The sequence below is a fragment of the Neoarius graeffei genome, chromosome 21 (genome assembly GCF_027579695.1).
Source record: "Neoarius graeffei isolate fNeoGra1 chromosome 21, fNeoGra1.pri, whole genome shotgun sequence".
NCBI classification, from domain to species: Eukaryota; Metazoa; Chordata; class Actinopteri; order Siluriformes; family Ariidae; genus Neoarius; species Neoarius graeffei.
This window is the reverse complement of record NC_083589.1, coordinates 29,599,175-29,887,532: the sequence shown is the minus strand read 5'-3', so window position 1 is coordinate 29,887,532 and position 288,358 is coordinate 29,599,175. Positions and strand designations below refer to the sequence as shown.

At 43.6% G+C, this 288,358-nt stretch overlaps 1 protein-coding gene across 2 annotated transcripts; it reads right to left on the bottom strand.

Annotated features, from left to right (window-relative positions):
• Positions 1-60,482: 60,482 nt before the first annotated feature.
• Positions 60,483-246,781, bottom strand: st8sia1 (ST8 alpha-N-acetyl-neuraminide alpha-2,8-sialyltransferase 1). 2 transcript variants are annotated; one of them, XM_060902944.1, is made up of 5 exons: positions 246,256-246,781; positions 230,245-230,389; positions 156,782-156,891; positions 72,452-72,544; positions 60,483-63,997 (listed from the first exon to the last, which is right to left on the bottom strand). In XM_060902944.1, the coding sequence occupies exons 1-5, from the start codon at positions 246,447-246,449 to the stop codon at positions 63,517-63,519; spliced, it is 1,023 nt and encodes a 340-aa protein (XP_060758927.1). In that variant the 5' UTR covers positions 246,450-246,781; the 3' UTR covers positions 60,483-63,516. The 2 variants fall into 2 exon arrangements, with proteins under 2 accessions (XP_060758927.1, XP_060758928.1); XM_060902945.1 differs by lacking the exon at positions 72,452-72,544.
• Between the last annotated feature and the right edge of the window lie 41,577 nt (positions 246,782-288,358).

The window sequence follows — 288,358 nt, the reverse complement described above, 5'->3', positions numbered from 1 at the left end:
TGTAACAACCACCTCTTTCAGGCAGCCAAACTGGACCACACCTTTACACAATGGCATAGGCGTGGTCTTGATACATGTTACTATTTCTATATAGATGGCTATTTTGGCAGCTTTACAGATCTCTCTGAAAAATTCCAATTACAACGGTCAGATTTATTCAGATACTTTCAGGTCCGTCACTTTATTTGGACCCTGAGTCCAGCCTTTCCAGCCCTGCCAGCAGGCTCAGGACTAGAGATGATCTTGAGGGCTCCTATGCAGCATAATGGACAGATATCAAACATCTCAAACATAATCACATCCCGTCAGAATATATCATTGGACTGGCTTAGAGCTGAATGGGAGGAAGAACTTGGTATGGAAATATCTGATGCAGCCTGGGACTTCGCTCAGTCTAGGGTTAACAATATGTCCTCTTGTGCCCGTCTCAACCTGATACAGTTCAAAGTCTTTCACAGAATCTATTACATCAAATCCAAACTATCCAAAATCTACTCTGATGTTGAAGACAGATGTGGGCACTGTAATACAACCCAAGCAGACATGGCACATATGTTTTGGAGTTGTCCAAAACTAAGAGACTTTTGGTCATCCGTTTGTAAAACTCTAAACGATGCATTTAATACCAAAGTGAAACCCTCTGCAGAAATGGCCATTTTTGGAGTATTACTAAGATTTCATTGGCCACAGACAAGAAAAATGCTTTTGCCTTTGCCTCTCTTTTAGCCCGCAGAAGAATAGCTTTATAGTGGAACGTTCCTGTTTGGCTCAGCGACCTGATGCTTTTCCTGAAATTAGAAAAAATTAAGTATTTCACCAGAGGATCAATTAGAAAGTTCCACAAGATATGGGACCCCTTAATTTTGTACTTTGACAGGCTCAACGCTCTCCCATAGCATCCTAAGGCCCTGATGATTCTTTTATTTATAACAGAAGAGAAGGCAGTGTGTACTTTATACAAAGTGTGAAATTCCCCTTCCTTATTATTATTTTTTTCTTTCTGCTCCCCCCCCCCCTTTTTTGGCGGTGTGTGGGTGGGAAGGGTGGGAGGGACTTCTTTGGTTATAATAATAAAAAAAGCAATTCAAGACATTGTATTTAAATACATCCTGTACTGTACTTCCTTTCTTGAATAAAAAATATGTTAAAAAAAAAGTAACGTGACTGAAACCCAAGAATAGTGTCTGAGGATGGACATCCTCACATCCACACCAAGACTCAGCTGACTTCAATGACACACATGATGGCAGAGAGAGCCAATGACCCACAGATCACCCTAATGACTTTCTAGGCTGCTAACACCGTTCACACCCGGCCTCCAGTGACCCTAACAATCGACAGGATGACTGAAAAGGTCAATGACCCATGTGACCTAAATGACTCTACTTGGGCCAAGTTTACATTAGACCGTATCAGCGGATCATCAGATTAACGTTTTTAAAATGATTAGTGTGCACACAGCAACACCAATACACGATTCGTGTGCACACAGCAACACCAATACACGGATACGCTCGGCTCCGCAGGCATCCTGCGCTCCAAATCACTCTGCCCTGAACAGCGAGTGCCCTCTGGAGGGTGCGCACACCGGCCCTGCGCAGCTCACAGAGCGCGCGAGTGAAGTGCACAAGCAATGATTCGGGACTGAGCCACTGTGTGTGTGATCCCAGCGCATATCACCTACCACTTGCAAGTGGAAGGATGGCAAGCCTAAAGACAATCATAACTACACAATGGGCAGTATTTGCATCAGTATTTGCAGTATTTTCATACTTTTATACTCTTTAATGAAAGGTGATACAAGGCGGAAGTCTGCGCCGTTTTTCAGCAGTCGCGTCACATGACCAACGCCAGTGAATCAGGAAGGTGGATGTCACAGTGACGTTGTCCAATGACGACACCAGCTAGAGCTCAGCACAGCGTATCCGCGTATTCTCAATGTTTACACAGCACCGGACCAGACACGATCTGGATTGAATACGTGGACCCTGGCGGATTCCCGTTTCCTGGCGTTTCCAGGCGTTTTAATGTAAACGGACAGTGCATCCGCGAAGAAAACGAGACAGATACGGTCTAATGTAAACTTGGCCTTAGGGTTGCTTTTGGTCCACTAGAGGATAAATACCTAGAACTCCCCACTAGTCAAACAGAACTGAAGAAGCCTTTCGGATGAGAGGTGAAATGTCTTCAAGGATTTCAAGCAAGTCCAGTTGCCTTCTTGAGCACTAATGGTTTATGATGACCTGGATGACTGAGAACCTTCACAGGCATGTCTGAGGATTGACATTGTATTCACAGCCCCCAGCACTTGGAAATATGGGAGTTTTAAATGGGCCAATCATGAAGCGATGGCCATTTTGCGTACAACCCCAATTCCAAAAAAGTTGGGACAAAGTACAAATTGTAAATAAAAACGGAATGCAATAATTTACAAATCTCAAAAACTGATATTGTATTCACAATAGAACATAGACAACATATCAAATGTCGAAAGTGAGACATTTTGAAATTTCATGCCAAATATTGGCTCATTTGAAATTTCATGACAGCAACACATCTCAAAAAAGTTGGGACAGGGGCAATAAGAGGCTGGAAAAGTTAAAGGTACAAAAAAGGAACAGCTGGAGGACCAAATTGCAACTCATTAGGTCAATTGGCAATAGGTCATTAACATGACTGGGTATAAAAAGAGCATCTTGGAGTGGCAGCGACTCTCAGAAGTAAAGATGGGAAGAGGATCACCAATCCCCCTAATTCTGTGCCGACAAATAGTGGAGCAATATCAGAAAGGAGTTCAACAGTGTAAAATTGCAAAGAGTTTGAACATATCATCAAAAGATTCAGAGAATCTGGAAGAATCTCTGTGCGTAAGGGTCGAGGCCAGAAACCCATACTGGGTGCCCGTGATCTTCGGGCCCTTAGACAGCACTGCATCACATACAGGCATGCTTCTGTATTGGAAATCGCAAAATGGGCTCAGGAATATTTCCAGAGAACATTATCTGTGAGCACAATTCACCGTGCCATCCACCGTTGCCAGCTAAAACTCTATAGTTCAAAGAAGAAGCCATATCTAAACATGATCCAGAAGCGCAGACGTCTTCTCTGGGCCAAGGCTCATTTAAAATGGACTGTGGCAAAGTGGAAAACTGTTCTGTGGTCAGACGAATCACAATTTGAAGTTCTTTATGGAAATCAGGGACGCCATGTCATTCGGACTAAAGAGGAGAAGGACGACCCAAGTAGTTATCAGCGCTCAGTTCAGAAGCCTGCATCTCTGATGGTATGGGGCTGCATTAGTGCGTGTGGCATGGGCAGCTTACACATCTGGAAAGACACCATCAATGCTGAAAGGTATATCCAGGTTCTAGAGCAACATATGTTCCCATCCAGACAACATCTCTTTCAGGGAAGACCTTGCATTTTCCAACATGACAATACCAAACCACATACTGCATCAATTACAGCATCATGGCTGCGTAGAAGAAGGGTCCGGGTACTGAACTGGCCAGCCTGCAGTCCAGATCTTTCACCCATAGAAAACATTTGGCGCATCATAAAACGGAAGATACGACAAAAAAGACCTAAGACAGTTGAGCAACTAGAATCCTACATTAGACAAGAATGGGTTAACATTCCTATCCCTAAACTTGAGCAACTTGTCTCCTCAGTCCCCAGACATTTACAGACTGTTGTAAAGAGAAAAGGGGATGTCTCACAGTGGTAAACATGGCCTTGTCCCAACTTTTTTGAGATGTGTTGTTGTCATGAAATTTAAAATCACCTAATTTTTCTCTTTAAATGATACATTTTCTCAGTTTAAACATTTGATATGTCATCTATGTTCTATTCTGAATAAAATATGGAATTTTGAAACTTCCACATCATTGCATTCCGTTATTATTTACAATTTGTACTTTGTCCCAACTTTTTTGGATTTTGCAGTGCACAAAGAGTTTTTTTTTTTACTGGCACAGTCTTAAAGATACCATTTTTTTTTTAATTTTGTGTCCATTCATTAACTAATTTGATTGTGCCTTGGTTAAAACAACTACGAAGCCAACACAGTAAGGTTATGTGGCAATTCATTTTGCACCAAGGAACAAATCAGACATTCTTCAAATGCAAATTTGTCCTATACTTAACTACATGGTGCCTCCCATTAATGTGCTCTTACTCCCCATTTATTAACCCCTTTATACAACCCCAATTCCAAAAAAGTTGGGACAAAGTACAAATTGTAAATAAAAACGGAATGCAATGATGTGGAAGTTTCAAAATTGAGAAGATGACATCCCCTTTTCTCTGTACAACAGCCTGTAAACGTCTGGGGACTGAGGAGTCAAGTTGCTCAAGTTTAGGGATAGGAATGTTAACCCATTCTTGTCTAATGTAGGATTCTAGTTGCTCAACTGTCTTAGGTCTTTTTTGTCGTATCTTCCGTTTTATGATGCGCCAAATGTTTTCTATGGGTGAAAGATCTGGACTGCAGGCTGGCCTTTGTACTTTGTCCCAACTTTTTTGGAATCGGGGTTGTATAAAGGGGTTAATAAATGGGGAGTAGAGGCATGGGAAGGACTTTAAGAGCACATTAATGGGAGGCACCATGTAGTTAAGTATAGGACAAATTTGCATTTGAAGAATGTCTGATTTGTTCCTTGGTGCAAAATGAATTGCCTCATAACCTTACTGTGTTGGCTTCGTAGTTGTTTTAACCAAGGCACAATCAAATTAGTTAATGAATGGACACAATTTTTTTTTTAAATGGTATCTTTAAGACTGTGCCAGTAAAAAATACTCTTTGTGCACTGCAAAATCCAAAAAAGTTGGGACAAAGTACAAATTGTAAATAATAACAGAATGCAATGATGTGGAAGTTTCAAAATTCCATATTTTATTCAGAATAGAACATAGATGACATATCAAATGTTTAAACTGAGAAAATGTAGGCGTCGTGGCTCAGGTGGTTAAGACGCCATACTATGAATGCGGGCGACCCGGGTTCGATTCCGGCCCGAGGTCATTTCCTGATCCCTTCCCGTTGCTCACTTCCTGTCTCTACACTGTCCTATCCAATAAAGGTGCAAAAAGCCCAAAAAATATCTTTAAAAAAAAAAAAACTGAGAAAATGTATCATTTAAAGAGAAAAATTAGGTGATTTTAAATTTCATGACAACAACACATCTCAAAAAAGTTGGGACAAGGCCATGTTTACCACTGTGAGACATCCCCTTTTCTCTTTACAACAGTCTGTAAACATCTGGGGACTGAGGAGACAAGTTGCTCAAGTTTAGGGATAGGAATGTTAACCCATTCTTCACTGTAAAAAAATTCTGTTGTTTTTATGGAAAAAACTGGCAGCTGTGATTGCCAGAATAATAATGTAAAAAATACAGCAGAGTGTAAAACACATTACAGAGCAACCTGTAAATGTTACAATTTAAAACCGTTATCCTTTACAAAATAACATTATAAAAATTACATGCTAAACTGGTAAATTCAACATCCCTTTTCAGCCAAATTAGCATGACTATGCCTTTATTAAAGCCATTTTTCCTGTACAATTTACATGCGGTGGTTGCTTATTTTACATCTAATCCCATTCAATTTCACTGAAAAAAATCAGACACAAGGCATTATTAAATGGTAAAAGGCTCATTATAAGACAGTAATTTTACTGAATTTTTCTGCTTATTTTATTAAAAGGTTGTGTTTCGTGTAATATATTTTGTAGTATTAATAGCAATGTTTTGTAGTGAAATTACCATCTACATGCTATCGTTGAATTCTTTAAGGAATGTCTTCATTAAATGAGCATTAAATATAGACAGACTCACAAACAGACTCACAGGCAAAGACACCAACACAAACTCTGACACAATGTCAAACAAAGATTTTCATTTGTAACGCTTACTGTTAAAACAAAAGAACTAAGCTACCTCAAGAAAACTGTGACTGGGACAGATAAAATGTTTCTTTTTTCCTATACATTAAAAGGTAGATTGAACGCTTCTATATTTGATGATTACATTTAAACTGCACTTTTTTTATGTTTGACTTTTACCATAAATGTGAAGAGAACTGTAACCTGTGGTATGCAGCAACTTTTAAAAAACAAATACAATACCAACTTGTCATTTCAAACCCCCATTTAATTATTTTGACAAGGTATGCAAAATACTTTTCAAAAACTTTTCAACAGTTGTGTGTTTTGTTATTCTTAATTTTAAACTAAAGAATAAAATATTTCCTTTCCTTTTCCTCTTGTAAAAAAAAAACACAAACATTTGGAATAAGGCTTTGAATATAAAGAAACACACGTGCAACCAGACTGTCACAACTTCAAACCAATATTTTAATATGTAACATAATAATGCTATGTTACATATTAAAATATTGGTTTGTAAATAAGCAACCATAAGAAACCTTCTTCGATCAAGGCGAGGACTCTGGGGTTCAAATGTAGACGGGAACTGCTGCTCTTCTCCACTTCCGTGCCCTCTGTGTTGATGGAGAAGTAGTATCTTGGGAAACAGAAGAAAAACAGACAAATATATGAATGATAAAATACACAGACTTACAGACACACAGAAACAGACACACTGAGACTCACAAACACACAGACGCACACATAGACACCGACAGACTGACTCACAGATGCACTAAGACTCACAGACACAGACTTACATGCACACTCACAAACACAATCAAACTCACAACTTCAAACAAAGATTTTCATCTGTAATATTTACTGTGGGGCAGCACGGTGGTGTAGTGGTTAGCGCTGTCGCCTCACAGCAAGAAGGTCCGGGTTCGAGCCCCGTGGCCGACGAGGGCCTTTCTGTGCGGAGTTTGCATGTTCTCCCCGTGTCTGCGTGGGTTTCCTTCGGGTGCTCCGGTTTCCCCCACAGTCCAAAGACATGCAGGTTAGGTTAACTGGTGACTCTAAATTGACCATAGGTGTGAATGTGAGTGTGAATGGTTGTCTGTGTCTATGTGTCAGCCCTGTGATGACCTGGTGACTTGTCCAGGGTGTACCCCGCCTTTCGCCCGTAGTCAGCTGGGATAGGTTCCAGCTTGCCTGCGACCCTGTAGAAGGATAAAGCAGCTAGAGATAATGAGATGAGATGAGATGTTTACTGTTAAAGTTTAAAGAACTAGCCCATCCATAGAAAAGTTTTATCTGTGACTAGGACATCACCACAAACCATGGCTTACTTGAGTCCATATTCAGATGTCCCGCCACTCATGATCTGAAAGGTCTTGGATCACGGTGAGGACTCTGGGGTTCATGTGTAGACGGGAGGTACTGGTCTTCTCTACTTTCGTCCCCTTCTCAGGATTTATGGAGAAAAAGCACCTTGGGAAACAGAAGAAAAACAGACAATGTATTAATGATAAAGTAACTTCCAAAATAACAACAATAAAATACCACATCAAGCAACTTTTTTTTACTTTTTTGTTGTTACAGTTCAATACAGAGAAAATGTTGGCTGAACAATCCAAAATAACACACCTCTGCAGGAACTCTAGGGTGGATGTCAGCTTGGATGGATAATGGATGTTGAAGCTGTAGTAGCTTCCAAACATCATACATATTGACAACTTAAAGGAGGGGATGTTCTCTTGAACAATGGTTCTGTCAACACTGAGCATAAACCGTGTGGAAGTAAAGCAGGATCACCCTAAAAAAGAAGGAATCACACTCAAATGCAAGTGAAACGAATGGTTGGGGTCCTGACACTTTTCACGGCACAGACAGACAGACAGACAGACTCAGACATACACAGACTGATTCACAGACACACACAGAGACAGACAGACAAAGCATGATTTATACAGTTCACAATAACAAAAACAAGCACCATGCATTCATCCAGACATAAAAAGAAACAGACCAACAAAAAGTTAACTTACCACAGACAATAATGGTAGGAGTTAAGGGGAGCTTGTCCATCTGGACTTCCCTTGCCAGACAGGTGTCCTCCACATTAGAAAGCATCATCTCTTCCCTTTCCTCAAAATAGGCCATCAGCAGCAGGACCATTTCTTTCACATCTTCGGAGCAGCCACTTGATCTGAATCTCTAACACAATCACAGATTTTAGTGACGTCATCATCTGTTAGACTCATGTTATCTTTTAAAAGTGAACGAAGATTACTTAAAGTGTAATCCTGTCCTAACTCATGCAGATTTTGCATCTCTTCAACAATAGTCTGTATTGTTGAAACTGGGAGAAGGAGCTGCCCTTGCAATCTTAGATAGAATAAACAAATATTCCTGAGGAAGGTCTCACTGAAATTCTGTGGGAGTTCACTGTTTTCACTAGTCGATGGATCTGGTGAGATTTGGGAAGCATCCTTACATACAGTGCCAGGAGACTGAGACACTGTTTCCATATACATATCATTTATGTTTTCCACAGAACATGTTCTGTGTTTGCGTGACATATGAGCAGTGAAAGATGATTTCTTAGTGAACACATTTTTGCAACCAATTATAGGACATGATACAGCTCGCCCTTCAACTACATGCTCTTTCAAATGGTGTAGGAGCTCTTTACAGTATGAAACTGGCGCGCGCACAGCGAAACGGCGCATTTCAAATCTGTGACAACTGCACTACTGTGAGAAGGTTCGGGCACATTGTGCATGGTTTTCCCCAAAGCGTTTTAGTGTATCAGACCCAATGCACTTGCTCTGCCTGCCGATATGCTTAGATTTATACCGATACGTTAAATTTCCTACCCACAAGTAACTAGACCCATAGGAGAGCAAATAACAGATCCATTTACATATTGATTTATATTTGTGTTAAACAAGCGGCCTTTTTTCCCAATGTTTGTGTTGATTCTGTCAAAGTAATATGTCCGTGTGGTATGATGTAAACAAACTGTAATCTGTTGGCTATGTCAAGATCACGTGTTCAAACCGTCCAATAAAAAATATCGAAAGAAAACGTCAGACATCCCTGAAGTTTCCGATTCATTATAAGCGATCTCATTGGCTGCCGATGTTGTCCCCTACCAGACGGACAAAGCTGACTGATTTTAATCACAAAAGTTTGACCTAGCCTATTATCATTCATGAATGTGTTTATAAGTACATAATCTTTCTGCAAACTTAAATGTATGAATTAAGTTTTCTTTTCCTTTAAATGTTTTAATCTTAATGTAGTCCATTTAATAAAGTGCCAAAATTTAAACTTTATGATATGCAGCTGCCTTACTTTTCTTTTCAGTGTATCTTAGTTATACATATATTATGGTAATTGCATCAGAAACATACTAAATCATTAGTTATAGTAATACAGCAACTTATTTTAAGGTGGCAGGTCTTGGGTTCAGATCCCTTTGTGATCAACAGGAGGTCATGATGATCGATTCTCTTCATTGGATTGCATAAGATGGAGCAAACCACTGTTCATGCAGATTTTTGTTTCAACACTACTTGATCAGAGATAATTAAGGTATCCCTGTAGATTTTCAATCTATCATATACCTAAGTAATCTATAACAAAACAGTTTAACTTGCATGTTGAACTTTAAGGTGAAATTTCAAATGTGTATATGTAGTGCCCCCCCCCACACACACAGTAGACTACGCCACCCCTTGACTTTACACCCTTACAGCAAGGGGAACTCTGTCCCAAGAATCCACAAGACAAGAAGTTTAGGAAAAGTATAAAAAAATACAATTTTTATTAAATATACATTAAAACTCATGCGAAGTGTTGCAAAAGGTTAAAACACAAATAAACAAATACACTGGGGGGGAAGAACTCCTACACTACCCAGCCAGGTTACCAGCCTACTTAACAGAACGGTGGCCACACTAAGGGCCAGTCTCCATATACACACGTGAAGGGAAACAAACCCCTAAAGCAGCACACAAATAGTCCAGAGTATTCACACACTGCAACCCCTGTTAAACACAAGAGGGGGAAACAAACCCTTGACGTAGCACACAGTGAAGAGTTAAGCACACTTAATCAGATAGAGCTCACACACTCACACTGTAACACTCAGGTGACTGGTAGCAAGAGGAGACTACATGCCCATATACAAACGCTAATAACTAGCAGGGCTGGGCCAGAACCGGGTGCTAAGGAGATATGGTAAGGGGGAGAAAATAAAGGAAACAAACAAAAACAAACAAACAAAAAAGAAATAACCCCCCTCAGCCTGTGGATCACTGTTCAAGTCAGTTACTCATCCCTCTGGCCACCAGGACAGAGGGGGGGACCACTACAAAGACAGAAAATCAAAATGCAGCAGCAGCAGTTAGCACCATACGTTCACACACTCTTCATACATTCAGTAAAAAAATAACTTAAAAGAGAACAGCAGCTGAGCAAGCGCAGCAAAGGAATCTGTGGCTATATTACATTACACACACACATAGTCTAAAAGGCTCCGGAGACAACCCCACTACTCAGGCCGCCACTTGTTGCACACCATAAACACACGTAGGCAATCGCACCTCCATCGACAATCGCACTACTCAGGCAAACGTTGGCTTATTGAACACAAACAACATTCCTACACCAGGTAGTGGATAATGCCACAAGTGTGGGGAGAAGGCTCCCGGGTACTCCTCCCTAGGCTTACTTGTAAAAATGCCATCCAAACACCACAGCTAACTCAGCTCAGAGCCAACACAACTCAGAGCTAAAACGCCACCAGCCACACAGCTCAGAGCTAACATAAGAGGAAAACTATCTGACAAGGACCCCGGGTGTCTATACAGATGCCAATGCCTAATTACGGACCAATCATGTCCGTGCTAAGGCAGCACATACACAGGAGGAGGGGAAAAAAATAGAAAAAGGGAAACGAATGCCAGAACTACTCTGTTCTCATTCTTACATGCTACAATCACCCCCTCCAATTGAATCGGCGGCCCGACGATCGCAGCTTATACTTCTTCATGGTGGCCCTCCTCTTGTGGGCCACCCTCCCCACTGGCTATGACAGTGCTTTGTGGGAGATGGTGGGGATTAGAATGAGCCTGCTGTGGCTCGGGTAGTACGCCGCAAAGACAAGGGCGCGTCTTCCAGTGGACCAGGCATCTCATCTGCGGATGGGGCTCTAAGTGGCAGCAGGGTTTCAGATGGTTGGGTTTCTTCGTGGTCCGCTCCAGTTCGAGGCATGGGCTCGTGGGATGCCAGATCTTCAGACAGGGGTTCCCCCGCTCCCAGGACCGGGTGTCTGACCGGAACTGGGTCCTCTTGGGGCCTCCCCCCACCGTACATCACCACTATGCCATCAACTGGGTTCAAGTCTGTGGGAGTAGGATTTATTTCCACACGTTCTCCATTTGTCCGCATCGCAGGGTGGGCGCCCCCAGTTGTCTCTGGCTGCCACCCCTCTGGCACTGCCCTTAGCTCAGTCCGATGAACTTGCCGGCAGGGTCCCCTGCCCAAGGGAGCCACTGTATAGACAGTACCTGCGCTACATAGTACCTGGAACATGTTGGCATGCCAATGGTCTTGGATCTTGTTCCGACCCTGGGCATGATTGCGCAGCAGTACCAGCTGGCCCTCCTGAAACCCGGCATCCTTCACTTGGTCGTCGTGCCCTTGATTCCGCCTCCATGCCTGGTCAGCGGCCCGCTGCCTGACATGTTCTTGGGTCATGTTTATGCTCTGCTGGTGCTTTTGGATCCACTCCTCCAAGCTGTCAAGCTCATGAGGTGTGCCATTATTGCTGAGGAGAAAGTCCACGGGCAGCCTGGGATGCTGCCCAAACATTAGGAAATACGGTGAGTGGCCCATTGTCTGGTGAGGGGTGGTGTTATAGGCGTAGGTGAGCTGGGGCAGGTGATGGGGCCATCGGCACTTCTCGGCCACTGGTAATGTGCGTAACAGGTCATGTAATGTCCTGTTGAACCTTTCGCACTGACCATTTCCTTGTGGGTGGTAGGGTGTTCTACTTTTCTGAATTCCATACATCTGACAGAGCTGTTTAATCACCAGGCTCTCAAAATTCCGCCCTTGGTCAGAGTGTATCTGCGCTGGTGGGCCAAATCTATAGAACCACTGCTGCACTAAGATACAGGCTACAGTGGTCGCTCTCTGATCTTGGGTCAGGATGGCCTGGGCATACTTTGTAAAGACGTCAGTGAGGACAAGCACATTCTCTCTGCCATCGCTTTCAGGGTCTAGGGATGTGAAGTCCATGGCCAGAATTTCATTTGGCTGACTTGCTTGCAGTGTGCCCCAGTAGGCCCACACCTTTGGTAGTACTGCCTTTCCCAGCACACACTTCTGACACCTCTGGCACCACTGCTCCACATCTCAGGCCATGTTTGGCCAAAAACAGTGGGCTAGCAGGAGTTGAAGGGTCCTTTCGGCTCCTTGATGGCCCTGGTCATCATGCACACCCCGCAGCACTTCCTCCTTTAGGCATTGGGGCAGCAGCAGTTGAAACACTTCAGGACCACCACTCGAAGCTTGAACAAGGCGGTACATCACTCCCTCGCGTTCCACCAGCCGGTCCCACTGACGGAGAAGAAACCAGCTGGCCTGTGGCAGTGACTCACGTTCTTCCGCACACGGCCACTGCCCCCGTTGATGGTACCGACGGACAGGCCCAATAACAGAGTCAACCTCCTGCAGGTTCTGAAGATCTTGGGGCATACGCCCTGGCAAGGCAGTCACCTCTTCACAATGGCCCCCAGAGCCGAAGGCTGGCATCTCGCAGCCAAGGCACCCAGTCCTGGCACCGCAGTGCCAAAGGCAAACTGCTCCAAGTACTTTGTAGTGAAAATTCATTATGTCTGATAATTATAACTATTCTTTTAAGTTCGTTTCTTAAGACACGTATTTTTAAGTATGTTACCTCGCTTGTTGACAGTTTCGGCGAACACTTCCGCCTTCTTCAAAACAGTCACCAGATGTCGAGTGGTGACGTGCCTTATCAGCTGATGTTACTCTATGGAGGCGTGAACGTCCCGCCCAATTTGACAGGTAGTCCACGCCTCCTGCTGTCAGGTCGCTGGCCCAGGACTGCGCTCCAGGTGTGTGACAGCGCCCTAGCGACCTGACAGCAGGAGGCGTGGACTACCTGTCAAATTGGGCGGGACGTTCATGCCTCCATAGAGTAACATCAGCTGATAAGGCACGTCACCACTCGACATCTGGTGACTGTTTTGAAGAAGGCGGAAGTGTTCGCCGAAACTGTCAACAAGCGAGGTAACATACTTAAAAATACGTGTCTTAAGAAAAGAACTTAAAAGAATAGTTATAATTATCAGACATAATGAATTTTCACTACATATTAAAAATAAGTTATGGAGAAGATTGTGCCAAAGAGGTACGCTGCCTGGAAAAACTAAAGAAAAAACTGGCGCGACAAAGAAACCATCTCCGCTTCAATCTCCGCTGCCGGGACGAAGGCGTCATTCCAGCAAGCCTCTACATAAAAAATCCAATACCAACAAAAAACGCGGAAAGGACCATCGAAAGAGCGCGAATGACTCTGGTAAGAGAAAGAATTAGATGCACGACAAACAAAATCAACAATTTAAATACAGAAATAACACAAAGAACACAAGATTTCAAACTCCGGTTCAAACTCAGCAGTGACATGAAAAAAAGTATGGAAGAACATCTAAATGCAATACAAGAACAAGAATTCTCAAAAACAAAAACACGCCATATTAAAAAACTAAATAGGCTTATCAAAAAGAAACAAAATAAATGCAAGGACAAACAAATAAATGAAAAATGGATATGCAACCTGTCTAAACACACACTAACAACAGCAGAACGCACTATACTCTCACGGGGACTAAACTATGCCATCACACCAAATAAAATCCCAAATGAAGAATTCATACTGGCTACGGAACTAGTATGCAACATGTTACAGGACCAAGGACAGAAAGCCGCATTAAGGAACGAAATAGCAGGCATCCTCACCTCAGCTAAACTGCCACCCAGAAACACAACAAAACAGGAAATGGAAGCCATCAGAACACTCGCAAAGAACAAGAAAATAACAATACTACCGGCTGATAAAGGGAGGACCACGGTTATCATGGACACTAATCAATATGAAAAACAAATGAATGAAATGCTCACGGACCCATACACATATGAAATACTCAAAAAAGACCCGACGGAGGAAAAGAAAAAAAGACTAAAACTATTACTCAAACCGTTAATGGATGACAACAAAATTGATAAACATACAACCACCTCATCCCCACAGCAGACATCACCCCCCGGATATACGGCACACCGAAAATTCATAAACCCGGAGCACCACTAAGACCCATAGTAGACAGTATAGGATCAGTTACTTACAACCTTTCCAAGACGCTGGCAGACATAATTAAACCACTCCTCGGACTCACGGAATACCACTGCAAAAACTCAAAACAACTGGCGAAAGAACTAAAGGAAATCAAGATAAAAAAGGATGAAATCTTTGTATCACATGAAGTCATATCCCTCTTTACAAAAACACCGGTCACAAACACTCTTAACATAGTAGAAAACCGGTTAAAAGCAGACAGAACTCTGAAAAAACGTACAAAACTTACAGCACAGGACATAACAAAACTATTACATTTCATTTCCACGTCCACATATTTCCAATACAGAGGTACAATCTATAGACAAAAAGAGGGATTTGCAATGGGGGACCCGCTATCTGCCACTCTATGCAACTTTTTTATGGAGGATCTGGAAACCCGAGCCATAGAAACAGCACCGGATGACTGCAAACCTATCTTCTGGAAAAGATATGTTGATGACATTCTTGAAATAACCAAAACAGGCCACACACAACAACTCACGGATCATCTAAACTCCATAGACAAGACAGGCAACATCAAATTCACACACGAAGAGGAAACGGACAAGACAATAGCATTTCTGGACCTAAAAATACACCACACAGAAGAAGGGAACATCAGAATTACAACATACAGAAAACCTACACATACTGACCAATATCTTCTCTGGACATCTGAACATCCCATCACACACAAAATGTCAGTAATCAGAACACTATACAACCGAACACAGAACATCACGGAGGAGAAAGACAGACAGGAGGAGGAACAACACATCCAACAGGCATTAAAAAACTGCCAATATCCACCGTGGGCAATTCGAAAAGGAAAATCACAGACACAAAAAAAGGAAAGAAACAAACAAACAAGAAAAAACACAGAAAAAACAAACCGGGGCTTTGTCACATTACCATATATAAAAGGAGTTACAGAACGCATCCAACGATCCATGAGGAAATACCACATCAACACCCCGGTCAAACCATACAAGAACCTCCGACAGCTGCTAGTTCACCCCAAAGATAAAATACAACTGGACAATGAATGCAATATCATATATGAAATCCCTTGCCGTTCATGCAATAAAGTCTATATTGGTGAAACGGGCAGATGCTTCCACACTCGCAGGAAAGAACACCAATTAGAATGTGAAAAAGAAACAACAAAAAGACTCACAAGATCCGAAAAAGAAAAAGCAAGCCAAGAAAACTTAAAATCAGCCATTTCAGACCACTGCAAACGACAAAATCATATTATGAATTGGGAAGAGGCCAGAGTCATTCGCGCTGAAGAGAACAGATATCAGCGTTGGATTTTGGAGGCAGTGGAGATACGTAAGTGGGCGCAGAGGACGATGAACCGGGATGAGGGAGCATACGCGCTGTCACACACCTGGAGCGCAGTCCTGGGCCAGCGACCTGACAGCAGGAGGCGTGGACTACCTGTCAAATTGGGCGGGACGTTCACGCCTCCATAGAGTAACATCAGCTGATAAGGCACGTCACCACTCGACATCTGGTGACTGTTTTGAAGAAGGCGGAAGTGTTCGCCGAAACTGTCAACAAGCGAGGTAACATACTTAAAAATACGTGTTTTAATGCTCCAAGTACTGCCTGGACAGGGCATCAGCATTCTGATTATTCCTGCCGGGGCGGTACTTGATAACGAAATTGAAAGAGGCAAGCTGTGAGGCCCATTGTTGCTCAAGTGCACCCAGCTACGCCATCTGCAGATGGCTGAGCGGATTGTTATCAGTTAAGATGGTGAACTGGTTCCCGAGCAGGTACTCTCGGAACTTCTCTGTAACTGCCCACTTTACTGCCAGGAGCTCCAGCTTCATGGAGCTGTAGTTTTCCATGTTCCTCTCCATCGGCTTAAGCCCACGGCTGGCGAACGCCACTGGTTGGACCTTTCCACCATGCTCCTGCGACAAGATGGCCCCAAGCCCCCCATGGCTAGCGTCCACCTCCAGGATGAAGGGCTTCTGGAAGTCAGTGTAGGCCAACACAGGGGCAGAGGTAAGTTTCCTCTTCAGGGACTGAAAGGCCTCCTCACAAGACTCATCCCACGCCTTGCCTAGAGGGATGGGCGGAGTCTTTCCTTTCTGCCGAGGCCCACTGAGCTTTCCCACCAGTTGGTGTAGGGGGGCTGCAACCTTGGAAAAGCCCTCCACAAAACGGCGATAATAACTCGCAAAGCCCAGGAAGGACCGGAGCTCGGCAAGGTGGCCTGGATGCCTCCACTCCTTCATGACTTCAATTTTTGATGGATCAGTGGACACCCCCTCAGCAGAGACCACATGCCCAAGGTAGCTCACCTCACGTTGAAAGAATTTACATTTGGACAGCTTAGCCTTCAATCCTTGCTTCTCCAGCCTCCGAAACACTTCCTCCAGTCATTCGAGGTGTTGTTCGACAGTGGTGGAAAAAATGATGATGTCATCTAGGTACAGGAGAACAGATTGGTAGCAACAATCTCCGAATATACGCTCCATGAGGCGTTGGAAGGTACTGGGTGCATTGCAGAGGTCAAACGCCATTCGATTAAATTCAAAAAGGCCAAATGGTGTGCAGAAAGCAGTTTTATACTTATCCTTCTCTGCCACTGGAACCTGATGGTAACCACTCGCAAGGTCTAATGTGGAAAACCACTTGGTCCCTGACAATGCATCCAGCGACTCATCTATCCTCGGGAGGGGGTAAGCATCACGGTGAGTCTTGGAGTTTAACTGGCGATAATCAACGCAAAGCCTAAGACTCCCGTCCTTCTTGGTCACAAGGACAATGGGGGAAGAGTAGGGGCTGGAGCTTTCCCTAATTACTTGGCTGTCCAGGAGCTGCTGAATATGCGCCTTCACCATCTCATACTGGGAGGGCAGAATGCATCGGTACGGTCGGCGAACAGGGGCATCGTCTAACAGAGGGATCTCATGAGTGATAAGTGAAGTGCAGTCTAGATCTGCCTCGCTCTGGGAGAATATACTGCTGTACTTGTCGAAAAGGGACTGGGCTTGGGCAGCCTGTGCCCGAGTTAGACCAACAAAGTCTTGTACAGGGGCAGAGGTAGCGGCAGGCGGGGGCACTTCTTGAGCCGATACATAAGCATAGCATTTCTCCCAGGAGGGGTCTACAGTGATGGGTGTACTTCGGACAGGGGCCACCATCACAACCTGCACCGTGCTGATGACACAATGTGGGGGGAGCCACACTTCGGCCTTGTTGACGTTCACCACTGGTGCATACAGGAGTCCCTTACGGGCACAGACGAGGGTGGGTGACATCAAGAGACCCTCCGGCAATTGTTCCTCCTCAAAACTGGGCGGCTCCAGCAAGAAATCCACTGTCTCCAGGTGGGGACATGAGACTGGGACCATAGTGAGTGCACCCGCCTTGAGACAGATTGACACCTTCCCTTGGACTCTAACCCTAAAGGGCTTGATGGCGTTGACGACTGCCTTGATCCTCTCACACTGCTTCAAAGCTTGTCGAGCCGCCGGGCCTGCCGATTCAATCAGAGGGGAATGAAAGAGCTGGGAGCCTAACTGTTCAAAAAGGGCCTGGTAACATTCTCCCAGTACATTCATACCCAAGATACCTGTGTAGCGAAGATTGCGTGTGGGTGGAGCACAGAGGACGGCAGGACAGAGATCAGGTTTAGCTCTCGGCTTTATTGCCACACTTTTCAGGTTTACAATAATGCTCAAAAAATAGCGAGAGAGACACACACACACACAGCGTCTCGTCCGGGGATGCTCCCCTCTGCTCTCGCTCTCCCTCCTTAAATAGGGCGGTTTACTGGGGAGAACACACAAAACACAGGTTAATGACACTCAGGTGAAGCGATTCTGCCACTTACCTTCCCCAACTCCGCCCTCCTGTCACAGACCGGTGCTTGACCACGCCCCCGCTGCCACATACCCCCACCGCCCGACTCAGGCCGGGCGCCCGTCTGGCCCGCAGCCGACTCCCCCCCCCCTTGACGGGAGAGGAAGTCCGCCACGACCATCTGCGCCCCCGGCCTGTGGACCACCTTGAAGTTGAAAGGTTGGAGCGCCAGATACCAACGGGTGATCCGCGCGTTGGCATCCTTCATGCGGTGGAGCCACTGGAGGGGTGCGTGGTCCGAACAGAGGGTGAAAGAGCGCCCCAGCAGGTAGTAACGGAGGGCGAGGACCGCCCACTTGATGGCCAGGCACTCCTTCTCGATAGTGCTGTAGCGCCCCTCACGCACTGACAGCTTCCGGCTGATGTACAACACGGGGCGGTCCTCTCCCCCCACCTGCTGGGACAAAACGGCCCCCAGCCCTCTGTCTGACGCATCCGTCTGCAACAAAAAGGGGAGAGAGAAGTCAGGGGAGTGCAAAAGTGGCCCCCCACACAGTGCAGCCTTTACCTCAGAGAAAGCCCGCTGGCACTGCTCCGTCCACTGGACCGGATCTGGCGCCCCCTTTTTAGTGAGGTCAGTCAGCGGGCTGGTGACGTCCGAATAATTAGGTATAAACCTACGATAATAGCCAGCCAGCCCCAGGAACTGTCTCACCCCCTTTTTGGTCTTGGGTCTCGGGCAGGCCGCAATCGCTCCTGTCTTATTAATTTGGGGACGCACCTGCCCGTTACCCAAGTGGAAGCCCAGATACCGTACTTCCACCCGCCCAATCGCACACTTCTTCGGGTTGGCAGTGAGCCCCGCCCGCCTCAGCGACCTAAGGACGGCCCTCAGGTGTTGCAGGTGCCGCTGCCAGTCATTACTATAAATGACGATGTCGTCTAAGTAAGCGGCCGCATAGGTGGCGTGGGGCCGGAGGATCCGGTCCATCAGCCGCTGAAACGTAGCGGGCGCCCCAAACAGCCCAAACGGAAGTGTGACGAACTGGTGTAAGCCGAACGGTGTGGAAAAGGCCGTTTTTTCCCGGGATAATGGAGTCAAGGGGATCTGCCAATATCCCTTCGTCAAATCCAGTGTCGAGTAAAAGCGAGCCGTGCCTAGTCGATCGAGCAGCTCATCAATACGAGGCATTGGGTACGCGTCGAATTTAGACACCGCATTGACTTTTCTATAGTCCACACAGAACCGGACCGAGCCGTCGGCCTTGGGAACCAAGACCACCGGGCTGCTCCAGTCACTGTGGGACTCCTCGACGATGCCCATTTCGAGCATGGCCTGAAGTTCTTCCCGAACCACCTTTTTTTTGTGTTCGGGTAATCTATAAGGACAGCTACGCACTACCACCCCCGGGGGCGTCTCTATGTGGTGTTCTATGAGGTTGGTGCGTCCGGGCCGGGGCGAGAACACATCCGAAAACTCGGCCTGCAAATGGGCGACCTCCGTGAGTTGGGTCGGGGAGAGGTGGTCTCCACAGGGGACCGGAGAGGTGCGAGATGCCAATGACCCTTTTTGGATCTCCGGCCCCAGCTCCGCCTTCTCCGGAACTACCGACACCAACGCCACGGGGACCTCCTCATTCCAGAGCTTCAGCAGATTGAGGTGGTAGATCTGTAGCGCCCCCTCCCTGTCCGTTCGCCTAACCTCATAGTCGACGTCCCCGACTCGCCGTGTGACCTCGAAGGGCCCTTGCCACTTGGCGATTAATTTGGAGCTCGATGTGGGCAACAGGACAAGTACCTTATCTCCCGGAGTGAACTCTCTAAGGCGCATGCCCTTGTTGTACAGGCGGGTTTGCCGTTCCTGGGCCTGCCGCAAATTCTCCTGAGTTAAGTGGGTGAGCGTGTGGAGTTTTGCGCGCAGATCCATAACGTATTGAATTTCATTTTTGCTCTGCGAAGGTCCCTCCTCCCAATTTTCCCGCAGTACATCTAAGATGCTGCGCGGCTTACGCCCATACAGTAATTCAAATGGGGAGAACCCCGTGGAGGCTTGGGGGACCTCTCGCACTGCAAACAACAAGGGTTCGAGCCACTTATCCCAGTTACGTGCGTCCTCACTTATGAATTTTTTGATAATATTCTTGAGGGTGCGGTTGAACCGTTCGACTAAACCATCCGTTTGTGGGTGATACACGCTGGTGCGGATCGGCTTAATACCCAGTAGCCCCTACAGTTCGGCCAGTGTTCGTGACATAAATGAGGTGCCTTGATCAGTCAGAATCTCTTTCGGGATTCTGACCCGGGAGATGACGTGGAAGAGGGCCTCTGCAATACTACGTGCGGAGATATTGCGAAGAGGCACCGCTTCCGGGTATCGCGTTGCATAGTCCACCAGAACCAATATAAAGCGGTACCCTCGTGTTGACCGATCTAATGGCCCGACGAGATCCATCCCAATTCGTTCAAACGGGGTCTCGATTAATGGTAGGGGGCGCAAGGGCGCTTTTGGAATGGCCGCTGGATTTACTAACTGGCATTCGCGGCACGCCGTACACCACTTACGGACGTCGCCACGAATCCCCGGCCAATAGAATCAGGCCATTATCCAGGCGAGTGTTTTATCCTGCCCGAGGTGTCCCGCCATGGGATTAAAGTGAGCCGCCTGGAATACCAATTCCCGGCGGCTCTTTGGAATTAACAACTGGGTGACACGCTCCTTCGTCTGAGTGTCCTGCGTCACTCGGTATAACCTATCCTTTAAAATGGAAAAATAGGGGAAGGTCGGGGTGGCGTTCGGCTGGAGCGTTTGACCATCGATTACTCTCACTTGGTCAAACGCGTGTCGCAGAGTTTCGTCTCGCGATTGTTCCAGTGGGAAATCCGCGAGGGATTCCCCAATAGAAAGAGGAGGGGCCGGGGGCTCCTCACTCTGTCGCGGGGATGACGTAGACGGCTCTGCGACCGCAGCTCCAGCCAAAACGACACTGGGACCCCCCCCGGCTAACCGGCAGGACCCACTCTTTACTAGGTGTGCCATCAACCCCCGGAATCCCGGCCAATCAGTCCCCAAGATTAAAGAGTGGGTAAGGCGAGGATTAACCGCCGCCTTTACTATAGATTTGTCCCCTCTGAAATGTATGTGGACCGACACCAACGGGTAGCAGTGAACATCCCCGTGCACACACAACACCTTCACCCCTTGTGCTCCCCCCAATGCCTCGTCTTGCACCAGGCTTTGGCGGATCGAGGTCTGGTTGCAACCCGAATCCACCAACGCCTGATAGGTCGCCCCTTGTACACTTACCGGTATGCGATATGCTCCGGCCTGATCGAGGGCAGCCTCTGGCGCGTCGGGGATCCGCACCACCGCCCCCACCTCCATCGCGGCACACTGTTGCTGCAGGTGGCCCGGTTCCCCGCAGCGCCAGCAAACCGGCCCGGGCCTCCCCTCTGCAGCTGTGGATTGAGGGTCACTCACCTGAGGGGGGGGAGAGACAGACACAGAAGGGAGAAACGGGAGGGCACCACGGGTGCGGCGGGCCGGCTGGGGTGGGGCCGGCCCCCGCCTCCGTGGTGGGGGAATGGGGCGAGGACGGGACACGGGAGGAGGGGAGAGAGAGAGAGAGAGAGAAGAGGAGAGAGAAGATGACATCCATTGTCCTGCCGCCGGGACAGCCGCCAGATGATCCTCCGCCAGTCCTACGGCCTGATCCAGCGACGCCGGGCGGTGGCACTGGACCCACTCCGCGGTTCCGGCGGGCAGGCGGGCGATGAACTGCTCCAGCGCCACCTGGTCGATGATCCCCTCGGCGTCGCGATCTTCGGCCCTCAGCCACCGCCAGCAGGTGTCCCGGAGCTGCTGGCCGAACGCGAACGGGCTGCCGACTTCCTCCATTCGCAGCGCGCGGAAGCGCTGGCGCTGCTGCTCCGGCGTGCGCCCCACGTGCTGGAGGACAGCCCGGCGAAGGTCGGCGTAGGCCAGCCGGTGGTCGGCGGGGAGCTGTAGTGCGGCTAACTGCGCCTCTCCCGTCAGGAGGGGGAGGAGGCGCGCCGCGCGCTGTTCCACCGGCCACCCCGAGGCTTCGGCGACCTGTTCGAACAACGCGATGAACGCCTCGGGGTCGTCCTGCGGGCCCATCTTAGTCAAGGTGATGGGAGATGGGCCCGCGGCCGGGGCGCTGGTGGACCCCGCCGACGCGAGGAGGCGCCGGAACGCCTCACGGTCTTCCTGTTGAGCCAGCACCAGGGCTTCGAAGCGGCGCTCCTGCTCCTTCCGGAGCGTGACGAGCGCCTGGTGCTGGCTCTGCTGAGCCGTGGCGAGGGCATGGACCAAGTCCGCGAACGGGGAGGATTCCATGGGGCTGCAGGACAGGTGCTCCACGATCCCGGGTTTCGGCACCACTGTAGCGAAGATTGCGTGTAGGTGGAGCACAGAGGACGGCAGGACAGAGATCAGGTTTAGCTCTCGGCTTTATTGCCACACTTTTCAGGTTTACAATAATGCTCAAAAAATAGCGAGAGAGACACACACACACACAGCGTCTCGTCCGGGGATGCTCCCCTCTGCTCTCGCTCTCCCTCCTTAAATAGGGCGGTTTACTGGGGAGAACACACAAAACACAGGTTAATGACACTCAGGTGAAGCGATTCTGCCACTTACCTTCCCCAACTCCGCCCTCCTGTCACAGACCGGTGCTTGACCACGCCCCCGCTGCCACAACCTGGTATGGCTGTCTTACAATAAATAGACGTGGCATCCTCAGGGTCCTTGACTATCAGCACCCCCCTCCCCGAAATACATTGCCCCAACACGACTATCTCCATCTCCACATAACCACTATACGGTATGTCCAGTCCATTCGCTGCCTTCAGGCCAAACCAATTACACTCTTTCCTCTGCAAATGTGCAAAATGTTCATTAAAATAACTCTCAATAATGGTGGTGACCATGGACCCAGTATCCACAAGGCAAGGAACAGCTACCCCCCCATACTGACATTTAAAACAGGACATTTCCCCACTAACTGGCTACGAGAGGGCAAACAAACAGAGCCAGATACCTTCCCCCCCCAGTGTATGGCTCTGTACACTGGGCGGCTCTAGTTTCCCGACAAGCTGGTGGTGCCAACCACCGGAGGCGGGGGCTGTGCAGAGGTATTATCAGAGGATGGCAGAGGGGTGAGCCTACTAGCTAGGGGATGAGAGGCCTGACAATAGCGAGCTATGTGCCCTGGTTGTTCACATTTAAGACAGATTGGTCGCCCATCTGGCACCCACCTATAGCGACCCCCCCCCTGTATGGCTGGGAAGCAGGGTTTTTTGTATGCGGCTGTCCCAGATGTTTCACTAACAGATCTATCTGGGCTTGTTGTTTTAGCACCAAATCTTTCAATTCGGCTAGCTCCAAGGTCTGGGTGAGCATGGCCTCACATTGAGATGTGTACTGGACTTCACTGTTGCACGCCACAGTGCGATAGCTCCGATCACGCCCCGTCTGGCCCTCCTCCACCCACCTAGTGGTTTCCCGCCGCACATCCAAAATTGTCCACCTCTCATTATCCTGCACCAACTTCTTAAGCTCTCTTCGCAAGGTAGGGTCATAAACGTTTTCACAGAATTGGTCCCTCAAAACTAAATCTGGATTAATAATACAGTCACTTTTTGACATTTTAACCTTCTCCATGAGTTCCATTAGTGCATGTGAAAATTCAAACAAAGACTCATTTTCCTTTTGTTTCCTATCAAAAAAACGCTGTTGCCATAATACATAAGATTTTGCACAACCATAAACCTCTTTTAAAATTTTGACAATTTCTACAGGATCTTCTCTAGTAGCTGTGGACCGATACTTAATTTCATTCCGGGCCTCGCCCTCAAGGTGATCATACAAAAACATGGCTTTCTCATGATTGGACATGTGTCTTGACTGAATACAGCTCTTCGCCTCCTCGACCCATTCTTCAACAGACAAAGACCCACCCACAGAAGCACCAGAAAATTTTGGACACCGCCTCTCTCTGGGGATGTACAATATCTGCTCGCGTTGCCCAGACTGAGCACCGTCACCTCTGGCATTCAAAAGTCTTTGATTCTCGGCTTGAAGCTGCTCCAGGCGATCTTGTAACTGCTGGAGCTCCGTCATCTTCTTGTCAGCTGCTGTTCTCTACACCCACACACAAACACACACACTGCTGTGCCAAAAACAAACAAACACAGAAAAAACCCCTAATGCAACACTTCACAGGAATCGTCCTGCTGGCTATGCCAAAGTTGTAGCGCCCCCCCACAGTAGACTACGCCACCCCTTGACTTTACACCCTTAGAGCAAGGGGAACTCTGTCCCAAGAATCCACAAGACAAGAAGTTTAGGAAAAGTATAAAAAAATGCAATTTTTATTAAATATACATTAAAACTCATGCGAAGTCTTGCAAAAGGTTAAAACACAAATAAACAAATACACTAAGGGGGGGGGGGGGAAGAACTCCTACACTACCCGGCCAGGTTACCAGCCTACTTAACAGAACGGTGGCCACACTAAGGGCTAGTCTCCATATACACACATGAAAGGAAACAAACCCCTAAAGCAGCACACAAATAGTCCAGAGTATTCACACACTGCAACCCCTGTTAAACACAAGAGGGGGAAACAAACCCTTGAGGTAGCACACAGTGAAGAGTTAAGCACACTTAATCAGATAGAGCTCACACACTCACACTGTAACACTCAGGTGACTGGTAGCAAGAGGAGACTGCATGCCCATATACAAACGCTAATAACTAGCAGGGCTGGGCCAGAACCGGGTGCTAAGGAGATATGGTAAGGGGGAGAAAATAAAGGAAACATCTCATCTCATCTCATTATCTCTAGCCGCTTTATCCTTCTACAGGGTCGCAGGCAAGCTGGAGCCTATCCCAGCTGACTATGGGCGAAAGGCGGGGTACACCCTGGACAAGTCGCCAGGTCATCACAGGGCTGACACATAGACACAGACAACCATTCACACTCACATTCACACCTACGGTCAATTTAGAGTCACCAGTTAACCTAACCTGCATGTCTTTGGACTGTGGGGGAAACCGGAGCACCCGGAGGAAACCCACGCGGACACAGGGAGAACATGCAAACTCCACACAGAAAGGCCCTCGCTGGCCCCGGGGCTCGAACCCAGGACCTTGTTGCTGTGAGGCGACAGCGCTAACCACTACACCACCGTGCCGCCCATAAAGGAAACAAACAAACAAAAACAAACAAAAAAAAGAAATAACCCCCCTCAGCCTGTGGATCACTGTTCAAGTCAGTTACTCATCCCTCTGGCCACCAGGACAGAGGGGGGGACCACTACAAAGACAGAAAATCAAAATGCAGCAGCAGCAGTTAGCACCATACATTCACACACTCTTCATACATTCAGTAAAAAAAAAAACTTAAAAGAGAACAGCAGCTGAGCAAGCGCAGCAAAGGAATCTGTGGCTATATTACGTTACACACACACTTATGGCCCTTTTCCACTACCCTTTTTCAGCTCACTTCAGCTCGGTTCAGCTCACTTCAGCCCGACACGGCTCGCGTTTCGACTACCAAAAACCAGCACGACTCACCTCGTTTCAGCCCTGATTAGCCCCTAAAACTCGCACCGTTTTGGAGTGGGGCTGAAGCGAGCCAAGCTGTGCCGAGTGAGGCTGGGGGCGTGAGCAGACACTCCCCTGTGCACTGATTGGTGAGGAGGAGTGTCCTCACATGCCCACACATGCCCCGTGAGCGCGCTGGGATCTGTAAACACCGTAAACCCGTAAGAAGAATAATTACGAATTGCGAGAATTTCTGAAGCCTTATGCGCCTCGCTTCATCTATACGCTCTTGCCAGTATCTGTTGGCGTTGTCGGTGACAACAAGCCACAGCACCAAGACCAGCAACACTAACGACTCCATGTCCTCCATGTTTATTGTTTACTATCCGGGTCGTGAGACTACCGCTTAAAAGATCACTGAATCAGTGACATACAGAGCATCGTGGACGAGTTCGCGGAGCACAAGGCTCGTCGTATGCCCTTCAAATAATGCGCGCAGTAGGCTATTGATGTTTTATTATGAGCCATGTACAGTATGTCGCCTAATGTTTTTTTGTTTCTGAGTTACATGTTCGTTTGAAGGACTTAATGTACAAAATAACATAGTTTCACCCCGTAGTGTTGAAATTGGCAAACACAGTGCATTCAGTGAGGTTTGCACCGCCCTCCTTTATTTCTGACTCTTCCTGTCACCACTCTGAGCGCTCATTCGTATGCCCTTCAAATAATGTGCGCAGTATAGGCTATTGATGTTTTATTATGAGCCATGTACAGTATCCTAATGTTTTTTGTTTCTGAGTTACATGTTCGTTTGAAGGACTTGATGTACTAAATAACATATAGTTGCACCCAGTAGTGTTGAAATTGGTAAACACCGCAGCTGCGGACATTTTGTAGCCTAAAATGATGTTATGATAAGCTTTAATAAAGGGCCCGGTCATTTGCCCCGCCCCCGGCCCGGCTCTGACTTGTTCCGCCACTGTCACTGATGTCACTGTTTGCGCTGCTTAACGACATCACGTGACGTCCACCCACTTTCGCTAACTCCACCCAATGTGTCCACCCACTTCCAGCCAGCACGGTTCAGCGCGGTTGTAGTCGAAATGCAACTCTAACAGCCCCGCTCAGCTCGACTCAGCTTGACTCGGCACGGCACGGCTCAGCCGCGTTTGTAGTGGAAAAGTGGCAATAGTCTAAAAGGCTCCGGAGACAACCTCACTACTCAGGCCGCCACTTGTTGCACACCATAAACACATGTAGGCAATTGTGCCTCCATTGACAATCGCACTACTCAGGCAAACGTTGGCTTATTGAACACAAACAACATTCCTACACCAGGTAGTGGATAATGCCGCAAGCATGGGGAGAAGGCTCCCGGGTACTCCTCCCTAGGCTTACTTCTAAAAACGCCACCCAAACACCACAGCTAACTCAGCTCAGAGCCAACACAACTCAGAGCTAAAATGCCACCAGCCACACAGCTCAGAGCTAACATAAGAGGAAAACTAGCTGACAAGGACCCCGGGTGTCTATACAGATGTCAATGCCTAATTACGGACCAATCACGTCCCTGCTAAAGACAGCACATACACAGGATGAGGGGAAAAAAACAGAAAAAGGGAAACGAATGCCAGAACTACTCTGTTCTCATTCCTACATGCTACATATACATTAATACTATTTAGGTTAGAAATAATTGAAACACTGGTAAAATCTATCCTATAATCATGGATCTAAAACTCCCCTAGTTTCACTTCGTGCCGTTGGTGCCCAATTGTCTGTGTATTATCATACCAGAATTTAGGACTTTAATTTTTTTCTGGGGAAAACACTGATTGTGTATGTGGTAGAAGTGAGCTTTGAAAGTGGCATACGTGCAAAATGTTCACTTGCAGTCAACGCCAACACACTGGAAAACACAACGTGGTTCATTTCTATGAACGTGACAATGCAGAACATAGCCTCTCAATATTAGCAGTGTTTTGCTACAAAAATGGCATGTAATCATGTTAAAGATTGAAAGCACTTGTAAGCTACTCACAAGCCGCAAAAGTCCAGACTAGTGGCTAAAGTCAGTTAGCTCCTTGTCTCTGCTCCTCCACGCTGTGGCTCCTCTGTCTCCGCTCTTCGTCGTCCCTGCTCCTCCTCTTCTCTGCTTCTTATCGCGAATTGTTTCTGCTCCTCCTCTTCTCTGCTTCTTATTGCGAATTGTTTCTGCTCCTCCTCTTCTCTGCTTATCGCGAATTGTTTCTGCTCCTGCTCTTCTCTGCTTCTTATTGCTAATTGTTTCTGCCCCTGCTCTTCTCTGCTTCTTATCGCTAATTGTTTCTGCCCCTGCTCTTCTCTGCTTCTTATCGCTAATTGTTTCTGCCCCTGCTCTTCTCTGCTTCTTATCGCTAATTGTTTCTGCCCCTGCTCTTCTCTGCTTCTTATCGCTAATTGTTTCTGCTCCTGCTCTTCTCTGCTTCTTATCGCTAATTGTTTCTGCCCCTGCTCTTCTCTGCTTCTTATCGCTAATTGTTTCTGCTCCTGCTCTTCTCTGCTTCTTATCGCTAATTGTTTCTGCTCCTGCTCTTCTCTGCTTCTTATCGCTAATTGTTTCTGCTCCTGCTCTTCTCTGCTTCTTATCGCTAATTGTTTCTGCTCCTCCTCGATATTCCTCTCTGCGATACTGCTCCTCACTACCTCTGCTCCTACAACTCCAACTCCGTCTGCTCCACACCAATTTCTCCCGCAATAAAGTACCGTCCAATGACAGAGTTCACAAACGGTGCTGCTCTGTGATAGGTCCCTGCAGTTTGAAAAATGCTATGCTAAGCTGTGAAATAGATCTCAGTTCTCAACAAGTTTATATTGAGTCTAGACTTCATGTTATACTAGTTACAGCATTTAACTGGAAATCACAACATATGAATTTGTAAAATGCTATAGGCTGCAGTTTATTTCAGTTATTTAAAACAAGCCATGTTGTAATTTTAACTGTATTGCGTTGGTTCAAATATTACAATTTTTCTATGTTTATAATACAGTAACATATAAATTCTACAAGGAAATATGATCCTTTTCACATATACTAAGTATAAAATTAACAATTATTCATTGTTCTGTTTTTTAACAATATATTGCTTTAAATTATACACTGATTCATTGTTTTTCTTGTTACAGATTTTTTATGTCATGATTTTACGGCGGGTGGCACGGTGGTGTAGTGGTTAGCGCTGTCGCCTCACAGCAAGAAGGTCCGGGTTCGAGCCCCGTGGCCGGCGAGGGCCTTTCTGTGCGGAGTTTGCATGTTCTCCCCGTGTCCGCGTGGGTTTCCTCCGGGTGCTCCGGTTTCCCCCACAGTCCAAAAACATGCAGGTTAGGTTTACTGGTGACTCTAAATTGACCGTAGGTGTGAATGTGACTGTGAATGGTTGTCTGTCTCTATGTGTCAGCCCTGTGATGACCTGGCGACTTGTCCAGGGTGTACCCTGCCTTTCGCCCGTAGTCAGCTGGGATAGGCTCCAGCTTGCCTGCGACCCTGTAGAACAGGATAAAGCAGCTAGAGATAATGAGATGAGATGAGATGATTTTATGGCATCTTAATGTTAATTTCACAGACATTTGTCTGGATTTAATAATCACAGACGTTAAATGTTATCTTTACACTGCTAAAATGTAAAAAAAAAATTATATTGTTGTGAAAGATACAGCTTTTCTCTGTACAAAATACAAAAATGTGTGTTTTCCACAATAAAATAAAATATTATTTGCAATTTTTTATTTTAAAATTTACAATAATTTTCGGTTCGACATTATACATCATCATACTGGTAAATAAACACAATATCACTGTATTTTGCTTTACAGAATTTTTATGTCATGATTTCACAGAATTTTACTGTTGATTTTACTGACTTTTTTTAACAGTGTTGTCTAATGTAGGATTCTAGTTGCTCAACTGTCTTAGGTCTTTTTTGTTGTATCTTTCGTTTTATGATGCGTCAAATGTTTTCTGTGGGTGAAAGATCTGGACTGCAGACTGGCCAGTTCAGTACCCGGACCCTTCTTCTATGCAGCCATGATGCTGTAATTGATGCAGTATGTGGTTTGGCATTGTCATGTTGGAAAATGCAAGGTCTTCCCTGAAAGAGACGTCGTCTGGATGGGAGTATATGTTGCTCTAGAACCTGGATATACCTTTCAGCATTGATGGTGTCTTTCCAGATGTGTAAGCTGCCCATGCCACATGCACTAATGCAACCCCATACCATCAGAGATGCAGGCTTCTGAACTGAGCGCTGATAACAACTTGGGTCGTCCTTCTCCTCTTTAGTCCGAATGACACGGCGTCCCTGATTTCCATATAGAACTTCAAATTTTGAGTCGTCTGACCACAGAACAGTTTTCCACTTTGCCACAGTCCATTTTAAATGAGCCTTGGCCCAGAGAAGATGTCTGCGCTTCTGGATCATGTTTAGATACGGCTTCTTCTTTGAACTATAGAGTTTTAGCTGGCAATGGCGGATGGCACAGTGACTTGTGTTCACAGATAATGTTCTCTGGAAATATTCCTGAGCCCATTTTGTGATTTCCAATACAGAAGCATGCCTTTATGTGATGCAGTGCTGTCTAAGGGCCCGAAGATCACGGGCACCCAGTATGGTTTTCTGGCCTTGACCCTTACGCACAGAGATTCTTCCAGATTCTCTGAATCTTTTGACGATATTATGCACTGTAGATGATGATATGTTCAAACTCTTTGCAATTTTACACTGTCAAACTCCTTTCTGATATTGCTCCACTATTTGTCGGCGCAGAATTAGGGGGATTGGTGATCCTCTTCCCATCTTTACTTCTGAGAGCCGCTGCCACTCCAAGATGCTCTTTTTATACCCAGTCATGTTAATGACCTATTGCCAATTGACCTAATGAGTTGCAGTTTGGTCCTCCAGCTGTTCCTTTTTTGTACCTTTAACTTTTCCAGCCTCTTATTGCCCCTGTCCCAACTTTTTTGAGATGTGTTGCTGTCATGAAATTTCAATTGAGCCAATATTTGGCATGAAATTTCAAAATGTCTCACTTTCGACATTTGATCTGTTGTCTATGTTCTATTGTGAATACAATATCAGTTTTTGAGATTTGTAAATTATTGCATTCCGTTTTTATTTACAATTTGTACTTTGTCCCAACTTTTTTGGAATTGGGGTTGTAAAAACCAGGATATATCCTGTGCATGCTTATCATTAGCAACCATTCTTATGACCCCATGTGCAATTGAATAAAGGGTCCCCTCGTCCTTCAGTATGAGATTAGCCTCGCTGTTCTCCTTAGACCTAATTGACTCATACTACTGTATTATATAAATAATATAATTATATCGTACTCAGTGAAAGACTGAGCACAGAGGTGTCGGATGTTTAGATAGCATGTCATCAGTGATTAAAATAAACATTTAATTTAAAAATGTGGCTAAGCATAGATGAAATAGATGAAAGAATATATGTTTTGTCTTTAGATGGAGAACTAACTAGGACACCACAAATGGGTCATGCTGTAGACCTACATAATAATCTGTCATGCTAATGGTAAAAGCAGTGAATACAAGGCACTATTCATTACGCAGCATAGCCTACTTGGTGCCTGATTAATGATCCTTCTAAAAAAAACCCATCAATTTGTGCATTTTAATTTCAAACATCCCTCGAGTTTAATCAATTAGTGCAAGTCTCCAACCAGGTCATGAACTCCTGCACATAAAACGAGGACAAGAGCTCATCTAGTCGGGTGCTTGTGTTTCAAGTCTACAGCTTAAACAGATTATATGGTTTAAAAAAAGATATATTAAGATCAAAAATATAAATATAATGCATTGTAATATATTTTCTGTATGTTATATTTTGTATGAGAAAGCTAAGAAAATTCAGGGAACACAAAAGAAACAAGTAAATATATGTATTTGCAGAATACACAATGCACAATATAGTCTTATGATGTGTTGAAGCCAATGTGTGGCTACAGCCTGACATGTGACAGATGTAGGTTCACAGATGGTATATTTTAAAGCAGTTCAATAAAACCACAGTATTCTCCCATGGGGAGACCCCCCCCCTCCTAAAGACTGCCACATGACTGGAGGCCTTATTAAAAATTAAAATAGGTATTAGCTGGGAAGTACTCCTGTTTATTCCTTTATAATAAATGATGAATAAGTCTTACAATATAAGAATAGACTGTGTGGGACTCAGATTGTATGGGGAAAGCAATGGGTTTTTGTTTCAGAGACAGAATATTGAACCTCAAGAGGCAAATTACAAATAATAATAATAATAATAATAATAATAATAATAATAATAATTATTATTATTATTATTATTATTATTATTATTATTATTATGTTAAATTTCTATAGCACCTTTCAAAATCCCAAAGTTGCTTTACAGGAGGAAAACAAAAAGACAAAACAGTAAGAGAGGAAGATAAATGTTCATGGAAGAGATTAGTCTTCAATTGAGATTTGAAAGTACAGAAAGAAAAAGAGCAGTCACGGAGAGACTGAGAAAGAGAATTCCAGAGTTTTGGGGCAATGGCGCTGAATGACCTGCCTCCCATGGTGGAAAGTCTGGGGTGCGGGACAGGAAGTAAGTTGGTGTTAGAAGACCCTAGTGAGCAAGTGGGGGTGGAGTGGGTCAGTAGTTCCCAAAGATACATCAGAGCAAGGTTATGCATGCAGGGCTTTGAAAGAAACAAGCAAGATTTTAATTTTGATCCAGGACAGAACTGGTAGCTAGTGTAGCAGGGGGCGGGTGTGTGTGTGTGTGTGTGTGTGTGTGTGTGTGTGTGTGTGTGTGTGTGTGTGTGTGTGTGTGTGTGTGTCAGTGGCAAACCGTTACTATTAGACCTGGGACTTGAGCTTAGCCAAACCTTAGCTAGACACCAAAAAAGCAACAGGGCAAAGGATTTTGCAAGGGATTAGCAGCAGGGTGCCAGGTCACTCCGTTGTGTGTAGCCATCAATGTTGATTTTAAACGTAACTAAGTAAATTACAGAGGGAAATGAATACTTAAGTCTGAGTGAAAAATACTGTGGTGAGCTGTGTGGAAGAAGAGTCTGGAGACAGAAATCTTAGTTTCTCGGTCATTAGCATGTGCTACTTGCTCTCGATAGCACTGGCTTCCTACATAAACATACACTGCCATGGCCTCCCAGCAATGAAGTCTGAACCAATGAGTGAGCTAGCTCAACAGTGGTGCTTGAAAGTTTGTGAACCCTTTAGAATTTTCTATATTTCTGTATAAATATGACCTAAAACATGATCAGATTTTCACACAAGTCCTAAAAGTAGATAAAGAGAACCCAGTTAAACAAATGAGACAAAATATTATACTTATTTATTAAGGAAAATGATCCAATATTACATATCTGTGAGTGGCAAAAGTATGTGAGCCTCTAGGATTAGCAGTTAATTTGAAGGTGAAATTAGAGTCAACTGTTTTAAATCAATGGGATGACAATCAGGTGTGAGTGGGCACTCTGTTTTATTTAAAGAACAGGGATTTATCAAAGTCTGATCTTCACAACACATGTTTGTGGAAGTGTATCATGGCACGAACAAAGGAGATTTCTGAGGACCTCAGAAAAAGCGTTGTTGATGCTCATCAGGCTGGAAAAGGTTACAAAACCATCTCAAAAGAGTTTGGACTCCACCAATCCACAGTCAGACAGACTGTGTACAAATGGAGGAAGTTCAAGACCATTGTTACCCTCCCCAGGAGTGGTCGACCAACAAAGATCACTCCAAGAGCAAGGCGTGTAATAGTTGGCGAGGTCACAAAGGACCCCAGTAACTCCTAAGCAACTGAAGGCCTCTCTCACATTGCCTAATGTTAATGTTCATGAGTCCACCATCAGGAGAACACGGAACAACAATGGTGTGCATGGCAGGGTTGCAAGGAGAAAGCCACTGCTCTCCAAAAAGAACATTGCTGATCGTCTGGAGATTGCTAAAGATCACATGGACAAGCCAGAAGGCTATTGGAAAAATGTTTTGTGGACGGATGAGACCAAAATAGAACTTTTTGGTTTAAATGAGAAGCGTTATGTTTGGAGAAAGGAAAACACTGCATTCCAGCATAAGAACCTTATCCCATCTGTGAAACATGGTGGTGGTAGTATCATGGTTTGGGCCTGTTTGTCTGCATCTGGGCCAGGACGGCTTGCCATCATTGATGGAACAATGAATTCTGAATTAAACCAGCAAATTCTAAAGGAAAATGTCAGGACATCTGTCCATGAACTGAATCTCAAGAGAAGGTGGGTCATGCAGCAAGACAACGACCCGAAGCACACAAGTCGTTCTACCAAAGAATGGTTAAAGAAGAATAAAGTTAAATGTTTTGGAATGGCCAAGTCAAAGTCCTGACCTTAATCCAATTGAAATGTTGTAGAAGGACCTGAAGCGAGCAGTTCATGTGAGGAAACCTACCAGCATCCCAGGGTTGAAGCTGTCCGGAGGAATGGGCTAAAATTCCTCCAAGCCGGTGTGCAGGACTGATCAACAGTTACATTTAGTTGCAGTTATTGCTGCAGAAGGGGGTCACACCAGATACTGAAATCAAATGTTCACATACTTTTGCCACCCACAGATATTTAATATTGGATCATTTTCCTCAATAAATAAATGACCAAGTATAATATTTCTGTCTCATTTGTTTAACTGGGTTATCTTTATCTACTTTTATGACTTGTGTGAAAATCTGATGACGTTTTAGGTCATATTTATGCAGAAATATAGAAAATTCTAAAGGGTTCACAAACTTTCAAGCACCACTGTAAACCCTTCTCAGCCTAGAGATAACAAACAAAAAAATCTCACTGGATAACTCGATTTTAATGTCTTCAGGACAGTAACCCTTTCATTTCTGAAGCAAATTTCATAGAAAAGGAGGCCAAATTAGAAGAGAATAATTATAATGAAATTATGAAAGAATGAAAGAAATTAAATATATAATTTGAAATGCTGATATGTTTGGGCCTTCTCTGAAGGCCTAGAAGGCCCTGACATTCCCCTCTGATGGGGGTGATGTGAGCAGAGTGATTAGCATGAGTTAGAACTTGAGCTGCAGAGTCTGAGGCTACATCCACACGACAATGGCAACGAGATTTTTTTTTAGCGGGTAAAAAAAAATCGCGTCCACATGGGCAAGGGATCAGTAAAATATCAGGTACATATGGCAACGCAACACTTGATGAAAATGATGCAATACACATGCCACACCTCTACGTGTACTGTAAGACGGTCCCATCGGAGACACCAGAACAATAGAAGAAGTAGGACGCATGCGCATAAACCCCTTCTTCTACCCAGCGTGAAGCACTCTCAGGAACAAACACACAACAACAAGAAGAAGAAGATGGCTGCGACTACGCGAGGAAATCGTGCCTTCTGTGTGTACAAATTAGTTTTATTAGTGTGCATAGTTTTATATAACTTAATTTTCTTATTGTGTGTGAACATTTTGAAAAGCATTTTTATATAATTTATATAACTTTTTATATTGTGTGTGAACATTTTGAAAAGCAGTCTTATCCAATAAAAAAAGAAATTCAAGAAATGGTTCAGTTACTTGTTTATTTAAAAGAATTATTTAAAATTATTTAAAAGCCATTGTTGCTGTTGTTGTTACGAATGATGCGCGCGAGAGTGCTGCTTGTTCTAGTCATGTGGTTGTGACATCATCGTAAACAAATCCGTTCTACTCATCCAGACGACTTCACAACGGCGCCGTTGCCAGATTTTTCCACTCTGGAACCTGTTCTCAAAAAATATTGTTTTGGGGCATCCAAAACGCCGGTGCTGTGTGGACGCCAGGCCGAAATGATAAAAAAATTTATCAGATTCACCTGAATCCGTTGCTGTGTGGACAGGGCCTGAATCTATTGCAGCTTTTCTAAAGACTTTGCAGGAAGGCCTATGAAGCCTGAATTACAGTACTCTAAATGAGACACAATGAAAGCACGAATTAACTTTGTGCATCATTACTTGTCAGAAGAAGATGAAGTCGAGCAATGTTACAAAGGTGAAAGAATGCATGTTTGGTGACTGACTTAATATGAAGATCAAAATTGAGTGATGGATCAAGTAGGACTCCAAGATTCAAGTATTACAACAGGAGCAAGCTTAACAAGCACACCATCCGTACTGATAGAAAAGTTGGATGATTCAGTTAGTAGGGATTTGGGGCTAACCGGTAGAACTTCAATTTTCTCAATGTACACTCACTGACCACTTTATTAGAAACCCCCATCCACCTGCTGTTGATCCCTTGACAGCAGCACAATGCATAAAATCATGCAGACACAAATCAAGAGCTTCAGTTAATGTTCACTTCAAACATCAGACTGGGAAAAACTGTGATCTCAAAGTGTGACTTTCACTGTGGCATGGGTGTTGGTTTGAGCCAGATGGACTGGTTTGAGTTTTTCAGAAACTGCTGATTTCCTGGGGTTTTCACACACAACAGTCTCTAGAGTTTACACAGAATGGTGCAAAAAACATTGAGTGAGTGAGCGACAGTTCTGTGGGTAGAAACAAACGCCTTGTTGATAAGAGAGGTCAGAGGAAAATGGCCAGGTTCGAGCTGCCAGGAAGGATACAGCAACTCGTAGCAACTCTTTACAACCATGGTGATTAGAAAAGCATCTCGGCATGCAACAGCAGAAGAGCACATTGGGTTCCACTCCTGCAGCCAAGAACAGGAATCTTAGAATCAAGAACAAGTTCCTATTAAAGTGGCAAGTGAGTGTGTAACTTGAAAAAGCTTTCCTGTAACCAAAGCTTTAAATTTGAGATACAATCAGTTAGTGTACTGGGAGGGGAGACTTATCATTTAGTTAATGGTAAGTGCATGACAATTAGGTTAAAGCATGAAACTTCATCGCTGTTAGAAAGAAAAATCTTCTTTTGGGACGCATCTGTGTTAAAACTTCTCAGTAGAACTCTGTGTATATAAAATATGTCCTGAGGGAGGAATGGCATGGAGGAGGTTTACCATGTGATTATCTCTTCTCTCTCCCTTCTTACTTATTTTTAGTAAAAGATGTGAAAACATCCTGGATGCAAGATCAAGACTCTCCATCTTTGAGCTTTTGCAGCAAACAAATAACCCTTTGTCCAGTTTAAATGCCTTCACGCTTGAAAGACTTCTCGCTTCATGCTTGTACAGACACTTATGAGGACATGTCAAAAGAAATGATTTAGCTCGATTCAGCTTTGATTATTTCTCATTTGTAATATGAGGGAAAATATAATTTAGATATATGTTTGGGAAAGTAAAGCTTGTAAAATGTAGCAGAAATAAATCTGAAGCTCATTCGACCATATATTTTCATTTAGCCTCACTGTACAGAGTAAACAGTCTATGCAATGCAGTAGTAATAATAACTAAATAGTGAGTAGATCATTATACACTAATTTTGTGGAATAATCTTTCAATTAAAATGCGATAAAATTGGATCAAAAACTAATAACTTAATAACTGATGTATCTCTCTATACTTTTTTGAGGATCTGTAATTGACTGTACTTCCTGGTTTGCCAGAAGGACATCTGAGTCTTTAGGGATGGCCTTTTAGTGTCTAAGCGAGGAATTGAGAATGCTCTTATTCTTTTGACTATTCTTCTCTCTTGAAGAATCGTCAATGAGACGGTTTTCAGTGCATCATGCTAAGCAGAGTATGACCTGCCAATGATAATTTGATAAACATGATTCTGAACGCAGTCTGATTGTGTCAGATTTTCAGCAGGAAAACACAAATTAACAGTTATTCCACAAAATCAAGTCATGCATGAGCTGATAAACCATGTATGAGATTGAGTGGAATAACTGTTTTATTCTATCCACATTCACTGGATTTTGAGAAACAGAGCATTTTTATTTTTATTTATTGCAAATTCGATAAATAAAAACTTTATACAAAATGTCCAACAACATCATTTCTGCTTAGAATGTAAACCAACAGCAAAATGACAGTAACAATTTGTGAAAAATGCTATAATAATAATTCTTGAAAAATAAAGAGATACTTTCTTCCTATCAAATACTTTTATTCCATATTTTGTTGCTTTTGTTGTATTTTTGGGGGGTTTGTTTTCAAGTAGAATTTTTATTTCATCCTCGGTTGGTTCAGCAACACAGACCATTTTGTTTTTCACTACTTATGGTATATGAGCTGATATCCTAGTAGTAGAGTAGCCAATCAGAGCGTGCGATTGCTCATATCCAGTGAATGTGGATAGAATAATGACAAATATATCTAGCTTATATTGTTATTAGATCTGATGAGGTCTCCGTTCTACCTTAGTTACATCACTCACATGGATGAGATTTAGAGCATCCTCATACATGATTTTCAAAATCTGCGGTGACATCATTGATGTGAGCAACTAAGACGAGGGGCTCTAGTAATGTACCTTGTGTCACACTTCCTGTTACAGTGTGTGAAGAAGACACGCCAATGCATGAGTAGCAGATCTTCCAGACCTACTACCAAACTGAGCTTCTTTCACCAAGCTTGCTCTGCTATGTTGCTGAGCTGGAGGGTTACGGATATTGGTCAGAGTTGATGAACTGAGGAAGGTTGATATTTGGAGACAGGGATGACATTTACCTCTTTCTAGAGTGGATGATTAATTCCTTCTTGGAAAGATAAACAGTACCAGTCAAAAGTTTGGACACACCTTCTAATTCAGTGTTTTTTCTTTATTTTTATTAATTAAAAGTCACTTCATTTCTTAAAGTAATGATGGATGTCGTTTCTCTTTACTTAGTTGAGCAGTTCTTGACATAATATGGATTACTACAGTTGTGGTGTTGAATAGGGCTATTTACTGTATTTTTTATTATTTACTATTTACTGTTTGATCTCAAACACATTAAGAAGGCAAGAAACTCATCCACTAATTAACTTTTGACAAGACACACCTGTTAATTGAAAAGCATTCCAGGTGACTATCTCATGAAGCTGGTTAAGATAATGCCGATAGTGTGCAAAGCGTCATCAAGGTAAACACCGGCTATGCTGAAGAAACTAAAATATGAAACATTTTATTTAACACTTTTATTGTTTACCACATAATCCCATATATTTTCCAGATGTTATTTCATAGTTTTGATGTCTTCAGCATGGCTCTACAATGTAGAAAATAGTCACAGGAGAGAAAAACCTTTGAATGAGTAGGGGTGTACAAACTTTTGACTGGTACTGCATTTTGTAGGGATGTAAACCTGATGCTTCCACACAATATGTTACAATTTTGATTTTTAAGACAGATTCAATTATTCAATTATGATTCAACTATTTTAAGTATCAGGGTTATAGACAAATCACTTACTAGCCTATTTACACTTCAGTTTATAAATATTAATTTTTTTAACACCGATTGTCTGTCTGTTTTTTAAATAATAATCAATTTATAGTCAATTATAATCAGATTTCATTAACTGATTTGATTGTTGCCTCAATTCATTTCAATCATTGCCTTTAATCTGATGCATTAATCCAAATTGTCAGATCATTACACCCCTAGTATTTAGGATGTCACAAAGAGGTTCACTCAGTTGACAGGAAAAGTCCCTTAAAACACTCTGAGGTATCTAATCAAGACCAGAGGCATTTTAACTGAGCACCCTGTCATATACAGTGTTTTGCAAAAGTATTCATGTGTCACAATAAAACAACAATTTGCACCTTTAAAGTGGTAGGCATGTTGTGTAAATCAAATGGTGCTAACCCTCCAAAATTCCATTTTAAGTCCAGTTTGTAATGCAACAAAAGAAGACAAACACCAAGGGGGATGAATACTTTTGCAAGACACTGTAAAGTATGTCCCATGGATGAATAAGAAGGAGGGCATTTGGAGCAGGCACAAAGGCAGGCATGGCTGATATATCAACACTGACTGGCTTATAACTTGGAAAATATTTGACTAATGAAGTGAGCAACAGATTAATTACTGCTATAAGTTGGGGTATTATTTCTGATGGTTGATTTTCTCACCACAGCCATAGATTGTATCTATTTATCCCACCATTTTGGATTTTCCTTTATTGAGTTGGGATGTGGGCGGCACTGTGGTGTAGTGGTTAGCGCTGTCGCCTCACAGCAAGAAGGTCTGGGTTTGAGCCCTGTGGCCGGCGAGGGCCTTTCTGTGCGGAGTTTGCATGTTCTCCCCGTGTCCGCGTGGGTTTTCTCCGGGTGCTCCGGTTTCCCCCACAGTCCAAAGACATGCAGGTTAGGTTAACTGGTGACTCTAAATTGACCGTAGGTGTGAATGTGAGTGTGAATGGTTGTCTGTGTCTATGTGTCAGCCCTGTGATGACCTGGCGACTTGTCCAGGGTGTACCCCGCCTTTCACCCGCAGTCAGCTGGGATAGGCTCCAGCTCGCCTGCAACCCTGTAGAACAGGATAAAGCGGCTACAGATAATGAGATGAGATGAGATGAGTTGGGAGGTTTGGCCTTTTTGGCTTTAGCAAGGGTTTTCTCTTTCTAATCATACTTGGTGACAAAACAATTCTTGTCATGTTTGAATAATTGTTGACATTGAGCAATGAGACTTTGAATTTCTAAAGTGATTAAAATTTATTTACCTCAGAGACCGAGATCTCCACTCCTTTTGCTTCACTCCTTGCTTCACGTTTTCTTCTACTTCTTTTCTTTGCCCTCTTTCACCTGTCTTTACCTTATAGCCATGCCTTTTTTTTCTTACTTTTCGTCTCTTTTAGTAGAGCAGGACACAATCAAGCGTTGGCCAGCATTGGCAGCAGTGTGATGTGAGTCAGCAGTCAGTGCAGTAACTTGAGAGGCTAAAGGGTAGGACAGTAAATACAAGTGAGAGGCTCACTGAACAGTCACAGCCTTTTACAGATTTGTACTGTGCAACATTCTGGGAAATTCCAGCAGTCACTAGCCGTAAAGCAAATCAATATTCAAGACAGCTATTTTTTACATTAAAATGTCATTGCCCAAATGTCATTGCCCATTTATGATTTTTTTTAATTATTATTTTTTATTTATAAAATAATGTATTTTAAGCTATGGTACATAGGGTATTGCAGAGGTCCACTGATATATTTTGACTGGAATAACAATGTAAACAAGTGTTGCCAGGCAAAACAAACCTCACCTGGTAGCATTTACGATGAATAAAAAGGAAGATATTGCAAAATAAAAAAAAAAAAATTAAAATAGGTACCCTACCGGTATGTGGCTACTGCTTATATATAAAATAGTTTTCTGATACCATGTCCATACAGTAAATATAGCATATATATTTACTCTATGAAGCAGTAATCACAAAAATGAACCGTAATCCAAAAATGAACCATTTAAAAGTCACAGATTTTATCTTGGTAAAATATACCAAGTGTCTGTACATTATATTATTCTACTCTTACCTCTTACAGTTTTTGAAACTGAAACCTCTGAGCCAAAGTTAACATACACACGCTGTCGCCATGACCCAAACTCTTATTTTCCAGAAATGGCCCAGCGCTAGAGCTCAGTGGAACATACTTTCTTTCTGTAATAAGCATAAACATATCTGAAAGCGATTTCTTTAGTCTAGTCCATTTATTTTGAATGGTGAACTGAATTGTATACACTCACTGGCCATTTTAATTGGAACATATGTATGCGCAATGCGCGACTGTTACACTCTTACAGCACAATGACGTAGTGACTAGCGCCTCTATATGAGGCAGTAGCCACAACAAAAATGATTTTGACCTTTTTGGTGACCTTGACTGGATGACCCTCAAAATGTTGGAGGTTCTATTTGAGACCAATGCCCATCTATTCTGAAAGTTTCATGACGATCGATCTAGCGTTTTTCCCGTAATATCGTTAATAAAAAAACAAAGAAAGAAACAAAGAAACCCGACTGAAAACAATACCTCGCCCCCTGGTGGACTCTGTCCCGGGCGAGGTAATCACATTTCTTTCTTTCTTAAAAATAGACTAATAATTATCTGAGACAAAAGGATTTAAGATGATCTGGTTTTCCAGCTATTGTGTTGAGTGATATACTACTTCACAATTATTCACCAAAGGTGAAGTGAACATCGGTGAATAGTAACTGAGACGAAGTTGAGGTTATTATTTACTGATATTCACTGAGCCTGAGGCGGATAATTGTTTTAGTACAAATACACAGGTGATTACTGAAAAAAAAACGAATTAAAAAATCACTTATTTCAGACTTCAAAAGTGGCATGCACATGTAATAATGGCGCAGCGCAGACATGTGTCACTTATCTACGCCAACTCACATAAAATACTTTGTTTTGAATTCGATAAAATAAATCACAATTCCACCTTACCTTTGAATAGTTTTAGACCAAACTTCATAGCATCTTTAGTGCTTTTAGGAACACCATTTTCTTTCATCATTTGTAATTCTTCACTTATGGTGACAAAGTAGTTGGCTGCTATTTTGCTGAATCACTTGAGGTCATTATAGAGAAATAGGCAGAATTTCTCGACCAATCAGTGCACGTGAGTTTCTATAATCACCTGCGTATTTATACTAAAACCCTATACACAAGAAAGTCATATACACTTCCTGTGTTTTGCCAAAAGCTGACTGGACACCTTTCCTTCCTCAGTGTAAGCTAATTTTGAAAACAGAATGCAGCTTACACAGTCCTGATGAGTACACTGGTTTCATCTTTTTTAACTTATACTGGCAACTTAATCAGTTCCATATAGTCCAGTACAGCATATGCCTTTTTGAAATAAAAATAATCTTTTGATGGACCATAAGCATTGAGTGTTTTGGTGAACTAAGACATCTGTACTGTACTCCATTTATTCACATGCTGTACATAAACATTTGAGTATATACACATTGGGATCCTACTTATGAGGCCTACAAGCTTCTTCTTCTTCTCCACTGGCTTTGAGTATTATTTATGATCAACCTTCGTCGAGGGGTCATATCTGCAGATAAATTTCTACTGACTCCAGTCAATACACTGATATTGTTAGGTACTTTGAAATTGATATCATTATGACTAACCGTTATCTTACAGTACTTATAACATAAATAACTCGTGAGTCACACTGCTGCACAGAGGAGGATGGGTTTCCACTACTGGAATGAGCTCATGAGTTTCTCCTTGGTGCTATCATATACTCAGGATTAAGGCTTAGATCGAGACAATGTACATTGTTTTATAAAATACAGGTTCTGTAAAAACAAAACTATTAACTATGTAATTCCATTCTAACCTGTTGTGGGTTAGAACCTTTGGTTTAGTGCAAACTTCATACAATGATGTGATGGAAAAACATACAGGAAAACCGTTTATTACATTACATTACATGGCATTTAGCAGACGCTCTTATCCAGAGCGACATACAACGAGTGCAAAAGTCAGGTACACAAAGTGCTGAACTTCTAGACAAGAAAGTTCTAGTGCCAACTGAACAAGTGACAGAATAACACAGTGTAATATTCTGTTGAAGTATTAATACTCAAACAGCCAAGGAAACAAACCAACCATATAAAGTATAACTAAATAGAGAATTCAAACAGCTAACCCCAGGCTAGACAGTACACAGCCTTGGTTGGTCAAGACCAATACGCAGTTACACAGTGGGCAGGGAAGAAGGGGAGGAGTGGGTCTTCAGTCTGCGCTTGAAGGTGGTCAGGCAGTTGGCAGTTCTGACCTCAATGGGAAGGTCATTCCACCAACGAGGAACCAGGACAGACAGCAGTCTTGAGCAGGCTGGGTAGGAGCGGAGAGGAGGAGGGGCCAAGTGACCAGTAGTAGCATTTCCAATAAATATGTTGGAGTTAGTTATTTATGGTTGTTCATCGGCTTGATGGCATCCTCTCTCATCTCTCATGTGCTCTGGTATCACTCAGCAGTCCTGATCTAGTTTGGTGGGACCTCTGGCAGATGTTGCAGCTTTGGGGTGTGTCCACATTCTTGGTGGGATCTTGGCACTGTTGGTGTCTCGCCATTTGAATGTGATCCCTCCTGTTGCATCTCGCATTCTCTAGTTTCAGAACCCCTTGTTTGACAGTCTGTTGCCAAGTTAGCCGGTCTTTGGCAAGATCTTCCATTTGTGATGATTCAGTGATTCAAGGGTTCCTTTTAGGTGGTCTTTGTAACGTTTCTTCTGTCCGCCGGCTGATTAGGTGCCTTCTGCAAGTTTGCTGAACAGTACTTTCTTGGGGAGACTATTATCTCTCATCCTGATTTCATGTCCCACCCATCTGAGAGATCATCTCAAGATCTGTGCCTCTATACTGTCACACCTTGTTCTCTGCAAGATCTCATTATGTGGTATTCTGTCCTTCCAAGATTCAAGATGGTGGAATAGGTACCAAAGCAATTACAGAAAAGAAGTACCCAAGTGAAATACAGATATTTGCAAAATGTTTCCTTAAGCTGAGTGAAATCAGTGTGCTGCATTACTCAATACCTGTGACAGATAGTTTTACCTAAACCTACAGCTAGGTTACATAAAGTTATAAATGCTTACAAAAATGATTTCTCGAATAATATCAAGATAAAAATTACAAGTTCTCATCTCATCTCATTATCTCTAGCCGCTTTATCCTGTTCTACAGGGTCGCAGGCAAGCTGGAGCCTATCCCAGCTGACTACGGGCGAAAGGCGGGGTACACCCTGGACAAGTCGCCAGGTCATCACAGGGCTGACACATAGACAACCATTCACACCTACGGTCAATTTAGAGTCACCAGTTAACCTAACCTGCATGTCTTTGGACTGTGGGGGAAACCGGAGCACCCGGAGGAAACCCACGCGGACACGGGGAGAACATGCAAACTCCACACAGAAAGGCCCTCGCCGGCCCCGGGGCTCGAACCCAGGACCTTCTTGCTGTGAGGCAACAGCGCTAACCACTACACCACCGTGCCGCCCATTACAAGTTCTACAATATGCTAATAAATTAAATTAAAGTGAATAATATAGTACTATTTACATTGTGAACCTTCTTATGATAGACTTCCTGACAACACACTAGAGGATGAATGAATTGACTGCTAACAAGCTGAAAAACATTTTGCCTTGTGGATGGATGATGTCGAAAGGTGTGAAGGGAACTACTATGGGTACACCTCCTACAAAAACATGCTTGCTTTTTGGCCAGAAATGCCACTAATTGCTGTATATCTATGTACAAACAGCTTGGAAGCTTTATCTTAAGCATTTATTACAAGTTGTTAGCAGTCCCCTCACTCATCCTCTCGTGTGTCGTCAAGAAATACTTCTGTTAGAAAAGTTAACACAGACAGGACATAAAATATTAAAATAACTTCCCTCTTGGCAGACTGTGGTACTCTTAATGTCATCTTTGGGTCCAAACCAAGTTTTCAACTAGATTAAAAATGCCTCTTTGGATAATCTTCCAACTCAAGCAGTGTTTTGGCTCAAGTCTGTTGGCTTAATCTGAGTGTGAAGAAGTACAGTATTGCCAAATGGTAGACATCTCAAGCCATCTCTGCAACTATACTATACAATTCTGCAGCCAGACTATGATAAGTGGCTTGGACAGACATTCTGAAACCTACTTATGAAAAAATAAATAAAAACAAAGGAGCAAACTCAGTGATGCATAGTGGCAATGTGCATGTAGCGGTTGTGATGACATTAACCTAGTTTTTCCACAAATAATTATTACTCAGTACAAGTCAGGGAATTGATAGTGCTTTCAGTATTTTTTTATATGCAACTGCTAAAATACTACTACTACTACCACCACCATATACAGTATGAAAAACAAATAAAAAACTTTAAAATAAAATTTAAAAATGAACTGCTTTCAAATTAAGGTAAGATTAATTTTTTATTGTTGCCACTGTCTGATGTTCTCATCTGTACAACCCCGATTTCATAAATTTGGGACACTGTGAAACATAAATAAAAACAGAATATGATGATTTGCAAATCTTGGAAACTCTATATTTCATTGAAAAATGAGACAAAGACAGCATATCAAATGTTGAAACTGAGATTTTATTGTTTTTAAAAATATATATATGCTCATTCTGAGCGGCACGGTGGTGTAGTGGTTAGCGCTGTCACCTCACAGCAAGAAGGTCCAGGTTCGAGCCCCGTGGCCAGCGAGGGCCTTTCTGTGCGGAGTTTGCATGTTGTCCACGTGGGTTTCCTCCGGGTGCTCTGGTTTCCCCCACAGTCCAAAGACATGCAGGTTAGGTTAACTGGTGACTCTAAATTGACCGTAGGTGTGAATGTGAGTGTAAATGGTTGTCTGTGTCTATGTGTCAGCCCTGTGATGACCTGGCGACTTGTCCAGGGTGTACCCCGCCTTTCGCCCGTAGTCAGCTAGGATAGGCTCCAGCTTGCCTGCGACCCTGTAGAACAGGATAAAGCGGCTAGAGATAATGAGATGAGATGCTCATTTTGAATTTGATATCAGCATTGCATTTCAGAAAAGTTGGGACAGGGGGCAAAAAAAGACTGAAAAAGTTGTGTAATGCTAAAAAAAATAAATAAAATAATTTGGATAATTGGCAACAAGTCAGTAACATGATTGGGTATGTGGCAGCGGGGGCAGGGTCAAGCATCGGTCTGTGAATGGAGGGCGGAGTCAGGGAAGGTAAGTGGCGGAATCACTGCACCTGATGGGAATTAACCTGTGTTTGTGTGTCTTCCCCAGTGACCGTGCCCTATAAGAGGAGAGGGAGAGTGGAGGAAGGGAGCTACTCCCCAACCTGGATACTTGTGTGCGTGCGTGTGTGTATGTGTGTAGTTAAGGCTGAAAAGCTATAATAAATGAGTTTTTGAGAACTCAGTTCTGGCCTGCCATGCTTCTGTGCTCCACCCACCTAGAACACTTGCTACAGTGGTGCCGAAACCCTGGAATGGGGCGCAGGAGAGAACAGCCTCATGGAGTCCTCCCCCTTCAAGGACCTGATCCATGCCCTTGCCATGGCCCAACAGAGCCAGCACCAGGCGCTGGTTGTCCTCTGGAAGGAACAGGAGCAAAGGTTCGAGGCCCTGGTGCTGGCGCAGCAGGAAGATCGCCAGGTGTTCTGGCACCTACTCGTGTCGGCGGGGTCCACCACCTCCACCGCCGCGGGCCCTCCCCACCTCACCCTCACGAAGATGGGCCCGCATGACGACCTCTAGGCCTTCCTCACTCTCTTTGAGCAGGCAGCAGAGGCGTGGGGTTGGCCGGTGGAACAGCGCGCGTCGCGCCTCCTCCCCCTGCTCACGGGTGAGGCGCAGCTGGCTGCGCTACAGCTCCCCGCCAACAGCCGGCTGGTCTACGCGGACCTCCACAGGGCCGTCCTCCAGAGCATGGGTTGCACTCCGGAGCAGCAGCGGCAGCGCTTCCGCGCGCTGCGCCTGGAGGAGGTCGGCTGGCCGTTCGTGTTTGGCCAGCAACTCCGAGATGCCTGCTGCCGGTAGCTGAGGGCCGACAATCGCGATGCCGAGTAAATCATTGATCTGGTGGCGCCAGAGCAGTTCATCGCTCGACTTCCGGAAGGAACCACAGAGTGGGTCCAGTGCCATCGCCTGGCATCACCGGATCAGGCCATTGAGCTGGCGGAGGACCAGATGGCTGCCGTTCCAACGGCAGGACAGCGTGTCTCCCCTTCTCCCTTCCCCCCTCTCTCTCTCTCTCTCCTTCTGTTCCTCGCCCTCACCCCATTCCCCCACCGCAGAGGTGGGGGCCGGCTCCACCCCAGCCATCCCGCCACACCCACGGTGTCCTACCGTTTCCTACTTCCGTGTCTGTGTCTTACCCCCCCTCAGGTGAGTGATATCCGGAACACCGGTGCAGAGAGAGAGCCTGGGCCAGTGTGCTGGAGCTGTGGGGAGCCAGGGCACCTCCAGCATCAGTGCTCGGCGATGGAGGTGGGCGCGGTGGTCCGGATCCCCGATGCGCCAGGAACTGCCCTCGATCAGGCCAGAGCGTATCGCATACCGGTGAGTATCCAAGGGGATACGTATCAGGCTTTGGTGGACTCTGGCTGTAATCAGACCTCAATCCACCAAAGCCTGGTGCAAGATGAGGCATTGGGAAGAGCACAGTTGGTGAAGGTGTTGTGTGTGCACGGGGATGTTCATAACTACCCTTTAGTGTTGGTCCATATTCTGTTTCGAGGGGAGAAATTTAGAGTACAGGCGGCGGTTAATCCTCGCCTTACCCACTCTATAATTTTGGGGACTGATTGGCCGGGATTTTGGGATTTAATGACACACTTAGTGAAGAGTGGGTCCTGCCATAGTTCAGCGGGGGGAGGTCCCGGTGTGGCATTGGCGGGAGCAGCTGTCACAGAGCCATCTATGTCATCACCGCATCAGAGTGAGGAGCAGCAGGCTCCTCCTCCCTCTCTCGGGGAATCCCTCACGAATTTTCCATTAGCGCAATCGCGAGACGAGTCTCTGTGGCATGCGTTTGACCAAGTGAGAGTAATCGATGGCCAAACGCTCCAGCCAAATGCCACCCCGTCCTTCCACTATTTTTCCATTATTAAGGATAGGTTATACCGAGTGACGCAGGACACTCAGACTAAGGAACAAATAACCCAACTTTTGATCTCAAAGAGACGCCAGGAACTGGTATTCCAGGCGGTTCACTTAAATCCCATGGCTGGAGACTTGGGGCAGGATAAGACACTAGCCCGAATAATGGCTCGGTTCTATTGGCCAGGGATTCGTGGTGATATCTGTAGGTGGTGTACGGCATGCCGCGAATGCCAGTTAGTAAATCCAGCAGCCATCCCAAAAGCGCCTTTGTGCCCTCTACCATTAATCAAGACCCCACTTGAAAGAATTGGGATGGATCTCGTCGGGCCATTAGATCGGTCAACACGAGGGTATCGCTTTATTTTAGTTCTGGTGGACTATGCAACGCGATATCCAGAAGCAGTGCCACTTCGCAATATCTCCACATGTAGTATTGCGGAAGCGCTCTTCCACGTCATCTCCCGAGTCGGAATCCCCAAAGAGATTCTGACTGATCAGGGCACTACGTTTATGTCACGCACACTGCGTGAACTGTATAGGTTACTGGGAATCAAGCCGATCTGCACCAGCGTTTATCACCCACAAACGGACGGCTTAATTGCACCCTCAAAAACATAATAAAAACATTTGTATACGAGAACGCACGTAACTGGGATAAATGGCTCGAGCCCCTGCTTTTCGCAGTGCGAGAGGTCCCACAAGCCTCCATGGGGTTCTCCCCGTTCAAATTATTATATGGGCGTAAGTCGCGTGGCATCCTAGATGTGCTGCGGGAAAATTGGGAGGAGGGACCTTCCCTGAGCAAAAATGAAATTCAATACGTTATTGACCTGCGCGCAAAACTCCACACACTCACACACCTAACCCAGGAGAATTTGCGGCAGGCTCAAGAACGTCAAGTCCGCCTGTACAACAGGGGCACGCGCCTTAGGGAATTCACACTGGGAGACAAAGTACTCATGTTGTTGCCCACGTTGAGCTCTAAATTAATCGCCAGGTGGCAAGGACCCTTTGAGGTCACACGGCAAGTTGGGGACATCGACTATGAGGTGAGGTGAACGGACAGGGGTGGGGCGTTACAGATATACCACCTCAATCTGTTAAAATGTTAGAGCGAGGAGGTCCTCGTGGTGCTGGTGTCAGTGGTTCCATAGAAGGTGGAGCTGGAGCCAGAGGTTCAAAAGGGAAAATCGGCATCACCCACCGCTCTGGTCCCCTGTGGAGCTCACCTCTCCCTGACCCAGCTCGCGGAAGTCGCCCAGTTGTAAACAGACTTTTCTGATGTGTTCTCACCCCTGCCTGGCCGCACCCACCTCATAGAACACCACATTGAGACGCCTCCGGGGGTCGTAGTGTGCAGCCACCCTTACAGACTGCCCGAACACAAGAAAAAGGTGGTTTGGGAAGAACTCAAGGCCATGCTCGAAATGAGCATCATCGAGGAGTCCCACAGTGACTGGAGCAGTCCGGTGGTCTTGGTTCCCAAGGCCGACGGGTCGGTCCGGTTCTGTGTGGACTATAGAAAAGTCAACGCAGTGTCTACATTTGACATGTACCCAATGCCTGATATTGACGAGTTGCTCGATCGACTAGTCATGGCTCGTTTTTATTCGACACTGGATTTGACAAAGGGATACTGGTAGATCCCCTTGACTCCACTATCCCGAGAAAAAACAGCCTTTTCCACACCCTTTGGTTTACACCAGTTCGTCACACTTCCGTTTGGACTGATTGGGGTGCCCGCTACGTTCCAGCGGCTTATGGACAGGGTCCTCCGCCCCCACGCCACCTATGCGGCCGCATACCTAGATGACATTATTATTTATAGTAATGACTGGCCGTGGCACCTAAAACACCTGAGGGCCGTCCTGGGGTCGCTGAGGCGAGCGGGGCTCACAGCTAACCTGAAGAAGTGCGTGATTGGGCAGGTGGAAGTACGATATCTGGGCTTCCACTTGGGCAATGGGCAGGTGCGTCCCCAAATCAATAAGACAGCAGCGATTGCGGCCTGCCTGAGGCCCAAGACCAAAAAGGGGGTGAGACAGTTCCTGGGGCTGGCTGGCTACTATCATAGGTTTATACCTAATTATTCGAACATCACCAGCCCGCTGACTAGTCTCACTAAAAAGGGGGCACCAGATCCGGTCCAGTGGACGGAGCAATGCCAGCGGGCTTTCTCTAAGGTAAAGGCTGCACTGTGTGGGGGGCCACTGTTACACTCTCCTGACTTTTCTCTCCCCTTTGTTTTACAGACGGACGCATCGGACAGAGGGCTGGGGGCTGTTCTGTCCCAGGAGGTGGAGGACCGTCCAGTGCTGTACATCAGTCGCAAGCTGTTGGTGCGCGAGGGCAGGTACAGCACCATAGAGAAGGAATGCCTCGCCATCAAGTGGGCGGTCCTTGCCCTCCGCTACTATCTGCTGGGGCGCCCTTTCACCCTCTGGTCGGACCATGCGCTCCTGCAGTGGCTCCACCGCATGAAGGATGCCAACATGCGGATCACCCATTGGTATCTGGCACTCTAGCCGTTTAAGTTCGAGGTGGTCCACAGGCCGGGGGCGCAGATGGTTGTGGCAGACTTCCTCTCCCGTCAAGGGGGGGGGGGGGGGGGGGAGTCGGCTGCAGGCCAGACGGCTCCCCGGCTTGAGTTGGGCGGTGGGGGTATATGGCAGCGGGGGCGGGGTCAAGCGTCAGTCTGTGAATGGAGGGCGGAGTCAGGGAAGGTAAGTGGCAGAATCACTGCACCTGATGGGAATTAACCTGTGTTTGTGTGTCTTCCCCAGTGACCGTGCCCTATAAGAGGAGAGGGAGAGCGGAGGAAGGGAGCTACTCCCCAACCTGGATATTTGTGTGTGTGCATGCGTGTGTGTATGTGTGTAGTTAAGGCTGAAAAGCTATCATAAACAAGTTTTTGAGAACTCAATTCTGACCTGCCGTACTTCTGTGCTCCACCCACCTAGAACACTTGCTTCAGGTATAAAAAGAGCATCCCAGAGAGGCGGAGTCTCTCAGAAGTAAAGATGAGGAGGTGTTTACTGCTCTGTGAAAGACTGCGTGGGCAAACAGTGCAACAATTTTAAGAATAACATTCCTCAGTGTAAAATTGCAAAGAATTTGGGGATCACATCATCTATGGTACATAATATCATTAAAAGATTCAGAGAATCTGGAGAAATCTCTGTATGCAAGAGACAAGGCTGAAAACTGACATTAGATGCCTGTGATCTTCAGGCCCTCAGGTGACACTACATTAAAAGCAGACATGTGTCTGTAGAGGAAATCACTGTATGGGCTCAGGAACACTTCAGAAAACCATTGTCTGTGACAACAGTTCATTACTGCATCCACAATGCAAGTTAAAACCAGATATAAACAATATCCAGAAACACCACCACCTTCTCTGGGCCCGATTATGATGGACTGAGGTGAAGTGGAAAATTGTCCTGAGGTCTGACTAATCAAAAATAGAAATTCTTTTTAGAAATCATGGACACCACGTCCAAGAGGAGAGGGACCATCTGGCTTGTTATCAGTGTACAGTTCAAAAGCCACTATCTGTGATGGTATGAGGGTGCATTAGTGCACATGACATGGGTAACTTGTACATCTCGGAAGGCATCATTAATGCTGAATGATATATACACACTTCAGAGCAATATGCTGCCATCCAGACAAAATCTTTTTCAGGGAAGGCCTTCCTTCTTTCAGCAAGACAATGCCAAGCCGCTTTCTGCACATATTAAAACCGCATGGCTCTGTAGTAAGAGTCCGGGTGCTAAACTGGCCTGCCTGCAGTCCAGACCTGTCTCCCATTTAAAATATTTGGCGCGTTATGAAGTGCAAAATATGACAAAAGAGACCCCGAACTGTTGAGCAACTGAAATTGTACATCAGGCAAGAATAGGACAACATTTCTCTTTCAAAACTACAGCAATTGGTCTCCTCAGTTCCCAAATGTTTACAGAGTGTTGTTAAAAGTAGAGCTCTGGACTTTGAATGCTGCATAGTCATTGTACTTTTCTTTTAAGTTGTAATATTGTAATATACCATTGTAATCAACACACATTCACTGTGTATTTAAAAAAAAAAAGTGTTACATCCTGGTGTATATCGCATGCACAGGATTTAGAATTCCAGCAACCATGATGTAAAACACCTTCCCATATTCATGAAACAAGCAACTTGAATGAACACTTTACTACACAAAGGGAATGTGCAACTCATCCACAGACAGGGTATTAGCACAGTGGGTCTGTTACTATGCTATTGTCTAATTATAAGGATGCGCAGTGCCAGAGACAATTGGCAGTGTGGGTGTGGAGGCATTAAATAACCTCTTCTAACATAAGCCACATCTCCCACTGCACGTATCATTCAGATGTGTTCATATTACAGGTTTCCTTGCAGAACTACTGTACAACACACCCAAGTCTTGGAAGCGAGGTAAAATATCTTTAACCAGTTCAGTGAATATGTCTGTCTGTGTATTATTGTATAAAAATACTATGTGAATCTCTACTAGAACAATTTCATAGGACACATTCTTCGAAAATTTAAACACATTTCCATCCCCTTGATGCCATCATGTACTTAGTCAGGATTATCTGCCATGAACAAACAAACAAACACCCTTATGCACCTTTATCCTTATGACTCTATAATCTGCAAATATAATAATAATGAAATCGAAATTTCTAGGTACTCCTTCTCTCCTTCTATAATAATAATAAGAAACACACAGAACAATAGTTATGTGTGCCTAGGCACTGCATCACTAATAATAATAACTGATAGGTAAACAAATAAAGAAACTAGAACCACACTGGGCATACCTCTGCCAAGCCACACATTATCAACATCAAAATCAAATCATTTGAATCTAGGATAATACTAAAGCTGTTCATGAAATTATCAAAATTTGTTCACTACTTTTTGAGTTACATTGGGAACAGACAAAAAAATCCTGGCTCCACATACATATCTGGATTTACATCAAAATCTAATCAATTATTCCTTGGCCCATGGTTCACCTTTCCTCCAAATTTCATCAAAATCCGTTTGCTACTGTTTGTTACATTGGGAACAGACAAACAAATGAAGGCAAAAACAACCTCCTCCAACAAAGTTGGTGGAGGTAATGAATGCCTTGAAGCACCACCTATCCTTGACACTACAAACAGGAAAGTCAGTGACAGCTTGTGATCATGGTGCCTTCACCATAGCTCTTTGTGCAAATTTGGCCTTTGATCAATCAATATAATATATTGATTGATCAAAGGCCAAAATGTCTTGTTATATGTTATCAATGCATGTTTAATGGTGCATGTAAACAGACATTGCTGTCATCTTGGAGACAGCCAAGTGACAGCAATGTCTGTTTACATGCACTATTAAACATGCATTGATAACAGATAACAAGACATTTTTTTCTCAAGTACACTAGTCCAAGTCTGATAGTCACCACTATTTAAGATACAGTGGTGCTTGAAAGTTTGTGAACCCATTAGAATTTTCTATATTTCTGCATAAATATGACCTAAAACATCATCAGATTTTCACACGAGTCGTAAAAGTAAATAAAGAGAACCCAGTTAAACAAATGAGACAAAAATATTCTATTTGGTCATTTATTTATTGAGGAAAATGATCTAATATTACATATCTGTGAGTGGCAAAAGTATGTGAACCTTTGCTTTCAGTATCTGGTGTGACCCCCTTTTGCAGCAATAACTGCAACTCAATGTTTGCGGTAACTGTTGATCAGTCCTGCACACCGGCTTGGAGGAATTTTAGCTCATTCCTCCATACAGAACAGCTTCAACTCTGGGATGTTGGTGGGTTTCCTCACATGAACTGCTCGGTTCAGGTCCTTCCACAACACTTCGATTGGCTCAAGGTCAGGACTTTGACTTGGCCATTCCAAAACATTAACTTTATTCTTCTTTAACCATTCTTTGGTAGAACGACTTGTGTGCTTAGGGTCGTTGTCTTGCTGCATGACCCACCTTCTCTTGAGATCCAGTTCATGGACAGATGTCCTGACATTTTCCTTTAGAATTCGCTGGTATAATTCAGAATTCATTGTTCCATCAATGATGGCAAGCCGTCCTGGCCCAGATGCAGCAAAACAGGCCCAAACCATGATACTACCACCACCATGTTTCACAGATGGGATAAGGTTCTTATGCTGGAATGCAGTGTTTTCCTTTCTCCAAACATAACGCTTCTCATTTAAACCAAAAAGTTCTATTTTGGTCTCATCCGTCCACAAAACATTTTTCCCATAGCCTTCTGGCTTGTCCATGTGCTCCTTAGCAAACTGCAGACGAGCAGCAATGTTCTTTTTGGAGAGCAGTGGCTTTCTCCTTGCAACCCTGCCATGCACACCATTGTTGTTCAGTGTTCTCCTGATGGTGGACTCATGAACATTAACATTAGCCAATGTGAGAGAGGCCTTCAGTTGCTTAGAAGTTACCCTGGGGTCCTTTGGGACCTCGCCAACTATTACACGCCTTGCTCTTGGAGTGATCTTTGTTGGTCGACCACTCCTGGGGAGGGTAACAATGGTCTTGAACTTCCTCCATTTGTACACAAGCTGTCTGACTGTGGATTGGTGGAGTCCAAACTCTTTAGAGATGATTTTGTAACCTTTTCCAGCCTGATGAGCATCAAAAACGCTTTTTCTGAGGTCCTCAGAAATCTCCTTTGTTCGTGCCATGATACACTTCCACAAACGTGTGTTGTGAAGATCAGCCTTTGATAGATCCCTGTTTTTTAAATAAAACAGGGTGCCCACTCACACCTGATTATCATCCCATTGATTGAAAACACCTGACTCTAATTTCACCTTCAAATTAACTGCTAATCCTAGAGGTTCCCATACTTTTGCCACTCACAGATATGTAATATTGGATCATTTTTCTCAATAAATAAATGACCAAGTACAATATTTTTGTCTCATTTGTTTAACTGGGTTCTCTTTATCTACTTTTAGGACTTGTGTGAAAATCTGATGTTGTTTTAGGTCATATTTATGCAGAAATATAGAAAATTCTAAAGGGTTCACAAACTTTCAAGCACCACTGTACATGTCTGATTATTCCTATAATGTAAGAAGATGAAATGAGAGAGACTGGATTTCCTTGTTTTCTCAAAAGGCTGTGCTCAGACAACACCCACACACTCTGCTTGGAAGTAGTGGGCAGTGAAATGCTTTAGAAATGCTAACAACTACTCTCAGCCTTGCCTTCTCCAGAGTTATATTTATTTCAGCATTTACCTGTTATATAGAAGCATGTGTCCTCATGACTAGAAATAGTGTGGTCTTGTGTACACTTTGTCTCTGCCTTGAGGTTTGACAGTATCCTGATATGACCCTGTTATTCTGAATTACATTTCAGATTCTGAAAGATTTTTATGCTTAATTTGAACTGCTTCTAATATTTTATGTATACTATTAGTATATTTCATCAATGCTCAGGAGCTATCAAACTGCAAGAGGATCTCCTGTGCCCAGCTCTCTTCAGGTCATTCAACAGGTCTTTCCATTGGATTTCAATCTGAGCTCTGACAGGGCTGTTCCATACCATTGATCGTCTTCTGAAACTATTCCTTTTTTGATGTGGATTTGTGCTTTGGATTGTTATGTTGAAAGGCGAATTTTTTCTTTATCTTCAGCTGTCTAATAGAGGCCAACATAGACCAGCATTTGGAGCTATTCATGATCCCCTCTATCTTAACCAGAGACCCAGTCCCCACTGAAGAGAACAGCCCCATAGCTTGATGCTGCCACCACCATGCTTCATCATGGGTATGGTGTTCTTTGGGTGATAAACTGTTTTGTTTTTGTCCCAAACATATGTTTAAAAATAATGCCCCAAAATTTCTGCCTTGGTCTCATTAGACCATAACGCATTTTACCATGTTTTGGCAAAAATTTAAGCAGGCCTGGATATTTTTTTTTCTTGAGAAAAGGCTTCCATCTAGCCTTCCTACTCCATAGCCCAGATATGTGAAGAATACAAGACATCGTTGTCACATGAAGGGACTGACTAGTACTTGTTAGATATTCCTGAAGCTCCTTTAATGTTGCTGTAGGTCTCTTGGCAGCCTCCCTGATAAGTTTTCTTCTTGTCCTTTCATCTCGTTTGGAGGGACATCTTGTCTTTGGTAATGTCATTGTGGTGCCTTGGTTTCTCCACTTGTTGATGATAGCCTTCACTGTGTTCCATGGTACATCTAATGTTTTGCAAGTTCTTTTGTCCCCCTCTCCTCATGGATATATTTTCATAATGAGATCAAGTACATGCTTTGTAAGCTCTTTGAGGACCATGGCTTCAGCAGTCGCATGAAACCAAGACGATATCAAGAAAATCCTGCAGAAACATGTGATTTTTATTTGGGGTTAATCAAAATCACTTCATTGGTGAATACTTCATCAGAAGGCTTCATTCGAACAAGAGTTTTGATGTGATTGGTTAAGGGTGTGCACACTTTTGCAACCAAGTTATTGTACATTTTCCTTTTTCCTAAAATATTTTATCTGCTTTTCATTTGAATTTTGTTGGTTGCTATATCACATTAAAGATAGGAAATGATCGGGCATTATTTTACGTATCTTGGATTCTTTTTTTACATCATGAAAACCTGCAATTTTTTTTTTTTTGGACAGGGGTGTGTGTACTGTAGATTAAAAAAAAAAAAAAAATCTCCACTGTATTCAGAAATACAGCATGATTTATTGAGCAGCTTCAGGTTTTTGTATGAAATTCTGAGCTGTTTCATTGGTTGTATACTTCTTCTTTGTTTCTAATTAAACAATGCATTTGTGAATAATTTTTTTTTAATTATGAGCTGTATGAACATACAGCTTCATTTAGGGAGGTACCTCTGCCAAGCCACATATCAACATCAAAATCAAATCACTTGAAACTAGGATAATACTAAAGCTGTCCACCAAATTTCATCCAAATCCGTTCACTACTTTGAGTTACGTTGGGAACAGACAAAAAAAAAATCCTGGATCCACATACATATCTGGAGTTGCATCAAAATCCATCAAAATAAATTATTCCTTGGTCCATGGCTCACCTTTCCTCCATATTTCATCAAAATCCATTTGCTACGGTTTGAGTTACATTAGGAACAAACAAACGGAGGCAAAAACAACCTCCTCCAACAAAGTTGGTGGAGGTAATGAATACCTTGAAGCATCACCTATCCTTGATACTCTACAAACAGGAAAGTCAGTGACAGCTTGTGATCATGGTGCCTTCACCATAACTCTTTGTGCAAATTTAGCCTTTGATCAATAAATATCTGTCCGTTCTCATGCACCATTAAACATGCATTGACAACAGATCTCATCTCATTATCTCTAGCCACTTTATCCTGTTCTACAGGGTTGCAGGCAAGCTGGAGCCTATCCCAGCTGACTACGGGCGAAAGGCGGGGTACACCCTGGACAAGTCACCAGGTCATCACAGGGCTGACAGACACAGACAACCATTCACGCTCACATTCACACCTACGGTCAATTTAGAGTCACCAGTTAACCTAACCTGCATGTCTTTGGACTGTGGGGGAAACCGGAGCACCCGGAGGAAACCCACGCGGACACGGGGAGAACATGCAAACTCCGCACAGAAAGGCCCTCGACGGCCACGGGGCTTGAACCCGGACCTTCTTGCTGTGAGGCGACAGTGCTAACCACTACACCACCGTGCCGCCCTTGATAACAGATAAGACATTTTTTTTCCCAAGTTCACTAGTGCACGTCTGATGGTCACCACTATTTAATATACATGACTGATTATTCCTATAATGTAGGAAAGTGAAACGAGAGAGACTGGATTTCCTTGTTTTCTCAAAAGGCTGTGCTCAGACAACACCCACACGCTCCCCTTGGAAGTAGTGGGCAGTGAAATGCTTTAGAAATGCTAACAGCTACTCTCAGCTTTGCCTTCTCCAGAACTATATTTATTTCAGAGCTTACATGTTACATAGAAGCATCACAGACATGGCTTCATTTGAACCTTGGGGTGTGACAGTATACTGATACAACCCTGTTGGTATTTAATTATTTGGATAATTATTACCTCCAGCAACTTTGTTGTAGGAGGTGGTTATATTTTCACCTTCATTTGTTTGTCTGTTCCCAACATGACTCAAAAAGTAGTGAATGGATTTTGATAACATTTTGAGGAAAGTTGAGTAAGGAACTATTGGTTAGATTTTGACACAAATCTGGATATGTGGCTTGGCGGTGGCATGCGCTCTACCCAGTGCCCTTCCAGTTGTGTGTATGATTTCAATACTTCTCATAAGAACATCACAGCTCCAGAATTTGTTGAATCGTCAGGTTGTCAAAACGAGCGATTTGGAAAATGCCATTCTTCAGAGCAATTTACAAAATGTAGTACCTGAACTTTAGAGGTACGATTCAATTGGAATCATGATTTGTAAGCAGATGAAATCAAAATGCACATCATTGACATGCTTGGTTAAAAATAATAAAGACTGCATATACTATACATACACGTATACCCACTGTATAATATGATAAATTATCATTGATGGTTTGGCATTGATCAGCGACTCTTGGTAATTCATTAATTCTTGATAGCATCATTGTCATCTTGATAGATAGACAGATAGAGTCATGAATAATGAACCTGAAACATGGTTTCCCCTTCCAGGAGACTTGGCTCTGACTTGGGTTGTTCCACAAAATAGAAAAAAAAATTGTGGCCTTAAATGAAGGCATCCACAAACACAAACCTAAGAATACCAAGGAATCTGAATTGTTCATGAAGCAGTGGTGTAAAAACACCCTCAAACCATATTAGACAATAATAGGAAGGGGAAGGTATTCAGTGCTGTTGTTGTCGTCTCTAATGTCCCGTATGTTTAAGCTCACATCATCACACACTGAACCGACTGTGTTATTCATTAATTAATTGGCGGCATGGTGGTGCAGTGGTTAGCACTGTCACTTAACAGCAAGAAGGTTCCGGGTTTGAGCCTCATGACTGACGGGGGCCTTTCTGTGTGGAGTCTGCATGGGTTTCCTTTGGGTGTTCTGGTTTCCTCCCACAGTTCACAGACATGCAGATTAGGTTAAATACCCAGCCACTGGGGTTGTACAGGCCAGTGCATACTTAGTGTCAGTCCCAAGCCTGGATAGATTGTCAGGAAGGGCATCTGGTGTAAAACCTATGCCAAATCAATATGCAGATCAGATCTGCTGTGGTGAGCCCTAACGGGAGCAGCCGAAAGAAGACTGTTATTAATTGTAAATGTTAATTATCGTGCAGGGTGTTAATAATTCTGGAGTTCATTGTGCAGAGTCTTACACCAGGCAATCTACTAATCTCACTCTCTTTCTATCATTGTCGGCTGTCCATCGCAAGTGATGATGACTGCTTCATTAGGATGCGCAGAAATACAGATGGGCCGCGAGGCCCACACTAGAGCGACGGAGTCGTCCGCAGTGGTGGCATGAATGGTCTGGTTGAGCTGCTATGGAACATCTGATTTCGTGAGCTCTCGTATACTCCCGTTGATGCTCGTCTTCAATTGTGGACACCGAGCTTTTAACTATGCTTCGCCATGTTGCTCGATCCAAGGCATCCCTTTCCCACGTCTGATCGATAACTCCAGCATTCTTCAAGTTCCTCTTCAAGACATCTTTGTACCTCAGTTTCTGTCCTCCTTGTCAGTCTCAGTAGAAAACGGCTTTGGGTAGTTGCGTGTCAGGCATGTGCCAGATGTGTCCAGCCCAACGAAGCTGGGAGGCTGTGATAAGGGCTTCCACGCTTACTGTACTGGCTCGCCTCGGGGACCTTGTCCTACCATCTTATTTTGAGGATAACTTTCTATCACCGATTATCCGGATTAGGATCATGGTAGATCTGGAGCCTATCCCAGGTGTGAGGTGGGAATAAATCCTGGATGTGATGTCCATTAATTATACCTGTCTGATCACAGTGGAAAGACATACATAACATAATAAACATAACTATAACATAAATAGAGACATATGTTCAGAAAACCAGGACAGTTGACACTGGGTTACTTTATTACATCCTTTCACAATCTTTCCCACTATTTTAAACACAGATTACTTGGTTGATTTTTTTTTTTACACTGACATAACCCAGCTGTCACCAAAATTTTGTTCAGTGCAAGCTGTTCTTACTCTTCCCTTTTTTTAAATTAAAATTTTTTTTAACGGTATGACATGCTCAAAACATAGAAGCTCTCATTGACCGGCTAAGAGTCTGTTTCTCAGTTTCAGTTTTTTAATTTCTATTTGAAATCTTCGACATTACATAAATTACACACATATGGTTCTCTTTTCAAGCCAGAAAATAAAAACAAAACAACAAAAGGCAAATTATAACCTACCCAACAATAACAGTAAAAGGAGCCTTGTTTATCAAAGAAATCCTGGCCTGAATCGATATGTATTCCATCACTGTTTTACAAGATTATCATTGGGAAATGTCAGTGAGAACAAATAGCTGAGGTAAGCACTGTTACACTTTGGGTACACAGCTTAACATGGCTCAGAAAGGGGCAGAAACGTTTATCAAACTATAAGCATTTAAAAAAAAATCCTTAACTCAAACTTAGTTTCCTAATCAAATACGCATACCACAGTCATGCAGGCTGCTGTACAAGCAATAATCTCAGTCATTCACAATACTGAACAGGACAAAGGTGCAAAGAACAGAAATTCAAATGCCCACTGTCTTTTCTAAAGTTTCTCCCAGTTATAATCACACAAGACACGCTTTGAAATGGCAACTGAGTGACAACAAGGTAGACTCTCGACTTGGTCCATTTGTAACCAGCTTCTGATAAGAGTCCTTGAAACACCCATGGTTTTATATTAAGGTCCTGCTGGATTTAATCCAATATCCAGTAACAGATTATCAACGTGGAGAGTTGCCAGCAAGGAACGAAAAAAGTGAAGGCAAGAGAAATAGTCCTTATCTACTTCTGCTGGTGTCTCTCTCTTTGTCCCCCCCCTTCACATTAAAAAGGCACTCGACCTCTCAAGGAATGTGAACAGATGGAATAGAGACAATGAGGACGGATACGTGCTTGGACGTGAGCAAACCCCAAGCATCTCTATGAGTGTGTATGCATTTTATTCATTGAATTAGTACTGCTTGTGAACGTGATAATGATCAGTAATAAGGATGCGTGTTAAACAGTGCTGATGCATTTATACATTTCAACTTTAAGCACATTCTTCAAGTCCTTTCAGAAATAATTAGATTACAAAAGAAAACACTATACAGGCTTTTAAAGGCTATGAGTAGATGATATATCAAAACTAGCACCTACAAGACCTACAAAGGAAAAAGGAAAACTAAAGGTGTTCTTTCGTTTGATTATGAGATGACAAAAGCCAGATAAAATGCAAGTTTTACAGGTAGAATTTAGTTAAGAACTGGAAACTTGATAGGCTACACAGCCCAAAACGTCCTTTACATTCAGAGGAATCATTACATTTATGTCCAGGCTGTAGTCCAGGACCAGGTGTCCAGCACCTGAGCAGTCGCAGGCAGCATTAATGCCCCAGTAGTACCAATGACGATTTAGATGCTCGAACCAACAGCAGGTTATCATCATCATCATCACAGAAAATCACTCACATTATCAAAGCAAGACTGTCTCTGTGTCCGAAATCACTCAATCGTTCACTACTCCCTATATAGGGAATTACTATATACAGAACTATATAGTGAGCTCATTGGTAAAATGAAAAAAAAGAAAAAAGCTTTTGGACACTACTCTGTCGCGCTGTTATTTATGTCACTACTGTCACACAATTAAAATGTGCCAGATCAGTCAGCTGGTGGGTTTTCAAAATAATAAATACATGCATGCATTTTTGTGATAAATCCATATTATACTGAGTGTATTTCCCACATTAATAAATACAAAGTACTTTGTGTCTGCTGCATCTTTCAGTTCTTTTAAATCGAGGCTGAATACTTTCTTCTTTGCCGCTGCCTTTTATTAAATCAAATTTGAGGCTTTTGATTTGATTTATTTCAGTGCGACTGCAACGCATGATGGGATATATTGCTTTGGTTAGTGACCATCGGTTGTACACTACTTTTCGTGATGCATTGTGGGATACTTTGAGTGCACTATATAGGGTGTAATAATGCTCACTATACATTTGGACAGTACTACAAAATGGTGACCTCACTATATAGTGAGTCAGGAGTGATTTCGGACACAGGGTGTATTTCACAGATGTCAAGACATTCACATCACCTCCACTGGCAAAATCCTTCTGTAATCATCACAAAAATGAGCTTCTACTAATGCGCTCATGATGCAAAACTGAGAATTACTTGATGCCTGTCTGACATTTTTACTTTCATTTCTGATGATGATCTGAAGATGTCAAAGCATGTTTTACTGCTTTTCTAAAGCGCTCCATCCGATGACTGAAACATACACCAATATGATCAAAACAAAGCATTTCACAGAACACCTGAATCTACTGAACTAATATTCAAATTGTGACTGTACACTAGTGCATTGACAATACATTCATTTTACACCCAAATGTTCACATTTCCTGTTTTGAGAAAGTAAGGACCTCAGCTTCAACGTTGTGAATAATCACAAAAAAAGAGAGAAAGAAATATTAATAGAAGAATACCCCTGTTTATTCTAATTAAAAACTATTTATTCGCAGAATGCTGCAACTAAAAAGAAAAAAAAGAAACTCTTTGTTTCACCTTTTTTTTTTTCCCCATTTCTCATCCTCATCAAATCCCATACACTACAGTCATGGCTATATGTCGTCTTGGCAAAACTTCTGCTGTTCTCATTTCTTCTCCTTTTTTTCAGGGAACATTTAAGATGTCTTTAATTACCTGTTCCATACATGCCTCCTCATGCCTTTGTTCAGGTTCCGGGGGGGGGGGAAGAAAGAAAGATCTGGGAGAACAGCTGCTGTAAATGCAGCTACAGCTTTATACCAGCCCACGCTTCTACCCCACTCGACACACTCGCATCACTCTTGGCAAGAATGAGACAGTCCCTTGGCAACCAAAAAGAAAGTGTGTGGGTGCCTGCATGTGTTTGGTGGGGCTATCGAGTGTCTACCCACAGGAATCAAGCAGACACTAGGGGTAGAATCAGTTCAATGGGTTTTGGGATAGAGGCGGGGCTCCAGCCACTCTTTTCTTCTCATGCTAATCTGAAGAGTAGTTCAGGGTGACAGATTATTTTTTTGTTTTGTTTTTAAACAGAGAATACATCATCCTACATGTGGTCATTTTTTTGAGTGCAGGGGCCCAGGTGCAATCTCAGGGTACCACTCTTGTGGAGATGCCAGAGCTGTAGGAACTCCTCTGGCATTGCATGGAACCCAGAAGAAGGCAGGACGTTGTCATAATAGTGATGACTGACAGGCTGGTGGTCGAGGCCCAGTGCAAATGGCCAGAAGCCGAATGCTGTCACTTCGTTGCACAATCCCAGTGCCAGGCTCACCAAGAAGAGGCCTGTGGAAAGACGTTTGCCGTGTACGCCACGGTGTTTCCAGAAGCGTCCCACGTTCTTTAGGAAGTCTGGATTGGCGAACAGTACTGTCTGGTTCGACCCTGAATCAGCCAGTGCATAGTAGGCACGCAGGGACAAGTCTGTGCCGGGCTTCATGGAGAAGGCAGGCATGTAGATGTAGCTGGAGCCATAGGCTTTCATGCTTTCCACAAAAGCCTTGCGAGACCACAGCAGGCTCTGAAAGCTGGAAGAAAGATGACATCCAAGATTAAAAAATGGCTCAGTATGATGATTAGGTATGATTTCTTCAGTCTACCACATGAGCAAGCCACAGGCTGTACAAGTACACTACAACAATTCTGAACTTTCAGACAACCAAAATCAGAATCTATATGGGTAAAATAAACTAACTACTTGAACACCAGAGCATGCTGTCTGTTAGTTAACATGTTGAACACACACACAGATACTGAACAGAATACATTATCATATACTTTTGGAAAGACTTTGGTTTATCAAAGGTTCACTGCATGGTTAATGGTTTTAACTTTCTAAAGCTTTTCTTCTTGGAAGAAAAAAAGGCATAGCCTCTGCTGTAGATCTCTACATAGAAATTTAGATAGAACATTTAATGGTTTCCCTGAAAGGACAAACCAGAGAACATCAATTATTCTATCCACATTCACTGGATATGAGCAATCGCACACTCTGATTGGCTACTCTACTACTAGGATATCAGCACATATACCATGAGTAGAGAAAAACAAAATGGCGGAGCATGTTGCTGAACCAACCGAGGATGAAATAAAAACTCTACTTGAAAACAAAACCCCAAAAATACAAAAAAAGCAACAAAATATGGAATAAAAGTATTTGATGGTAAGAACGTATCTTTTTTTTATTTTTTCAATAATAATAATAATTATTATTATTATTATGGGCGGCACGGTGGTGTAGTGGTTAGCGCTATCGCCTCACAGCAAGAAGGTCCGGGTTCGAGCCCCATGGCCAGCGAGGGCCTTTCTGTGTGGAGTTTGCATGTTCTCCCCGTGTCCGTGTGGGTTTCCTCCGGGTGCTCCGGTTTCCCCCACAGTCCAAAGACATGCAGGTTAGGTTAACTGGTGACTCTAAATTGACCATAGGCGTGAACGTGAGTGTGAATGGTTGTCTGTGTCTATGTGTCAGCCCTGTGATGACCTGGTGACTTGTCCAGGGTGTACCCCGCCTTTCGCCCGTAGTCAGCTGGGATAGGCTCCAGCTTGCCTGCGACCCTGTAGAACAGGATAAAGCGGCTAGAGATAATGAGATGAGATTATTATTATTATTATAGCATTTTTCACAAATTGCTCCTGTCATTGCGTCGTTTTTTTTTTTTTACATTCTAAGCGGAAATGATTTTGTCGGATATTTTGTATAAAGTTTTTATTTTATAGAATTTGCTAAAAATACAAATGCTCCGTTTCTCAAAATCCAGTGAATGTGGATAGAATAAAAGTTATTCCACTCAATCTCATCGTACATGGCTTATAGCTATCAGCTCATGTACAGTACGACTCGATTTCGTGGAATAACTGTTAAATGTAATCTCAGACAAATCTCACCAGTTTAGATTCTTCAGATGTTTAGATCTCATCTCAATGGTTTGTCTTTATATTTAACAATTCTTCACTGAAGATTAAGTGAATATCGGTGAATAATAACTGAGACGAAGTCAAGGTAATTATTCACTGGTGTTCACTGAGCTTGAGGTGGATAATTGTTATAATATAAATACACAGGTGATTATTTAAACTTTGCTGTGACTGACACCTTGTAGTGTCTCATGGCGGTGAAGCTTGTGTGTCTTGAGGATCCTAAGGCCCTGTTTACATTATTTTGAATCAGCGGATCATCAGATTAACGGTTTTAAAACGATTCGCGTACACACACAATTTCTGTGCCTGCAACAAAACCGTTCCCCGTGCACACAGTAATGCCAATACACGGATACGCTAATCACATGACTAATTAGACGGCACGTCACATGATCCCAGTGCATATCGGGCATGCGCAAGTCACTCACCACTTGCAAGTGGAAGGATGTCGTTGTAAAAAATGAAGTATGCCAGTCTGTTATCGGCGGTACTGGTACTACAATGACGCCTTTTTTACACCGTGTATGGCCTTCGTGTTTATGCTAGAAGGATCTAACAGTGTTCGGTACACTCTTCACCTCGCAGAACGGCCGTTTTTTGCGATTACAACAAGACTATTTAGTGCTACGGTAACCAACACACTTCCTGTATTGCTCATTCACTTAATGACTTCCTCAACACACTTCCTGTATTGCTCATTCACATGACCAACGTGGCATGACCAACACCAGCGAATCAGGAAGGTGGATGTCACAGTGACTGTTAGGGTTTTGCTGGGATTCGAACCTGGTTCGTTGGTGTGATAATCCAGCAAACCCCCACTAGGCCACCAGGGGGATGACTCAAATGCAGAGGCGTGAGGCGGAAGTAGAAAAAGAATCAAAAGGTTTATTTAAACTATATACACTATATACAGGGCAAAACAAAAGACAAAAAAAACCCAAAGAGTATAATCCAAAAGAAAAGCAAAGTGCAAAAATTCAAAAGCTAAGAAGATCAAAAAACACAGTACAAAGGAAACTGGAGATAAACATAACAGCACAAAGACTCCGTGACAAGAGGACTGAACTCAGGGGTATAAATAGACAAACTAATTAAGGACACAGGTGAAGATAATTAGGCAATTAACACAAACACAAGACACAGGAACAGTGGCGGCCTCTAGAGGCCAAAATAAACACGACATGAAAAGGAAATAACAGCGGCCTCTAGAGGCCAAAACAGTCCTAGTCCTAACAGGACCCCCCCTCTAGGAGCGTCTCCTGACGTTCCCAGGGCGATCCAGATGGGCCGAATGGAAGTCCCGACATAGTTCTTTATCAAGGACATCCCGAGCAGGAACCCAGCAGCGCTCCTCAGGACCATAGCCCTCCCAGTCCACCAGATATTGCAACCCGCCGCGGACCCGGCGGGAGTCAAGCAGGCGATTCACAGTGAACACAGTCTGCCCCTGGAAGATGCGGGGGGGGTGGGGGGTTCCTAGGGGCAGGGGCATACGTAGACGTCAGTACGGGCCGTAACAGGGAAACATGGAAAGTGGGGTTGATCCTCAGAGTCCGGGGCAACTGGAGCCGGTAGGAGACAGGGTTCACCCTGCGCACCACCTTGAAGGGGCCAATGTAGCGAGGAGCAAGCTTGCGGTTCTCCACCCGCAGTGGAAGGTCCTTAGTGGACAGCCAAACACGCTGCCCAGGGCGGAAAGCGTGTGCAGGTCTTCTATGGCGGTTGGCCTGAGTCTGGTTGGTTCTGGAGGTCTGTATGAGGGTCTTCCTGACCTTGCTCCAGGTCTTGCGACACCGTCTCACATATTGGTTGACCGAGGGCACCCCCGCGTCCTCCTCCTGGTCCGGGAACAGAGGTGGCTGGAACCCGAATTGGCACTGGAATGGCGACAGCTTGGTGGCCGATGACTGCAGGGTGTTGTGGGCGTACTCCGCCCATGGCAGCCAGGTGCTCCACGATGTCGGGTTATCCATAGCCAGGCCTCGCAGGGTGGTTTCCAGGTCCTGGTTGAGCCTCTCCGTCTGACCATTGGACTGTGGGTGAAACCCAGAGGAGAGGCTGGCAGTGGCTCCGATGACCTTGCAGAACCCGTGCCACACTCGGGAGGAGAACTGGGGCCCTCGGTCTGAGACGATGTCCTGTGGAAGACCAAAGACTCGGAAGACATGATTAAACAAAAGTTTCGCAGTTTCAAGAGCAGAGGGGAGTTTGCACAGTGGTATGAAGCGGCAGGCCTTGGAGAATCTGTCAACTAAGACCAAAATGACCGTGTTACCTTGTGACTCAGGGAGACCCGTGATAAAGTCGACTGCCACGTGGGACCAGGGACGCCGGGGAATGGTCAGAGGATGCAGGAGACCCTGGGGACGCTGTCGTGGGTTCTTGGTTCTGGTGCAAACCTCACAGGACAGGACAAATGACCTTACTTCCTTCTCCATGTTAGGCCACCAGAAGCGTCTTTTCAGGAAGTCCAGGGTCCTCCGAGCTCCCGGGTGGGCGGTGAGAGGGGAAGAGTGACCCCACTGGAGAACCTTGGCCCGGGCTTGATGTGGGACGTACAAGAGGCCTGGTGGCCCCGTCCCAGGACCGGGGTCCTGGCGTTGGGCTCGTCGGACAGCCTCCTCAATACCCCAGCGGACAGGGGCCACAATCCGGGACACAGGGATAATAGGCCCGACTTCATTCTCCCTGTTAGTGGCAGAGAACAGTCTGGACAGTGCGTCAGGTTTGGTGTTCTTGGAGCCGGGGCGGTATGAGAGGGTGAAGTCAAACCGACTGAAAAACAGGGCCCACCTAGCCTGTCGAGGGTTCAGTCTCTTGGCTTGCTGGAGGTACTCCAGGTTCTTGTGGTCAGTCCAAACCAGGAATGGATGTTGTGCTCCCTCCAGCCAGTGCCTCCACTCCTCAAGGGCCAGTTTGACCGCTAGCAGTTCTCGATCCCCCACATCGTACCGGGACTCAGCAGGACTCAGGCGGTGGGAGAAGTAAGCGCAGGGGTGCAGCTTTCCTTCCGAACGTTGAGAGAGCACCGCGCCGACACCACTGTCCGAGGCGTCCACCTCCACGATGAATGGTTGGGAGGTGTCCGGGAGAACCAGAATGGGTGCCGTGCAGAAGCGGTCCTTGAGGTCTTTGAATGCCTTTTCTGCCTGAGGAGACCAGCCATAAGATCCACCTGTCCCTTTGGTGAGGTCTGACATGGGTGCTGCCACAGAACTGAAGTTCCTGATGAACTTGCGGTAGAAGTTAGCGAATCCTAAGAACCGCTGAACCTCCTTAACGGACTTGGGAGTAGGCCAATCCCGGACGGCCAGGGTCTTGGCAGGGTCCATTTGGAGTTGGCCTGTCCGTACAATAAATCCCAGAAAGGAGACCTCGGGAACATGAAATTCGCATTTCTGGGCCTTGGCGAACAGATTGTTCTGTAGCAGCCTCTGGAGAACCTGGCGGACATGGTGGCGGTGCTCCTGCACGGTCTTGGAAAAGATAAGGATGTCGTCGAGGTAGACAAAAACGTATAGGTTAATCATGTCCCTTAAGACGTCGTCGATTAGGGCCTGAAAAACAGCTGGTGCGTTGGTGAGTCCGAAGGGCATCACCTGGTATTCGTAGTGCCCAGACGGGGTGTTAAAGGCAGTCTTCCACTCGTCTCCCTGTCGGATACGGATGAGGTGGTATGCGTTCCGTAGGTCCAACTTGGTGAAGACGGTGGCGCCTTGGAGCAGGTCGAAAGCTGTGGACATCAGCGGAAGGGGATATCGGTTGCGCACAGTGATCTTATTCAGGCCCCTGTAATCAATACATGGTCGGAGCCCCCCATCCTTCTTGCCGACAAAGAAGAAGCCGGCTCCAGCAGGTGAAGTGGAGGGTCGAATAAACCCAGAGACCAGGGCATCTTTGAGGTATTCCTCCATGGCCTTGCGTTCCGGCTGAGAGAGGGAAAACAGTCTGCCACGAGGAGGGGTAGTCCCAGGGAGCAAGTCGATGGCACAGTCGTAGGCCCGGTGCGGAGGAAGAACGGCGGCCCTGCTCTTGCTGAATACCTCCTTGAGATCCCAGTACTCTGTGGGAACTTGAGATAACTCGGTGAGATCAGGGGGCTCGGCAGGAGACACAGGAGAGCTAGAGAGCAGACAAGAGGCATGGCATGCAGGGCCCCATTCCACAACCTGGCTTGTTACCCAGTCTATGTGAGGGTTGTGGCGAGTAAGCCAAGGAAGGCCTAGAATAACTGGGAACTCAGGTGAAGGAATCAGGTGCAGGGATATTTCTTCCTTGTGACCTTGAGACTGGAGGAAGACTGGAGAAGTAACTTGAGTGACTCTTCCATCACCTAACGCTTGGCCATCGAGGGCAGACACAGACAGTGGGACTTCAAGAGGTGCAGTCGGAATATTGATGCTTTGGGCGAAGTGAATATCCATAAAGTTCCCAGCCGCCCCTGAGTCTATCAAAGCTTGACAAGAGTGGACAGACTCACCCCAGGAGATGGAGACCGGGATGTAGATTCCTTGGCCAGGGAGTCCGGGAGAGAGGGTAGGCCCCGTCACAACCCTCCCTCGGCTGGACGGGGCGGTCCTTTTCCCAAGAGTTCGGGACATGATGCTCGGAAGTGACCAGGCTTGCCACAGTAGATGCAGCACTTGTCCCTCCTTCTGCGCTCCCTCTCAGATGCGGAGAGGCGAGTACGACCCACTTGCATGGGTTCTGGACAGTCACTGAAGGAGGTAGACGGTCTCCAGGTAGAGGTAGGGAGGCTGGGGGGGCTCAAGGCTTGGTGGCGTTCTCTCATCCTGTTGTCCAGACGAATAGCATGTGAGATGAGGGTTTCGAGGTCACTTGGGCATCCAATAGAGGCCAGACCGTCCTTGATGGGGTCAGACAGACCATGGTGGAAGGCTGACACCAGGGCAGTCTCGTTCCATCCACTTACTGCTGCGAGTGTTCGGAACGAGATGGCGTAATCTGCGACGCTTCCTCCTTGCCGGATGGACATGAGCTTTCGGGCTGCGTCGGTACTGATGTCTGCCTGATCGAAGACCCGAAGCATCTCTTCAGAAAACAGCTGGAAATCAAAGCACTCAGGTCCCTGTCTTTGCCAGATAGCAGTAGCCCAGGCTCGCGCCTTACCAGCTAATAAGGTGATCACAAAGGCAATCTTGCGGCGATCCGTAGTGTAGGTGGTAGGCTGAAGCTCAAAGGTGAGTTGACACTGGGTAAGGAACTCTCGGCACTCACTGTGCTTGCCGTCATACCTCTGTGGTGCAGGAAGGCTGGGTTCGCGAGGTGAAGAAGGCAGCATTGCAGGAGGCACTGGAGCAGGAGTGGGAGCTGGATCAGGAGCAGGAACTGGATCAGGAGCAGGAGATGCAGGCAGAGATGTCAGCTGTGCCAGGGTTTTCCCAATTTGCTGAAGCAGTTCCTCGTGGCGAGCGAGGGCCTCACGTTGGCTGGTGAGCGTACGTCCATGAGCGTCCATGGTCGCTCCGAAGCGTGTCAAAGCTGCCATAATTCCCTGAAGGTTGGCCGGGTAGACAGTTGAAGCAGCCTCTGCTGAGTCGGTCATGACGGAGTCTTTCTGTTAGGGTTTTGCTGGGATTCGAACCTGGTTCGTTGGTGTGATAATCCAGCAAACCCCCACTAGGCCACCAGGGGGATGACTCAAATGCAGAGGCGTGAGGCGGAAGTAGAAAAAGAATCAAAAGGTTTATTTAAACTATATACACTATATACAGGGCAAAACAAAAGACAAAAAAAACCCAAAGAGTATAATCCAAAAGAAAAGCAAAGTGCAAAAATTCAAAAGCTAAGAAGATCAAAAAACACAGTACAAAGGAAACTGGAGATAAACATAACAGCACAAAGACTCCGTGACAAGAGGACTGAACTCAGGGGTATAAATAGACAAACTAATTAAGGACACAGGTGAAGATAATTAGGCAATTAACACAAACACAAGACACAGGAACAGTGGCGGCCTCTAGAGGCCAAAATAAACACGACATGAAAAGGAAATAACAGCGGCCTCTAGAGGCCAAAACAGTCCTAGTCCTAACAGTGACGTTGTCCAATGACGACGTCAGCTAGAGCTCAGCACTGCGTATCCTCGTTCCTCAATGTTTACACAGCACCGGATCAGATACGTACTGGGTTGAATACGTGGGCCCTGGCGGATTCAACTGTTCCGCCTGTGGAGTCGTTTTCCGGCGTTTTAATGTGCACGGACAGTGCATCTGCAACGAAAATGATACGGATACGGTCTAATGTAAACACCACCTAAGAGCTATGCCAGTGGGGGTTTATGCTCCTGGTAGGTGCAACCTCGCTGGATTGGTTGAGAGACAGAGGCCAGATGAAGAATAGTCACTGGTCCTCTGGGTTGGGCAGAGGGTTAACCACCCGCTTCCGTAAAACATCAATGGTTACGGAAACAGGAGCAAGAATCGCAACATTTCTAGGGGAAATTGTGGCTGGAAGAGTTGGAACGAGACAGCAGTAACTGCAAAGGACAGAAAGGAATGGAAGATTTTTGCAAATGCTCTACGCGATACTATTGGTGCAACAGGAACTCGATGATGTTTTTTTTTTTTAAATTGCATTAAAAAAAGCACTTATTTCAAACTTCAACAGCGACATGCAGATGTAATAACAGTGCGGCGCAGACTTGTATCACTTATCTATGCCATGTAAAATAAAATACGTTGTTTTGAAATCAATAAAATAAATCACAATTCCACCTTACTTTTGAACAGTTTTAGACCAAACTTTGTAGCATCTTTAGTGCTTTTAGGAACAGCATTTTCTTTCATAGTTTCTAATTCTTCTTCACTTACGGTGACAAAGCGATCGGCCGTCATTTTGCCGTCAATCGAGGTGAGTATTGAGAAATAGTCTGAATTTCTCGTCCAATCAGTGCATGTGACTTTCTATTATCACCTGAGTATTTATACTAATTTGTAATATAAGCAGGGCAAGATTGTCATGCCACACATCTGTGATGAACCAGAGCACCGTTTACTCATATTGATAATTTATTGAATACAAAACCCATATAGAATTACCTCTTCTCTATAATACTGGGATTAGCGGTCACTAACTGGGTCTTCCTGCCTACGTCATCAATATATTCTTTGGACAGTGGGGGCAGGTTACATCTAGAGTGGAAACAAAAGAAAACAGAGAAAGGAAGAAAGAAAATCAATCCTCCAGGCAGCATGAAATGTTAGTCAGGATGACATTCTTTTATGCTCATTTATAATTGATGGTAATGTTTTATTAAAAGAGTGAAAGAGAAAGTCAAAAATCAGAAGCAGAAGAATTAAAACAATTTTTAAAAGTATTACTCTGAAAAGTAAAAGCCAAGCATTTCAAATGTCCACTTGACCTGAACTAAATTGTTTTACAACAATTTAGAGTTGAAATTAATGTAAATATATATTTTCTGTAATATACCGTATGTGACACTACATAGAGTTCAAATTAAACCTTCCATATGAAATAAACATTTTAGATGAGTTACGTGAGTAAAAATCTCAACGTGCAATAAGGTAAAGTGTGAAACTGGTATGAAATTAAATCCTCTCTGTGTGATCAACACCCACCATTTTCTTAACTCCAGATGAATTTAAAACATGTGAGCTTCTGCTATGCACAAATATACAGTAGTGTAGTATATAAGCACTGAGAAAAGGTATACAGGTACAGATGTTATTACAATCTTGAGTAGAGAAGCAAAGTAATACATGCATGCTGAACTCTGATTGAACCTTCCCCTGTCTGCTGTCCCATACTACACGATAATAATCATTATTCTATCCACATTCACTGGATATGAGCAATTGCATGCTCTGATTGGCTACTCTCTGACTAGGATATCAGCTCATATACCATGAGTAGAGAAAAACAAAATGGCAGAGCGCATCAAGTCAGATTACATCACTTGTTATCAAGTATTTAAAAGAATCATCCATCCATTATCTGTAGCCGCTTATCCTGTACAGGGTTGTGGGCAAGCTGGAACCTATCCCAGCTGACTATGGATGAGAGGCGGGGTACACCCTGGACAAGTCGCCAGGTCATTGCAGGGCTGATACATACAGACAAACAACCATTCACGCTCACATTCACACCTACGGTCAATTTAGAGTCACCAATTAACCTAATCTGCATGTCTTTGGACTGTGGGGGAAACCGGAGCACTCGGGGAGAACATGCAAACTCCGCACAGAAAGGCCCTCGTCGGCCGCTGGGCTCGAACCCAGAACCTTTTTGCTGTGAGGCGACAGTGCTAACCACTACACCACTGTGCTGCCTTTAAAATAAACAGAAATAGTTAAATAAACAAATTTTTTTCCCATCAATATCTCCTGTTCCATACTCCAGCCCAGTCGGTGGCAGTAATGCACCTTTAAGTTGGTTTGCCAACTGCCAAAAAAAGAAGAAAAGAAAATGGCGGACCATGTTGCTGAACCAACCAAGGATGAAATAAAAACTCTGCTTGAACCCCCCCCCCCCCCCAAAAAAAAAAAAAGCACAACAAAATATGGAATAAAAATATTTGATGGTAATAACGGCGGCACGGTGGTGTAGTGGTTAGCGCTGTCGCCTCACAGCAAGAAGGTCCGGGTTCAAGCCCTGTGGACGGCGAGGGCCTTTCTGTGTGGAGTTTGCATGTTCTCCCCGTGTCCGCGTGGGTTTCCTCCGGGTGCTCCGGTTTCCCCCACAGTCCAAAGACATGCAGGTTAGGTTAACTGGTGACTCTAAATTGACCGTAGGTGTGAGTGTGAATGGTTGTCTGTGTCTATGTGTCAGCCCTGTGATGACCTGGCGACTTGTCCAGGGTGTACCCCGCCTTTCACCCGTAGTCAGCTGGGATAGGCTCCAGCTTGCCTGCGACCCTGTAGAACAGGATAAAGCGACTAGAGATAATGAGATGAGATGATGGTAATAATGTATCTCTTTTATTTTTCAAGAATTATTATTATCATTATTATTAGGGCGGCACGGTGGTGTAGCGGTTAGCGCTGTCACCTCACAGCAAGAAGGTCTGGGTTCGAGCCCCGTGGCCGGCGAGGGCCTTTCTGTGTGGAGTTTGCATATTCTCCCTGTGTCTGCGTGGGTTTTACTCCTGCAACTGAGCTACCATTTTCTCTTGTCAAAGTGACTCAGAAAGAAGGGAAGTCTAATGTTTTAGTTTTTGCTATAATCACATCATCAGTTTTTCTTTGGCTAATCAAACACAAGGTACACCACCACTCTTGCCAGAGCAGCTGGGGTTAGGTGCCTTGCTCAAGGGCACTTCAGCCAGTCTTGCTGGTCCAGGGCACTGAACCAGCAACCTTTTGGTCCCAAAGCTGCTTCTCTATCCATTAGGTCATGGCTTCCCCAAAGTCTAATGTAAGACAAAATTATATATTTTTTTATCAAATTATGCATAATGTGAGATATAAAAATGTGTTGTGTTAGCTTTATGTTCAGTCCACTGACATGTAACACTTCTAGTTACATTAATAGGTCAGTGATACTTTAGCTAGTCAGCAGTAGTATTAAAATCGCTGTGTCTTGCTGCTATGCTAATTAGAATATTGATAGCCCATAACATTGGCCGATGAACTAGCTAAATAATGTAATGTAATCACAACCAGTTGGTAACTTTGTTTGCTAAGGAATAGGTAAATTAGTAATGGGCGGGATACTCATTATTGAATACCTAACTGAAAGTTGTGTTGATGCTGTCTACTGGTGTAGCTGCAAGACTGAGCTTGGCAAGACTTACTGTAGCTCGTCACTGTGCATGCAGTTCTGGTCATACCACTTCATGTGCGTATACATTACATTACAGGCTTTTTAGCAGACGCTCTTATCCAGAGTGACGTAGAACATGCCCAGAGCAACCTAGGGAGGAGTTGGGGGTTAGGCTAGGTGCCTTGCTCAAGGGCACTTCAGCCATTCCTGCTGGTCCAGGGAATCGAACCATTGACCTTTTGGTTCCAAAGGTGCTTCTCTAACCATTAGGTCACGGCTCCCCCATGTATGTGTACATGGACATGAGTGTTTGTTCAGATGTTTGCTGGTATGTACGGTCAAAACTTTTGTACAACACCCAGAACACTGTGGCTATGGTGATGTAATAGGTGTAATTTCGTCATAGCTGTGGTGCTTGAGAAAGTGCTAATTTACTGCCGTCACTTCCAGTATAATTACAAACCCGACCGACAACACCGAAGACAGAGGCTGCATGTCACCCTTGTGAACGCATGGAGGTGCATCTGGCTTCAGATCAAAGAACACCAAACCTCAATGTGTGAGAGATGAAGTGATAGCAGTCTGTTGCGCTGGCAGTCCTTGGTTTCAGGACGGCCTTCGTATTTATGTTTGAAAGTGTAGATGCAATGGTGATGAATGCTTGCTGTGCACAAGCACTACAGTTATAACTCGCTCCATGGTTATAATTAGGCTAAGTGTGCTCCAGCTCAATGTCACTGTGCAAGTGTGCTAAAGGGTGAACCTACACAGCTGCTCATAACATGGAATAGAAATCCCTCCTAATATTAATGGACTTTTAATTCTCCCTCCCTGGAGTGGTGGTGATTACTTTGGGCCGAGACACAAGACTCACTGGACTATCTAAGGTAAGTTATACTCCTAGAATACAGTGCTACGGGACCAGCTTTGGGACCAAAGCAACTTTGGGACCAAAAGTTTGCCAGTTTGAGTCCCTGGACCAGCAGGAATGGCTGAAGTGCCCTTGAGCAAGACACCTAACCCCCAACTGCTCCCCAGACTGCTCTGAGTATGTTGTACGTCGCTCTGGATAAGAGTGTCTGCTAAGTGCCATTAATGTAAAGTAAACTAAATGCAATTTCAGTCGCTGAAGTACAGGTGATGTGGTCATTAACGTAACTGTTTTAACAGATTTTGTTAATGTACTAATAGTTTTGCAAACATTTTTATAGGAAAGCGCACAAATTAGTAACCTACACCGTCTCAAACGGCCTTTAACCTGGACAAATCTTCTTTAAAAAGCTCATCGAGACCCTGAAATGTGAACTGATCTGAAAACTGAGCTGAGCCGCCAAGAGAGAACGTTTAAAAACAAGGCTTTGACCGTTCTCTGCGGAAGGATATTGTTTACCATTGATTTTGTCGTCACCTGATTTATACTGAAATTACTTCAGGAAAGAGATCAGTACTGACAGAAGAAATTATTGCAAAGACAAATAATGCTTTCTATGTACATACAGGCACTTGTGTGTCGCTCGAAGACTGACTTGAAAAATGTGTACTTTTCCCTAATGCTTATTCAGAGAGGGCTGGCTAAGTTTGATAAGCTGGACTTGTGTGTTAAACAATTAACTCCATTCCTGTGTCTGAAATCGCTCCCTACTCACTATATAGTGGGGACGCCATTTTGTAGTGCTGTCCGAAACCTTAGTGAGGATTATTTACACCCTATATAATGCACTCAAAGTATCCCACAATGCATCCTGAAAAGTACAACCGATGGCAACTAACCAAAGCAATATATCCCATCATGCCTTGCAGTGGTGCTGAAAGAAATCAAATTAAAAATCTCAAATTTGATTTAATAAAAGGCAGCGGCAAAGAAGAAAGTATTCAGCCTTGATTTAAAAAAACAAACAAAGATTCAGGCACTTTATTAATGTGGGAAATACGCTCAGTATAATAAGGATTTATCACAAAAATATATGCATGTATTTATTATTTTGAAAACCCACCAGCTGACTGACCTGGCACGTTTTAATTGTGCGACAGTAATGACATAAATAACGGCATGACGGAGTAGTGTCCGAATTTTTTTTTTTTCATTTTACCAATGAGCTCACTATATAGTCCTCTATAAAGTAATTCCCTATATAGGGAGTAGTGAACAAGTGAGTGATTTTGGACACAGGGCATGTTTTTCACAAATTATTTTGACCTACCAAGATATGCATAGTAAAGGCCATCTCTTTGTTTTTGCTGTGTTATGCTGCATGTGGATATGCAAAAACAGTGGGAGGGCGTTTACAGGAAGATCTGAACTGCTAATGCACTACAAACTGAATCATAGCAGAGCGAAGCCACCACAGGGAACCTGATTGCAAGTGCAAGGCAATGTATCTCATCAACACTTGACCACCAGATAATGAAATTTGTATCTTTATTTACATTAGATGGGTTTTTATCCAGTGCTTATTTTTAATTTGCATTTTACACTCATTGGGCGTTTCGCTTTTAGGCAGTGTCTAAATATACAGTATTGTGCAAAAGTCTTAGGCAGCCTTTTTTCATATAAACTTTGTTATAGATTTCTATTTTATGACTTCTACATCATCGAGTCAATACAAAAACATTTTAGAGTCCAAACGTTCGTTTTCCAGCACAAAATTAAATGTTACAAAAAAAAAAAAAACGTTTGTATCTGAACAGCATATTACATAAGAGAGCACTTTTCAGATTAAAAAAGAAAACATAATGAAGGCTGCTGGGTTTTGGTGTAAAATGAGGAAGTGAGTGTGATAGTCAAAGTGTCCAGAAGAACTGTGGCTGGTTCTGCAAAATGCTCAGTAAAACCTACAGCTCATTTCCGAATGCTCAGTAAAACCTACAGCTCATTTCCGCATAAAACTGCACTCACTGGACCTGAGACTACTATTTTGTTTTAAAGCAAAGGGAATTTTGTTTCATACCAAATATTGACTTTGTTTCATTTATTATGGCTTACTGATTACTGTTTATAGTACTTTTTTTAAGGTTAAAACATTTCAGTATTTAAGCCATTTTTGGTCTACAGCATTTATTTACATGTGCCTAAGACTTTTGCACAGTACTGTGTGTGCGTGTGTGTACACACACACACACACACACACACACACACAGTGGTGCTTGAAAGTTTGTAAACCCTTTAGAATTTTCTATATTTCTGCATAAATACTTATCACTCTATGGGGAGTTTTTTAAGATGCGTTCTGGCGCTGTAAGTTGGAGCAGCCTCAAACTTTTCTGCCGATTGCTGTGGATTTTATGTAGCGTTAATATTGGGTGTTCCCTAACCCAATGTGTGGCCATGGGCTTATCGTATATGCCAGCCGAACTGCTAAAAATTAACTCGTCATCCCTCCGTCTAAATGTGGATGTTTACAGCCTGTGCGTCAACCTTTCCATCGCTCGCCGGCCTCGCTACATACACAGAGGTTCTCGTCGCAAAGTCTGTTGTTATACAGAATCCTCAGGCATCATCCCCACCCGAATATCCACGTCGTCAACTTGTCCTTCATCTACAGGATTTAGAAAGGGAGGCGTAAATTATGGAAACCTTACGACATTACCATCGAGCCACTTGCCTGTTCCTCTGCCTCTCACTAACTATATCCCTGTCCACTGGTTGCCAGGCTCCCTCCCTATAAACAGAGCGTCCCATGGTGGAGCCGACATTAAAAACTTGCGTTCCCTGACGTTCCACAGGATTTCACTGGCAGCAAATACACAACGATCGGACTCATTTAATGCCAAATTCGCTCTGTTCAATGCCAGGTCTCTATCAAATAGGACATTTATTTTAAATGACATTATGTTGTCTCGTATGCTGGACTTTTTATTTTTAACAGAGACTTGGCTAGTCACTGGTGACACCTCTCCTTTTGGAGACCTCTGCCCCTCCCACTGCAGCTTCCTGAACTCACCTAGGCTGACTGGCCGTGGGGGTGGACGCCAGGCTGAAACGATAAAAAATTTTATCGGATTCACCTGAATCCGTTGCCGTGTGGACAGGGCCTGAGTGTGAATGGTAGTTTTTCTCTCTGTGTCAGCCCTGTTATGATCTGGCAACTTGCCCAGGGTGTATCCCGCCTCTCACTCATAGTCAGCTGGGATAGGCTTCAGCTTGCCTGTGACCCTGTAGAACAGGGTAAGCAGCTACAGATAATGGATGGAATTGGGCTGAAGTGCGCTTGAGCAAGGCACCCAACCCCCAAATGTTCTGATATGTGTGTGCGCTCACTGCTCACTCGTGTGTGCGCGCGCGCGCATGTGCGCGTTCACTGCTTCAGATGGGTTAAATGCAGAGAGGAGTTTGACTGTGCTTAAGTGTGCATGGGGCAAATAAAGGCTTTTCTCTCTCTCTCAAAATACACTCACTGGCAACTTTGTTAGGAACACCCAATACATCAAATCATGCAGATACAAACAGGGCTTTCCACTAAGGTTCATACTAGCCAGCCATGGGGGGGGGAGTAAACACAAAAACTCCTGTGCACGCAGTTCCCAGGATTAAATGTATTTTCCACAGACTATTTATTTATTCACTTTACTCAAATACAAAGTAAAATGGCAGTAAATCTTTCTTTTCTTGCGTATTGCATCATGAGGCGTTCCTGGCTTGTAAATCTCTTATTTTCGGTGCATGACACATTCACGAAGCTGAGCATGCTATGAATTAACAACGACAACGGTCTGCAGTGGGGCTACACAAACACTCAGCGAACATTTCTCCATTTGTGTATGAAAATACACTCCAACCACTCAGTTTGGTTTCATTTACAACCAACGGTGTCTTCTGATGCCAGCACGTAATTGAACGAGAGAAGACTGGTTTACCGGAGACAAAATAAGCGTCATCTCTGCTTCTGTTCCCTCTGACACACTACTGTCTCCGCCGAGTGTGCGCGCACACACCGCATGTCGGGGCCGTGGATGAGTTACTCTCCCTTGATCAACGAGTCGGCGGGGAATTTGTGATTATTATCGGTACAAACAGCGCGAATCACAACTTAAATGAGTGCGGTTCAGTTTGACATTATTGTCAGTCCGTTAGATAAACATTTAATTTTATTAAAATCGAAAATTAATATTTAGAACCTGTGGGCTACAAAAATAATAGTCATTAAAGTAGCCGGCTGGACTTAATTGTGTCGTCGGCTGTATAGCCAGCAGCCGGCGCTTGTGGAAAGCCCTGTACAAATCAAGAGCGTCAATTAATGTTCACTTCAAACATCAAAATGGAAAAAACTGTGATCTCAAAGTGTGACTTTCACTGTGGCATACCGTAGGTGTTGGTTTGAGCCAGATGGACTGGTTTGAGTATTTTAGAAACTGATGATCTCCTGAGGTTTTCACACACAACAGTCTCTAGAGTTTACACAGAATGGTGCCAAAAACAAAAAACACTAAGTGAGCGACAGTTCTGTGGATGAAAACAAATGCCTTGTTGATAAGAGAGGTCAGAGGAAAATGGTCAGATTGGTTTGAGCTGCCAGGAAGGATATAGTAACCCATATAATCACTCTTTACAACTGTGGTGAGCAGAAAAGCATCTCAGCATCTAACAGCAGAAGACCACATTAGGTTCCACTTCCTGTTAGATCTTGGAGCTAACAGGAAGGGGATCCCTGAGGAACTTTCAGGAACAACGGCACCTAGAATGGCTTGCACACTGCGTCTGAACAGAAAACTGGGCACCTCAAAAACAAACCCTATTCATAGAGACAGAGGCCAGACCTGGCAGGCGAAGGCCGGTAGACGGTTGGAAAAGAGTCAAGAAAGAAACAGGAATGGATAAAGGACAGTTGATGAAACGGATGATGAACCGTTTGGGGTTCAAAAGATGGAGCCGTGAGCGCTATAGGCGGACGGACTCCTCTGACTCAGAGGCATAAACCTCAACGAGTAACATTTGATGAAGACGGAAGTTACACCGTCGAAACATGTCAGGTAAAGGAAAAAACTTTTACATGTCTGTAACAAAAGAAAACTAATGACTTGATTTAATAAGAAGACAATGAACGTGATACATCTATTAAACGAAAGTTATGGAAAAGAGTGCATCAAAGAGTTTCGCCACCTAGAACAACTGACGAAGAAACGGGCACGCCAAAGAAACCATCTAAAGTTCAACCTGCGATGCCGAGATGAAGGAATCATGCCGGCAAGTTTAAACATCAAGACTCCTATTCCAACCAAAAACACAAAGAAGGCCGTGGACAGAGCGCAAAAGACACTAATCAAAGAAAGGATACGATGTACAGTGAACAAAATAAAAAACATCAGTGCGGAGCTAGAGCGACAATTGGAACAGTGGAAACAACTTTTCCCCCCTCACCAAAGAAATGGACACGCTGGTGCAAGGGCACCTCCACGAAATACATGAAAAGGAATTTACAAAAATGAAGACTCGTCACATCGAAAAACTGGAAAGATTAGTCGCCAAGAAAAGACAACAGGAGCAGAACACCACGACAAATGAGAAATGGATACACAACATATCGACACATGAACTGACTGAAACAGAGTGCAGCATCCTGACGTGAGGACTTAATTATGCCATTACACTGCACAAGATCCCACACGAGGATTTCATCCTAGCAACGGAGCTGGCATGCGAAAAAATACAGGACCAAGGACAAAAAGCAGAATTACGCAATGAAATAGCAGGCAGGGATACTGAAGTCCGCAAAACTACCACCAAGCAACATATCAAAACAAGAAGAAAAAGCTATAAGAAGTTTGGCCAAGAACAAAAACATCATGATATTACCCGGAGACAAAGGCAGAACAGTCATAATGGATACGGCACAATACAAAAACCAAATGAACAGTATGTTGGCAGACACCACCACATACGAGGTCCTCAAGAAAGACCCTACAGAGGACAAGAAGAAAAAACTAAAAGCTTTACTGAAGCCATTATTGGACGCCAACAAAATTGAAAAACAGGCATACAAAAACTTAATACCCACAGCCAGCATAACCCCCCGGATCTATGGCACACCAAAAATACATAAACCAGGAGCACCGTTGCGTCCGATTGTGGACAGCATCGGATCAGTTACCTACAACCTGTCTAAAGCGCTTGCGGAGATAATCAAACCACTGCTGGGCCAAACAGAACAACATTGCAAAAACTCAAAACAACTAGCAGAACAACTCAGCAAGATAAACATGGAGAAGGACGAAATTTTAATATCACACGACGTTGTCTCCCTATTCACAAAAACCCCGGTGGAAGCTACATTGCAAATCGTACAACAGCGCCTCAAAACAGATAAGACTCTCAAGAAACGCACACAGTTATCAGTAGAAGACATCAGTCAACTGCTCAATTTCATTGCTACATCCACATACTTCCAGTTCCGCGGAACAATATACAGGCAGAAGGAGGGGTTTGCGATGGGGGACCCACTCTCCGCCATAATGTGCGGCTTCTTCATGGAACGTCTTGAAAGAGAGGCTATTACATCTGCCCCAGAAGAATGCAGGCCCACATTATGGAGGAGGTATGTAGATGACATCCTGGAGAAAGTAAAAGTCGGATGGACTCTACAATTGACTGATCACCTCAACTCCATAGACCACACTGGCAACATAAAATTTATGCATGAAGAGGAAACAGAAAAATCAATAGCGTTTTTGGACATAAAAATTCACCATACAGACGACGGAGACATCAAAATAACAATCTACAGAAAACCGACACACACTGATCAATATCTGCTCTGGACGTCTGAACACCCCATCGCACACAAACTGTCAGTTGTCAGAACTCTCTACGAACGTGCAGCAATCATAACCGATCCCACAGAACGCGCAACAGAAGAACAACACATACAGCAAGCTTTGATCACATGTCAATATCCACCATGGGCCATACACAAAGGCGCACAACAAGTGAAAACAAAAGAAAAGACACAGACGAAAAAAGGAAGAAAACAGACAACCCAAAAACAGGAAAGCAAAGCAGTAGTGACTCTACCGTATGTCAGAGGAGTTACAGAACGAATCCAAAGAGCCATGAAAAAACAACATACAAACACCCGTGAAACCACACACCAAACTACGACAGCTACTAGTTCACCCTAAGGACAAAATCGACCAACACAATAAATGCAATGTCATATATGAAACACCATGCCAGTCATGCAATAAAACCTATATTGGGGAGACAGGAAGGAGTTTTAGTACACGAAAAAAGGAACAGAAAAAGGAATGTGAAAAAGAAACAGAACAGAGACAAACAAGAGCAAAAAAAGATAAAGCCACGCAGGAGAACCTCAAATCAGCAATAACAGACCACTGTAGAAGGGAAAATCATATAATGGACTGGGACAATGCTCAGATCATACAGCAAGAGAACAACAGATACCACCGTTGGATTAAGGAGTCAATATAAATTAGAAAGTGTAGCCCAAGAACAATAAACAGGGATGAGGGGGCATACATGGTCTCCCACACCTGGAGCGCCGTCCTGAGGGGGCAACACTGACAGCGGGAGGTGTGACCGACCTGTCAATGTTGACAGGGAGGCCACACCTCCGTAACATCAGCTGATTATAAAAGCACGTCACACACCAACATCTGAGTGACCCTCTGATGAAGACGGAAGTTACACCGTCGAAACATGTCAGGTAAAGGAAAAAAAATTACATGTCTGTAACAAAAAACTAATGACTTGATTTAATAAGAAGACATAATGAACGTGATACATCTATGCCACATTTGATCATGATGATGACATGAGTAGATCAGCTGTTCACTATTCCCTCGCTGTTTATCAGTGACATCAGTATCATCTTTCCCCCTCCATTTTTTGTTAGAGAAATGGAATCTCTAAATACTTTAAAGGTCCCATGGCATGAAATTTTCACTTTCTGAGTTTTTTTAATGTTAAAATGAGTTCCTCTGACCTTAAGTCATCCCAGTGGCTAGAAATTTCATAATGTGTAAACCAAACTATGCCCAACATTTGAGAATGGCACGTCAAAACGGCGCGTTGATAAACTCTTCCCTTTACTACGTCAGCAAGGGAGATGATCCCCACGCCCCCCCCCTCTGGATTCCCACCCACTGTATGAATTGCCCGCCCAGTTGTAGTGAGGAGACCATAGAGGACACAACAACATGGCATCACCTAAGCGAGCGAAACATGGAAATTGCACTGTACATGGATGTGACAACACAGAAAAGAGTCTGTTTTTACTGCCGACGGGAGAGCCCCTGAAGATGCAGTGGCTTAATTTTATTTACTTCAATAATACGCCGTCGAGTCTACCTAAGACGGTGTATGTTTGTCGGAAGCATTTTCCTGAGGAATGTTTCCACAACTTGGGACAGTACAGGGCAGGCTTTGCACATCAACTGTCACTGAAGCCTGGGTCCGTACCAAGCATCCCTGCCGCATCAGCCACAAACACCGAACAAGTAAGTGTATAACTGTTAAGTCGTTTTGACGTGTTTTAAAATCGGTGCCACGTTAGCCTTGCAATGGCTACATTAGCTGTGCAGCTAACCGCTTCCTGCAGTTAGCCAGGTACTCTGCGCTACAAAACCAAAAAGCATGCAGCATGCTCTGTTATAATAGCCAATCAAAACAGTTTTTACAAAGACACCCACATTCTTTTTTTTAAGTCACTCGTTCATTTTATTTGTTTGTTTGTTCAGTAAAAACCCAAACATTTGTTGAATTAATTTTATTTCCTCGCGTCGCACCTTAATGACGTCAGAGCGTGGTATTTTTCCCTTCGCGGTTTGTTCCTTCTCTCTCGCCATAGTAAGACACCCACATCCGCTTGTTCTGACCCACTGGAGGTAGCGTCACAGTGCTGTTAGCCAATCAGAGGTAACACGTTTACATGTCATGAATATTAATGATAAGACCCGCCCCCACCCTCTACCCTTCCCCGCCTCCATGCTTCTCATTAGCAAAACGACGCACTGGGAAAAGCGCTGAAATGGGGCTTTCTCCCAGGAGGCTATATCTACGTGCCGAGGGTTCATCTGCGGATATAACATCCGGAAACCTCCACGAGCCCGTTTAAAGCATCAACAAACCACCATGCCATGGGACCTTTAATGACAAAGGTATCGAAAATTATAAAATGGATGTCGTTGCTAATCGTTTTAATAATTTTTTTGTTAATGTTGGACCAAGATTAGCTCAAAATATCTCTGATCCAGTAACAAATGATGATTGTATAGATAATATTATAAAGAGGAATTTTTGTTCTATGTTTCTTACACCAGTAGATGAGAAGGAAATTATTGATATAGTTAATAAATGTAGTAATAAAATATCCACAGATTGTAATGATATTGATATGAAACTAGTGAAAACTATTATTGGGGGGATTTCTAAAGCATTAACATACATCTGTAACTTGTCATTTCAAACTGGTACATTTCCAAGCAATATGAAAATAGCAAAAGTAATTCCATTGTATAAATCTGGGGACAAACAACTTCACAAATTACAGACCTGTTTCTTTACTTCCTCAATTCTCCAAAATTCTTGAAAAACTATAACAGATTAGATAAATTTACTGAAAAATACAAACTACTCAGTGATAGTCAATATGGATTTAGAGCAAATAGATCAACAGAGATGGCACTAATGGAATCAATTGAATAAATCAGTAACTCTATAGATAAGAAATATGTCGCTGGGATATTTATTGATCTTCAAAAAGCTTTTGATACTATTAATCATGATATATTAAGATGGAACAATATGGGATAAGGGGAGTTGTATTACATTGGATAAAAAGTTATTTGAGCAACAGGACACAATTTGTGAAGTTGGGTGACTTTGTCTCAACTCGTTTGAATATTGATTGTGGTGTCCCTCAGGGGTCAGTATTGGGTCCTAAACTGTTTATTCTTTATATAAATGATATGTGCAATGTATCAAAGATATTTAAGATGGTATTATTTGCAGATGACACATATGTTTTGTTCTGGAACAAATTTACATGAGTTAGAAAACAATCTCTTCAGAATTGTGCAGGTTAAAAAGTTGGTTTGATCGAAATAAATTATCATTAATTCTGTCTAAAACAAAAATCATGTTATTTAATAATTATAAAATAAATAGGGCAATAAATGTACAGGTAGATGGTGTTGATATTGAAAGAGTTTATAATAATAAATTTCTTGGGGTAATAATAGATGATAGAATTAATTGGAAATCACATAAAATACATACTAATGAAACTATCAAGAAGCATATCTGTGTTGAGTAAAGCTAAGCATGTCCTGGACTATAATTCACTCTGCATTCTTTACTGTTCCCTGGTTTTACTGTACTTAAATTACTGCTCAGTGCTGTGGGGAAATACGTATAAATTTTCACTTCATGCAATAACTATACTTCAAAAAAGAGCTATAAGAATAATTCATAGTGCTGGTTACCGAGATCATACTAATTCACTATTCTTAAATTCAAAATGTTTAAAATTCAGGGATATTATAGAATATAAAACTGCCTTAGTAATGTACAAAGTAAGGAATTATAAAGTACCAAGGAATATCCAAATAATGTTCTCGGATAGAGAGGGGGGCTATAATTTTAGGGGGAAATTAAAATTTAAAATTCGCAGTGCTAGGACAACGTTAAAAACGTTCAGTATCTCTATTTGTGGAGTAATGCTATGGAACAGTTTGACTGTGGAGCTCATGAAATGTACAACTATAAACCAGTTCAAAAAAAGGTATAAGGAACAGATCTTTATGAGGTATACGGAGGAGGAATTACAATAACATGCTATTGATAATATAAGGGTATATGAGAGTATGGGTACATATGGATATATTATATAGGAAGTGAGTATTTGTATAGTGTATATATATATGCGCGCTTAATTGTATATAATATACAAGCATAATATGCATAATTATTAATTATGATATGGATGTCTGTGTACGTATGGATGTGTATAGTTATGTGTGTATATGTATGTACCGTATATATGTATTGTATGTGTGTATATATGCATAGCATAAGTATTTGTATATACGATTTGATTTGGGCGATATTATACCATGTTGGTATGTCTTGGTATGTTTTTTTTTTGTTGATTTTGCTTTCTTTTGTATATATAGTTTATTATGGTGGAAAGTGACGTTTGATTAACGGTGGTATAGAGGGTTAGGATTTGATAAGTTATTTACTTCTTCCTAATCCTTTCCGAACATTATTATGTTACTGCCTTGTGGCTATGCTATTCTGTTTATGACGATGTTTTGATGATTGCATTTTTTATTTTTTGTTTGTTTTTATATCTTCTTTACTGTTCGGAATAAAGCAATCAATTTTTTTTTCATATAAACTTTTAATGAAATAACCTCCAGCCAGAGGCAGCTTCAAGTCTTACTCACTATGCAGAGCTTCTGTGTCTTGCGTTCAAATGACGTCAGAACACTGCTGGAAAGATCAGGGGGATTTTTCTGATTGGTTAAAATATTTTCAATGGCGGCCTCCATGAAATCATCCATTCTGCATAGAATCTGACTTTTGGAGATGGATATCGTAGTTGTGTGAGCTCCTCACTGTGAGGATGCAGGCACTTACAGATGTAAGTGTGGAGTAAGACAGCTTTTGGAGAGCAAACCAAGCCAAAAGGAGGGACTGGAATCATTGTCGGTAGACTAGCATGGGTCGGGCGATTGGCAAACAAAGTAACAAGGGCGAGACAAAGAGCGAGAAAATGAGGAAGAGCTAATGAGGAAGACTGGGTCAAAAGTCAGAAAAGCAGTCAGAAAGACACAAGGCTTGGTATAAACTGGGAAAATCAGGACAATACTTCACGATGGTGTGATAGTGACTGGGGCTTATATGGAAGGACAGGTAATTGCGGAAATGCAAGCTGTGATTCAGTAGGCGGGAGATAGAGGGCGCTGTATGCACTGGGAGTTGTAGTCCGGGTTGTCCATGTTTGTAGTTTGCTCACTCTCAGCGGGCTTACTGACAGAGCCCCCCCACGAGGAGCTACCTCCGGGAGCTACATTCTTTCAGGGACGCCCCTCTACCTCTGGATGCTGGCTTGCTGGGCATGGAATTCCTGCTTCAGAAGGGGGTCAAGGACGTCTTTAGACTTGACCCAGCTTTGTTCCTCAGGACCCTTTGTTCCTTACCCCTCCCAATCTACCAGGTACTTGATTTGGCCTCCTCTTCATCTAGAGTCGAGGATCTTGTTGACCTGGTAGATGGGTTCTCCCTCTAGATTCAATGAAGGGTGTTCTTGGGTTGGTGTATTGCTGGCAAGGGGCCCTGGGATGGCAGGTTTGAGGTTCGAGACATAGAACGTGGAAGACACTCGGCTGTGAGGAGGAAGTTCCAGGCAGTAAGAGACTTTATTGATGCGGCAGAGAACTTTGAGTCTCTCCTCTATGCCTATCGCCATATGTCTTATACTTGGCACAAACAGATTCTAGCTGCTAGTGAACCTTCTCCCAAATAGCTTGACTGCACTTGAACCAGTCATCAACGGTCAGTACTTGGCTGGGTGCGTCATCCCAGGGGAACAAGGGTGGTTGGTAGCAGAGTATGCACTGAAATGGTGTAAGTTGGGTGGCAGAATGTTTTAGCGAGTTCTTTGCATATTCGGCCCAGGGCAGGAAGTGTGCCCAGTCCCCCTGGTTGCGCATACAATAGATCCTTAGGAAGCAGCTGATTTCTTGGTTCACTCTTTCCACTTGTCCATTGGACTGTGGGTGATAGCTGGACGTGATGCTCATGGATACTCCCAACCTCTCCATAAAGCTTGACCAGAACTTGGAGATGAATTGAGATCCTCTATCACTGACAATATCTTCTGGAATGCTGTAATACCTGAAGACCTGCTGAAACAATAACTCAGCTGTCTAAGAGGCTGTGGGGATACCTGGGAGAGGAATGAGCGTCAAGGCTTTCAAGAATCGATCGATGGTGACCATGATGGTAGTGTTGTTCTGTGAGGAAGGGAGGTCTGCGATGAAGTTGATCGCAAGGTGTGACCAGGGTCGTTGTGGGATAGGTAACGGACATAGTTTGCCAGTGGGAGGAGCTCGTGGAACCTTGGCCTGAGGACATTCAGAACAGGAAGAGATGAACCGGTTTATTTCCAAGAGCCTATCTTCCCACCAGTACCTATTTCTCAACATCTGGTGAGTGCGTTGACTATTCGGGTGACCCGTGGCGGGAGATGTGTGTGCCCAAGTGATAAGTCTACTGCGTAGCTGCATCGGCACATAAAGAAGACCAGGTGGGAGGTGACTTAGAGTTCATGGTTGTGACTTGCAGATTTCGTTGTCTAGATCCCATGTGATGGATTGTATGAAGCGCTGTGATGGAATGATGGGCTGTGATTCTGTCTTTGTGGAATGACTCGAATGCTTGGGACAAAGCATCTGCCTTGGCATTCTTGGACCCTGGACGGAAGGAGATGGAGAAATCAAATCGTATAAAGAATAATGCCCACCTAGCCTGATGTGGATTCAACGTTTTGGCCTTTTTGAGGTACTCTGAGTTTTTATGGCTGGTGAGGATCACAAACAGGTGAAAGGCACCCTCCAACCAGTGCCGCCACTCTTCAAGAGCTAGTTTGATGGCCAGCAGCTCGTGATTTCCCACGTCATAGTTTCTTTCGGCAGATGTCAATTTCCTTGAGAAGAAGGCCACCAGGTGTAGCTTAGGTTTCTCACTGAACCGCTGGGACAAGACGGCCCCTACCCCAATTTCCGAGGCACCTACCTCTACGATGACAGGTAATTGCAGAAATGCAAGTCATCTGTGATTCAGTAGGTAGGAGATAGAGGGTGCTGTGTGCACTGGAAGTTGTAGTCCGGGTTGCCCATGTTTGTAGTTTGCTCACTCTCAGCGGGTTTACAGACACTTATTTTCAATTATTCACATAAATCGTTAATTTAGATCAGTGTTTCGCAAAGTGTGGTCCGCGGACCACTGGTGGTCCGTGAGAGACCTCAAGTGGTCCGCGAGGTGATCTACAAATGTAGTCAGCGTTTTCAAGATAAGCTAGCGTATGCTTTGTAACATTATTAGAAAGTTAAATTTATCCAATCTTGTTTTTAACGGCAATCAAATGGGCCTGTAATTTCATCATTATTATTATTTAAAAAGCATTCTGCATCTGAATTTGCACCACATAAAACTTGTAGTGTGCACGTGCTCTTATTCCGCCTCTTGTCTCTAGGCAACAGTCACCTCACAAATCTCTGCCTCACAGGCAAACAGACCTGAAAACAAGCAAATGAAAATTCTGAACATATAATAGGCTAATCCTAACTAGCTTGTGTTCGTGGCATTTTTTTAATTTACTGAAAGTGAAACAACAAGGATGGAGAAGTGGCTGACAGGTTCAGTTAAGAGGAAAAAACCTGACACTACCGACACAAGCATCAATAAGGAGAAAATGCAAAGAAGATTCAGTTAGCACTGAGTCCCCAACACAGGAAGAACAAGAAAAACAAGCTCGGCAGACTAAACTAACGGCAAAGGTGAAAAGAAAATACCACAATGAATATCTAAAGTTGGGATTTTTCTGGACTGGGGATTCTGAAGATCCCAATCCCCACTGTGTCCTGTGCTATGATATTTTAGCCAACGAGGCAATGAAGCCAGCAAAAAAGAGAAAAAAAAGTAGTCAGTTTTGAGCAGAAGACAAATAAGTGTTATCTGTTAAATCTAAAATTTGTTTTGTTCATTTCAGTTCATTCATGTTCCTCCTAATTTTGAACAATTTTGAACTATTGATATGAAATGCTCTGATTAACTGTTTGCTGAATTTTAAACCTCCATACTTTTGCCTTTAAAAACCACGGAGGATATGGAATGGATAGGCCTTTAATGTATTTAGTTAACCATAATTTTTTCAATTAAAAACACCTAATAGTACACATCTCTGTATGGTCTCTGTGTGTGTGTGTGTGTGTTGTGTGGGGCGGGGGGTGTTGACAGGTGGTCCCTGAAATTTTTTTTTTGGGACAAAGTGGTCCTTGGTCTGAAAAAGTTTGAGAAACACTGGTTTAGATCATAATCTAACTTCATAACTGTATTTTAAAAATGGGTTTTCTTTTCTTTTAATCAAAAGTAATGATTTGAAATGTTATGGGGATGAGGAAGTGTTAGAACCTGTAAGTAATGATCTCGTAATTTTTGAACAAATTGGGATATTTGTGACAAAGTTGGATAGAAAAGTAAAAGGCACAGTTCAGTGTGTGGTCACTGATAACCTTGTTGCACACAGTATTGCTGGATTTGTTGAAAAATTTCTCAGGGTCATACAGTTAGGTCCATAAATATTTGGACAGAGACAACATTTTTCTAATTTTGGTTCTGTACATTACCACAATGAATTTTGAACAAAACAATTCAGATGCAGTTGAAGTTCAGACTTTCAGCTTTAATTCAGTGGGTTGAACAAAATGATTGCATAAAAATGTGAGGAACTAAAGCATTTTTTAAACATTCCCTTCATTTCAGGGGCTCAAAAGTAATTGGACAAATTAAATAATTGTAAATAAAATGTTCATTTCTAATACTTGGTTGAAAACCCTTTGTTGGCAATGACTGCCTGAAGTCTTGAACTCATGGACATCACCAGATGCTGTGTTTCCTCCTTTTTAATGCTCTGCCAGGCCTTTACTGCAGCGGTTTTCAGTTGCTGTTTGTTTGTGGGCCTTTCTGTCTGAAGTTTAGTCTTTAACAAGTGAAATGCATGCTCAATTGGGTTGAGATCAGGTGACTGACTTGGCCATTCAAGAATATTCCACTTCTTTGCTTTAATAAACTCCTGGGTTGCTTTAGCTTTATGTTTTGGGTCATTGTCCATCTGTATTATGAAACGCCGACCAATCAGTTTGGCTGCATTTGGCTGGATTTGAGCACGCAGTATGTTTCTAAATACCTCAGAATTCATCTGGCTGCTTCTGTCCTGTGTCACATCAATAAACACGAGTGACCCAGTGCCACTGGCAGCCATGCATGCCCAAGCCATCACACTGCCTCCGCCGTGTTTAACAGATGATGTGGTATGCTTTGGATCATGAGCTGTACCACACCTTCGCCATACTTTTTTCTTTCCATCATTCTGGTTGAGGTTGATCTTGGTTTCATCTGTCCAAAGAATGTTCTTCCAGAACTGTGCTGGCTTTTTTAGATGTTTTTTAGCAAAGTCCAATCTAGCCTTTTTATTCTTGAGGCTTATGAGTGGCTTGCACCGTGCAGTGAACCCTCTGTATTTACTTTCATGCAGTCTTTTTATGGCAGATTTGGATATTGATACGCCTACCTCCTGGAGAGTGTTGTTCACTTGGTTGGCTGTTGTGAAGGGGTTTCTCTTCACCATGGAAATTATTCTGCGATCATCCTCTACTGTTGTCTTCTGTGGGCGTCCAGGTCTTTTTGCATTGATGAGTTCACCAGTGCTTTCTTTCTTTCTCAGGATGTACCACACTGTAGATTTTGCCACTCCTAATATTGCAGCAATTTCTCGGATGGGTTTTTTCTGTTTTTGCAGCTTAAGGATGGCTTGTTTCACCTGCATGGAGAGTATCTTTGACTGCATGTTTTCTTCACAGCAAAATCTTCCAAATGCAAGCACCACACCTCAAATCAACTCCAGGCCTTTTATCTGCTTAATTGAGAATGACATAACAAAGGAACTGCCCACACCTGCCCATGAAATAGCCTTCGAGTCAATTGTCCAATTACTTTTGGTCCCTTTAAAAACAGGATGGCACATGTTAAGGAGCTGAAACTCCTAAACCCTTCATCCAATTTTAATGTGGATACCCTCAAATGAAAGCTGAAAGTCTGGACTTTATGTCAATGTCCATTATATAACTATAACTTGAATATGTTTCAGTAAACAGGTAAAAAAAAAACAAAATTTGTGTCAGTGTCTAAATATATATGGACCTAACTGTATGTATGTAGCGTTTGCACCGCAGAAAAATCAGAGTTCCAGAGTAGAGAGATTAGAACTGGAGCCTTTTTTCTGAGAACCAAACACATTCATGCACATCATTTAAGGCTACATCCACACGACAACGAGATTTTTTTTTTTAAATATTGCGTCCACATGGGCAACGGATCAGTAAAATATCAGGTACATATGGCAACGCAACGCTTGCTGAAAACGATGCAATACACATGCCACACCTCTATGTGCGCTGTAAGACGGTCCCATCGGAGACACCAGAACCATAGAAGAAATAGGACGCATGCGCATAAACCCCTTCTTCTGTAGCATCAGCCACATAAAGTTTTGATTATTAATCAGTAGCGTAAAATAGTATCTATTGTCTAAGACATTTATATTTCATATTAAAACGTCTACGTAAATTAATACATAGAAAGCCTGGCCAGGCGCTGAACGTTCTTCTGCCTTCACTTTAAGAGAAATTCAGGGCGAGCATGAGCCTAGGTTCTTCCCTGTCACTCACCCTGTCACTGTCACATGCACACACCTTCTCACTCCCTATCCTATGGATATAGTCCCTTTAAATCACGTGCTCGTTTTTTGAATGGAGACGCGGAAAGAGGAATGAACGGGGGTAGATGGAAGCCGGTACGCCAACATTCTGATATCCTCCAGAATTCTTTAATGGTCCGGAATAAATTGAATGCTACACGTTGATGGATTACTTTGTTCTTCTACGCCCTTTTTGAGGAATGTATTGTCGGACTTAAACCAACATCTGAAGAGGTGAGATCGCTACTTTTTTTTCCCTATTTTTGCTGGTGGGATTGTTTTTGGAAAGCGCATGGGCAGTGCGCGGTTTTGGTTATACTGCTTCCGCAGTGTTTGGCCTAAAGACTCTGCCCTAAGGGCTATTCTCCCTCTCTCTCTCTCTCTCTCTCTCTCTCTCACTTTGCACCATTACACAAATATTCACAGTGAAAATATTCTGTAAGCGCGTTTCATGAACCAAGTTATAGGATTTGTTGACAACTCACATCGAGTTCGTTACACTTCTACCCAAGCACTCACAGTCATGTGGTTGTGACATCATCATAAACAAATCCGTTCTACTCATCCAGACGACTTCGCAACGGCGCCGTTGCCAGATTTTTCCACTCTGGACCCCGTTCTCAAAAGATTTCGTTTTGGGGCACCCAAAACACCGGTGCCGTGTGGATGCCAGGCTGAAACGATAAACAATTTTATCAGAGTCACCTGAATCTGTTGCCGTGTGGACAGGGCCTAAGAATCCTTGAGGCAAATGCATTGCCCAATTCTCATCTCATTCTCATTATCTGTAGCCGCTTTATCCTTCTACAGGGTCGCAGGCAAGCTGGAGCCTATCCCAGCTGACTACGGGCGAAAAGCGGGGTACACCCTGGACAAGTCGCCAGGTCATCACAGGGCCGACACATAGACACAGACAACCATTCACACTCACATTCACACCTACGGTCAATTTAGAGTCATCAGTTAACCTAACCTGCATGTCTTTGGACTGTGGGGGAAACCGGAGCACCCGGAGGAAACCCATGCGGACACGGGGAGAACATGCAAACTCCACACAGAAAGGCCCTCGCCGGCCCCGGGGCTCGAACCCAGGACCTTCTTGCTGTGAGGCGACAGCGCTAACCACTACACCACCGTGCCGCCGCATTGCCCAATTATTATGGTGAAAAATCAAATTGTATTTTGTCAAAGCACCCCTCATATTTTGATGTCACTACTGAGTTTCCTCCAGATACTGTGCATGATCTTTTTTGAAGGGATTCTTCCTTTTGAACTTGCACTTTGCCTGAGTGTATTCATCAAAATAAAGTATAATTACAATTAAAGCCGCGAGCGGCCTCGACGGGCCCTCGCGCCAGCGGCCAAGGGGGGCGGGGGCATGCGTCCCCGCGAAACACCTTCCACAGCTTCTTCGGCAAGAGACATTACTCCCACAATGGCGACAAAGCACAGAATTGGACACATGGCAACAATAGGGTCTCGCACTGTACGGTGCTGGGGGGGCGCTATAGAGGCCCTGAGGCCCGCCTGGATCTGGGCTTCTGGTTCTCAGTAGCGGTGGCAGTCTAAGAAAAAGGAGCCAAATTTCGTGCGTGGTCGACCATGGCAAGCGCCCCAATAAGGGTCTTGTAAAGAGTTTGCTTGCCAAGTTTGACAAATCAGAAGCTGCAATGTCATTTTTGCCATAACCAGCACCCCCAGGGGCGAAAGTGCACAAAATTTGGCGTATATCTCAGGTGAGCTATGAAGAGTTTGCGTATGAAGTTTGATGACAATTGAGTAAATAGAAGATGAGATATAGATTTTTGAAGAATAAATTTTTTGGTTTTTCCCATGTCAGTAGGTGGCGCTATGCTGTACATGAGCGATTATGAGTTGGAAAAATAAGTGTCTACAACAGCAGCGTACTGTCACAAGGTAGTGGTGTGAAGGAAAAGCATTATGGAATTATTTACCAAAAACCCGTTTTGGAGCAATTGCGTCGGCCAAAAACAGCGCCCCCCATGGACGAAAATTGCCAAAATGTGGTATACATGACATGGGAGGTAGTAAGAGGGTGGCCGTGAAGTTTGACCAAATTTGAGGAAAGATTGGATTTTTTGCCCCAAAATAGCGCCCCCAGTGGCGAAAGTGCACAAAATTTGGCGTATATGTCAGGAGAGCTATGAAGAGTTTGCGTATGAAGTTTGATGACAATTGAGTAAATAGAAGATGAGATATAGATTTTTGAAGAATACATTTTTTGGTTTTTCCCATGTCAGTAGGTGGCGCTATGCTGTACATGAGCGATTATGAGTTGGAAAAATAAGTGTCTACAACAGCAACGTACTATCACAAGGCAGTGGTGTGAAGGAAAAGCATTATGGAATTATTTACCAAAAACCCGTCTTGGAGCAATTGCGTCGGCCAAAAACAGCGCCCCCCATGGACGAAAATTCGCAAAATGTGGTATACATGACATGGGAGGTAGTAAGAGGGTGGCCGTGAAGTTTGACCAAATTTGAGGAAAGATTGGAATTTTTGCCCAAAAATAGCGCCCCCAGTGGCGAAATATCACAGAAATTGGGTAACATGTCAGAAGCCCAATGAGTGATTTGCATGTGAAGTATGAGCAGTTTTGAGCAATCAGAAGATTTGTTATGAATTTTTAAGCATGTAAAATTTTGCATCGAAAATTGATTGACATATAACTTCTGAACGGTTTATCCGACGTGAAACGTATTTAGGAACTTTTGTCAGCCATGTCTGTAGATGATGTGTATCAATTTTGGTGACATTCCTATGAACGGTCTAGGAGGAGTTGCGCCGCCTTCGTGGCCATGCATTTCGCACAAAAGTGAAATTACCTCACTTCCTGTTGGGCGTGGCTAATGCATTGGCATTACATGTTTGTCCGGCTTAGTGAGATACATATGCGTACCAAATGGCATGCCACTACTACAAACTACATGGCACCCAGGCACCTTAATGCGGGAGGCCAAAATAACAACGACTTAGGGGGCGCTATAGAGGCCCTGAGCCCCGGCCAAGTTTGGGCTTCTGGTTCTGAGTAGCGGTGGCAATTCTCGGAACTGGTGCCAAATTTCATGCGTTTTCGCCCATGGCAAGCGCCCCGAAAATGGCCCAACAGCGGAGAAAAATAAAGAAGAAGAAGAAGAAGAAGAAGAATTAAAGCCGCAAGCGGCCTCGACGGGCCCTCGCGCCAGCGGCCAAGGGGGGCGGGGGCACGCGTCCCCGCGAAATACCTTCCACAGCTTCTTCGGCAAGAGACATTACTCCCACAATGGCGACAAACCACAGAAATGGACACATGGCAACAATAGGGTCTCGCACTGAACGGTGCTCGGGGGGCGCTATAGAGGCCCTGAGGCCGGCCTGGATCTGGGCTTCTGGTTCTCAGTAGCGGTGGCAGTCTAAGAAAAAGGAGCCAAATTTTGTGCGTTGTCGACCATGGCAAGCGCCCCAATAAGGGTCTTGTAAAGAGTTTGCTTGCCAAGTTTGACAAATCAGAAGCTGCAATATCATTTCTGCCATAACCAGCACCCCCAGGGGCGAAAGAGCACAAAATTTGGCGTATATGTCAGGTGAGCTATGAAGAGTATGCGTATGAAGTGTGATGACAATTGAGTAAATAGAAGATGAGAGATAGATTTTTGAAGAATAAATTTTTTGGTTTTTCCCATGTCAGTAGGTGGCGCTATGCTGTACATGAGCGATTATGAGTTGGAAAAATAAGTGTCTACAACAGCAACGTACTTTCACAAGGTAGTGGTGTGAAGGAAAAGCATAATGGAATTATTTACCAAAAACCCGTTTTGGAGCAATTGTGGCGGCCAAAAACAGCGCCCCCCATGGACGAAAATTCCCAAAATGTGGTATACATGACATGGGAGGTAGGAAGAGGGTGGCCGTGAAGTTTGACCAGATTTGAGGAAAGATTGGATTTTTTGCCCAAAAATAGCGCCCCCAGTGGCGAAAGTGCACAAAATTTGGCGTATATGCCAGGTGAGCTATGAAGAGTTTGCGTATGAAGTTTGATGACAATTGAGTAAATAGAAGATGAGATATAGATTTTTGAAGAATAAATTTTTTGGTTTTTCCCATGTCAGTAGGTGGCGCTATGCTGTACATGAGCGATTATGAGTTGGAAAAATAAGTGTCTACAACAGCAACGTACTATCACAAGGTAGTGGTGTGAAGGAAAAGCATTATGGAATTATTAACCAAAAACCCGTTTTGGAGCAATTGCGTCGGCCAAAAACAGCGCCCCCCATGGACGAAAAGTTCCAAAACGTGGTATACATGACATGGGAGGTAGTATGAGGGTGGCCGTGAAGTTTGACCAAATTTGAGGAAAGATTGGAATTTTTGCCCAAAAATAGCACCCCCAGTGGCGAAATATCACAGAAATTGGGTAACATGTCAGAAGCCCAATGAGGGATTTGCGTGTGAAGTATGAGCAGTTTTGAGCAATTAGAAGATTTGTTATGAATTTTTAAGCATGTAAAATTTTGCATCGAAAATTGATTGACGTATAACTTCTGAACGGTTTATCCTACGTGAAACGTATTTAGTAACTTTTGTTAGCCATGTCTGTAGATGATGTGGATCAATTTTGGTGACATTCCTATGAACGGTCTAGGAGGAGTTGCGCCGACTTCGTGGCCATGCATTTCGCACAAAAGTGAAATTACCTCACTTCCTGTTGGGCGTGGCTAATGCATTGGCATTACATTTTTGTCCGGCTTAGTCAGATACATATGCATACCAAATGGCATGCCACTACTACAAACTACATGGCACCCAGGCACCTTAATGCGGGAGGCCAAAATCACAACGACTTAGGGGGCGCTATAGAGGCCCTGAGCCCCGGCCAAGTTTGGGCTTCTGGTTCTGAGTAGCGGTGGCAATTCTCGGAACTGGTGCTAAATTTGGTGCGTTTTCGCCCATGGCAAGTGCCCCGAAAATGGCCCAACAGCGGAGAAAAATAAAGAAGAAGAAGAAGACGGAAGAAGAAGAAGAAGAAGAAGAAGAAGACGGAAGAATAATAATAGTGAACTCTTACAAGAACAATAGGGCCTTCGCCCATAGGGCTCGGGCCCTAATTAAAGCCGCAAGCGGCCTCGACGGGCCCTCGCGCCAGCGGCCAAGGGGGGCGGGGCCATGCGTCCCCGCGAAAAACCTTCCACAGCTTCTTCGGCAAGAGACATTACACCCACAATGTCGACAAAGCACAGAATTGGACACATGGCAACAATAGGGTCTCGCACTGTACGGTGCTCGGGGCCTAATAATAATAATAATAATAATAAAGCCGCAAGCGGCCTTGACGGGCCCTCGCGCCAGCGGCCAAGGGGGGCGGGGGCATGCGTCCCCGCGAAATACCTTCAACAGCTTCTTCGGCAAGAGACATTACCACAAGGTAGTGGTGTGAAGGAAAAGCATTATGGAATTATTTACCAAAAACCCGTGTTGGAGCAATTGCGTCGGCCAAAAACAGCGCCCCCCATGGACGAAAATTCCCAAAATGTGGTATACATGACATGGGAGGTAGTAAGAGGGTGGCCGTGAAGTTTGACCAAATTTGAGGAAAGATTGGATTTTTTGCCCAAAAATAGCGCCCCCAGTGGTGAAATATCACAGAAATTGGGTAACATGTCAGAAGCCCAATGAGTGATTTGCGTGTGAAGTATGAGCAGTTTTGAGCAATTAGAAGATTTGTTATGAATTTTTAAGCATGTAAAATTTTGCAGTGAAAATTGATTGACGTATAACTTCTGAACGGTTTATGCTATGTGAAACGTATTTAGAAACTTTTGTCAGCCATGTCTGTAGATCATGTGTATCAATTTTGGTGACATTCCTATGAACGGTCTAGGAGGAGTTGCGCCGTGTTCGTGGCCATGCATTTCGCACAAAAGTGGAATTACCTCACTTCCTGTTGGGCGTGGCTAATGCATTGGCATTACATTTTTGTCCGGCTTAGTGAGATACATATGCGTACCAAATGGCATGCCACTACTACAAACTACATGGCAACCAGGCACCTTAATGCGGGAGGCCAAAATCACAACGAGTTAGGGGGCGCTATAGAGGCCCTGAGGCCCGCCTGGATCTGGGCTTCTGGTTCTCAGTAGCGGTGGCAGTCTAAGAAAAAGGAGCCAAATTTGGTGCGTTGTCGACCATGGCAAGCGCCCCAACAAGGGTCTTGTAAAGAGTTTGCTTGGCAAGTTTGACAGATCAGAAGCTGCAATATCATTGTGGCAGCGGGGGCGTGGTCAAGCACCGGTCTGTGACAGGAGGGCGGAGTTGGGGAAGGTAAGTGGCAGAATCGCTTCACCTGAGTGTCATTAACCTGTGTTTTGTGTGTTCTCCCCAGTAAACCGCCCTATTTAAGGAGGGAGAGCGAGAGCAGAGGGAGAACCGGACGAGACGCTGTGGGTGTGTGTGTGTGTCTCTCGCGCTAGTGAAAACAGCGTTGCAACTCTGAAAAGTGTGGCAATAAAGCCGGTTAACAAACCTGATCTCTGTCCTGCCGTCCTCTGTGCTCCACCCACACGCGATTCACGCTACAGTGGTGCCGAAACCCAGGACCGTGGAGCACCTGTCCTGCAGCCCCATGGAATCCTCCCCGTTCGTGGACTTGGTCCACGCCCTCGCCACGGCCCAGCAAAGCCAGCACCAGGCGCTCGTCACACTCCGGAAGGAGCAGGAGCGCCGCTTCGAAGCCCTGGTACTGGCTCAACAGGAAGACCGCGAGGCGTTCCGGCGCCTCCTCGCGTCGGCGGGGTCCACCAGCGCCCCGGCCGCGGGCCCATCTCCCATCACCTTGACTAAGATGGGCCCGCAGGACGACCCCGAGGCGTTCATCGCATTATTCGAACAGGTCGCCGAAGCCTCGGGGTGGCCGATGGAACAGCGCGCGGCGCGCCTCCTCCCCCTCCTGACGGGAGAGGCGCAGTTAGCCGCACTACAGCTCCCCGCCGACCACCGGCTGGCCTACGCCGACCTTCGCCGGGCTGTCCTCCAGCGCGTGGGGCGCACGCCGGAGCAGCAGCGCCAGCGCTTCCGCGCGCTGCGAATGGAGGAAGTCGGCAGCCCGTTTGCGTTCGGCCAGCAGCTCCGGGACGCCTGCTGGCGGTGGCTGAGGGCCGAAGATCGCGACGCCGAGGGGATCATCGACCAGGTGGCGCTGGAGCAGTTCATCGCCCGCCTACCCGCCGGAACCGCGGAGTGGGTCCAGTGCCACCGCCCGGCGTCGCTGGATCAGGCCGTAGGACTGGCGGAGGATCATCTGGCGGCTGTCCCGGCGGCAGGACAATGGATGTCTTCTTCTCTCTCCTCTTCTCTCTCTCTCTCTCTCTTCCCCCTCCTCCCGTGTCCCGTCCTCGCCCCATTCCCCCACCACGGAGGCGGGGGCCGGCCCCACCCCAGCCGGCCCGCCGCACCCGTGGTGCCCTCCCGTTTCTCCCTTCTATGTCTGTCTCTCCCCCCCCTCAGGTGAGTGACCCCCAGTCCACAGCTGCAGAGGGGAGGCCCGGGCCGGTTTGCTGGCGCTGCGGGGAACCGGGCCACCTGCAGCAACAGTGTGCCGCGATGGAGGTGGGGGCGGTGGTGCGGATCCCCGACGCGCCAGAGGCTGCCCTCGATCAGGCCGGAGCATATCGTATACCGGTAAGTGTACAAGGGGCGACCTATCAGGCGTTGGTGGATTCGGGGTGCAACCAGACCTCGATCCGCCAAAGCCTGGTGCAAGACGAGGCATTGGGGGGAGCACAAGGGGTGAAGGTGTTGTGTGTGCACGGGGATGTTCACTGCTACCCGTTGGTGTCGGTCCACATACATTTCAGAGGGGACAAATCTATAGTGAAGGCGGCGGTTAATCCTCGCCTTACCCACTCTTTAATCTTGGGGACTGATTGGCCGGGATTCCGGGGGTTGATGGCACACCTAGTAAAGAGTGGGTCCTGCCGGTTAGCCGGGGGGGGTCCCGGTGTCGTTTTGGCTGGAGCTGCGGTCGCAGGGCCGTCTACGTCATCTCCGCGACAGAGTGAGGGGCCCCCGGCTCCTCCTCTTTCTATTGGGGAATCCCTTGCGGATTTCCCACTGGAACAATCGCGAGACGAAACTCTGCGACACGCGTTTGACCAAGTGAGAGTAATCGATGGTCAAACGCTCCAGCCGAATGCCACCCCGACCTTCCCCTATTTTTCCATTTTAAAAGATAGGTTATACCGAGTGACGCAGGACACTCAGACGAAGGAGCGTGTCACCCAGTTGTTAATTCCAAGGAGCCGTCGGGAATTGGTATTCCAGGCGGCTGACTTTAACCCCATGGCGGGACACCTCGGGCAGGATAAAACACTCGCCCGGATAATGGCCCGATTCTATTGGCCGGGGATTCGCGGCGACGTCCGTAAGTGGTGTACGGCGTGCCGCGAATGTCAGTTAGTAAACCCAGCGGCCATTCCAAAAGCGCCCTTGCGCCCCCTACCATTAATCGAGACCCCGTTTGAACGAATTGGGATGGATCTCGTCGGGCCATTAGATCGGTCAACACGAGGGTACCGCTTTATATTGGTTCTGGTGGACTATGCAACGCGATACCCGGAAGCGGTGCCTCTTCGCAATATCTCCACACGTAGTATTGCAGAGGCTCTCTTCCACGTCATCTCCCGGGTCGGAATCCCGAAAGAGATTCTGACTGATCAAGGCACCTCGTTTATGTCACGAACACTGGCCGAACTGTATGGGCTACTGGGTATTAAGCCGATCCGCACCAGCGTGTATCACCCACAAACGGACGGTTTAGTCGAACGGTTCAACCGCACCCTCAAGAATATTATCAAAAAATTCGTAAGTGAGGACGCACGTAACTGGGATAAGTGGCTCGAACCCTTGTTGTTTGCAGTGCGAGAGGTCCCCCAAGCCTCCACGGGGTTCTCCCCATTTGAATTACTGTATGGGCGTAAGCCGCGCGGCATCTTAGATGTACTGCGGGAAAATTGGGAGGAGGGACCTTCGCAGAGCAAAAATGAAATTCAATACGTTATGGATCTGCGCGCAAAACTCCACACGCTCACCCACTTAACTCAGGAGAATTTGCGGCAGGCCCAGGAACGGCAAACCCGCCTGTACAACAAGGGCACGCGCCTTAGAGAGTTCACTCTGGGAGATAAGGTACTCGTCCTGTTGCCCACGTCGAGCTCCAAATTAATCGCCAAGTGGCAAGGGCCCTTCGAGGTCACACGGCGAGTCGGGGATGTCGACTATGAGGTTAGGCGAACGGACAGGGAGGGGGCGCTACAGATCTACCACCTCAATCTGCTGAAGCTCTGGAATGAGGAGGTCCCCGTGGCGTTGGTGTCGGTAGTTCCGGAGAAGGCGGAGCTGGGGCCGGAGATCCAAAAAGGGTCATTGGCATCTCGCACCTCTCCGGTCCCCTGTGGAGACCACCTCTCCCCGACCCAACTCATGGAGGTCGCCCAGTTGCAGGCCGAGTTTTCGGATGTGTTCTCGCCCCGGCCCGGACGCACCAACCTCATAGAACACCACATAGAGACGCCCCCGGGGGTGGTAGTGCGTAGTCGACCTTATAGATTACCCGAACACAAAAAAAAGGTGGTTCGGGAAGAACTTCAGGCCATGCTCGAAATGGGCATCGTCGAGGAGTCCCACAGTGACTGGAGCAGCCCGGTGGTCTTGGTTCCCAAGGCCGATGGCTCGGTCCGGTTCTGCGTGGACGATAGAAAAGTCAATGCGGTGTCTAAATTCGACGCGTACCCAATGCCTCGTATTGATGAGCTGCTTGATCGACTAGGCACGGCTCGCTTTTACTCGACACTGGATTTGATGAAGGGATATTGGCAGATCCCCTTGACTCCATTATCCCGGGAAAAAACGGCCTTTTCCACACCGTTCGGCTTACACCAGTTCGTCACACTTCCGTTTGGGCTGTTTGGGGCGCCCGCTACGTTTCAGCGGCTGATGGACCGGATACTCCGGCCCCACGCCACCTATGCGGCCGCTTATTTAGACGATATAATCATTTATAGTAATGACTGGCAGCGGCACCTGCAACACCTGAGGGCCGTCCTTAGGTCGCTGAGGCGGGCGGGCCTCACTGCCAACCCGAAGAAGTGTGCGATTGGGCGGGTGGAAGTACGGTATCTGGGCTTCCACTTGGGTAACGGGCAGGTGCGTCCCCAAATTAATAAGACAGCAGCGATTGCGGCCTGCCCGAGACCCAAGACCAAAAAGGGGGTGAGACAGTTCCTGGGGCTGGCTGGCTATTATCGTAGGTTCATACCTAATTATTCGGACGTCACCAGCCCGCTGACTGACCTCACTAAAAAGGGGGCGCCAGACCCGGTCCAGTGGACGGAGCAGTGCCAGCGGGCTTTCTCTGAGGTAAAGGCTGCACTGTGTGGGGGGCCACTTTTGCACTCCCCTGACTTCTCTCTCCCCTTTTTGTTGCAGACGGATGCGTCGGACAGAGGGCTGGGGGCCGTTTTGTCCCAGCAGGTGGGGGGAGAGGACCGCCCAGTGTTGTACATCAGCCGGAAGCTGTCAGTGCGTGAGGGGCGCTACAGCACTATCGAGAAGGAGTGCCTGGCGATTAAGTGGGCGGTCCTCGCCCTCCGTTACTACCTGCTGGGGCGCTCTTTCACCCTCTGTTCGGACCACGCGCCCCTCCAGTGGCTCCACCGCATGAAGGATGCCAACGCGCGGATCACCCGTTGGTATCTGGCGCTCCAACCTTTCAACTTCAAGGTGGTCCACAGGCCGGGGGCGCAGATGGTCGTGGCGGACTTCCTCTCCCGTCAAGGGGGGGGGGAGTCGGCTGCGGGCCGGACGGGCGCCCGGCCTGAGTCGGGCGGTGGGGGTATGTGGCAGCGGGGGCGTGGTCAAGCACCGGTCTGTGACAGGAGGGCGGAGTTGGGGAAGGTAAGTGGCAGAATCGCTTCACCTGAGTGTCATTAACCTGTGTTTTGTGTGTTCTCCCCAGTAAACCGCCCTATTTAAGGAGGGAGAGCGAGAGCAGAGGGAGAACCGGACGAGACGCTGTGGGTGTGTGTGTGTGTCTCTCGTGCTAGTGAAAACAGCGTTGCAACTCTGAAAAGTGTGGCAATAAAGCCGGTTAACAAACCTGATCTCTGTCCTGCCGTCCTCTGTGCTCCACCCACACGCGATTCACGCTACAATCATTTTTGCCATAACCAGCACCCCCAGGGGCGAAAGTGCACAAAATTTGGTGTAGATGTCAGGTGAGCTATGAAGAGTTTGCGTATGATGTTTGATGACAATTGAATAAATAGAAGATGAGATATAGATTTTTGAAGAATAAATTTTTTGGTTTTTCCCATGTCAGTAGGTGGCGCTACGCTGTACATGAGCGATTATGAGTTGGAAAAATAAGTGTCTACAACAGCAACGTACTATCACAAGGTAGTGGTGTGAAGGAAAAGCATTATGGAATTATTTACCAAAAACCCGTTTTGGAGCAATTGCGTCGGCCAAAAACAGTGCCCCCCATGGACGAAAATTTCCAAAATGTGGTATACATGACATGGGAGGTAGTAAGAGGGTGGCCGTGAAGTTTGACCAAATTTGAGGAAAGATTGGAATTTTTGCCCAAAAATAGCGCCCCCAGTGGCGAAATATCACAGAAATTGGGTAACATGTCAGAAGCCCAATGAGTGATTTGCGTGTGAAGTATGAGCAGTTTTGAGCGATCAGAAGATTTGTTATGAATTTTTAAGCATGTAAAATTTTGCATAGAAAATTGATTGACGTATAACTTCTGAACGGTTTATCCTACGTGAAACGTATTTAGTAACTTTTGTCAGCCATGTCTCTAGATGATGTGTATCAATTTTGGTGACATTCCTATGAACGGTCTAGGAGGAGTTGCGCCGTCTTCGTGGCCATGCATTTCGCACAAAAGTGAAATTACCTCACTTCCTGTTGGGCGTGGCTAATGCATTGGCATTACATTTTTGTCCGGCTTAGTGAGATACATATGCGTACCAAATGGCATGCCACTACTACAAACTACATGGCACCCAGGCACCTTAATGCGGGAGGCCAAAATCACAACGACTTAGGGGGCGCTATAGAGGCCCTGAGCCCCGGCCAAGTTTGGGCTTCTGGTTCCGAGTAGCGGTGGCAATTCTCGGAACTGGTGCCAAATTTCGTGCGTTTTCGCCCATGGCAAGCGCCCCGAAAATGGCCCAACAGCGGAGAAAAATAAAGAAGAAGAAGAAGACGGAAGAAGAAGAAGAAGAAGACGGAAGAAGAAGAATAATAGTGAACTCTTACAAGAACAATAGGGCCTTCGCCCATAGGGCTCGGGCCCTAATTAAAGCCGCAAGCGGCCTCGACGGGCCCTCGCGCCAGTGGCCAAGGGGGGCGGGGGCATGCGTCCCTGCGAAAAACCTTCCACAGCTTCTTCGGCAAGAGACATTACACCCACAATGGCGACAAAGCACAGAATTGGACACATGGCAACAATAGGGTCTCGCACTGTACGGTGCTCGGGGCCTAATAATAATGGTTCTCAGTAGCTGTGGCAGTCCAAGAAAAAGGGGCAAAATTTCGAGCGTAGTCGACCATGGCAAGCACCCCACTAAGGGTCTTGTAAAGAGTTTGCTTGCCAAGTTTGACAAATCAGAAGCTGCAATATCATTTCTGCCATAACCAGCACCCCCAGGGGCGAAAGTGCAGAAAATTTGGCGTATATGTCAGGTGAGCTATGAAGAGTTTGCGTATGAAGTTTGATGACAATTGAGCAAATAGAAGATGAGATATAGATTTTAGAAGAATAAATTCTTTGTTTTTTCCCATGTCAGAAGGTGGCGCTATGCTGTACATGAGCGATTATGAGATGGAAAAATAAGTCTCTACAACAGCATCGTACTATCACAAGGTAGTGGTGTGAAGGAAAAGAATGATGGAATTATTTACCAAAAACCCGTTTTGGAGAAATTGCGTCGGCCAAAAACAGCGCCCCCCCATGGACGAAAATTCCCAAAATGTGGTATACATGACATGGGAGGTAGTAAGAGGGAGGCCGTGAAGTTTGATCAAATTTGAGGAAAGACTGGAATTTTTGCCCAAAAATAGCGCCCCCAGTGGCGAAATATCACAGAAATTGGGTAACATGTCAGAAGCCCAATGAGTGATATGCGTGTGAAGTATGAGCAGTTTTGAGCAAGTAGAAGATTTGTTATGAATTTTTAAGCATGTAACATTTTGAAGTGAAAATTGATTGACGTATAACTTCTGAACGGTTTATCCTACGTGAAACGTATTTAGGAACTTTTGTCAGCCATGTCTCTAGATGATGTGTATCAATTCTGGTGACATTCCCATGAACGGTCTAGGAGGAGTTGCGCCGTGTTCGAGGCCATGCATTTCGCACAAAAGTGAAAGTACCTCACTTCCTGTTGGGCGTGGCTAATGCATTGGCATTACATGTTTGTCCGGCTTAGTGAGATACATATGTGTACCAAGTGGCATGCCACTACTACAAACTATATGGCAACCAGGCACCTTAATGCGGGAGGTCAAAATCACAACGACTTAGGGGGCGCTATAGAGGCCCTGAGCCCCGACCAAGTATGGGCTTTTGGTTCTGAGTAGCGGTGGCAATTCTCGGAACTGGTGCCAAATTTCGCGCGTTTTCGCCCATGGCAAGCGCCCCGAAAATGGCCCAACAGCGGAGAAAAATAAAGAAGAAGAAGAAGTAGAAGAAGAAGACGGAAGAATAATTAAAGCCGCAAGCGGCCTCGACGGGCCCTCGCGCCAGCGGCCAAGGGGGGCGGGGGCATGCGTCCCTGCGAAAAACCTTCCACAGCTTCTGCGGCAAGAGACATTACTCCCACAATGGCGACAAAGCACAGAATTGGACACATGGCAACAATAGGGTCTCGCACTTCGTGCGTTGTCGACCAAGGCAAGCGCCTCAATAAGGGTCTTGAAAAGAGTTTGCTTGCCAAGTTTGACAAATCAGAAGCTGCAATATCATTTTTGCCATAATCAGCACCCCCAGGGGCGAAAGTGCACAAAATTTGGCGTATATGTCAGGTGAGCTATGAAGAGTTTGCGTATGAAGTTTGATGACAATTGAGTAAATAGAAGATGAGATATAGATTTTTGAAGAATAAATTTTTTGGTTTTTCCCATGTCAGTAGGTGGCGCTATGCTGTACATGAGCGATTATGAGTTGGAAAAATAAGTGTCTACAACAGCAACGTACTATCACAAGGTAGTGGTGTGAAGGAAAAGCATTATGGAATTATTTACCAAAAACCCGTTTTGGAGCAATTGCGTCGGCCAAAAACAGCGCCCCCCATGGACGAAAATTCCCAAAATGTGGTATACATGACATGGGAGGTAGTAAGAGAGTGGCCGTGAAGTTTGACCAAATTTGAGGAAAGATTGGATTTTTTGCCCAAAAATAGCGCCCCCAGTGGCGAAACAACACAGAAATTGGGTGACATGTCAGAAGCCCAATGAGTGATTTGCCTGTGAAGTATGAGCAGTGTTGAGCAATTAGAAGATTTGTTATGAATTTTTAAGCATGTAAAATTCTTCAGTGAAAAATGATTGACGTATAACTTCTGAACGGTTTATGCTACGTGAAACGTATTTAGCAACTTTTGTCAGCCAAGTCTGTAGATGATGTGTATCAATTTTGCTGATGTTCCTATGAACGGTCTAGGAGGAGTTGCGCCGTCTTCGTGGCCATGCATTGCACACAAAAGAGAAATTACCTCACTTCCTGTTGGGCGTGGCTAATGCATTGGCATTACATTTTTGTCCGGCTTGGTGAGATACATATGCATACCAAAGGGCATGCCACTACTACAAACTACATGGCAACCAGGCACCTTAATGCGAGAGGCAAAAATCACAACACGTTAGGGGGCGCTATAGAGGCCCTGAGGCCCGCCTGGATCTGGGCTTCTGGTTCTCAGTAGCGGTGGCAGTCTAAGAAAAAGGAGCCAAATTTCGAGCGTTGTCGACCATGGCAAGCGCCCCAATAAGGGTCTTGTAAAGAGTTTGCTTGCCAAGGTTGACAAATCAGAAGCTGCAATATCATATCTGCCATAACCAGCACCCCCAGGGGCGAAAGTGCACAAAATTTGGCGCATATGTCAGGTGAGCTATGAAGAGTTTGCGTATGAAGTGTGATGAAAATTGAGTAAATAGAAGATGAGATATAGATTTTTGAAGAATAATTTTTTTGGTTTTTCCCATGTCAGTAGGTGGCGCTATGCTGTACATGAGCGATTATGAGTTGGAAAAATAAGTGTCCACAACAGCAACGTACTATCACAAGGTAGTGGTGTGAAGGAAAAGCATTATGGAATTATTAACAAAAAACCCATTTTGGAGAAATTGCGTCGGCCAAAAACAGCGCCCCCCATGGACGAAAATTCCCAAAATGTGGTATACATGACATGGGAGGTAGTAAGAGGGTGGCCGTGAAGTTTGACCAAATTTGAGGAAAGATTGGATTTTTTGCCCAAAAATAGCGCCCCCAGTGGCGAAATATCACAGAAATTGGGTAACATGTCAGAAGCCCAATGAGTGAGTAGCGTGTGAAGTATGAGCAGTTTTGAGCAATTAGAAGATTTGTTATGAATTTTTTAGCATGTAAAATTTTGAAGTGAAAATTGATTGACGTATAACTTCTGAACGGTTTATCCCACGTGAAACGTATTTAGTAACTTTTGTCAGCCATGTCTGCAGATGATGGGTATCAATTTTGGTCACATTCCTATGAACGGTCTAGGAGGAGTTGCGCCGTCTTCGTGGCCATGCATTTCGCACAAAAGTGAAATTACCTCACTTCCTGTTGGGCGTGGCTAACGCATTGGCAATACATTTTTGTCCGGCTTAGTGAGATACATATGCGTACCAAATGGCATGCCAGTACTACAAACTATATGGCAACCAGGCACCGTAGTGCGGGAGGCCAAAATCACAACGACTTAGGGGGCGCTATAGAGGCCCTGAGCCCCGGCCAAGTTTGGGCTTTTGGTTCTGAGTAGCGGTGGCAATTCTCGGAAGTGGAGCCAAATTTCGTGCGTTTTCGCCCATGGCAAGCGCCCCGAAAATGGCCCAACAGCGGAGAAAAATAAAGAAGAAGAAGAAGAAGAAGAAGACGGAAGAATAATAATAGTGAACTCTTACAAGAACAATAGGGCCTTCGCCCATAGGGCTCGGGCCCTAATAATAGTGAACTCTTACAAGAACAATAGGGCCTTCGCCCAGTAGGGCTCGGGCCCTAATAATAATAGTGAACTCTTACAAGAACAATAGGGCCTTCGCCCATAGGGCTCGGGCCCTAATTATACATTACTCACACTGAATGAAGCAATATCATCTTTCAACTTCAAGGTGGCTGACAAAACTAATCGACTTGGCTCAAATTGCAGGGGTGTCCAGAGCCGTCAGTAAATTCCCTGAAATCCAAAGCTGCTACAGACACTTTCCCTGCTCAAAAACTGAAGAGACCAAAACAAGGTGAAGTTAACTTTTATCCATCCTTCCAAACTGGCGAGAGTCTTGGGAAGCCTTGAAAAACAGACTTGAACTTCTGACAGAGCTCTGACAGGAACAATGAAAGGGTCCTTGCAGACAAAATGGCTTAATAATAATAATAATAATAATAAAAATAATTAAAGCCGCAAGCGGCCTCGACGGGCCCTCGCGCCAGCGGCCAAGGGGGGCGGGGGCATGCGTCCCCGCGAAATACCTTCCACAGCTTCTTCGGCAAGAGACATTACTCCCACAATGGCGACAAAGCACAGAATTGGACACAGAGTACACGGTGCGCTGAGATGTTGTCATGGACAGAACATTTTATGCCATGGCTTCCCAACCAAATTAATGTATTTACCTCATCAGTCACCAAGCTATAGCTACATAGGATTGTCTTCTGTTTGACATCTATTAGTCTGTATGTAACGCTACAACACTTGCTCCCGACTGCCTACCCATTCCCCACAAGTCATGTGTGTTTAAGGCAACCAAAACAACATACTCCTGGCGCCTCATGATTGTAAACACCTCTCCTGCAACTGCTACAGCGCAATGAGCACCCCCAGTGGTGAAAGTTCACCAAATTTGGTATACATGTCAAGGGACCTATGAAGAGTTGTTTTGTAAAGTTTGATCAAGTTTGACCAATCAGAAGCCGAGATATAAATTGTTGCCTGAAAACAGCGGCCCCAGTGGCAAAAGTTCACAAAATTTGGCACATATGTCAGGTGACCTGTTAAGAGTGTGCGTATCAAGTTTGATCAAGATTGAGAAAACAGAAGATGAGATATTGATTTTTGAAGAATAAATTTTTTGGTTTCTCCCATGTCAGTAGGTGGCGCTATGCTGCACATGAGCGATTATGAATTGGAAAAATAAGTGTCTACAACAGCAACGTACTATCACAAGGTAGTGGTGTGAAGGAGAAGCATTATGGAATTATTTACCAGAAACCTGTTTTGGAGCAATTGCGTTGGCCAAAAACAGCGCCCCCCATGGACGAAAATTCCCAAAATGAGGTGTACATGACATGGGAGGTAGTAAGAGGGTGGCCGTGAAGTTTGACCAAATTTGAGGAAAGATTGGATTTTTTGCCCAAAAATAGCGCCCCCAGTGGCGAAATATCACAGAAATTGGGTAACATGTCAGATGCCCAATGAGTGATTTGCGTGTGAAGTATGAGCAGTTTTGAGCAATTTGAAGATATGTTATGAATTTTTAAGCATGTAAAATTTTGCATTGAAAATTGATTGACGTATAACTTCTGAACGGTTTATTCTACGTGAAACGTATTTAGGAACTTTTGTCAGCCATGTCTGTAGATGATGTGGATCAATTTTGGTGACATTCCTATGAACGGTCTAGGAGGAGTTGCGCCGTTTTCGTGGCCATGCATTTCGCACAAAAGTGAAATTACCTTACTTCCTGTTGGGCGTGGCTAATGCATTGGCATTACATTTTTGTCCGGCTTAGTGAGATACATATGCGTACCAAATGGCATGCCACTACTACAAACTACATGGCAACCAGGCACCTTAATGCGGGAGGCCAAAATCACAATGAGTTAGGGGGCGCTATAGAGGCCCTGAGGCCCGCCTGGATCTGGGCTTCTGGTTCTCAGTAGCGGTGGGAGTCTAAGAAAAAGGAGCCAAATTTCGTGCGATGTCGACCATGGCAAGCGCCCCAAAAAGGGTCTTGTAAAGAGTTGGCTTGCCAAGTTTGACAAATCAGAAGCTGCAATATCATTTCTGCCATAACCAGCACCCCCAGGGGCGGAAGTGCACAAAATTTGGCGTACATGTCAGGTGAGCTATGAAGAGTTTGCGTATGAAGTTTGATGACAATTGAGTAAACAGAAGATGAGATATAGATTTTTGAAGAATACATTTATTGGTTTTTCCCATGTCAGTAGGTGGCGCTATGCTGTACATGAGTGATTATGAGTTGGAAAAGTAAGTGTCTACAACAGCAACGTACTATCACAAGGTAGTGGTGTGAAGGGAAAGCATTATGGAATAATTTACCAAAAACCCGTTTTGGAGCAATTGCATCGGCCAAAAACAGCGCCCCCCATGGACGAAAATACCCAAAATGTGGTATACATGACATGGGAGGTAGAAAGAGGGTGGCCGTGAAGTTTGACCAAATTTGAGGAAAGATTGGATTTTTTGCCCAAAAATAGCGCCCCCAGTGGCGAAATATCACAGAAATTGGGTAACATGTTGGAAGCCCAATGAGTGATGTGCGTGTGAAGTATGAGCAGTTTTGAGCAACTAGAAGATTTGTTATGAATTTTTAAGCATGTAAAATTTTGCATCGAAAATTGATTGACGTATAACTTCTGAACGGTTTAAGCTACGTGAAACGTATTTAGTAACTTTTGTCAGCCATGTCTGTAGATGATGTGTATCAATTTTGGTGACATTCCTATGAACGGTCTAGGAGGAGTTGCGCCGTCTTCGTGGCCATGCATTTCGCACAAAAGTGAAATTACCTCACTTCCTGTTGGGCGTGGCTAATGCATTGGCATTACATTTTTGTCCGGCTTAGTGAGATACATATGCGTACCAAATGGCATGCCACTACTACAAACTACATGGCAACCAGGCACCTTAATGCGGGAGACCAAAATCACAACGACTTAGGGGGCGCTATAGAGGCCCTGAGCCCCGGCCAAGTTTGGGCTTTTGGTTCTGAGTAGCGGTGGCAATTCTCGGAACTGATGCCAAATTTCGTGCGTTTTCGCCCATGGCAAGTGCCCCGAAAATGGCCCAACAGCGGAGAAAAATAAAGAAGAAGACGGAAGAATAATAATAGTGAACTCTTACAAGAACAATAGGGCCTTCGCCCTATAGGGCTCGGGCCCTAATTAAAGCCGCAAGCGGCCTCGACGGGCCCTCGCGCCAGCGGCCAAGGGGGGTGGGGGCATGCGTCCCCGCGAAATACCTTCCACAGCTTCTTCGGCAAGAGACATTACCACAAGGTAGTGGTGTGAAGGAAGAGCATTATGGAATTATTTACCAAAAACCCGTGGTGGAGCAATTGCGTCGGCCAAAAACAGCGCCCCCCATGGACGAAAATTCCCAAAATGTGGTATACATGACATGGGAGGTAGTAAGAGGGTGGCCGTGAAGTTTGACCAAATTTGAGGAAAGACTGGATTTTTTGCCCAAAAATAGCGCCCCCAGTGGCGAAATATCACAGAAATTGGGTAACATGTCAGAAGCCCAATGAGTGATTTGCGTGTGAAGTATGAGCAGTTTTGAGCAATCAGAAGATTTGTTATGAATTTTTAAGCATGTAAAATTTTGCATCGAAAATTGATTGACGTATAACTTCTGAACGGTTTATCCTACGTGAAACGTATTTAGTAACTTTTGTCAGCCATGTCTGTAGATGATGTCTATCAATTTTGGTGACATTCCTATGAACGGTCTAGGAGGAGTTGCGCCGTCTTCGTGGCCATGCATTTCGCACAAAAGTGAAATTACCTCACTTCCTGTTGGGCGTGGCTAATGCATTGGCATTACATTTTTGTCCAGATTAGTGAGATACATAAGCGTACCAAATGGCAAGCCACTACTACAAACTACATGGCACCCAGGCACCTTAATGCGGGAGGCCAAAATCACAACGACTTAGGGGGCGCTATAGAGGCCCTGAGCCCCGGCCAAGTTTGGGCTTTTGGTTCTGAGTAGCGGTGGCAATTCTCGGAACTGGTGCCAAATTTCGTGCGTTTTCGCCAATGGCAAGTGCCCCGAAAATGGCCCAACAGCGGAGAAAAATAAAGAAGAAGACGGAAGAAGAATAATTAAAGCCGCAAGCGGCCTCGACGGGCCCTCGCGCCAGCGGCCAAGGGGGGCGGGGGCATGCGTCCCCGCGAAATACCTTCCACAGCTTCTTCGACAAGAGACATTACTCCCACAATGGCGACAAAGCACAGAATTGGACACATGGCAACAATAGGGTCTCGCACTGTACGGTGCTCGGGGGGCGCAATAGAGGCCCTGAGGCCCGCCTGGATCTGGGCTTCTGGTTTTCAGTAGCGGTGGCAGTCTAAGAAAAAGGAGCCAAATTTCGTGCGTTGTCGACCATGGCAAGCGCCCCAATAAGGGTCTTGTAAAGAGTTTGCTTGCCAAGTTTGACAAATCAGAAGCTGCAATATCATTTCTGCCATAACCAGCACCCCCAGGGGCGAAAGTGCAGAAAATTTGGTGTACATGTCAGGTGAGCTATGAAGAGTTTGCGTATGAAGTTTGATGACAATTGAGTAAATAGAAGATGAGATATAGATTTTTGAAGAATAAATTTTTTGGTTTTTCCCATGTCAGTAGGTGGCGCTATGCTGTACATGAGCGATTATGAGTTGGAGAAATAAGTGTCTACAACAGCAACGCACTATCACAAGGTAGTGGTGTGAAGGAAAAGCATTATGGAATTATTTACCAAAAACCCGTTTTGGAGCAATTGCGTCGGCCAAAAACAGCGCCCCCCATGGACGAAAATTCCCAAAATGTGGTAAACATGACATGGGAGGTAGGAAGAGGGTGGCCGTGAAGTTTGACCAAATTTGAGGAAAGATTGGATTTTTTGCCCAAAAATAGCGCCCCCAGTGGCGAAATATCACAGAAATTGGGTAACATGTCAGAAGCCCAATGATTGATTTGCGTGTGAAGTATGAGCAGTTTTGAGCAATTAGAAGATTTGTTATGAATTTTTAAGCATGTAAAATTTTGCATTGAAAATTGATTGACGTATAACTTCTGAACGGTTCACGCTACGTGAAACGTATTTAGTAACTTTTGTCAGCCATGTCTGTAGATGATGTGTATCAATTTTGGTGACATTCCTATGAACGGTCTAGGAGGAGTTGCGCCGTCTTCGTGGCCATGCATTTCGCACAAAAGTGAAATTACCTCACTTCCTGTTGGGCGTGGCTAATGCATTGGCATTACATTTTTGTCCGGCTTAGTGAGATACATATGTCTACCAAATGGCATGCCACTACTACAAACTACATGGCAACCAGGCACCTTAATGCGGGAGGCCAAAATCACAACGAGTTAGGGGGCGCTATAGAGGCCCTGAGGCCCGCCTGGATCTGGGCTTCTGGTTCTCAGTAGCGGTGGCAGTCTAAGAGAAAGGAGCCAAATTTCGTGCGTTGTCGACCATGGCAAGCGCCCCAATAAGGGTCTTGTAAAGAGTTTGCTTGCCAAGTCTGACAAATCAGAAGCTGCAATATCATTTCTGCCATAACCAGCACCCCCAGGGGCGAAAGTGCACAAAATTTGGCGTACATGTCAGGTGAGCTATGAAGAGTTTGCGTATGAGGTTTGATGACAATTGAGTAAATAGAAGATGAGATATAGATTTTTGAAGAATAAATTTTTTGGTTTTTCCCATGTCAGTAGGTGGCGCTATGCTGTACATGAGCGATTATGAGTTGGAAAAGTAAGTGTCTACAACAGCAACGCACTATCACAAGGTAGTGGTGTGAAGGAAAAGCATTATGGAATTATTTACCAAAAACCCGTTTTGGAGCAATTGCGTCGGCCAAAAACAGCGCCCCCCATGGACGAAAATTCCCAAAATGTGGTATACATGACATGGGAGGTAGTAAGAGGGTGGCCGTGAAGTTTGACCAAATTTGAGGAAAGATTGGATTTTTTGCCCAAAAATAGCGCCCCCAGTGGCGAAATATCACAGAAATTGGGTAACATGTCAGAAGCCCAATGATTGATTGGCGTGTGAAGTATGAGCAGTTTTGAGCAATCAGAAGATTTGTTATGAATTTTTAAGCATGTAAAATTTTGAAGTGAAAATTGATTGACGTATAACTTCTGAACGGTTAATTCTACGTGAAACGTATTTAGTAACTTTTGTCAGCCATGTCTGTAGATGATGTGTATCAATTTTAGTGACATTCCTATGAACGGTCTAGGAGGAGTTGCGCCGTCTTCGTGGCCATGCATTTCGCACAAAAGTGAAATTACCTCACTTCCTGTTGGGCGTGGCTAATGCATTGGCATTACATTTTTGTCCGGCTTAGTGAGATACATATGCGTACCAAATGGCATGCCACTACTACAAACTACATGGCAACCAGGCACCTTAATGCGGGAGACCAAAATCACACCGACTTAGGGGGCGCTATAGAGGCCCTGAGCCCCGGCCAAGTTTGGGCTTTTGGGTCTGAGTAGCGGTGGCAATTCTCGGAACTGGTGCCAAATTTCATGCGTTTTCGCCCATGGCAAGTGCCCCGAAAATGGCCCAACAGCGGAGAAAAATAAAGAAGAAGACGGAAGAATAATTAAAGCCGCAAGCGGCCTCGACGGGCCCTCGCGCCAGCGGCCAAGGGGGGCGGGGGCATGCGTCCCCGCGAAATACCTTCCACAGCTTCTGCGGCAAGAGACATTACTCCCACAATGGCGACAAAGCACAGAATTGGACACATGGCAACAATAGGGTCTCGCACTGTACGGTGCTCGGGGCCTAATAATAATAATGCCATGACTGCCTGACGGATGAGAGACAGACAGACAAACACTAAAGTATGTGTGTGTGTGTGTGTGTGTGTGTGTGTTTCTCTGGTGTGAAAATGTACATTTATATATGTACAAAACTATACATGTGTCTCCTCCTTATCTCCATCTCACGCTGTAATCTTAAGTCATCTTAGCTTCCCTGTGTCTGCAGTGTGTGTGTGTGTGTGTTGCCAGGACAACTATCATGATTCATGTCATTTTTGTACTGATCTAAGGGTTCTGAGTAAGGTTCTGGCCATAAGTTCTGAAGAGTTTTGTTTCAATTAGGGGGCGCTATGAAGTCCCTGGGCCACGCCCGGGCCAAACGTCTGTGGCTGAGAAGCGGTTACAATGACTGATGAGTGTATCAAATTTCATGAGTTTTCGTGCATGGGGAAATGCCTCAAATAAGGTCAAATGCGACAGAAAAATAATAATAATAACCCCCAGGTGCGAAAGTGCACAAAATTTGGCGTACATGTCAGGTGAGCTATGAAGAGTTTGCGTATGAAGTTTGATGACAATTGAGTAAATAGAAGATGAGATATAAATTTATGAAGAATAAATTTTTTGGTTTTTCCCATGTCAGTAGGTGGCGCTATGCTGTACATGAGCGATTATGAGTTGGAGAAATAAGTGTCTACAACAGCAACGCACTATCACAAGGTAGTGGTGTGAAGGAAAAGCGTTATGGAATTATTTACCAAAAACCCGTTTTGGAGCAATTGCGTCGGCCAAAAACAGCGCCCCCCATGGACAAAAATTCCCAAAATGTGGTATACATGACATGGGAGGCAGTAAGAGGGTGGCCGTGAAGTTTGACCAAATTTGAGGAAAGATTGGATTTTTTGCCCAAAAATAGCGCCCCCAGTGGCGAAATATCACAGAAATTGGGTAACATGTCAGAAGCCCAATGAGTGATGTGCGTGTGAAGTATGAGCAGTTTTGACCAATTAGAAGATTTCTTATGAATTTTTAAGCATGTAAAATTTTGCATTGAAAATTGATTGACGTATAACTTCTGAACGGTATAGGCTACGTGAAACGTCTTGAGTAACTTTTGTCAGCCGTGTCTGTAGATGATGTGTATCAATTTTGGTGACATTCCTATGAACGGTCTAGGAGGAGTTGCGCCGTCTTCGTGGCCATGCATTTCGCTCAAAAGTGAAAGTACCTCACTTCCTGTTGGGCGTGGCTAATGCATTGGCATTACATTTTTGTCCGGGATAGAGAGCTACATATGCGTACCAAATGGCATGCCACTACTACAAACTACATGGCAACCAGGCACCTTAATGCGGGAGGCCAAAATCACAACGAGTTAGGGGGCGCTATAGAGGCCCAGAGGCCCGGCTGGATCTGGGCTTCTGGTTCTCAGTAGCGGTGGCAGTCTAAGAAAAAGGAGCCAAATTTCGTGCGTTGTCGACCATGGCAAGCGCCCCAATAAGGGTCTTGTAAAGAGTTTGCTTGCCAAGTTTGACAAATCAGAAGCTGCAATATCATTTCTGCCATAACCAGCACCCCCAGGGGCGAAAGTGCACAAAATTTGGCATACATGTCAGGTGAGCTATGAAGAGTTTGCGTATGAAGTCTGATGACAATTGAGTAAATAGAAGATGAGATATAGATTTTTGAAGAATAAATTTTTTGGTTTTTCCCATGTCAGTAGGTGGCGCTATGCTGTACATGAGCGATTATGAGTTGGAAAAATAAGTGTCTACAACAGCAACGCACTCTCACAAGGTAGTGGTGTGAAGGAAAAGCATTATGGAATTATTGACCAAAAACCCGTTTTGGAGAAATTGCGTCGGCCAAAAACAGCGCCCCCCATGGACGAAAATTCCCAAAATGTGGTATACATGACATGGGAGGTAGTAAGAGGGTGGCCGTGAAGTTTGACCAAATTTGAGGAAAGATTGGATTTTTTGCCCAAAAATAGCGCCCCCAGTGGCGAAATATCACAGAAATTGGGTAACATGTCAGAAGCCCAATGAGTGATTTGCGTGTGAAGTATGAGCAGTTTTGAGCAATCAGAAGATTTGTTATGAATTTTTAAGCATGTAAAATTTTGAAGTGAAAATTGATTGACGTATAACTTCTGAACGGTTGATCGGACGTGAAACGTATTTAGTAACTTTTGTCAGCCATGTCTGTAGATGATGTGTATCAATTTTGGTGACATTCCTATGAACGGTCTAGGAGGAGTTGCGCCCTCTTCGTGGCCATGCATTTCACACAAAAGTGAAATTACCTCACTTCCTGTTGGGCGTGGCTAATGCATTGGCATTACATTTTTGTCCGGCTTAGTGAGATACATATGCGTACCAAATGGCATGCCACTACTACAAACTATATGGCAACCAGGCACCTTAATGCGGGAGACCAAAATCACAACGACTTAGGGGGCGCTATAGAGGCCCTGAGCCCCGGCCAAGTTTGGGCTTTTGGTTCTGAGTAGCGGTGGCAATTCTCGGAACTGGTGCCAAATTTCGTGCGTTTTCGCCCATGGCAAGCGCCCCGAAAATGGCCCAACAGCGGAGAAAAATAAAGAAGAAGAAGAAGACGGAAGAAGAAGAATAATTAAAGCCGCAAGCGGCCTCGACGGGCCCTCGCGCCAGCGGCCAGGGGGGGCGGGGGCATGCGCCCCGCGAAATACCGTTAAGAGTTTGCTTGCCAAGTTTGACAAATCAGAAGCTGCAATATCATTTGTGCCATAACCAGCACCCCCAGGGGCGAAAGTGCACAAAATTTGGCGTATATGTCAGGTGAGCTATGAAGAGTTTGCGTATGAAGTTTGATGACAATTGAGTAAATAGAAGATGAGATATAGACTTTTGAAGAATAAATTTTTTGGTTTTTCCCATGTCAGTAGGTGGCGCTATGCTGTACATGAGCGATTATGAGATGGAGAAATAAGTGTCTACAACAGCAACGCACTATCACAAGGTAGTGGTGTGAAGGAAAAGCATTATGGAATTATTTACCAAAAACCCGTTTTGGAGCAATTGCGTCGGCCAAAAACAGCGCCCCCCATGGACGAAAATTCCCAAAATGTGGTATACATGACATGGGAGGTAGTAAGAGGGTGGCCGTGAAGTTTGACCAAATTTGAGGAAAGATTGGAATTTTTGCCCAAAAATAGCGCCCCCAGTGGCGAAATATCACAGAAATTGGGTAACATGTCAGAAGCCCAATGAGGGATTTGCGTGTGAAGTATGAGCAGTTTTGAGCAATTAGAAGATTTGTAATGAATTTTTAAGGATGTAAAATTTTGCATTGAAAATTGATTGACGTATAACTTCTGAACGGTTTACGCTACGTGAAACTTATTTAGTAACTTGTGTCAGCCATGTCTGTAGATGATGTGTATCAATTTTGGTGACATTCCTATGAACGGTCTAGGAGGAGTTGCGCCGTCTTCGTGGCCATGCATTTCGCACAAAAGTGAAATTACCTCACTTCCTGTTGGGCGTGGCTAATGCATTGGCATTACATTTTTGTCCGGCTTAGTGAGATACATATGCGTACCAAATGGCATGCCACTACTACAAACTACATGGCAACCAGGCACCTTAAAGCGGGAGGCCAAAATCACAATGAGTTAGGGGGCGCTATAGAGGCCCTGAGGCCCGCCTGGATCTGGGCTTTTGGTTCTCAGTAGCGGTGGCAGTCTAAGAAAAAGGAGCCAAATTTCGTGCGTTGTCGACCATGGCAAGCGCCCCAAAAAGGGTCTTGAAAAGAGTTTGCTTGCCAAGTTTGACAAATCAGAAGCTGCAATATCATTTCCGCCATAACCAGCACCCCCAGGGGCGAAAGTGCACAAAATTTGGCGTACATGTCAGGTGAGCTATGAAGAGTTTGCGTATGAAGTTTGATGACAATTGAGTAAATAGAAGATGAGATATAGATTTTTGAAGAATAAATTTTTTGGTTTTTCCCATGTCAGAAGGTGGCGCTATGCTGTACATGAGCGATTATGAGTTGGAAAAATAAGTGTCTACAAAAGGAACGCACTATCACAAGGTAGTGGTGTGAAGGAAAAGCATTATGGAATTATTTACCAAAAACCCGTTTTGGAGCAATTGCGTCGGCCAAAAACAGCGCCCCCCATGGACGAAAATTCCCAAAATGCGGTATACATGACATGGGAGGTAGTAAGAGGGTGGCCGTGAAGTTTGACCAAATTTGAGGAAAGATTGGATTTCTTGCCCAAAAATAGCGCCCCCAGTGGCGAAATATCACAGAAATTGGGTAACATGTCAGAAGCCCAATGAGTGATTTGCGTGTGAAGTATGAGCAGTTTTGAGCAATTAGAAGAATTGTTATGAATTATTTAGCATGTAAAATTTTGAAGTGAAAATTGATTGACGTATAACTTCTGAACGGTTTATCCTACGTGAAACGTATTTAGTAACTTTTGTCAGCCATGTCTGTAGATGATGTCTATCAATTTTGGTGACATTCCCATGACCGGTCTAGGAGGAGTTGCGCCGTCTTCGTGGCCATGCATTTCGCACAAAAGTGAAATTACCTCACTTCCTGTTGGGCGTGGCTAATGCATTGGCATTACATTTTTGTCCGGCTTAGTGAGATACATATGAATACCAAATGGCATGCCACTACTACAAACTATATGGCAACCAGGCACCTTAATGCGGGAGGCCAAAATCACAACGACTTAGGGGGCGCTATAGAGGCCCTGAGCCCCGGCCAAGTTTGGGCTTTTGGTTCTGAGTAGCGGTGGCAATTCTCGGAACTGGTGCCAAATTTCGTGCGTTTTCACCCATGGCAAGCGCCCCGAAAATGGCCCAACAGCGGAGAAAAATAAAGAAGAAGAAGAAGAAGAAGAAGACGGAAGAATAATAATAGTGAACTCTTACAAGAACAATAGGGCCTTCGCCCTATAGGGCTCGGGCCCTAATTAAAGCCGCAAGCGGCCTCGACGGGCCCTCGCGCCAGCGGCCAAGGGGGGCGGGGGCATGCGTCCCCGCGAAAAACCTTCCACAGCGTCTTCGGCAAGAGACATTACACCCACAATGGCGACAAAGAACAGAATTGGACACATGGCAACAATAGGGTCTCGCACTGTACGGTGCTCGGGGCCTAATAATAATAATAATAATAATCCTTCAAAAACAATAGGGTCCCGCACTGTACGGTGCTCGGGCCCTAATAATAATAATAATAATTAAAGCCGCAAGCGGCCTCGACGGGCCCTCGCGCCAGCGGCCAAGGGGGGCGGGGGCATGCGTCCCCGCGAAATACCTTCCACAGCTTCTTCGGCAAGAGACATTACTCCCACAATGGCGACAAAGCACAGAATCGGACACAGAGTACACGGTGCGCTGAGATGTTGTCATGGACAGAAAATTTTATGCCATGGTTTCCCAACCAAATTAATGTATTTACCTCATCAGTCACCAAGCTATAGCTACATAGGATTGTCTTCTGTTAGACATCTATTAGTCTGTATGTAACGCTACAACACTTGCTCCCGACTGCCTACCCATTCCCCACAAGTCATGTGTGTTTAAGGCAACCAAAACAACATACACCTGGTGCCTCATGATTGTAAACACCTCTCCTGCAACTGATACAGCGCAATGAGCGCCCCCAGTGGTGAAAGTTCACCAAATTTGGTACACATGTCAAGGGACCTATGAAGAGTTGTTGTGTCAAGTTTGATCAAGTTTGACCAATCAGAAGCCGAGATATAAAATGTTGCCTGAAAACAGCGCCCCCAGTGGCAAAAGTTTACAAAATTTGGGAGATATGTCAGGTGACCTGTTAAGAGTGTGTGCATCAAGTTTGATCAAGATTGAGTAAATAGAAGATGAGATATTGATTTTTGAAGAAAAAATGTTTTGGTTTTTCCCATGTCAGTAGGTGGCGCTATGCTGTACATGAGCGATTATGAGTTGGAAAAATAAGTGTCTACAACAGCAATGTACGATCACAAGGTAGTGGTGTGAAGGAAAAGCATTAAGGAATTATTTACCAAAAACCCGTTTTGGAGCAATTGCGTCGGCCAAAAACAGCGCCCCCCATGGACGAAAATTCCCAAAATGGGGTATACATGACATGGGAGGTAGTAAGAGGGTGGCCGTGAAGTTTGACCAAATTTGAGGAAAGATTGGATTTTTTGCCCAAAAATAGCGCCCCCAGTGGCGAAATATCACAGAATTTGGCTAGCTTGTCAGAAGCCCAATGAGTGATTTGCGTGTGAAGTATGAGCAGTTTTGAGCAATTAGAAGATTTGTTATGAATTTTTAAGCATGTAAAATTTTGCATTGAAAATTGATTGACGTATAACTTCTGAACGGCTTATCCTACGTGAAACGTATTTAGGAACTTTTGTCAGCCATGGCTGTAGATGATGTCTATCAATTTTGGTGACATTCCTATGAACGGCCTAGGAGGAGTTGCGCCGTCTTCGTGGCCATGCATTTGGCACAAAAGTGAAATTACCTCACTTCCTGTTGGGCGTGGCTAATGCATTGGCATTACATTTTTGTCCGGCTTAGTGAGATACATATGCGTACCAAATGGCATGCCACTACTACAAACTACATGGCAACCAGGCACCTTTATGCGGGAGGCCAAAATCACAACGACTTAGGGGGCGCTAAAGAGGCCCTGAGGCCCGCCTGGAGCTGGGCTTTTGGTTCTCAGTAGCGGTGGCAGTCTAAGAAAAAGGAGCCAAATTTCGTGCGTTGTCGACCATGGCAAGCGCCCCAAAAAGGGTCTTGTAAAGAGTTTGCTTGCCAAGTTTGACAAATCAGAAGCTGCAATATCATTTTTGCCATAACCAGCACCCCCAGGGGCAAAAGTGCACAAAATTTGGCGTATATGTCAGGCGAGCTATGAAGAGTTTGCGTATGAAGTTTGATGACAATTGAGTAAATAGAAGATGAGATATAGATTTTTGAAGAATAAATTTTTTGGTTTTTCCCATGTCAGTAGGTGGCGCTATGCTGTACATGAGCGATTATGAGTTGGAGAAATAAGTGTCTACAACAGCAACGTACAATCACAAGGTAGTGGTGTTAAGGGAAAGCATTATGGAATAATTTACCAAAAACCCGTTTTGGAGCAATTGCGTCGGCCAAAAACAGCGCCCCCCATGGACGAAAATTCCCAAAATGTGGTATACATGACATGGGAGGTAGTAAGAGGGTGGCCGTGAAGTTTGACCAAATTTGAGGAAAGATTGGATTTTTTGCCCAAAAATAGCGCCCCCAGTGGCGAAATATCACAGAAACTGGGTAACATGTCAGAAGCCCAATGTGTGATGTGCGTGTGAAGTATGAGCAGTTTTGAGCAACTAGAAGATTTGTTATGAATTGTTAAGCATGTAAAATTTTGCATTGAAAATTGATTGACGTATAACCTCTGAACGGTTTATCCTACGTGAAACGTATTTAGTAACTTTTGTCAGCCATGTCTGTAGATGATGTGTATCAATTTTGGTGACATTCCTATGAACGGTCAAGGAGGAGTTGCGCCGTCTTCGTGGCCATGCATTTCGCACAAAAGTGAAATTACCTCACTTCCTGTTGGGCGTGGCTAATGCATTGGCATTACATTTTTGTCCGGCTTAGTGAGATACATATGCGTACCAAATGGCATGCCACTACTACAAACTACATGGCAACCAGGCACCTTAATGCGGGAGACCAAAATCACAACGACTTAGGGGGCGCTATAGAAGCCCTGAGCCCCGGCCAAATTTGGGCTTTTGAGTCTGAGTAGCGGTGGCAATTCTCGGAACTGGTGCCAAATTTCGTGCGTTTTCGCCCATGGCAAGTGCCCCGAAAATGGCCCAACAGCGGAGAAAAATAAAGAAGAAGACGGAAGAATAATTAAAGCCGCAAGCGGCCTCGACGGGCCCTCGCGCCAGCGGCCAAGGGGGGCGGGGGAAGGCGTCCCCGCGAAATACCTTCCACGGCTTCTTTGGCAAGAGACATTACTCCCACAATGGTGACAAAGCACAGAATTGGACACAGAGTACACGGTGCGCTGAGACGTAGTCATGGACAGAACATTTTATGCCATGGCTTCCCAACCAAATTAATGTATTTACCTCATCAGTCACCAAGCTATAGCTACATAGGATTGTCTTCTGTTAGACATCTATTAGTCTGTATGTAACGCTACAACACTTGCTCCCGACTGCCTACCCATTCCCCACAAGTCATGTGTGTTTAAGGCAACCAAAACAACATACTCCTGGTGCCTCATGATTGTAAACACCTCTCCTGCAACTGCTACAGTGCAATGAGCGCCCCCAGTGGTCCACAAGTCATGTGTGTTTAAGGCAACCAAAACAACATACTCCTGGTGCCTCATGATTGTAAACACCTCTGCTGCAACTGCTACAGCGCAATGAGCGCCCCCAGTGGTGAAAGTTCACCAAATTTGGTATACATGTCAAGGGACCTATGAAGAGTTGTTTTGTAAAGTTTGATCAAGTTTGACCAATCAGAAGCCGAGATATAAATTGTTGCCTGAAAACAGCGCCCCCAGTGGCAAAAGTTCACAAAATTTGGCACATATGTCAGGTGACCTGTTAAGAGTGTGCGTTTCAAGTTTGATCAAGATTGAGAAAATAGAAGATGAGATATTGATTTTTGAAGAATAAATTTTTTGGTTTCTCCCATGTCAGTAGGTGGTGCTATGCTACAACACTTGCTCCCGACTGCCTACCCATTCCCCACAAGTCATGTGTGTTTAAGGAAACCAAAACAACATACTCCTGGTGCCTCATGATTGTAAACACCTCTCCTGCAACTGCTACAGCGCAATGAGCGCCCCCAGTGGTGAAAGTTCACCAAATTTGGTATACATGTCAAGGGACCTATGAAGAGTTGTTTTGTAAAGTTTGATCAAGTTTGACCAATCAGAAGCCGAGATATAAATTGTTGCCTGAAAACAGCGCCCCCAGTGGCAAAAGTTCACAAAATTTGGCACATATGTCAGGTGACCTGATAAGAGTGTGTGTATCAAGTTTGATCAAGATTGAGAAAATAGAAGATGAGATATTGATTTTTGAAGAATAAATTTTTTGGTTTCTCCCATGTCAGTAGGTGGCGCTATGCTGCACATGAGCGATTATGAGTTGGAAAAATAAGTGTCTACAACAGCAACGTACTATCACAAGGTAGTGGTGTGAAGGAGAAGCATTATGGAATTATTTACCAAAAACCTGTTTTGGAGCAATTGCGTTGGCCAAAAACAGCGCCCCCCATGGACAAAAATTCCCAAAATGAGGTGTACATGACATGGGAGGTACTAAGAGGGTGGCCGTGAAGTTTGACCAAATTTGAGGAAAGATTGGATTTTTTGCCCAAAAATAGCGCCCCCAGTGGCGAAATATCACAGAAATTGGGTAACATGTCAGAAGCCCAATGAGTGATTTGCTTGTGAAGTATGAGCAGTTTTGAGCAATTTGAAGATATGTTATGAATTTTTAAGCATGTAAAATTTTGCATTGAAAATTGATTGACGTATAACTTCTGAACGGTTTATTCTACGTGAAACGTATTTAGGAACTTTTGTCAGCCATGTCTGTAGATGATGTGTATCAATTTTGGTGACATTCCTATGAACGGTCTAGGAGGAGTTGCGCCGTTTTCGTGGCCATGCATTTCGCACAAAAGTGAAATTACCTTACTTCCTGTTGGGCGTGGCTAATGCATTGGCATTACATTTTTGTCCGGCTTAGTGAGATACATATGCGTACCAAATGGCATGCCACTACTACAAACTACATGGCAACCAGGCACCTTAATGCGGGAGGCCAAAATCACAATGAGTTAGGGGGCGCTATAGAGGCCCTGAGGCCCGCCTGGATCTGGGCTTCTGGTTCTCAGTAGCGGTGGGAGTCTAAGAAAAAGGAGCCAAATTTCGTGCGATGTCGACCATGGCAAGCGCCCCAAAAAGGGTCTTGTAAAGAGTTTGCTTGCCAAGTTTGACAAATCAGAAGCTGCAATATCATTTCTGCCATAACCCGCACCCCCAGGGGCGAAAGTGCACAAAATTTGGCGTACATGTCAGGTGATCTATGAAGAGTTTGCGTATGAAGTTTGATGACAATTGAGTAAATAAAAGATGAGATATAGATTTTTGAAGAATAAATTTTTTGGTTTTTCCCATGTCAGTAGGTGGCGCTATGCTGTACATGAGCGATTATGAGTTGGAGAAATAAGTGTCTACAACAGCAACGTACAATCACAAGGTAGTGGTGTGAAGGAAAAGCATTATGGAATGATTTACCAAAAACCCGTTTTGGAGCAATTGCGTCGGCCAAAAACAGCGCCCCCCCATGGACGAAAATTCCCAAAATGAGGTATACATGACATGGGAGGTAGTAAGAGGGTGGCCGTGAAGTTTGACCAAATTTGAGGAAAGATTGGATTTTTTGCCCAAAAATAGTGCCCCCAGTGGCGAAACATCACAGAAATTGGGTAACATGTCAGAAGCCCAATGAGTGCTTTGCGTGTGAAGTATGAGCAGTTTTGAGGAATTAGAAGATTTGTTATGAATTTTTAAGCATGTACAATTCTGCATAGAAAATTGATTGACGTATAACTTCTGAACGGTTTACCCTACGTGAAACGTATTTAGCAACTTTTGTCAGCCATGTCTGTAGATGATGTGTATCAATTGTGGTGACGTTCCTATGAACGGTCTAGGAGGAGTTGCGCCGTCTTCGTGGCCATGCATTTCGCACAAAAGTGAAATCACCTCACTTCCTGTTGGGCGTGGCTAATGCATTGGCATTACATTTTTGTCCGGCTTAGTGAGATACATATGCGTACCAAAGGGCATGCCACTACTACAAACTACATGGCAACCAGGCACCTTAATGCGAGAGGCAAAAATCACAACACGTTAGGGGGCGCTAAAGAGGCCCCGAGGCCCGCCTGGATCTGGGCTTCTGGTTCTCAGTAGCGGTGGCAGTCCAAGAGAAAGGGGCAAAATTTCGAGCGTTGTCGACCATGGCAAGCGCCCCAATAAGGGTCTTGTAAAGAGTTTGCTTGCCAAGTTTGACAAATCAGAAGCTGCAATATCATTTTTGCCATAACCAGCACCCCCAGTGGCGAAAGTGCACAAAATTTGGCGTATATGTCAGGTGAGCTATGAAGAGTTTGCGTATGAAGTTTGATGACAATTGAGTAAATAGAAGATGAGACATAGATATTTGAAGAATAAATTTTTTGGTCTATCCCATGTCAGTAGGTGGCGCTATGCTGTACATGAGTGATAATGAGATGGAAAAATAAGTGTCCACAACAGCAACGTACTATCACAAGGTAGTGGTGTGAAGGAAAAGCATTATGGAATTATTTACCAAAAACCCATTATGGAGAAATTGCGTCGGCCAAAAACAGCGCCCCCCATGGACGAAAATTCCCAAAATGTGGTATACATGACATGGGAGGTAGTAAGAGGGTGGCCGTGAAGTTTGACCAAATTTGAGGAAAGATTGGATCTTTTGCCCAAAAATAGCGCCCCCAGTGGCGAAATATCACAGAAATTGGGTAACATGTCAGAAGCCCAATGAGTGATTTGCGTGTGAAGTATGAGCAGTTTTGAGCAATTAGAAGATTTGTTATGAATTTTTTAGCATGTAAAATTTTGAAGTGAAAATTGATTGACGTATAACTTCTGAACGGTTTATCCGACGTGAAACATGTTTAGTAAATTTTGTCAGCCATGTCTGTAGATGATGTGTATCAATTGTGGTGACGTTCCTATGAACGGTCTAGGAGGAGTTGCGCCGTCATCGTGGCCATGCATTTCGCACAAAAGTGAAATGACCTCACTTCCTGTTGGGCGTGGCTAATGCATTGGCATTACATTTTTGTCCGGCTTAGTGAGATACATATGTGTACCAAATGGCATGCCACCACTACAAACTACATGGCAACCAGGCACCTTAATGCGGGAGGCCAAAATCACAACTAGCTAGGGGGCGCTATAGAGGCCCTGAGGCCCGCCTGGATCTGGGCTTCTGGTTCTCAGTAGCGGTGGCAGTCTAAGAAAAAGGAGCCAAATTTCGTGCGTCGTCGACTATGGCAAGCGCCCCAATAAGGGTCTTGTAAAGAGGTTGCTTGCCAAGTTTGACAAATCAGAAGCTGCAATATCATTTCCGCCAGAACCAGCACCCCCAGGGGTGAAAGTGCAAAAATTTGGCATACATGTCAGGTGATCTATGAAGAGTTTGTGTATGAAGTTTGATGACAATTGAGTAAATAGAAGATGAGATATAGATTTTTGAAGAATAAATTTTTTGGTTTTTCCCATGTCAGTAGGTGGCGCTATGCTGTAGATGAGCGATTATGAGTTGGAAAAATAAGTGTCTACAACAGCAACGCACTATCACAAGGTAGTGGTGTGAAGGAAAAGCATTATGGAATTATTTACCAAAAACCCGTTTTGGAGCAATTGCCTCGGCCAAAAACAGCGCCCCCCATGGACGAAAATTCCCAAAATGTGGTATACATGACATGGGAGGTAGTAAGAGGGTGGCCGTGAAGTTTGACCAAATTTGAGGAAAGATTGGAATTTTTGCCCAAAAATAGCGCCCCCAGTGGCGAAATATCACAGAAATTGGGTAACATGTCAGAAGCCCAATGAGTGATTTGCGTGTGAAGTATGAGCAGTTTTGAGCAATAAGAAGATTTGTTATGAATTTTTAAGCATGTAAAATTTTGCATCGAAAATTGATTGACGTATAACTTCTGAACGGTTTATGCTACGTGAAACGTATTTAGTAACTTTTGTCAGCCATGTCTGTAGATGATGTCTATCAAGTTTGGTGACATTCCCATGAACGGTCTAGGAGGAGTTGCGCCGTCTTCGTGGCCATGCATTTCGCACAAAAGTGAAATTACCTCACTTCCTGTTGGGCGTGGCTAATGCATTGGCATTACATTTTTGTCCGGCTTAGTGCGATACATAGGCCTACCAAATGGCATGCCACTACTACAAACTACATGGCAACCAGGCACCTTAATGCGGGAGACCAAAATCACAATGACTTAGGGGGCGCTATAGAGGCCCTGAGCCCCGGCCAAGTTTGGGCTTTTGGTTCTGAGTAGCGGTGGCAATTCTCGGAACTGGTGCCAAATTTCGTGCGTTTTCGCCCATGGCAAGCGCCCCGAAAATGGCCCAACAGCGGAGAAAAATAAAGAAGAAGAAGAAGAAGAAGAAGAAGACGGAGGAATAATAATAGTGAACTCTTACAAGAACAATAGGGCCTTCGCCCTATAGGGCTCGGGCCCTAATAATAGTGAACTCTTACAAGAACAATAGGGCCTTCGCCCATAGGGCTCGGGCCCTAATAATAGTGAACTCTTACAAGAACAATAGGGCCTTCGCCCATAGGGCTCGGGCCCTAATTAAAGCCGCAAGCGGCCTCGACGGGCCCTCGCGCCAGCGGCCAAGGGGGGCAGGGGCATGCGTCCCCGCGAAATACCTTCCACAGCTTCTTCCGCAAGAGACATTACTCCCACAATGGCGACAAAGCACAGAATCGGACACAGAGTACATGGTGCGCTGAGATGTTGTCATGGACAGAAAATTTTATGCCATGGTTTCCCAACCAAATTAATGTATTTACCTCATCAGTCACCAAGCTATAGCTACATAGGATTGTCTTCTGTTAGACATCTATTAGTCTGTATGTAACGCTACAACACTTGCTCCCGACTGCCTACCCATTCCCCACAAGTCATGTGTTTTTAAGGCAACCAAAACAACATACACCTGGTGCCTCATGTTTGTAAACACCTCTCCTGCAACTGATACAGCGCAATGAGCGCCCCCAGTGGTGAAAGTTCACCAAATTTGGTATACATGTCAAGGGACCTATGAAGAGTTGTTGTGTCAAGTTTGATCAAGTTTGACCAATCAGAAGCCGAGATATAAAATGTTGCCTGAAAACAGCGCCCCCAGTGGCAAAAGTTTACAATATTTGGGAGATATGTCAGGTGACCTGTTAAGAGTGTGCGTATCAAGTTTGATCAAGATTGAGTAAATAGAAGATGAGATATTGATTTTTGAAGAAAAAATGTTTTGGTTTTTCCCATGTCAGTAGGTGGCGTTATGCTGTACATGAGCGATTATGAGTTGGAAAAATAAGTGTCTACAACAGCAACGTACGATCACAAGGTAGTGGTGTGAAGGAAAAGCATTAAGGAATTATTTACCAAAAACCCGTTTTGGAGCAATTGCGTCGGCCAAAAACAGCGCCCCCCCATGGACGAAAATTCCCAAAATGGGGTATACATGACGTGGGAGGTAGTAAGAGGGTGGCCGTGAAGTTTGACCAAATTTGAGGAAAGATTGGATTTTTTGCCCAAAAATAGCGCCCCCAGTGGCGAAATATCACAGAATTTGGGTAGCATGTCAGAAGCCCAATGAGTGATTTGCGTGTGAAGTATGAGCGGTTTGAGCAATTAGAAGATTTGTTATGAATTTTTAAGCATGTAAAATTTTGCATTGAAAATTGATTGACGTATAACTTCTGAAAGGCTTATCCTACGTGAAACGTATTTAGGAACTTTTGTCAGCCATGGCTGTAGATGATGTCTATCAATTTTGGTGACATTCCTATGAACGGCCTAGGAGGAGTTGCGCCGTCTTCGTGGCCATGCATTTCGCACAAAAGTGAAATTACCTCACTTCCTCTTGGGCGTGGCTAATGCATTGGCATTACATTTTTGTCCGGCTTAGTGAGATACATATGCGTACCAAATGGCATGCCACTACTACAAACTACATGGCAACCAGGCACCTTTATGCGGGAGGCCAAAATCACAACGACTTAGGGGGCGCAAAAGAGGCCCTGAGGCCCGCCTGGAGCTGGGCTTCTGGTTCTCAGTAGCGGTGGCAGTCTAAGAAAAAGGAGCCAAATTTCGTGCGTTGTCGACCATGGCAAGTGCCCCAAAAAGGGTCTTGTAAAGAGTTTGCCTGCCAAGTTTGACAAATCAGAAGCTGCAATATCATTTTTGCCATAACCAGCACCCCCAGGGGTGAAAGTGCACAAAATTTGGCGTATATGTCAGGCGAGCTATGAAGAGTTTGCGTATGAAGTTTGATGACAATTGAGTAAATAGAAGATGAGATATAGATTTTTGAAGAATAAATTTTTTGGTTTTTCCCATATCAGTAGGTGGCGCTATGCTGTACATGAGCGATTATGAGTTGGAAAAATAAGTGTCGACAACAGCAACGTACTTTCACAAGGTAGTGGTGTGAAGGGAAAGCATTATGGAATAATTTACCAAAAACCCGTTTTGGAGCAATTGCGTCGGCAAAAAACAGCGCCCCCCTTGGACGAAAATTCCCAAAATGTGGTAGACATGACATGGGAGGTAGTAAGAGGGTGGCCGTGAAGTTTGACCAAATTTGAGGAAAGTTTGGATTTTTTGCCCAAAAATAGCGCCCCCAGTGGCGAAATATCACAGAAATTGGGTAACATGTCAGAAGCCCAATGAGTGATGTGCGTGTGAAGTATGAGCAGTTTTGAGCAACTAGAAGATTTGTTATGAATTTTTAAGCATGTAAAATTTTGCATCGAAAATTGATTGACGTATAACTTCTGAACGGTTTATGCTACGTGAAACGTATTTAGTAACTTTTGTCAGCCATGTCTGTAGATGATGTGTATCAATTTTGGTGACATTCCTATGAACGGTCTAGGAGGAGTTGCGCCGTCTTCGTGGCCATGCATTTCGCACAAAAGTGAAATTACCTCACTTCCTGTTGGGCGTGGCTAATGCATTGGCATTACATTTTTGTCCGGCTTAGTGAGATACATATGCGTACCAAATGGCATGCCACTACTACAAACTACACGGCAACCAGGCACCTTAATGCGGGAGTCCAAAATCACAACGACTTAGGGGGCGCTATAGAGGCCCTGAGCCCCGGCCAAGTTTGGGCTTTTGGTTCTGAGTAGCGGTGGCAATTCTCGGAACTGTTGCCAAATTTGGTGCGTTTTCACCCATGGCAAGCGCCCCGAAAATGGCCCAACAGCGGAGAAAAATAAAGAAGAAGAAGACGGAAGAATAATAATAGTGAACTCTTACAAGAACAATAGGGCCTTCGCCCTATAGGGCTCGGGCCCTAATAATAGTGAACTCTTACAAGAACAATAGGGCCTTCGCCCATAGGGCTCGGGCCCTAATAATAAGAAACAATAGAATCACTAGGGGTGCCTTCGCAGCTTCGCTGCTTGGCCCCCAATAATAATAATAATAATTAAAGCCGCAAGCGGCCTCGACGGGCCCTCGCGCCAGCGGCCAAGGGGGGCGGGGGTATGCGTCCCCGCGAAATACCTTCCACAGCTTCTTTGGCAAGAGACATTACTCCCACAATGGTGACAAAGCACAGAATTGGACACAGAGTACACGGTGCGCTGAGATGTTGTCATGGACAGAACATTTTATGCCATGGCTTCCCAACCAAATTAATGTATTTACCTCATCAGTCACCAAGCTATAGCTACATAGGATTGTCTTCTGTTAGACATCTATTAGTCTGTATGTAACGCTACAACACTTGCTCCCGACTGCCTACCCATTCCCCACAAGTCATGTGTGTTTAAGGCAACCAAAACAACATACTCCTGGTGCCTCATGATTGTAAACACCTCTCCTGCAACTGCTGCAGTGCAGTGAGCGCCCCCAGTGGTCCACAAGTCATGTGTGTTTAAGGCAACCAAAACAACATACTCCTGGTGCCTCATGATTGTAAACACCTCTCCTGCAACTGCTACAGCGCAATGAGCGCCCCCAGTGGTGAAAGTTCACCAAATTTGGTATACATGTCAAGGGACCTATGAAGAGTTGTTTTCTAAAGTTTGATCAAGTTTGACCAATCAGAAGCCGAGATATAAATTGTTGCCTGAAAACAGTGCCCCCAGTGGCAAAAGTTCACAAAATTTGGCACATATGTCAGGTGACCTGTTAAGAGTGTGCGTATCAAGTTTGATCAAGATTGAGAAAATAGAAGATGAGATATTGATTTTTGAAGAATAATTTTTTTGGTTTCTCCCATGTCAGTAGGTGGCGCTATGCTGCACATGAGCGATTATGAGTTGGAAAAATAAGTGTCTACAACAGCAACGTACTATCACAAGGTAGTGGTGTGAAGGAGAAGCATTATGGAATTATTTACCAAAAACCTGTTTTGGAGCAATTGCGTTGGCCAAAAACAGCGCCCCCCATGGACGAAAATTCCCAAAATGAGGTGTACATGACATGGGAGGTAGTAAGAGGGTGGCCGTGAAGTTTGACCAAATTTGAGGAAAGATTGGATTTTTTGCCCAAAAATAGCGCCCCCAGTGGCGAAATATCACAGAAATTGGGTAACATGTCAGATGCCCAATGAGTGATTTGCATGTGAAGTATGAGCAGTTTTGAGCAATTTGAAGATATGTTATGAATTTTTAAGCATGTAAAATTTTGCATTGAAAATTGATTGACGTATAACTTCTGAACGGTTTAGTCTACGTGAAACGTATTTAGGAACTTTTGTCAGCCATGTCTGTAGATGATGTGTATCAATTTTGGTGACATTCCTATGAACGGTCTAGGAGGAGTTGCGCCGTTTTCGTGGCCATGCATTTCGCACAAAAGTGAAATTACCTTACTTCCTGTTGGGCGTGGCTAATGCATTGGCATTACATTTTTGTCCAGCTTAGTGAGATACATATGCGTACCAAATGGCATGCCACTACTACAAACTACATGGCAACCAGGCACCTTAATGCGGGAGGCCAAAATCACAATGAGTTAGGGGGCGCTATAGAGGCCCTGAGGCCCGCCTGGATCTGGGCTTCTGGTTCTCAGTAGCGGTGGGAGTCTAAGAAAAAGGAGCCAAATTTCGTGCGATGTCGACCATGGCAAGCGCCCCAAAAAGGGTCTTGTAAAGAGTTTGCTTGCCAATTTTGACAAAACAGAAGCTGCAATATCATTTCTGCCATAACCCGCACCCCCAGGGGCGAAAGTGCACAAAATTTGGCGTACATGTCAGGTGAGCTATGAAGAGTTTGCGTATGAAGTTTGATGACAATTGAGTAAACAGAAGATGAGATATAGATTTTTGAAGAATAAATTTTTTGGTTTTTCCCATGTCAGTAGGTGGCGCTATGCTGTACATGAGTGATTATGAGATGGAAAAATAAGTGTCCTCAACAGCAACGCACTATCACAAGGTAGTGGTGTAAAGGAAAAGCATTATGGAATAATTTACCAAAAACCCGTTTTGGAGAAATTGCGTCGGCCAAAAACAGCGCCCCCCATGGACGAAAATTCCCAAAATGTGCTATACATGACATGGGAGGTAGTAAGAGGGTGGCCGTGAAGTTTGACCAAATTTGAGGAAAGATTGGATTTTTTGCCCAAAAATAGCGCCCCCAGTGGCGAAATATCACAGAAATTGGGTAACATGTCAGAAGCCCAATGAGTGATTAGCGTGTGAAGTATGAGCAGTGTTGAGCAATCAGAAGATTTGTTATGAATTTTTTAGCATGTAAAATTTTGAAGTGAAAATTGATTGACGTATAACTTCTGAACGGTTTATCCTACGTGAAACGTATTTAGTAACTTTTGTCAGCCATGTCTGTAGATGATGTGTATCAATTTTGGTGACATTCCTATGAACGGTCTAGGAGGAGTTGCGCCGTCTTCGTGGCCATGCATTTCACACAAAAGTGAAATTACCTCACTTCCTGTTGGGCGTGGCTAATGCATTGGCATTACATTTTTGTCCGGCTTAGTGCGATACATATGCATACCAAATGGCATGCCACTACTACAAACTATATGGCAACCAGGCACCTTAATGCGGGAGGCCAAAATCACAACGACTTAGGGGGCGCTATAGAGGCCCTGAGCCCCGGCCAAGTGTGGGCTTTTGGTTCTGAGTAGCGGTGGCAATTCTCGGAAGTGGCGCCAAATTTCGCGCGTTTTCGCCCATGGCAAGCGCCCCGAAAATGGCCCAACAGCGGAGAAAAATAAAGAAGAAGAATAATTAAAGCCGCAAGCGGCCTCGACGGGCCCTCGCGCCAGCGGCCAGGGGGGGCGGGGGCATGCGTCCCCGCGAAACACCGTAAAGAGTTTGCTTGCCAAGTTTGACAAATCAGAAGCTGCAATATCATTTGTGCCATAACCAGCACCCGCAGGGGCGAAAGTGCACAAACTTTGGCGTATATGTCAGGTGAGCTATGAAGAGTTTGCGTATGAAGTTTGATGACAATTGAGTAAATAGAAGATGAGATATAGATTTTTGAAGAATAAATTTTTTGGTTTTTCCCATGTCAGTAGGTGGCGCTATGCTGTACATGAGCGATTATGAGTTGGAGAAATAAGTGTCTACAACAGCAACGCACTATCACAAGGTAGTGGTGTGAAGGAAAAGCATTATGGAATTATTTACCAAAAACCCGTTTTGGAGCAATTGCGTCGGCCAAAAACAGCGCCCCCCATGGACGAAAATTCCCAAAATGTGGTATACATGACATGGGAGGTAGTAAGAGGGTGGCCGTGAAGTTTGACCAAATTTGAGGAAAGATTGGATTTTTTGCCCAAAAATAGCGCCCCCAGTGGCGAAATATCACAGAAATTGGGTAACATGTCAGAAGCCCAATGAGGGATTTGCGTGTGAAGTATGAGCAGTTTTGAGCAATTAGAAGATTTGTTATGAATTTTTAAGCATGTAAAATTTTGCATTGAAAATTGATTGACGTATAACTTCTGAACGGTTTACGCTACGTGAAACTTATTTAGTAACTTTTGTCAGCCATGTCTGTAGATGATGTCTATCAATTTTGGTGACATTCCTATGAACGGTCCAGGAGGAGTTGCGCCGTCTTCGTGGCCATGCATTTCGCACAAAAGTGAAATTACCTCACTTCCTGTTGGGTGTGGCTAATGCATTGGCATTACATTTTTGTCCGGCTTAGTGAGATACATATGCGTACCAAATGGCATGCCACTACTACGAACTACATGGCAACCAGGCACCTTAAAGCGGGAGGCCAAAATCACAACGAGTTAGGGGGCGCTATAGAGGCCCTGAGTCCCGCCTGGATCTGGGCTTTTGGTTCTCAGTAGTGGTGGGAGTCTAAGAAAAAGGAACCAAATTTCGTGCGTTGTCGACCATGGCAAGCGCCCCAATAAGGGTCTTGAAAAGAGTTTGCTTGCCAAGTTTGACAAATCAGAAGCTGCAATATCATTTCCGCCATAACCAGCACCCCCAGGGGCGAAAGTGCACAAAATTTGGCGTACATGTCAGGTGAGCTATGAAGAGTTTGCGTATGAAGTTTGATGACAATTGAGTAAATAGAAGATGAGATATAGATTTTTGAAGAATAAATTTTTTGGTTTTTCCCATGTCAGAAGGTGGCGCTATGCTGTACATGAGCGATTATGAGTTGGAAAAATAAGTGTCCACAACAGGAACGCACTATCACAAGGTAGTGGTGTGAAGGAAAAGCATTATGGAATTATTTACCAAAAACCCGTTATGGAGCAATTGCGTCGGCCAAAAACAGCGCCCCCCATGGACGAAAATTCCCAAAATGCGGTATACATGACATGGGAGGTAGTAAGAGGGTGGCCGTGAAGTTTGACCAAATTTGAGGAAAGATTGGAATTTTTGCCCAAAAATAGCGCCCCCAGTGGCGAAATATCACAGAAATTGGGTAACATGTCAGAAGCCCAATGAGTGATTTGCGTGTGAAGTATGAGCAGTTTTGAGCAATTAGAAGATTTGTTATGAATTTTTTAGCATGTAAAATTTTGAAGTGAAAATTGATTGACGTATAACTTCTGAACGGTTTATCCTACGTGAAACGTATTTAGTAACTTTTGTCAGACATGTGTGTAGATGATGTGTATCAATTTTGGTGACATTCCCATGAACGGTCTAGGAGGAGTTGCGCCGTCTTCGTGGCCATGCATTTCGCACAAAAGTGAAATTACCTCACTTCCTGTTGGGCGTGGCTAATGCATTGGCATTACATTTTTGTCCGGCTTAGAGAGATACATATGCATACCAAATGGCATGCCACTACTACAAACTATATGGCAACCAGGCACCTTAATGCTGGAGGCCAAAATCACAACGACTTAGGGGGCGCTATAGAGGCCCTGAGCGCCGGCCAAGTTTGGGCTTTTGGTTCTGAGTAGCGGTGTCAATTCTCGGAACTGGTGCCAAATTTCGTGCGTTTTCGCCCATGGCAAGCGCCCCGAAAATGGCCCAACAGCGGAGAAAAATAAAGAAGAAGAAGAAGAAGACGGAAGAATAATTAAAGCCGCAAGCGGCCTCGACGGGCCCTCGCGCCAGCGGCCAAGGGGGGCGGGCGCATGCGTCCCCGCGAAATAGCGTAAAGAGTTTGCTTGCCAAGTTTGACAAATCAGAAGCTGCAATATCATTTTTGCCATAACCAGCACCCCCAGGGGCGAAAGTGCACAAAATTTGGCGCATATGTCAGGTGAGCTATAAAGAGTTTGCGTATGAAGTTTGATGACAACTGAGTAAATAGAAGATGAGATATAGATTTTTGAAGAATAAATTTTTTGGTTTTTCCCATGTCAGTAGGTGGCGCTATGCTGTACATGAGCGATTATGAGTTGGAAAAATAAGTGTCTACAACAGCAACGTACCATCACAAGGTAGTGGAGTGAAGGAAAAGCACTATGGAATTATTTACCAAAAACCCGTTTTGGAGCAATTGCGTCGGCCAAAAACAGCGCCCCCCATGGACGAAAATTCCCAAAATGTGGTATACATGACATGGGAGGTAGTAAGAGGGTGGCCGTGAAGTTTGACCAAATTAGAGGAAAGATAGGATTTTTTGCCCAAAAATAGCGCCCCCAGTGGCGAAATATCACAGAAATTGGGTAACATGTCAGAAGCCCAATGACTGATTTGCTTGTGAAGTATGAGCAGTTTTGAGCAATCAGAAGATTTGTAATGAATTTTTAAGCATGTAAAATTTTGCATCGAAAATTGATTGACGTATAACTTCTGAACGGTTTATCCGACGTGAAACATATTTAGTAACTTTTGTCAGCCATGTCTGTAGATGATGTGTATCAATTTTGGTGACATTCCTATGAACGGTCTAGGAGGAGTTGCGCTGTCTTCGTGGCCATGCATTTCGCACAAAAGTGAAATGACCTCACTTCCTGTTGGGCGTGGCTAATGCATTGGCATTACATTTTTGTCCGGCTTAGTGAGATACATATGCGTACCAAATGGCATGCCACTACTACAAACTACATGGCAACCAGGCACCTTAATGCGGGAGGCCAAAATCACAACGAGTTAGGGGGCGCTATAGAGGCCCTGAGGCCCGCCTGGATCTGGGCTTCTGGTTCTCAGTAGCGGTGGCAGTCTAAGAAAAAGGAGCCAAAGTTCGTGCGTCGTCGACCATGGCAAGCGCCCCAATAAGGGTCTTGTAAAGAGTTTGCTTGCCAAGTTTGACAAATCAGAAGCTGCAATATCATTTCCGCCATAACCAGCACCCCCAGGGGCGAAAGTGCACAAAATTTGGCCTACATGTCAGGTGATCTATGAAGAGTTTGTGTATGAAGTTTGATGACAATTGAGTAAATAGAAGATGAGATATAGATTTTTGAAGAATAAATATTTTGGTTTTTCCCATGTCAGTAGGTGGCGCTATGCTGTAGATGAGCGATTATGAGTTGGAAAAATAAGTGTCTACAACAGCAACGCACTATCACAAGGTAGTGGTGTGAAGGAAAAGCATTATGGAATTATTTACCAAAAACCCGTTTTGGAGCAATTGCGTCGGCCAAAAACAGCGCCCCCCATGGACGAAAATTCCCAAAATGTGGTAGACATGACATGGGAGGTAGTAAGAGGGTGGCCGTGAAGTTTGACCAAATTTGAGGAAAGATTGGAATTTTTGCCCCAAAATAGCGCCCCCAGTGGCGAAATATCACAGAAATTGGGTAACATGTCAGAAGCCCAATGACTGATTTGCGTGTGAAGTATGAGCAGTTTTGAGCAATAAGAAGATTTGTTATGAATTTTTAAGCATGTAAAATTTTGCATCGAAAATTGATTGACGTATAACTTCTGAACGGTTTATGCTACGTGAAACGTATTTAGTAACTTTTGTCAGCCATGTCTGTAGATGATGTGTATCAAGTTTGGTGACATTCCTATGAACGGTCTAGGAGGAGTTGCGCCGTCTTCGTGGCCATGCATTTCGCACAAAAGTGAAATTACCTCACTTCCTGTTGGGCGTGGCTAATGCATTGGCATTACATTTTTGTCCGGCTTAGTGCGATACATATGCCTACCAAATGGCATGCCACTACTACAAACTACATGGCAACCAGGCACCTTAATGCGGGAGACCAAAATCACAACGACTTAGGGGGCGCTATAGAGGCCCTGAGCCCCGGCCAAGTTTGGGCTTTTGGTTCTGAGTAGCGGTGGCAATTCTCGGAACTGGTGCCAAATTTCGTGCGTTTTCGCCCATGGCAAGCGCCCCGAATATGGCCCAACAGCGGAGAAAAATAAAGAAGAAGAAGACGGAAGAATAATAATAGTGAACTCTTACAAGAACAATAGGGCCTTCGCCCTATAGGGCTCGGGCCCTAATAATAGTGAACTCTTACAAGAACAATAGGGCCTTCGCCCTATAGGGCTCGGGCCCTAATAATAGTGAACTCTTACAAGAACAATAGGGCCTTCGCCCTATAGGGCTCGGGCCCTAATAATAGTGAACTCTTACAAGAACAATAGGGCCTTCGCCCATAGGGCTCGGGCCCTAATTAAAGCCGCAAGCGGCCTCGACGGGCCCTCGCGCCAGCGGCCAAGGGGGGCGGGGGCATGCGTCCCCGCGAAAGACCTTCCACAGCTTCCTCGGCAAGAGACATTACTCCCACAATGGCGACAAAGCACAGAATTGGACACATGGCAACAATAGGGTCTCGCACTGTACGGTGTTCGGGGCCTAATAATAAAAATAATAATAATAATCCTTCAAAAACAATAGGGTCTTGCACTGGACGGTGCTCGGGCCCTAATAATAATAATAATAACTAGAAACTATATGCCAAGCAGGCACCTTAATGCGAGAGGCAAAAACCACAACACGTTAGGGGGCGCTATAGAGGCCCTGAGGCCCGCCTGGATCTGGGCTTCTGGTTCTCAGTAGCGGTGGCAGTCTAAGAAAAAGGAGCCAAATCTCGTGCGTTGTCGACCATGGCAAGCGCCCCAATAAGGGTCTTGTAAAGAGTTTGCTTGCCAAGTTTGACAAATCAGAAGCTGCAATATCATTTTTGCCATAACCAGCACCCCCAGGGGCGAAAGTGCACAAAATTTGGCGTATATGTCAGGTGAGCTATGAAGAGTTTGCGTATGAAGTTTGATGACAAGTGAGTAAATAGAAGATGAGATATAGATTTTTCAAGAATAAATATTTTGGTTTTTCCCATGTCAGTAGGTGGCGCTATGCTGTACATGAGCGATTATGAGTTGGAAAAATAAGTGTCTACAACAGCAACGCACTATCACAAGGTAGTGGTGTGAAGGAAAAGAGGAAAGATTGGATTTTTTGCCCAAAAATAGCGCCCCCAGTTGCGAAATATCACAGAAATTGGGTAACATGTCAGAAGCCCAATGAGGGATTTGCGTGTGAAGTATGAGCAGTTTTGAGCAATTAGAAGATTTGTTATGAATTGTTAAGCATGTAAAATTTTGCATTGAAAATTGATTGACGTATAACTTCTGAACGGTTTATGCTACGTGAAACGTATTTAGTAACTTTTGTCAGCCATGTCTGTAGATGATGTGTATCAATTTTGGTGACATTCCTATGAACGGTCTAGGAGGAGTTGCGCCGTCTTCGTGGCCATGCATTTCGCATAAAAGTGAAATTACCTCACTTCCTGTTGGGCGTGGCTAAGGCATTGGCATTACATTTTTGTCCGGCTTAGTGAGATACATATGCGTACCAAATGGCATGCCACTACTACAAACTACATGGCAACCAGGCACCTTAATGCGGGAGGCCAAAATCACAACGAGTTTGGGGGCGCTATAGAGGCCCTGAGGCCCGCCTGGATCTGGGCTTCTGGTTCTCAGTAGCGGTGGCAGTCTAAGAAAAAGGAGCCAAATTTCGTGCGTTGTCGACCATGGCAAGCGCCCCAATAAGGGTCTTGTAAAGAGTTTGCTTGCCAAGTTTGACAAATCAGAAGCTGCAATATCATTTCTGCCATAACCAGCACCCCCAGGGGCGAAAGTGCACAAAATTTGGCGTACATGTCAGGTGAGCTATGAAGAGTTTGCGTATGAAGTTTGATGACAATTGAGTAAATAGAAGATGAGATATAGATTTTTGAAGAATAAATTTTTTGGTTTTTCCCATGTCAGAAGGTGGCGCTATGCTGTACATGAGCGATTATGAGTTGGAAAAATAAGCGTCTACAACAGCAACGTACTATCACAAGGTAGTGGTGTGAAGGAAAAGCATTATGGAATTATTTACCAAAAACCCGTTTTGGAGCAATTGCGTCGGCCAGAAACAGCGCCCCCCATGGACAAAAATTCCCAAAATGTGGTATACATGACATGGGAGGCACTAAGAGGGTGGCCGTGAAGTTTGACCAAATTTGAGGAAAGATTGGATTTTTGCCCAAAAATAGCGCCTCCAGTGGCGAAATATCACAGAAATTGGGTAACATGTCAGAAGCCCAATGAGTGATTTGTGTGTGAAGTATGAGCAGTTTTGAGCAATCAGAAGATTTGTTATGAATTTTTAAGCATGTAAAATTTTGCATCGAAAATTGATTGACGTATAACTTCTGAACGGTTTATCCTACGTGAAACGTATTTAGTAACTTTTGTCAGCCATGTCTGTAGATGATGTATATCAATTTTGGTGACATTCCTATGAACGGTCTAGGAGGAGTTGCGCCGTCTTCGTGGCCATGCATTTCGCACAAAAGTGAAATTACCTCACTTCCTGTTGGGCGTGGCTAATGCATTGGCATTACATTTTTGTCCGGCTTAGTGAGATACATATGCTTACCAAATGGCATGCCACTACTACTAACTACATGGCAACCAGGCACCTTAATGCGGGAGACCAAAATCACAACGACTTAGGGGGCGCTATAGAGGCCCTGAGCCCCAGCCAAGTTTGGGCTTTTGGGTCTGAGTAGCGGTGGCAATTCTCGGAACTGCTGCCAAATTTCGTGCGTTTTCGCCCATGGCAAGCGCCCCGAAAATGGCCCAACAGCGGAGAAAAATAAAGAAGACGGAAGAATAATAATAGTGAACTCTTACAAGAACAATAGGGCCTTCGCCCATAGGGCTCGGGCCCTAATTAAAGCCGCAAGCGGCCTCGACGGGCCCTCGCGCCAGCGGCCAAGGGGGGCGGGGGCATGCGTCCCCGCGAAAGACCTTCCACAGCTTCTTCGGCAAGAGACATTACTCCCACAATGGCGACAAAGCACAGAATTGGACACAGAGTACACGGTGCGCTGAGATGTTGTCATGGACAGAAGATTTTATGCCATGGCTTCCCAACCAAATTAATGTATTTACCTCATCAGTCACCAAGCTATAGCTACATAGGATTGTCTTCTGTTAGACATCTATTAGTCTGTATGTAACGCTACAACACTTGCTCCCGACTGCCTACCCATTCCCCACAAGTCATGTGTGTTTGAGGCAACCAAAACAACATACTCCTGGTGCCTCATGATTGTAAAGACCTCTCCTGCAACTGCTACAGCGCAATGAGCGCCCCCAGTGGTGAAAGTTCACCAAATTTGGTATACATGTCAAGGGACCTATGAAGAGTTGTTTTGTCAAGTTTGATCAAGTTTGACCAATCAGAAGCCGAGATATAAATTGTTGCCTGAAAACAGCGCCCCCAGTGGCAAAAGTTCAGAAAATTTGGCACATATGTCAGGTGACCTGTTAAGAGTGTGCGTATCAAGTTTGATCAAGATTGAGAAAATAGAAGATGAGATATTGATTTTTGAAGAATAATTTTTTTGGTTTTTCCCATGTCAGTAGGTGGCGCTATGCTGTACATGAGCGATTATGAGTTGGAAAAATAAGTGTCTACAACAGCAACGTACTATCACAAGGTAGTGGTGTGAAGGAGAAGCATTATGGAATTATTTACCAAAAACCCGTTTTGGAGCAATTGCGTCGGCCAAAAACAGCGCCCCCCATGGACGAAAATTCCCAAAATGTGGTATACATGACATGGGAGGTAGTAAGAGGGTGGCCGTGAAGTTTGACCATATTTGAGGAAAGATTGGATTTTTTGCCCAAAAATAGCGCCCCCCCAGTGGCGAAATATCACAGAAATTGGGTAACATGTCAGATGCCCAATGAGTGAGTAGCGTGTGAAGTATGAGCAGTTTTGAGCAATTTGAAGATTTGTTATGAATTTTTAAGCATGTAAAATTTTGCATTGAAAATTGATTGACGTATAACTTCTGAACGCTGTATGCTACGTGAAACGTATTTAGGAACTTTTGTCAGCCATGTCTGTAGATGATGTGTATCAATTTTGGTGACATTCCTAAGAACGGTCTAGGAGGAGTTGCGCCGTCTTCGTGGCCATGCATTTCGCACAAAAGTGAAATTACCTCACTTCCTGTTGGGCGTGGCTAATGCATTGGCATTACATTTTTGTCCGGCTTAGTGAGATACATATGTCTACCAAATGGCATGCCACCACTACAAACTACATGGCAACCAGGCACCTTAATGCGGGAGGCCAAAATCACAACGACTTAGGGGGCGCTATAGAGGCCCTGAGGCCCGCCTGGATCTGGGCTTCTGGTTCTCAGTAGCGGTGGCAGTCTATGAAAAAGGAGCCAAATTTCGTGCGATGTCGACCATGGCAAGCGCCCCAAAAAGGGTCTTGTAAAGAGTTTGCTTGCCAAGTTTGACAAATCAGAAGCTGCAATATCATTTCTGCCATAACCAGCACCCCCAGGGGCGAAAGTGCACAAAATTTGGCGTACATGTCAGGTGAGCTATGAAGAGTTTGTGTACGAAGTTTGATGACAATTGAGTAAATAGAAGATGAGATATAGATTTTTGAAGAATAAATTTTTTGGTTTTTCCCATGTCAGTAGGTGGCGCTATGCTGTACATGAGCGATTATGAGCTGGAAAAGTAAGAGTCTACAACAGCAACGCACTATCACAAGGTAGTGGTGTGAAGGAAAAGCAGTATGGAATTATTTACCAAAAACCCGTTTTGGAGCAATTGCGTCGGCCAAAAACAGCGCCCCCCATGGACGAAAGTTCCCAAAATGTGGTATACATGACATGGGATGTAGTAAGAGGGTGGCCGTGAAGTTTGACCAAATTTGAGGAAAGATTGGATTTTTTGCCCAAAAATAGCGCCCCCAGTGGCGAAATATCACAGAAATTGGGAAACCTGTCAGAAGCCCAATGAGGGATTTGCGTGTGAAGTATGAGCAGTTTTGAGCAATCAGAAGATTTGTTATGAATTTTTAAGCATGTAAAATTTTGCATCGAAAATTGATTGACGTATAACTTCTGAACGGTTAATCCTACGTGAAACGTATTTAGTAACTTTTGTCAGCCATGTCTGTAGATGATGTGTATCAATTTTGGTGACATTCCTATGAACGGTCTAGGAGGAGTTGCGCCGTCTTCGTGGCCATGCATTTCGCACAAAAGTGAAATTACCTCACTTCCTGTTGGGCGTGGCTAATGCATTGGCATTACATTTTTGTCCGGCTTAGGGTGTTAGGGTTTTGCTGGGATTCGAACCTGGTTCGTTGGTGTGATAATCCAGCAAACCCCCACTAGGCCACCAGGGGGATGACTCAAATGCAGAGGCGTGAGGCGGAAGTAGAAAAAGAATCAAAAGGTTTATTTAAACTATATACACTATATACAGGGCAAAACAAAAGACAAAAAAAAAACCCAAAGAGTATAATCCAAAAGAAAAGCAAAGTGCAAAAATTCAAAAGCTAAGAAGATCAAAAAACACAGTACAAAGGAAACTGGAGATAAACATAACAGCACAAAGACTCCGTGACAAGAGGACTGAACTCAGGGGTATAAATAGACAAACTAATTAAGGACACAGGTGAAGATAATTAGGCAATTAACACAAACACAAGACACAGGAACAGTGGCGGCCTCTAGAGGCCAAAATAAACACGACATGAAAAGGAAATAACAGCGGCCTCTAGAGGCCAAAACAGTCCTAGTCCTAACAGGACCCCCCCCTCTAGGAGCGTCTCCTGACGTTCCCAGGGCGATCCGGATGGGCCGAATGGAAGTCCCGACATAGTTCTTTATCAAGGACATCCCGAGCAGGAACCCAGCAGCGCTCCTCAGGACCATAGCCCTCCCAGTCCACCAGATATTGCAACCCGCCGCGGACCCGGCGGGAGTCAAGCAGGCGATTCACAGTGAACACAGTCTGCCCCTGGAAGATGCGGGGGGGTGGGGGGTTCCTAGGGGCAGGGGCATACGTAGACGTCAGTACGGGCCGTAACAGGGAAACATGGAAAGTGGGGTTGATCCTCAGAGTCCGGGGCAACTGGAGCCGGTAGGAGACAGGGTTCACCCTGCGCACCACCTTGAAGGGGCCAATGTAGCGAGGAGCAAGCTTGCGGTTCTCCACCCGCAGTGGAAGGTCCTTAGTGGACAGCCAAACACGCTGCCCAGGGCGGAAAGCGTGTGCAGGTCTTCTATGGCGGTTGGCCTGAGTCTGGTTGGTTCTGGAGGTCTGTATGAGGGTCTTCCTGACCTTGCTCCAGGTCTTGCGACACCGTCTCACATATTGGTTGACCGAGGGCACCCCCGCGTCCTCCTCCTGGTCCGGGAACAGAGGTGGCTGGAACCCGAATTGGCACTGGAATGGCGACAGCTTGGTGGCCGATGACTGCAGGGTGTTGTGGGCGTACTCCGCCCATGGCAGCCAGGTGCTCCACGATGTCGGGTTATCCATAGCCAGGCCTCGCAGGGTGGTTTCCAGGTCCTGGTTGAGCCTCTCCGTCTGACCATTGGACTGTGGGTGAAACCCAGAGGAGAGGCTGGCAGTGGCTCCGATGACCTTGCAGAACCCGTGCCACACTTGGGAGGAGAACTGGGGCCCTCGGTCTGAGACGATGTCCTGTGGAAGACCAAAGACTCGGAAGACATGATTAAACAAAAGTTTCGCAGTTTCAAGAGCAGAGGGGAGTTTGCACAGTGGTATGAAGCGGCAGGCCTTGGAGAATCTGTCAACTAAGACCAAAATGACCGTGTTACCTTGTGACTCAGGGAGACCCGTGATAAAGTCGACTGCCACGTGGGACCAGGGACGCCGGGGAATGGTCAGAGGATGCAGGAGACCCTGGGGACGCTGTCGTGGGTTCTTGGTTCTGGTGCAAACCTCACAGGACAGGACAAATGACCTTACTTCCTGCTCCATGTTAGGCCACCAGAAGCGTCTTTTCAGGAAGTCCAGGGTCCTCCGAGCTCCCGGGTGGGCGGTGAGAGGGGAAGAGTGACCCCACTGCAGAACCTTGGCCCGGGCTTGATGTGGGACGTACAAGAGGCCTGGTGGCCCCGTCCCAGGACCGGGGTCCTGGCGTTGGGCTCGTCGGACAGCCTCCTCAATACCCCAGCGGACAGGGGCCACAATCCGGGACACAGGGATAATAGGCCCGACTTCATTCTCCCTGTTAGTGGCAGAGAACAGTCTGGACAGTGCGTCAGGTTTGGTGTTCTTGGAGCCGGGGCGGTATGAGAGGGTGAAGTCAAATCGACTGAAAAACAGGGCCCACCTAGCCTGTCGAGGGTTCAGTCTCTTGGCTTGCTGGAGGTACTCCAGGTTCTTGTGGTCAGTCCAAACCAGGAATGGATGTTGTGCTCCCTCCAGCCAGTGCCTCCACTCCTCAAGGGCCAGTTTGACCGCTAGCAGTTCTCGATCCCCCACATCGTACCGGGACTCAGCAGGACTCAGGCGGTGGGAGAAGTAAGCGCAGGGGTGCAGCTTTCCTTCCGAACGTTGAGAGAGCACCGCGCCGACACCACTGTCCGAGGCGTCCACCTCCACGATGAATGGTTGGGAGGTGTCCGGGAGAACCAGAATGGGTGCCGTGCAGAAGCGGTCCTTGAGGTCTTTGAACGCCTTTTCTGCCTGAGGAGACCAGCCATAAGATCCACCTGTCCCTTTGGTGAGGTCTGACATGGGTGCTGCCACAGAACTGAAGTTCCTGATGAACTTGCGGTAGAAGTTAGCAAATCCTAAGAACCGCTGAACCTCCTTAACGGACTTGGGAGTAGGCCAATCCCGGACGGCCAGGGTCTTGGCAGGGTCCATTTGGAGTTGGCCTGTCCGTACAATAAATCCCAGAAAGGAGACCTCGGGAACATGAAATTCGCATTTCTGGGCCTTGGCGAACAGATTGTTCTGTAGCAGCCTCTGGAGAACCTGGCGGACATGGTGGCGGTGCTCCTGCACGGTCTTGGAAAAGATAAGGATGTCGTCGAGGTAGACAAAAACGTATAGGTTAATCATGTCCCTTAAGACGTCGTTGATTAGGGCCTGAAAAACAGCTGGTGCGTTGGTGAGTCCGAAGGGCATCACCTGGTATTCGTAGTGCCCAGACGGGGTGTTAAAGGCAGTCTTCCACTCGTCTCCCTGTCGGATACGGATGAGGTGGTATGCGTTCCGTAGGTCCAACTTGGTGAAGACGGTGGCGCCTTGGAGCAGGTCGAAAGCTGTGGACATCAGCGGAAGGGGATATCGGTTGCGCACAGTGATCTTATTCAGGCCCCTGTAATCAATACATGGTCGGAGCCCCCCATCCTTCTTGCCGACAAAGAAGAAGCCGGCTCCAGCAGGTGAAGTGGAGGGTCGAATAAACCCAGAGACCAGGGCATCTTTGAGGTATTCCTCCATGGCCTTGCGTTCTGGCTGAGAGAGTGAAAACAGTCTGCCACGAGGAGGGGTAGTCCCAGGGAGCAAGTCGATGGCACAGTCGTAGGCCCGGTGCGGAGGAAGAACGGCGGCCCTGCTCTTGCTGAATACCTCCTTGAGATCCCAGTACTCTGTGGGAACTTGAGATAACTCGGTGAGATCAGGGGGCTCGGCAGGAGACACAGGAGAGCTAGAGAGCAGACAAGAGGCATGGCATGCAGGGCCCCATTCCACAACCTGGCTTGTTACCCAGTCTATGCGAGGGTAGTGGCGAGTAAGCCAAGGAAGGCCTAGAATAACTGGGAACTCAGGTGAAGGAATCAGGTGCAGGGATATTTCTTCCTTGTGACCTTGAGACTGGAGGAAAACTGGAGAAGTAACTTGGGTGACTCTTCCATCACCTAACGCTTGGCCATCGAGGGCAGACACAGACAGTGGGACTTCAAGAGGTGCAGTCGGAATATTGATGCTTTGGGCGAAGTGAATATCCATAAAGTTCCCAGCCGCCCCTGAGTCTATCAAAGCTTGACAAGAGTGGACAGACTCACCCCAGGAGATGGAGACCGGGATGTAGATTCCTTGGCCAGGGAGTCCGGGAGAGAGGGTAGGCCCCGTCACAACCCTCCCTCGGCTGGACGGGGCGGTCCTTTTCCCAAGAGTTCGGGACATGATGCTCGGAAGTGACCAGGCTTGCCACAGTAGATGCAGCACTTGTCCCTCCTTCTGCGCTCCCTCTCAGATGCGGAGAGGCGAGTACGACCCACTTGCATGGGTTCTGGACAGTCACTGAAGGAGGTAGACGGTCTCCAGGTAGAGGTAGGGAGGCTGGGGGGGCTCAAGGCTTGGTGGCGTTCTCTCATCCTGTTGTCCAGACGAATAGCATGTGAGATGAGGGTTTCGAGGTCACTTGGGCATCCAATAGAGGCCAGACCGTCCTTGATGGGGTCAGACAGACCATGGTGGAAGGCTGACACCAGGGCAGTCTCGTTCCATCCACTTACTGCTGCGAGTGTTCGGAACGAGATGGCGTAATCTGCGACGCTTCCTCCTTGCCGGATGGACATGAGCTTTCGGGCTGCGTCGGTACTGATGTCTGCCTGATCGAAGACCCGAAGCATCTCTTCAGAAAACAGCTGGAAATCAAAGCACTCAGGTCCCTGTCTTTGCCAGATAGCAGTAGCCCAGGCTCGCGCCTTACCAGCTAATAAGGTGATCACAAAGGCAATCTTGCGGCGATCCGTAGTGTAGGTGGTAGGCTGAAGCTCAAAGGTGAGTTGACACTGGGTAAGGAACTCTCGGCACTCACTGTGCTTGCCGTCATACCTCTGTGGTGCAGGAAGGCTGGGTTCGCGAGGTGAAGAAGGCAGCATTGCAGGAGGCACTGGAGCAGGAGTGGGAGCTGGATCAGGAGCAGGAACTGGATCAGGAGCAAGAGATGCAGGCAGAGATGTCAGCTGTGCCAGGGTTTTCCCAATTTGCTGAAGCAGTTCCTCGTGGCGAGCGAGGGCCTCACGTTGGCTGGTGAGCGTACGTCCATGAGCGTCCATGGTCGCTCCGAAGCGTGTCAAAGCTGCCATAATTCCCTGAAGGTTGGCCGGGTAGACAGTTGAAGCAGCCTCTGCTGAGTCGGTCATGACGGAGTCTTTCTGTTAGGGTTTTGCTGGGATTCGAACCTGGTTCGTTGGTGTGATAATCCAGCAAACCCCCACTAGGCCACCAGGGGGATGACTCAAATGCAGAGGCGTGAGGCGGAAGTAGAAAAAGAATCAAAAGGTTTATTTAAACTATATACACTATATACAGGGCAAAACAAAAGACAAAAAAAAAAACCAAAGAGTATAATCCAAAAGAAAAGCAAAGTGCAAAAATTCAAAAGCTAAGAAGATCAAAAAACACAGTACAAAGGAAACTGGAGATAAACATAACAGCACAAAGACTCCGTGACAAGAGGACTGAACTCAGGGGTATAAATAGACAAACTAATTAAGGACACAGGTGAAGATAATTAGGCAATTAACACAAACACAAAACACAGGAACAGTGGCGGCCTCTAGAGGCCAAAATAAACACGACATGAAAAGGAAATAACAGCGGCCTCTAGAGGCCAAAACAGTCCTAGTCCTAACATAGGGAGATACATATGCATACCAAATGGCATGCCACTACTACAAACTACATGGCAACCAGGCACCTTAATGCGGGAGACCAAAATCACAACGACTTAGGGGGCACTATAGAGGCCCTGAGCCCCGGCCAAGTTTGGGCTTTTGGGTCTGAGTAGCGGTGGCAATTCTCGGAACTGGTGCCAAATTTCGTGCGTTTTCGCCCATGGCAAGTGCCCCGAAAATGGCCCAACAGCGGAGAAAAATAAAGAAGAAGACGGAAGAATAATAATAGTGAACTCTTACAAGAACAATAGGGCCTTCGCCCATAGGGCTCGGGCCCTAATAATAGTGAACTCTTACAAGAACAATAGGGCCTTCGCCCTATCGGGCTCGGGCCCTAATAATAGTGAACTCTTACAAGAACAATAGGGCCTTCGCCCATAGGGCTCGGGCCCTAATAATAATAAATATTATGCAAGTTAAATTTATATAGCGCCTTTCCCATACCCAAGGTCACTTTACAATTATAAGGAGGGGGGGCAAAAAAAAAATTCCACCAAATAAAGGTCAGGATGTCATTCCAATGGCGTAGCAGCCACAGTCCCACCAAAAGGCGCACGAAAATAAGTCCCACACTGATTGTGCAGCTGCCGCTAGGCAACACCGCACCATGGATCCACAAAGCAAGCACAGACACACCGGCACGCAGAGCGCTGGTATGTCCCAAACTGCCTGCACAGCCACCGAGCAACATTGCTCGGAACACCATGCCAAGCAGAAAAGTACCGCCACACAGAGCGCTGGACAACCCTGATATTTAAAGAGCAATGTGCTCACTGCAGTCCACAGCGAGGAGAACAGACATCACCCACAGCAAACCAAGGCCTGGAGGGAACCGACGTCCAAAACTGGGTCCAGAGCTACATCACAACAGACGGACAAAGCACTCAAACAAAAAACAAACATAAAAATACACAAACACAAAAAAGAAAAACAAAAGGGAAAATAAAATAAAAAGCAATGGTGAGAAACGGCAGGCAGAATGCACACAGTATACGCTCAACCGGAAACGGAAGAAAAAAAATCCCTTACATGTTTGCTTCGGCCCTGGTCACACTAAAATAGTGATGGTTTTGCGAATAATTGGCGATGAAAAATTGGTAGTATCTAAACCAATCGTTCAATGCACGGTGAATCTTCTTCAAGCTTCGTGACTTGTTTTTTGGTGTGTCTCCAGCTCATGAGTGGCCAAAAACATTGTGAAAAATTTCAGTGCATGCATTGAAATTTGGTGATGTTTTTGTCAGCAAACTGATTGGTGAATACTGCAGATGGGTTTGGGAATACTTCCAGGAGCTTGGGGAACCTTCGTCGAGCCTCTTGAGATGTATTTGTCTTGAATCCATGTCCTCAGTGCTCACGGGAGCTTCATCAACACAGTGGCTTGGCACAGCCTAAACTTCACCGAGACTTGAAAAGTATATTTACCTTTGGGGATCCTTTGCAGCACGTTGTGCACGTGCTTGGGACCCAGTCATTATGTGAAACATCTGACGCTAATTTGAATGCAATCAGCATGTGCACACAAGGATGCTGTTTTCACAAAGACTCTGCGAAGTATTCCGTCAGGAATATGTGGCGGTAGATGGATGTAAATGCAGGAAGAGTGTTTATTAGCAGGTGTGATATTTACAAAAACAAAACGTGAGGCATGGTCAGAGTAACAAAACACAAACAAAACCAAAAGCAAAACAGAAAGTAGAGTTATAAACATGGCTCGAAACAAACGTGATCGTGATGATGATAATACTTCGCAAAGCCTCTGTGAAAACAGCGTCCTTATATGCGTGAGCTGATTGTGCTCAAATCAGTATCAGGTGTTTCCCATAACGACTGGTCCCAAGAGCTTGCACAAACGCACTCTGTGATCGAGTGTGGCCACTTGAGACGTGCCAGACTCAAGTGTGAGAAGGCGTGACAGTCAAGTGTTTACTGCTGTGCGATCATAACTTTTAGCTCACCTGTATATCACCATGCATCGCCATCAAAATGCCTCATTTTCATTTTGTGATAACCCATTTCAAAGCAGCGCAGGTTGTAATGTGACCGTAGTTTTACAGACGACAGGAAGTGATAAACCAAGAACCCAGCATCAAGGACTTGCACTATTCCATCAGAAAGTGATAACGTAACTGAAGTGAACAAAGTCTGTATCTTGGTTTTGTTACAGCGAGCTTTTATGAATTGGTCATATAGTAAATGATTCTATGCTTACTGACAAAATGTACATTTTCAGTTTACATATTTGTTACAGGGGCGGCACGGTGGTATAATGGTTAGCACTGTTGCTTTACAGCAAGAAGGTTCTAGGTTCGAGCTCAGTGGCCGATGGGGGCCTTTCTGTGTGGAGTTTGCATGTTCTCCCTGTGTCTGCGTGGGTTTCCTCCGGGTGCTCCGGTTTCCCCTACAGTCCAAAGACAAGCAGGTTAGGTTAATTGATGGCTCTAAATTGACCATAGGTGTGAATGTGAGTGTGAATGGTTGTTTGTCTCTATGTGCCAGCTCTGCGATGATCTGGCGACTTGTCCAGGGTGTACCCCGCTTCTCGCCCATAGTCAGCTGGGATAGGCTCCAGCTTGCCCGTGACCCTGCACAGGAGAAGTGTTTAGGGATAATGGATGGATATTTGTTACAATTTTTGGTGTATTGACAGTTTGACTATTGTACAGACATGCTTCAGTGCTTGAGTTGACATGCTTCAGTTTATACACATCAATGAAAACCAGCATCAGCTGAATGGATCTTGTGTTTAATAAATCTATCTATCTATCTATCTATCTATCTATCTATCTATCTATCTATCTATCTATCTATCTATCTATCAGTGGTTACTTTGTTAAAACGCTGACTATATTGGGTGGCACGGTGGTGTAGTGGTTAGCACTGTCGCCTCACAGCAAGAAGGTTCTGGGTTTGCGCCCAGTGGACGATAGGGGACTTTGTGTGGAGTTTGCATGTTCTCCCCGTGTCTGCGTGGGTTTCCTCCAGGTGCTCCGGTTTCCCCCACAGTCCAAAGACACGCGCTTAGATTAATATGGCACGGCCTTAGGCTGAAGTGCCCTTGAGTGAGGCATCTAACCACCAACTGCTCCCTGGGCACTGTAGCATAGCTGCCCACTGCTCTGGGTATGTGTGTGTTCACTGCTTCAGATGTCTTAAATACAGAGAGGAGTTTCACAAGTGTACCTGTGATAAATAAAAGTTGTTGTTCCTCTTGTTGAGGCCAGTTGCATTTCCTTTGAATCAGGATACCACCGTCATTTATTATGCCTTACTGCTGTTTATAGTATTTTTTTAACGTTGAAACATTTCATTTCATTATTTTAAGCCATTTTTGGTCTACAGCATTTCTTTACATGTGCCTAAGACTTTTGCACAGAACTGTATACACACAGAACATCTTGTCAAAGGGACACACACACACACACACACACACACACACACACACACACACACACACACACACACATATCTTAGATTTAGCTTTGTTCGGATGGTGAACCTTGGAATGCTCCAAGAGACGTAAAATAAACATGACAAATATTCTTCAAACCACAATGTGAAATGCTTTTACACTGATTCTGCAAGTGGTTTTGGTAGGAGCAGGAGTTTGTTTTCTTTAAATGCGTTTCCTGCTGTTTGTAAGAAAATGTTTAATTTCAGTTTTGACATGTTCCAAAAAAACACATGTGCAGGTCAGTGTCTCTCAGGTGGAAGTGGTTAGAGCTCACATAATCTCACAAAGGTATCTGTTTACTCTCAGTGTGAACAGTTAACATCACTGCTGTAATTTTCAAGAGCATACTATAGCAATAATTACGCATTATGTTCTGTAATTGTTTCTGCTCTGCATTCAAGAATAACTCAATGCCAGAAAGGAAGCCAACTACATGTTCAGTAAAAGAAACTGTCAGTTCAGGTGGCTACCGGGAAGGTGAGAAAAGGCTGATTGTCTGGTTTGTTTTAGGTCTACACTCTAAAATAAGTGCCTTTTTGATGGTTTCCTGCCACATGATCAATTACAATGTTATATGGACAAACTATTGAACATCATGGACAATGCCAGTCACCCTCTGCACACCGTCATCAGCAACCAGAGGAGCCTGTTCAGTGACAGAATGCTCCTTCCCAAGTGCAGGACGAACAGACTCAAAAACTCCTTTGTCCCTCACGCCATCAGACTGTACAACTCCTCTCTGGGGGCGAGGAGGGGTAACAGGAGGACAGAGGACAGGAAGGAGCAGTAGCCTAGCCTAACAATAAGCAATACCGGACAATGTGCAATATCTCTCCTACCGCCCCCCCCTTCTCCCCCCCCTTTTTTCCCTCCTTCCCCCCTTCCTCTCTTCCCTATATCTTATTCTTTTTATATACAGTATATGTAAATACTTAATTTATTTTAATTTATCTAGAAGTTCTCTATTTCTTTTCTCTGTTTATCTGTAATGATGCTACTGGAATCTTAATTTCCCTGAGGGAACCCGCCCAAAGGGATCAATAAAGTTTTATCTAATCTAAATCTAATCTATATTGCATAATACTGACTGTAGCTTGTTGAAGGGGTTTTTTTATCGCAAAGATTTTGTCTCATTGCTCATCTCTGCTGTACGTATTTTCATACCATAATTTCATATTATTTTCAACACAAGAAGATACAGTGGTGCTTGAAAGTTTGTGAACCCTTCAGAATTTTCTATATTTCTGCATAAATATGACCTAAAACATCATCAGATTTTCACACAAGTCCTAAAAGTAGATAAAGTCATTCTACCAAAGAATAGTTAAAGAAGAAGAAAGTTAATGTTTTGGAATGGCCAAGTCAAAGTCCTGACCTTAACCCAATCGAAATGTTGTGGAAGGACCTGAAGCGAGCAGTTCATGTGAGGAAACCCACCAACATCCCAGAGTTGAAGCTGTTCTGTACGGAGGAATGGGCTAAAATTCCTCTGTACAGAAGGTGAGTTCCCTTCCCGGGACAGATGGACATCACCACGACATAATCTCCCTTCGGGCCTTTCGACCAGTGGGGGATAAAAACTTTTTGCCAAATTACATGAAATTCCTCCAAAAATTGTGAGGGAAGTTCATTTCAGAAAGCAAGCACAACTTGATGAAATTGTCAAAGTTATTTAATCAAGGGTCAAAACTCTGGTAAAATTTTCAGAAATGAAATTAAATCGCAATATGCGTATTACCGTCATATAACAAGGCCTTTTGCCAAGCTTCGAGAAATTTGTCCAAAAATTGTGAGAGGAGTTGATGTCAGAAGGCAAGCACACCTTCATGAAATTGTGAAAGTACACAGTTGTTAATCAAGGGCTGTAACTCTGGTAAAATGTGACCGAATTTAACGAAATTACAATGTGTATTACTGACATATAACAAAGAATCTTGCCAAGTTTCATGAAATTCCTCCAAAAATTGTGAGAGGATTTGATTTCAGAAGGTGAGTACCCTTCCCAGGACGGACGGACAGACATCACCATGACATAATCCCCCTTACGGCAATGTAAGTAAATGGAAGTGGACTCAACTCAAATGGTTTGTTTGTCTTAAATGACGTCATGGGGCGAGTGGTCACGAAAACAGCTGAACAGAAATTCGTCACAATCCGCGCTAACTTATTTTAATTATTACTTATTAACAATACTTCTTGGGACCAGAAGAAAATTACAGAGGGTTTTTTAGCATATAAAGTTTCAAATGTGCATAAAATTAAAACCGTTGCCTATGAGCTTTAAATGAGTGTGTTGTCCTTCCAACTCTCTATATGACCTAAGAGATGTCTGTTCCTGGTTTTCATCATTGCATTGAATGAGTGACAGACTCAGCCATCCTTCTCACCAAACTGAGGGCATGGCCAAAATGTCAAATAATCCTTGTTCATTTTTTTTACGATGCTAGGAGACATGATGAGCTGCTGTTACCTCATTACGAAGTCAGCCTGGTCGACTTCTTTGCCGCAGCCGCTGTTCTTCAGAACTCCACCATTACCCACCACCACACACTTCTTCAGTGGGAGTTGAAAAGGAATATCCTAGCAACCAGAAATAGGCCCTCGTTACACAATAGACACACATTCACATTCAGCTCTGTTTTAACCAACAAAATGAAGCACATAGTCCACTTGTACAAAAGTGTACAAGTCTCCTCATCAGCAACATATGTTGGAAGTATTTCCACCCTGCCCATGCACGCACTTAAGCACTGCATAATATGAAAAAACAACAAACAAAAACAGCATACTGTGACTACAGTGCTACACACTGCTATAATTTGCCAAAACACTAATATTTGCCAGTATTTGACAACCCCCACAGACACCTTTACAGGAACTTTGGAGATTGATTAGTGCTCAGAGAACACAATTAAAAAAAAAAAAAAAGTTAATTACAGATGCACTGTACAGGCTTTATTATTGCAAGTGTCACTATTGTGATAGCAAGAGTCATCAGGAGATGACATATCCTCCCAGCCCCCACATGAAACCCCACCCCAAGTTTTCCTATCTATCTTTCGGCCTCAGCCGAGATGCCCTGCACAACCCTTCGCCACACCTCTCTATCAGCCATTGTGTTTGGCAGGTCATTCGCATCGATCCCAGTATCCTTCGATATCGATGCAGGGAAGGTGAGGTTTCTTGACCTTACTGGTCGATGACTCGAACTCCACAACAGTAGGCGAGATATCGGTTCCTCCCTAGCACGGAAGCAGTGCCCGGCAAAGAGCACCCTTCTTTGTTTAAGTCTTAGGGAGACAGGTGGTAAGTCCCGATAAACTTCCTCTCGGGTAGCATGAGCGGACCAGTGGATATTTCGGATGCGATGTAGTAGGTTAGTACAGGTTCCATCTAATCGCTACTGTTGTTTGACTGTCAACGTGCAGGTCTTGGCTCCATAAAGGAGGATGGGCTCTATGACCGATTTGAACAGGTCAATTTTCAGATTGTTATCCCGGCCATATCTTGTCAAGGGCATTACAGGCTTTCCAGGCCAGAGCTTTACGGATCTTGAAGTCCTTATAGGAGTCCATTATGAAGGAGCCTAGGTACTTGAAGTCTTCAACATATTTAATCTCCTTCCCAGATAGAGAAGTTACGACAGAAGGATCAAATTTTCCTAAGGTGAATTGGTTGCCATAGAAATACGGGAAAAAAAAACCCAAATCACAGAAATCCCAAAATGTCAAAAGACACAACTCCTCTCATCACTTAACATAACTTTGAGGTTTCGTGAAAAAAAAAAAAATCCTAATAGTTTGAGTTATGATCTGGAAACTAAAAAATGTTTAAAGACGGCCAGATGGACGGCCAGAGCAATAGCTATATCCCCCTGCATTATGCATTATATGGTGGGAGGATAATAATTAACATGATATACTGTCTAGCCCTGATACTCACACAAGCAACCACAAACAAAAGCAAGCCATATTTGCTATGCACGTTGATTTTGCTATACACTAGTTGCATTCAGTCCAATTTTATCACCTCATTTATATCATTCAGTGTCAGATGCTATTCAGTTTTAGTTTCCTAGTGAATATTTAATACACTCCTAATGAATAAAGAACCACCCACCTCCACACACACAGAAATTCATAGTGCTCGAGCTGTTAAATAAGGAGATGGGCTTGCGGCACTGTGGAAGCACTGCGTGTCACCAGAGGCAGCCCATCCCCCCACCTTAGAGCAAACAAAAAAGTTCATGTAAACACACACAATTACGGAAGCCGAGAGAGGCCCTTCATATAATCCTTTTTTTATTCACCTTATCCCGAGATAACGACATAATTAATTCAGGATCTCGAGAAAACGCCACAACTAATTCGAGATCTCGAGAAAACAAAACCGTTATTCCGTGATCTCGAGAAAACAAAACAATTATTTCATGATCTCGAGTAAACAGCTGAGAAATGGTTCATTCAGGTGCGCCAAGAGACTTGTGATATGCTGACTTTGGGGCTATTTCTCATTCTGTATAGACGCAACTTTGGTCATTAGAATGTCTGGAATAATCGATCACCTAATAAGGCAATATTTTGAGGGGTTGACACAGGGAGAGATTGCATTAAGTCTTTTAATAAGGGATAATTTCAAAATTAGTCCGCGGCACCTCCGCAGAAGACTGGCCCCCCTCTCTCTCAAGGCATCGTAAAAAGCCATTTCTGCTCTGTTAGGCCCCGGTCACACCGCCCGAACTTTGCTGGAGTGTTCCTTGAACGGTAGGGAGGGGGGGCCGAATTTCGACAACACTCGTCACCGCGGCACAAAATGGGAAAAAAAATCGAAAACACGGGCGTTGGCTTAGCGGTGCACCGCTGAAGCCGGCGTTACTTTAGCGTTGGTTTAGCGGTAGCGAGCGTTGGTATAGCGGCGTTCTGTGCATGCGGGCGTATAAAGTTGGTTTAGCACCAATCATAGCAAGTCTCTCAGCATCCATGGTGATACAGTTTTACTGTAACTTTGAGCAAATTCGATATAGATGAGGTCTGAACTCAACGGCAGCTCGATTCCAAATGAGCTCCTGGTCCATTTCTCCCCGTATTCACGGGCGCAGATAGAGGGGGGGATGGGGGGGATTCGTCCCACCCAGATTTAAATTCACCTCGTTCGGTCCCCCCCACTTATAGGGAGGAAAAAACGTCTATGCTGTCTTTCTTTGCATAAAGCAAACCTCACGGAAAAATCAAAAGACTAATTACCATTCGGTTTATTGAGGTGCACAGCAGTGTATACATAGTTGCAACAACTCACATAAAACAAAACAAAGACTGATATTCGGTTGGTTGAGCTGCGCAGACTGCACAGGTTGTGAGCTCGAGCTTGGTTGCTATGGTAACCCACAACAAGCTTGACAGGCATATCGGGGTTGGGGTTGGTTTGCTGGCAGCTTTGTCCCCCCCAGTTTTTTGTCCCCCCCAGTTCAAAAAACATATCTGCGCCCCTGCCCGTATTTATAGCCAAATTCTGGTCCCGCTCCGACACCTCTATACCAACGCCAAACCAAAGTTCATCGCCGCCATGGATAGCTGCTTCAACGCCCAACACCATTCCAGCAACCCCGTGTCCGCTCGTAAAACGCTTACAACCGCTCCACCGAAGTTTGTGCAACGTTTAATCGCTGCCCGGGCAACGCTGGCGAAGCAGCGGTGGTCCAGAGTTCAAGATTTCTGCGTTGGCCTAGCGGACCCAAGCGTCCACGAACTTGCATCTAGCGGTGCCAAACTTTGACTGGGCGTTGGTGGAGCGGGGGTGAACTTTGCCGGGGCGGAAAATTGCCCCCTCCTCACCGCTCGCAATATTTTGTGCAGCTCAAAACTTTCGGAGCGGTAGGAGGGCCCCTCGAGAAACATCAGCGGTGGCCGAGCGTATACGGCGTTGCTTTAACGGGGGCCAACTTTTGTTAAACGGTGGTGAACGGTTACGAGCAGTGATGAATTTTTTTCACCGCTCCAGGAACGCTCCAGCAAAGTTCGGGCGGTGTGACCGGGGCCTTACATGTCCGCCAATTTCTAAGTCTTTGTTGTCTGACCCACAGGGGGGCGCAGCTCTGCTAGAAATCTCAGCTGTTTTCTCGAGATCATGAAATAATTGTTTTGTTTTTTCGAGATCACGGAATAATTGTCTTGTTTTCTCGAGATCACGGAATAATTGTCTTGTTTTCTCGAGATCTCGAATTAGGTGTGTTGCTTTCTCGAGATCCTGAATTATGTCGTTATCTCGGGATAACAAGGTGAATAAAAAAAAAGATTATATGAAGGCCCTCTCGCGGCTTCCATACACAATGAGACAGAGAGATATTTTGAGGTGTATGTGAGAGAGAGAGGTGTGTGTGTGTGGGGGGGGGTGTCAATAGCAGAGGACCTAATTAGTCCTCAGAGAAAAGACAGACCTACAGTGATAGAGGAAAACATAGAGGCCTAAGGGAGTGGGAGAACAGTAGACAGAGATCTGTCCTTTATCTCTCCCCAGTGTACATGACTGTACATTCAATATTCAAGATTAACTTTATTGTCTCACAAAGTGAGAAATTTGTTCTGGGCCATTCGCCCATGCTGCAGCCACAACACAGAACATACAATACAACAATAACAAACATACAATAGATATGTGCATCCATATTATACAAGGTGCCTAAAAGTGCAAGAAACGTGAATTAAAAAAAAAAAGAGAATGAATAAACAACACCCAATAGGTGTAATAAAATGCTAAAATTCTAATAAATTAAGTAATAATATAAGTAAAAATATTAACCTGTGCAAAACAAACAACCACAAGTCATCTGTGCTCTGGTCTTATCGGACCTTGTTTACCAGCTTAATTGACACAGGAACAAATGAGTTTTTAAATCTGTTCAGTCTGCAGTGAGGAACTCTAAACCTTCTACCAGATGGTAGCAGCTCATACTCGCCATGCATGATGTGTGATGGATCGCAGACAGTCTTATTTGCTTGTTGCAGAGTGGCCTGTTCATAAATACTCTGAATGGAGAAGTGCTCTTTAACACCAATCATTTTTCCAGCAGCATGAATTAGCTGAAACAATTTGTTCTTTAGCTGCACAGAGAGGTTACCAAACCAAGCTGTGATACTATACCTGATCAGACTTTCCAAGACTGCCTTATAAAAAATCAACATAAATCTTTGATCAACACCATAATTCTTTGATCAAAACCATGAATTCTCAGACGACGAAGAAAATGCAACCGTTGCTGTAGTCTGTAACAGAGGCTGTCGACGTGTATGCTCCAGGTGAGTGCGTTGTCAATAAAGACACCCAGATATTTGTATGACTGCACCTGGGCAATGGCTTGATTGTGGATGACCACGGGCCTGTGGTCACCCACTCCTCGAAGGTCGAACACATTTCTTCCATCTTATTCACATTCAGAAGGAGGTGGTTATCGTCGCACCACTCAACAAACCTCTGAATTTCCAGAAAGTAGTCAGATATATCATGATTCTTTTTCAACAGTGATAAAATTGCAGTGTCGTCTGAGAACTTAATGATGTGATTGTTTGTATAAAAACTTCTACACACATCTGTGTACAGAGTGAACAGAACCGGTGAACACTCACATCCGTGGTGCACCTGTGCTCAGAGTTTTAGTTTCAGATAAAGTTCCATTAACACTGACCCGCTGTCTACGATTTGTTAAAAACGAAAAGTACCATTTAATAATAAAAGGATGAACATCAAAATCATTTAATCTGCTAATTAAAATATGTGGCTGCAACATATTAAAAGCTGAACTAAAATCAACCAATAAAAGACGTGCAAATGAGCTAGAATCCTCCAAGTGCTTATTGATAAGGTGGGTCACATGCACTGTATAACCAAAGTGACAATAACACAAATGATGTACAGAAGGACTCATATAACTACATCCATCCATTATCCGTAACCGCTTATCCTGTACAGGGTCGTGAGCAAGCTGGAGCCCATCCCAGCTGACTATGGGTGAGAGGCGGGGTACACCCTGGACAAGTCGCCAAAATCATCACAGGGCTGACACATAGAGACAAACAACCATTCATACACACATTCACATCTACGGTCAATTTAGAGCCACCAATTAACCTAACCTGCATGCCTTTGGACTGTGGGGGGAACCAGAGCACCTGGAGGAAACCCACGCAGACACGGGGAGAACATGCAAACTCCACACAGAAAGGCCCCCGTTGGCCACTGGGCTCAAACCCAGAACCTTCTTGCTGTGAGGCAACAGTGCTGACCATGCCACCACACATAACTATAATAACCTCAAAACAGAAAACCTATGAAAGCATGATAAGACCCAGGATGTGCAAATCACTTCTCCGTTCTCCCTCTCCCTGGTATGAACATGCTGACCTGCACGTGCTGATTTCCTGCTTTCTCTCTACAGTGGGTCAGAGGCAATAAGAGACAGTGTGGGTGGCATTCAGGATAAATTAGGCATGTCAGACACTCGCTGGCTGTGCTGTGAAAATTGTGCATGCAGGCGCTTATTTAAGTTTCCAAATCTGTCATTGCTTAACTCTTGAATATTTTCTATTGCGAATACTATCAGTAAAAAGCTTATTATTTCTGCTTTCTAAAGAAATGTATCTGGTTGAGATCTGTTCAGTACTTTGGGAGTAACGGCAGGTTGAAGTTGGTACAACGGAGTAAAAACTCTGCTCGCAGGATGTTGGGAAACTGCCGGTGCTTTTTGAGTCACGGGAATGCGGTCAGGCTCTCTCTCTCTCCTGATTGGTTTCCGACTGGATTACTCGTGAATATCAATCAGATAACTTTTATTGGTATGTTCTCTCGCTCTCACTGTTTCTGATGAAGTATTCAGCAAAATTTTCCGTCTACTAGTTTTGATGTTATGATTCACAGGAGACTTTGAAGTGAGTTTTCATAGCTTTACCTACTTATTTTTTCAAATCAAACTCATTCATGTCAATAAATAACTATTTAGAATATAACTAGTTGTTTTGATGAAAAATATTGAGATCTTAGTGGTCGGAATGAGATTTTAAAACACTGGAAGTCAGAAATGCGAGTGTCAATTTCAATTCAGTTAATGTGAATGTTTATTGGATGTGGTTCACAGTTTTTTCGAGGTTCGCCTTGAAAGCTGTGAATGGTATTATTTCTATTCTTTCATATAAACACTACTAGGCTCTACTTTTGAGAAATACAAAGGCCTACAGAGCACAAAGAGGGTATTAGAATAATCTTTTATTACTTTATAGTGTGTACCGATTTAACATTTGTTACTTAATTAGCATAATTAATATTAATTAAATGGTCTCATCTTGTCTTCTTCGGCTTATCCGGGGTCGGGTCGCGGAGGCAGCAATCTGAGCATGGAAGCCCAAACTTCCCTTTCCCCAGACACCTCAGCCAGCTCCTCGGGAAGGACACCAAGGCGTTCCCAGGCCAGCCGAGAGACATAGTCCCTCCAGCGTGTCCTGGGTCTTCCCCGGGGCCTCCTCCCAGGGGGACATTCCTGGAACACCTCCCCAGGGAGGCGTCCAGGAGGCATCCGAAAGAGATGCCCGAGCCACCTCAGCTGATTCCTCTCGATGTGCCAACAGGACAACAGGAGACCAACAGGACATCATCTGCAAAAAGCAGAGATGAAATCCTGTGGTTCCTAAACAGGATTCCTTCCGGCCCCTGGCTGCGGCTAGAAACTTTGTCCATGAAGATTATGAACAGAACCGGTGACAAAGGGGAGCCCTGCCGGAGTCCCAACATGCACTAGGAACAGGCCTAACTTACTGCCGGCAATGCTGTAACGGTTTTCCCGTATTAAAAGTTTGCCGGGGTGCCAGGCAGCTTAAAACTGCCAATAATTTTTTTTTTAGAAAGTGAGTTTCAGTCACATCAGGTCGGAAAACCGTCACAAGATTACATGTATGAATGCATACAGCTTAAATAGCAGGAAATGCACATGTACCCTTTTTTTTTATCAACAATTCAGAAATTTGCAAGACAACACACAATGATAATACATAAACAAGGAAAGAATACTCAGCAAGCAACCCAATTTCACGCTTGCAATATATTGTTCAGTTCACCCAAAAGTTCGTCCAGTTCACAGCAATACAATTCAGTCCTTCACCCAAAAATCCATTTCGTAATAAACACAATCATTCCACACAGACACAGTCTTTACATCCACAATCAGTAGAAATTACTCAACCCCCCCGCAAGTCAACTCTTCAAAGACGGAGCAACAATAAAAATGAAGAAAAAATAGTCAGTGTTAACGCCAGTCAGTGTCAAAAAGCCTACCAAATCCGTAGCATAGCTTACTCCAGTCCAGGATTTCAGCAGCAAGCAACAACTTTCCTCCTCTGGTATAATCCGTATTCCAGGCAGACAACAGAATTATCGGTTAGGTTTTTTTTTTTTAATACTGCATAATCCCCAGAGAAGCGGTTGGCCCCAGGACAACGGCATCGTGACAACTGGCGACAAAAAAAAAAAACACACACGGGGAAAGTTCTCCAGAGACATCTAACTGGATACTTAGCTTCACCATTAAACCGGCATCTTCTTCGTCTTTATACAAAAGTGAGGAGGCCATTTAGCGCAACAGCGCCACTCCAATATGTGGTTGATCTAAGCATTACACTGAAAGACCAAAGAAATCTGCCAGAATGCTTCGACAGGAATAAACTTCAGAAAACAACTATGACATTTTCAAAGGCAGAGGTTGTTACAATGCGAACCAGACTCCTGCTCCGTTCGTACAGGGACTGGACAACCCTGAGCAAAGAGCCCCAAACCCCATACTCCCAAAGCACCCCCCACAGAATACCATGAGGGACACGGTCGAATGCCTTCTCCAGATCCACAAAGCACATGTGGACTGGTTGGGCAAACTCCCATGAACCCTCGAGCACCCTATGAAGGGTATAGAGCTGGTCCAGTGTTCCACGACCAGGACGAAAACCACATTGTTCCTCCTGGATCTGAGGTTCGACTATTGGCCGAATTCTCCTCTCCAGTACCCTGGAGTAAACCTTCCCTGGGAGGCTGAGAAGTGTGATTCCCCTATAATTGGAGCACACTCTCCGGTCCCCTTTCTTAAAAAGAGGGACCACCACCACCCCAGTCTGCCACTCCAGAGGCACTGTCCCCGACCGCCACACGATGTTGCAGAGGTGTGTCAGCCAAGACAGCCCCACAACATCTAGAGACTTGAGATACTCGGGGCGGATCTCATCCACCCCCGGTGCCTTGCCACCGAGGAGCTTGCTAACCACCTCAGTGACTTCGGCTTGGGTAATGGATGAGTCCACCTCTGAGTCATCAGCCTCCGCTTCCTCAATGGAAGACATCACGGTGGGATTGAGGAGATCCTCGAAGTATTCCTTCCACCACCCGACAATGTCCCCAGTCGAGGTCAACAGCTCCCCACCCGCACTGTAAACAGTGTTGGCAGAGTACTGCTTCCCCCTCCTGAGGTGCCACACGGTTTGCCAGAATTTCTTTGATACCGACCGATAGTCCTCCTCCATGGCCTCACCGAACTCCTCCCAGTTCTGAGTTTTTGCCTCCGCAACTGCCCGAGCTGCGGCACGCCTGGCCTGCCGATACCTGTCAGCTGCCTCAGGAGTCCCGGAGGCCAACATGGCCTGATAGGACTCCTTCTTCAGCTTGATGGCATCCCTTACTTCCGGTATCCACCACCGGGTTTGGGGATTGCCGCCACGACAGGCACCGGAGACCTTGTGGCCACAGCTCCGAACCGCCGCGTCGACAATGGAGGCAGAGAACATGGTCCACTCAGACTCAATGTCCCCCGCCTCCCTCGGAAGCTGAGAGAAACTCTCCCGGAGGTGAGAGGGTTCACCACCCACAGAGGTAGCAGCAGGGGATTGGTGCAGTGTGGATTGGGCGGCAGTCGAAGGCAGGGGCCTCGACGACCTGATCCCCGAACACAGCGGCTAGCTGTTGGGACATGGAATGTCACTTGGCGGGGGGGGGGAGCCTGAGCTTGTGCGGGAGGTTGAGAGGTACCGGCTAGAGATAGTCGGGCTCACCTCCACGCACAGCTTGGGCTCTGGAACCCAGCTCCTCGAGAGGGGCTGGACTCTCCACTTCTCTTAATTAAATGGTAACTTGCATAATTTGTTTTTACAAATTTTTAAAAAACTTTGTATTCAGTATACAAACATCTATGTGCCTGCCAATTTCCATGTAAATATCTTGAAAAATAGAAAAGTTATTAAGAAAAAAACATTTGATCTCATTGGTTAATGAGGCCCATTTTGGACCCTGTGATCCTTATACGGAATATTATGGCAGTTTTCTAAAATTAAGCTGTTTTTTTTCAATCCTTGTAATATCTCGAGAATGGATACACATTTTAATTCTGTAAAAAGCACGTTGTTCTGCATTCAACTCTGAATCCAATGAGAACAGTTTCAAGCAATTTGGATTGAATTTTCACCTGATTTGCCTAGATAAAGGCTTCTTGGACCATTTAAAGATACAACAAATCACTGTTATTGTTTACATTTGGATTCTCAGATGCACACACACTTAGTAGTAGGCAAGAAATGTTACTACCGCTAGTGCACTAACATGGCTGTGTAAATATAAAACATAAATCTAAGGATGTTTGAATTTGTGACAATTGTGAATTATGAGGACGCATTATTTTTCACAATACTATATTTTGTTTGGAATTAAAATAATTGTACATGGCTACTATTAAACTGGTGTTCTGTACTGTAGTAATGTGAAACATGAAAGGTATTTGTGATGGTAATTTGAATGATAATCGTTTGCTTCAATAGCACTGTGTGCATTGATCATGTCCTGTTTGAATGTGATAATTTCTAAGATGATATTGTTTCTGGGTGAAATATTGAAGTCTAAGTGAATGAGTATAGTTCTACTGTATATTCATGGTCAATAATGAATAAGTTTGAATAAATAACCCATCTGAAATGATATTTATTCACCAGAAAATCCATATGCAACAGCTCAGTAAAGATGTAGTTTAGAATCACAAATATCCCATTCACTCGGGCTTTGTTCTCAACCCTGAAGTAGGATTTCATAACACGGAATTCAGACATGCTCTCATACTAAATGAAGTCACATTCTACATAGAATACAAGTTGCACCTAGTATATAACATCGCACGGTCTTCAATTATGGATTAAAAAAAATATCCTGTACGCACATCCTGCATGGAATGGGTATGAATTAAATGAAATGCACACAAATGAAAAGCCTGCCATTTAGATATTGAAGAGAGGCACCCATGGCTGTAGCACTTTACTCCCTTTCATGAGCCTAGCCCATTTCAAAGCTTTCAATCAAGCTTTTCTTCTTTCTTCATCCAGAGTAAGTCAAAAATAATTCTCTTTACATCCCATACGCTGTCTGTTAGTACAATTAATTGCACAACAACTGGTTGGCATGGTAAAGTGAGACAAAAATTCAATAGATAAACATCTATCAACAGTCCGCGTGTTGTCTGCTACCACCTCCTGTTGTTTTGCCCATCATGGATACCACACTCGATGACCCAGTTGTGACATCACGATTTCTCGTATTAACAAAACTCCAAAAATAAACTCCTTTATACTAACAGATAATATCCATACAAGACATGTTTGAGTGTTCACTTGTCCATATTTGTACCTGTATACTGTGTATGGATTTTTTTTAAAAAGAAAAACAAACAATGTCCCTGGGCACTGACATCTTCCTCTCGCCAGGGTTCAAATAACACAGTACAAAGTACACGAGAGAATCTAAGATTGTGACATAACTTACACGCTACATGACTTACCAAGGCTGAGATCTAGTGGATACAACTTTTCAAAATTGTTGTAAGCAACGCTAAAGATGCCTGAGTGTCAAGCGTTTGGGTGTAAAAATAAGGCCGATCATTGATAATTTTTCTGTAACGTGCATTTTGTTTGTTTTTATTCACTGAGAAAAGCTATCTTTTTAGATGACAAGAATCGTGTTGCTATGGCAACGGAATTGTTTACTAGTATCTGTGTCAGTACTGCACATGCGTTATCTAGCCGAGTGAGATTTAAACTTCTTAAAAGTGAAGTCTGTTGTTCGCGGATTTTGTTGCCAGTAGAAAATCACATGGGTATAGAAAATTTCTGATTAGATTTTTAGAATTAGAAGCCTTTATCAGTCACATATACTTTACAACACAGTGAAGGTCTTCCTCTGCTTTTAATCCTGCTGAAGCAGTGAACACATGCACGCACAGACAGAGAGAGCGAGCAGTGGTGTCTGGGGATTTTTTTTTTTAAGAATTAGAAGTCTTTATTTGATGGCTCTGTGTTAGTAAGGGAAACAGCGTTCTAGAGTGCTGGATATCTGGTTAAGTGAGACGAAAATTCAATAGATAAACATCTGTCAACAGTCCGCGTGTCGTCTGCTATCACTTCCTGTTGTACTGCCTACTGAAGCGGATATCTGGTTCCAGGGCAAATGGTTGAAAATTTAATCTTTTTTGGTGTAATCAGGTGACTTCTGGAGCTGCAACTGAGCCTTAAAAATAAATGAAAGAAAGCATTAATTTTAAGTGTGAATTATATTTTATTAGGCATTGTAGAAATAGTTGAAGGTGGGTGGAGCACAGAAGCACGGCAGGCCAGAACTGAGTTCTTACAAACATTTTATTTTGTACTTTTCAGCAGCTTACTTTACTCGCCCACACACATGCACACAAGTGTCCAGGTTGGGGAGAGCTCCCTTTCTCTGCTCTCTCTCTCCTTTTATAGGGCGCGGTCTCTGGGGGAGACACACAAACATGTTAATTCACGTCAGGTGCAGTGATTCTGCCACTTGCCTTCCCTGACTCTGCCCTCCATTCACAGACCGATGCTTGACCATGCCCCCGCTGCCACATACCCCCACCGCCCGACTCAGGCCGGGGAGCTGTCCGGCCTGCAGCTGACTCCCCCCCGATGGGAGAGGAAATCTGCCACGACCATCTGCGCCCCCAGCCTGTGGACCACTTCAAACTTAAACGGCTGGAGTGCGGTGGAGCCACTGCAGGGGCGCGTGATCCAAACAGAGGGTGAAAGGGCACCCCAGCAGGTAATAGCGGCGGGTGAGGACCGCCCACTTGATGGCGAGGCATTCCTTTTCTATTGTGCTGTACCTGCCCTCAAACACCGACAGCTTCCGGCTGATGTACAGCACTGGACGGTCCTCCCCCTCAACCTCCTGGGACAGAACAGCCCCCAGTCCTCTGTCTGACACGTCTATCTGCAAAACAAAGGGGAGAGGAAAGTCAGGGGAGTGTAACAGTGGCCCCCCACACAGTGCAGCCTTTACCTCAGAGAAAGCCCGCTGGACCGGATCTGGTGCCCCCTTTTTAGTGAGATCAGTCAGCGGGCTGGTGACGTCCAAATAATTAGGTATAAACCTATGATAGTAGCCAGCCAGCCCCAGGAACTGTCTCACCCCCTTTTTGGTCTTGGGCCTCAGGCAGGCTGCAATCACTGCTGTCTTACTGATTTGGGGACGCACCTGCCCATTGCCCAAGTGGAAGCCCAGATACTGTACTTCCACCCGCCCAATTGCACACTTCTTCGGGTTGGCTGTGAGCTCCGCTCGCCTCAGCAACCTAAGGATGGCCCTTAGGTGGTCTAAGTGCCGCGGCCAGTCATTACTATAAATAATGATATCGTCCAAGTATGCGGCTGCGTAGGTGGCGTGGGGGTGGAGGACCCTATCCATAAGCCGCTGGAACGTAGCAGGTGCCCCAAACAGCCCAAAAGGAAGTGTGACGAACTGGTGTAAGCCGAACGGTGTGGAAAAGGCCATTTTCTCTCGGGACAGCGGATTCAAGGGGTCTGCCAATATTCCTTTGTCAAATCCAGTGTCGAATAAAAACGAGCCGTACCTAGTCGATCGAGCAACTCGTCAATATGAGGCATTGGGTACGCATCAAATTTAGACACTGCACTGACTTTTCTATAGTCCACACAGATCCGGACCGACCCGTCAGCCTTGGGAACCAAGACCACCAGGCTGCTCCAGTCACTGTGGGACTCCTCGACGATGCCCATTTCGAGCATGGCTTCAAGTTCTTCCTGAACCACCTTTTTTGTGTGTTCGGGCAGTCTGTAAGAGTGGCTGCGCACTACTACCCCCGGGGGCATCTCAATGTGGTGTTCTATGAGGTGGGTGTGGCCAGGCAGGGGCAAGAACACGTCAGAAAATTCTGTCTGCAACTGGGTGACCTCCGTGAGTTGGGTCGGGGAGAGGTGGTCTCCACAGGGGACCGGAGCAGTGAGCGTTCAATTTTCCTTTCTGAACCTCCGGCCCCAGCTCCGCCTTCTCTGGAACTACCTACACCAATGCCACGGGGACCTCCTCGTTCCAAAGTTTTAACAGATTGAGGTGGTAAATCTGTAATGCCCCACCCCTGTTTGTTCGCCTCACCTCATAGTTGACGTCCCTGACTCACCGTGTGACCTCAAAGGGTCCTTGCCACCCGGCGATCAATTTGGAGCTCAACGTAGGCAACAACACGAGTACTTTATCTCCCGGTGTGAATTCCCTAAGGCTCGTGCCCCTGTCGTACAGACAGAATTGACGTTCTTGGGCCTGCTGCAAATTCTTCTGGGTTAGGTGTGTGAGTGTGTGGAGTTTGGCGTGCAGGTCGATAACATATTGAATTTCATTTTTACTTGTTGAAGGTCCCTCCTCCCAGTTTTCACGCAGCATATGGAGAATGCCACACGGCTTATGCCCGTATAATAATTCGAACGGGGAGAACCCTGTGGAGGCTTGTGGGACCTCTCGCACTGCAAATAACAGGGGCTTGAACCATTTATCCCAGTTGCGTGCGTCCTCGCTTACAAATTTCTGAATTATGTTCTTGAGGGTGCGACTGAACCGTTCAACTAAGCCATCCGTTTGTGGGTGATAAATGCTGGTGCGGATAGGCTTAATTCCCAGTAACCCATACAGTTTGCATAGTGTGCATGACAAACGTAGTGCCTTGATCAGTCAGAATCTCTTTGGGGATTCCAACTCAGGAGATGATGCGGAAGAGTGCTTCTGCAATACTATGTGCTGAGATATTGCGAAGAGGCACTGCTTCCGGATATCACGTTGCATAGTCCACCAGAAGTAAAATAAAGCGATATCCTCGTGTTGACCGATCTAATGGCCCGACGAGATCCATCCCAATTCTTTCGAACAGGGTCTCAATTAATGGCAGAGGGCACAAAGGCGCTTTTGGAATGACAGCGGGATTTACTAACTGGCATTCGCGGCACACCGTATACCACCTATGGACATCACCGCGAATCCCTGGCCAATAGAACCGGGCCATTATTCGGGCTCATGTCTTATCCTGCCCCAAGTGTCTGGCCATGGGATTGAAGTGAGCCGCCTGGAATATAAATTCCCAGCGGCTCTTTGGGATCAAAAGCTGTGTTATCGGTTCCTTAGTCTGAGTGTCCTGCGTCACTCGGTATAATCTATCCTTAATAATGGAAAAATAGAGGAAGTGTGGAATAGGGTGGTGTTTGGCTGGAGCGTTTGACCATCGATTACTCTCACTTGGTCAAATGCATGTCGCAGAATTTCGTTTCACGACTGCTCTAATGGGAAATCTGTGAGGGATTTCCCAAGAGAGGGAGGAGGAGCCTGCTGCTCCTCACTCTGACGCGGTGATGTAGACAGCTCTGTGACAGCTGCCCCCGCCAATGCCACACTGGGACCTCCTCCCGTTAAATTATGGCAGGCCCCACTCTTCACTAAATGTGCCATTAATACCCTAAATCCCGGTCAATCAGTCCCCAAAATTATCAAGTGGGTAAGGCGAGGATTAACCGCCACCTTTACTCTAAATTTCTCCCCTCGAAATAGAATGTGGACCGACACTAAAGGGTAGTTGTGAACATCCCCGTGCACACACAACACCAATTGTGCTCTCCCCAATGCCTCGTCTTGCACCAGGCTTTGGTGGATTGAGGTCTGATTACAGCGAGAGTCCACCAAAGCCTGATACGTATCTTCCTGGATAATCACTGGTATGCGATACACTCCGGCCCAATCGAGGGCGGTCTCTGGCGCGTCGGGGATCCGGACCACCGACACCACCTCCATCGCCGAGCACTGATGCTGGAGGTGCCCCGGCTCCCCGCAGCGCCAGCATACCGGCCCAGGCTCTCCCTCTGCACCGGTGTTTCGGAGCTCACTCACCTGGGGGGGGGGGGGGGGGGGGGGGGAGACAAGGAAGTAGAAAATGGTAGGGCAACGTGGGTGCAGCAGGCCGGCTGGGGTGGAGCCGGCCCCTGCCTCTGTGGTGGGGGAATGGGGCGAGGACGAGGAACAGAAGGGGAGGGAGGGAGGGAGAGAGAGAGAGAGAGAGAGAGAGAGAGAGAAAAGAGGGGAGGAGACACGCTGTCCTGCTGTCGGAACAGCCGCCATATGTTCCTCCGCCAGCACGATGGCCTGATCCAGCAATGCCGGGCAATAGCACTGGACCCACTCCACTGTTCCTTCCGGAAGTCGGGCGATGAATTGTTCCAGTGCCACCAGGTCGATGATTCCCTCGACGTCGTGGTTGTCGGCCCTCAGCCACCGCCGGCAGGCATCCCAGAGTTGCTGGCCAAATGCGAACAGCCGGCCGACCTCCTCTAGGCGCAGCGCGCGGAAGCACTGCCGTTGCTGCTCTGGAGTGCGCCCAACACATTGGAGGACAGCCCTGTGGAGGTCGGCGTAGACCAGCCGGCTGTCAGCGGGGAGCTGTAGCGCAGCCAGCTGCGCCTCGCCCATTAGCAGGGGGAGGAGGCGCGCCACGCACTGTTCCACCGGCCAACCCCACGCCTCTGCTGCCTGCTCAAAAAGAGTGAGGAAGGCTTCGGGGTCGTCCTGCGGACCCATCTTCATTAGAGTGAGGCGGGGCGGGTCCGTGGCGGTGGTGGACCCCGCCGACGCGAGTAGATGCCGGAACGCCTGGCGATCTTCCTGCTGCGCCAGCACCAGGGCTTCGAACCGTTGTTCCTGCTCCTTCCGGAGGGCGACCAGCGCCTGGTGCTGGCTCTGTTGGGCCATGGCGATGGCATGGACCAGGTCCTTGAAGGGGGAAGACTCCATGGGGCTGTTCTCTTCTGTGCTCTGTCCCGGGTTTCGGCACCACTGTAGAAATAGTTGAAGGTGGGTGGAGCACAGAAGCACGGCAGGCCAGAACTGAGTTCTTACAAACACTATTTTGTGCTTTTCAGTGGCTTACTTTGCTCGCCCACACACATGCACACACGCACACAAGTGTCCAGGTTGGGAAGAGCTCCCTTTCTCTGCTCTCTCTCCTTTTATAGGGCACGGTCACTGGTGGAGACACACAAACATGTTAATTCACGTCAGGTGCAGTGATTCTGCCACTTACCTTCCCTGACTCCGCCCTCCATTCACAGACTGATGCTTGACCACGCCCCCACTGCCACAGCATTTAACACATTTTATTTACTAACTTAATAGAATGTTATAACAAAGTTTAAATTTAGTTTCTTATTCATTAACCAGAACTTTACAAATCACTGTAATTATCAATAAAATCTTCTACAAATTCCTGCAATAAAAGCAGAAACCTTAACCCCTTCAATGCCCTTGGACAAGTCATGTACGTCATGAAATCTTTTACCGCTGTGCCTTATGACGGAAGAATGTTTTAGGCATTGACTGTAATTCATATGTGCCACTGTGAAGTAAAAGTAATGTGCCATGTAAGGTACATAAAAGGAGGTGTTTATGACGAATAGCGCATGTCATAAGGCACAGCGGTAAAAGATTTCATGACATATGTAACTCGTCCAAGGGCATTGAAGGGGTTAAATTATAATATCTAGTGCACTTAAAACAAAAAACAAAATACAAATTGCTGCAATCAAGTCTTATTTCACAGAATACATCTTTACTAGATACAAAGATAACACGAGATTCAGCCAACTCTGAAGATTAATATTATGAAATATATACGATTGAAAATAATAGATACCTTTAACAAGTTATGATTTTACGAATTATACATAATGCATATGTTACATCACAAAATGTTAGGAATCATTTTGATTCTGTTAAAAGTGCAAGAATCAGGAGTTAAAAATTAAGAAATTAAGTTATAAATGAAAGGAAATTCTCCTGTAGTTACTTGAAATGTAAATACTGGTAAACACAAAAAATTCAATAATAATGGTAGTTATGAAAGTACTATTTAAGGTAATGTAAACCTTGCAGAAGGATAAAACAATGGAAACTGAAAGCGTGAAAGTGATTATCATGCCGTTACCATGTGAACAGTCTTATGAATGCGCAATTGTGCACTCAGCACTCCGAATCCGGTGTGACTGAGGAAGGTGACAAGTTTTATGTTTCATCTAATTTAGGCCATTTAAAAACTAAATATTATTTGGCAGTGGGCACATAGGAAAGTGTAAAATATAAAAGTTTGTCAATATGTTTACCAGGCTTGTGTGATAAAAAAACTCACGAAGATATTTATCTAAATACATGACCTACTCATTCTAAACCTGCCGAGTTTCGCCAGAGAACCTCTCAAAACTCGTAGTATTTTGCTTCCATTAAAGCCTCGTTTCGAAGTCTGACCAATAAGAACACTACATTTTTGGCGGTAAATTTGATTTCCTTGATTTAACTTCCATATATGGAAAGTACGTGTGCCAGGCATGCCCCGGGAAACGGCTGACCGTCGACAAAAATATCCACAGAAATGCAAAAAGTTACTTCACAAAACAACAAAATTTCGGTTAGCATGGGTTAGTATAAAATTTATAGGGCGTGTTTGGGGATTTACGGCTGTGTTTTTTGAGAATTGGCCGTGTAAAACACGGCTGCATGGCTCGCTAACTATGCTTATTCAGGTAAGCCTATTTTTATCATAGCTTATAAATATCAATATCATAGCTTTTAAAATGGATAAGTTTTATTTTTAATTTAAACATGTGGTGGGGCATATCAGGGCACTTGCCATGATTGGCACACAGCATTTATTTTTGGGTTTGGGTTGACCTTAAAGGAAGACTGCCTTTAAATTTAATAAAAATCGATAAAATTAAGTTCTCTCTGAAACTTGGTCATAATGATGCATGTTTATTTTTCGAATCTCTCACAAAATATCAGGTGATTCTGTGACTAGGAACATATCTAATTTGAGGGGATTCCTGAGCAAATAATGTGTGAGAGATCACCTGGTTTGTGCAGTCAAGCAAACGGAGGAAGTGCATGTGTAAATTTACCTTTGACAGTGCCCTGACCCAGTTGCCATTTTGCCGCTAGACGAACACCTGATCACAACAACATTCGCACTGCAACTTTGATATTAAAGTTATGACAGACAATATGATGGAGTCAATGGATCCTACACGTGAAATGCTGGTTAGTATGTTTCTCCCCATCATTAATATTTTAATTAGTGAATAACATGCTGCAATTAGCCCAAATATGTATCTTTTTGAGGAGAACTTGAGCCTGGTCACTCTCAGATCATTCTACCATCTCCGCTGACCGCTGATATTTATTAGTTTGGTCCTGTGTTTCCTTTCCTTTGCAACATAACGTCTTTTCTTCTCACTTTCTGTTACTGTAGTCGGTCTTTCAAGCTTCGTTTGCACACTCACATCCTCCAGTTTTCTCTCCTGTTTCAAATTTGTATCCCACAATGCCTTGCACGAACAGGGAAAGCCCACCACATGATGCATGACATACAGTGGTGCTTGAAAGTTTGTGAACCCTTTAGAATTTTCAATATTTCTGCATAAATATGACCTAAAACATCATTAGATTTTCACACAAGTCCTAAAAGTAGATAAAGAGAACCCAATTAAACAAATGAGACAAAAATATTATACTCGGTCATTTATTTATTGAGGAAAATGATCCAATATTAGGGCGGCACAGTGGTGTAGTGGTTAGTGCTGTCGCCTCACAGCAAGAAGGTCTGGGTTCGAGCCCCGTGGCTGGCAAGGGCCTTTCTGTGCGGAGTTTGCATGTTCTCCCCGTGTCCGCGTGGGTTTCCTCTGGGTGCTCCGGTTTCCCCCAAAGACATGCAGGTTAGGTTAATTGGTGACTCTAAATTGACTGTAGGTGTGTGTGAGAATGGTTGTCTGTGTCTATGTGTCAGCCCTGTGATGACCTGGCGACTTGTCCAGGGTGTACCCCGCCTTTTGCCCATAGTCAGCTGGGATAGGCTCCAGCTTGCCTGCGACCCTGTAGAACAGGATAAAGTGGCTAGAGATAATGAGATGAGATCCAATATTACATATCTGTGAATGGCAAAAGTATGTGAACCTCTAGGGTTAGCAGTTAATTTGAAGGTGAAATTAGAGTCAGGTGTTTTCAATCAATGGGATGACAATCAGGTGTGAGTGGGCACCCTGTTTTATTTAAAGAGCAGGATCTATCAAAGTCTGATCTTCACAACACGTTTGTGAAAGTGTATTATGGCACGAACAAAGGAGGTTTCTGAGGACCTCAGAAAAAGCGTTGTTGATGCTCATCAGGCTGGAAAAGGTTACAAAACCATCTCTAAAGAGTTTGGACTCCACCAATCCACAGTCAGACAGACTGTGTTCAAATGGAGGAAATTCAAGACCATTGTTACCCTCCCCAGGAGTGGTCGACCAACAAAGATCACTCCAAGAGCAAGGCGTGTAATAGTCGGTGAGGTCACAAAGGACCCCAGGGTAACTTCTAAGCAACTGAAGGCCTCTCACACACTGGCTAATGTTAATGCTCATGAGTCCACCATCAGGAGAACACTGAACAACAATGGTGTGCATGGCAGGGTTGCAAGGAGAAAGCCACTGCTCTCCAAAAAGAACATTGCTGCTCATCTGCAGTTTGCTAAAGACTACATGGACAAGCCAGAAGCCTATTGGAAAAATGTTTTGTGGACGGATGAGACCAAAATAGAACTTTTTGGTTTAAATAAGAAGTGTTATGTTTGGAGAAAGGAAACCACTGCATCCCAGCATAATAACCTTATTCCATCTGTGAAACTTGGTGGTGGTAGTATCATGATTTGGGCTCGTTTTGCTGCATCTGGGCCAGGATGGCTTGCCATCATTGATGGAACAATGAATTCTGACTTATACCAGCGAATTCTAAAGGAAAATGTCAGGACATCTGTCCATGAACTGCATCTTAAGAGAAGGTGGGTCATACAGCAAGACAACGACCCTAAGAACAAAAGTCATTCTACAAAAGAATGGTTAAAGAAGAATAAAGTTAATATTTTGGGATGGCCAAGTCAAAGTCCTGACCTTAATCCAATCGAAATGTTGTGGAAGGACCTGAAGCAAGCAGTTCATGTGAGGAAACCCACCAACATCCCAGAGTTGAAGCTGTTCTGTACGGAGGAATGGGCTAAAATTCCTCCAAGCCGGTGTGCAGGACTGATCAACAGTCACCGGAAACATTTAGTTGCAGTTATTGCTGCACAAGGGGGTCACACCAGATACTGAAAGCAAAGGTTCACATACTTTTGCCACTCACAGATATGTAATATTGGATCATTTTCCTCAATAAGTAAATGACCAAGCATATTATTTTGTCTCATTTGTTTAAATGGGTTCTCTATCTACTTTTAGGAGTTGTGTGAAAATCTGATGATGTTTTAGGTCATATTTATGCAGAAATATTGAAAATTCTAAAGGGTTCACAAGCTTTCAAGCACCACTACAGTATCTTGTATTGGACCATGGTGAAGAAAGAAAAAATAGCGGATAATTTAGGGTCACGTGGCTCTAAATTCATTAACTGTTCTATTTTAAAAAAATCTAATAAAATTGGAAGTCTGTGATTCAAATTAAGTAGCTTTTGGTCCACTAAACAAAATAATTGGGTGTCAGGGACAATTATTTTTATGACCTACAGATTTTAACAGAATACAATGGTATGTATTGGTCAAGCATTACCAAATCACCAAACATGTAAGGAATCAGCAATTGAAAGCAGTGCATTAGTTTACAATTTGGCTTCACTGTCCTGCCACATAATGATGTGTGATGTGTGTAACACCTGTATAGATGTTAGCTTACTCTTGGAACAGATTCCCACAACTTTTTCTATGCCTGGTTTTGTTCCTGCTGCTTTATGCTTAGAATTTATTTATAATATATATATATGAAAAATAATTACAAATTACAAGAGACTACTACACAACACAATGTAAACCGGACTTTCAGCTTGGAGCACAAATGTTCAAAAAAAATAACAGAAAGAGAGACTACAATGATACATTTACCCTTTCACTAACAGAGAAACACAAGAAGACTACATCACAGGTCATTGTACTAATCAAAGAAGGGGCCCAAGATGCTTGCAAATCTGCCTGAGGACCCAATTCTGCTATATCAAAGAGCAGAAATAACTTCATCCAACGATCTGTGTAAGCTTTGCCTTGGTGTAGTTTTATCACTCACGTAGCTAAAACTACACCAAGGCTAAGAGCCCATTGTTTAGAATTAGTCAATGTGTTTGTCCGAAAACTATATAAATGAAAGAAAAACCAGAGCATATCTGTTTGAGTATGCAATAAGCTCACATCCCTTTCCTGTCAGGACAGTTTTGTTGCAAGGTCCATCTTCAATGCTACCTAAAGATTAGCAAACAATTGGAACAAAGCATGAAATCAGATGCTTTGAAACTGGACCTTGATGCACAAGTTGATAAAAGCTAGGGTTGATGGGAAGTGCCTCCAAATTAGTAAACCAACATTTGACAAAAATGCGACACTTAACAAAAGAAGATAACAAAACAAGTTGCACAATTACAAGTTGACTTCATCTTGTCGAATGGAAGGATGCAAGAGATTCATTAATGTACAAGAATCTAATTTAAAATCCAAGTCAATTTTATATGGACAGCACTTTTAATAATGGACTTCACACAACAGGTTTACAGAAATGTGGATAATTAACAGTTATTCCATGAAATCAAGTCGTACACAAACTGATAGCTACGGTATAAGCCATGTACAACAAGATTGAGTGGAATAACTGTTATTCTGTCCACATTCACTGGATTTTGAGAAACAGAGCATTTTTATTTTTTGCACATTTGATAAATAAAAGCTTTATACAAAACATCCGACAAAATCATTTCCACTTAGGCGGATTTCTTAAAAACCTAATCGATGGCTGCACAAATTTACTTCAGTGTTGTTTTTTTGTAGAAAGTGCCATTTTTCTGTTGTGTCGATGTATAGAATAGCTTTAGACATTTAATTCTTCCTTGACATTTCAGTTCTGTAATTTTCAAACTTCTTTGAGCTTTTGAACCAGTCTAAAAAAATTTAAACAAATTTTAATACTTGAAGAATGTAAACAAACCAGTGAAATGACAGAAGCAATTTATGAAAAATGCTATAATAATTCTTTAAAAAAATGTTCTTACCATCAAGCACTTTTATTCCATATTTTGTTGCATTTTATTATTTTTTGGGGTTTTGTTTTTGAGCAGAGTTTTTATTTTGTCCTGGGCTGGTTCAGCAACACGCTCCGCCATTTTGTTTTCTCTACTCATGGTATACGAGCTGATATCCTAGTAGTAGAGTAGCTAATAGAGTAGTAGAATAGCATGCGATTGCTCAGTGAATGTGGATATAAGACTTCTATACCTAATGAGCAATCCAGAGGCGACAGTAAGAAAGAAACCTTCGGAGGAACCAGAGTCAAAAGGGAAGCCATTGTCTTCTGGGTTACACCACTGCAGAGCTCTAGGGAAAAAAAAAATATCTTCCTTCTCCTCCCAAGTTGTAATTATCTTGTCATTTTTTGCTAGTGGAAGACTGTGGCTGAAGCAAATTACTGAGGAGGTTGAAGTCTGTGGGATTTTCAAAAGTTTTAACGATATAACTTTATTTATCACTTACTGAGTTACAGCTTCTACAGTGGCTATTAAAAGTGTACACACCCTGTTAAAATGATTTTTTTTTTACATAAAAAAAACCTAAGAGACCACAAAAGATAATTTCAACACTTTTCCCACCTTTAATGTGACCTATAATCTGTATAATTCAATTGAAAAACAAACAAACAAATCTGTTAGGGGGAAAAACATAAAAAATAAAAAATGTACAATAAGCTGGTTGCATAAGTGTGCACACCCTTAAACTAACAAACACTTTGTTGAAGCACCTTTTGATTTAATTACAGCATTCAGTCTTTTTGGGTCGGAGTCCATCAGCCTGCCACATCTAGACTTAGCAATATTTGCCCACTCTTCCTTGCAAAAGCGCTCCAAATCTGTCAGATTGCGAGGGCATCTCTTGTGCACAGCCCTCTTCAGGTCACCCCACAGATTTTCAATTGGATTTAGGTCTGGGCTCTGGCTGGGCTGTTCCAAAACTTTTTTGGGGTCACTGTTGTGCTGAAAGATGAAATTCCTCTTCATCGTCAGCTTTCTAGCAGACACTTGAAGGTTTGGGGCCAAAATTGACTGGTATTTAGAACTGTTCATGATTCCCTCCACCTTGACTAAAGCCCCTGTTCCAGCTGAAGAAAAACAACCCCAAAACAATGCTGCCACCACCATGCTTCACCATGGGTATGGTGTTCTTTTGGTGATGCGCAGTGTTGTTTTTGCGCCAAACATACCTTTTGGAATTGCAGCCAAAAAGTTCAACCTTGGTTTCATCAGACCATAACACATTTTCCCACATGCTTCTGGGAGAGTTGATGTATTTTTTTGCAAAATTTAGCCAGGCCTGGATGCTTTTCTTTGACCCTACCTCATAGTCCAGACATATGGAGAATACGGGAGATTATTGTCACATGTTGTACACAACCAGTACTTGCCAGAAATTCCTGCAGCTCCTTCAGTGTTGCTGTAGGCCTCTCGGCAGCCTCCCTGACCAGTTTTCATCTTGTCTTTTCATCAATTTTGGAGGAACGTCCAGTTCTCAGTAATGTCACTGTTGTCCTATATTTTCTCCACTTCTTGATGACTCTTCACTGTGCTCCATGGTATATCTAATGCCGTGGAAATGTTTTTGTACCCTTCTCCTGACTGATACCTTTCAATGAGATCCCTTTGATGCTTCTGTGAACCCTGGCTTTTGCTGGAGGATGCAGCTGAGTAAAAGTCTGAACTTTATTTGGAGTTAGAGTAATTTTAATTGATGGCAGGTGTGATCCAAAAAGACTGAATACTGTAATTAAATCAAAAGGTGCTTCAACAAAGTATTAGTTTAAGGGTGTGCACACTTATGCAACCAGCTTATTGTACGTTTTTTATTTTTTGTTTTCCCCCCTAACAGATATGTTTGTTTTTCAACTGAATTGCACAGGTTATAGGTTACATTAAAGTTGGTAAAATTTTTGAAATTATTTTTTGTGGTCTCATTTTTTTTTACATCAGAAAAACCTATCATTTCAACAGGGTGTGTACACTTTTTAGGCCCACTGTACGTTTCAATACAACACTGCAGCCAGAGATGTTTTATTTGCTGCATGCACTTCCATAGCAACCCACCTAGCAAGACATTCAGGTACATCATTATTTGATGTATAGTTTTGCCAGCAGATCATTGCTGGAGCTGCCCGATAATAATAATTCTGAAGTCTGGCAGACTTAGCTTCTGAGTCCTTGTACCCGAGATATTTGGTTGTCAAATCCTCAAATAAACTTAAACAACCTAAGGCATCATGGTGGTGCAGTGGTTAGCAGTGTCACCTCACAGCAAGAAGGTTCTGGGTTTGAACCTCATGGCTGATGGGGGCCTTTCTGTATGGAGTGTGCATGTTCTCCCCATGTATGTGTGGGTTTCCTCTGGGTGCTCTGATTTCCCCCATAGTCAAAAAACATGCAGGTAGGTTAAAGTGCTAGTCTAATGAAAATTACTACATCATAAAATTCCAGGTTTTCTGTGTGTGATTTGCTCAAATAGTTTGTAAAGTTAATCAATAAATAAAAAAATTGGTTCGGATTTTTTTTTTTGCATCTGAAGTCTGTTCCAAAAATCACTAAAAGCTTGTCCATCATTACTAGATTACAGTGGTTCACAGGTCAGCGGTGCTGCACATGTGATGTCATATGCACCACTGCCTTTTTTTGTGTCCACACAGACTCTATACTATTCTCTGCAATGGTATGTGTTTTTGAGATGATCTTCCTGCGGTGTCCCTTTACAGAGAGCTGATTTTACGGTGAATTGAACCTGTTTGAAATTTTAAGGTAAAGTCCCTACAATAATCACAGAATTGGCGCGAAGGAAAAAGCCATTGCAAGATTAATTTATAATCACCCTGTGATCAACTTCCCTGTACATTTCTGAATCTTGTCATTGACTTTTTGTCTACTGAAACATGTGCGAGGTTATACTGCATCTAAAAACATGATTTCAGTATCAAATGAATGGACACGCCATCCTGCTACCTCCCTCAACTAACTATTTTTTTTCTGTATTTATAGGCTCTGAAAGAGATTCTCTCACATGGGCAAAATGTCTCATTATCTGTAGCCGCTTTATCCTGTTCTATAGGGTCGCAGGCAAGCTGGAGCCTATCCCAGCTGACTACGGGTGGAAGGCGGGGTACACCCTGGACAAGTCGCCAGGTCATCACAGGGCTGACACAGACAACCATTCACACTCATGGTCAATTTAGAGTCACCAGTTAACCTAACCTGCATATCTTTGGACTGTGGGGGAAACTGGAGCACCCGGAGGAAACCCACGCGGACACGGGGAGAACATGCAAACTCCGCACAGAAAGGCCCCCGCCGGCCATGGGGCTCGAACCCGGACCTTCTTGCTGTGAGGCGACAGCGCTAACCACTACACCACTGTGCCACCCCTGGGCAAAATGTCTGCTGTTCAATTTAGATTGCATCTTCAGGTACCAGTAACACATCATATCCATCTTCCATAAAATACTGCCTGTAAACAAAAACTGTCTAAACAACCACTCTTCTTTCGGTATTTCATCTGAGTGTGCTACAGTATAGCCAAAACTGCCGAAGCATCTGTGTCTACTGTAGTACAAATAGCAGCTCCTTCTTCTTCAAATACTGCATCAGGCACAAACAAACAACCGTTCCACCTTCATCTACATCATCGGAATTTTAGTAAAAAATAAATAATGGTAATTGTACGCTGACCCCCTGCTGCCGCCACCACACACACACACCTCTACTTAATGTTGTAGCACAAAGCAGAAAGGATCTACATGGTCCTAACTGGTACTGTTAGAACCAGAAAAGTTTGGTAGTTTTATGGGCAACTTAGTTTTGGAGGTGAATCCTAACAAATTCCTGGCTGTTGCACGCTCGCTGCGCACAATGCATATGGCACAATGCGCCACCTGCTCCTGCCGCTCCAGCATTGAAAAGTGAAAATAAGTGCCTAATTACTGCCATTATTCAGCCTTGTATAAAACTTCAGAACTGCAATCAGTGAAAAAGGATAAAAGACTGAGGACAACTAATACATTCAAGCAACAGGTTAAATACAAGCTTGACACTTCCTGTGCGGCGATGAGCTCTTTGGGATAATGCTTCTGACTTTAGTTTCCAGATCATAGGACTGCTCCGCATACCAGACGTTCGTTGCTCAAATCCTTATGTGAATTTGCCTCACAAATTTATCATTTTCAAAATGTTTGGAGGAGACACCAAACCGTCCTTGTCAGCTTGAAGTTACCTCTCTTTGTCCGTACAAATCAAACCCATTCATTCTGCAAGTGTCCTGCTGACTTTGGGCTATAATGGATCAAAATTCCACTTTTTTAATCAGCTACACTTGAACATCCTTGAACGACACTTCTTAGGAGGCATGCTTTGGTTTTAATTTTGTTGTGGAATAAAAAAAAAATCATTAAAAACGTCCTACACTGTGCAAAGCAGACGAAGCCAGAAATGGCATGAACTTTCAAGTGTTTCGCGTATGATGTCACCTCCTTTGAATTAACAGGCACTTATCAGGAACGCATTCGTGTAATGGCGGCTTCAAAGAGCCAAACTTTACCAACTAAACAGAACATGTTCCTGGTCTCGTATTAAAATACAATTTAGACAGCAAACTATTTAACATGTCTAGTTTTACTGGTGAATGGCCTAGTGGTTAGCATGTCTGCCTCTCGATCAGGAGATCGCAAGTTCTACTCACGGTCAGGTCATACCAAAGACCATCATAAAAATGGTGCCTACTGCCATCTGGCAAGGCACACTGTAATACAGATGCAGGTGGGGAGTCAAACTCTTGTGGTTACCAGAGGACTAGCCCCCCACTGTAACCCTAGCTATATAATATAGGCAAGAGACTGAGGGCTATGAAACAGATTGGCACCGCCAAACGTGCCATGAATGGTGCAGGAAGGACTTTTTTTTTTAGTTTTAGAAGGTATAATTTCTAGGGGTGATATCACTTTCGTAAGATTAGCACTTTAACTAGCTACTCTAAATTGCCCATAGGTGTGAATGTGTGTGTGAATGGTTGTTTGTCTGGGGAAGCTGTGACAGTCCTAGCAAGCTGGTAGCAGATGAAGTGTGCTTGTGATCAGAAGCTGGAAACTAACAGGCCGATTGGCCTACAACGTGTCAGGATAAAATAATTAAACAATCTATAATCCAGAGGGTAAGAATATTGGAAAATTCTGGACACTTAACTAAGGTGATAATGTCGATTTTTTCACTATACATCTGAAATAGTGTATTAATGAGATGTTACCCTGACTTACAGACAAACCCGAACTCTTTACCTGTAAAATGAGGCTGAAACGATGCGTTATATCACACTTGTACAGAAAAAGGCGGAAATATTGCTGGAAACACCTGAGCTGCTTTCCGAATGGTTTCCATAAAGTGTGACGTCACTTACATTACACGGCCATATTCGATAAAATGGACGACAGCACCAGCGACATTTCTTCACTCATTTCCTTGAGTATTTCGGACAATGACACGAATAGCGATGATGATCATGATACACAGGCATTACCATATCAATTCAAGCCGCATGCAATTCCTACAGAAGAAAAGAACACAGAAAAGTCCTCTGGGAATGACGGGTCAGAATCGCAGCACCAGCGACTGGGTCGAAATGACTGGTAAGAGTTTTTCTTAATATATTCTCAATAAAATTGTACGAGGTGTTGTTAGTATATTCCCAATAATTATTAGAAAACATTTATGATGTATTTAAAGTGACAAATTACTGAAAACGTTAGATATATATCATACTGAAATAAGCATAGTCGTTTACTTGTAACCGGAAGACCACATACCGGTATCGTGTCATCTATAATACAACCCTGATTCCAAGAAAGTTGGGACAAAGTACAAATTGTAAATAAAAACGGAATGCAATGATGTGGAAGTTTCAAAATTCCATATTTTATTCAGAATAGAACATAGATGACATATCAAATGTTTAAACTGAGAAAATGGATCATTTAAAGGTCCCATGGCATGAAATTTTCACTTTCTGAGGTTTTTTAACGTTAAAATGAGTTCGTCTGACCTTCTTAAGTCACCCCAGTGGCTAGAAATGTCATAATGTGTAAACCAAACTATGCCCACCCTTTGTCAACATTTGAGAATGGCGCGTTGATGGGCTCTTCCCTTTACTACGTCAGCAAGGGAGATGATCCCCACGCCCCCCCCCCTCTGGATTCCCACCCACTGTATGGATTGCCCGCCCAGCTCTAAAGTTGCCACCATAGATACGTCACTTCAATTTTGTAGTGAGGAGACCATAGAGGACACAACAACATGGTACCACCTAAGCGAGCGAAACATGGAAATTGCGCTGTACATGGATGTGACAACACAGAAAGGAGTCTGTTTTTACTGCCAACGGGAGAGCCCCTGAAGACGCAGTGGCTTAATTTTATTTACTCCAATAATACGCCGTCGAGTCTACCTAAGACGGTGTATGTTTGTCGGAAGCATTTTCCTGAGGAATGTTTCCACAACTTGGGACAGTACAGGGCAGGTTTTGCACATCAACTGTCACTGAAGCCTGGGTCCGTACCAAGCATCCCTGCCGCATCAGCCACAAACACCGAACAAGTAAGTGTATAACTTAAGTCGTTTTGCCATGTTTTAAAATCGGTGCGTTAGCCTTACAATGGCTAAATTAGCTGTGCAGCTAACCGCTTCCTGCAGTTAGCCAGGTACTCTGCGCTACAAAACCAGGGTCGGACTCTGGGTCAAAAGCGAAAGCTTGGACTGTTGCTTGACCTGCAATTGCTACTGTTCACACACAGGTAGCATGCCCGCAGCTTGGTCAAGCCCCTCCCCCTCCCCCCATGGCCCGCCCCCACCCTCCACATTTCCCCGCCTCCATGCTTCTCATTAGCAAAACGACGCACTGGGAAAAGGGCTGAAATGGGGCTTTCTCCCAGGAGGCTATATCTACGTGCCGAGGGTTCATTTCGAGAAAGGCTGCGGATATAACATCCGGAAACTTCCACGAGCCCATTTAAAGCATCAGCAAACCACCATGCCATGGGTCCTTTAAAGAGAAAAATTAGGCGATTTTAAATTTCATGACAACAACACCTCAAAAAAGTTGGGACAAGGCCATGTTTACCACTGTGAGACATCCCCTTTTCTCTTTACAACAGTCTGTAAACGTCTGGGGACTGAGGAGACAAGTTGCTCAAGTTTAGGGATAGGAATGTTAACCCATTCTTGTCTAATGTAGGATTCTAGTTGCTCAACTGTCTTAGGTCTTTTTTGTCGTATCTTCCGTTTTATGATGCACCAAATGTTTTCTATGGGTGAAAGATCTGGACTGCAGGCTGGCCAGTTCAGTACCCGGACCCTTCTTCTACGCAGCCATGATGCTGTAATTGATGCAGTATGTGGTTTGGCATTGTCATGTTGGAAAATGCAAGGTCTTCCCTGAAAGAGACGTTGTCTGGATGGGAGCATATGTTGCTCTAGAACCTGGATATACCTTTCAGCATTGATGGTGTCTTTTCAGATGTGTAAGCTGCCCATGCCACATGCACTAATGCAACCCCATACCATCAGAGATGCAGGCTTCTGAACTGAGCGCCGATAACAACTTGGGTCGTCCTTCTCCTCTTTAGTCCGAATGACACGGCGTCCCTGATTTCCATAAAGAACTTCAAATTTTGATTCGTCTGACCACAGAACAGTTTTCCACTTTGCCACAGTCCATTTTAAATGAGCCTTGGCCCAGAGAAGATGTCTGCGCTTCTGGATCATGTTTAGATACGGCTTCTTCTTTGAACTAGAGTTTAGCTGGCAACGGCGGATGGCAAGGTGAATTGTGTTCACAGATAATGTTCTCTGGAAATATTCCTGAGCCCATTTTGTGATTTCCAATACAGAAGCATGCCTGTATGTGATGCAGTGCCGTCTAAAGGCCTCTGCATGCTCTTGCGACAAGGCTTTCGCAGATAGCTTTTCGCAGACAGCTTTTCGCAGACAGCTGTAATTTATCGTTGAGCGGGGAGTATAGGCGTGCGCGATGTTATTCACCGCCACAATGCAAGGAGGCGCGAAGTCGCGAAATCGCTAGGAGTAGTTGGTGGGTGTGGTTAGTGGAGTGTTTATCTTCCGGTTACTGAGCAACAGGTCATTCAACACCGCTGTCCTTATAATGCGCTGTCCTTATAATGACTAGAACTGGAGTCGTATAGATGTATGTACTTCCTCACTTCCTCGATCAACCGCTCTTCGTGCTGCTCCATCTTCGCTCGTGTTTTTAAAAATGGCGGTCGTGAAAACAAAAACCGGGGAAGTAGGGAAGCGGAAGTGCGTGTACAGCGGATGTAGAGTGGACCAATCAGAGCCCTCTTGTCTGCGAGGCTTCTGTGGTGGTCACAAATTTTGGGAGGTGCGCGCAGAGCGTCTGTGAAGGTGGGGGGGGGGCTACGCAGACGCTGTCTGCGACGCCGTCTGCGAAGACTGGGTTGTCAGCATAAATTGGCCTTTAGGGCCCGAAGATCACGGGCACCCAGTATGGTTTTCCGGCCTTGACCCTTACGCACAGAGATTCTTCCAGATTCTCTGAATCTTTCGATGATATTATGCACTGTAGATGATGATATGTTCAAACTCTTTGCAATTTTACACTGTCGAACTCCTTTCTGATATTGCTCCCCTATTTGTCAGCGCAGAATTAGGGGGATTGGTGATCCTCTTCCCATCTTTACTTCCGAGAGCCGCTACCACTCCAAGATGCTCTTTTTATACCCAGTCATGTTAATGACCTATTGCCAATTGACCTAATGAGTTGCAATTTGGTCCTCCAGCTGTTCCTTTTTTGTACCTTTAACTTTTCCAGCCTCTTATTGCCCCATCCCAACTTTTTTGAGATGTGTTGCTGTCATGAAATTTCAAATGAGCCAATATTTGGCATGAAATTTCAAAATGACTCACTTTCGACATTTGATATGTTGTCTATGTTCTATTGTGAATACAATATCAGCTTTTGAGATTTGTAAATTATTGCATTCCGTTTTTATTTACAATTTGTACTTTGTCCCAACTTTTTTGGAATCGGGGTTGTATAATGGGCTTTATACAAATCACAGTCTTCAACAGAGAGGATGTTTTTAGATTTTTTTCTACAATTACTAACGTGGTTACACACAAGTGAATAATATTTATAGAGTTGTTTTAGTTAGTCATTACCAAGGCTTTTTTGACAACACTAAATCAAAGCAAGACACCCATCATACAACAAACATCAAGCTGCTTAGCTGCATCAGCAATTCTTACGTTTTTGTACTTTGGGAATTGATACAGGCTAGTTTTTTTTACTTCTGCCATTGTTGCATCCTCCCACACAACACCTGGATCTAACCATTACCTCAAAAAATCTTAAATATGAACGCAAATGATCCTCACTGTTCTTACTTCTCTCAATTATGGCGGTGTGTACTGTGAGTGATGTCACCTGTTGGGAGCTTATGAACATTTCCGCTCATCAACCGAGCAGCGATAGTGTGTAAAATATGTGAAAGTAATTGGCTAACTAAAGATGTTTACTGTCGTAAACGCTCAGAAAATGGGCTCTTATGTGGTTGAAAACCACTGTTTGTTTAAAATAAGAAAAACGGGTAGGGTAATTGTCATCTTAGTTGGCCTTTAAGTGCCTCAGCAAACCTGAGTTTAAATACATACACTCACTGGCGACTTTATGAGGAACACCCATACATCCACCTGCTGTTTTACGCAGTTCTCTAAATCAGCCAATCCCTCGGCAGCAGCACAATGCATCAAATCATGCAGATACAAATCAAAAGCTTCAGTTAATGTTCACTTCAAACATCAGAATGGGAAAAATAATTGTGATCTCAAAGTGTGACTTTCTTTCACTGTGGTATGGGTGTTGGTTTGAGCCAGATGGACTGGTTTGCGTATTTCAACAAGAAACTGCTGATCTCCTGGGGTTTTCACACACACACACACACACACACACACACACACACACACACACACGTTTCTAGAGTTTACACAGAATGGTGCCAAAAACAAAAAAAACATCGAGTGAGTGGGCGACAGTTCTGTGGGTGGAAATAAACACCTTGTTGATGAGAGATCAGAGGAAAATGGCCAGATTGGTTCAAGCTGCCAGGAAGGATATAGCAACTCATATAATCACTCTTTACAACCATGGTGAACAGAAAAGCATCTCAGCATGCAACAGCAGAACAACACATTGTGGTCCACTCCTGCAGCCAAGAATAGGAGTCTTAGAATCAAGAACAAGTTTCTATTAAAGTGAGTGCACGTTCCATATGTTATTTCATAGTTTTGATGTCTTCAGTATTGTTCTGCAATGTAGAAAATAGTCCAAATACAGAAAAAAAAAAACTATGAATGAGTAGCAGTGTACAAACATTTGTGTACAAACAAAAAATGCATACATAAAAGCATATTTTGTCACAAGGCCTTTTATGCAGACAATTTGAGTTCGACCCACTGAGCGAAATCTGATTAAAGCCCTTACTGGAGTAGAGACTGTTGAACTGCACCCTAAACTTACAAAGCCTTTCATGTATTTTTTGTCACAATTATAGGTGTGTACCCACCCTTCCCTTGCTTTCAAAATCAAACATAGTTGTGACATAAAAACTTGTGTTTTATACATTCTATGCCACAGGGTGGCAATAAACCTTATGATTTTACTGAACTTTATGAAGTTTGTTTCATAGAATCTATTAAATAAAAACAAGACACACTAGCAAGTAGTTAATCTAGGAATACCAGCTTTGCCAGCCTCAATGATGATCTGTTACACACACACACACACACACACACACACACACACACACACCACAAACCAACATTATTCTATCCACATTCACTGGATAAGAGCAATTGTGTGCTCTGATTGGCTACTTTACTATTAGGCTATCAGCTCATATACTGGGAGTAAAGAAAAACAAAATGGTGGAATGTGTTGCTGAACCAACCGAGGATGAAATAACTCTACTCAGAAACAAAACCCCCAAAATACAAAAAAAAAAGCGCAACAAAATATGGAATGAAAATATTTGATAATGTTTTTTCATTTTTCAAGAATTATTATTCTTGCATTTTTCACAAGTTCCTCCTGTCATTTCGCTGGTTTGTTAAAAGAGAACTGAAGGCAATTTTTTTTATTGTCAAAATTCTATTTCTCATTTTATTAAATATAGGAATGCATTTTTAATAGCTATTTTGTCACTGCTATAGCAAGTTATGGGTGTTTGAAATATGCTCTGTAATACATCAATCCATATGTCAAGGTAATGGCTGTAAACGAGATTTGCTGAGACCTACGGTATGTGAGACATCGTAGGACGAAGTAAAACGTACAGCGGAAATCAAAGTGACCAACATCTGCCAATGTTGTCAAGAGACGCGCGCGCCCTTTTTCGAATGCTGATGTAATCAAGCCGGAAGTTTCGTTTTTTTGATAGCAATCAGGAAAGTTTGAAAAAAGTAGGCAGTAATCATTTAAACTCATTTTTGTTCAATATTTCATTTGGAAAACAGTTTTCAAAATGGCGGCACTGACACCTGGCCAACACTTCACGTTTTGAAGTCTCGCACAAGTCTCGTGAAGATCACACGGATAAGTGACGCCTGCCGTGGACCAAACGAACTAAACTCAACATGGCTAAAAAACGAATAGGCCGATAACATTTAATTGCAATTAGTTGCCAATACGAGTCATGATATAAGGTTACTAAAACTGAAAACATAATTGAATAACAGGTTAATTAAGAAATAAAGCAAGTTTAAAAATGACTTCAGTTCTCCTTTAAGCGGAAATTATTTTGTATAAAAGTTTTTATTTGTTGACTTTGCAAAAAATTAAAATAAAAATGGTCTGTTTCTCAAAATCCAGTGAATGTGGATAGAATAAAACAGTTATTCCACTCAATCTCATCGTACCTGGATTATAGCTATCAGCTCATGTACGACTCGATTTCGTGGAATAACTTAAATATAATGTAGTTTTTGATTTTATAGAATTTTTTGACCAGATCTGCCAAATTACATCATGAATTTGTTTTCAATGCATTTTAGATACCCAAGACCAAATTCTCTCCTGTTATTGAAATATAAAAAAAATATTAAGCATATACTTGGAGTAATTGCCATCTACTAGTGCTTTATCTGAATTGCCATTTATTTTAGCTTAGCAATGTGTGTGCATGTGTGACTCAAGAAGCGAAAACATTGCATAATATGTGTGAGAGTGTCACTAAGAACTCTAGCACAGTGCATGAGGAAATGAAAAGCGTGAGATGCAGAATAGTGTCTGGTATAGGATTAAAAAAAAAGAAAAGAAAGAAAGAAAAACAAGTATTGCCAGGTAAAACAAACCTCGCCCAGCAGTCTGGCCTAATCCGTGACCTTCAGTTTGACATTTCAAGGTCAATATTCATGGTGCTAAATGAAAGCCCATATGGGACTACCTATATGTTGATAATGGTAATATTTCTCAATCATAAGCTGTCAGGTTATAGTCTTATGAAAATCCATGATCTTGGGTTTGACATTTCAAAGTCATTCAAGGTCAAAGGTCATGGTGCCAACTGAAAGCCCATATGGTGGTACTTATATGTTGATAATGGTAAACATCTATCTATCATTAACCATTTTCAAGACATGAGCCTCTGAAAACCCATGACCTTGAGTTTGACCTTTCAAGTTCGCTCATGGTCAAAGGTCATAGTGCCAAATGAGAGCCCATATATGACTAAGTCAATAATAAAGGGGGCTGCAAAAGTAGGTATACAGTAATGAAAAACAAACCGTTTGCACAAAACGTTAGTATTAAATGAAACCTAACACCACTATTATAATACTGGTAATACTGGAATAATCCTTACTGTATATCTTTTGCAGCCCCCTGTATTAAGTATCTGTCTATCTTGAACCGTTTCAGTTATGAGCCTCTGAAAATCCGTGATTCTGCGTATGACTGCCTAACGTCACTCAAGGTCAAAGGTCATGATGCCAAATGAAAGCCCATATATGACTTCCTATATGTCAATATTAAGTATCTCTCTATCTTGAACCGTTTCTCAGTTATGAGCCTCTGAAAACCCGTGACATTGACCCCTTACATTTGACCCCCAACTGCTAAGAAAACTATGAGGGATATCCTATCATGTAGCATATCACTGGAAGCAGAATTGAAAGATGGACATTTTGGATTTGGTTTGAAGTAAATATGATGAATATGAAGGAAGATATCACAAAAAAAAGATTGACTTTTTTGGTGATCTTGATCAGATGACCCTCAAAATGTTGGACGTTCTATTTGAGACCAATGCCCATCTATCCTGAAGGTTTCATGAAGATTGGTCCAGCTGTTTTCCCGTAATGTTGTTAACAAAAAAACAAAGAAACCCCACCAAAAACAATACCTCACCCCTGATGGACTCTGTCCCAGGCGAGGTAAAAAAAACCTTGGTGTCCTTTTCCAGTCCTGTATTTTTGGTAGGCAGATTGCTGCTCTGTCCTGAGATGCACCAGCTGAAGTGTGGGCGAGGAGAGAAATGGAGACATGAACCACTCTCTCTGACACAGCCACCTTCTCCTAAGTAGAATGCTTCCATAAGAATTACAGTGCAAAGTCAGCATATGGAGGTTAGAGACTGTAGGACATACAGACTGCTTATGTAAGTCACTGTGATGGTGTTGGTTATATTAAACATAATGGAATACAAATATGTGTTCCATATGTTAGGATGTTATCGGCAACAATGTTGGAAACAGAGTTGCCTTCTCCATTATCATGCCAAGTTTTGACGATTCATTAAAGGTACACTGCCTTTCAGATTTTTCAAGTGTAGGTTATAAAAAGAATTTTCCCAACACCCAGTTATTTTTGATTAGTGGACCAGAAGCTACTGAATTTGAATCACAGACTTCCAATTTTATTAGTTTTTTTTAAATAAAAAATTAATGAATTTCAGTCCACGTAGCCCTAAATTCTCCACTATTTTTTCCTGCTTCACCATGACCCAATTCAAGATACTATGTCATGCATCACGTGGTGGGCTTTCCCTGTTTGCACAAGGCATTGTGGGATACAAATTTGAAACAGGAGAGAAAAATGGAGGACATGAGTATGCGGATGAGACGTGGAAGACTGACTACAGTAACAGAAAGCGAGAAGAAAAGACGTTATGTTATATACGAAGGAAAGGAAATGCAAGACCAAACTAATAAATATTGGCACTCAGCGAGCACCTCGGTGTGATCAGCTGTTCATTTAGTGACAGAATGATGTAATGGTCAGTGCACGGTCAAAGGTAAACCTGTAGATGGCAGGAAAGCAGCATTGTGGATGCTAGCTACTGTAAAACCCAAAAGAAGAAGGTAAACCTGCGCATGCGCACATGGACTTCCTCTGCTTGCTTGACTGCACGAAGCAAGCGATTTCATGCACATTATTTGCTAGGGACATAATTCCCTCAAATTAACTTCCCAGCCATAGAATGGCCTGATATTTTGCGAGATATTACAGAAATAAACATACATCACAATGACCAAATTTCAGAGGGAACTAAATTTCACCGATTTTATGAAATCAAAAGGCCGTCTAGCTGTAAGGAGTTTTAGCTGTTCAGCAAGTTCCAGTAGTTCCAATATAATGACCAATCAAGAAGGCTGAAAATGCCTGCTTTAACAACAACAACTCTGTAATAAAACCCCACTGATCAATATGATCCTCTCTGAAGGACTCAATCACTCTGTCGCACAAGAATTTCGAAATATACAGTACTGTGCAAAAGTCTTAGGCACCCTATGGTTTTTTTAGTACAAATTTTGTTCTAAATTTCTATTTTATGATTTCTACATTATTGAGTCAGTACAAAAAAAAAGTTCCAAACATTCGTTTTCCAGCACAAAATTAAATGTTACAGAAAAAAAAATTTGTATCTAAGCAGCATATTACATAAGAGAGCACTTTTCAGATGAAAAAAGAAAACATAATGAAGGCTACTGGATTTTGGTGCAAAATTAAGACGCAAGTGTAACAGTCAAAGTGTCCAGAAGAACTGTGGCTGATTCTGTAATATAGTCCATGGGCCAGACAAGATGTCGGTGCCACTCAAGGTGGCAAAGGTTGCTTATGCTTTTTGAAAAGATACCGTACATGTCTGTAGTTAAAATTTTTGTATGATAACCCTTCTGGAGTCACAGCTAAATTAGTGTTATCAGCTGTTAAAGTTACACTTCCCCATTGAAAAAACACGTTTTTGACACAGGTGCATATCTTGCTATTGGCCTTTGTTAAAGACATATTTAAATATTTTATTTTATTATGTTTGGTATCATTTTAAAGGGGACAATCTGAGCTTTCATTCAAGTCCTTTTGTGAACACTTTGGACAAGTACAGCCAACCCTGGAGCTCTTCAAACTTTTAATCACACACATTTTCCTGCCATTTCCGCCTAAATCATCTTTTTTCTTTTAATCCTGTGGCATCAGGGAGCATCAGAGATACAAAACGCAAACACTGCAATGCTGGCATGACTCTAAGGATTCAGAAAATGTATGATTTATCCATATTATCTCATTCTGAGGGGGTGATTTTCAGCCTTATATCAGGCATGGTGTTTTTCGAAGAAAACTAGTTTTGCCAACCTCTGAGGTTTCCCATGCTATTGGCCTCTGACTTTTTAATTTATACTCAACCATCTTCTGGGCTTTGCGATTTTTTAGTTTATTTTACTATTGCTGGTTTTGTCAGTACTGTCTGACCACTTCTATTTGATCTGTTGCCTGAGCTTCAGACAGTGACAAATGTATGCGTGTTTGTGTGAGGCCAAAACTGGTACTTGAACATAACTTCTTGTCCATGAGGGGTTGAGACCAGACCAGGGTCAAACCTGAAACTTAAAAAGCCTCAGGGCAGGGCCACAAACACTGACCCTGGTGCTTCACATTAAAATGAATGTTTCTTTGGTTACAGAATTGTTGGTTAGTGTTCTGCTTGTGCTCACAGAATGTTGCAACAGATCTGCAGGGTTTAAATTTTGACAGTTACTTGACAGTTAGGCACATGAGAGTCAACACATCAACCTAGGCTCCTGTATAAATTAGGTAAGCTTTATTTCTGTACAGTAGCCTAAATATCAATTATGGCCACCAGTGAGGAAGCAAATGACAGTCCAGAGCCAAAGCAATCAAAAATGGAATGCATTATTCACTGCTCTGATGATAAAGATAAGTTGGCTTCACTTTAAGGAGTTGACTCCTGGAAAACTCTGCTCAGGGCAGCTCAGATATGGAATCATGCACCAATTTTAGAAATGGTGGAAGACCTTCCTGAGGGACAGATTCCAACACTATTACCACAGGAAGTGTCGCAGTATCTTCACTATGAAGAAACTTCTTGATGGCATTCTTGAAAAAGAGAAACAAAGTGCTAGTGGCTCTAGTGAAAAGAAAGAATCTAAAAGAGAAGTTAGACAGGTCTCAGGAACATCTAGGACAGGGGTTCCCAAACTTTTCCATGCCAAGGCCCCCCAAACAGCATTAGCTTCTGGCCGGGGACCCCCTTTGCAAACCCACAGACAATGCTACAAAATATGTAAAGAAACATCAACTTTTAGAATGTTTTCTCTTACTTTTATTCAATAGTCAACAACTGTTACATATGTTTAGCATAAGAATATTATTAACTAACGTTTTCAACAGGGGCAGCACGGTGGTGTAGTGGTTAGCGCTGTCGCCTCACAGCAAGAAGGTCCGGGTTCGAGCCCTGTGGCCGGCGAGGGCCTTTCTGTGTGGAGTTTGCATGCTCTCCCCGTGTCCGCGTGGGTTTCCTCCGAGTGCTCCGGTTTCCCCCACAGTCCAAAGACATGCAGGTTAGGTTAACTGGTGACTCTAAATTGACCGTAGGTGTGAATGTGAGTGTGAATGGTTGTCTGTGTCTATGTGTCAGCCCTGCGATGACCTGGTGACTTGTCCAGGGTGTACCCCGCCTTTCGCCTGTAGTCAGCTGGGATAGGCTCCAGCTTGCCTGCAACCCTGTAGAACAGGATAAAGCGGCTAGAGATAATGAGATGAGAATGAGATGTTTTCAACACAAATATTTTCGCACTGAACAATAAACTGTATAACCTCCTGTAGTACCTGATTCAACTCGTTATCCATCCTTTTTGCGACCAGTGCCTCGCGATGGAGCATGCAGTGTGTGGCCACTACATGCGGGGCCTTCTGCTTAATGAAAGCAGTCACTCCACTGATCTTCCCGGTCATTGCCGCGGCACCGTCCGAAACACACCCCCACACAACGGGTCCAGTCCAATCCGTTAGACTCGATGTAATCGTCCAAAAACTTGAAAAATGTCTTTCCCAGTAGTTCTTCTTTCAAGTACTTTACAAAATAGCATTTCCTCCACAAATCTTTCCTGTGAAATAAATCTGATGTACACAAGCAGTTAGGCCTCATTAGATAAATCTGTGCTCTCATCCAGCTGAAGTGCAAAGTATTCGCTGGCTCTCACCTGCTCCAACAGCTGAGCAGATACGTCTTGAGCCATGTCACCAATCCGTCGGCTCATGGTGTTAGAGACTGGGACAGCATCAATTTTTTTGGCAGCATCCTCACCAAGCAATTCTCGGACAATGTCTTTGGTGGCTGGTAAAATCAAATCTTCTCCAATTGAGTGAGGTTTTTTAGCATGAGCAATGTGGTACGAGGCTAAAAATTATGCCTTCAGGGCCCACTCGGGGACAGTAGCTTGCTGGGTGAATGCAGCAGATTGCCCGACCAAAATGCTCTTCTTTGCGTCTGAAGAAATCTACTGTTTTTTTGGCATCTGTCAGATGTTTTTGTACCAAGTGACGCTGAAGTTTCGAAGGTTTTAAGCACTCGTTTGACAGGGTCTCCAGACAGAGGATGCATTTCGGGCAATCATGGCCATTTTTCTGTATGGCTGTAAAGCCATACTTAATGTATGCTGCCTCATATTTTCGGATTTTAGTTGGCCAGGACTTCTTAGTTTTTTTCGCAGCAGTGTCCTCCACAGCAGGGCTGTTGGTTTGTTCCGTCGGTCTCTTCTTCAAAAACCTGTCCATTTTGCGCTAGCAATACGCTAGCTTGAGGAGCAAAGCAGCTTGATAAATGGCACAAACCACAATGTCACAGGCAATCGGAGAGATGAGCATGGCAAACAACGTTTCGATATGATGTATTATTAATAATTATATTTTATAATGATTAAAAAACTAATTGCAATATATTTAATAATTATTTTTAAAAAGTATATTTTTCTTTCGCAATTTTTTTGTTATCGTCCCTCCAACTTTCTGAGGCCCCCCTAGCGCCCCCTGGCGGCCCCCCAGGGGGCCGCGGCCCCCACTTTGAAAACCACTGATCTAGGACTTACGACGAGAAGTGCATATTTTGTCAAAAAACTGACAAATATGTAACAGGACAAAATAAAAGGGATAAAGTGGTACAGTGTAGAGAACTTCGAGCTGATGTAAAGATACGAAGGTTAGCCACAAAAAAAAAAATGGACAGTAGAATCCTGGCTATTGTAAGTAGAGACCTTGCAGCAGCAGAGGGACACTACCACAGATCTTGCTACGGATTGTACACAAAAGAAGACATCCCTAAAAATGTGTTAGTCTGTGATGGATGTGCCATGTGCCACAGTTGCCATGGGCACTGGCCAATGCTGATGGCACTTTACGAAAAACCAACAAGGCTGCACTTGCTGGAGAACTCGAAAAGAATGTGTCTCCAGCAGGACACATCACAACACCATCCGCCTGCATCATTGATGGGATGAGCCTTATTCAAAAACTGAATGGCGACAATAGAACCTTTGCACAGGTGGCAAAGTCAGCGTTGATGTCGGTCCTGCAAGAAGATGCGAAAAGTGAGAGGCTAGATGTTGTTTTCGATGTCTATCGCCAACCTTCCATCAAAGATGCTGAACAAGTAAACCGGGGTGTAGACTCCGCTCTCCAACACAAGGACCTTGTAGGTGGACACTATGTGAGACAGTGGCGGAAATTCCTTTGTAGTTCCTCCAACAAGAGCAGCCTCATCAAGTTTCTGGTGGCAGAATGGAAACATCCACAGTACAGACAATTGCTGCATGGCAAAATTCTGTACATGACCTGTGAAGGAACTTCTTACAAGCTGACAAAGGAGAAGTGTGAGGAAGTAACAGAGTTGCACTCGACGCACGAGGAAGCTGACACACGTTTACTACTGCATGCATTGCATGCATCTAATGCAGGCTCAAAGTCAGTGATTATCACAGCTGAAGACACTGATGTCATGGTGCTTGGGCCCAATCCCAATTCTAATTTCTACCCCTACCCCTCCCCCTTCCCCTCCGCCTTCCCCTTGGCCCTTCCCCTTGAAACTGAGCTACAAGGGATAGGGCTTGAAATTCAACCCTTACGTATTGGGATAGCCCTTCAACGATTGCATACGTCATCGCGTACCTCCGTCAGCGTTTACGTTAGCAAAACACGACCAAATGCGTCATTGGCTGCGACCAGCCGCTACAGTCAGAGCCAGAAATCTCTGCTGGCAGGGTGTGATTTGTTAACTAACACCACTGAATGGGATATCTTTGGCGCTTCGTGCACCACATCCGACAGAATGAGGTGTCAGAACACTCATGTAAACAATAAAAGCGAGAATAACAGAACAAAACGTACGCAGTCAAGCAACCGAAAACAATACTCACTCCCAAAGCTTTTTAGCAGCAGCTTGGATTTCAGAAATCGCTGCTCATTCTCAGCTCGAAAGCGAATCAAGCGGCGTGTTTCCTCTGGATAACAACTTAAAACACGTAAATAATGGAGAAAATACATTTATGACAATCTTTCGCCGCGGGAACCGCCATCTTTCTGAAATCTCGCTGAAATCCTCATGGCATTGTGGGAAATCACTCAAACCCCTTCGTTCGGAGTCAGCTCCAGGAAAATCTCCGTTTGGAGGGGTACAGAAGCCCTCCCCCTTCCCCTACCCCTCCGCGTTAACTGGGATTGGGATACCCCTACCCCTCCACGTGAACGCGCAAAATGGAGGGGAAGGGCCAAGGGGTTGGTCCAAGGGGTGAAATGGGATTCGGCCTTTGTCTTGCATTCCAGAAAGACATCACCTGTCCTATTTATCAGAAATGTGGAACACAGACTCTTACTCGTTTTGTTGACATTACTAAACTGGTAGGCTCAATTGGATATGGCGTGTGTGATAGCCTAATTGGCCTACACCCCTTCACAGGCTGTGATACGGTCAGTGCATTTGCTGGTCAAGGGAAGTTGAAAGCCCTCCAGATGCTGAAAAAGGACACCTCATACCAAGACACCTTCAGTCAACTGGGAAAGTCGTGGAATGTAAGAGGATCTTTTCCAGAAAATTGAGCAGTTTACCTGTTGCATGTACACAGCTAATAGCAGCACAGGTAAAGTTAATGAACTGCGTCACCAGCTGTTCCGTGCCAAAAGGAGAGTAATTGAGTCTAGCCAGCTGCCACCATGTAGAGATTGTCTTTACATGCATGTTCAACAGTCAAACTATCAAGCAGCAATCTGGAAGTGCTGTCTACAAACTTCTCCCATGGTGCCAAGCCCAACTCTGCATGGATGGACTGTCAATGATGGCAAGTTGGCCATTCATTGGATGCGTTCCCCCCACCTGCACCAGAAGTGGTGTTGGAGCTGCTTTCATGCAAGTGTGCGCGTTCATGCAAACTTACAGATTGCACATGCCTGTCAAATGGACTGCCCTGCACAGATGTGTAGGTTGCAAATAGAGCCCTGCACTCCCGCAGGACCCAATGCAAAGCAGTGCGGTGTGGGACAAATTTTAAAAGCTCATTGCAGGCGCGAGGGGGAGTGCACAATGCGGGCGGGAGAGGTGATAAGCTGCAGTCCCGCTAACTAAAAACATGTTTAAAATAAAATTTATAAATTATTAATTTATATCTATCGTATATAATTTGTGCTGGATATTTTATTTGGCATTAATAAAAACATTTTTAAAATGCCTAAATTTGCGGATGTGGTCTAATCTCGCGTACGTTTCCGATTCCTTTCCGCTCTTCCGTGTTTGAGATCTCCGATCATGGCAGAAGAGCAGAGCTCCTCTAGTGAAGCTCACCATGCTTCAGAAGTAAGTGCTGCTTTAAAAAGAGGTACATTTACCATTAAAAAGTCAAGAGTATTAGTCCTAAGTATTAAAAAGTATTAACTAGTATTAAAAAGGACTGTGTATCGCACAGATTGTTCAATTTAAAGCTAGAAATAGACAGTGTATAATCTGAGGAGCTGGTTGTGGTTGCGTAGCACTTCATATGAGAGGAGAATGAAATCGCAGTTGGAATCATAACGCCACAGACTTGGAAGTGGGAGTGTGAGTGCGCAAAGCGAGAGCTGTCAATCAAAGCGAGAGCTGTCAATCATGAGCGCATGCAGCGCTCAACTTGGAATGTGTCAGCAGAATGTCAGAGTCTAAACAATAAACTTATAATAAATGAAGGATCGGTCAGTGGAGAGCTCAGCTAAGCTCAGCATGTTTAATTCCCCAAGCCAATGACAAGAACTTTCGTGAGAAATAACACGAGCGTCTGCATCATGCGGGATTTGCGGGTGGGAGCGGGACAAAATATGGCAGGCGCGGGTGGGAGCGGGACTGAAACTCATAATTCTTTGTGGGAGCGGGACTGCACAATGCGGGAGCGGGACTGAAAATTCTGTCCCGCGCAGACCTCTAGTTGCAAACCTGCAGGAACCAAAAACAAGCTGATGATCCACAGCCCACAGCTGACTTGGGGAGTCAGATGAAGAAAATGACCTGTTTGAGTGATGAGTCCTGTTGACGTTCTGAAGGCTGATTTTTTATTATTACTACTATTAGTAGTAGTAGTAGTCGTAGTAGTATCATCTTTTTTTTTAACATATTAGATTTTGTTTATATTATTACCATTGTATATACAATGTTGTTTGCACAATACCTGACAAATGTAAAATCTATTGTTGGTTGTTCATAGCTGTAAATTGAATGTGAAATCATCATCATCTTGCATTGCCATTCTTTCAACGAATTTATAAAATGAGTGAATCTTACTGACTTTGGTCTGCTTACTGTTTGGTCTGCTTTCTTCAAAAAACGCCATGCCTGATAGAAGGCTGAAAATCACCCCCTCAGAATGAGATAATATGGGTAAATCATACATTTTCTGAATCCTTAGAGTCATGCCAGTATTGCAGTGTTTGCATTTTGTATCTCTGATGCTCCCTGATGCCACAGGATTAAAAGAAAAAAGATGATTTAGGCGGAAATGGCAGGAAAATGTGTGTGATTAAAAGTTTGAAGAGCTCCAGGGTTGGCTGTACTTGTCCAAAGTGTTCACAAAAGGACTTGAATGAAAGCTCAGATTGTCCCTTTTAAAATGATACCAAAAATAATAAAATAAAATATTTAAATATATGTCTTTAACAAAGGCCAATAGCAAGATATGCACCCGTGTCAAAAACGTGTTTTTTCAATGGGGGAGTGTAACTTTAACAGCTGATAACACTAATTTAGCTATGACTCCAGAAGGGTTATCATACAAAAATGTTAACTACAGACATGTACGGTATCTTTTCAAAAAGTATAAGCAACCTTTGCCACCTTGAGTGGTACCGACATCTTGTCTGGCCCATGGACTAATATGCTCAGTAAAACCTACAGCTCATTTCCTTATAAAACTGCACTCATTGTACCTCAGACTACTCCATCCATCCATCCATCCATCCATCCATCCATCCATCCAGTATCTGTAGCTGCTTATCCTGTTCTACAGGGTCGCAGGCAAGCTGGAGCCTATCCCAGCTGACTATGGGAGAGAGGTGGGGTACACCCTGGACAAGTCGCCAGGTTATCACAAGGCTGACACAGACAACCATTCACGCTCACATTCACACCTAATTTAGAGCCACCAGTTAACCTAACCTGCATGTCTTTGGACTGTGGGGGAAACTGGAGCACCCAGAGGAAACCCACACGGACACGGGGAGAACATGCAAACTCCACAGAGAGAGGCCCTCGTCGGCCGCTGGGCTCAAACCCAGGACCTTCTTGCTGTGAGGCGACAGTGCTAACCACTACACCACCGTGCCGCCCCCTCAGGCTACTATTTTTTTTTTTTTTATTTAAAGCAAAAGATTGTCTGACACCAAATATTGACTTTTCATTTATTATGGCTTACTGATTACTGTTTATAGTATTTTTTTAACATTGAAACATTTCCTTTAATTATTTTAAGCCATTTTTAGTCTACAGCATTTCTTTACATGTGCCTAAAACTTTTGCACAGAACTGTATTAACATGGACAGACCAAATCTGAGTGTGTCTTTCATATGTTGGACATGTTTTCAGCTACTCAAAAGCTACACCATTGAGCTCACATCTTTTTTTTTTAATTTAAACCTTATCATAAATGTCTGACAGTTTTTAAATAAAGCAAATGTAGTAGTTTATCTGTTAGAGTAAGGACATCTGTCTTCAGAGATTTGGGGGGGGGATCAAGATTATGTTGTCCTAGACTGTGGATATTGATCTTTGAAGAGAGAGAGTGTCCTGAAAGATCTCGTCATCTTTGTGGGAGAAAATGCAGATGACCTGATTCAGGAATATCTTGAAAGTTTCAACAGTAATATGCATGTCAGAACATCTTGTCAAAGGGAGACACACACAATAAATATCTTAGATTTAGCATCATGCGGACAGTGGGCCTTGGAATGCTCCAAGAGGTGTAAAATAAACACGACAAATATTCTTTAAACCACAACGTGAAATGCTTTTACACTGATTTCACAAGTCATTTTGGTAGGACCAGGAGTGTGTTGTTTTCTTTAAAACACGTTTCCTGCCGTTTGTGAGAAAATGTTTCATTTTAGTTTAGTACATTTTTAATGTTGAAAATTTTCATTTCTTTATTTTTAAGCCATTTTTGGTTCACAGCATTTCTTTACATGTGCCTAAGACTTTTGCACAGAACTGTACAAGTATTTGCAATAGTTGTCAAAAAAAAAAAAATCTTATCATGGGCACTTAGAAGCACATGGTGAGAATCCTTCCCATAGGTTATACTTGGGCAGCACACCCTACATATTACATCATATTAAAAAGCTTAGATTTGTATTCTGTTCAGTGATAACAGTGTGCCTTGTCCAAAGTTGTGGTGACAACAGAAAAAGAAATCAAAAGAAAGAGAGAGAAGTGAAGGGACAAGCAGTACTAACAAACTAGCAAGAGAAAGGCCCGATCGATAAATCGGTATGCTGATATTATTGGCTGATATGAGCTAACTGCTGATAAATCAGTATTGGCGTTTATCATGGCTGACAGAGGATAATTAAAAAAAAGAAATGGAGAGATGGAAGATGGATCCTTTAACTATGTTATGAGCGTTGGTACTGTATAGATTGTCCACCAGGACGGACGCTGCAGCTCCGCAACAATCAGCTGACCCAGGCAGGGTCCAGCGGAGCAGCAATGGGTGTGTCAAACAGATGGTGTTTAGCTATTTAAAAATATCAGTTTCATTTGTACACAAATTAATGGCATATGTGTACAAATCATTTTTTTAAGCTTTAACTGAAAGTATTTTTGCACAGTTCCTATACAAATAAACAAATATGTTAAAGTATTTCATAGTTACAGCATATTAACATTGCGTACATGCAATATTTGAGTGATGACGGTAAATTAAACTTTAATTAATTAAGCTATACCTTGAAAACACATCTAATTAATGTGCATGTTTCCAGATGAACAGTTGTATGTGTCAGTGTTGTAGTCGAGTCACTAAACCTCGAGTCTCGAGTCCCCGGTGTTCAAGTCCGAGTCAAGTCCAAGTCATTAAAAAAAAAATTCGAGTTGAGTCCGAGAACAAGACTCCAACCGCACCATTTGATGGTGGCTGTTTTAGTGTCGTTAACATTAGTTTGTTCCTGAACATGATGTATGAATAGGTGAATGTGCTTCTCTTTATCAGGGAGTGTGAAGTATTCTGTCAGAGATGGTTGGGAGACGGATGCAAGTGCAGAAGGTGTGTTTATTAATACAAGTGAAGACAGTAAACAATCCAGAATGGCAGGCAAAATCGCAAAACAGTAAAACAGGCAATAGGTCGAGCGAAACACAAACAGGCTAAGACAAGAAACAGGAAATCAGGAAACCAAACAAGGAAATATGGCTCGGTAATGTGTTCAATAAACTCAATACTTCGCAAAGTAAGTGTGTTTTCACAGTTTTTATACTGGCGTGCTGATTGCGCCTTAATCCTGTGCAGGCATGAGTCGTTTATGGTGCACGCCTGAGAGTCAGCTTGGCGCGTGGGCTGTCTGGAGCGCACCCGAGAGTCTGATACACTGATGCATTAATTTTTTGTACTAATTTTTGTACTCTTGTATGAAATTAGTACAAAAATTAATGTAGATATAAATATGCTAAATTATTATGGCATGTTACAAAAAATAAAGAATAAATCTGAGTCCTCGTCTCCAATTTACAAGTCTGAATGCAGACTGCATGAGTCCGAGTCCAAGTCATCAGTGCTCAAGTCCAAGTCAAGTCACGAATCCTTAAAATTAGGACACGAGTTGGACTCGAGTCTTGAGTGCTGGACTCAAGTACTACAAGCCTGGTGAGTGTATCAGCCTAATTAAAGTAATTTTGTTGAGTACATCATTCAAAATGTTTCTTTAATGTACATTTAGACCCATTTGTCTATTTTTTGTAAAATTCACAATATTTTAAGACATTTCTATTTGAATGAAGCCATGTTTGCCTTTTTTTTTTTTTGTACCCCAGAGGGGTGGGGAATAATATTGGCCAATAATATCAGTTATCAGAAAATCACAGATCTTTTTTTTTTTATCATTATCAGAATTGGTACCAAAAATGCTGCATCAGTCAGGCCTTAATAAGAACCTGATGGATGTGCTGAAGCTCATTCTTATCCTTTAAAAGCTATTAACTAACTATAGTTAATTTACTGAGTGCATAATGCATCTGGGTTCCCAGTAAACACTCTTACCATATTAACTCTTGTGGTCGTTTAATATCACACAAACACACAAAAAAAGTGCTAGATAAAACCATTATTCTGGTCCACATGAATTTCTTATTACCCTTCATAGAATTTTTCAGTTCGCAACTGACTATGAGGGGCCATACAAGACATTATCCATCCTGGCCCTTTTACATACATATATACTCGCTCTCTCACATTCTCCTCTCACATGCATACGTTCTCCTCTCACATAGGCATATTCTCCTGTCACATACGTACATATAAAATTACCTAATTATATCGAGGGTTTGGAGCCAGAGGGGCGCAAGTCACATTTGACCAACTTTACAGGAGAGCCAAAACAAAAATTTTGACCACCCTTTAAATCAACAAAATTTATTTACCTTTAACCACAACATTATAGCCATAAACATACTGAAATGAGGTAGTCATTAAATAAAAATATGATATTAACATATTGAACATATTCAAAAATCTTGTAAAATCTTAAAAATATGGCAAAAAAGATAGGATACGGCTTTTGGGCACCAAACATTTCTAATGTTTTGAAAGGAAAATGGGCGTATCTGCTCATCCTTGGTTAAAAACAATGTGATTAACAAGTAATTATTTTTTCTCATTTTATTTCAAATACTGTATACAACAAACACATTCTGATGTGTTGGTCTCTCCACTTCTCTATTTAGTTTAATTGCAATGTAGCCTGGCCATTTCCTTCCTATACAAGTACACAATTCAATTCTCATCCCCCTTTTCGCATCCCTTTGCTCCATTCTCATTTATGACTTCACATTTATGTCTTTCATTTCAAACACTTGAACAGTTTAACATCTACTGTACTTTCAAGCAGTTCAATTTCAGTTATCTCATCTCATCTCATTATCTCTAGCCGCTTTATCCTTCTACAGGGTCGCAGGCAAGCTGGAGCCTATCCCAGCTGACTACGGGCGAGAGGCGGGGTACACCCTGGACAAGTCGCCAGGTCATCACAGGGCTGACACACAGACACAGACAACCATTCACATTCACACCTATGGTCAATTTAGAGTCACCAGTTAACCTAACCTGCATGTCTTTGGACTGTGGGGGAAACCGGAGCACCCGGAGGAAACCCACGCGGACACGGGGAGAACATGCAAACTCCGCACAGAAAGGCCCTCGCCGGCCACGGGGCTCGAACCCAGGACCTTCTTGCTGTGAGGCGACAGCGCTAACCACTACACCACCGTGCTGCCCCAATTTCAGTTATCTTGTTCAGTTATCTTGTTATGACTTCACTTAAGCTAGGCCTTCTAAGCCTATCTAAGCCATAGGTGTAAATGGGACATACGCCCTTTTGGCTCCAACACCGATGCCCACTTCTGAGTAAGGTCTTTGTTGTTTTGTTGTTTTATTCAATATAGGTTGATTTCTGAGGTGTCTTTTCGGTACAGTTAGATAGAGCTCATCAAGACCTTTCATTTGATATATAGAACTCATTTTCGCCAAAAATGCCACTTACTTCCCTCTGACTCCAAACCCTCGATATATAGGCCTATATAGATATATCTATATATAGATATATAGGCCTATATAATTTTAGGGAACCCTATTGTTGGTTTGGCTTGAATTTTTGTACTTGATAGGCCTAATAACTATAAATAAAAATAAAATGTAAATAGGCTATATTTTGACTAAATTACTATTATTGAAAAAAATCTAAAGATTTTCACCAGAGATCATGACAGGAGGACAGAAAAGGGACAGTGAGATAGGGTAGCCTAGAGGGAGATGACAGGGAGAGAGAGAGATAGTGTAGGGTCGGAAAATGTCCCAGGCCAGACTCCAACCTGGAGTCAGTCACCCTCTATTATTGTTGTTGTCTAGAAAGAGGTGCCGCATCGTTGTATTACACAAAAAGTCATGCCAGTCCTCTGTTTATTAACCTGGCCTAAATTGGCCTACAATGCTACCTTAGAAACTGTTCCAACAACTTATCTGAAGGCTATAGCTGTGCTGCTTTATGATGTTCTCATTTGATTAGGCAAAACACACAGTGAGGCTGGTATTAAAATAGCCTAGCTTAACCGATAATTAGCATGCTTACCATACTGTACATTAGCGCACAATGTGAAACTTATTGACATGGACTTCCCTGTTCAGAATAGCTGTGCAACACTACAATACAGAGAGAGATAAAGAGGCACTTTGCCTGAAAGAAATGAAGGAAAGGGAAAAGGAGGGAGCAGAAATAGGGATACAGCAATACAGCTGACAGTGCTAACCACTACACCACCGTGCCGCCCCAATTTCAGTTATCTTGTTCAGTTATCTTGTTATGACTTCACTTAAGCTAGGCCTTCTAAGCCTATCTAAGCCATAGGTGTAAATGGGACATACGCCCTTTTGGCTCCAACACCGATGCCCACTTCTGAGTAAGGTCTTTGTTGTTTTGTTGTTTTATTCAATATAGGTTGATTTCTGAGGTGTCTTTTCGGTACAGTTAGATAGAGCTCATCAAGACCTTTCATTTGATATATAGAACTCATTTTCGCCAAAAATGCCACTTACTTCCCTCTGACTCCAAACCCTCGATATATAGGCCTATATAGATATATCTATATATACAGTGGTGCTTGAAAGTTTGTGAACCCTTCAGAATTTTCTATATTTCTGCATAAATATGAACTAAAACATCATCAGATTTTCACACAAGTTCTAAAAGTAGATAAAGAAAACCCAGTTAAACAAATGAGACAAAAATATTTTACTTGGTCATTTATTTATTGAGGAAAATGATCCAAAATTACATATCTGTGAATGGCAAAAGTATGTGAACCTCTAGGATTAGCAGTTAATTTGAAGGTGAAATTAGAGTCAGGTGTTTTCAATCAATGGGATGACAATCAGGTGTGAGTGGGCACCCTGTTTTATTTAAAGAACAGGGATCTGTCAAAGTCTGATCTTCACAACACATGTTTGTGGAAGTGTATCATGGCACAAACAAAGGAGATTTCTGAGGACCTCAGAAAAAGTGTTGTTGATGCTCATCAGGCTGGAAAAGGTTACAAAAGCATCTCTAAAGAGTTTGGACTTCACCAATCCACAGTCAGACAGATTGTGTACAAATGGAGGAAATTCAAGACCATTGTTACCCTCCGTAGGAGTGGTCGACCAACAAAGATCACTCCAAGAACAAGGCGTGTAATAGTCAGCAAGGTCACAAAGGACCCCAGGGTAACTTCTAAGCAACTGAAGACCTCTCTGACATTGGCTAATGTTAATGTTCATGAGTCCACCATCAGGAGAACACTGAACAACAATGGTGTGCATGGCAAGGTTGCAAGGAGAAAACCACTGCTTTCCAAAAAGAATATTGCTGCTCATCTAAAGTTTGCTAAAGATCATGTGGACAAGCCAGAAGGCTACTGGAAAAATGTTTTGTGGATGGATGAGACCAAAATAGAATTTTTTGGTTTAAATGAGAAGCGTTATGTTTGGAGAAAGGAAAACACTGCATTCCAGCATAAGAACCTTATCCCATCTGTGAAATGTGGTGGTGGTAGTATCATGGTTTGGGCCTGTTTTGCTGCATCTGGGTCAGGGTGGCTTGCCATCATTGATGGAACAATAAATTCTGAATTATACCAGCGAAGTCTAAAGGAAAATGTCAGGACATCTGTCCATGAACTGAATCTCAAGAGAAGGTGGGTCATGCAGCAAGAAAATGACAATAAGCACACAAGTCGTTCTACCAAAGAATGGTTAAAGAAGAATAAAGTTAATGCTCTGGAATGGCCAAGTCAAAGTCCTGACCTTAATCCAACAGAAATGTTGTGGAAGGACCTGAAGCGAGCAGTTCATGTGAGGAAACCCACCAACATCCCAGAATTGAAGCTGTTCTGTACGGAGGAATGGGCTAAAATTCCTCCAGGCCGGTGTGCAGGACTGATCAACAGTTACCAGAAACGTTTAGTTGCAGTTATTGCTGCACAAGGGGGTCACACCAGATACTGAAAGCAAAGGTTCACATACTTTTGCCACTCATAGATATGTAATATTGGATCATTTTCTTCAATAAATAAATGACCAAGTATAATATTTTTGTCTCATTTGTTTAACTGGGTTCTCTTGATCTACTTTTAGGACTTGTGTGAAAATCTGATGATGTTTTAGGTCATATTTATGCAGAAATATAGAAAATTCTAAAGGGTTCACAAACTTTCAAGCACCACTGTAGATATATAGGCCTATATAATTTTAGGGAACCCTATTGTTGGTTTGGCTTGAATTTTTGTACTTGATAGGCCTAATAACTATAAATAAAAATAAAATGTAAATAGGCTATATTTTGACTAAATTACTATTATTGAAAAAAATCTAAAGATTTTCACCAGAGATCATGACAGGAGGACAGAAAAGGGACAGTGAGATAGGGTAGCCTAGAGGGAGATGACAGGGAGAGAGAGAGATAGTGTAGGGTCGGAAAATGTCCCAGGCCAGACTCCAACCTGGAGTCAGTCACCCTCTATTATTGTTGTTGTCTAGAAAGAGGTGCCGCATCGTTGTATTACACAAAAAGTCATGCCAGTCCTCTGTTTATTAACCTGGCCTAAATTGGCCTACAATGCTACCTTAGAAACTGTTCCAACAACTTATCTGAAGGCTATAGCTGTGCTGCTTTATGATGTTCTCATTTGATTAGGCAAAACACACAGTGAGGCTGGTATTAAAATAGCCTAGCTTAACCGATAATTAGCATGCTTACCATACTGTACATTAGCGCACAATGTGAAACTTATTGACATGGACTTCCCTGTTCAGAATAGCTGTGCAACACTACAATACAGAGAGAGATAAAGAGGCACTTTGCCTGAAAGAAATGAAGGAAAGGGAAAAGGAGGGAGCAGAAATAGGGATACAGCAATACAGCTGACAGTGCTAACCACTACACCACCGTGCCGCCCCAATTTCAGTTATCTTGTTCAGTTATCTTGTTATGACTTCACTTAAGCTAGGCCTTCTAAGCCTATCTAAGCCATAGGTGTAAATGGGACATACGCCCTTTTGGCTCCAACACCGATGCCCACTTCTGAGTAAGGTCTTTGTTGTTTTGTTGTTTTATTCAATATAGGTTGATTTCTGAGGTGTCTTTTCGGTACAGTTAGATAGAGCTCATCAAGACCTTTCATTTGATATATAGAACTCATTTTCGCCAAAAATGCCACTTACTTCCCTCTGACTCCAAACCCTCGATATATAGGCCTATATAGATATATCTATATATACAGTGGTGCTTGAAAGTTTGTGAACCCTTCAGAATTTTCTATATTTCTGCATAAATATGAACTAAAACATCATCAGATTTTCACACAAGTTCTAAAAGTAGATAAAGAAAACCCAGTTAAACAAATGAGACAAAAATATTTTACTTGGTCATTTATTTATTGAGGAAAATGATCCAAAATTACATATCTGTGAATGGCAAAAGTATGTGAACCTCTAGGATTAGCAGTTAATTTGAAGGTGAAATTAGAGTCAGGTGTTTTCAATCAATGGGATGACAATCAGGTGTGAGTGGGCACCCTGTTTTATTTAAAGAACAGGGATCTGTCAAAGTCTGATCTTCACAACACATGTTTGTGGAAGTGTATCATGGCACAAACAAAGGAGATTTCTGAGGACCTCAGAAAAAGTGTTGTTGATGCTCATCAGGCTGGAAAAGGTTACAAAAGCATCTCTAAAGAGTTTGGACTTCACCAATCCACAGTCAGACAGATTGTGTACAAATGGAGGAAATTCAAGACCATTGTTACCCTCCGTAGGAGTGGTCGACCAACAAAGATCACTCCAAGAACAAGGCGTGTAATAGTCAGCAAGGTCACAAAGGACCCCAGGGTAACTTCTAAGCAACTGAAGACCTCTCTGACATTGGCTAATGTTAATGTTCATGAGTCCACCATCAGGAGAACACTGAACAACAATGGTGTGCATGGCAAGGTTGCAAGGAGAAAACCACTGCTTTCCAAAAAGAATATTGCTGCTCATCTAAAGTTTGCTAAAGATCATGTGGACAAGCCAGAAGGCTACTGGAAAAATGTTTTGTGGATGGATGAGACCAAAATAGAATTTTTTGGTTTAAATGAGAAGCGTTATGTTTGGAGAAAGGAAAACACTGCATTCCAGCATAAGAACCTTATCCCATCTGTGAAATGTGGTGGTGGTAGTATCATGGTTTGGGCCTGTTTTGCTGCATCTGGGTCAGGGTGGCTTGCCATCATTGATGGAACAATAAATTCTGAATTATACCAGCGAAGTCTAAAGGAAAATGTCAGGACATCTGTCCATGAACTGAATCTCAAGAGAAGGTGGGTCATGCAGCAAGAAAATGACAATAAGCACACAAGTCGTTCTACCAAAGAATGGTTAAAGAAGAATAAAGTTAATGCTCTGGAATGGCCAAGTCAAAGTCCTGACCTTAATCCAACAGAAATGTTGTGGAAGGACCTGAAGCGAGCAGTTCATGTGAGGAAACCCACCAACATCCCAGAATTGAAGCTGTTCTGTACGGAGGAATGGGCTAAAATTCCTCCAGGCCGGTGTGCAGGACTGATCAACAGTTACCAGAAACGTTTAGTTGCAGTTATTGCTGCACAAGGGGGTCACACCAGATACTGAAAGCAAAGGTTCACATACTTTTGCCACTCATAGATATGTAATATTGGATCATTTTCTTCAATAAATAAATGACCAAGTATAATATTTTTGTCTCATTTGTTTAACTGGGTTCTCTTGATCTACTTTTAGGACTTGTGTGAAAATCTGATGATGTTTTAGGTCATATTTATGCAGAAATATAGAAAATTCTAAAGGGTTCACAAACTTTCAAGCACCACTGTAGATATATAGGCCTATATAATTTTAGGGAACCCTATTGTTGGTTTGGCTTGAATTTTTGTACTTGATAGGCCTAATAACTATAAATAAAAATAAAATGTAAATAGGCTATATTTTGACTAAATTACTATTATTGAAAAAAATCTAAAGATTTTCACCAGAGATCATGACAGGAGGACAGAAAAGGGACAGTGAGATAGGGTAGCCTAGAGGGAGATGACAGGGAGAGAGAGATAGTGTAGGGTCGGAAAATGTCCCAGGCCAGACTCCAACCTGGAGTCAGTCACCCTCTATTATTGTTGTTGTCTAGAAAGAGGTGCCGCATCGTTGTATTACAAAAAAAGTCATGCCAGTCCTCTGTTTATTAACCTGGCCTAAACTGGCCTACAATGCTACCTTAGAAACTGTTCCAACAACTTATCTGAAGGCTATAGCTATGCTGCTTTATGATGTTCTCATTTGATTAGGCAAAACACACAGTGAGGCTGGTATTAAAATAGCCTAGCTTAACCGATAATTAGCATGCTTACCATACTGTACATTAGTGCACAATGTGAAACTTATTGACATGGACTTCCCTGTTCAGAATAGCTGTGCAACACTACAATACAGAGAGAGATAAAGAGGCACTTTGCCTGAAAGAAATGAAGGAAAGGGAAAAGGAGGGAGCAGAAATAGGGATACAGCAATACAGCTGACTTTAGACTGAGATTAAAAGCTGCTCAGTCTCCAATGCAGACAGGTGGACTGTCTTCAAAATAAACAGAAATGCAAATGCCTAGTGATAAACAATACAAAGGAACATGGGGTGAGGCACCACTGTAAATGTGCAAGGCTTGGCTTTAGACTTTGGCATCAGTCAGTCCAGTTGAGGAGAATGTATGCAGAATCTACGTAGAGGACAATAGATGTAGATGAGAGGAGAATATACGTATGTAAGAGGAGAATGTATGCACGTGAGAGGAGAATATATGCATGTGAAAGAATATATGTATATGAGAGGAGAATGTACATAATGTGAGAGGAGAATGTATGCATGTGAGAGTGAGAATATATGTGAGAGGAGAATACATGTATGTGAGAGGAGAATGTATGCATGTGAGAGTGAGAATATATGCATGTGAGAGGGTCAGAACAGATAAAGTCTTATGCGGCCCCTCATAACTGACAGTGTTCTCCATGATCATCCCCCCCCCCCCCAAAGGTTAGTAAAAAGGGTTAGAAAAAAGTCCACCTTTTAGTGAAGTCACTTCATCTCACACTGAAAAATGAGAAAAATTCAACCTTTAATGAAAACACATTTACTCAGAGAAAAACAAATCCCTCATCAAGAAATAATTATTATTTTCAACAAAAATTTGTGCCACTATTATTATTGGCACCCCTGCATTTAATACTCTGCACACCCTCCCTTTGCCAGTAAAACAGCACTGAGTCTCTGCTATAACATTTTATAAGGTTGGAGATACATGTCAGGGCATCTGAGACCATTCCTCTTTACACAGTCTCTCCAGATCATCTAGGGTCCTCGGCCCTCTCTTGTGCACTCTCCTCTTCAGCTCACCCCACAGGTTTTCACTGGGGTTCAGGTCAGGGGACTGAGATGGCCACGGCAGAAGCTTGATTCTGTGGTCAGCTAACCATTTTTGTGTTGATTTGGACATATGTTTCAGATCACTGTCCTGCTGGAAGATCCAATGATGACCCAGTTTTAGTTTCCTGGCAGAGGCAGCCAGCTCATCTCATCTCATCTCATTATCTCTAGCCGCTTTATCCTTCTACAGGGTCGCAGGCAAGCTGGAGCCTATCCCAGCTGACTACGGGCGAAAGGCGGGGTACACCCTGGACAAGTCGCCAGGTCATCACAGGGCTGACACATAGACACAGACAACCATTCACACTCACATTCACACCTACGGTCAATTTAGAGTCACCAGTTAACCTAACCTGCATGTCTTTGGACTGTGGGGGAAACCGGAGCACCCGGAGGAAACCCACGCGGACATGGGGAGAACATGCAAACTCCACACAGAAAGGCCCTCGCCAGCCCCGGGGCTCGAACCCAGGACCTTCTTGCTGTGAGGCGACAGCGCTAACCACTACACCACCATGCCGCCCTGAGGCAGCCAGCTTTTGATTTAAAATGTCCAGGTATTTCATGGAGTGCATGATGCCATGTACCCTAATAAGGTTTCAGGGCCTTTGGAGAAAAAAAACAGCCACAAAACATCACAGCACTTCCACCATATTTTACAGTTGGACTCGGGTTCTTTTCATTATAGCCATCCTTCTTTTTACACCAAACCCACCTTGAGTGTTTCTTGCTGCTTATTGCCAAAATGCTCCTTTCATCAGACCACAGAACATGGTTCCAGTCAAAGTTGTAGTAAAGTTTCACAAACATCAGGTGATTACATTCCTGGTTAACTGACAGAAAAGGCTTTTTTCTGGCAAACCTTCCAAATAATCTGTTGGCATGGAGATGGAGTCTGATGGTGGTTTTGAAGACTTGGAAACCCCAAGATTTTACTTTTTCTTATATTTCACCAACAATGATCCTTAGGGATTTTTTTTGCCTCTCTTACCCTCCTCTTCACTGTACATGGGGGCAAAATAAACTTGGGTCCTCTTCCAGTCAAGTTACTAACAGTGATGTCTACTTTTATTCTTGCCCCCACAGTAGAAATGGACATTTTCAGCTGAGTAGTTTTTATTTTATTTTATTTTTTTTATAACCATTCCCTGACTTATGAAGGTCAACACACTTCTCCCTTGTTTGGTTTGTGTGTTCTCTTATCTTTCCCATGTTAATGGATGACTAAGGGAATTTGACCTCTGTGTCACCTCATATTTACTCCCCAGTTAATCAGGCAGTCATGGATTAGAGCGCAGAAGTTCATACACACTCCAATCAACTCAAACATGTACAATTTAAATGGGAAACATGCTTCAGTTACATTGTGTTCACCATCATTTCCAGGGGTGTCAATAACAGTGCTACATGCATTTTTGTTGAAAAAAAAATCTTGAGGGATTTACTTTTCTTTAAATAAACGTATTTCAATTAAAAGTCAGGTTTTTCTCATTTTTTTCAGTGTGAAATGAAGCAAATTCACCAAGAGGTGGATTTTTTTTCTAACCTTTTTACGAATGTTTGGGGGGGGGGCACTGCTCTAAGAAAAACAGCTCTAATTCTACTTTGCCATCACTGAATATTTAAAATAATCTGGATTAGTTCAAGTCCAGTAATTATAGGAAACATTTATGAACATTAATCTGATATATTTCAGACTTCTGGGACACACTGACAGAAGGGAAAAAAAAGTGGTATACCTATATGAGTGATTCCACGCTTATGGGTACTGAAATGGGGACATGAACTTATTCTTAAAAATTCACCTAAAACCATTTCTTTTTTTTACCATCAGGTCACAAAACATGTAATCTTTAATGAATGATATGTTAAAAGATAACTTTAATTTTCTGAGATGTAATAAAAACATATTTATATGCCAAAGTCAGAACGTAACAGAAGTGCTGTGGACATATAGATTCTCAATTTTAACAATGTAGAATTATTTTATAACTGTATTTTATTATGTATAGATAAAGTAATGATAGAATATAACAGTGAGGGTTTTTTTTAATGTAGCAATCTACATCAGCTTTTTTTAATAATGTTTGACACCAATAGAATGACATTGTCTGATACAAAAATGTAAAAAGACTGGTTGGCTTTTTGAAACATAGGAAGGTGATGTTTTAGCAAATATAATTAATAAACATGTGTAGTAGAATAAACATACACATTCTTTCAATAAGATTAACATGGTATATAGCTAGATTGTAATTAATTTGTAACAGACGCGAGATGGACAATCGTAACAGAAGTAATGTAACAGACATCATTTTGGAACTCATAGGCTTATCAAATTATAATTCCTTCCTTGTTTTGATTACAGTTAAACAGAACATCTTTCACAGTTTCTAAACTAGGCCTCCCAGACTTACATATCCAAAATATTAGGGTTTTTAGACGACTATCATATTAACATATCAGTTTCCTCTGTTTCTACACTTTTCTACAGAGATACCCGCATTAACGTGCGATCGTCGCTGTCAAATTATACGTCTGTTCAGATTGAACATGTCCAACATCACGTCTGTTTACATGTCAAATCGTGAAAACCGAGATTAACTATTTTTGAGGTACAGTGGTGCTTGAAAGTTTGTGAACCCATTAGAATTTTCTATATTTCTGCATAAATATGACCTAAAACATCATCAGATTTTCACACGAGTCGTAAAAGTAGATAAAGAGAACCCAGTTAAACAAATGAGACAAAAATATTCTACTTGGTCATTTATTTATTGAGGAAAATGATCTCATATTACATATCTGTGAGTGGCAAAAGTATGTGAACCTTTGCTTTCAGTATCTGGTGTGACCCCCTTGTGCAGCAATAACTGCAACTAAATGTAACTGTTGATCAGTCCTGCACACTGGCTTGGAGGAATTTTAGCCCATTCCTCCGGACAGCTTCAACTCTGGGATGCTGGTAGGTTTCCTCACATGAACTGCTCGCTTCAGGTCCTTCTACAACATTTCAATTGGATTAAGGTCAGGACTTTGACTTGGCCATTCCAAAACATTAACTTTATTCTTCTTTAACCATTCTTTGGTAGAACGACTTGTGCGCTTAGGGTCATTGTCTTGCTGCATGACCCACCTTCTCTTGAGATTCAGTTCATGGACAGATGTCCTGACATTTTCCTTTAGAATTCGCTGGTATAATTCAGAATTCATTGTTCCATCAATGATGGCAAGCCGTCCTGGCCCAGATGCAGCAAAACAGGCCCAAACCATGATACTACCACCACCATGTTTCACAGATGGGATAAGGTTCTTATGCTGGAATGCAGTGTTTTCCTTTCTCCAAACATAACGCTTCTCATTTAAACCAAAAAGTTCTATTTTGGTCTCATCCGTCCACAAAACATTTTTCCCATAGCCTTCTGGCTTGTCCATGTGCTCCTTAGCAAACTGCAGACGAGCAGCAATGTTCTTTTTGGAGAGCAGTGGCTTTCTCCTTGCAACCCTGCCATGCACACCATTGTTGTTCAGTGTTCTCCTGATGGTGGACTCATGAACATTAACATTAGCCAATGTGAGAGAGGCCTTCAGTTGCTTAGAAGTTACCCTGGGGTCCTTTGGGACCTCGCCAACTATTACACGCCTTGCTCTTGGAGTGATCTTTGTTGGTCGACCACTCCTGGGGAGGGTAACAATGGTCTTGAACTTCCTCCATTTGTACACAAGCTGTCTGACTGTGGATTGGTGGAGTCCAAACTCTTTAGAGATGATTTTGTAACCTTTTCCAGCCTGATGAGCATCAAAAACGCTTTTTCTGAGGTCCTCAGAAATCTCCTTTGTTCATGCCATGATATACTTCCACAAACATGTGTTGTGAAGATCAGACTTTGATAGATCCCTGTTCTTTAAATAAAACAGGGTGCCCACTCACACCTGATTATCATCCCATTGATTGAAAACACCTGACTCTAATTTCACCTTCAAATTAACTGCTAATCCTAGAGGTTCCCATACTTTTGCCACTCACAGATATGTAATATTGGATCATTTTTCTCAATAAATAAATGACCAAGTACAATATTTTTGTCTCATTTGTTTAACTGGGTTCTCTTTATCTACTTTTAGGACTTGTGTGAAAATCTGATGTTGTTTTAGGTCATATTTATGCAGAAATATAGAAAATTCTAAAGGGTTCACAAACTTTCAAGCACCACTGTATATCTTATCGTACTTAACCTACATGTTACTTAAAATAAGTGATTAGAAATAGACTGAAACTAAGCAGGTGCCGAGGAGTTGACTATACTTTGAATTGATAGACACGTTACGTCCAGACTTGGTTAATGTAACGGAGCGTGATGGTAAACATATCGTTGACGGGAAACTTACCTCTTGTTAGCTTCGGCCATCTTGCTTGTGTACACATGATTTGATGACGTCAAATAAAAGACCGCACAAAAATATATACTCTCTAAACAGCAATATCTTAAATAGCCGGGCAATTTTTTTTTTTTATCGGTAATTGAACAGAACGTAATGTTTGACGGATTTATGAACACTCGCATTGAAAGCGATTACAATTGATAAAAAAATAACACAGACGTTCTCTGTTCATTATATAAGAAAACTAATAGTGTTTTCTACCATTTTTCAAAAATATCCATTATCCAAACTTCGTATGGTAAAATTAATTATATACCCATTTCGTGTGTATTTTTGACGGGACGGAAACGTCTGTTCAACGTATTTTCAAATGTTTCTAAATCGATATATATACACAAATATATATAACAATATATAAAATTCAAAGGTACGTCCCTTTATTGAATTTATAAATGCAAAACTCAATGATAGTAGGCATTAGAGCCATGTGAGAGCCATGTGAAATAATGCATCTGAGAATGTCCCCAACAGCTCTTGCGAATCTGACGATTTTTTCAAAATGATTATTTAATAACTTTTGATTTAATATGGATTGAGCATTAATTTTATCTTAATTATTTCTCAAAGTTACAATTAATAACTAGCAATAAATCATTCATCACTACTGTGAGTAAAATTTAACTGTTAACACGTTGTATATACCCATGTCTGCATATCGCCATATTACCCATAAGCATGGAATCACTCATATAATAAAATCTATAACATTTTGTTTCAAATCTTCTTGACATGATATAAAATTTTGCAATCAAATCAATAAATAAATAAAAAGCCATGACTGTATTGCTATGGTTTGTTTAGTTATTATAAAAACATGAAGCAATGCTATGTTTATATTTGCAGAATTATCTCTTCAAAACAATGTTTACATTTGCTATGTTTCACATTAGGAGTCTCAAAAGACTCCCAAACACCATGTTCGACTGCTGGCTGCCTGATGTTTGCTTATCTTTTTGGCTATTTGCCGCATGTGCTCAAAATGTAAAAAAAATAAAATAAAAAATAAGTAATATTAAATAGTATTATGATGTTAAGTGGGCGGCACGGTGGTGTAGTGGTTAGCGCTGTCGCCTCACAGCAAGAAGGTCCTGGGTTCGAGCCCCGGGGCCGGCGAGGGCCTTTCTGTGTGGAGTTTGCATGTTCTCCCCGTGTCCGCGTGGGTTTCCTCCGGGTGCTCCGGTTTCCCCCACAGTCCAAAGACATGCAGGTTAGGTTAACTGGTGACTCTAAATTGACCGTAGGTGTGAATGTGAGTGTGAATGGTTGTCTGTGTCTATGTGTCAGCCCTGTGATGACCTGGCGACTTGTCCAGGGTGTACCCCGCCTTTCGCCCGTAGTCAGCTGGGATAGGCTCCAGCTTGCCTGCGACCCTGTAGAAGGATAAAGCGGCTACAGATAATGAGATGAGATGAGATGAGATGATGTTAAGTGAACTGGGCTGTGTCTGCTAATTTTAGCTCCACAGATAATAAGGCCATACCACTGCACTGTCAAATGAAAAAGTTTTTTTTTCATCTTAGCACCTGCCTCTGAATAACTCTCTGCACAGAAGTGTCACCACTCTTCATTTTCAAGGTAGCACAAAGATAACAGTCTTCTAAGGATCCTTATTTTCCTCCTTAGGTAAAGCGATCCCATGATTCTGTTCACTGGATAGTACTGTCAAAGTTTGAAGAATATTTTTAATATACAAGTTTGGACACTATTACCATGAATGAGCAAGTGTGTACAAACTTTTGACTGGTCCTGTACTTACTAAATGCAACAGTGTTCTAATATTATGAAGTATGATAAAATATTACATGAAACTAATAATGTAATGCCTAGCTTTTAAATTAAAATAAATCAGCCTTTAGATTTATCATATAGCTCAACTTAAAATAAATATTGCTCATAAATGCTATAAACTATGCTTCTGAAGGCAGATTCATGCTTTGCTTCAGGGAATCTCCCAAACCAAATGTATGAAAGCGGTGAAACAAAGAGGTGATTACAGTAAATGCAAAGTAGTAATAGGTAAAAGGATGTCTTCAGTTTGTTTCAACAAAACAGTTCAGCTAATTTCAGATAACACAAATCTCAAAGCCTCTGCAAAATCCTTGGTGAGATTACAAATTACAAACAAACTGGATTAGACAACCTCCTAGCTGTGATCTCCTGACAGCTGTCTGACTCAGGAGTCCAAATGTATAGTTATGTATAATAAGCCCATGTCACTGTCACTAATTTGAACTTCTCATCATAATATAACTCTCAGGGTAAGAAAAAAAAACTACTGGATAATAAAATCAACAAAAACAAACTTATTTACAAGCCTGGAACAAACTTACGACCTCAGATCATTGCCTGTAAGGAATCACATGTTCTCATCTTATTATAGGTTGGTTTCAGATTGCGTGCACTGACTGCCTGAAGAACACAGGAAAATACTGTCACATTACATTACAGGCATTTAGCAGACACTCTTATCCAGAGCAATGTACAACATACCCAGAGCAGCCTGGGGAGCAGTTAGGGGTTAGGTGCCTTGCTCAAGGGCACTTCAGCCATTCATGCTAGTCCAGGGAATTGAACCAGCAACCTTTTGGTCTCAAAGCTGCTTCTCTAACCATGGGTTCCCTGTCACATCCACATCTTGTTAGTCCACACAAACTGCAGCCTTATACATTCCCATAGTGATGGCAGCCCAAGAAAACTGCTACCCAAGCACAGACTGCTCCTGACAGTACCACTCCAATGGTAGTGAAGAGACAGCAATGGTGACAGTGTCCTACTGCTCATCCCAATCGCAAGTTCCTCGCATGCTGGCAAGGCCCCTTCACTATCTCTGAATGAGCTGGCTCCATCAACTACCGCCTACGACAACCCGGTAAGAGAAAGAATACACAAGTCTACAACATAAATTTGCTGAAATTTTGGATTGAGCCTCTCCTGCTGCTCAGCCCACACTTCTGTCTCCCTAGATCCACCAGGGCGCACCCTGGTCCAACAAGGTGAAGACCTCACCACTCGTCAGAGCCAAGAATTGGGAGAGCAACTGGACCAGTTTGGAGGAGAAGTCTTCTCAGCAGAACTAGGTCGGACCCACCTGATCTAACATGACATCAAATCCCCCATCCCACCAAGGTAGTGGTCCGACAATGCCTCTAACATATTCCAGAGGCCTCGTGTTGTGCAATTGAGGAGGAAGTGACTCACATGCTGCAGGACAGGATCATCGAAGAGTCCACTAGACCCTGGTCAAGCCTTGTTGTAATGGTACCCAAGCCTGATGGAAGTCTGAGACCGTGTACAGACTTCAAGAGGCTCAACGCTGTTTCAGATTTCAACAGCTACCCACTGCTCAGGATGGATGACCTGGTCGACCATCTGGGGATGGCCAGCTTCATATCTACCCTCGACCTCACCAAGGGCTACTGGCAGGTGGCTCTGATGCCCCAAGCACACCCAAAACTGCCTTCACCACTTTGTCAGGTCATTGGCAGTACCAGGCTCTCTCATTCAGCTTCCACTCAGTGCCAGCAACATTCCAGCACTTCATGGACATTGTGTTGCACCCCCACCAAAAGTTTGCGGTGGTCTACTTAAATGACATTATCATTCACTCATCCACCTGGGCCAATTACCAACACCACCTCAAAACCATCCTGGGGGAGCTGAGAAAGGCAGGGCTTATAACTAACCCCTGAAAATGCCACCTGGGGCTGACCAAGGTGCAATATCTGGGTTACCACATCACCAGTGGCTGCTCAAACCGCAAGGAAGGAAAATTAAGGCAGTCCAGAAGTACCCCCAGCCTACCACCAAGTGACAAGTATGTGCATTCCTGGAGCTGGCTGGATATTACTGCAGGGTCATGTCCAACTTCTCCTCTGTAGTCTCTCCCCTCTCTGACCTGACTAGGAAAGGAGAGCCAGACAAAGTACAGTGGACCAACAAGGTAGAGAGCCGGCATTCCAGGCCCTGAAGAAAGCCCTCACCACTGCTCCCATCTTCTGAAACCTGGACTTTGACCAACCTTTCATTGTTCAGATGGATGCTTCAGAGACAGGCCTGGGTGCCATGCTCTCTCAGATCATAGAGCTCCTCACACTACCACTCCAGTGGTGCTAAAAAGACAGCAACACTTCATCACTGTTTTGGACCACCAAGAGCAGCATGGCCACAGGTCAGAGCCCAGTGATTATACACAGCTGGAGCAGCTTAAGCTGCACCTCAATCTACCTTCCTCGAGTAGCCTGGGGAGTATAAAGAGGAGTCACCACAAACAGGTTAGTTGGGTTTTCTCAGACCATGCTGACTGATACCTCATTCCTCTCTCTGCCCAGGTCATCTTACTGATGCCAAGGACACGGAGGAAGATGTCAAAGAAATTAGCACTCTTCAACAACCACCTTCACTCCTGCCTGCTGCTGTAGAGTAATGACAGATCCCCACATAGCAAGCACTCAGCAGTGAGACAGTGTTAGGCTGGTTTAGGCCCTCTGCTTCCTGTTTCGCTCTTCTCACTTCCCCTTTATTAAAAATAGAAGAGTTGGGTTGAGTGTCTGATTTTGTCACTGCAGCCATGAGTGCTACACCATGACGTGTCAACCATTATTCTTCACTTTCCTTACATTGTTATAACATCCTGTTCTTACATTATATCAATCATATCAATCTAACAGAACTGTTTCTTTCCAGTTGCCTGCCTGTAGCAGAAACTAACCTACTCATTTTGTTTGTGACTGCTGCCTGCGGTTTCTTAGGAAACCTAATACAACAGTAATCGATTTTACCAGTACTGAGCCATTGCATGACCTCTGAGAAGAAATTCTCATCTCATCTCATTATCTCTAGCCGCTTTATCCTTCTACAGGGTCGCAGGCAAGCTGGAGCCTTATCCCAGCTGACTATGGGCGAAAGGCGGGGTACACCCTGGACAAGTCGCCAGGTCATCACAGGGCTGACACATAGACACAGACAACCATTCACACACACATTCACACCTACGGTCAATTTAGAGTCACCAGTTAACCTAACCTGCATGTCTTTGGACTGTGGGGGAAACCGGAGCACCCGGAGGAAACCCACGCGGACACGGGGAGAACATGCAAACTCCACACAGAAAGGCCCTCGCCGGCCCCGGGGCTCAAACCCAGGACCTTCTTGCTGTGAGGCGACAGCGCTAACCACTACACCACCGTGCCGCCCTGATATGGAAGGCTGTGTATGTTAGGGTTATGAAGGCTGTGTATGTTAGGGTTTTGCTGGGATTCAAACCTGGTTCGCTGGTGTGATAATCCAGCAAACCCCCACTAGGCCACCAGGGGGATGACTCAAATGCAGAGGCATGAGGTGGAAGTAGAAAAAGTATCAAAAGGTTTATTTACAATATTTACAAAAAATCCAAAAAGTATAATCCAAAACGCTCAGAAGATCTTAAGGGAAAAAATAAAACATCCAAAAGTTCAAAGTCAATACAAAAGCCAAAAAAACTAGAAAAGAAAAGGCAAAAATACCAAACGCTCAGAAGATTCACAAAGTCAAAAAACAAAATCCACAAAGTCCAGAAGAAAGCAAAAATACAAAGAACACAAGGACATGGACGAGGAAATCAGAACAGAGGTAACTGGAGCTTAAACATAACAGCACAAAGACTCCGTGACAAGAAGACTGAACTCAGGGGGTATAAATACACAAAATAAATTGGAAACAGGTGACACTAATGAAAACAGGCAATCAACACCAACCCAAAACACAGGACACAGTGGCGACCTCTAGAGGCCAAAACAAACAGACAAAAAACAGGAAATAACAGCGGCCTCTAGAGGCCAAAACAGTCCCAGTCCTAACAGTGTAACTGCCATTTAATTGTTTAAACTTTAATTTTTTTTTTAGCTCATCTGGCCGTAGGCCAGGCCGGATGAGCTTATGCGATCACGTGTCGTCCGTCCGTCCGTCCACAATTTACAAAAATTGCTACTCCTCCTACAGGATTGATCAGATTTCGATCAAACTCACCTACAATGTTCCCCAGGTGGATGTGCATAAAATTTGTCAAGATGGTGGCGCCACCTGTCATATTTACGATTTTATGGGCGTCTGAAATTTTTGGGTGACTTGTCAAATTAAACTCTACTCTTCGTAAACTGCTGGGATGTTTTCACTGAAACTCACCCAGAAGACTCTAAAGACATATTCCAACAAGAGTTATTCACCATGTGGTGCCACCTACCATGGATAAGGCTACACAGGGGTCACATGCAATTTCACAAAAATTGCTTCTCCTCCTACAGGACTGATCAGATTTTGATCAAACTCATATGGAGTGTTCCCCAGGTTGGTATGAATAAAAGTTGTCAAGACGGTCACACCACCTGTCATATTTAACATTTTATAGGCCTTTGAAAATTTTGGGTGACTCGTCACACCAAACACTACTGTTCGTAAACTGCGAGGATGTTTTCACTGAAACTCACCCAGAAGACTCTAAAGACATATTCCAACAAGAATTGTTCACCAGGTGGCACCACCTATTATGGATACGGCTACACAGGGGTCATATGCAATTTCATAAAAATCACTAATCCTCCCACAGGATTGATCAAATTTCAAACTCACACACAACAATGGCCGGTATGAGCTACAGCCTCATTGAGGCTATTTTTTCTAACATACCAGAACAAAGAACAAATCTGGCAAACTGTGACTCCACAAATCAGACAGAATAGCCTTCTACAGTATTGGCTTTTTCTGCCCTGATATCACACATTTCGACAACATATGACAATGTAAGATCATGAAATCTGAGTAAGATTTCATGATTTACATTCTTAGGAAAAATTTACTTGAATTAAACATTAGACTTCTCTTATACTTTCAATGTATGATTACGCTAATTAACCACAGGCAGTGTTCCAGCTTGCTATCCAAGACAGCAGGGTACCAATGATTATCGCAGGCAAGTTTCTGTGCATCTAGGGCAATTTTGTGCGCATCACTACAGACAAAGGATCTATCATGTAAAATTAGCCATACTGGGCAAGTAAATTACTTTTGTAAAATAACTAGGCAAAACTGAAACTTTAGTTCAGCAGTTTAATACAATGTTTCATAATGTCACATCAGCACACCTTCGTGCTTGGCGTGCCTCGAACTGTTACTTGTCCATGCACGCTTGCCCTCTGAGCAAGCAGTGCGCACCGCAAGGACATTTTGGAACTGCTTGCCAGTGTGCGTTTCAATAAACTCTTTCAGCACTGACATTTGTCTATCGCCCATTAACATTAGTAATACTATGAATAATAATATCAATAGCATTAATTTATCACTAATATTAGTCCAGGATATTAATGTTCAATTAGATCTAGTCTCATGTGTTAATATTAACATGAGTGACTAGATTTTCTATAAACCTATATCAAGAGTCTAGATCTATCAGTCCTAATATTTGATTGAATTTGTTTAATCCTCAACTTCTAGATCTACTTACGTTCTGGCAAATAGAGACGCTCGGTTCTGTGAGGCCTTTGCTGCTTTTAACAATTATTTTTTTCTTTCACGCCTTTGTAGGCATCACTGCTTTTCAAACATACAACCCCGATTCCAAAAAAGTTGGGACAAAGTACAAATTATAAATAAAAACGGAATGCAATAATTTACAAATCTCAAACTGACATTGTATTCACAATAGAACATAGACGGCATATCAAATGTTGAAAGAGAGACATTTTGAAATTTCATGCCAAATACTGGCTCATTTGAAATTTCATGAAAGCAACACATCTCATAAAAGTTGGGACAGGGGCAATAAGAGGCTGGAAAAGTTAAAGGTACAAAAAAGGAACAGCTGGAGGACCAAATTGCAACTCATTAGGTCAATTGGCAATAGATCATTAACATGACTGGGTATAAAAAGAGCATCTTGGAGTGGCAGTGGCTCTCAGAAGTAAAGATGGGAAGAGGATCACCAATCCCCCTAATTCTGCGCCAACAAATAGTGGAGCAATATCAGAAAGGAGTTCGACAGTGTAAAATTGCAAAGAGTTTGAACATATCATCTACAGTGCATAATATCAAAAGATTCAGAGAATCTGGAAGAATTTCTGTGTGTAAAGGTCAAGGCCGGAAAACCATACTGGGTGCCCGTGATCTTCGGGCCCTTAGACGGCACTGCATCACATACAGGCATGCTTCTGTATTGGAAATCACAAAATGGGCTCAGGAATATTTCCAGAGAACATTATCTGTGAACACAATTCACTGTGCCATCTGCCGTTGCCAGCTAAAACTCTATAGTTCAAAGAAGAAGCTGTATCTAAACACGATCCAGAAGCGCAGACGTCTTCTCTGGGCCAAGGCTCATTTAAAATGGACTGTGGCAAAGTGGAAAACTGTTCTGTGGTCAGACGAATCAAAATGTGAAGTTCTTTATGGAAATCAGAGACGCCGTGTCATTCGGATTAAAGAGGAGAAGGACGACCCAAGTTGTCATCAGCGCTCAGTTCAGAAGCCTGCATCTCTGATGGTATGGGGTTGCATTAGTGCGTGTGGCATGGGCAGCTTACACATCTGGAAAGACACCATCAATGCTGAAAGGTATATCCAGGTTCTAGAGCAACATGTGCTCCCATCCAGACGACGTCTCTTTCCAGGGTCTCTGCACATTTCTGACCAGCAAAAATAATACTTTTTAAGACCATTTTAAGACCACCAAGTATAAAAAATAAGACCACTACCGCGGAACAAATATGTACAGTAAAAAAAAAAAGCACACTCTAGGTTAAGTTCAAAGCATTTTTTTTAATAAATAAGTGCATCTTCAGTTTACAAAACAGAACATTAGCTGCCTTCTCGATATTTTAATAGTAGGGTACTGCTGTAAACATAAACAGTGAGGAAACAAATTGATCTTCAGTTAACAAAACAGAACATAAGCTCACACCTTCATTTGAAGTGTATGAGTGGTGTTGGGTAATCGTCTGCAGAACCCACAGTATTTCTGCCTTCAGCGTAGCGGTTGGGGCGAATGCCGCGAAAGCACTTGTGCTGGGACCCGGAGACGCTAAAGCTGGCGTTGCACTTTTTGTGACCGTAGAGGCGAACATTGGCATGGGGACTGTTGTTGCCCGACTAGCAGCATAGCGCATATGCTTTTCCCCTTTCGAGTGAGCGTCAAGGGCTTTACAGCCCATTGTTGTTAACTTGATGTCTTTCCGACATACCTTACATCTCGCTTCATATTCTGAAGTTGCTGTTGTTAGCCAACTTTTGTATTTTGGCTCCTCAAGCCACTTCTTACTAAACTTACACTTCCCCATCTCCGTTCATGTTCAAGTTCAACCACTTCTTCCTCGTCTGCTCTACTCTCAATGGTTCTACTACATGGATAAAAGAACACACTGCCCCCTGTGGCGTGGTTCCTGCGCTATTAGAACTAGTGCTAGACACACAACGGCTCTTGTGCTACTTGTTCAGCATCTTGATAACAAACGACGCTGGTTGAATAAATAACGTTAGCGCGGAAAAAAAATCCAGACATATGTTTTTTTTTTTCATTTACCGTAGGCTACCCGGATGAAATTTAATACCTCCCATGTGAAATTTAATACCATAGCTCAAAAAATAGCGAAATATAATGCTTTTTAAGACCTTAAAAAACATATTAAAAATAAGACTTTTTAAGACTTTTTAAGGATCCGCGGAGACCCTGTCTTTCAGGGAAGACCTTGCATTTTCTAACATGACAATACCAAACCACATACTGCATCAATTACAGCATCATGGCTGCGTAGAAGGGTCCGGGTACTGAACTGGCAAACCTGCAGTCCAGATCTTTCACCCATAGAAAACATTTGGCGCATCATAAAACGGAAGATACGACAAAAAAAGACCTAAGACAGTTGAGCAACTAGAATCCTACATTAGACAAGAATGGGTTAACATTCCTATGCCTAAACTTGAGCAACTTGTCTCCTCAGTCCCCAGACGTTTACAGACTGTTGTAAAGAGAAAAGGGGATGTCTCACAGTGGGAAACATGGCCTTGTCCCAACTTTGAGATGTGGTGTTGTCATGAAATTTAAAATCACTTAATTTTTCTCTTTAAATGATACATTTTCTCAGTTTAAACATTTGACATGTCATTATGTTCTATTCTGAATAAAATATGGAATTTTGAAACTTCCACATCATTGCATTCCGTTTTTATTTACAATTTGTACTTTGTCCCAACTTTTTTGGAATCGGGGTTGTACCTTGCGTCACTGACTCATAATTGTAATAAGACAAAATGGTCAACAGTGCATGACTATGACCTCGTGCTAATAGTGTGTTGTGATTGGTCAACATGTGTTACCGTTATTGCAAGTCAGCAACACTCGTGCAACACTCATTAGGATATGCTTTCTTTCTGTGGCGGAAAGTATGTGCCAGGTGCTTGGAAAGTTCTGGAAAAGTATGAGTACGGCACATATAAATTTGGATGTGGCACTGGTATTTGAGGGTGTGGCGCCCTGGTAAAATAAACTAGCTGGAGCACTGACACATTTCACCCACCTTTACAAGGCTGCCAATCCCAGATGCTACAGTATAGATGTACACAGTGCCCTCCACTTTCAAGTAGCTTGAAAGTTCCTACACACTCCAATCAACTAAAAAATGTACAATTTAAATAGGAAATATACTTCAGTTACATTGTGTTCACGATAATTTCCAGGGGTGCCAATACTAGTGGCACATACATGTATTTTTGTTGAAAATAATTATTTCTTGATGAGGGATTTGTTTTTCCACTGAATAAATCTCAATTAAAAGTTGGATTTTTCTCATTTTTTCAGTGTGAGATGAAGCGACTTCACCAAAAGGTGGAGTTTTCTTATCCCTTTTACTAATCTTTACAAGGGGTGCCAATAATTGTGGAGGGCACTGTACCAATATTACCAAGGTATTACCAAGGTAGGAGAATTATGTATTTTTAAATAAACTACATGTTTATGGCAACGACATTAAATGCTACTCTTCTGTGTGTTCTTTTTGAACGTTTCTATACTATTAATTTTCGTTTCCACAAGAATGCATTCTAAAATTTTGTTCAATGACTCTCCTTGCAAAAATTGTTTGTAACAATAGAAGTAAACAGATAGACTGCTGTAAACATCTTAATTCATGGCTGTGATTAAATGAGCAATGTGCCATCCTCACAGCACAACATCAACCACGAAAGATTAAGCAATGAACATAACCTTGAGTGTTGTCTGTTTTGATTGTGCATGATTCTTATTTGTTCAACTCGTGTTCATCAATTTGCTTTCCGTACTGTGATCTCATACAGAGAATATCATGGCTGCTGTGAACCAATGATTGGCCCTTTTGGTTTACTATCATAGTGCTTTGTTGCCTTTGTTAGTTCATGACCTAGTCATAACTCTTGTGGATATTTTTCACGTTATATATATTAAAAAAAACAAAAAACAAAACTGTACCTGTACGAATAATGGGAAAGTCTCATTGTTGACCGTATGGTAGTAGTGGAGCTCGCCATCATACCACAGGACTTTGCCAATCTGTGAATTCTCCTTGGTCACCGCAAACGTCCTCTTTGGGTCACAGCATTCAGTTAGCAGATTCCTAGAAGAAAATAGAAAAGACAAGATCAACTGTGAGCTACTGCTCACTTACATATCCCCCCCGCCCTCGCTTATATCAGAATGCGAGCAATCGAAGGAATAGGACACTTATGAATGTTGACTTCAACAAATAATTAATCTTGAAACAAGTAAGTAAAGAGCAGTGTTCTCCCCATGGATTTCAAATAGCATCCTGGTAAACTGTTATTTTGAAACAGCATTTTGCTTCTTGAAATAGCGTCAAAATCCACCCTATATGTTTCGCAAATACTAGTGCATCTCAAAAAATTAGAATACCATGAAAAAGTTCCTTTTTTCCATAATTTAATTCAAAAAGGTAAACTTTCATGTATTCTATATTCATTACATGTAAAGTGAAATATTTAAAGCCTTTTTTATTTTAATTTTGATGATTATGGCTTATAGCTCATGAAAATCAGAAATCCAGTATCTCAAATTATTAGAATATTCCCCAAGATCAATAAAAAAAAAAGGATTTACAATACAGAAATGTCCAACTTCTGAAAAGTATATTCATTTATACACTCAATACTTGGTTGGGGCTCCTTTACCATGAATTACTGTATCAATGCGGTGTGGCATGGAGGTGATCAGTCTGTGGCACTGCTGAGGTGTTATCGAAGCCCAGGTTGCTTTGATAGTGGCCTTCAGCGTATCTGTATTTTTGGGTCAGGTGTTTCTCATCTTCCTCTTGACAATACCCCATAGATTCTCTATAGGGTTCAGGTCAGGCAAGTTGGCTGGCCAATCAAACACAGTAATATCATGGTCAGCAAACCATTTGGTAGTAGTTTTGGCACTGTGGGTAGGTGCCAAGTCCTGCTGGAAAAGGAAATCGGCATCTCCAAAAAGCTTGTTAGCAGATGGAAGCATGAAGTGCTCTAAAATCTCCTGGTAGATGGCTGTGTTGACTTTGGACTTGATAAAATACAGTGGACCAACACCAGCAGATGACATGGCACCCCAAATCATCACAGACTGTAGAAACTTCACACTGGGCTTCAAACACCTTGGATTCTGTGCCTCTCCACTCTTCCTCCAGACTCTAGAACCGTGATTTCCAAATTAAATGCAAAATGTACTTTCATCTGAAAAGAGGACTTTGGACCACTGAGCAACAGTCCATTTCTTTCTCTCCTTAGCCCAGATAAGACACTTCTGACATTGTCTCTGGCTCAGGAGTAGCTTGATATTAGGAATGCGAAAGTTGCATCCCCTTTCTTGAAGATGTCTGTTCGTGATGGGTCTTGATACACTGACACTAGCCTCAGTCCACTCCTTGTGAAGCTCTCCCAAGTTCTTGAATCAACTTTTCTTGACAATCCTCTCAAGACTGCGGCCATCCCTGTTGCTTGTGCACCTTTTCCAGCCACCCTTTTCAGCAATGACCTTTTGTGGCTTACCCTCCTTGTGGAAGCCATCAGTGATCATCTTCTGGACAACAGTCAAGTCAGCAGTCTTCCCTATGATTGTGGTTGTGTGTACTGAACTAGACCGAGAGATACACTGTTCATACTGTTTTACTCAAATTTGAAATGAAATATTCTAATATTTTGAGATTTATGTTTTTGTACTGTATGCCATCTCATCTCATCTCATTATCTCTAGCCGCTGTATCCTTCTACAGGGTCGCAGGCAAGCTGGAGCCCATCCCAGCTGACTACGGGCGAAAGGCGGGGTACACCCTGGACAAGTCGCCAGGTCATCACAGGGCTGACACACAGACACAGACAACCATTCACACTCACATTCACACCTACGCTCAATTTAGAGTCACCAGTTAACCTAACCTGCATGTCTTTGGACTGTGGGGGAAACCGGAGCACCCGGAGGAAACCCACGCGGACACGGGGAGAACATGCAAACTCCACACAGAAAGGCCCTCGCCAGCCCCGGGGCTCGAACCCAGGACCTTCTTGCTGTGAGGCGACAGCGCTAACCACTACACCACCGTGCCGCCCCTGTATGCCATACTGATTAAAATTAAAATAGAAAAATGCTTGAAACATTTTAGTTTATGTGTAATGAGTCTATAATATATAACATTTTCACTTTCTTAAATAACTGATGGAAAATATTGAACTTTTTCACAATATTCTAATTTTTTAAGCTGCACTAGTACATTCAGTCAGTAAACAAGAAGTCGATGTGCAACAGACCTGAAAATGATATACAGGATAGAGAACCCCAAACTGAAGCTTGGTACCAAATATCAAGCAGGTGTGATTTGTACTTGCTGAGAAAAGTGTTATGGAAATTTTGTAAATCCACGCTATGTTTTGAAAATACATTAAATCAGTAAACAGGAAGTCGATGTGCGACAGACCTGAAAACGGTATAGAACCCCAAGCTGCAGCTCAGTACTAAATATCAAGCAGGTGTGATTTGTAGTTGCTGAGAAAAATGTCACAAAAATTTTGTAAATCCACTCTATATGTTTTGTAAATACATTCAGTCGGTAAACAGGAAGTCAATGTGCGACAGACTTTAAAATGTTACACACGGCATAGAACCCCAAGCTGAAGTTTGGTACCAAGTGGCTATAATTTGTGGTTGCTGAGAAAAAGGGTGTTTCGGACGAACAGAAATACGGACAGAGGTAATTCCATTTTTCATTTTTATTATACCCCCTCCTTTGGAGCAGGGGTATAATAAAAATGAAAAATGGAAATAATGGTAAAATATTCAGATATGAAGGCATTACTGTCTATGTTACAAGTCAACAACATTCAACCCATGTGATTTTTTTTTTTTTTTTGGCCTGGGTTAAAATTAACCAAGTTCATAATTTCCAACCTTAGTAAAATGTTGTATTATCACTTCTTTTATCTCTCTTCTACCCACTTCCTCTGTCTACACAAATTCCTCAGGGAATTTTAATTTCCCTGAGGGAACCTGCCCAAAGGGATCAATAAAGTTCTATCTAATCTACACCTACCTAGTATTTCCTCTTGTCTATCTCCCTCATTAGCATTTTTACATACTTAACCAGAATTCAAACTTGGAAACTTCTGATTCTTAACCCAACATCTTAACCACTAGACCAGCAACAATTGCAATGGAAGGGGCGATATATATTTTCAATTTATTAATGAGTCCAGTCTTATTACATCAAGTAGTTTAAAATACAAATTCTTCCCAAAGCCTAACCCTAGATATAGTAAGTCTCCCTAATACAGGTAGCAAATTATGAACTGGATTAAAAATTCTAACCTACGTTGAAAAATTCCACCTGACCTACAGTTCTGACCTGTGACATATACAAAGGAAATATTTAAAAAATAAAAAATTGAGGACATATACTAAATATGGGCGGCATGGTGGAGTAGTAGTTAGCACCGTTGCCTCACAGCAAGGAGATTCTTGGTTTGAGTCCAGTGGCTGATGGGGGAGTCTTTCTGTGTGGAGTTTGTATGTTCTCCCCACAGTCCTCAAAAAAAAAAAAAACAATAATCTCCCAGCCTTACTTGCCCAATGGGCAAGCAGCACCCAAAACATACTTGCCTGAAAAACAATTCCATCTGCCCAGAGCTTTATTTTATTTTGCAGAGGACAGAATAGAGTTTATTTTATTTACTTATTTATTTTTAATAGGGGCGGCACAGTGGTGTAGTGGTTAGCGCTGTTGTCTCACAGCAAGAAGGTCCGGGTTTGAGCCCCATGGCCGACGAGGGCCTCTCTCATACTGTACATGTCAACCTTTGGTCAATCAAACCTGTATAACCGACCTCCAAAATCCTTATTTCCCTTACAAAATCCTTATAAGATGCAAATTAAAATAATTTACCTAAAATTTGAATGATAATGATATATCCCAGTTACTTTTTATTCAATAACAATAAACCTTCAGAATGAATACAGAGCTCCAATGTTTGACAAAAAACACAAAGTGTCACTCTAATGTTCTGAACTGTACTCCATGACAGCTTTTTTAGCACTCTGCACCAATACCTCACTAGGCTGCATGTCACAGCAAGTGTCTAGCTGTGTTGATCTTACACTGCAGTAGGCCAGGTCAGTGTGTCTGCATTCAGGTTCTTTCTGCTCTCTGTGTGTATCTTCCTGACTTGAGAGAAAACTCTCTCACAGTCAGCATTACTGTGGGGTAAACAGAACACTGCCTAACTTGAACTAAAACTCCCACTACCTTGTGTTTTCTGTCTTTTCCAGTTGTTGGCATATCAGTTTTTGAGCACGCAAATACTGTCATCAGTGGCTGATTTTGCCTTTGGCTTGCATTCCACTGATGTTTAGTTTCGATTTGAAATGTTCTTTCACATTATACACTCCCGATGCTGCAACTTTGATGTCACGCACACACAGTGTGCAGTGTGCATATTTGTCGTTTTTGGAGGCTGCCGGTTGGATTATGCCATTGAAAAGGTCCTTCCATTCAGGGGGTCAAGTCGTATCAGTTTTGTTTGGTTATTTCTGTGCAATTTCCCCAACCTGAATAAAGGATTGTGATTCTAATTTCACCTTCAAATTAACTGCTAATCCTAGAGGTTCACATACTTTTGCCACTCACAGATATGTAATATTGGATCATTTTCCTCAATAAATAAATGACCAAGTATAATATTTTTGTCTCATTTGTTTAACTGGGTTCTCTTTATCTACTTTTGGACTTGTGTGAAAATCTGATTATGTTTTAGGTCATACTTATGCAGAAATATAGAAAATTCTAAAGGGTTCACAAACTTTCAAGCACCACTGTATGCTTTCTGTGCGGAGTTTGCATGTTCTCCCTGTGTCCGCGTGGGTTTCCTCCGGGTGCTCCGGTTTCCCCCACAGTCCAAAGACATGCAGGTTAGGTTAACTGGTGACTCTAAATTGACCGTAGGTGTGAGTGTGAATAGTTGTCTGTGTCTATGTGTCAGCCCTGTGATGACCTGGCGACTTGTCCAGGGTGTACCCCGCCTTTCGCCCGTAGTCAGCTGGGATAGGCTCCAGCTTGCCTGCGACCCTGTAGAACAGGATAAAGTGGCTAGAGATAATGAGATGAAATGAGACATTTTCAAAATGACAAAAAAGGAAAAGGGCCCGAAGCAAAAGTTTGGGCACCCTGCATGGTTAGTACCTAGTAACACCCCCTTTGGCAAGTATCACAGCTTGTAAACACTTTTTGTAGCCAGCTAATAATCTTTCAGTTCTTACCTGGGGGATTTTCACACATTCATCCTTGCAAAAGGCTTCCAGTTCAACAAGTTTCTTGGGCTGTCTTGCATGCACTGCTTTTTTGAGATCTATCCACAGATTTTCAATGATGTTTAGGTCAGGGGACTGTGAGGGCCAGGGCAAAGCCTTCAGCTTGTGCCTCTTGAGGTATTCCATTGTAGATTTTGAGGTGTGTTTTGGATCATCATCTTATTGTAGGACTCATCCTCTTTTTAACTTCAACTTTTTTACAGATGGTGTGATGTTTGCTTCCAGAATTTGCTGGTATTTATTCGAATCCATGCTTCCCTCAACCAATGAAATGTGCCCTGTGCCACTGGCTGCAACACAACTCCAAAGCATGATCGATCCACACCCATGCTTCAGAGTTAGAGAGGTGTTCTTTTCCTGGAATTTGGCATCCTTTTTCTCCAAACATACTTTTGCACATTGTGGCCAAAAAGTTCTATTTTGATTTCATCAGTCCACAGGACTTGTTTCCAAAATGCATCAGGCTTATTTTCATTTGCAAACTTCAGACGCTGAATTTTGTGGCTAGAATGCAGGAAAGGTTTTCTTCTGATGACGCTCCCATGAAGGTCATATTTGTTGAGGTGTCGCTGCATAGTAGAACAGTGCACCACCACTCCAGGGTCTGCTAAATCTTTCTGAAGGTCTTTTGCAGTCAAACAGGGGGTTTTATTTGCCTTTCTAGCAATCCAACGAGCAGTTCTTTCAGAAAGTTTTCTTCATCTTCCAGACCTCACCTTGATCTCCACTGTTTCTGTTAACTGCCATTTCTTAATAACATTACAATCTGAGGAAACAGCTACCTGAAAACACTTTGCTATGTTCTTGTAGCCTTCTCCTGCTTTGTGAGCATCAATTATTTTATTATTCAGAATGTGAGGGAGCTGTTTAGAGGAGTCCATGGCTGTTGATTTTAGGGACAAGTTTGAGGAGTCAGAGAATTTATACAGCTTTGAAATCTGGATCATCTGACCTTTCCTCACGAATAATTTGAACAAGCCACAGCTCAATAAGCTAATTAAGGTCTGGAACCTTGGTAAAAGTTACCTGAGAACTCAAATGGATTGGGGTGCCCAAACTTTCGCATGGTGTTCCTTTTCTTTTTTCACTCTCCAATTGTACAAAACAAAAATAATACACAAATCTTGCAGAAAACGCTGAAAAGAAATGTCTCGTCTTTACCTTTATGCCTTTTGGTGATCAGTTCATTTTCTGCTCACTTAACTATTCACAATAACAAACATTTTCAGTAAGGGTGCCCAAACTTTTGCATACCACTGTATATGACTACAGCTACAACTGGAATGTGCTGATTCTGTTAGCGTTTGTAATTATTGTAACATCCACTATTAGATAAAATTAAAATAAAATCTTACAATATTGTTTGAAAGTCTAGAGCGAGATATTTTATTATTTTACAAATAATAACACTTCAGATATTGTTTTAACAATAATAAGCATCACTGTATAAATGACAGAGTGCAGATAGCTGTGTAACTACATGTCCTTGGGGTTGATGAGACATGGAGGGGTGGGGATACCATCTAGCCCACAGTTCAGGTCAGAGCCCTTTGAGAGTAAGTGCTTTGGCTTTTGCAACATTTTATTCCCAAAAGCTGATGTCGAGAAAAAGTCTTTACACAAAGAAGGTTTTCTTGCTTCTGTAGTTTTTTTAAACTGTTCTTCCGTGTCAGGACTTTTCGGGAAAAAGAAGGTATATTCCAACATGTAGCTAATGCTAACGCTAGGCCTCAAATCTGCACCGTCACTCCAGTCGTTTCGAGGAATTTTGTACGGATCATAACCACTAATAAACTCTAATTTCCATGTACATCTATCCTTCGTTTCTTTCTGACTAAGATTGTCCAAGTAATCCGGTAGTAGAGCTTTTTTAGCTGTAGTTTTCTTCGGACAACAGCAACAAATGCCGGACATCTCCGCTTGGCTTCAGTATGTGAACAGCCAATCAGCGGGTTCTGTATGTGTTTACAATTTTTATGTCATGATTTACAAGAAATGGGAGACACCCTTTGTCCGCTGTCCACCAATCACAGGTTTCCGTGCCACAATGGCAGTATGTTGATAAACATCTCATCTCATTCATCTCATTATCTCTAGCCGCTTTATCCTGTTCTACAGGGTCGCAGGCAAGCTGGAGCCTATCCCAGCTGACTACGGGTGAAAGGCGGGGTACACCCTGGACAAGTCGCCAGGTCATCACAGGGCTGACACATACACACAGACAACCATTCACACTCACAACTACAGTCAATTTAGAGTCACCAGTTAACCTAACCTGCATGTCTTTGGACTGTGGGGGAAACCGGAGCACCCGGAGGAAACCCACGCGGACACGGGGAGAACATGCAAACCCCGCACAGAAAGGCCCTCGCTGGCCACGGGGCTCAAACCCAGACCTTCTTGCTGTGAGGCGACAGCGCTAACCACTACACCACCGTGCCGCCCTGATAAACATTTAGAAAATAAAAATTATATCATTACAAAATATATGAAACCATCAAAAGCAATAAACAAATCGTAATATATATACAGTTAGGTCCATAAATATTTGGACAGAGACAACATTTTTCTAATTTTGGTTCTGTACATTACCACAATGATTTTTGAATTCAGATTCAGATGCAGTTGAAGTTCAGACTTTCAGCTTTAATTCAGTGGGTTGAACAAAATGATTGCATAAAATGTGAGGAACTAAAGCATTTTTTAAACACAATCCCTTCATTTCAGGGACTCAAAAGTAATTGGACAAATTAAATAATTGTAAATAAAATGTTAATTTCTAATACTTGGTTGAAAACCCTTTGTTGGCAATGACTGCCTGAAGTCTTGAACTCATGGACATCACCAGATGCTGTTTCCTCCTTTTTAATACTCTGCCAGGCCTTTACTGCAGCGGTTTTCAGTTGCTGTTTGTTTGTGGGCCTTTCTGTCTGAAGTTTAGTCTAACAAGTGAAATGCATGCTCAATTGGGTTGAGATCAGGTGACTGACTTGGCCATTCAAGAATATTCCACTTCTTTGCTTTAATAAACTCATGGGTTGCTTTGGCTTTATGTTTTGGGTCATTGTCCATCTGTATTATGAAATGACGACCAATCAATTTGGCTGGATTTGAGCACACAGTATGTCTCTGAATACCTCAGAATTCATCCGGCTGCTTCTGTCCTGTGTCACATCATCAATAAACACTAGTGACCCAGTATCACTGGCAGCCATGCATGCCCAAGCCATCACACTGCCTCCGCCGTGTTTTACAGATGATGTGGTATGCTTTGAATCATGAGCTGTACCACGCCTTCACCATACTTTTTTCTTTCCATCATTCTGGTAGAGGTTGATCTTGGTTTCATCTGTCCAAAGAATGTTCTTCCAGAACTGTGCTGGCTTTTTTAGATGTTTTTTAGCAAAGTCCAATCTAGACTTTTTATTCTTGAGGCTTATGAGTGGCTTGCACCGTGCAGTGAACCCTCTGTATTTACTTTCATGCAGTCTTCTCTTTATGGTAGATTTGGATATTGATACGCCTACTTCCTGGAGAGTGTTGTTCACTTGGTTGGCTGCTGTGAAGGGGTTTCTCTTCACCATGGAGATTATTCTGCGATCATCCACCACTGTTGTCTTCTGTGGGCGTCCAGGTCTTTTTGCATTGATGAGTTCACCAGTGCTTTCTTTCTTTCTCAGGATGTACCACACTGTAGATTTTGCCACTCCTAATATTGTAGCAATTTCTCGGATGGGCTTTTTCTGTTTTCACAGCTTAAGGATGGCTTGTTTCACCTGCATGGAGAGCTCCTTTGACCGCATGTTTTCTTCACAGCAAGATCTTCCAAATGCAAGCACCACACCTCAGATCAACTCCAGGCCTTTTATCTGCTTAATTGAGAATGACATAATGAAGGAATTGCCCACACCTGCCCAAGAAATAGCCTTTGAGTCAACTGTCCAATTACTTTTGGTCCCTTTAAAAACAGGGTGGCACATGTTAAGGAGCTGAAACTCCTAAACCCTTCATCCAATTTTAATGGGGATACCCTCAAATGAAAGCTGAAAGTCTGGACTTTGTCCATGTCCATTATATAACTATAACTTGAATATGTTTCAGTAAACAGGTAAAAAAAACAAAATTTGTGTCAGTGTCCAAATATATATGGACCTAACTGTATATTAGTTAGAGGTAAGAAACATTATTCAGTGATATCATTTATTATTAATGCCAATCGTGATATAAAAATACCAAGTTTGACACCTGCCCGTCTCAACCGTGCTGCTGGCACATGATGTCCTTGACCCTCGTTGTCCTTAGCCAATTGGTATGATTATGTCATTGCGTGGACCCCTCTGAGCCGAGCTTTTCTAGCCTAGTAAACTAGACCCAACTGCCTAACGGCCAAAAATATTTTTGCCTAGCGCTTGGGTCTAGCCTCGCACCATATAAACAAACACACCCCGGGCATCAAATTGTGCCCGCCAATCACAACGCAAGGTTTTTGTTTGGATTCTTTGGGCGGGCTTTTGCAGGAGTGACGACAAAGCTGCGCAACGCTGGAGAAAGCGCAGCAGGAAAGATGGCTACGGGCTAGTAAACAGCGCGCGTTTGACTCTGCTTTGGAATCAGTTTTAGAAGAATTAGACTTGGAGTTTTCATTGAAACATGAGCAGGAAGAGGCTCTCCGCTCATTCCTTTTCAAGAAGGACGTTTTCACTGTTTTGCCCACCGGCTATGGCAAAAGTCTGATCTACCAGCTGGCTCCGCTCGTAGCCAAAAGGATGGGGCTAGTTTGTGCAGTACGAAGAATTAATAAACAGCTTTGAAACATTACTTTTTGATTGTTTCTTATTTTCCCGTTATTTTAAATTTAAGGGAAATTATTTCACCAAACACCACTAAATAAAAACTCTCAAAAACAGTTTAAGCAAACCCTTGAAAAACACCTGGAAAAAAAATGTGTATGTGGTACAGACTCCAAACTTGTGGTCATTATCTCCAAACTTCTTAATATCTAGAACCTGTTTATTAATTAATACGCATTTTGAAAAATTATTTAATTTCAAGGCCTCCCCCACTGCTTTCTGTCGCTCTGACTACGTCACAGTCACTGTTGCGCTGATTGGTCACAGCGTTGGCCTATATGCACAGAGACAGTTTGAAAGACAGTGGTTTGTTCCTCCTACCCGCTTCGGAAATGTCTATGGATCGAGGCCAGACTAAATATTCACATTTAGTCTGGCTTGCCAGGCTAGAGCTTTTCCAGTACACTCGAACACACGCATACTTCGATGAATTATAACCAAAAACGAGGAAATTTAAATGATTTCCTCAAAATATTTTTTTGTACTTTTATATATTGTTGTGTTGATGAATAAAACTTTTTAACACATTTCCCCTGAAGTGAGATGAGCTACTTTAGACTGGTTCCCTGCTCTCTTATACCCCTTTTCCACCAAAGCAGTTCCAGGGCTGGTTCGGGGCCAGTGCTTAGTTTGGAACCGGGTTTTCTGTTTCCACTGACAAAGAACTGGCTCTGGGGCCAGAAAAAAACGGTTCCAGGCTAGCACCAACTCTCTGCTGGGCCAGAGGAAAGAACCGCTTACGTCGGGGGGGGGGCGGCAAGTTGTTAAGACCAACAACAATAACAAGACCGCGAAAGATCGCCATTTTTAAGCGCCGAGAAGCAGCAGCTGTACAAACGCTTAGTCATTCATTATTATTATTGTTGTTGCTGCTGCTTCTTCCGTGTTGTTTTTGCTTTGATATTCGCGCCAAGGTTTATGCAAACGTAGCGACGTAACTGACGTATACAGCGACGTAATGACGTATACAGCGACGTAACTGACGTACACAGCGACGTAATGACGTGACTCCTCTTAGCACCACGAGCTATGGAAAAGCAAACTGGTTCTCAGCTGGCTCGCAAGTTGAACGAGTTGTGAACCAGCACCAGCACTGGCCCCGAACCAGCCCTGGAACTGATTTGGTGGAAAAGGGGTATTAGTGCAGAGTGAGCATACAGTCAATTTCTCTGATGCTTGGTAGGATTAATTTTATACAGGAGCCAGTCCATGAAAACAAGATTTTCGATAGACACAGGTGAACTTTGTTTTGAGGAGAAGTCAGATGTCACGATCCATGATTTACTTTGCATAATAATAATAATAATAATAATAATAATAATAATAATAATTGAAATATGGGGCAGCACGGTGGTGTAGTGGTTAGCACTGTCGCCTCACAGCAAGAAGGTCCGGGTTCGAGCCCCGTGGCCAGCGAGGGCCTTTCTGTGCGGAGTTTGCATGTTCTCCCCGTGTCCGCGTGGGTTTCCTCCGGGTGCTCCGGTTTCCCCCACAGTCCAAAGACACACAGGCTAGGTTAACTGGTGACTCTAAATTGACCGTAAGTGTGAATGTGAGTGTGAATGGTTGTCTGTGTCTATGTGTCAGCCCTGTGATGACCTGGCGACTTGTCCAGGGTGTACCCCGCCTTTCGCCCATAGTCAGCTGGGACAGGCTCCAGCTTGCCTGCGACCCTGTAGAAGGATAAAGCGGCTAGAGATAATGAGATGAGATGAGAATGAATTGAAATATGCTACTGCCGGACTGACAGTTCAAACCTGCCTCACGGAGCGGTTGCCTGTGTTGCTTAGGTTGCCAGCACTCACTTTTGTCATCCGATCAGATGATTACCATTAAAGTTTTACTTGTCCTTGCACATACTTTAGTCGTTTCGGATGATCGGACATGCGGTTTTTCAAGCATTGCCCCATGTCTGCGTGGGTTTCCTCCGGGTGCTCTGGTTTCACCCATAGTTCAAAGACATGTGGTTAGGTTAACTGGCTGCTCCAAGTTGTACGAGAGGTGAAAACCTCTATAATAATCCAGTAGAAGGCAACAGTACTGTAACACTTCCCTAGAAACTCTGATGAACGTCAGAGCTGGACCTGTGATCAGGCAGAATACTAAAGCGAGAGATACTAAACATAAATGCAAGTGTAAAACTAATACATATATAATTATGTATCATTAATATATTATTCACTGAACTCAGTAATTTGCTCAGCCATTCACTCATTCATTCATCTTCAATAACTGCTTAATTCTGGTCAATGTGACGAGTGTGATCCTGGTAACACTGCAAGGCTCCACACACACACATTCACACCTAGGCGTGTGTACCCAGTCCTTCTGGCATTTTTTCAAGGGTGGAAGGAAACCAGAGACCCCTGAGGAAATCCACATGGACATACGGGAAAAACATGTAGAAGTCCACACAGACAGTACCTGTGGACCTTGGAGCTGATCAGGGTTGATCAGCCTATCCCAGCAACACTGGACACAAGGCCAGAGAGTTCAACCCAGATGGGCAAACTCACACCAGATGGTACCCCAGTCTATCACCATTCATATACACATTCACACCTTCTGACAATTAAGCTGAGCCAATCTGCCTACCTGCATGTTTCTAGACAGTGGAAGAAACCAGAAAACCCAAGAGAAAACTCACACGCACATGGGGAGAATAGCAAATCTCCACACAGACCAGACAGTAACCTGAGCTCAGGATTGAACCAGGGATTCTGGAGCTGTGAAGCAGTGATGCTTCACAGTAGTAGTATTAAAGAAAATATATTATATGGACACAAGTGTTTTACTGGGAAATACACCACTCATATTTTTCATACGAGCTACATCTGGGACATGGAGATTCAAAAACCGTGACATAAATCTCTCTATTTTTTTCACGGTCCGAATCCTGCGCTCTGATTGGCTGGCGAGCAGGTCCATATCCTACAGTACGGACCCCAGTTACGGACCCCGGTTACGGACCTCTGGTGACTCGCTCGTTCACAACAACAACAAACGTAACATTTTTTGTCAACATTTATCTTTTTTTTATAAGATTTATTTCTAAGATTATCAAAAATCTTATAAATTTTTGCCAGCATTTCTCAGGAAAATAGCATTAATTTTACAGCATGGATAGCAATAACGACAATGTTCACAGCGAAAGCGAGTTTTACTACCCTGAGGAAGAAGAAATAAAAGAAAACATTTCAGGAGAAAGCTAAAAACCTGTAATTTGCTAACACCGAGCAAAAACATGGCTGAATCCTGAATGACTCCTATTTGTATAAATAGGGGACTACATAGGCGGCAAAATATAGTTTTTTTTCCTGCCATGGAAGTGCACTTGTATACCGAGGAGAAAGCAATTTGCATTACAGCCATGAATGAGGATTCAAAATGGCGACTTGCCTCGGCTCGGTTTTCCCTTTCGGGCGCTCTCGTTTTCTGTGAGAATTTGGTAAAGAAAAAAATAAATATATTATTTACCAGCTTAAGGTCGGTCCGTATGGTGAAATACCGTGACCTCGGCCTTGAATACTGACCTTGGCCCAGAGGGCCTCACTCAGTACTTTTCAAGACCTCAGTCACAGTATTTCACCGTACGGACCTCCCAGCTGGGAAATAACATGTCACTCCTGAGGATATCAATGAATTGTTGTGATAAATTTGGGTACTTTTTGTTTGTTAATGTGTCTAAATAATAAAAATAAAATCACATGTTGGCTTGAAGATATGAAATTTATCTTCATGTATTGAAAAACTCACATTTTTCATACGAAATACATCACGGATCTGAGTGACAGATTTCCTGATATTTCACTCCGATGATGTCACTCCCAGTGTTTTACCTCTGACTAGACGTGCGTTGTCAAAATGGTGAACCTGTTCAAAATTAAAATTCTTTTGATTAACTTGCGTATTTCTTTTTGTGGCTGTGTCCATATAATATAAAGAACATTACATGGTGGCGTGAAAATATGAAGTTTATCTTCTTGTATTGAAAATATTTTCCCCACTCGAAGATAAACTTCATATCTTCGTGCAACCGTGTAATATTCTATCCACATTCACTGGATATGAGCAATCATGTGCTCTGATTGGCTACTCTACTACGAGGCTATCAGCTCATATACTGTGAGTAGAGAAAAACAAAATGGCGGCGCGTGTTGCTGAACCAACTGAGGACAAATAAAAACTACTCGAAAACAAAACCCCCCAAAATACAAAAAAAGCGCAACAAAATATGGGATAAAAGTATTTGATGGTAAGAACTTATCTTTTTTTAATTTTTCAAGAATTACTATTACAGAATTTTTCACAAATTGCTACTGTCATTTTACCGGTTTGTTTATATTCTAAGCAGAAATTATTTTGTCAGACGTTTTGTATAAAGTTTTTATTTATCGAATTTGCAAAAAATGAAAATACTCTGTTTCTCAAAATCCAGTGAATGTGGGCATAATAAAACAGTTATTCCACTCAGTCTTGTAGTACATGGCTTATAGCTGACGAGGCGCATATCAGTAGTGTTGCAGTCAACTGAGACCGGGCCGTGACCAAGATTGAAGTGTATCGAGACAGAGACAAGACCAGGACAAGACCAGTGTGTATGAAGGAGGCGGGGGAGGGATGTCAGCCGTTAATAGGAAGAAAAATTAACAATGAGTTACTTTATTGGTCAAATTCAAAGCAGGAAATATTACATCCAATGATAATAGAAAAAGAATAAGTCTTTATTTGCCACATGCACACTCAAGCACAGTGAAATTCATCCTCTACATTTAACCCATTTGAAGCAGTGAACACATGCGCACACACACACACACACACACACACACACACACACACACACACACACACGTGAGTAATGAGTACACACACATACCCAGAGTAGTGGGCAGCTATACTACAGCGGTTGGGGGTTAGGTGCCTTGCTCAAGGACACTTCACCTAACCACATGTCTTTGAACTGATGGTACCGATCTTCACAAATAAATCAGACAATGCATAGGAAATTTAGTGAAATCCCCGACATTGTGATCTTGACCAGTCTTGAAATAAAATCCCGAGCCCTCGGCCTCTAAGACCGAGACAAGACTGAGTAGAAATGCAGTCGATTCTGAGATGAGACCTTCAAAAAGTGGTATTGAGACCGGTCTCCAGTACTACAACACTAGTTACCATTGCCAAAAGTGGCTGATGTGATGCGTGCGAACAGACAGAAGGTTTGTATCACTGTTCCTCTCTCAGGCCTACAAGCTACCTGTTTGAACCAACGCCTTCGCAAACTAAATCTGCTGCAGGTGTCCGGCTCTGCAGCATTATCTTAATCAGCTTCTGTATAACACTGTGTGTGTCTGTCACGCGTCCTCTTGGGAAGGAGATTTAGCTGTAACAAAATAGGACCTTGGGAGAATGAAGTCTCTCTCTCTGCCGCACTAATGCAGAGCAGGACAAAATACACTCTGCAAATGGATGGTTCGAGTTCATTGTGAGCAGCGCCAGGAAAACACAATCAAGTCACTGCTCAGTAATGAGATGTAATAAAAAGCCTACTGTTGTCTTTTCCGTGTATGAAGTTGTATGATAGGCATTTCAGTTATATATTCAGTTTGTGGGTGTGTGTAGGCCAAATACTGAAAATTGGTTTGTTCAAACTATGAGAGGTTAAAATGTTGGACCAGAGAGATCAGTGGAGGTGTTTTGGAGCAGACTGGTAAATAAGGTAGTAAATATGAAATGCGCAATTCAGGAGATTATAACAGCAATCGATGCAAGGAATATGCATAAGTGATACCTGTACAGGTCGATGCCCGTCTGGTTCTTGGTCCATGCCTGGCCCTGGTGCAGCACTTCTTCTACGATGTCTTTATCACTCGGTATCCGGTACGCAGGAAAGATGTAGAGCCAGCAGAGCACGAGCACACACACAGCGGCCCACACCGACTTTCTCCTGTGGAACCGCAAACACACCATCATGCCGTCTGCCATGAAGAGACACACAGATTGACTTGCGCTCCTTTTCACTCACGTCCCCTGGCCATTACGACTGATCAATAGACCTGATTGGAAACAATGTTGCATCTCGGGCTACAGTCCTTTCACGCGCAGCCGACATCAAACGCCCAGTGTTTCATTGTCTCGTGCTTTGCGTCTCTCTCTGTCCCTCCCTCCATCACCCGCTTTCGGCCCTGCTGTCTCCTTCAAACAACCAAAAACATTCACCTGCCCCCCATGTCGCATTTAAATCCCTCTCATCACGAGCTGTTTCAGCCACGAATGAGTGCGACAAATCTTTACTCTAGACTTCCGTTTCTTTCCGTCGCTTCATCTCTGAATAAGGACGGATGCAGGAGAGGATCTCTTTTACTGTCTCTGCTGGTGAGACAAAAGACAGCCTGTGCAGCCTGGATGCCTCAACACGGACGCGGCTCAGTGCGCGCCGCCGGAATGGCTCTACTGCCGCCTAATGGTTCATCTCCATCCGCCATCACTTCAACCCATTGTCCTGCTCATGGGTTGGGGTGTTGGTGTTGTAGAAAAGATGCAGCCACGCCTTTTTATAAGCACAAGATCCTCCACCCGAACTGGAAGAACATTTGTCGTCCAAATATCCATCCATCCATTATCTGTAGCCGCTTATCCTGTCCAACAGGGTCGCAGGCAAGCTGGAGCCTATCCATGGGTGAGAGGTGGGGTACACCCTGGACAAGTCTCCAGGTCATAGCAGGGCTGACACAGAGATAAACAACCATTCACATTCACATCACATTCACACCTACGGTCAATTTAGAGTCACCAGTTAACCTAACCTGAATGCCTTTGGACTGTAGGGGAAACCGGAGCACCCGGAGGAAACCCACGCAGACACGGGAAGAACATGCAAACCTTATCCAAATATATGATTATAAATAAGAAAGTGACTTTCAAAATGATTCATGGCAATCACAGGGGCGTAGCTAGGATTTTTCAAAGGAGGGGTCAGACACTGACTGGCAGCCTGAGCACATACCTGCAGGTTTGTAAATGAAAAAATACATTGAATACATTTGAGAAAGTAATGCAGTCTTTGCATCATTCTTTTATCTCATGTTGCGAGCTGAGGTGGGGTACACCCTGGACAAGTCGCCAGGTCATCGCAGGGCTAACACATAGACACAGACAACCATTCATGCTCACATTCACACCTATGGTCAATTTAGAGCCACCAGTTAACCTAACCTGCATGTCTTTGGACTGTGGGGGAAACCAGAGCACCCAGAGGAAACCCACACAGACACGGGAAGAACATGCAAACTCCACACAGAAAGGCCCTCGCCGGCCGCTGGGCTCGAACCCGGGACCTTCTTACTGTGAGGCGACAGTGCTAACCACTACACCATCGTGCCGCCCCTTGTCCAACTATATGATTATAAATAAGAAAGTGACTTTCAAAATGATTCATGGCAATCACAGGGGCATAGCTAGGATTTTTCAAAGGAGGGGTCAGACACTGACTGGCAGCCTGAGCACATACCTGCAGGTTTGTAAATAAAAAAATTAATTGAATACATTTGAGAAAGTAACGCGGTCTTTGCATCATTCTTTCATCTCATGTTGCGAGCTGTTGAGATGCCGGACACTGGTTAGGCTCTCCCCTTTTAGGTATGCTGTCATAGTTTTGACGGAGTCCCTGCTTGTAATCAGTGCAATATGTATACTGTTCCTACTTATTCAGTTGACATTGGGCATACCTAACAACCTGTGTTTTCTCTCCCTCTCCCACCCATCTGTCCCTCTGAGTTACATGTTGGTCCTGGGATCGAGATGCTGACCTCTTCTGCTCCTCGGACCTGTCTGACCCATCCTGGTGCCCTGTGTCTGGTTGGAGTCTCATTGCATCGCTCCTGTGGAGGACAGCCCCATATGGACAGTTGAAAGTCACCCTTGGAAGATGCTTTGGACACTTACAGTAATGCTTTTATGGCTGAGGACGACAGTTGACATGCATGTCAAGTTATACGGTTTCCTCGTATTATGTACAGGAAAATGCAATTTTTGGCTAATACGGCGTACACTGATTTTCATACAGAAAAATTACGTTTTGTATCAGAGATTTTTTCCGTTACTCCGAGAAAATGTTCTTAGCATCCACCATTTATTTTTTCAAACACACATGCCCAATGAAACGGAACTATTTTCGATTTATGTGGTTTTATAGTTGCACGTGGTTTTCTCGGTCATTTACGTACATCGGCTCGGACTGCCAGACTTCTGTGACGGCTGCAGAAGTTATGTTCTGTCAGTTTCTTGTGGAACACAACATCCCCCCCTGACTGTGGCAGACCATTTTTCGCAACTAGCAAAAAGAAATGTTTCTTGATTCAAAGACTGCACAGGTAAGCATTTGTGGGTTTTTTTTTTTTAAAGTTTTTACTGTTTGCATGTAGGAAAGCTTCCTCCATTATCATGATAATTTAGGGAGGCGATACTGGGAGTCGCTGTTTATACAACGGCAACTGTAGTTACCCGGCGATTTCTGGTTTCGCTTCCCTAAACATTTTAATTGCTGATAGACATTATATGTAGACACAGATGACCAACACTTGTTACTACCATCAGTCGTCAGTAAACTGGAAAAGTATTGAATGAAGAGTAATGGTGGTAACGACCATTGGTAACCTGTCTCTAAAATGTGTAGTAGGGGATGGAAGTAATTTAACACCATCTACATATTTGCCATGCTCTGATTTTCTTCTATTGACCAGGAAAATAATAGATGTATATTGGGGAAAAGTCTTTGATGTAAAAACTGCTTTGGGTGTTGCCAGGTTTCCAATGCTGAAACAACTTTTTACTGTTTTGCTGTGCCTCCCACATAGCAATGCAGATAGTGAGAGGGCTTTTTCATTGGTTAGGAAAATTCATACTGAGTACAAAAAAAAATATGGCTGCAGACACATTAACTGCACATCTGCAAATTAAAATGAACTGTGATGAGGAGCTCCAACTGCTACCCGAGCAGTGATATTATAGCTAGTGCCAAATCTGCAACATCTTTGTACAACAAAGAACACTCCAAAAAGGAATAAGATTTCAATTCTTGTTATAAATTACTGGGAAGATTTTCAATTTAACTTCATAATTTATTAATATTTTCACCTATCCTTGTTTACATAATATACTTGATGTGATTCAGTCATCTTTAGTTGGATCTAACACTGCTTGTGGTGTCAACACTTTTTTTCTCAAATGGAACTTTTACTAACCTTCATTCACTGTTTGACATGATTATATATAATTTATTACATGTAAACTACTATTTTAATTAACATACCTACTTAGTACTGCTGTTATATTTCAAGTAATTTTCTTTGGTGGAATGTAGTATTGTAGGTGATGTCAACACTTGTCAAATCGAACTTTGTGTAATTTTTATGAACTATTTAATATTAATACATTTTATTTGCAAAATTTACATCAATAATTCTGGTATTACTGATGCAATGTATATTAAATAATTAAGTTTATAGTTCAGTCATTCTCTTTAGTAGATAATTGTTTACTTGACTGTACACACAGGTCCATATACATGGAGGTCCATATATATTTGGACACCGACACAAATTTTCTTTTTTTTACCTGTTTACTGAAACATATTCAAGTTATAGTTATATAATGGACATGAACATAAAGTCCAGACTTTCAGCTTTCATTTGAGGGTATCCCCATTAAAATTGGATGAAGGGTTTAGGAGTTTCAGCTCCTTAACATGTGCCACCCTGTTTTTAAAGGGACCAAAAGTAATTGGACAATTGACTCAAAGGCTATTTCATGGGCAGGTGTGGGCAATTCCTTCATTATGTCATTCTCAATTAAGCAGATAAAAGTCCTGGAGTTGATTTGAGGTGTGGTGCTTGCATTTGGAAGATTTTGCTGTGAAGAAAACATGCAGTCAAAGGAGCTCTCCATGCAGGTGAAACAAGCCATCCTTAAGCTGCGAAAACAGAAAAAACCCATCCGAGAAATTGCTACAATATTAGGAGTGGCAAAATCTACAGTTTGGCACATCCTGAGAAAGAAAGAAAGCACTGGTGAACTCATCAATGCAAAAAGACCTGGATGCCCACAGAAGACAACAGTGGTGGATGATCGCAGAATAATCTCCATGGTGAAGAGAAACCCCTTCACAACATCCAACCAAGTGAACAACACTCTCCAGGAAGTAGGCGTATCAATATCCAAATCTACCATAAAGAGAAGACTACATGAAAGTAAATACAGAGGGTTCACTGCACGGTGCAAGCCACTCATAAGCCTCAAGAATAAAATGTCTAGATTGGACTTTGCTAAAAAACATCTAAAAAAGCCAGCACAGTTCTGGAAGAACATTATTTGGACAGATGAAACCAAGATCAACCTCTACCAGAATGATGGAAAGAAAAAAGTATGGCAAAGACGTGGTACAGCTCATGATCCAAAGCATACCACATCATCTGTAAAACACGGTGGAGGCAGTGTGATGGCTTGGGCATGCATGGCTGCCAGTGGCACTGGTTCACCAGTGTTTATTGATGATGTGACACAGGACAGAAGCAGCCAGATGAATTCTGAGGTATTCAGAGACATACTGTGTGCTCAAATCCAGCCAAATGCAGCCAAACTGATTGGTCGGCGTTTCATAATACAGATGGACAATGACCCAAAACATAAAGCCAAAGCAACCCATGAGTTTATTAAAGCAAAGAAGTGGAATATTCTTGAATGGCCAAGTCAGTCACCTGATCTCAACCCAATTGAGCATGCATTTCACTTGTTAAAGACTAAACTTCAGACAGAAAGGCCCACAAACAAACAGCAACTGAAAACCGCTGCAGTAAAGGCCTGGCAGAGCATTAAAAAGGAGGAAACACAGCATCTGGTGATGTCCATGAGTTCAAGACTTCAGGCAGTCATTGCCAACAAAGGGTTTTCAACCAAGTATTAGAAATGAACATTTTATTTACAATTATTTAATTTGTCTAATTACTTTTGAGCCCCTGAAATGAAGGGATTGTGTTTAAAAAAATGCTTTAGTTCCTCACATTTTTATGCAATCATTTTGTTCAACCCACTGAATTAAAGCTGAAAGTCTGAACTTCAACCGCATCTGAATTGTTTTGTTCAAAATTCATTGTGGTAATGTACAGAACCAAAATTAGAAAAATGTTGTCTCTGTCCAAATATTTATGGACCTAACTGTATAGTCCTTTTTAATTCAGTTGTTTTCTCTGGGATCTAAAATTTCTTTTTATTCAGTACATGCTTATTTGATCCCTTTAACTTGATGCAGTGTGATAAATATACCTATTACAATAGGAGTGTATAATGTGGAATAAAACAATCGGTGCTTTGGATTATATATTGGAATTTTTTCTTGTGTATAAGGGCTCATGGGTGTATGTAAGGGAAAAGTACAGATTTTGTAAGGGCATGGGGAACTAAAGGTTGACATGTATGAGCTGACTTGCTAACTTTAGGACTGCAGTTGTCATGAACAGTTTTGCACTCAAGTTTCCATCAATGAAGAGTTTATAGCATCAACGAAACTGACTTCATGTTAAAACTGCTAATGTTATAGTCATGTTGTCTGTTGTTGCCCAAATGAGGATGGGTTCCCTTTTGAGTCTGGTTCCTCTCGAGGTTTCTTCCTCATGTCGTCTGAGGGAGTTTTTCCTTGCCACAGTCGCCATAGGCGTGTTCATTGGGGATAGATTAGGGATAAAATTAGCTCATGTTTTAAGTCATTCAAATTCTGTAAAGCTGCTTTGCGACAATGTTTATTGTTAAAAGCGCTATACAAATAAACTTGACTTAGGCCAAATCAGCTTTATCCGGCAGTGTATGGATAGCAGCTCGACATTTTACCCTAGTCAACCGATGCAGATCTCTCTATTCTTGTTGTCTTACTGCTCATCGGCCAAAATGTTTCTAAGTAAAAGGCGTCGTGGATGACAAATGGCAAAGATGTCAACGATCTTGTCAATGTCAATCGCTCTGCCATAGTGTATTCTTCCACGTTTTCTTGATGTTATGTTCTAGAAACAGCACAGCTTTGAAGCCACAAAATGCAACTTTGATGGGAAAATATATAATAAATTGTTTACCTCTCTTCATGTCGAAATAAGGAGGAAAGTTTTGCTTGTTTTGACACAGCAAATTATTAACACAAGAGGGAATACTCATCATTCAAAACTAAAAAGACTGCAGCTACACTGGCAGCTTGACCATGCTTTCTAGTACGATCGTGTTGCGCTTGCGCAGAACTGGGTTTTCATGCCCAAACCACAGGAAGTCCATACAAGGTTATAGAACCCTAATGAGGCTGAAGTGACAATCTAGTTTTAAAAAAAATGTTAGAAAAATTACAGTGGCCACTTTTCTAATATTCTTATGCGGCTATTGAAAAAATGTATGGTCCAACGGGGGGGTCACAGGCACCCCAGGACCACCCCCAAGCTATGTCTCTGCAATGCATTTGTCCCACCAAGGTTTTCCTCCAAAGATACAAAAGAGAGAGAGAGATCAATGTGAATTGCTCTCTTTGACTACTGGCTCCTGGAAATATCAATCAGTTAGTTTGATCGAGTTCCCACTCTTCTGTTTTTTGGTAAGATGTTTGCACATTTATTTCCCAACATATTTAACAGCTATTCCACCAAATTGAGTTGTACATGAGCTGATAGCAGTGTTGTAATCGAGCCACTAAACCTCAAATCCGAGTCCAGTCTCGAGTCCCCAGTGTTCAAGTCCACACTGAAAAAAAGGGAAATATCAGGTCTTTGAATTTACAAAAATGAAGTTAGTAAATGCAACACAATTAATTTATGGGAGCATTCGCCGTGACGTCATGAAATGGTCACGTGATGTTTTGGTTGGCAAAAGGCTATTTATAAATGGCCGATCAGAGTTATCAGGTCATTAATTAATTATGGTAGTGTCGTGTTGTGTTATCAGCTGCACATGCAGATTTGACAAGAATGATCCCAAGAGCTTTAATCGTATTCCAAAAAAACCTGAAGCTCACCAAAAGCTTTGGATCGCAGCAATTAAGCGTGACAAGTGGAAACCTACCGACAACGACCGTGTTTGCTTTCGACACTTTACATCTGGTAAGACACATGATTTTTTATTATTTTGTTTTGCAGTTTAATATTATGATGTTAGATAAAATTTCCTCATGAGAAATAATTTATTGTGCTATGACATTGCTTAGATATCAACCAAAAGATAAGTAAAAACACACGAGCAGCTGCTTTGTATGCAGTACACGAGTACGAGTTCCGCAAACGCACTCGCAGCAAATTTATGTACTTTTTGCAGTATAAATATTTGACATTAGAAGATTGGCTGAACTTTTCATGATATGTATTTGAAGATAAATAGCATAGCCTGGATTTAAAACACTGCTTGTGCATTCTAAATGTAGAACTTGCTTAAGTTTAGTACTGTACTGTATATCTTTGTTGTGTGCGTGTGAAGCAACAACATTAACTTATGTTTCAAAGATTATATTGCACCTATTTAATCTTTGTCTTTTTATTATTAGGCACAAAAAGCAAATATAAATGAGTATTTCAATAAAACAACTGAATAATTAACAATTGTATGCATCAAGAGACTTGTAGGCTTTCATTGATTCTTTTGTGTATATTGAAGGTGTGTCAATCACATACAGGTAGATATCGCTGAAGGTCAGGCCAGGCCAGGTGCTTGGATTTGGGTCCCATTTGTCTTTAACTGCATAAGGATCAGGCAAAGCTTTGGTGCCACTATTGTACAGAAGCTTTGCTGCATATCTTTGCTTAGCATCAGTTGGCAACGAACTTGCATACTGCGATAAATTGCTATGAAAACTAGGTGATAATGCAACTTTGTCAGCTATTGTGAATGGTTCTTGCCAACCAATTTTATGCACATACGCAATATTACTTCACGCTCTAGTTTGGCGAACGTTCCCATATTCTGCTTGTGAACATGGTTTAATCAAGTAGACTTAAGTTGTTTACAGATAATGTTGAATGTACTAGTTTCTTTCATGTTGACTGAAATTGATTGAATTAAAAACAAACTCCAGTTTAGTCTCTACCGGAAATGGAATACGTTCAAATGTCGCCAGGAAAGGTCATTAACCACTCCGGAGCAGAAGGTGGCTCTAATGCGCCGATACAGTGGTGCTTGAAAGTTTGTGAACCCTTTAGAATTTTCTATATTTCTGCATAAATATGACCTAAAACATCATCAGATTTTCACACAAGTCCTAAAAGTAGATCAAGAGAACCCAGTTAAACAAATGAGACAAAAATATTATACTTGGTCATTTATTTATTGAAGAAAATGATCCAATATTACATATCTATGAGTGGCAAAAGTATGTGAACCTTTGCTTTCAGTATCTGGTGTGACCCCCTTGTGCAGCAATAACTGCAACTAAACGTTTCTGGTAACTGTTGATCAGTCCTGCACACCGGCCTGGAGGAATTTTAGCCCATTCCTCCGTACAGAACAGCTTCAACTCTGGGATGTTGGTGGGTTTCCTCACATGAACTGCTCGCTTCAGGTCCTTCCACAACATTTCTATTGGATTAAGGTCAGGACTTTGACTTGGCCATTCCAGAGCATTAACTTTATTCTTCTTTAACCATTCTTTGGTAGAACGACTTGTGTGCTTATTGTCATTTTCTTGCTGCATGACCCACCTTCTCTTGAGATTCAGTTCATGGACAGATGTCCTGACATTTTCCTTTAGACTTCGCTGGTATAATTCAGAATTTATTGTTCCATCAATGATGGCAAGCCACCCTGACCCAGATGCAGCAAAACAGGCCCAAACCATGATACTACCACCACCACATTTCACAGATGGGATAAGGTTCTTATGCTGGAATGCAGTGTTTTCCTTTCTCCAAACATAACGCTTCTCATTTAAACCAAAAAATTCTATTTTGGTCTCATCCATCCACAAAACATTTTTCCAATAGCCTTCTGGCTTGTCCACATGATCTTTAGCAAACTTTAGATGAGCAGCAATATTCTTTTTGCAAGGTTTTCTCCTTGCAACCTTGCCATGCACACCACTGTTGTTCAGTGTTCTCCTGATGGTGGACTCATGAACATTAACATTAGCCAATGTCAGAGAGGTCTTCAGTTGCTTAGAAGTTACCCTGGGGTCCTTTGTGACCTTGCTGACTATTACACGCCTTGTTCTTGGAGTGATCTTTGTTGGTCGACCACTCCTACGGAGGGTAACAATGGTCTTGAATTTCCTCCATTTGTACACAATCTGTCTGACTGTGGATTGGTGAAGTCCAAACTCTTTAGAGATGCTTTTGTAACCTTTTCCAGCCTGATGAGCATCAACAACACTTTTTCTGAGGTCCTCAGAAATCTCCTTTGTTTGTGCCATGATACACTTCCACAAACATGTGTTGTGAAGATCAGACTTTGACAGATCCCTGTTCTTTAAATAAAACAGGGTGCCCACTCACAATCTGATTGTCATCCCATTGATTGAAAACACCTGACTCTAATTTCACCTTCAAATTAACTGCTAATCCTAGAGGTTCACATACTTTTGCCACTCATAGATATGTAATTTTGGATCATTTTCCTCAATAAATAAATGACCAAGTAAAATATTTTTGTCTCATTTGTTTAACTGGGTTTTCTTTATCTACTTTTAGAACTTGTGTGAAAATCTGATGATGTTTTAGTTCATATTTATGCAGAAATATAGAAAATTCTGAAGGGTTCACAAACTTTCAAGCACCACTGTAAGTTGGATGCCAAATAAACAAAGAAGAAGATGATCAGTAAGCCCGCGAAAATTGTGTAAAAGTCTCCATTTTCTGCAGCAACAGGTCACTGTGGAGAGAAACCGAATCACTTAAATAAAAAAAGGAAGTTCTTCAAATTTACATATGTTTGTGTCAAAGTAAATTGGGCGACAGTTCACCAGAGTGCTGTTTTCGAACAGTAACGTTATGTAACAGTTACAGCAGCCTGTTAACTTTTGTGTGTATAAGATAGCATAGCATAGTATAGCATCTTAGCGGACATTAGCTAACACCTGCTAGTTAATTTACGGTTGACAGTTATTGTCAATAATCGTGTTTCTCCGCCGAACTCCTGGTCCCGCTGCTGACCACGATGCTTCATTAAAGTCGCAGCCGGTGGAGAGGAGCAGTTAAACGGCTATGTGAGGGGATTTCATCGAGCTTCACCACTGTGCTCCAGACAGTGACTATAGGTTGTTTACCCATGACCCTCTCTGATTTAGCTGTGTCCGCCATCTTTGTGGAATAACACATGCGTAGCAGCAAGTACCTTAATACGAAATGCTGCAAATTTGCGCAGGTACCGGCTGCTCAAACCATTCTGCTCAGGCTGGAGTCAGATTGTTTAGTTTATCTACTGTTAAAATGTGAGAAATACCCCAAATGAAAGCTCTAACCTGTAGAAGACAGACAGTGGCTTGTAAATCTGAACAGATCGAACATAAAAGAAACCAGCTACCATACAAATATGTGGGTGTGTCTCAGAAACTGGTCTCTCATTTGGGACATTATGGTCAAAAAATACATTTTCTAATTTTACTATTTATTTTTTTTGCATTTACCTAACACTCAATGTTTCTTTTGTCATGTTTAATAAGAATAAAGATAGTATCTTGCTTTATCTGGCCTCCATTGTGGAAAATTTTGATTACAATTCAAATGTTTTTGTAAAATTGATTTGCATATAAAATAACTACATCATGAAGAATTAAAGCCCCTCCTTCACAGATGAGTGAAAATATTGAATAAATTTCCTCTTTTTGATTGCTTGGGTTAAAAATGCCAAGTTATGATGACTGAATTAATTATTCACTTAAATATGAATAATATGATACATTTTGGGTATTTGATATGGCGAAATAGGACACAACGGAAAAATGAGAATAACGGCAGTGGTAAAGGAACAGCGACTGTACCGGCTGAAGGTCATGCGGGTCTCTGCTGCGGCGCGTGAGCAATGGGACATCTCTACTACTAGGCGGGGGCGGGGCAAAATGACTTGCTGTAGATTCTATCAAAAGTTTGATCTAAATTGATCATGGTTGCAAAATATTGGCCAAAAATAGGCAAACACTACGAAATATGAAAGTAAGATGAAAAAGAAATATTCTATTGCCTTATACTGCAAGACTAAAACAAAATAAAACCGTCAAAACTCACCTTTTCAGTGATAACGTCCGAACAGATCACCCGCGTAACAGAAAGACCGCAAATGGAAGCACGATCAATTTCTAACTGTTGGAGTAGAAAATTCCATTCTACACATGCAAATTGTTAATGTGTGTCCTTCCCCGCACACAAATAACACGCTATGGGAAAAAAAATAGACCACAACTCATTTTATAGTTCAGAAATTCATATAAGACCAGCTACCATCATAACATATTCTGTAAGAAACATATTCTAGACCTAACTTTCAGCTTTCGTTTTAACAAACAAACTCGCAGATTTATAACTAAATTTTTATATGGCGTAGTGACTTTAAGTTACTACTTTTGGTGAGGTTGTGACCTTGACCCTGAGGCTTTCCGTTTAGATCAAAACACACGATCGTATTGGTTTTGGGTATGCGGAAAATGGAGTTACAACGGTGATCAAATATTTTGCATGATGTTTTATTACGGTTATGATTATTCTGTGAGCGCACCAATCCATAGGTGTATAAAGTTACAACTTAAAATACAATTAGTGATAACTGTAGGCTTTTCAGTGGACTACAACCTTTTTAAGGGAATGCGATGTAGTCAACCATTTATCATGTCCCAGATCAAGCTGCCATTTGTCCACAAATTTGCAGAATTTTTGCCAAATTCTGAATATTCACATCAAAGATTTAGTTTTATCTGTATTATTTCTTTCATCATTTTATTTCAAATTAAAACCAACATCACCATTCAAAACCGTATAGTTTATTGACTGTGAGTATATTTAGTGGGGTACCCCCACAGTACCCAGTTTCTGAGACAGACCCATGTACGAGTATGTGCAAATCATTTCATAAAGGATAAGTTTATATTTCTGCCGTTTATGTGAATCATAGACAAAATATATAAAGATGTGATATACCGTACATGTAAGCGCTACTCCAATTTATATTGCAGTTACAAATGCAGAGACAAAGCCCCAGTAAAATGTAGGTAGTTGATCTCTGTAAAATGTCGCCTTAGAAGATGTCAATAATCAGGTTGGGGTTTTATTTATTTGTTTTATTTATTGTTGTGGCAGCGGGGGCGTGGTCAAGCGCCGGTCTGTGACAGGAGGGCGGAGTCAGGGAAGGTAAGTGGCAGAATCACTACACCTGAGAGCAATTAACCTGTTTGTGTGTCTTCCCAGTGACCGCGCCCTACTTAAGGAGGGAGAGCGAGAGCAGAGGGAGCTCTCCCGAACCAGACGACTGATGTGTGTGCGTGTGTGTGAGAGTGTTTGCGACTGAAAAGTGCAAATAAAGAGTTTTGTGAACTCAGTTCTGGCCTGCCGTCTTCTGTGCTCCGCCCATACATAGGAACTGTCACAGTGGTGCTGAAACCCGGGATCTGGAGCACAGAACGCTGAACCGCCCCATGGAGTCTTCCCCGTTCGCCGACCTTGTCCACGCCCTCGCCACGGCCCAGCAAAGCCAGCACCAGGCGCTCGTCAAGCTCCGTAAGGAGCAGGAGCAGCGCTTCGAGGCCCTGGTGTTGGCCCAGCAAGAGGACTGACAGGCGTTCCGGCACCTCCTCGCGTCGGCGGGGACAATTGACGCTTCCACCGCGGGCCCGTCCCCCCTCACCCTGACAAAGATGGGCCTGCAGGATGACCCTGAGGCTTTCATCTCGCTCTTTGAGCAAGTCGCGGAGACTTCGGGGTGGCCGATGGATCAGCGTGCGGCGCGCCTCCTTCCCCTGCTAACGGGGGAGGCGCAGCTGGCCGCGCTACAGCTCCCCACCGACCGCCGGCTGGCCTACGCGGACCTTCGCCGGGCCATCCTCCAGCGTGTCCTCAGCCTCCTGCTGGCGGTGGCTGAGGGCCAACAACCGCAACGCCGAGGAAATCGTCGATCAGGTGGTGCTGGAGCAGTTCATCGCGCGCTTGCCCACAGGAACCGTGCAGTGGGTCCAGTGCCACCGCCCGGCGTTGGTGGATCAGGCCATCGAGCTGGCGGAGGACCATTTGGCGGCTGTTCCGGCGGCAGGACAGCAGACAGTCTCTTCTCTCTCTCCCCCTCCTTCTGTGTCCCGTCCTCGCCCCATTCCCCCACCGCGGAGGCGGGGGCTGGCACCACCCCAGCCGGCCCGCCGCAACCACGGTGCCCTCCCATTTCACCCTTCTGTGTCTGTCTCCCCCCCCCTCAGGTGAGTGAGCCCCAGAACACCGGTGCAGAGAGGAAGCCCGGGTTGGTTTGCTGGCGCTGCGGGGAACCGGGCCACCTCCAACAGCAGTGCACGGCAAGGGAGGTGGGCACGGTGGTTCGGATCCCCAACGCGCCAGAAGCCGCCCTCGATCGGGCCGGAGCGTATCGCATACCGGTGAGTATCCAAGGGGATACAGTACATATCAGGCGTTGGTGGATTCTGGTTGTAATCAGACCTCAAGTCACCAAAGCCTTGTGCAACACGAGGCATTGGGGGGTGCACAGGGGGTGAAGGTGTTGTGTGTGCACGGGGACGTTCACAGCTACCCATTGGTGTCAGTCCACATTTTTTTCCGAGGGGAAAAATTTATAGTGAAGGCGGCGGTTAATCCTCGCCTTACCCACTCTGTAATTTTGGGGACTGATTGGCTGGGATTTCGGGGTTTAATGACACGCTTAGTAGAGAGTGGGTCCTGCCATTTAACAGGGGGAGGTCCCGGTGTCACTTTGGCGGGAGCAGCTGTCACAGAGCCGTCTACGTCATCTCCGCGTCAGAGTGAGGAGCGGCCGGCCCCTCCTCTCTCTATTGGGGAATCCCTCGCAGATTTCCCATTAGAGCAGTCGCGAGACGAGACTCTGCGACATGCATTTGACCAAGTGAGAGTAATCGATGGTCAAACGCTCCAGCCGAACGCCACCCCGTCCTTCCCCTACTTCGCGATTATGAAGGATAGGTTATACCGAGTGACACAGGACACTCAAACTAAAGAGCGAGTCACACAGCTTTTAATTCCAAAGAGCCACCGGGAATTGGTATTCCAGGCGTCTCACTTTAATCCCATGGCTGGACACCTAGGGCAGGATAAGACACTAGCCGAATAATGGCCCAATTCTATTGGCCGGGGATTCGCGGGGATGTCTGTAGGTGGTGTACGGCGCGCCACGAATGCCAGTTAGTGAATCCAGTGGCCATTCCAAAAGTGCCTTTGCGCCCTCTTCCATTAATCAAGACCCCGTTTGAAAGAGTTGGGATGGATCTCGTCGGGCCATTAAATCGGTCAGCACGAGGGTACCGCTTTATATTAGTTCTGGTGGACTATGCAATGCGATACCCGGAAGCAGTGCCTCTGCGCAATATCTCAGCACGTAGTATTGCGGAGGCGCTCTTCCGTGTTATCTCCCGAGTTGGAATCCCGAAAGAGATTCTAACTGATCAAGGCACCACGTTTATGTCACGGACACTGCGCGAACTGTATGGGTTATTGGGGATTAAGCCGATCCGCACCAGTGTGTATCACCCACAAACGGACGGTTAAGTAGAACAGTTCAATCGCACCCTTAAGAATATAATTAAAAAATTCGTAAGTGAGGACGCACGTAATTGGGATAAGTGGCTCGAGCCCTGGCTGTTTTCAGTGCGAGAGGTCCCCCAAGCCTCCACGGGGTTCTCCCCGTTCTAATTATTATATGGGCATAAGCCGTGCGACATTCTAGATGTGCTGCGGGAAAATTGGGAGGAGGGACCTTCACAAAGCAAAAATGAAATTCAATATGTTATGGACCTGCGCGCAAAACTCCACACCCTCACCCACCTAACCCAGGAGAATTTGCGGCAGGCCCAAGAACGGCAAGCCCGCCTGTACAACAAGGGTACGCGCCTTAGTGAGTTCACACCGGGAGATAAGGTACTTGTACTGTTGCCCACGTCAAGCTCCAAATTGATCGCCAAGTGGCAAGGACCCTTTGAGGTAACACGGCGAGTCGGGGACGTCGACTATGAGGTGAGGCGAATGGACAGGGGTGGGGCGCTACAGATTTACCACCTCAATCTGCTTAAACTTTGGAATGAGGAGGTCCCCGTGGCGTTGGTGTCGGTGGTTCCGGAGAAGGCGGAGCTGGGGCCGGAGGTTCAAAAAGGGGCATTGGCATCACGTACCTCTCCGATCCCCTGTGGAGAACACCTCTCCCCGACCCAACTCACGGAGGTCGCCCAGTTGCAGACCGAGTTTTTGGATGTGTTCTCGCCCCTGCCCGGTCGCACTAACCTCATAGAACATCACATAGAGACGCCCCCGGGGGTGGTAGTGCGTAGCCGCCCTTACAGGCTACCCGAACACAAAAAAAAGGTGGTTTGGGAAGAACTTGAGACCATGCTCGAAATGGGCATCGTCGAGGAGTCCCACAGTGACTGGAGCAGCCCAGTGGTCTTGGTACCCAAGGCCGACGGGTCGGTCCGGTTCTGTGTGGACTATAGAAAAGTCAACGCGGTGTCTAAATTCGACGCGTACCCAATGCCTCGTATTGATGAGTTGCTCGATCGACTCGGCACGGCTTGCTTTTATTCGACACTGGATTTGACGAAGAGATATTGGCAGATCCCCTTGACTCCACTATCCCGAGAAAAAACAGCCTTTTCCACACCGTTTGGTTTACACCAATTCATCACACTTCCATCTGGGCTGTTTGGGGCGCCTGCTACATTTCAGCGGCTGATGGACAGGGTCCTCCACCCCCACGCCACCTATGCAGCCGCCTACCTCGACGACATCATCATATATAGTAATGACTGGCCGAGGCACCTTGAACACCTAAGGGCTGTCCTTAGGTCGCTGAGGCGAGCGGATCTCACAGCCAACCCGAAGAAGTATGCGATTGGGCGGGTGGAAGTACGGTATCTGGGCTTCCACTTGGGCAACAGTCAGGTGTGTCCCCAAATTAACAAGACTGCAGCAATTGCGGCCTGCCCGAGGCCCAAGACCAAAAAGGGGGTGAGACAGTTCCTGGGGCTGGCTGGCTATTATCGTAGGTTTATACCTAATTATTCGGACGTCACCAGCCCGCTGACTGATCTGACTAAAAAGGGGGCACCAGATCCGGTCCAGTGGACGGAGCAATGCCAGCGGGCTTTTTCTGAGGTAAAGGCTGCACTGTGTGGGGGGCCACTTTTACACTCCCCTGACTTTTCTCTCCCCTTTGTGTTGCAGATCGATGCGTCGGACAGAGGGCTGGGGGCGGTTTTGTCCCAGGAGGTGGAGGGGGAGGACCGCCCTGTCCTGTACATCAGCAGGAAGCTGTCGGTGCGTGAGGGGCGCTACAGCACCATAGAGAAAGAGTGTCTGGCCATCAAGTGGGTGGTCCTCGCCCTCCGGTACTACCTGCTGGGGCGCCCTTTCACCCTCTGTTCGGACCACGCACCCCTCCAGTGGCTCCACCGCATGAAGGATGCCAACGCGCGGATCACCCATTGGTATCTGGCACTCCAACCCTTTAATTTCAAGGTGGTCCACAGGCCGGGGGCACAGATGGTCGTGGCGGACTTCCTCTCCCGTCGGGGGGGGAGTCGGCTGCAGGCCAGACGGCCGCCCGGCCTGAGTCGGGCGGTGGGGGTATGTGGCAGCGGGGGCGTGGTCAAGCACCGGTCTGTGACAGGAGAGCGGAGTCAGGGAAGGTAAGTGGCAGAATCACTACACCTGAGAGCAATTAACCTGTTTGGGTGTCTTCCCAGTGACCGCGCCCTACTTAAGGAGGGAGAGCGAGAGCAGAGGGAGCTCTCCCAAACCAGACAGCTGATGTGTGTGCGTGTGTGTGAGAGTGTTTGCGACTGAAAAGTGCAAATAAAGAGTTTTGTGAACTCAGTTCTGGCCTGCCGTCTTCTGTGCTCCGCCCATACATAGGAACTGTCACAATTGTGTTTTGTGTAACATTTGCCCGCATCAGGAACCTACTAGATACTTGCAGTAAACTTGCGCTAAACTTTTGTATGCTTTCACCAGTCATTCCGCTAAAACATGAAAGCACTGCATTTTCACTGAGAGAAACCCCCACAAGCATTAGTCACGCCACCATGTTCAACATTACATTACACTCCAGGGCTCGAAATTTGTGGTGATCTGGTCGCCCAAGGCGACTTAATATGTAATTTGGCGGGTAATTCCTATCACTAGCTAGCCCGGCTGGCTAGTTGAAAATAAAAAATATATATGAAGCGAAGATTCAGACACACTGTCAACTAAAGCCGCCACATATTAAGCGCGTGCCGTGTCTGTGTTAATCGATGTGTTTATCAGCAGGACGGAAACTACCGAAGGATTCCGAATCATATCGTGTACGAGTCAGGCTGTTGGTTTTTTCACTACTGCGCGTGCATATAATGCATCTTGTTGAATATCGCAGTAATCACGTGTAGTATTGGACCAGGTGGGTGGAGCACAGAAGCACGGCAGGCCAGAACTGAGTTCTCAATTAACTATTTATTGCTAGCTTTTTAGCCTTTTATCACTTCCCAGCCACGCGCGCACACGCACGCACACGTGTTCTGGTTGGGGAGAGAGAGCTCCTTTTCTCTGCTCTCCTCTCCTTTTAAAGGGCACAGTCACTGGGGAAGGCACACAAACACAGGTTAATCCCCATCAGGTGCAATGATTCCACCACTTACCTTCCCTGACTCCGCCCTTCATTCACAGACCGATGCTTAGCCACGCCCCCGCTGCCACATCACATTATCAAATTCAATAGATGTGGCCACATTATCGCCCATTTAAACACGTGTTTTTTTTTTGTTGTTGTTTACATCTACATCTGCCAAAGCTACTGGTGCCTTCACGTCCTCTGGTAATTATAGTAAATACAAAAAAACCACGTCAAAATTGCACATGAACACCCACTCACGTCATAATTTCCACTGGAAAGCTGGAAGAATTTTTTGATGCACGAGCTGCCGAGATGAGATAAACTTTGACCTTTCAACATGGCGGAGAGTAGCAAAAGTTTCGTGAATGGTAAGCATTGCATTGTTAAACGTCCTCTACTGCTGTTAGTTGGTTAGTTTGTAGCTTACATAATGCTGTGGCATACACAATTTTAATAACATCGCCATTCATACTTGTTGCCATCTTTAAAAATACAGTTATTATTTGGTTTTAAAAAGCAGATGCAAGCTAGCAGTCAGTCGAGGATAACGTTATAGCCTCCCGTAGGCTAGTACTGTGCGGTCTGCACTCGAATGCAATTTTCTCACATGACTTTATTTGGTCTGTAGTGTACGCCAGTGACAGTATGTTGTACTGGGACCAGGACATGATCCAGCCCATAGCCCAAACTCTGTATCAACGGGAAGGAGATGGCAGGTTGTTCATGGATCAGGATTTCACCACTGCTCTGCAAATAGTTCCACCCAGATCTGCTGAATCAGGTGAGTGCCCATTCGCACAACGAGATGCAGTTGCAGCCAAGAAACAGGTCAGGGTAAACTCTGGGTCCGCCATGTTTCACTTAACTACAACAACAAAAGCACTTGAACACAATGCACTCGTAATTTCCACTTCACAAGTGGAAAGGATCATCTTTCCCATACCACGTGAAGGCAGCATACATTGCGATGTGGAATTTTCTGAAAGGTGTACAGAAACCGCCAGAGACGGGGACAAAGCGACCTTGATCTGAAGAGGAGAAAAAGGCCGCCGATAAAGCGTATGAGAAGGAGAAACGACAAAGGACTTATAAGCAAATGTGGGAGCAGGGTAGGCCTTGGCTGCGATACGATTTTTATGGAATAATTCATTTTTTTCAAGTTGATTCCTAGTCAATATGAAGCTCCTAATGCTTTCACTCTCATAAATGGTTAAATACAGAAAGCATGTTGGACATATTTTGGGTGCTATAGTCATGATAGTAAGTATATTTGTTTTCAATACTCATACACCAAGTTGCCAAGTTTTCCAATATATTATTATTTGTTGATATTATATTATGTTGCTCTGTGTTGTTTTCATTTATGTATTTAACAACAGTATCAAAATACTCGGGTCTTGAAATAAATGCACATTAGTCATGAACAATGGTAACTACTCTCTTTTGCGTTATTTTTGATAGAAGTAAAATTCATACATGAACAAATTTTGGCTAGTTGATTTTCTGTTTGGCTAGTTACTTTGGAAGGTAACTAGTCCGGCTGGCTGGTGAAAAAATCTATGAATTTCTAAGCCTGCACTCATAGCACCATTTCCAAGACAATAATACATTATCTAAGTCTGGTACATGTAATTGCAACACAAACTGGTTTTAAAATTATTTTTCAGCTTGCCGTTGTGTCCAGAAAGTCTAATCAAAGTTAATGTCTGCATCTAGCACATTTGCTTTTTTTTTTAAATTGAGACACCTCACTGATATTTTCTTTTACAGGTACACCATCCTATTTGCACATCATACATATTCAAAAGGCTTTATAATAGTAAGTGTTCTCATATTTTTTTAAATTCCTAAATTTGAATCTTCATTTACCTTGAGATACATTTTAAAAAGTGAGTTATAGATAGAAAATACTAATGCTATTTTTTCACATTTGATTATAATTATATAATATTCTGACAAATATTGCTAGTCTAAAGAAGCTATAGTCTGTGTTTAAAGACCTGTCAATTTATTTGGACATGATAGCAGGTTTCCATCGTTTTGAATTTTGGTAGTGCAGTGAGCCTTTTTGTTTCAATCTGAATTACATTTTGGGGATGAATGTTCTGACTAATTATTATCTTGATGTATGTTACAGGGTTATGTGCACTCTGTATTACATTGTCTTGTCTTTTTCCAACAGTGGCGGCTGGTAGTCTTTCAAACAGGGGAGGCTGGTTGGTTACGATATTTCCAGATTTTAAAAGAAAAAAGAAAAAACACATCAATTTTGCCCATACTCTTGCCTCTGATCTGGCTGATTGTTGGCAGGGTCACAAACTGTGAAATAACAGGTTCTTTTGGCCCATTAGCCTACTGTCCAATATACATGATGGTGGTGTTGGGGGGGGGTATATTTTAACATTTTATATTTTAAAATTGTGGCATGTTGTTTAAAAATTGATCATTATTGAAAGCAGCTCTTTGTCAGGAACCTCAGCAGTAATGAGCCAAACATAGAGCTGGGTGCCACACTTTTCATTCAGTGACACTTTCCCTATATTTTACTTATTTTGACTGAGAAATGTTGTATTGACAATTTTGATAACCCTTCACTTTTAATCCAGGTCTGTAGTGTAAAATGTTCTCGGCTGTGTTTTTGTTTAAAAATGTTTTCCAAATTGTAGCTGTGTTTAATTCCTATCCAGAGAAATATATATTCCAATATAATATACTCAGCATAAACATTTTAAATAGATTCTATATTTTTGGTCCATCCATGACATATTACTAAAGTAGCCTATTTACTGTTGTTGATGTGGGTCACTTGCTGTTAGCCAATTCACTTTCTCGTACCAGGAGAGCTGAAAGGAACGAGTATTATTCCCTACCTTTTTCACCAAGTCAATTTGAGGCGTTGGTCTACCCTGCTCTTTAACTTTAATTTTTTCCTCGAAAGGAAGACTGGCTAATGGCTTCGCCAAAATTAAATCAGCAATGCTTGGCATCCGTGCGCAGCTTTCTTGCTATCTGACTAGCCCCCTCAAGTTCAAGTTCAGTCACTCAAATAAACGAAATTTCTGGAACTAAGATAGCAAACTTGACAACACTATATTTACACTTTATTTACAATGAAAATATATACAAACTAAAAAAGCTGGTAGAAACCGCATGTAATGAATGAAATCGAAATGTAAGCTGATCTCTTACAATACACCACAGCACTCGCGAATCCGCATGGGACTGAACTGAAATTCACCGATGCCTGTCTATATTTGAAACGAGCTGTCAATCAAAGAAAATATCCGGCCGCTTTCACCAATCACCAGTCTCCTCGCGGAAACTGCCATGTCCCTCCCACTGTGAGGCTCGGAGTCTGTGGGCGGGCATTTTCGCAGTATTTGTCCAATAACTGTCTTGCATTTTGAGACTGAAAAGCGCATAGCTCCCAAATGCCATTGAAGTCCACTGAGGCTGGGAGTCCGTGAGACTCCGTGGGCGGGCGTTTTCGCAGTATTTGTCCAATAACTGTCTTGCATTTTGATACTGAAAGCGCATAGCTCCCAAATGCCATTGAAATCCACTGAGGCTGGGCTGCATCGCGCTGTCACGAGGGGGAAAAACTCACGCACACATTAGGCGAACTGGGGAAAGTTATAAGGGAATGATTTCGCACTGTAGTTGGGTTGAGCACATATATTTCTATGATTCTGGATCTGAAATAGCAATGTTATAAGGTCGGCTATAATATAAGCCTAGCGCAATTCATCCTACACGATGTTCGTCATTTTTAGAGGAGGCTGAGCCTCCCTCATTGTCTTAGAGCAATCGCCTGTGTTTTCCAACTATATTTTATCATTTTTTAACTATAAATTTGCATACCTACTGCATGCAGTAATTGAAAAATAGGTTTTTGCCACTGAATTTGGCATTTTAAATTACATGGATATCTGATGTATAATTTTCTTTGTGTGTGTCTGCAGAGTAAATGGCTTTGAAGATGGCTACTCCTGTGATCCTAAAGATCATACTGACTGATGGCAGCTCTGAGGTTGACTCTCTCCTATGGACTCCCTGAATCCATTGATGACCTTATTGTTACCTCCGCGAAGGAGGTTATGTTTTCGATAGCGTTGGTTTGTTTGTTTGGTTGGTTGGTTGGTTGGTTTGTCTGTTAGCAACATTACAGAAAAAGTTATGAACGGATTGCTCTGAAATTTTTTCCAGAGGTGTGACTGGGCACAAGTAACAATCCATTAAATTTTGGCAGTGATCCGGATCACCGTCTGGATCCCGGAAACTTTTAAAGGATTCTTGGCGGAGGTCTGCGCTCTCCGAGTGCTTTTCTAGTTGAAGTCAAGAAACAGTGTGAACTTCAGGGCAACTTTAGACGTCAATTCATGGATTCCTTGTTTGGAAATGAGTTCCTTAACCTTACCTCAGTGTCAGAAGTGGAAGACAAAGGTACTCTTAGTTATTGATATGTCAAGGCCCACCACTATGCAACATGATGAGAGCTCTACTGTGCTTAATCCAGTCCTACACCTCCAAGCATTCAGTCCTTGCTCAGCAACTGACTCTTCATCCCTGTCAGGTGAACTTGTGGATACAGATATACTGTCATCAAGCGAGTCTACAAGCTCACGATCCTCCTGGCCAGCTGTGTTTCATGTACCAAAGTTCTGCTATGATGCAGAGTTAAAACTTCAGTGGGCAAGTTTAGCTTACATTCAAAATGACACTGTACTTATTCCAGATCCCAAGTTGAAGTCAGCCATCCTTGACAGTTTAGCGCAGGAACTTGTGCAGTATGAAGTCTGTCAGTGATAAGGAGATGGAACAGGTAGCCCAGAGTCTCATCAAGAAACATCCATGTTTGACTGAGAAGGGGTCCTGCGCTGGATGTGGTGGATGGAAGACCAGTTTAAAATATAAACTGTCTAACTACCGCACACATCTGAGAAAACTGGGCTGCCCAGAAGTGACCGTGAACTCCTTAAAAAACAAACCTGCTGGAAAGCACAGTGCAGCCTTTGGTGTCAAAAAGGCAAAGAGAGCAGAAGTGAATTTTTGCCTGACATACCCATCAGCTGAAACTGAGGAGAGTCTGGAAACCATGCGGAAATCTTTACTCTTAGATGTAAAGAAGAGGAACAACCAAGAGGTTGTGAAGCTCAAGACTTGCATACAGAAGACATGAAGTTGTTCGTGACGCACCAATGGTCGAGGATTTCATGGCGAGATGGCCTGCTCTGTTTGAAGCCAGTGAGGTAAGTCTTATCTCATGCTGGGTTTTTCATCTTGAAATTGCTGTTGATAAAAGGAAAGTCTTGCGTGCACTGGCAAATTGCTAATATGCCTGATAGTACATCTCTTGTCTGTGCTTCATCTCCCTCCTTGACTGTCCTGGTCTGCTTTGTGACCTTCCCCCTGAATCCTCTGTTCTTGCTTGTTTTTCAGATCAACGCTGAATTCAAGAGAATCACCACTGTTCCACTTCAGTCCAAGTTCCTGTCTCAGCTGGACCTCCACTCTGACAACCTGATAAGGCTGTTCCAAAGGAGAGGAGGACAGCTAGGGATAAGGCTAAAAAAAAGAAATCACTGCACAAATGGCTAATATAAGTGATGCTGGGGTCCCACAGTCCTAGAAATGTTAAATTTACAGCTTTTTTTTTACTTTACAGCTTTGTCCTTCCACTATTGCATATTTTTGTATCAACTTTAACTGTTCCTCTGTTTCCTTATTTATCTTCATATATTTACCTACCGGGCGGCACGGTGGTGTAGTGGTTAGCGCTGTTGCCTCACAGCAAGAAGGTCCGGGTTCGAGCCCCGTGGCTGGCAAGGGCCTTTCTGTGTGGAGTTTGCATGTTCTCCCCGTGTCCGCGTGGGTTTCCTCCGGGTGCTCCGGTTTCCCCCACAGTCCAAAGACATGCAGGTTAGGTTAACTGGTGACTCTAAATTGACTGTAGGTGTGAATGTGAGTGTGAATGGTTGTCTGTGTCTATGTGTCAGCCCTGTGATGACCTGGCGACTTGTCCAGGGTGTACCCCGCCTTTCGCCCGTAGTCAGCTGGGATAGGCTCCAGCTTGCCTGCGACCCTGTAGAAGGATAAAGCGGCTAGATATAATGAGATGAGATATTTACCTACCTTCTCTTTCTTGCTGTCGCTTTCCCTTCAATCTTCCTCCCACATGATTTGGAGTAAATGGCAAGGCTCGCACAATCATAGGAAACCTGAGAAAAGAAATGTGCACCCATATGACAGTTTATACCAGTAGATGTTGTTAAATTAAGGCACATGGACTGAATTAAGATGCTAACCTAGAAAATGTCCTTTCAGTGTGATGTACCGTAGATGCTGGATGAGAGTGAATCATTAAGTATAGATGAAAGTTTTCCGGATTTACCCGGAAATCCGGATATTTGACAAAACGCTTGAAAATCTCCGGTTTCCTGAATGGAGAATTTTTTTTTATTTTTCAGATTTTTCGCGTTCCTAGACGTGGCGTAATACTTCGCATCGTCCTTGCGTGGGCGCAGTCCTTAAATAGCCCAAACATAGTTGATTAAAAACAGGTGTTCTTTGTTAATGGCGTGCGTGCCGGAGCTCATTAGGCACACGTGCCCAAGGTGCGCCTTCAGGTGCACGAGTTAAGGTGCGCAGGACTGACACCGTTCTGCACAACACAACCGCACTAGAAGGCATGGTCAAGCTGACAGTGTAGCTGCAGTCTTTTTAGTTGCGAATTACAAGTATTTCCTCGTGTGTTAATAATTTGGCGTGTCAAAACAAGCAAACCTTTCCTCCTCCTTTCAACGTGAAGAGAGGTAAGCAATTTATTATATATATATTTTTTTCCATCAAAGTTGCATTTTGTGACTTCGAAGCTAAGTTTTAGTGCCGTTTCTAGAACACATCAAGAAAACGTGGAAGAAACAGCAATAATGGAAGAGCCAGTTTCTAAGCTACCTAAAACTAGCAATGTTAATTTATTTTTTGTTATATAATGCACTCAGGCTGCCAGTCAGTGTGTGACCCCCCCAAAAAAAAATCCTAGTTACGCCCCTGATTTACATGAGAAATTTGGTATTCATTGGTGTGTTTAAATTTACAGACAATATGAACTAATGTAAACTATTGGCTTCAACTCGCATAAATATGAATTGGAAATTTTTAGTTCACTTTAGCTTATGCAAACACACAACTCTACTAAAAGATTGATAAACGAGGCTCAATGTCCCCAACATTGAAACCGGAAAGCTTTAGAAACTCTGACAGACCTTTACTTTTTAACAGGACTGTTTTGGGATTTTGCTGAGTTTACCTTCAACTGTCTGATTTTTTTCAAAGTAATGAACTGTGTAGCCAGGAAAATCACCGCGTTTTCTAAATGCACTCCTGAAAATTACTCATTAACTAGGGGAATTAAATTAGATATTTTTGACATGTTAATCATTAATGTACATGAAAGAAAAAGGCTTAAAAGTTATAACTTGTTTTAGTGAAAATAAGTACTAAAATGCACTAGAATGCAGGGTTTTGCGTGTTATTTAAAATTTTTTCGGGGGATGTTGGGCCCCCCCATCTTAGTCTGACTTTCAAAAGTTCAGGATTTTTTCTTTGCTCCACTTTCACCTCTGTGTATCTGCTGTGACTGAAGTTTGTATGTGCTTCCACTGGTACACTAAAAACAGTGCAAAGTTAGATTCTATGTATCATGAATCCATTGCACTAAATGCAGAATTCTCTTATTTATTTTTGTCAGTTTACTGTGAAGTTTTTGTGGTTTGTGTTTTGAATCTACTGCTAGTAATGTAGTGGTTACAGTGTCCAGTTTTTATGCTGAATTTACTGTATGGCAATTGCAGAGTCCCTCTGTTCAGGTAAAGTGTGTGATCTCCAAAGTTTAAGTGCATATTCTGGACCAATTTTGTTTTTTTTTTAATAATATGAAAGTACGTCCCTTTACACACTCATCCAGAAGGGTAATTTTGCACAAGGCCATCTGTCTACAGCAGAAAAAAATAAAATAAAACGCATCTGAAAAAATCCCAAGGGAGTCTGGAGCCAGATTCGTGACGTCACCCGCGGAAGCGCCAGCAGGCTGCACAAGCTTTGCACGGTTTCAGTGCACAATCTGTGTAGACCAAGCGCTCCCATTTCTCTCTCATTGTCCGGTCTTTTGGGAAACGATGAGTACTAATCCCATCAAGATTGGTGTTGCTACACCCTCCTACGATACATCTGTTAACCATTTTAATAATTACGTGATAACGTTGAAGAAATTTGCAGAAAACCACCAGGTCATTTTCTCATAAACAAACCAGCGCTGACGTAGGATTCAGAGGGAGGCGTCCTACATGCGATATCACGAAAATCAATGTTTCCCGGGAAATTCAAATGCCAAGTTTTTTCAGAGGCGGACCAATTCGCCCCAAATGGCTTGATTTCAACTGAATTTTTCTGGTATTGCGCAAGGTAAAAAAAAAAATTGCACAAAATGCAAAATGTGACAGATATTTGACCAAAGTTTAATTTAAAGTCAGAGAATTACATTGATCTTGCTCCTGAATTTACCCGTGATATGCACTTTAAGGATCAATACAGTCAGTTTAATACAGAACAATGAAACTTTTTTTTGTCAGTGCAATCAGTTTTTTATACTTGATTTTTGTATTTGCACACACTTAACTACAAAACTGATGTCTACAATGCATGGCTGGCTTTAACAAATCAAGTTAAATTTAGAGACCTAACTCGGGTTCTAAGGACATAATAAAATTTCTTTTAAGTTACATAATACCTTTTAAATAATATTAGCATTAACAAATAAAGTTAAAGTTACATTTAAAAATGTGGTATCCTGAACATGATGAAGTCACTTTAATATGATTCAATTAATTGGTATTGCAATAGCTTTAAAAAGAAATGTTAAATCAACTTGATTCTTTTAAATAATCTAACATGATTATTTTGGTTTAACAAGTAGTAATTCATTGAGAAAAAGAATTCATTCATTCTGACCTTGTGTGTGAACATACTTGGCCAATAAACATGGTTCTGATTCTGATTCTCTGCTGCTCTCAGCCAATCAACACACTGTACTGCGTGATTGTTACACTCTTACAGCATGATGACATAGTGGCTGCTGCCTCTATATGAAGCAGTAGCCACAAAAACCTTGACCAGATGGCCCCCAAAATGTTGGAGGTTCTATTTGAGGCCAATGTCAGTCATCCACATTCTGATCATGTGGGACCAATGTACACATTAAAATCAAGTAAATCCAAAGGATTTTTTTTTCAGTGCAAGTCATTGAAGAAAATTTGGAGTGGTGGCTGTTGCTACATTTATATGAAAGCGTCTCTGCTGCTGTGTTGGACTAACGTTACTACTCGACTGCCCCATTTTATTTAATAGGCTACAGATGATAAAAAGCTTATTCATCGCTCAGCAAGATCAACAGGGCAAATAGCACGAGAAAGGGTTAACACTAGCTAGTTCATCGGTCAGCAAGCAAGCCCCGCTATCAACAGAGCAGTGAACATAGCGTGTCACTTACTCCTCTGGGTGGAGTCTTGCCAAATGACGATTGAAGTTCGAGGTTGTCCCCGTTGTCTCCTCAATAGTTCTTCTACATATAGAACACATAGCAGTGCATTTGTTCCCACTGCACGAGAAGTCTGTATAAGCAAGGCAGACAATCCTAGGGACAGTCTCTCCAGGCATTTTAGTGCCATTAACATTAGATTGTTCCTGAACATGACGTCTGAACAGGTGAATGTGCATTCTCTTGCACGAAATTAGTATAAAAATTTATGTAGATATAAATGTCTTGTGCCAAATTATTATGGCATGTTACAAAAAAATAAAGAAGCAAGTGTTGCCAGGCAAAACAAACCTTGCCTGGTAGCACTTATGATGAATATGAAGGAAGATATCGCAAAAAAAAAATTATTTTTACCTTTTTGGTGACCTTGCCCTTCATTTTGACCTTGTGTGTGAACATACTTGGCCAATAAACATGGTTCTGATTCTGATTCTCTGCTGCTCTCAGCCAATCAACACACTGTAGGGGAGAGCGGGGTAAGATGAGCCAGGGGGTAAGATGAGCCACCCCCTGTTTCTAAGAAACAGTAAACAAATGTGACCATGTGACCACATTCAAAGGGGGGCGGGACCATTTACTTACACTTGTGGAGAGGAGCACCACATGTCAAACTAGGTGAGGGACATATTTATAAAAATGTGTTTTTGTGCTTTCTAAGTCAATTCCATGTTTGTCCACAGTGAAGATGATTTAGAGAAGACAAAAGTAGAATAATATTTAGACACATTAGGGTTAAGTTAGTGGCTTTCTAAGCTATGATATGAATGCTAATAAAAATAATTTTGATTAGCCTAATCCCCTTTATTAGCATTTTTCTACAAAATGGTGGCCACGGGGTAAGATGAGCCATTAGATATGGGGCAAGTTGAGCCACTGGCTCAACTTACCCCATTGGTGGCTGAGCTTACCCAATATGGATGACACTTAAGTTTTCACATTTACTGGTCATATATGACAACAACAACAACAACAACAAATAAACAAATAAATAACATGTTAATATAAATAATGTGTTTAAAAGGTTTTTAATAAATAAAATAATACCCTCTGTTATTACAGGTGTGCATGATGCCACACTCATACAAAAGAAAAACAGACAGGGCCGCACAATCCCGTGCAGTTTTGGAGAGAGCCGCAGAGGAAGTCAGGAAAGGCAGGCCTATTCGGGCTGTGGCGAGGGATATGCATTTGGACAGGATGACTCTGACTAGGTTCATTGAAAAGATAAAGAATGGAGAGGTAGAGACCAAGTTGGTGAAAGTGCATTACTTCATTAGCCAGATAATCAAATTGGATGTCTTCGAAATAGAGGCAAGATTTCTCAAAAGAAGCTGGTCATGCCATGGCTCTGCAAGAAAGCCAACCTTTGTCTTCAAAGAGAAAGATGAGGCTGTCCTGTCAAGACAGGATATTGTGAAAAAATTGCCCCGCCCCTTTACTGTTGGTGGGACAGCACGGAGGGAGAGGCAAATGGTGTTCCCTTGCAATTTGAATGCTTGGAACATTGAATAATGATGAAATGATTGAATGATTGATGGAATGATTGCTGCATGTTTTAGCAATGTTTTAACCTACTGAAAGAAATAAGATTTTTTGGCACTGTTCTACTGTTTTAGTAATTTCTATAATATAGTATATCTCTCATTCCCTCTCTAACCATCCCTCTTTCTATCTATCTACGCATATATCTCTCTCTATCCATCTATCTATCCCTCCCTATCCCATCTCGTTCTATCACCTCTCTCTTCATCTCCCCTTCTCTATGCAACGGCCCTATCCCCCACTTGACTGACTTGACTTGATTCATTGATTGCACTTCTAATAATAAAAGTTGTTTACTTTGTTAACCTAACATGTTTTGTGTTGGCTCAATTTACCCCACACAGTGGCTCATCTTACCCCGTGCATGGGGTAAGTTGAGCCACTTGACATTTTTTTTTTCAAGAGGTAATATCACTCTAACCATAAGAGCTTATCAATTATTTTTTGCTCAGATAGTAACAGTACACTTTGAAATTTGGTATGGTGTGTAGACTGGAAGCAAAAATGGCTTTAACATGTAGTTATGATGAAAAATGTAAAAAGTGGCTCATCTTACCCCGCTCTCCCCTACTGCGTGATTGTTACACTCTTACAGCATGATGACATAGTGGCTGCTGCCTCTATATGAAGCAGTAGCCACAAAAACCTTGACCAGATGACCCCCAAAATGTTGGAGGTTCTATTTGAGGCCAATGCCCATCTATCCTGAAAGTTTCATGAAGGTTGATCCAGCCATTTTCCTATAATGTCATTTACAAAAAAACAAAGAAACCCCATCGAAAACAATACTTCGCCCCCTGGTGGACTCCATCCTGGGGCAAGGTAAAAATCCGAGTCCTCCTCTCCAATTTATGAGTCTGAATGCAGTTAATGCACGAGTCCAAGTCATCAGCGCTCAAGTCCAAGTCAAGTCACGAGTCCTTAAAATTAAAGTACGAGTTGAACTCAAGCACTACAAGCCTGGCTGATAGCTGACGAGGTGTGTAGCACTGAGTCACTACAGTTGAGTATGTGCTTTGACTGCCATACCAACAAGCCTGGCTCTTTGGTGTTGTGGTCAGGGTGCAGGCTTGGCACCCTGTAGACCTGGGTTCAAGATAGGATAAGGTGATCGTTCTCTTGCTTCACTACAGATGCACTTCACTTTACTGATGCTCACTGTTTTGTTGTCTGTCTATATTGGTGTTATTTATTTTGGTTTTAATACTACATCCTTGCAGCTGGGATAGGCTCCAGCTTGCCTGTGACCCTGTAGAAGGATAAAGCGGCTAGAGATAATGAGATGAGATGAGATGAGATGAGACTACATCCTTGCTTTTTGTCATGGCACTTGAGCCAGTTCATGACAGCAGAAACAGAGCATTTGATTTTTTGCACATTCGATAAATAAAAACTTTGTACAAAACTTCCGACAAAAAAAATTCCGCTTACAATGTAAACAAGCAAGCGAAATGACAGTAGCAATTTGTGAAAATGTATGTTCTTACCATCAAATACGTTCATTCCATATTTTGTTGCTTTTTTGTATTTTTTTCGGGTTTTGTTTTCGAGTAGAGTTTTTATTTTATCCTCGGTTGGTTCAGTAACACATGCCGTCATTTTGTTTTTCTCTACTCATGGTATATGACCTGATAGCCTAGTAGTAGAGGAGCCAATCGAAGCATGCGATTGCTCATATCCAGTGAATGTGGACAGAATAATGATTATTTCTTACTAACCTATAAAAATGTATTGTTTGGCTTTAAAAAACAGGGAACAAAGTGGGTTTTGTGGGAATTGGCCCCCATTTCTATGAGCTGGGGTAGGGGAGGGGCAAGGAGGGAGAGGGAGAGAAAGCAAATGTGAAAAATAGAGAGGAGGAGAAGTTGTGGGAGGGCCTGCTCCCTGAAATGCCATCAGGTGGTCCTCAGCCAGCTGGACCACCTCCTCCAGCGATGACGCTCGGTTACACCGGATCCATGTGGACGTCTCGCTTGGCAGCTGAGTGATGAACTGCTCCAGTGTCACTCGCTCAACGATGGTCTTGACGTCGCACTCCCCTGCCAGCAGCCGCTGTTGGCAGTTGTCCCGGAGCTGTTGCGCGAACGCAAATGGCCAACCTACTTCGCCATATGCCAGCGAGTGGAAGTGCTGGCACTGCTCTTCTGGGCTGTGGCCAACTAACTGTAGGATTGCTCACTTCATGTTGGGGTACTCCAGCATGCTGGTGGCCGGGAGCTGCCGAGCCACAAGTTGGGATTCCCCTGACAGGAGTGGCAATAGGCGAGTCGCCCACTGTGGGGTTGACCATGAGCTCACCTCTGCAACACGCTCGAACAGCTCAAGGAAGGCTTCGGGGTCGTCCTGTGGCCCCATCTTCACCAGCTGGATGGGCATGCTGGCCGCAGGAATGACTGCTGGAACACCCGTTGACTGGATTCAGCTTGGGATCACCTGCCGGTCTTCTGCCTGGGGTTCGAGCAGAGCCTGGAAGCGCTGCCCTTGATTTACTGTCAGCGCGATAAGGGTGTGCTGCTGGCACTGGAGGTCGTTGGTGAGTGCTTGGAGGGGCTCTCTGACTGGTTCAGACTCCATGGTGACGTTTGTTCCTCAGTCCTGGGTTTCTGCACCAGTGTAACAACTCTTGGATGTTTGGGAAAACAGAGAAACTGGTAGCAGGCTTCAGAACAGGTGTGTTCTTTTTATTGGGCACACTTTTCAGGGACTATTTACAAACCATAAAAACACACACACACACACACACACACACACACACGACGGGGTGTCATAGCTCTCTCTCATTCCTGGCTGTTCGAAAGTCACACAGAGAAACAGGTTAATAGACAGCCAGTAGTTAGTCACAGGTGCATCTCGTCATTTGTTACCTACAGGTTCAAGCGTGCCTCCTCGTCGTTCACAGCCGATGCGCGACCATACCCACTGCCACAACTTCTTTTTGGAGTTGATAAAGATTTCTGTATTTTCAGAATTTCTGTGGGTTCAGAATAGCTGTTATAAGCTAATATTGCTTAAAGTCAAACAAAACCCCAAAATAAATGCTGTTTTCTGATCATGGCAAGTGGCCTGATGTGCCCTACTGCACATTTTAAATTGGAAAAAAACAAAAACCCTTTATCACAACAATTTATCCATTTTAAAAGTTATAACATTGCTAAAAATAGGTTTACCTTGGCCGAGCCATTTGCACTGAAACCAAAGATCTGCCTGTGATGTAGTAGGAACTCTAGAACACTGTTTCCCTTAACAGTAGCACAGTCATAAAATAAAGGCTTCTGATTCTGAAAACCACCACGACGCTACAGAATGTGTGTGTGTGCGTGCGCGCATTTTCACTGCTTCACATGGGTTGAATGCAGAAAAAAAACTTCAGTGGCATCACTAGGCCCTGTTACTCGGGGCTATAACCCTGGGTATTTTGAGCCTAGCCCTGGGTATTTTTGCCCTCAAAAAAGTCAGAAATTAATAGAAAACAACTGACTGAAACAGATCAGAACTTGACTTGCAGCATCAGATGGGGTGTGTGTGGCATAACTGAGTGCTGCACAGTGCACATTCAAAATGTTGGTAACCGCCAACAGAAGAACGTTCAGAACTGGTTGGAAAACGGCTTCAAAACAACAGCCCACTACATATATAATTAAAAAATAATAATAATAATACACAGAAAGCAAACTCCACACAGAAAGGCCCTCACCGGCCACAGGGCTCGAACCCGGACCTTCTTGCTGTGAGGCAACAGTGCTAACCACTACGCCATTGTGCTGCCCTATGTTTTGCTGTATCCTATATTTTTACATAGTGTTGCATTGCAAAATAAAAGAAAAAAGTATGACACCTCTTACAGCAAATACTGTAATGCCAAATACAGTAAATCTGAAATTCAGCTATATGTGCAATATACTGTCAAATGAAATACATTACCATAAACTACTGAAAATACATTATTCAATAACAAAAATGCCAAATAGCAAGCTTTCACTGTATACAGTAATTTGTACATATATTGTCCATCAGAGACGGCACGGTGGTGTAGTGGTTAGCGCTGTTGCCTCACAGCAAGAAGGTCTGGGTTTGAGCCCTGTGGCTGGCGAGGGTCTTTCTGTGCAGAGTTTGCATGTTGTCCGCGTGGGTTTCCTCCGGGTGCTCTGGTTTCCCCCACAGTTCAAAGACATGCAGGTTAGGTTAACTGGTGACACTAAATTGACCGTAGGTGTGAATATGAGTGTGAAATGGTTGTCTGTGTCAGCCCTGTGATGACCTGGTGACTTGTCCAGGGTGTACCCTGCTTTTCGCCCGTAGTCAGCTGGGATAGGCTCCAGCTTGCCTGCGACCCTGTAGAACAGGATAAGGCGGCTAGAGATAATGAGATGAGATGTCAGGGCAACTATTGGTATCTACATGAACAAATATTGTTGCTGATGGTATGGACATAACAGTACAGGACAAGGGATAAGGGGTGTCTCCCATAACCCGGTACGGAAAGTATGAACTGGAATGGGACTGTACATTACAATAATGTTACGTTTTCTAAATATTCAGGGGTTTCATACTTAACATCTTGTACTCACACGTATCACTGTCATGTATTCTTTGATTATCCAGCATTATTATATCCCCTCACATCGTATTAACATTATATTCACAATATTTTCAATCAAAATTGATCTAAAAGCCTGGAACTCCAATTATGGAATGTACCTCGGCATGACATCACAAAGAAATCCCGTGTGGCGGAACGAGCACCATCCTGTTGGAATGGATTCTCACTGGATAGTTATCTCTACTTTTAACCGTCATGATGGAGATGTTGATGTGTTAGACAGTGGAGGAGGCAACTATCTCAGGTTAACATGTTTAAGAAGTGTGGCTCGGTTTGCAAGACCAGTGTCATCAGTGCCACTAGTTTTGAAATTTGTAGATGTTCAATCCCAACCTGATACTAATTCCTGTGGTGTATTTGCCATAGCAAACGGTGTCAGTATTTTTACATGGCATTGACCCATGTACTGTCGAGTATGATGTTAGGATCATGAGAGAGCACTTACAACCCCGATTCCAAAAAAGTTGGGACAAAGTACAAATTGTGAATAAAAATGGAATGCAATGATGTGGAAGTTTCAAAATTCCATATTTTATTCAGAATAGAACATAGATGACATATCAAATGTTTAAACTGAGAAAATGTATCATTTAAAGAGAAAAATTAGGTGATTTTAAACTTCATGACAACAACACATCTCAAAAAAGTTGGGACAAGGCCATGTTTACCACTGTGAGACATCCCCTTTTCTCTTTACAACAGTCTGTAAACGTCTGGGGACTGAGGAGACAAGTTGCTCAAGTTTAGGGATAGGAATGTTAACCCATTCTTGTCTAATGTAGGATTCTAGTTGCTCAACTGTCTTAGGTCTTTTTTTGTCGCATCTTCCATTTTATGATGCGCTAAATGTTTTCTATGGGTGAAAGATCTGGACTGCAGACTGGCCAGTTCAGTACCCGGACCCTTCTTCTATGCAGCCATGATGCTGTAATTGATGCAGTATGTGGTTTGGCCTTGTCATGTTGGAAAATGCAAGGTCTTCCCTGAAAGAGAGGCCGTCTGGATGGGAGCATATGTTGCTCTAGAACCTGGATATACCTTTCAGCATTGATGGTGTCTTTCCAGATGTGTAAGCTGCCCATGCTACACGCACTAATGCAACCCCATACCATCAGAGATGCAGGCTTCTGAACTGAGCGCTGATAACTACTTGGGTCGTCCTTTTCCTCTTTAGTCCGAATGACACGGCATCCCTGATTTCCATAAAGAACTTCAAATTTTGATTCGTCTGACCACAGAACAGTTTTCCACTATGCCATAGTCCATTTTAAATGAGCCTTGGCCCAGAGAAGACGTCTGCGCTTCTGGATCATATTTAGATACGGCTTCTTCTTTGAACTATAGAGTTTTAGCTGGCAACGGCGGAAGGCACGGTGAATTGTGTTCACAGATAATGTTCTCTGGAAATATTCCTGAGCCCGTTTTGTGATTTCCAATACAGAAGCATGCCTGTATGTGATGCAGTGCCGTCTAAGGGCCCGAAGATCACGGGCACCCAGTATGGTTTTCCGGCCTTGACCCTTACGCACAGAGATTCTTCCAGATTCTCTGAATCTTTTGATGATATTATGCACTGTTGATGATGATAGGTTCAAACTCTTTGCAATTTTACACTGTCAAACTCCTTTCTGATATTGCTCCACTATTTGTCGGCGCAGAATTAGGGGGATTGGTGATCCTCTTCCCATCTTTACTTCTGAGAGCCGCTGCCACTCCAAGATGCTCTTTTTATACCCAGTCATGTTAATGACCTATTGCCAATTGACCTAATGAGTTGCAATTTGGTCCTCCAGCTGTTCCTTTTTTGTACCTTTAACTTTTCCAGCCTCTTATTGCCCCTGTCCCAACTTTTTTGAGATGTGTTGCTGTCATGAAATTTCAAATGAGCCAATATTTGGCATGAAATTTCAAAATGTCTCACTTTCGACATTTGATATGTTGTCTATGTTCTATTGTGAATACAATATCAGTTTTTGAGATTTGTAAATTATTGCATTCCGTTTTTATTTACAATTTGTACTTTGTCCCAACTTTTTTGGAATCGGGGTTGTACATACTTGTATGCAAAACAAACTCTTTACCATGTTCCCACATAAAATTGTTGAGAAAACTGATAGATATGGAACTATTAATGTAGAAAGGCTTTACTGTAGTTGTACATTACCAGAAGATTCAGATTTGTATTTTATGTGCAATTAATGTAAAATGTGGTTTCACACTGGTTGTGAAAACGTGGGTCATAAAACAGAAGCACAGATCAAAAAAGATAAGAACTTGAAATGTATACAATGTCAGCTGAAGAAACGAAAAGGTAGAGGTAGGGGAAGAGGCAAGAAATTGTAAAATAGATGAATAAATAGTTAAGTTATATGTTTTGACAATAAAACAACTAAACAATATATTTTGTTTTTCTTCTAACTTTATTTATCATACGTGACATGACGGGTTCATCTATAAAGGCGGGATGACTGATGTAAGTACAGATTAATAAAATGGTGGACGTGACGGATGTCTGTAAAACTGGAACAAAAAAGGTAAGATTATACATTATGTAAATAAATATCACAAAAATGGTATTGCGGGACGGAACAGCATATAAAAACCTGGAAGGCAAATATAAAAAAAAATACGTGACACCACATTAAAATGCGTGACGGTACTGTTCCATCCCGTTCTGTTCCATATCAGGTTATGGGAGATGTGGGATAAGGCACTCTAAGAGATTTTTTTCCTCAGTGTATGGCCAGAGAAAGCATTTGGTGTGATGTTGAGGAAAATGTATGGCCAAATGCAGAGGACAAGATGGATTAGGCCAGGCCAGCACTGTTAGACATTTTCAAAGGGTTTTTAAAGTTACTCACTGGCAATACTGCTGCCAGTAAGGCACTGTAATTAAAATTTACAGTACTATAACTGCATTTTATTTTTACAGTAACTGTTACTGTAATTGTATATTACAGTAACACTGAAAACCTAGTTAAACTGTACAGTAGTTTTTATTTATTTTTTACTATTAATATGTATTGCTTTGTATTTCTCACTTATATTTACATTTGTACTGCTATTCAATCCAGACACAATTATTGCAAAATATCAAGTTGTTTATTTAGACTTCATATTTAAAACATTACAGATATGTTAAAATGCCTGAATTCATTTGAAAAATTGAAAACATGAAGAAAAACCCATAAAAACACATTTCTAACAGACGAATACGAAGTTTACATTCACAGTGTTTATACTGAGACAACGTGGTGAAGCAAAGGTACAAAACAATATTTTACATATTTCACATTAATCCTCAAAATTACTTAACAAAAACTTATCAAAAGTTTTTTGTAAACACGTGGTCAACACACCTAACTTATTGTTTTCATAGTCAGTGACAACACACTTGTAACTGAACTGCTAATTCTGAACAGAACATGTGTATGTAGTGGTGTGTGTATGTGTGAGTGTGTGTGAGAGAGACAGTGAATTTTTGTCTTCGAGAGGGGGCGGTATCTCAGTCTGTGTGTGTGTGTGTGTGTGTGCACGCACGCGCGCGCATATGCTTGAGAGAGAGAGAGCAGCTGATCCTGCTCTTAGCAGCCTTGATAACAAACCCAAATCAGTAAGTGGCATATAAAGACGAGACAGACAAGGTGAAATGCTGTTTGTTTCGCTCCTTCTGCAGTGAACTTAACCAGGCGGAGGGCAGGTGTTTATTACATGGCGTTGATAAATGTACGTCAGACACATTGAATTATCAATGTCTGGCCTTGTGCAGCTCTGGGGCCATTAGACTGAAATATAACTGCCATAGTATTTATTTTAATTTCCAAAGAGTCCACTGTCTCTCCTTCTGGGAGACATTTTGGCTGCCAATTAATGCAGCCATAGCTGTCGACTTTGCACCACACTGTTTTAGTGGTAGTGCTACCATCCACAGTTTGTCATTCTTCTTGGTTTACGCATTCTGTCACTTAAATTGTTACGGTTCACATGTTCAACCCTTGTCTTCAGCTGATTAACAAGTGAATAATAACCTATTCCAAGTTGTTCTCCTTTGTCTGTTGTGTCTGCAATGGTCAAAGGATATTTTGACACAATCCTTTTTGCAACCACAGGCAGCCCTGTTGGGGTTTGAACAGTGTTCCTGCATGGCACTCACCACAGTCCTCACCATGGCCCTTCTATCTGCAGGGTTAGCTCTCTCCCCTTTTGATGTGGCTTGTGAGAGTGAAGCTGGCATCTTGTTCCAAGGAATATCAAAGTGGCTGCTCCACGAGGTCTGTGTGTTTGTCAAAGAGGGTCCAGGAGGCAGTGTACGAGGAGGTGTGGGGACATGTTCTGTCAGTGATGTGTCTGAGGATGAGGGGGACTCTGTTAGCTCATTTGACAGACCTTTTGTAACCAGTGTCTCCATCATTCAACTCTTTAAAGACAAAGAAATACAAAACATATTTGCAGGTTTTGGTTATTTACAGTATATACACTTTTCATTAAGAAAAAAATAGTATGCTTTAGCTGTTTTAAAATATGATTACACTGAATGCAAAGGATTCTAGTCATTATGCTATATCATTGTGAATCAATCATAAAATATTAAGACCTTTTTTAAACATCTTCAAACATCTCATTTTTTTAGACCTTTTAACCCATCTCTTTAAAGTTTTATCTTAACTCTACAACAACTTTTATCTAGACCAGGGCTTTTCAAAGTGTGGGGCGCGCCTCCCCTAGGGGGCGCCAGAGTTCTTCGGGGGGGCACAACATGAGGAAAAATAAACCAGAATAAGTTACTATTGCGGACATTTAGCGAACTTCAGCTAGCCTTTGCCAGAGACAAAATGGATCGATTTTTAGTATCTAAAGCTACAGTGAGTGAGGAGACAGAGTCTGGGCCAAGCAAAAAAAGAAGGAAGTATGATCACGATTATTTTTAAAGTTTGGATTTTCATGGACTGGATCTGAAGATGCTCCACTGCCACAGTGTGTTGTCTGCCAAGAGGTGCTAGCTAACGATGCTATGAGATGTTGTAAAACAAGATCTCATCTCATCTCATTATCTCTAGCCGCTTTATCCTTCTACAGGGTCGCAGGCAAGCTGGAGCCTATCCCAGCTGACTACGGGCGAAAGGCGGGGTACACCCTGGACAAGTCGCCAGGTCATCACAGGGCTGACACATAGACACAGACAACCATTCACACTCACATTCACACCTACGGTCAATTTAGAGTCACCAGTTAACCTAACCTGCATGTCTTTGGGCTGTGGGGGAAACCGGAGCACCCGGAGGAAACCCACACGGACACGGGGAGAACATGCAAACTCCGCACAGAAAGGCCCTCGCCGGCCCCGGGGCTCGAACCCAGGACCTTCTTGCTGTGAGGCGACAGCGCTAACCACTACACCACCGTGCCGCCCGCGTAAAACAAGATGTTTTAAAAAAAAAGCACAGATGTTTAAAATGTGTGAAAAAAGATGTTTTAAAAAAGCTCATGTTTTAAATGTGTAAAAAAAGATGTTTTCAAAAAGCACAGATGTTTAAAATGTGTAAAAGAAAAAAATTAAAATGTGTACAACAACCTTTTTTTTAAATACGAATGGAACATTAAGTATAGCAACAACAAAAATTGTGGGGGGCGCTGTTGTTTATTTGCTCTCTGAGGGGGGGCTGACTCTCCCACACTTTGAAAACCCCTGATCTAGACAGATGCCTTGTAAAATATAATTTTACATTGCTTTACGTCCCCCCCCCCCACACACCTTTGTTTGAACGTCTGGATGACTCTACGACACTGTATCGGTGTTAAACGGTCCTCTAATGCCGCTTTTCCACTACAAACGCGGCTGAGTCGGGCTGAGCCGTGCCGTGCTGAGTCGAGCTGAGCGGGGCTGTTGGAGTTGCATTTCGACTACAACCGCGCTGAACCGTGCTGGCTGGAAGTGGGTGAACACATTGGGTGGAGTTAGCGAAAGTGGGTGGACGTCACGTGATGTCGTTAAGCAGCGCAAACAGTGACATCAGTGAGCTTTTAAGCGGTAGTCTCACGACCCGAATAGTAAACAATAAACATGGAGGACATGGAGTCGTTAGTGTTGCTGGTCTTGGTTCTGTGGCTTGTTGTCACCGACAATGCCAACAGATACTGACAAGAGCGTATAGATGAGGCGAGGCGCATAAGGCTTCAGAAATTCTCGTAATTCGTAATTCTCCTTCTTCCGGGTTTGCGGTGTTTACAGATCCCAGCGCGCTCGCGGGGCGTGTGTGGGCATGTGAGGACACTCCTCCTCACCAATCAGTGCACAGGGGAGTGTCTGCTCACGCCCCCAACCTCACTCGGCTCGCTTCAGCCCTACCCCAAAACGGTGCGAGTTTTAGGGGCTAAGCAGGGCTGAAGCGAGCCGAGTCGTGCTGGTTTTTGGTAGTCGAAATGTGAGCCGTGTCGGGCTGAAGTGAGCTGAAGCGAGCTGAAGTGAGCTGAAAAAGGGTAGTGGAAAAGGGCCATAAGTCGCCCCTCTCTACATAGGCTAGATCTTGTTTTTTTGTGACTCCAACCACTGAAGCCAGATGCTCAATAACAATCAACCTGTCACAGTCCAGTTCTGGTAGGGCTTTCTGGATTTCTTGAATGCATTCAACATCCATACCTAAAATGAACACACTGAGTGATGCAAGGAAACAACAGGGAGGTCCATGATGTTGTAAACTGGCAATGGATAATAGACTATCTGCATTAATATACACATTGTCTGACTAACAGGTAGACTCCAAGATCTATTAAAAAGACTGAGTGATGTTGCAAAACAACAAAGTGAACCTTGTTATCAATGAGTATTAATGAAGCCCTGTGATGACCTGGCGACTTGTTCCAGGGTGTACCCCGCCTTTCGCCCGTAGTCAGCTGGGATAGGCTCCAGCTTGCCTGCGACCCTGTAGAACAGGATAAAGCGGCTAGAGATAATGAGATGAGTATTAATGATATTTTTCCAAAGACCAATGTGTCACCAGTGTGCTCTAGAACAATAACAAGACCTTTTGTGAAGTTTTGTGTCCATTGAAATCTGATGTTTTTAACACTCTCTGTATATCTGTGTTGTATGACTGTTCATCATATTTGCTTCCCCAACAACCTGGATGGGAAGTGGAAATAACTGACCACTACTCAAATATGACTGAAGGAGCTGGTGTCTTTCTGCAAGAGTTTTACTTAAGTGTAAAAAATTGTGAAGTTTCCTGGCACATTCCTTGAAATAAGAGTGCTTGCTCTCAAACCTTAGCGTCCACAAGCGTATCAGTGGTCCAAATGAAAGGATAAGGCCTGGGTAATGCAGCAGGTAGTGGTGCTTTGGTTTGAGAGCATGATCAGGGAACATGCTTGTACGCAAGTACACGTATTCCTCTAGCAAAACTTTAAGATATGCAGCCTCATTCAGATTAATTTTGGGAGCACAGATGAATTCAACAGTTTCCTTTAGTTTGAGGTACAAAAGCCAAACCTTACTTTCAAGAGGATGTTTGATCCACTTGCCGATATACAGTAGACTGGTAAAAGCCACAAGAGGCACCAATTCTGCGCTGCCGAACCACTGAGCTTTTTAGCATTTTCTTTTATCTCACAGGGTTGATTATGTGAATCACTGCCTAGAAGTTTTGTCTGTTAGATTGCCTGATTTATCTGGTCATAGGTGAAATGCTTTTCAGTTTGTACCAGATATTAAATGTAATGGGCTAAATCATTTGCCACTACTCAAAGAGATCGTGTTCTAAACATGGAGGAAGGCCAGAGCAGACATGAAAAGATTTCAGCGAATTGAAACATAAATCAAACCTGATGCCATCTATTACATTATTGTCAGAGGATAGTTGCTGAACACTTTCATTATAATTTTCAGGTGTTCTTTGTTGGCCAGATACCAGAAGTGATCTGACAAATGTTTCTCTATCAATCAAGCAATACCTACAAAAGTGTTTGCTAGTGCTGAAATTTTCAGTGAATCCACCAATACAATGAGAACCCAGGTTATCACCACATATGGCTATCAGAGAAGCCTTAAGTTGACTGTTGTCCTCCAACTGAAAAGCCTGAATCTTCTAAGTCTTTTAGGTCAGCAACAAGGTGAGCAAATACTTTGTCTTGACCAAAACACTTGAAATCCTGCTTTCTGCAAAGCAGTGTTGTTTTTGGCAGCCATTTTTTATTTAGTTTTAGTCTTTTGGACGAAATGCTTATTAGTTTTAGTCACATTTTAGTCAATTCCATCCTTGATAGTTTTGGTCTAGTTTTAGTCGACGAAAACTAAAAGGGTTTTAGTCCAGTTTTAGTCATTCATTTTAGTTGAAAAAATAATTACTTTAAAAC

Bases quoted from the DNA above. Each gene is read 5' to 3' on its own strand.
- st8sia1 (XM_060902944.1), bottom strand. From the start codon at position 246,449: ATGGCAGACGGCATGATGGTGTGTTTGCGGTTCCACAGGAGAAAGTCG. The intron at 230,390-246,255 runs GTATCACTTATG...ATTTTCTTCTAG, and splicing joins ACGGGCATCGACCTGTACAG to GAATCTGCTAACTGAATGCT. The intron at 72,545-156,781 runs GTAACAGCAGCT...TTTCCACTCTAG, and splicing joins CAGGCTGACTTCGTAATGAG to ATGTAACCTGCCCCCACTGT.